A 247,484-nucleotide genomic window follows, 5' to 3' on the forward strand; every position below is an offset into this window, starting at 1 on the left:
AAGGCAGAGTTGAATTCAGACTCGACTCAAGGGTTACTTAAGCCTAAAGTGTTTACAATCCGGCCCTTTACAGAAAAAGTTTACTCTGCCCTATGGGGAAAAAAATCCACCGCTTTCTGATTCTCACTTTATTATTCAAGACTAACACAGAGATGCCTGGAATTTTCCAGCACTGTGCTGTTCCCTCTGTCTGGAATGGCCTGCCTCTAGGTTATTCTCACCTCTACCAGTTACTACTCCTCAGCCTCTAAGACTCTGCTATAAATCCCTCCAGGAATCTGCTGTGAGAATCCTTCCACTCCTCATGCACCAATCTTTCCACATTGAAGTTTGGATTTTTTTCTTTTTTTCTTTTTTCTTGCTGTGTTCTCATAATACTCTGTGCATAATCCCACCGTTGTTCTTGTCTCTTTACATTGTACCCTCCCTAGAACTGTCAGCTCCCTGGGGACAGAGGTCACGTTTTATTCACTAGTGTACTCCTAACATCAAACACTGCATAAGCCAAGTAGGTAAATAATTGGTTATTAACATCAAAGATTCTTTGCTTGGCTAAACGTTAGTCAAGCTGCTGAGTCTTCTGCTAGGTCCATTTGTATACTTCCTTGTAAAATGCAGTTTTAGCAAAGAATCCTGCTAAGTTAGTTTAGTAAGAACTCTTATCCTCCATATCTGGTCATACTTGGTATGAGCAGGTTCTTTATCTTCCATCATCCCCAAGGTGTTTTCTGATCAAGAATCCCATTTAGTTGGTTTAGCCAGCATCCTCTTACTGCTCCCTGGCTATGAATTCCCACTTGCCTATGTTATATTCATGGTTGAACCCATTCTCTCTCCCCACTGCACGTCCCCACTACGATGGTCCCTATACCTTTTGCAATGGTCCTGAAGTCCTTTAATGAATATTATAAAATAATTTTTTCATTAACACTTATGGTGCTGTAACTCAGATAGGATTAGACTTATCATTGGACCCCCAGGCCTCTTACCCAGGACACTGAATGTGTGCCTTTCCTTTGTCTTCACTCTTGACTGACTGATTGAGGAGCCACTGGTGACTCAGACTTCTGAACCACTGTTCCAGACAAACATTCCTTGAAGCTGGCAAGGACAGATGTTGATTCTAAAGGTATAAGTATACTTTCTGGGGCTGGGTTAGAGTCCCCAGGCTTCTTTTGAAAGGTACCTCCTGCACTGGAAGCTCTTCTTCCTGCCTCCTTTTTGGGAGTGGGAATTATTCCCCAATTCCCTGGGCTAGAAATCTCTTCTTCCTGGCTTTCTTTTCCTGAGTGGGGATGATTCCCTGACTATAAGCTGGAAGTCCTTTTCCTGGCTTGTAAGACCTCTCTATTCTGTTTCCTCTGTTCTTTCTATTGGGTCCCATGGGAACTTCTGTGTCACCTGAAATCCCCCTTCTTGAACCTCCGCTGACAATCCACTCTGCCAGCTCTGTTTACTCCTGCCGGTCCCTTTCCCTTCCCACTCCAGCTCCTCAGTCACTGGAACTTTAGGCACCCTACCCTCCACTGGGGACGCTCAAGGGATTCAGAGTTCCCTCAAAAGCAAGTACTTGATGTTGAAAAGAGAATTTGAAAAGGAACTATTTGGAAACTGGGTAAATGAAAAAAATTTAAATCCTTCTCCACAAATATTGGTAAAAAGCTTTAGCCCCTATTGAGTAGGTAAGCTCGACTTGTGCCATTTTTGTCAGAAATACAATTTGGTTAAAAATATAGGGATAAACCAGCGAGTTTGTATTATTTTGTTTTACTGCTCCATGACTAAAACTTTTACATTTTAAAATTAATACATAATAATTGTAAATATTTATGGAGTGCATTAGATATTTTGATACATGCTGAAAATGTGTAATGATCAAACGGAGTAATTGGGACATCTGTCACCCCATTTATTATTTCTTTGTGTTAAGAACATTCTAGATATTCTCTTCTAGCTATTTTGAAGTATGCAATAAATTATTAACACCTGTATTCACCCTTCTATGGTATTGAACACTAGAATTTATTCCTTCTATCTAACTGTATTTTTGTACTCATTAACCATATGCTTTGTACACTTCTTCCCCTTTTCCTTTCCAACTTCTGGCAATCACCATTTTATTCTCTGCCTCCAAGAGATCAACTTTTTTATAGCTCCTACATATAAGTGAGAACATGCAATATTTTTATTTCTGTGCCTAGCTTATTTCATTTAACATAATGTCTTCTAGGCTCATCCATGTTGCTACAAATGAAAGGATTATTTTTAACAGCTGAATAATAGTACTCCATTGTGTATATATACTACATTGTCTTTATTTAGTCATCCTTTGATGAAAACTTAGGTTGATGTCATTTCTTGGCTACTGTAAATAATGCTGCAATGAACATGGGAGTACAGTTATCTCTTCTATATACTGATTTCCTTTCTTTTGGCTATAGACCCAGCAGTGGGATTGTCTGGATCATATGGTAGTTTCAGTTTTCATTTTATGAGGAAACTCCATACTGTTTTTTTGTAATGGCTGTACTAATTTATGTTCCTGCCAATAGTGTATAAGTGTTCCCTTTTCTCTGTAGTCTCATCAGCATCGGTCATTTATTCTATGACTAAATTTTTTAAAAATAAAATGCCATAAGATCTGGTTGCATCTGTCTGTATGTTTATGTATAGTGTACATGTATATATCCAGGTTGGTATGATAGATATACATGATATTTTTCTACATCCAATGACATGACAAAACTAAAATGCCCAGATTGGCTTAGGAGTAAATGAGCACTCAAACAAATTAAGTATTCATAAAACTCTCAGAAAAATAGAAACTTACCCAAATGGTTTTTTGAATTCATACAAATTGCTTAATTGCCTAAGTGAAAAAAAATTAAAGGAGTTGCAAAAGAATTGTGAAAATCTTATCTTGTTTAGGTAAACCTGACTGAGATTGGACAGATTTGTTATAAAGTTTCATTAAAAATTAGTTTTAGTAGTACATTGATGCAAAAGTAGAATTCGGTATTCTCTGTTAAAAAGTCGAGGGCAGAAACAGAAATAATTAATGTTATTATATCTGCTGACCACTCATGCTGATGAAATTTCATGTTTCCCTTTGTCAGAGAAATTAAAAACCATCATGAGGTTTACCTGGTGAACTTTAATTATACTGACAAAAACTCCAATTTTCTTGGATTAAAATAAAATCTTGCCATTGATAACTTCAAATGATGATAACTTGGAGAAAATGTTAAATTGGGGTAATTTATGACTGAAGGGAAATTTTTTTACAGTGAATGTAATACATGTTTTATTGAAATATTTGTGAAATAAATATCAATCTCTTCATGTTAGTAAAAACATCTGTTGTATACTTATGGCTAAAATTCACTCTTCCTCAGAACTCCTCACTGCACTCCACACCTTTTTTAAATTCTGGAATGACTATTTTAAAATTTTTTAAAGTTTTTTAATGATGTATGATAGATGCACATAGTTTTGGGGTACATGTGATAATTTAATACATTCAAATAATTTGTAAAGATTAAATCAGTGTATTTTGCATATTCATCACCTTAAATATTTGTTATTTCTTTTTGCTAGAAACATTCAAATTATTCTCTCTAGCTATTTTGAAATTTACAATAGGTTATTGTAAATATAGCCACCCTGTTGATCTACCTAACACGACATCTTATTTCTTTTATCTAACTGTATATTTGTATTAGTTATTTTTAAATGTGTTTTGTTTTAAGAATAGTTTTTAAATTGTTCCATTGCTTTGGTTTGGAAGTTTGTCTCCTCCAAAATTCATGTGAAACTTAATCCCCAATGTAACAATATTAAGAGGTGGAGCCTTTAGGAAGTGATTAGGTCATGAGGGTTCACCCTCATTGATGGGATTAGTGTCTTATAAGAAGGCTTGAGGAAGGGAGTTCAACTCTTCCATTCCTTCTGCCATGTGTGGATGCAGCTAGAGGTGCCATATTGGAAATAGAGTGCAGCTCTTATGAGATACCAAGTTTCCTAGTGCCTTGATCTTGGACTCCAACTCCAGAACTCAGAAAACATATTTCTGTTCTTCATAGATAATTCAGTCTCAGGTATTTTGTTATAGCAGGGGGAACAGACTAAGACAATTCTATAGCAGGGTAATGATAAAATACAAACATGTTACAAATTCATATAAGACTTATTTTTGAGAAAAAAGTATTTATTCATATTGTAAAAAGTGAAAGCTAAACGTATTGTTTGTTTGCAACCTCCTCGGGCAAAGTATCTATAAAATCTGTTCATATCTCTGTTTTTTTCCTACATGATAACATTTTAGAACTTGAACCATTAATTTTTATTCATTTCTCAGTCTTCCTTTGTATGCAAAATGAGAACTTCAGACACATTGCTTATTCAAACATATTGTAGAAGAACCAGTTGAGTTTCATTCAAAATATGAAAATTTTAAACATCGCAACCAGAGAACACTGCCCGACATAAAAGTTTTGCCCCTCTTTTTTGTGATTTTCTGTATCAAGTTCATGCTGAACATGGGATTTAGCTTAGCTGGGCATTGAGTTTTGGTGGTTTTATTACAAAATCAGGATTCTTTTTCCTTTCATCAGCCTTTTATTAAACATCAACTTCAATAAATCACAGGCATTTTGTATTGCTACTAATCATAACCATCGTTACTGTAGATAAAACCAGAGAGAGAGAACATTTGAATTCAAGGATAAAGAGGCATCTAATTGCCATAAGGATCCAAATAATAAAAAGTTAAGGAAAAAATATACCCCCTTAATTTATTTTTAAACTAGTATTCTTCTCTGTCCTATGTACTGGTCTGGCAGAAAGCTGTGGTATGAATGACATGCAAATTAACAAGAAAAACTACCAAGCCAACCTCTTAAAATGAGGCTAGTCCTGACAGGTGAAGGATCAGCTCTGGGTGCTGCAAAGCTTCTGCAGAATCCTGTGATTTGGTTTTCTACATTGTTTCAACAATGATTGCTTCATCCAAGTTGGGGGCAGGGGCAGTATCAAGGATGGCCCTTTACTTTCTGACACATGCACTCTGCGTTGAAGAACTATCCCTGAAGAATACACTTATAGCTCAACTATCCAAATCAATAATTTTTTCTAGAAAACGTGATGCTGAGAAAAGGCTAAGCAGGAAATCCTATCTCTACCTCTGTATGTTCATAATACTATAGATAAGCCTCTTCAGGGGGAGTTTAACCTAAAATAAGATTGTGCCTTTCCCTACATATGACCTATTATGCTTTGTTTGGTAATTTAGAGCAAACCTCATACTTATTCAAACGATCATGACGAGACAATCCTGCCTTATTTCATAAAGCCTTTTCAGACCCTCAGTAAGACAAATAAATTGTGAAATTTTGAGGAGTCAGTGAAGCTTTTTCCTCTTGCAGAGTGGCGGGAGTAAAGTTTATGAAGAAGGTGGACAGAAAAGTCAAGAAAAAAAGTACAATATAGCAAATCTTTACTACAACTTTAGAAAGAGAAAAAATGTATCAGAGCAAGATACATTGGAGGCATTTCCTCTTTTATTGCCCTTCATAAAATTACTTGATTTTTATTGGGGGAGGGAGGAAATGGCCAGATGCTTTCTAAAAATATAAACTGTCATGTTTTATAGGGCCATAAAAAATGAAATGCCCCTTCATGGTAAGTCCTGTTCTGTTAAATTTGAGAAGTCACAGATCTTGTGATTTTCCAAAATTGTGGAGAAGGAGCATTTTGTGCTAAATGCCTCTGTTATTATGTGGACTTAGGAAACACTGACTAATCTTGAGGTATTTCTGTTGCTGTCTTCCTGGGAGACAAGCCAGGGAATTGAACTCTCCTTGCCTCAGGCTGCCTATTGGCTCTGTGTGAAGATGACATCACCTACCTCTCAGTATGTTTTGAAGTTTATTGTTTAGTAAGCACTAGGATTCCTTATAAAAAACAGGCTGTTTATATAGCATTAGCATCTTAAGATAGTGTAGTACTCTTAAGTCATTTAAATCTTTAAAACACTCTTCATTTTTTTTTTTTTTTTCAGTAGAGTCTCACTCTACTGCAGGCTAGAGGACAGTGGTGCAATCTCAGTTCACTGCAACCTCCACCTCCTGGGTTCAAGTGATTCTTGTGCCCCAGTCTCCTGAATAGCTGGGATTACAGGTACACACCACTATGCCTGGCTAATTTTTATATTTTTAATAGAGAGGGGATTTCACTATGTTGGCCAGGCTGGTCTTGAATTCCTGACCTCAAGTGATCCACCCACCTTGGCCTCCCAAAGTGCTGGAATTACAGGTGTGAGCCACGCCCCCAGCCTCATTGTTAAAGTTTTCAAGTACTAGTCTTTAAAAAATATTTTTCATCAGAATGTTATTTTATTTAGAAATTACCAGGAAAAAAAGTGTTTGAAAGGTGTGCTACATGATACCAATTGACCAGGGAGTTCACATTTCAGCTGATAGTTTTAATATTGTGTAGAAAGAGCCAAAGCCATTTTTTAAAAAGTTTTACTTAAGTATGCCTTATTGTAATGAGGGCTTCAGTTTAACAAAGGTCAGTCTTGGGCCAGTCAAAAGAGGACAAATAATTGGAAGAACTGGATAGACAAACAAGGCAGATTAGGCACAGAGCCCAGAGTGGTTGTAGACATTCAATCAATATGTTGGCAAGTCATATTACCATTGGCTATGCTTGTGCTTAAAACTGATTTTCAATATACTACAAAGGAAAGAATTAGTTAAAAATAGTATTAAAATACCGTTGGATCCTAAACTTCTTAACTTACATGTGAAATTAATTGCATTTTCAGGAATTTTTTCAAAAGTTTTTAAATGTTACAGTTAAAATGTTGCCCCACTTGGCATGAAATTATTTTGATGTGTATAGAAGCTATCACAGAAAATAAAATGGAAAAATATGTAGTAGGTAAGAGTAAATCTTTGTGGTAAAGAGTAATTCAGAACAATTTTTTCTAAGAAAAAAATGAAAAGGCTCCTAAACTTGATTTTTCAAGTTACATTTATTACTACTGTAATTTCAATTTTCAGTATGGATCTTTCAAATACAGTCTTTTGTGATAAACAGAAGTGGAAATGTCAATCTATTTAACAGGAGAACACAATTTTTTAAAATAGAAAAGTGTGGACCATGTAGATGTTAGTACTTTGAATAGAAATCAAATGTGAAAATCTACTTTCTCTTAAAAAAATATTTCTGCAATTTATCTCTAATTGTAATAACTGCTCCTCTTTGATATAACTTTTAATCCAAAATTTCAAGTCACTAATGCATGTATATACTTAAGCCCTAATAGGTTGGCTCTTTCCAATGTATATAATAGTGCCAAAATAGAAAAGAGACATATTCAGAGATAAATGAACAAGAATCCATGCATTTAAGAAACTCAAAATACAAAACAACTTTTAAATCATCTTAATGTATACTTCAAACACATGCACTGGTATGACATTTAAACTTAAGAAGGAGAAAAAATACCAAATTAGTGTCTCTATGACTGGCATACTCGCCTTTTAGGGAAGGCTTTTTAATCCACAGTATAACTCAAACTCTTTCTACCTATCTGATTGCTACTAACAAACAAATGTTTTATAACAAATGTGGTATGTATTTTCAAAGCAACAGCTCTTCTCTACACATGCTATTATTTAGAAGATAGGACTAACTCACTTTACTTTTGTGAGAACAATAGTCATCTACATCTTCTCACCCATAGGAATCAAACTTCACTGTGGCAGGTGTCCTGTCTCAACCATGAGCTTCAATGTGAGCAATCTAATTTTATTCATTTTTAAGTATACTGGAGAAGAATATCCACAGTACACTTTAGGATGATTTAACAATGGCACTTTGACTTTTCAGGTTCGTATCTGTAAAGTATGACTTTTCAAACCACTGATTTCTGCTACAAATATAGAATGTTTTTCTCCTTGTGAGTGAGAAATGTGCAACTTTCCCACCGTGTACTTTTTCTTAATGTCTAAAATAAATTCAGATAGCTTAATACAGATAATATTGATCTAGTACATGCAATGAGAGAGAAGTCTGTTTTATACTAATATGTAAGTTTAAAACATCTCTCTATTTTGAGTCTGTTGAAAATTTTAGTGAATAATATCTATGTCAACTGATGTAAATAACTCCTAGCACTTATAAAAGAAAGCAATGAAGTAGAACACAACCCTGGCAAGCAAAGTATTTTCTGCTGAGTCTCTCCTATCTTAAAACATTCAAATCTAAAATGATTAAACCACTATAGTAAATTTTGAACCAAGTAAGGCTTTTATGTGGGGGATTTCTGAGAATTTGCTAAGTAATCTGTACATCAGGCATTATTTTTTAGGATTCTATAAAAACTCTTGGGAGTCAGTAATTACATCTTACACCTTGATAATTTAACATAATTTAACAATATAACCTTGAAAAGTATTTATCATTTCTTTTCTCCATCACTGAACAATTTTATGTCTGGTTCTATCATCACTAATAGAACTTACTGTGATTTCTTCACTTCTTTTTTTTTAACCTTCAAGATAAGGCCTCGGTCATTTGCACCCTGGCATTATTTTTAATTTTTATTCTGTGAAATATTATAAGAGACCATCATAGTGATACATTCAAGAGCTAAAAAGTAACACAAAGCAAAATTATCACCTTTAAAAAGCTAAGGAAATTCTGAATCCTCAAGATGGTTTTTTACTTAAAAATATTCTGGATATTTGCTTAAGATGTCAAATACTTTGGGTTTTTTTTTTTTTTAATTTATTTAACACTTCGTGGGCATGGCAATAAGGAGCAGGTGTTTGATCTGATTATTTGATGGGCATGCTAACAAGGCAAGTGTCATGGGATTGATGAAGCAGCTGCTTAACTTCCTCTGAACATCCTAATGACAACTTTCTAAAGAAGCACCACTTGTTACATCAGCTTCTGTGGCATGTTTTCTATAACTGAATAAATGATCATGACCTACAATTGCATAATAACAGACATATTTATGTACCACTTCCTTAAATCCATTAATCGTTTTAAATCTTCACATCTACCCTCACTCCATGTAACACGTAACACAAAGCCTGCCGCCTAACAAATCCTTTTAGGACATTTAATGATACATGTAGTGAAACTAATTACCTAATCCACTTCTAAACATAATCTGATATTTATATAATGAGCAATAAAAATAAACAATGCATCAGAGGGCATTCTATAAATGAGAGAATCTCAGAATATCAGAGTTGTTAAAGATCTAAAAGATTAGATAATCCAATCTTCTCATTTGACAAATGGGGACACCTGAACCCAGAGTCTATTCCTCACACAGGCATATATCTAAATCTTTCTATTCTCCACACATCACAACATTCCTCAAAAGCCCTTCTAAAATGTATAATAATCTTATTGTTATGTGTTTATTTCTTTCTGAGAACTCCCACATTTTAATTCTTTTTTTAAAATTGAAAAATTTATTAGATTTTTTAAAGAATGTTGCAGAAAGGCCAGGTGTGGTGGCTCACGCCTTTAAACCCAGAACTTTGGGAGGCTGAAGTGGGCAGATCACGAGGCCAGGAATTTGAGACCAGTCTGACTAACATGGTGAAACTTCATCTCTGCTAAAAATACAAAAATTAGCCGGGTGTCGTGGTGCGTGCCTGTAATCCCAGCTACTCAGGAGGCTGAGGCAGGAGAATTGCTTGAACCCAGGAGGCACAGGTGGCAGTGAGCCAAGATCGTACCATTGCACTCCAGCCTGGGCAGGACAGAGCAAGACTCCATCTAAAAAAAAAAAAAAAAAAAAAAAAAAAAAAAGTTGCAGAGAAATACTTAACACCAAGGAAAATATTTTTATAAAACAATTGCTCACTGGTGTCAGTCACGGTGGCTCACGCCTGTAATCCCAGCACTTTGGGAGGCTGAGGCAGGTGGATCACAAGGTCAGGAGTTCAAGACCAGCCTGGCCAAGATGGTGAAACTCCGTCTCTACTAAAAATACAAAAATTATCGGGGCATGGTGGTGGGCGCCTGTAGGCCCAGCTACTCGGGAGGCTGAGGCAGGAGAATGGCATGAACCCGGGAGGCAGAGCTTGCAGTGAGCTGAGATCGCGCAACTGCACTCCAGCCTGGATGACAGAGCAACACTATCTCAAAAAAATTAAAAAATTAAAAAATTAAATAATAAATAAATAATTGCTCACTGGCATGCCCCTATGAGAAATTTCTGCAATGTTATATTCCTTGCTGTTATAGGTAGTGATAATTAGCAGACCATATTCCATTAATTTCTTCCTGGACTAAGGTGCAATGAAGAAATAGTTAGTTTTACTTTAATTGAGTAGAGTTTAGTTGCATAGAATACCTACAAATGGAATCAAAATTATGAATTACATATAAGTGCTGGTACATCAATGCAGATAGTGAAATTTTCTTCAAAGGAATTCTCTATGCATCAGCCGACAAGGAAGTATTCACATTTACTTGTGTGTGTGTGTGTGTGTGTGTATACACACACATAGAAACACAAACTTAGATAAATGACTTATGAGAACAAGCCAAGACCAAAAGTGAAATTAAATCTATTAGAAAAGTTTAAAACCCTACAAAGGAGCATTTTTAAAAAAACCACAGTTGGCACATGATCCATTCGTCTAACTTTCAGGTTTGGCGTCTCCATCCCCTTGGATGTGGGTTGTAGTTGTAATCAGCTACTGGAAGACAGTAATCAGACCTGGTTTCCATGGACATGATTGTGGAATCATTTCTTGAAGCCTGCCTATAATATGCATATGGCAACTGTGAACCATATTGGGAGTTGGTGGACATATTATTATTGGCTGTGACATTATACTCTTGCCTTCCACATGAGCCCATATAGGCCTTCTGGCTTTGAGGAATATAGGACAATCTTTCATTCCAATCCTCTGGAGGCCCTGGAAGCACCTTCCTCCGAGCTGCTGAGATCACATTTGCCACAATGGATTCCTGGATGTTTCTGGGCCTGAAAGCATCATCCACTAGACCGAGAGGAGATTTTGCTGCTGCTTCCCAAGGAGTTGGTCTCTTGTTTGCTTTCTCTAGTCCATCAGTTGGTTTGCTAGAGTAACTATAAGTAGGCTGGTATACCCAAGGAGATGCAGAAATGGTGGGTGGGACTGATCTTCCGGGAAGAGAAAGGGAGCGCCCACTCTCCTAAAAACAATGAAAATATTAATATATCTAATTCATTTTGGTTTGTGCTGATTGTTACTCCAAAGTATTCCTAGCATCATTACCAAGCACTGCAAAAAAATAAAAATAAAAATAATAATAATAATAATAATTAACCCCCTAGAATGCTTAGTCTTAAAGCCAGGACAGGCTGCCTGTCCTGCCTGTCCCCACCTTTGCAAAAGTGGGCCAAGGGCAAATGGTGGGCTGCCACTTGACCCCACCTTTTGCACTTGGCCCTCCTAGTTGCTCCCCATCTGTGAACGCATAGCCCCAATTGCTGTCATCTTTCTTAGGCATAGTCACTAGGGGCAGGGCAGGGGCTTTGTCATCACTAGGAAACACCTTTCCTTCTCTCTGCCCTGTACATAGGCATACGTGCACTCGCATCCCAACCTCATTCCTATCCTGCTTTCCTAGTACAAAATAAACAAAACTTATTGATAACCTCAGAAACAAGCTGTAAATTACCGAGTTTTTTACTCTTCCCAAGTGACTTTTAATCCGTTATCTAATTTTGGTCTAGTGAATGAATGTAGCAAAAACAAACAAGAGCTCTGTAGATGTAGTTAACATTACTGGTATTAAATGGCTGGCCCTTTTCCTCTCAAAATCTATTTATATGGTGAAGATCACATGGATTTTTATTTCCTAAGTGGAGTGTATTGCCTTTGTCTCTGAGGGAATTACTCCTGCCTCTTGTTTAATTTGCATTTTGCTTCCGTTCATGTGTATTACATTCCTAGTTCTTGGAGAGTTTGTATCCCTGCAACATTCCTCTGTGTATACTAAATATTCTGCTTGACTAACAACACAAAGATATTATTGATTATTATTATTATTATTTAGAGTGGGGATTTCACTCTGTTGCCCAGGCTGGAGTGTAGGGCATGATCATGGCTCACTGCAGTCTGAAACTCCTGGGCTCAAGAAATCCTCCTGCCTCAGCCTCCCAAGTAATTGGGACTACAGGTGCTCACCACTATGCCTGGCTAAATTTTTAAAAATCTTTTTTAGAGACAGGATCTCCCTGTTGCCCAGGCTGGTGGTATTAGACTCCTGGCCTCAAGCCATCCTCCTACCTCAGCCTCCCAAGTTGTTGGGCTTACAGACGTGAGCCCCGGTGCCCGGCTACAGCAATATAATTTAATGAAAGCTCTTGTGTTCTCATTCTCTCCTTTTATGCCTCTGCATTTCTAGGAATGCCGATGGCTGGCTATCTACATTACATCTTCACACATTCCAATATGCGTGAGACTACCTGAGATAAGCTCTTGGCAAAACCGCAGAAAGGGTATACCTAGGAGACAGGAGTATCAACTTTGAAAGGATCAAAACATCCTGTTTCCTAACAAAAAACATTACTATGCTTAAAAATTGCTCTCATTTTATAAACAGTTTCAACAGCTTTTCTGTTAATCAAGTTCTTAACTTTAAAGTGAATATCAATACCTGGATTTAGGCAAAATATCTCAGATTCAAATGTTTTGTTTTTGTTTTTTTTATTAGGCACACAAAGAAGGCAGATGGTTCATTCTTGGTTTCTATCTGAAGAATAAGGGGGTCAATATAATGAATCTTGATTCTCTCTTTTTAATCACTTAAATTTTACTTACAACGGTGGAATCTTAGCAAAAACTTGCTTTCACTAATCCTGTCTTAATTCAGAACCACTCATAATTCTCTTTACTATACATTTGGGTGAGGTGTGGGGAATCCTGACTTTTAGTCACCTTCAAGGTCTTAGTTTCTATTTCACATTATGTATGTGTTCATTTCATAAACTCATTTAATATAAATTAACATATTGCACACCTAATATTTCCAGGTACTCTTTTATAAGCTGAAGACTTAAAGATGATAAAGTCCTTGCTCTCAATAAGCACACAATCCAGTACTAGTTTTAGCCCCACAGTAGCTGAATTAAATCATTTATAGAAGACCAGTTTGGGCCAGTGCAGTGGCTCATGCCTGTAATCCCAACACTTGGGGAGGCTAAGGTAGATGGATCACTTGAGATCAGGAGTTTAAGACCAGCCTAGCCAACATGGTGAAACCCCATCTCTACTAAAAATACAAAAGAATTCTCCAAGGTGTGATGACATAGGTCTGTAATCCCAGCTACTGGGGAGACTGAGGCACAAGAATCACTTGAACCCAGGAGGCAGAAGTTGCAGTGAGCCGAGATCAAGTCACTGCACTCCAGCCTGGGTGACAGAGCAAGATTCTGTCTCAAAATAAATAAAAAAAAATAAATAAATAAACAAACAAATAAATAAATAAAAGATTAAAGAAGATAGAGAAGAGACTCTTTAACTATCTTGACAGGAAAAAATAGGAAGTTTTCTAAACTGTGAGAAGTGGTAAGTCTCACTGTGATGAAGGGAAATGTAGCTCTCTCCTGTGGTGTGTGTCTATATCTCATTTTTGTCCTTTCTGTGGAAGAGTTAGAACAATACTGGTCTACAGCGTCCCTGGGAGAGTTTTCAGAGTCCCATGATTTTGCTTTGTGTGGTCTTTGATTATGGTAGAGGCAGGCAGCAGAGAAATTCTAGGAAGACAGAGGTGGGTCCCTAGTGAAACCCCACCTTCAAGCCAAAATAGTCTGAAACTCACAGCCCAAAGTGAGAACTTCTATTCCTGTTTGCCCATTCTCTCCTGATTGGTTTTTTGTGAATAGTGTCTTTTTTTTTTTTTTTTTTTTTTTTTTTTTTTGAGATGGAGTCTCGCTCTGTCCCCCAGATTGGAGTGCAGTGGCGTGATCTCGGCTCACTGCAAGCTCCACCTCCTGGGCTCACGCCATTCTCCTGCCTCAGCCTCCCAAGTAGCTGGGACTACAGGTGCCCGCCACCACGCCTGGCTATTTTTTTTATTTTTAGTAGAGACAGGGTTTCACCATTGAGCCAGGATGGTCTCGATCTCCTGACCTTGTTGATCCACCCACCTCACCCTCCCAGTGTGCTGGGATTACAGGCATGAGCCACCATGCCCAGCTGAATAGTGGCTTTTTACCAGTCGAATGTTTTCCAAAACTACCTATGGCCCACTCCACCCACATCCTGTGCCTATAAAGGCCCCAGACTCAGTCACTAGAAGGGAGAGATGGCTGAACTTTGAGGGAGATGGCCAGACTACAGAAGAGATGACCTGACTTCAGGGGAAGACAACCTGCCCATCCCCTTCCCTCTCCAGCTCCTCTCTCCACTGAGAGCCATTTTCATAACTCAATAAAATTCTCTGCCCTTCAATTGTCTGTGTGACCTCATTCTTCTTGGACGCTGGCCAAGAGCTTGGAACTCACCGAGTGCAGATACCCAGAAAGGCCATCACACCAGCCCTTTGCCCTCATTGATGAAGGGCAGCCACCCCACACAATGAGGCAAGAGCCCAGCTGAGCTGCTAACCACCGTCTGTGGACAGCAGAACTAAGAGAGCACTGTAACGCTCCCTCTGTGGCTTTGAGGTTGCAGGCACCCCAACCTGGGCACCACCATGGGCCCCAAATGAAGTTTGCTCCTGTCAGTGCCCAGAGTGGCCAGCCAGATCCCACACTCGCTCACTCATGTGCTCCTCCCTCAAGGGGTTGAGCGCAGTGGGCTGAGTAAACAGGGCACCCCTGTTGCAAGTCTGGCAAAGAGGTTAAAAAAAATCCTGCATCAATTAGATGTACACCTTGAGGGACTGCTTTAGTCAGTTATTTAGGTATTTTAAAAGATAGAAGGCTGAGAGGATGGCAATAGATAAAGGGAGCTAAGACTTTACAGAAATCTCAGTGAGGCCCCTGAACATATATACAGGTGTTTAATTCACTGACTAATAACTGGAAAAAGAAATAATTATCAATATACTTGGGAGTATTAAGTACTATGTGAAAGCATACATGGCAGTGATAAGACATCCAAAACATTGTATGAAAGAGAGGAATTATTTTTTGGTGTTTCTCTCATGCACTGAGTTTGAAAATATCCAGGAGAATTGAAATTTGACAGAATTTAGAAAGTTCAAAATATCGTTCAGTGATATCCTATTAACAAAGAGATGAATGTGCAGGGAGAAAACTAAAATATTGAAATATGGGATGGAAAGAGTAAGCCAAGGCTTTCTGAAAGGAAATTAAAACCTAGGATTGAAGCTGAAAGCAAAAATCTCACGCCAAACATGCATATGACAAATGTAAGAGCAGGGTCGGTTGTGAGGAAAGAGGAGTGATCAGCTCAATAAGCAAAATGACCATTGCTCTTCTGCATTTCCCCAGACTGACGAACATGCCTCCACATTCTTTCATGTGCTAGTAATAGAGAATAAAATGATAGACCATTTTAGGTTAGAGATCCAACTGGGATATAAATAAATCATTCCATAGGTACAATGTAGTTTCCGTTTGTGCCCAAAATATTGCAAGCCTCTAGCATCCACCTACACCCATACTTCTAATTTTAATGTATTTCCCCAAAGCAATTTTCACAGTGTTTTTTTGGTGCTGTTTGCCTCTGTCCATCACAGTTCCAAGGCTCAGGCTGTTCTCTGCTTGGCTTGCTGAATGAAGCCATGTGATACACCCTGAGCCAGAAATGACCAAAGGAACCTAAAAGTAGCAGAGGTGTTTCTTTTGTTTTGGAATTTGAATGTCTGAAGCTGGAATCCTAGCATAGCATGGATTAGGTCCTGGGTTGTCCTTTCAAGCATGGGTTGTACCATTATCAAGGGAATTTAATTATTTTTTGTATGAGAGCACTTAACTGTAACCAAGATGTTAAATTAGCTTTACCCATGATGTGTCATCAAATGCTGCTTTCTTTTTGTCTACCACTACCTTTTAAACTTTATTAATAAAAAAAGTTTTCTGCTGCCACTGGAAGAAAACTTAGCAGATCCTGGGGCATTTTGCTTACTTTTGGGAATAGTTTAATGGTTGCCTTAAGTTACTCAAACCAGTTTTATTTTGAAATAGAAGATTCCATCTCCTGAAATAACAAACTCCAATTTCAACTTTATTAAAGTTAAATCTCCTCCCCTTCCCCAGCTGGGGCCCACTTCAGAAAGCCTGCCTTCCTTCAGGGGAGGAGTTTGATTGACTTCTTCACTCTACTTCCGCTTCTTCTCTCAGGTCGCTAACTCTGCCTTCTGGTCCCCTGAGATTGGAGGAAAAAAAGAGTAGAGAGAAAAGAGCAGAAGGAAATTTTTACTTGATTTGGCAACATGATATTCTGGCCTCTTACTCTTATGGGAGATTGAAAGATTCCCATCACTGGGGACATCTTACCTCCAGTCCTTGATTCATGCTAATTCTTCTCTCTTCTAGGGGGTGACTTTGCACTCATCCTGTGTGCTCCCTTAGGCAGCTGTCTACCTACAGTGCGTAGCTACTCACATCATTTGCCTGTGGGGATGCAGAAGAAAATTTCCTGCTTCTTTGCCAGAACAGTTTCTCGGCCTGTCCCTTGCCCTCCAAATTTCCTGAGTGGCACTCAGACCCCACTCTGACCTCCTACCCATCCTCATGCAAGTATCTCCCATGAAGTTCTCTAGGAAGACACTTTGAAACTCTTCTCGCACACAGCTTGAGGTAAAAAGGTGAAACCCCCTCCACGCCACCTACTCCAAACACACACATCTTCAGCACTCTGGAATTCCTTCTCACAGAATCCTCTCTCCTTGCCATAATCAAACCCCTTTTAATCACTCGGACCTGGCTGAAGGGTTCAAGAATTGTGGAAGTCATTTGCTACTATTTTCTTCGTAAAGTCTGTATTTGAATCTGGAATGTCACTTCGGTGGGCAGCATCTCTTCTATCTGGGGGGCCTTGGGTAAAACTTCAATATCTTGTCATCTCATTTTCAATACAGTACAAAGCTCCCTCTCTCTTATTTTTCTTTTTAAAGTAAAATGTAAGCTAAAATTGGAAATATTTTTTCTACAAATCAGTTCCAAGAAATTTCTCTAATAACTTCAAATAAAGTTGAAACCTTATACCTCACTGAGGCCTTTCTCTAGAGAAGAGGGGTACTTGTTTCCAGAGCATCTTGGTCAATCCTTAGGCTCTAGATTTTGAGAACTTCTTTATTACATTGAATAAAACATTGCTTCCCATGGCTTTACCCCAGTGATTCTGCTAACATGGATTACATCTGCTTCTACTTCTATGCAGCCATTCCTTCATACATTCCCAGTTTCTTCCACCTTTCCCGAGTATCTTCACTATCCTGTTGCTATCTGTTATTTTTCAAACTAAGGAGAAATAATATCTATGTCATTCATTCCCTCAAGTTCTCCACATCCTTCTTCCTCCAGTTTGTTGGGCAAGGCTAATGCAGGTATAATACCTTGATCTTCTTATGTAGATGTGTGTACATAAACACAAGGCCATGTGCTGAGTGAAGACATCATTCAAAATGACTGAGGGACCGTGTCATCTGGCAGATGGTATAGTTAATACTGCATGTGGAACATTCAATCTGTGTGCATTTAGAGCATTCTGTTCTTTAATTGTTCAACCCATGAGAGCACACACCAATCTTTAGCTGGCCCAATATAATGCATGCAAGGCTCCCACTGAACTCATGAGTCACCGGGTGTTATAAGTCCCACAAAAGGGCTTAACGCTAAGGAGGCATTTTTCTACCTCTGTCTTTAAAAATAGCCAACATTAATAGACTGCTTACTGTGTGCCAGGCAGTGGGGGCTAATTGCTTTATGTGGAGTGTTTCATGTAATTGTCACAACCCCATGAAGTAGAGACACTATTATTATCCCTATTTTTCCAGAGGACATGAGACTTGAAGAAGGTAGTAATTTCCCCAAGGGCAAAAGCTAGTAAGAGTTGGAGTGGAAAATTGAACCCAGGCAGGCAGTATCATACCAGAGTTCCTAAATCTAACTGGACTATACTTGCAACGATATTGTTTTGAGAGAATATCTTTTTTTTTTTTTTTTTTTTTTTTTGAGACAGAGTCTTGCTCTTGTTGCCCAGGCTGGAGTTCAGCGGGGCAATCTTGGCTCACTGCAATCTCTGCCTCCCGGGTTCAAGCGATTCTCCTGCCTCAGCCTCCTGAGTAGCTGGGATTACAGGTGCCCGCCACTACGCCGGGCTAATTTTTGTACTTTTAGTAGAGATAGGATTTTGCCATGTTAGCCAGGCTGGCCTCAAACTCCTGACCTCAGGTGATCTGCCCGCCTCGACCTCCCAAAGTGCTGGGATTACAGGTATGAGTCACTGTGCCCAGTCTGAGAATATCTTTTTTTTAAAAAAAGATTCAAAACCATGCAAACTAAATGGAGTGAGATCTTAGAAATTTTGGAAAAGGTCATTTAAATTTTGATTAAATTTGGATTAATGACTACTGGCGTCTTGGCATTTGTCACAAGAACAGGCAGGTAACCAGGCCGTAGGGAATACAGAGCATCGCATTTAAATGCATTTCTGCTGCATGAAGGTGAGAGAGCTGGGGCTCTGCATGCAGGAGAAAAGCTCAGAAGATCTGAGGGCCTTTCTTAGCTTAACATAAACCATCTTCTCATGTCAATCAAATGTTGATTTATCCACACAGCTTGTTAATAAAACAGCTTAGTTAGAGTCCTTGTTAAACTGTATAGTAACCAATTTAACTGGCAGGGAACACTTGACATGTAAAAAGAAAGTGTGATCTGAGGTTTACTTAGCACAAAGAAGTGAATTTTAAAGCAATGTAAACAGTCCTAGAAGCCAAAGAAGATAAATGTGATGTATGTTTCAAAGTTTAAACTATTTTATACCATAAACCTTGAAAGCGATAAAATTCTCTTGGCTGAAACCCTGCTTACACATGCACTGTAGAGAAAGGGGCTTCAACTGATATGATTTCAATTCCTTTGACTCTCTTCTCTCTTAAACACATGATCAGTAAATATTCATCACAAACATATACTTTATCATACACAGATTCTGGGAGGTCCAAGAAAAGCAAAGAGGAATAAAAGGTATTTCTTTTGCCTTTTTTATCATTGATTAGAATTTCTGAAAAGCAGAGGTCCTAGACGGAATACACAAGTAGAAGAAACCATGCAGGAAGCACGAGGTATTCTCCATTTTTCCATTTGCTCAAGTTGAAATTTTGGGAATCAATGTTGACTGCTCTCCATCTCACACTCCAGACCTGATCTGTCAGCACTGACTTCAAAATACATCCACTATTCGACCAAGTCTTATCAACTTTCACTGATGGCATCCTGGACTAAGCCACCAAAAAGTCTCACCTGGATTATTGCTACTGTCTCCTAATTGATTTCCCTAGTTGCATTCTCACTTCCTTTAATTTATTCTTAATATGCTAGCCAAAACAATCCAGCTAAAACTCAAGTCAGATTATGTGATTCAGTCCACTGATTAAAAACCTCCTATGGCTTTTCATTTCAAAAAAGGAAACACCAAAGTCCTTTCATTGACCTACAAGACCTCACAAAATCTGCCAACTGGCTCCTTGCATTATCTGACTTCATCTTCTTCATGTTCTCTTCCTTTCCCTTTGCTCCAGCCACACTGGCCTTGAACCTTGAACACACCAGGTACACTCATGCCTCAGGATTTTTGTACTTGCCAATCCTCTGGATTTTTGTACTTGCTTTCCCCAGGTACCAGCATGACTCCTATCTTGTTTTCTTCAGGCCTTGCTCAAATATTACATGATCACTCAGCTTGGCAATTCCCTCCCTCTCTCAGAATTCCTTACCTTTCTCCCCTGCTTTAATCCTTCTCTTAGACTTACACTCATCTAACGTAAAAAATATTCTACTTAATCATTTTATTTTTCTCTCTCCACCAGAAATTAAGGTCCATCTAAGGGTAAAGGTTTTTGTTTCCTTAAGGCTTCCCTAGAACAGTACTTGGCACCAGAATAGTAGGTGCTTCGTAAGTATTTGTTGAATGAGTGAATGATAATTTCTACATCAGGCTGTCATAAACTGAAAATTTGGTTATCTTCACCAGAATTTTAGGTCAGTTCACAAGATGCAGCCCCTCTCACATATCAGTTACACGTGACAAGGGACACAAACAGAACTATCCCCACCACCTTAAATATATGCAAACCAATATGCACCCCAAGTCACGTTCACCAAGACAGACAGGATTCGCCAATATTTATGAACAAATCAATTTTTCTAAACAAGTGGAAGATTTTTAACGTTTAAATAAATGATTTGCATTCAGTCAGTGGAAGTTTAAGAGTTTCAAACGGCTTTGATTTCACAATTGAGAAAAGTCTTAGAAAATTATGCATGAACCCTAAAGAGAACCTGGTATACATTTGCTAGATTAAATAAATAAGATCTAAGAAGAAAAAGATAAAGGAGATTGGAATTAGGGTTGAAGAAGAGCAAGCTGAAAGTCGATTTACCGTTTATCATAAGACTGCAAGGAGATGTTAGGAAATGGCAGCCTCTACTAACTAATCTCTTAGAGTCACTCCTAGCTCTAATGAGCCCTCAGTGACAATTTTCTTGACAGTAGAAACAATTCAACACTGGAAAAAAATTTCTGCATAGAGATATAGAATCCCTTTACCTAAAGGTCTTTAAATATAAAACAAATGCTCCCTTGAGATGATTTAGATACAACCAAGCTTGATGTCAGAGGATAAAAACACTTTTAAGGTCATTTTGTTTTAGTCTCTATAAAATAGTCTTTTCCTCATTCCCTAACACTTGCCTTCTTAAAGTGGATTTTAAGTTTACTTCTACCAGCTGGAGTTTTTGGGAATTCTGTTGTAGGACTCTCTTATCTAGAAAATGAAAGAGAGTTTCTATTTCTTTCAGCAGAAGTTCACAGTATTATTCTGCCTGCCAAGAAGGGCAGAGAATCAGGACTAATAAACCATATTTTTGAATAGAACAGTGGCCAGGTAATCACGTCGTTTAAATAGTTTCATGGGCCAGGCGCAGTGGCTCATGCCCGTAATCCCAGCACTTTGAGAGGCCGAGTGGGTGGATCATCTGAGGTAAGGAGTTTGTGACCAGCCTGGCCAACATGGTGAAACCCCGTCTCTGCTAAAAATACAAAATTAGTTGGGCGTGGTGGCTCATGCCTGTAATCCCAGCTGCTTGAGAAGCTAAAGCAAGAGAATCGCTGGAACCCGGGAGGCAGAGGTTGCAGTGAGCTGAGATTGTGCCATTGCACTCCAGCCTGGGCACCAAGAGTGAAACTTCATCTAAAAATAAAATAAAATAAAATAAAATAAAATAAAATAAAATAAAATAAAATAAATAGTTACATGAATGCAACGGACATACTCTGACATCAAAAGAAGAGATAGGGTCTTGTATGTAGCATATCTTCTTAGTTCTGTTACTGACTAGTCATCTTAGATTAACTTTTAGATTAAATTTTCTCTTCCAAAACAATAGACTTTTAAATAAAAAGTTTTACTTCCTGCTTCAAGGAAATCTCTTTGTGAGAAAGGGTAAGGCTTGTAAATCACAATGGAGGCCAGCATCTTATATTGGAAAGAATGGAAACTTGGACGTCACACTGACCTGAAAGTTCTGCCTTTGTCTCTTGTTATCCATGCAATTCAACTTCTCCCAGCCTTACTTTCCTTAATTGTAAGATGGGAGTATTGCTGGCTACAGTTTCAAGATTATGGGCAGAGTAAAGATTGTGTTTATAAATGGAATGCCACGTAGCCCAACAAATGGTGATTATTTTTGTTATTGTGGGAAGAGACTGTGTGGCCCTAAAGGTGTCAGAGACCTGGCAGGACCTTTTGTTCAAGAGGCAACTGCAAAGGCAGGCTGCTGACCCAGGATAAAAATAGGAGGGAGACTTGCCTTTGAAGTGGCATTAGCAGTGCACGCCTCCGAGGCTGCTGTGCCAACCCCTGCTGCCCTCCTGTCATCAGAACGCAGGCAGCTGGGCTGGCCAGAAACATTGCCACTGACCTCATCTCCCTGCTAGGTCTAAGTGGGCCAAAATATACACTTCTTGATTTTTTTTAAACCTTCTGTTATAAAAGAATAAAAATAACGATGCTCAGTTTAAGGTCGAGAAGACCAACATGAGGGAGGAATGTGTGCGTATACTTTTGTTGTCTCTTTCATCTTTGAAGCAATGATAATAATAACTAAAATGTATAAAACTTTTACTATGTACTAGCTACAGTTCTAAACACTGTATTTGTTACCTCAGTTAATCCTCTCAACAACCTTATAGCCTCCATTTTGAAAATAAGGAAAGTGAGGCATATAAATTAGGTAATTTACCCTAATATTACCCTAAATTAGGTAATTTTCCCTATACAAGCCAGTATGTGCTTGTATAGGGAAGTTGGAGAAGTAAAGCTATAGGTAATAAAATTTTATTTAAATAATGTATGTTAAGGCGTTAACTCTGTTTACAGAAAAAACTACTATACCAGCAAGTTTTACCCTCTTACCTTTCTTTATTCTCAAAAAAGAAGTATGTCACTCTACAAGTTAGAGCCTGTGAAAATACTTGTATTAATATAGACTGTGTTCTATTTAAGTAGCTGGGATTGCTGTTTTAATTTTTTATAATTCTTGGGGAACAGCCTTATTTAAGTTTATTTTCATAAAAGTCTGGTTTAATTGGTTCAAATGTAAAAAATAAATCTGTTAAACACATTTCAAAATATTTTCTGAAGTTTTCTCTTTCCTCAAAAGATTTAAATAGTAAACGTCATTCATTTAGATTCCCACGGTAGAAAAAGTGAATAATATATATAAAAAGTTCAGATTTCATCAGTTTCTATGGAGAAAAAAGTAATTTTCACAATAAACAAAGGATGTTGATCTTGTTTAAAATAAATAATCTTTTGACCTTGTGGGAGTTTTTTAGGGTTTTTGCTTTTTTTGAGACAGGGTCTTGCTCTATCACCCAGGCTAGAGAGCAGTGGGGCTATCATAGCTCATCAGCCTTAACCTCCCAGGCTCAAGACACCCTCTCACCTCAGCCTCTCAAATTGCTTGCAGTGAGCCACTGCACCCAGCATGTGGGAAGTTTTTGTAGAGAAAAATGTTGGTACCTGTCACATGGTAAGCACTTAATTTATTATGAGAGTCATGATTATCACTATAAAAAACATGTTTTATATTGTATTCAGTTATAATTACGTGACTGCTATTTGAAGTGGAGCTAAAAGCCCTTAAGAAAAATTATTTCCCAACTAAAATGCCTTTTGCTTTTTTAGAGGAAAATTTTATCAGTTATGACTTTAAAAACAAGGACTCTTAAGAAATGTGTGCATACCATGTAACAACCTTGATTTGGCTTTTGCACAATAACATTCCCCAAACTTCCCACTGATGTGTTTAGAAGCATCCTCTGTTCCAACTTCTAATTACATTAAAAATCTCTGACAATTCAAAGCTAGTTAATGGCAATGACGAAGACACATCAGCAACTATACAGTGTGTGACGACATAATTTCACAAAGATGTGGAGAATACAGGATGAGGAAAGTGACTGACTTGACCTTTGTAACTGTTTTTCTGACCATTATGTTTCTAAGCTTATTAAATGGAACCTTTGATTAATATCCTGGGCCCTGGGGAAACTGTTTAACCTACTGTTCTTTGAGACATGTAAGATTTACTCCCTATCATATTTATGTTTTCCTGGTCAAAAACATGACCCCAGGGTGAGGTTTAAAATTAGGAATCATAATCACTTGAACCCGGGAGGCGGAGGTTGGTTGCAGTGAGCCGAGATCACGCCACTGCACTCCAGCCTGGGCGACAGAGTGAGACTCCATCTTAAAAATAAAATAAATAAATAAAAATAAAATTAGGAATCATAAATCCAGCTCTTCATCAGGAAAGGCATCAACAGCTTGTTTTCTTAAGCACAGAGTAGAAAAAAATTATGTTCAATTCCCTTATCACATCTCTGGTCCAAATGGTAAGTTTTATTTAATGATATCTTTCCTGTTTGAGGGAATTTGCACAATAATTTCATGTATGTCATTTCATTTTAGAGACATGGAGATGCCACAAACTATGTGGGATTTTCAAATGTATGATTGTTTTGCTGGAGGAGAAACATGAGTTAAAGCGAAATATACAATGATGGTCACGATCATGTGCTTTTCAAATACAAATGGGAAACAGGAAAAATCTTTAATCAGAAGTATCCCAGTTACATTTCTTCAGAATAAGCAGCATTTACTTCCATTGAAAACACTAATTCCAGATATATTTGTAGTCTGTCATTAATAGTTGAAAGGATGTCTCGGGAGGTATTGGAATGCATCTCTACTTATTAAACATTTGAAATTAGAGACCAAATACTTAATTTTGCCCATGGCTTTAGCGCTATTACAGCTGGTTTTTATTGGCATAGCTTTTTTTTTTTTTTTTTTTTTTTTTTTTTTTTTTTTTTTGAGATGGAGTCTGGCTCTGTCGCCCAGGCTGGACTGCAGTAGTGCGATATGGACTCACTGCAATCTCCACTCCCGGGGTTCAAGCGATTCTCCTGCCTCACCCTCCCGAGCAGCTGGGATTACAGGCATGTGCCACCACGCCCAGCTAATTTTTGTGTTTTTAATAGAGGCGCGGTTTCGCCATGTTGACCAGACTGGTCTTAAACTCCTGACCTCAAGTGATCCACCCACCTCGGCTTCCCAAAGTGCTGGGATCATAGGCGTGAAAGACCACGCCTGGCCGGCATAGCGTTCTTAATGCATTCATGAAGCTGCAATGCATACTTGTCTAGAGATAACATTGCATGTTAATACTACAGCAAATTTTGCTATGTAGACCACACATTTATTAAAAGGATCTCATTCTTTAGTATTCTCCTGACTTCTCCCCATCCCAAAGTTTGCCTTCATTTTGATTGGATTTTAGGTATTTATTGACTATTACAATTGTTAAATAATTTTTTTCACTTTTAGTATTGATTCATACAAATGCATTGATGAATTTACAAAAATATTATGAATTAACTCAAATACTACATCAGCCCTCTTAACTGCTATGGATATATAATCTTAGCCTAAGATAAAAAGTCACTTCTGGAGATACTAAAATGGCTAGGCCCTCATCAATACACATTTGAGAGAAAGAGAGGAAGAGAGAGATCCTTCAGTAGTATGTATGTCTAAATTCTTAAGCAATTATCCATTAAAAAAATAAAAAACCTGGCAGTAAGCCGAGATCATGTCACTGCACTCTAGCCTAGGTGACAGAGTGAGACTCTGTCTAAAAACAAAACAAAACAAAAAAGAAAAAAAAAACAAACAACCAAACAAACAATAAAAAAAAAACAATGAACAGATTAGTCATTCATTGACCACATGGCATCAAGCCTGTGCAGTGATCTAGGCTCCAGCATTAACCCATCATTTATAATATCCAGCTCTCCCATTAGTCTTTTCTCCTCCCACTGGTAAATGTACAAACATATATTTCACATCACAGAACTTCCAAATACGTCACCATCTTTTTTGCTTTAGAAATAAACTTTAGTGCCTCAAAGTTTTGAAAACAATGTGCTCATTACGATCAAAGCCATCACCAAGTGGGCCTGCCTGTTTCTTTGTTCTGTACACTCTTGTAACATGTAAGCAGCCTCTGACTGAGTTTGCATTTTGTTGACATACTACTCTATTTGCCAAGATTAATGTTAAAGTTAAACAAAAATATTGGGCTCTTTCCCTTTGAGGCATAAAGTGCATGAACTTCCTTTTTCTTTTGAAAATTTTATAATCATATTTATTTTCATTTTAAAAAGCTAATACGCATTCAAAGTGCTTCGAAATTTTCCTTTAGCCTAGATCCCAAAATAAGAATGTTTAGATTACTGCCAGATAGACTTAAGCTAGTTATTAGTAAGAACATTTTGGATTTGGAGATAACAGAGTCTAGGGCCCAACAGCCAAGGGAAGTCATACCATCCTTTTCCCTAGAGATAAGAAAAAACAGCCAAGGAAATTCAATCTCTTTTCTAGATGATAAAATTGTATCATTCTATTCTATTCCTAGAAATATTTATACTCACTCTTGATTAGAGGCAGGGGGTCAGATAAAAATCACATCTCAAGACCCCCTTTAGTCTTTTTTTTTTTTTTTTTTTTTTTTTTTAAAAAAAGAATATTCAAAGCAAATTGCAATGCAATGAGTTTTAGAATGGCTGCCTGTGAAGCGCTGAGAGGGAAGGAGGGTTTGCTGCCATCTCCTGGACGTTTGAAATAAAATCCGCAGGATGAGTGCTTCAGCGCCTGTTCCTTTTAGACAGGGCACTAAGACTGTGGAAGCAGGTGCAGTTTACAAGTCTGGCTGTCCCTGACTGGATAAACAGGAAAACTATTTATGGGTTTTAAAGAATAAAGTTGACTTAAGTGGTTCGCATGTTAGAAAAGTGTTTTTCAAAGTGTAGTTCACAGCCCATTAGCATTAGAATCACCTAGGTTGAATGTTACAAAAACAAATTCCTAGGCCCCACCCAGACCTAGTAAATCAGAATCTCTAAGGTGGGGCTATCTCTAAGGTGGGGAAATCTTAATTTTACACCAGGAGCAAAAATTGGAAAGTTACATGTTGCAACACCATGAAGGGAATAGTTTGCTCATACTAAAGTGCTGTATATAAAGGAAATCATAATAGTCCATTCAATGTAAAACTAAAATTAAAAGTTCTAAGTAGTATATTTAACATTGCTCTTTATTTCAGTAATACCACCCACAATGAGTTGTGATATTTCGGTGAGTATTTCATAATGTAGAATTCAAAATCTAGCCCATATTGGACTTACGTGAAGAATTATGATCCGCACCACTTGATAAACAGTAATAAGTCATCCAACCACAACCAGCAGACTATGAGTGTGAATTAAAAAAACAAAAACAAAAACAAAACTCCTGACCAAACATCTAATTGTGGAAGGATTGGAATGAAACCTTAAATTAGTACTTTATATTAGTTCAACCAATTCCTTAGAGATTCTTAGCTCTAGAAAATGGTTTTGTGAACATTTCTTTATCAGTGTTAGATATGCTAGGTGAAAAAAGAGCTAATGGGTTTTTAGTGCAGAAAGAGATCTAGTTTTGCTTTATTTTCAAATGTAATTAAATGGCGCAAAAAGAGAGTAAAACTAAATCAATTTAATTGTTTTTGAAACAAAAGCTATTCTGGATTCAGATACAATGTTCAGAATCTCAGCTTGCTTTGATTTTTTATCTTCAAGATAAGTCTTGACTTCTGCTTCTGACTCAGAAGGATTCTAGAAGTACCAGAAAACCCACAAAAATTCCCTGGGTTTGAAAGGCAGCTGGAATATTAAGTTCCTCCCTATGTCAGTGGCTCAGCTTCTTAGAACTGTTTTTCATCACTTGCCCTGAGCTGGGAGTTTGCTCTGTTCAGGCCAAGGTTTCACTCTTTCTGTTTTTGGAAAGTGATCATGCTTCTCAGGCAAGAGGATCAATTACTCTAAAAAGGCCAGGTTGCTGACCCTTTGTCCTAGGACAGTGTGGAAAGGAGGGATAAGGACAGCTGTGAGCTGCGCCCTCCTAGGTCAGCCCAACTGTTGCAGGTCTGAAGTGGGGTAGTCTCAGGGATAGAGTTGCCAACTGCTCCACTTTCAGTGTAATAGGCCTATTTAAGCTTCAACTGTGCTACCAGGTTACTCAGGATACCAGCTATCCTGTTTAGAGAATATGTTTGGTTTACAAACATTTCCCCAGAAGAGCTCTCTTCATATTGCTAAGTCCACTACATTCATTCTATTTAATATTGGTACTTTGAACTGAAACAGTGTCTTTATAGTAGAGGCTCAAAGATGATGTTAAGTTTATTTTATAAAAATATTGAACCAGTCTTTTTGAATCTGGTCTCATCTTTGTATACCACGAAAAGAATGCTAGCACAATAGATGAATGCAAAGCAGGAAAAAATGGACAAACAAGCTGAATACAGAGGAATGTAAACATATAAACTTCAGTAAGAAGAAAAAAGAGAAAAAACAAAGATCTCTCAATTAACAACTCCTGGGAATAGATTTCTTGTGTCAGTGTGAGATTGATAGCGACACTACTTCTACCTTTTCTATTTTAGTTGTGGGTCTCAAAGTGGGATTCATATTAACAGAGAACACAAAAGAACTTGTTTAATTGTGTTTTCCTCATTGGAAGTTTTTGAAATAGTAGCTATTGTTTATTGAGTGCCCCTTAGAATAATAACAATAGCTAACATGTGTTGAATACTTTCTCTGTGTCAGGCACTGCTTTATATACATAATGCATTTGTTTCATTTAACCTTCATAATAACTTGTGAAGTACACCTATTATTGTTTCCATTTCACTGCTGAGGTACTGAAGCACAGGGTGACTGAATCCTTTATCTAAAGTCTCCCAACCAGCAGGAGGCAGGCCTGGGACTCACAGGCAGGCAGTGTGGCCCTAGAGCCCACACTCTTAACCACTACAAATGTATTTCTTGTGGGCTCAAGGTTTACACGTCTTATCTCATCTAATAGTATGTGAAGTTCATTTAAGACATGATTACTTTTTGCTTTTCCTAAATTAAAAAAAAAATGTCTTCTTTTTAATTTAAAAAATTGGAAGGAATCTTAATCTCTGCATTATTGTTACTGAAATTTGAGGGTTTCTCTCATCACTATTCTATTCTTCCTTTATTTGCCAGGTATAAATTACCGTAACTCTGGTAATATATGATGCTGGTTGGCTGGAAGCAGTAGGTGTTTGAGGCATTTGGTCTAGTGCATTGTGAGAATTTGTTCAATGGAAACCAGCAAAATGTTGAGCTTCCCTTCGCCATTATTGAGTTACAATAAGCAAATAGGCTGATGGAAATAAAAACTACAGCTTTTCCCCATGTACCCTGTTTAAAAATGTCTATCGCTTGGAGCTACCACACTCTAAGATGTTTCAGTATTTCTTACTTTGATTTAGAAGGTCCCAGCACTTTGGGAGGCCGAGACGGGTGGATCACGAGGTCAGGAGATCGAGACTATCCTGGCTAATACGGTGAAACTCCATCTCGACTAAAAAATACAAAAAAACTAGCCGGGCGAGGTGGCGGGCGCCTGTAGTCCCAGCTACTCAGGAGGCTGAGGCAGGAGAATGGCGTGAACCCGGGAGGCGGAGCTTGCAGTGAGCTGAGAGCCGGCCACTGCACTCCAGCCTGGGTGACAGAGCGAGACTCCGTCTCAAAAAATAATAATAATAAAAAAAAAAAAAGAAGGTTTAGTGTAAACTTTGGAGTTATCTCTGAGACATGTAAAACTCATCACTTCTGATGAGCAGTTCCTTTTATCTGTGACCTGAGTCTTCTTGCAATTAAGGGAGATATTATAGCCTTGCGGTTAGAAGACGGCCATGGATTTTGACTGTTGGGTCCTGAGGTTTAGCCCTACCATGTTACACAAGTTCCTTAACTTTTCTTTACCTCAATTTCCTCATCTTAAAGTGGGATGATAATAGTACCTACATCATACTTTCATCATTTTGTGGTGACAAAAAAAAAGTGCTTAGAATGGTACCCAGCATATCATAAGCCCTCATAATTGTTACCTTATTAGTGGCTCTATGATTTTAAATTAAGGCAATAAAGCTCTGCAAATGTAATGAGTTTTTACAATTAACCTAGAAGCTCACATCTTCTTTTTTTGAAGTTGGTGTTGGGACTATTCAAAACCCATGTTTAGAATCTATTACACTAGTTCCTCAGGAGATGTTTTCAAAATAACAATGATATATAAAAGGAAAAAAAAAAAACGACTGGAAAAAATGTAAGGTTTAAAAGTGTCCTTGCTGGGAAGCCTTTGACAGAAATAACTGTTGAGAAATCTTCCACTGAGGAATCTTTGAGGCAGGAAGGGTTTGCTGCCTCATGCACTTGACTGCTAGCCTGACTGGGATTGGCACCGTGACACTCTAAGATTCCAGGGGTAACTATTTTTCAGAGTGTAATCTGAAATACTGAAAACTGTGACTCCCTCAGTAATATTCTGTTGAGAATTATTCTTGTTGAAATGCCTTAAATTATTATTGATTTAGTAGCAAGCCATGCTAGGTGCTGATTCACTACTTAATAAGAAAGTTCCCTGAATTACATTTAGTTAAAATGGCAGAAAGCCAAAGGGAGCACTTCCTTTTATGCAGAGACTTTGATTGTGCTTTATTTTTAAAAATCACATTCTTCCCCCTTACCAGCCGATGAACAACACCTATTCATTCTGAAATAAGAAAATGAAAGAATTTTGAGAAGTCACACAACATTGCTGTCAATTTCATTTTTTTTTTTTAACTAATAAAACAGATGCTTCTTTCTCAGAGATGGGTTTTCACTTTCAACATGCATCATAGCATCTGATTTTCTGAGCCATCTTGGGAAATGGAGTCTTTCCTAGTATCACTGAATGTGGTCAAAGCCATCTATGAAGCATAGACAGTAGGCTCTTGGTGAATCAGTTTGGGAAATTCACAATTAAGCAGTCTCAGGGAGTGAAATTCTGGGGTCTGATGAGACTGTGGAAACCACGTGGTACTGTAGGGAGAGCACAGGTTTTGATGCCAGACAAATATCTAAGTCTAACCCTAATCTACTGCTTATAAGCTTAGTGATTGTTGCACAAGTTGTTTAGCTTCTCTGAGCTTAGATACCTCATCTGTAAAATGGGAATAATATCTTCTTTTTCAGTGTAATACTGAAGAATAAATGAAATCACAGTATAACTGGTTAAGAATTCAGGCTGCAGACTGAATCCAGGGGCCATTACTTAACATTGTATGATCTTTGGCAAGTTACTCAACCCCTTTGTGCCTCAGAATCTCATCTGTAATCTGTAAAATGGGGATAATATTCATACCTAGCTCACGAGGACTGCTGATTAAAAGCAGTAATCTGTGAAAGATACTCAGCACAAGTCAGGGCCCAAATTTTGTGCTCGGCTAATGTTAGCTATTATCAAAACTTATGTAAAATATTTAACACACTTCCTGCGTATAGCAGAAACTTAATACATTAACTCCTATCTTTCCCTCAGGACCCATGAGATTATTTGAATGACTGCTACAGCTTCTGTCCCCACCCATGTCATCCTAACTTGAACCAAAATGCTTCATACTGGGTTCTTGCGTGGCCTTGATTATTGTGCCAAATAAAAGTATCAAAGATTATCTGACTTCTACCGTGTATCCTGAAGAAAAGACAAATCAAAACACTATGGTTTTTGTTATTTACTTCCAAGAAGAACATTTTTCTGTTTATTCTTAGAATGTGCATTTTTTTTTTCAACTCATGGCCAAGTACAACCTTTTGGTTTTTAAAATTTTTTCAACTCTGGGCCAAGTACAATCTTTTGATTAAAAAAATTTTTTTCATGAACAAACCATCACTAGTTATTAAAGAGCCGAAGAAATAGGAGCTGTGAAAGCAGGATTTCTTCATGTTACCTTTGAATGTTGTTATTTTGAGTATTATCATTATCAGGTAGAGGAAGAAAGGTAGGCTGGGAAGTAGATCCTTATGATATCTTGACTACAGATCCCAGATTTACATTTCACCAGTCACAGAGCACATGCAATTTAGATAAACATGTCAAGAATGACATAAACAGAGGTAAACACGAGGAGCTTTACATGTGGAACCAAAAAATAAAAATTAGAAAAATTATTACCTATATTAACAAAAAATTGCTTAAACTCTAGGACTCTGTAGAAGTCTAGCTTTCTCTCCTGTACACTTGGGATGCACTTTATTGGCTGGCAAACCTTTGATAACATCAGAAGTCTGAGAAATGTCTGACAAGATTTGATATTTAAAATTAAATTTCTCTTTATTCAATTGCCATTGAGTAGTGCTGTGATTTCCAAGTGCCAGCTAGTTTGGTGTACAAATATACATACCACGGAAACATACAGTTTTTTTAAAAATTAAGAAACTGGCTGCACCTGACAACATCAAGAAAAAAGATAATTCTGATTCAAGGGCTTCTCCAGAAGATGGGGTTTCATTGGCATGACGCTCATAGGATGACCTGTTGTTTTTGTACTATTTTTTCTAGAACCATAGAGGGATGACAGTCACTGGTTTCTTAGAGCAATTTTGCCTGGTGTCTGGATCCTGTGGGAATTTATTAGCTTGCTTTGTGGCCCTTGACCAACCCTGGTGGGACATCTAGAGAAGAATTCAATTCTGCTTTTTCCCAGAATAATTGTTGACTAACTCAGCAGCACCAAAGTGTCACAGGCGTCTTTGTGTCCCCCAGAGTCCAATGATATGTGGAACCAAGACCAGCGAGGGTCATGTTTCTGGGAATACAGTGTTGGCTCTTAGAATTTATATATTTTTTCTCATGAACTTATAAAAATGTTTAAAAACAAACTCAACAACTCTGATGTTAAAAGGGAATGAGCACACGCCCCACGACTTCCCTCTAGAAGCATTTCAAGCATTTAGATTTTCAAAAACAATCATTTCTTTTTGATGACCATGACTTCAAATGCCATGCCTGCTGGGCCAGTGGTGACTCATCAAACAGCAACTGATTTCAATAACTCACCCTTAGAATGTGGGTGCTTGCAGGAGCCCTAATTTATAACTGGATGAAATCATACGCAGCAAAGGGCCTTTATTTGATAGATTAAATCTAAACGCAGACACTAACAGCCATGTGTCTTCTGCTCTTAAGAGGGTTTACTGTGAAAGAGCCACACAGAGTGTTCGACATGCCACTCAGCAGTCAAATGACCTTCAAAGTTCTTTAACCTTGTAACTGCAAATAGGAAAATGGTCTCACATACGTTAGTCCACCCTCTTTCAATGTAGACCATGTGTATTTTACATCTCAGATGTGACTCATGCTGCCAGGCTAGAATTTAGGCTGTGTGATAATTCTCAGCTGTCCTACAATGCCTGCTTCTTGAAAGAAGTCGACACTTTCTAGAACAGCTAAATAACCTGGGCTTATTTTAAAGCACTATTTGTAACTCAGATTGGTTTTCCTATGGTTAAAATAAGTCCTTCTTGTGAAAATTAAATAAAACAGTCAATTCAAAGGCTTTATACACATTACCACTAACAATCATACTAAACATATTTTGAAGTACAAAGTTTGACATGCTTTAGAATGACAACCCAAATGTGTCTTATAAAACATGTTCCTAACGAGGTATGCTTTACACTACCAATGCAGAAACTGTGTATTTCTTCCTCTCTAAAAAACAGGATGTGTCAAAATGATAAATGTTGTAAGATTAAAGTGGCAATGCTCAGATTCCCACTCTTACCAGTTCTGGGATTCACTCTGCCCTCCTAGAAGACTGAGGGGAATATGCTGTACTTACATGTCCATGGAACCTTTCTTCCTCCTAGAATCCCAAGTGTTATGCAGATTCACTACAGCACAATATTCCGGTCAGGAAGAGAGGTTGACACATGATTAAGGGGAAACTTGTGGAAAGAGAAATGTTTAAGGTCCTGCAGAAAGTCAGTGACTGTGAAGACCTTGTTCGTTTATATTCTAGTGCCTGTATTTAAACCGTGCAGTGGATTTGGGATGCTATACATAAGGTACCTAACATAACATAGGAACTCAGTAAATGATTGTCACTCTTGAGCTGGCAATGAAAATCGACTTCGTGGATGCTCTGCCTAGAAATTATGCTAAGGACAAAGGAAGAAGCAAAGTCCTAAAAACCAAACAAAAACTGCCTGCCTACACCTCGTAACCAGCGGACCAACCAATCAAAGTAATACCAACACAGCTAAGCCAATAACACTCAGATTGAAAATGTACCCCCTGGGAGGGAGGCTGATGTCTGGAGGTCTAATTCCCTTCTGTCACACTGACATCACTTCCTTGGCCCCAACCTGAAAGGTGGCACATACAGCCCCCTGGTGGGGAAACAGGGAAAGCAAATTCCTCTTACTCCAGGGAGCCGGTTAGTCCTTCTCCCTCCCACTTCCCATCTCCCTCAGAGTGAGGTCAGACCTTGTTGTGGATCTGGTTTTGGAGAACTTCCACCCTCTTCTATAAAGTGGGACTGTATGGTCCAAGATGAGACCTATGCTGCCAGTGCCCAGCTGAAGTTGTAGATGCTTTTACTGCATGCCTGACATGCCTCTTATAAGGTTTTGGGGAACTCCAAATAGTCCCAGGATGACCAGAAGACATAGTCATGTTATTTGCGTCTTTAGTTATCAACTCCAAATAATGGCTCTGCTAAGATTGCCACCTGTCCAACAGGAAATGGAAAGAAAACACTTCTCATTCCTGCATACCACACCACTAGACAACTGGAAATACTTCTGGGTCATTACCATCCTAGGAGACTTTTAAGCCTATGATCTCAAACTGACTACCTGTGTGTTCCATGTCTTTCCTCTAATTCATGCCGTTCTTTAAATGCTATGTTAAGAATGCAAAGCTATAAAAATGATCTTTTTTCCTGCTGCACCATAAGAAGCCTTTTTTGGTTGTTCTATTACAAAAGAATTCAAAATGCAAGCATTCAACAGATTTCCTTTGCAGGGAACAAGTAATACAAACAACTGTGTTATATAATGAATAGATTGCTTTTTTCCTTTATCCTGTATTAATCTTAATTGGTTTCCCAAAAAGGCAAATAAGAGACCAAGCTACAGCCTGTGGTTGTAACCTCTAGGTAAATTTCCGCCAAAAGCAATGAAAGATTTTCCAGAGAAAAAGCAGAAGAACCAGCCCCATTGTTCTGCAGCTGACTTAATTCTCCTTTTTATGTTTTAGAAAGACCTAAAGATTACAGTTTTACAATGTATGGAGAAATAGATGTGCTAACAACAATGAAATGGTTGTGGGAGCCATACAGAGAAATGTCAGAGAAATTACTTAGATCAGAATAGCTCATACAAGGAAGATTTTTTAAAAATATGGACATTGAACAGATAAAGAAGACAGTAATATTTTAATAGGATAGTGAAAAATATAGCAGATTGACAGTGACAGCAGAAAAAGAACAGGAATACAGATATTTTCAGAAGATTAAAATGGTACTGTGTACCCTCAAATCAGGCAAGTTTTTCTGAGAGGTCTCTAAACATATCTCCTGCATAGAGCAGATGATTTTCCTTGGAGCTGTCATAAATGCTTTATAGTTCTCTACATTAATTCACGTCGAATATTTTCCATGGTTGGTCAGACTCAGACTTAAAATAGATCTGAGAAAGGTCTTCAGGTTTACTTTCAGTACCATTATTCACTTCATAGCCAGCTGGGTGACGACATGGTGTGTGGCCAATTCAAGTTTACAAGGTAACCTTGCCTGAATTATCCTGGTCCATTGAATACAAATAATAAAGTGAAGGTGAGAGAATAGAATTACAAGGAACATGGGAGAAGCAGTTGTCAAAAAGCAAAACGAACACAAGAAAAAAAATCTGTGAGATCACTCAGAAATGATGCTAATAATTGTGTGTTCTCACCCCTACAGTCTCCACACACACGGGGTTCCTCGTGCTTCACAATCAGCCCCTGTCCTCAGTCAGTAAACCTTCAGGTCCCAATCATGTGGTTTCTCCAGGTAAAACAACAGCCATGCACCTTATGTGCATCCTGCTTTTTACACGTTACTTCATTATCCTGTGTACTCTACCACTTGCCTCAGCTGAGGAAAACAACCTTATGCTTTCATGGGCAACTGGAGATCTAATCACTTAGTTCCTTAAGTAACCGGAGAGGGAGGGTGGGAATCCATCTTTAAAGATAATTATCCTTCTTTCCTTATCCCATTTACTTCATTATTATTATTATTATTATTACTATTACTGAGACAAGGTCTCACTATGTTGCCCAGGCTGGTCTCCAACTCCCGGCCTCAAGCAGTCCTCCTACCTCGGCCTCCTAAAGTGCTAGGATTCCAGGCACGAACCACCATGCCCGCCCCATTTACTTTAAATAAGTCTTCTGAAATGAGTTTATATATGTGAAAACATCTGGCAAAAAACCTAATACATAATAAGTGCTCAGTAATTATTAAGACCCTCTTTCTTACCCACTTCTTACTAAACTATATACATTCCAACAGCCCTCCGAGTACCTTCTCTGTGATATCAAACGGGTGGCTGAGATTGAGAGACCAGAGCTGCTCCCTGTCCTCGATAGATTCTTTATTCCTTTAACACTAGTAATAGAGATAAGGCACTACCTAAAAGGGAAATCTCAGTCAATATAGGTTATACTTTCACTACATTTGAACCTTTCAGCATGGGAGCACAGCTGTTATGTTACGTAAAGGCTGATTCCTGATGTTTGATATCACTGATCACTGTCTTTCTTGTGGCTACAGCACAAATCCTAAGTATCCTGCTTACTTAATATAATGGTACATGTCTATTTTTGGGTGCTCCTGGATTTTTTAAGTGTGCAAAGAAGATAAATATATTTTAGGTCAATCTGAGTTGGATTTTTGACTCATTAAAAATATTATACTCCTTGGACCCAGAATAGGAGGTGACATATCTGAAATTAAGTAAGTTGAGGACTTTGCTAGGCATTCTCAGGGACTCAAGAAACACTGCAAACAATTCATTTCAAGCAAAGTGGACACTCAGCTTCAGCTACAAGATTACTCTTCCACAACAGATGGTTTCCACACCTGAATTGTGACACCACTTTTCTTGGCTGAGAACTTTGGCCTTGGTGCCACAAAATAAGATGATGAGGCTGATTCTTGCTTTGGCGAGGTGGGAACGCCCACAGGCACTGGGGATGCACTGACTGGTGAGGAGGCCTCTGCAAAGAAGGAAGGAGGAGAGGTATAGGCTGGTACCGAGTACACTGACGAAGCCTGCACATTCGTAGGTGAGGCAGCATTCACTGGCCGGGGAGGAAGAGCTTGCTTCATGGCCAGGGCTGAATTGACCTTGACTGATGACTTTTGGGGGAGGCCATCCTTTGCATCTGGAGGTTGGAAAGTAAACAAGGATGCATTGAGCTGATACGGTTGGTGCTTCATGACATCTAATGCATTAAGGGGTTTCTTCCCCTTTTTCTTGCCGGGTTTGGAGGCCTGTGCGGCTGATGGCTGAGACTTGAGAGCAGCCAGTGGGTAAGAGGGGGAGTGGATAGGATTATAGGCCACAGGAGGAGGTGCTCGGACATTGGAGGAGTACTTCCAACTGGCCGGGAGAGATGGAGTGGGAGACTGAGCTCGAGCAGCGTGGGCCTGCACCGTGTCTGAATCCACCACATACTTCTCCATTCTCGACTGCCTCTTAGCAAAGAGCTGAGCTCCTCTCCCGCTCATTCCTGGAAGCTCATTGGATGGTCCCACTGCACCAGGCTGAGCAGCATTGACTGCTGCTGTGGAAACTGTTGGTTTGGGTGTGTAATTCTGACTGGCTACTGCTGCTTGTGGTCCTTTGAAGGGACCAGCCACAGTCAAAGAACTTGCAGGCCGGGCAGGAGGGTAAGAAGGCTGGGCTATTTTGATGGAGGAGACAACGGTGCCCTTTGATGGGTTGGATGTGGGGAAGGCAGGAGGTTGGGTGGGAGCCACTCCTGGAGACCAGACTGGGGAAACTGGAGTTACTGGTTGGGAGGATGAGGACTTGACAGCAGGTTTTGGAGCAACAGGAGGAGGGGTCTTTTGTTTGGCAGAGGAGCTCTGCATGAAATTACAAGCCTCTGCCCCCAAGCTGAGGTAGTCTTCTTCCGGTCCGGAATCACCTCCAGCTCCAGTGCCCCGTTTGCCTTCTGAATTTTGAAGCAGTGACAAGAGTTCAGGATTTGGGCTTACTTTGGGCTCTTTAAAAGTAAACATGGGTTTTGTCGTGCTTCTCCTTTTGGCCTCCTGCAATATTCCTGTTCTTTTTGCTGGCACTGAGATCCTCTCATCTCGGGAAGCTATTCGCTCAGATGAATCGTAAAAGGCTGGCTGGGACCAGGGGGCAGCCTGGGGCCATGGAGGGGGCTGTGCTGGGCCAGCAATTGGACTTGATACCCCTCTGGAGAAGGCGTCAGGGGGTGGAGTGACTGCAGAGTAAGGTGGAGGTGCAGGAAAGTCAGCAATAGGACTCGTCATGTTTCGGGTTGGCGAGAAAGGGGTGGCTGGCTGATTCACAGACCCTGGGAAGGGTTTGGCCGTTCTATTCATGGGGGCCATCCTCTGGATGTTTGCTGTCTCAGATGCCCCAGTGAAGCCATTCTGTTGAGGAACATGGCCAAGACCATGACTCACCTCGATGTAGCTTTTGCTCACAGAGCTCTGCGTTCTCACCGACTCTTCCTCCCTTCTTTGGTAAGAAGTCATAGTTCTCAGGCCATCCGTCTGGGCAGCACCTTGTTCTCTGCTTGGCGTTCCACCTACCTTGTCCTCTTCTTTTTGGGCTGTGATCTGATCCATTCTCTCCCTCCTCTTGGCAAACATGAGGGCTCCCTTGCCTGTGGTGTCTGGTAACATCTCCATCTTGTCCCCTCTGTTCAGTTTCTTTTCAATGTTCACCAGTCCAGAATCCCAGTCAAAGTTCACAACTTGTGTGTTGTCGTCAACGTCAGACAATAACTCTTCATCCACCTCTGATTCGCTTGCACCAAGAAATGCTACTTCACATGTATCCTCCTTATCACCTTCTTCCTCCTCGTCCGCCTCTCGTTCAAGCTCGCCAGTACCGTAGCTAACTAGGGTGTATTTCCTGGCCCTCCGACGTCGCTTCTTAAACATCAACACCCCCTTGGAGTTGGGGTTGGGAGCATCTGTTAGAAGAAGGGCAATGCTTTTGCATTTAGATTTTGCTTCCTTCACTTGTTTTTCTGACAGGCTTTCACTCCTCCTGAGCCCTAGGGAGAGTAAAAAAAAAAAAAAAAAAAATTATATTGAGCTGATGAGTTCAAGGAAGACACCACAGCAACTCAGAAATGAACTCTCCTGGGGGAAAATAAATATGTATAAAATTGTCATTGAGTACTGAATTTTGAAGGAATCCAACACATTTCTTTTTCTTATTTCTCTTAACATATTTCCTTCTACAATAATATACTGTTCTATTTGTTTACATAAAAACATTTTATATATGCTGATTAGAATATATGTTTCATACATTTGTTTCTCTAGAGATCCTTCCACTTTAATAATAAAAACTGGTTAGTAAATGCCAATTAATAGGATAAAATTAGAATTAAGAAGGACATAAAGACATAATATTTTCTGAAAAACAAGATGAGATATATCTCATACTTCCATATTTTAAAATAAAGTGTCAATATAAAACTGTTTCCAGGAATCTTAAAAAGGGAGGAGTGTCCCACGAAGATGTTTCAAAATTTTCTAAATGTTTTAATGTAATGAATTTAGCTATTTAGGTTTTCTTCTTTCTCTTTTTTCTTTTTTTACTCTGACAACTGCCCCAAATCTTTCCATTCACAGCTACTGGATTAATACAAATTTGAAACACTGAATTAATCGTTGAAGGTACTGAATCAATAATTAGTTAAAATTCAAAATATGACATTATTGTAAATACATATAAGAAGCTGTAGCTACAAAGTTTTCTAGACAGATTTGTTGGTAAATGTATTGCTATTTTGGAAATACAATATTACTTTCCTTGCAGCAAGAATGAATCTTGGAGAAATTTAAAAATTGACTTGTGACCCACTTAACTGTGTAAAAACTGATGCAGAAATCAAGTCATTTAAAACAAGAATATGATGGTTATAAAATAAAAATATTTAAAATTTTCTTTCATTATTACTATTATAAAAAATAAATTGGTGGCAAATTAATTTATAGCAACTAAACATATAGCATCTATCATTTATAATTTATAATTACATCATGTTTTCAATGATAATGAGTATGAGTCCCCTAAATTTTTTAATTTCTCAAAATAGTTAAGTGGAAAATTAAGAAAATTTTTTTGACTATTTTATGATTGAAAATTAGCTCTTTTTGTCACAGACTTAATGGTTAAGTTTTAAAAAATAAAATATAATCCAAGGAAATAATTTTATAATATGATTACAGGCATTTACTGGTGATCAAATTTTCTAGAGAAAAAATAGTTGAAACTGAGGTTATTACTAAATATAATTCCTTTTTTGACTAGTGTTATACAACTTATTAAACTGACAGTCACAGTTGCACAGTTGCTGCTAACTTCACTGCCAACATGTAAGGTATGTGAATGGTGTCTCAATACTCTTGTTTAATATGCTATAAATGTGAAGATGGCCTACAGATGCTTAAAGTATAAGGAATGATTAACAACACTTGCCAATAAAGCTACAAATGGTTATGCTAAAAATATGCTTTGAAAGGAATAACAATAGGTTAGAAGACTTAAGATTCTACTTTGAATAACTGAATTCATTGCCATTGTGTATCATATATACAGTCAAGTGCCTTTGCCTGTCAGCCTTTACATCCTCAAATAAAATTCCAAAATTAGTAAAAAAAAAAATAAATAAATAAATAAATAAATAAAACAACAGAAATCCTAACACCTAACTGCAATTCTTATCCCTATTCTTCTTTTTGTCTTCTCTCCCCTGGGTAAAACAAAATGCCATACAAAGCACTGAATTTAAATATATTTTATGTTTGGAGACATTTAAATACCTCCACATGGCCCTGGAGACTGACTTCTGCGTGTAGAAGGTAGATGAAACACTTTGCAGTCTAATGAAGACTTACAAAACGGAGAGGATCATGTAACTCCTCACTATACATATGTCCTTGTCTGTCAAACTCACTTCTGCAAGCATCATCAAGCTGCACAATGATTTTTTTCAAAACGAGGATCTGCTTTTGATATCAGTGGTAGAGCTTTTATTTTAAAGACACCTCTCAGTAGCAGACTCAACAGTTTCTGACATTTAAACTGAGTCCACATGACTTCAAGTGCTTTCTTATGCTATTTTAACATGAAATATTTCAACTTTCTGAAACAAAATGAATAGGCACATTGACAATATTATTTTCTTTAACAGTTCCTGTGCCTTTGGGGATAAAAATAAATTCATGAAAAATGTTTAAATCTATATGAAGTTCAGACTTATTGCTTCCCATTTAGAAACTGGTATTCTCCACAATTTCACATTTGTGATTTTGTGCATTAATTAAATATTTCTTTAAGCCAATGAGAAACAAGAAAAATCTTGCTGAAAAACTCATGCAAGCAAAGAAGCAGCAAAATGCCCCCGACTCCAAAGCTCCTTCTGACAGCCCAGGCAGAACTTACGTGCATGCCGCGCTCGGTGCTTGTGAGGTCTGCTGTGATCCTTTTCCGAGCGTGGATCTTCTCCCTGCTCTGTGCCTTCTGATGAGACGGCAAAGGATACCAGAGAAGGAGGTGCTTCTGACTGCCCTCCTTCCACTGGAGAATCCACACACCCCTTTCCTGCCTGAAGCCTGCACCCTTCTGTCTTCTGCCTGTCAGAGCAGTCGAGGATCACTTCCACCCGGGGCAGTCTCGCATCTCCTGCTTCACTTTCCTGGATCACTCTCAACTCTCTGCCACTGGAGATCTGGATTATCTTGCTGGACCTCAGGAAAGGGTCTGCTTTCTGATTAGTGGGGATCGAATTTATGTGGACAATCTTGTCATGTGACAGGTTAGGGTCTGGGTCAGGAGACTTAGATTTTTCGGGTCCCGGGAGAGCCACTACAGGGCCACTAGCGCCCTTATGTCTCTCCTGTGAAAGGGACAGTTGCAGCTCAACCACAGGGCCAGGCTGTTCGGCTTCTATCTTCTCCCTTAAGATCAGCTCTTCTGTCACGCGTCCTCTTTGGGAGTCAGGCATTTGGGGAGCCCTCTGGTAGCTCAGGCCTGTTTCTTCTTTCAAGCTCCCTGCACAATCGGGACCACTTCTTTGATCCTCAGCTAGGGGAACTTCAGTCTTGACAGGGGTGAGGAAGAACTGTGTGCACTGGGTCTTTGTGGCTGGTCGGATCTGCAGGGTGGTACTTTCCACATGACCCCCATGTGTGAGATGCTCGAGGTTTTTGTTTTCATTTTCAGATATCAAAGCCTCACTTATTCCACTGGATGGTCTGCACACAGAAAAATCATTCCAGACACTTAAATCAGACTATGTTACATCTGCCAAAGAACTTCCTGACACTTTTGTGATGTCTAATACATGATATAGTCAAAATATTTTCTTCTAAATGTCAATTGCAACATACTTGAAAACAGAAGGTGGCAATATGTTCATATTATTACTTAAAGAGATACCAAATAAACTTTTTTAAAAGCACAACAAAACGCTTACGCAAGATTATGAAACCTGAATCCATCCTAAATTCAGCTTTTATTTGTAAAAAAAAAAAAAAAAAAAACACACAAAAAACATGGATCCCCTTTATCTGTAAGTACTTGGAATCTGGGTATCTCCGATAATGAGTTTGCTAGAATGTGACAAAACATTTCAATGTCTTTTTGACTAAGTTTTAGTCTAGACATTATGAAGTCAGATAAACATATCCAGCACCTTCAGATCAATCTTAACTTACAGATAACTCAAGAAGGCCTTTTTGAGGCTGTGCTTTCTTGAAAGGAATGAAATAGAAGCTGTTTTTTAAGCCCCAGTGAGCATGTGTTTTGTAATAAGTGGACCCAGCCCAGTACTCTTGTGTAAAGAGAAATCCTTTCCATGCTGCAATGAATCATTAAGTCATGGAGTATTTATAATCTGAAATGTCTCCCTTTCTTCTATTTGAACCTGTTTCTTGGAGCATTTTCTTTTTAGGATATCTGAAGTGAAACTGTTCCTTTATCTTTCAGCTAAGGAGCCTAGAGCTGTACACCACATTTCTTTGATTTGATCTTCCCGGTTGTTTGTGCAAATTTGGGTTTGTGAGAAGAAGCCATGTCAGTTTAAGAGTTAAATAACTTCTTTCTGAAACTCTAATTTAAACTGTAAATGTTTTTAGAAGTATTATTCACAGAACAGCTGTAGGAAATGCCTTCAATTTTTGTATTCGTATTTTTTTTTTAATTTTAGAAGCAGCATAATTATCTTTGCCCCTTTCCTCCTTCCTTAAAAGATAGTTATGACTAATGCAGGGAACATCAGTTGAAGGGCATGAGCTTGTACTTGTATTCTACTCAAAGGAATTTACCTTAGAATTTATGTGGTAGTGCAATTTCAGACCAATGCTCAAAATACTTACTCCTAACTTTGCTTTCAACTGCATTTGGCAAAAGAAAACTAAGCCAAATACAAACAAACTAACAGTTAAACAAAATGCACCTTTCTCTATATGCAAGTAATTGGAAAAGCTTCCTGGTAATACAGTATTTATACAACATTATAATAGAGTATTTAAAAAGCATGATGTTAGCCAATTAGATCATTATTATATAGAAAATGTTCAATACACTGTTAAACTGAATTTGAGGGTACCAAAAGGTCAGAGAGTTTTAATTTAGGAAGACCTTGGGATGGAAATAGATTAAATCACTTTGAATTATGTTAGCAATCAATTGTGAAGCTGAGAAGAGAATAGTTTCAATTCATGCCAGCCTTGTAGACTGGAATACAGACAAATGGCCAGATAAATATTAACATTTATCAGCAGCTGAAGTAAAATATATAGACATGAGTAAATAACATAAAAGCATGAGAGAGTAAAGCTTTATGCCTTAAAACAATCATTTCCCATCAGTCTACATACGTACTCATCAAGTCCACAATTTATGTGTCATAATTATAGAATTTTAAAAATCTTATTTGAATAACATTTAAGATAATAGAGACGGAATGCTAAAGGAGTTATTTTAAAAGAGTCTTACCTAGCTATCTCTGGGCAATAGTTCAGGAAAAGTAAAAACACTTGTCCTCCACTGATAGATGATAGTGATATGAGTGAGAGAAATATTTATTGCAGGAAACAATATTCAGATATTTAAAATAGTGGTAGTGGTGGTGATAATAATAATTGCTTTTGACTTCATTTTCAATTGCGATTCCACTTTGAATCCTACCAACTAGTTACTTATTTTGTAAATTTTTTATTTTATAAATTTAATTGTGTATTAGCAAATTACATATTTTATAAACTTATTTTCTCTTCGTAATATGAAGGAAGGATTCTCAGGCCTTAAACACTGGGTTTGATGGGTAAATATTTAGATTATAAGAATAATACTAGATTTCCATTGTTGTCTCAAGATTTTGGCCATAGTGAGTTCATTTTTATCCCAGAAGAGAATCATACTGAATGATCAGCAGAGGGGGAACTGTATGTAGTGCTTCTGCAGAGTTGAGGAAAAACCTGGAGGACTTTGAGGTTCATCTTGAGATGTCCTCTGACATCTTCCTAAAAGCTGCTCTCCAGGAAGTCAAAGCTTTCCTTTCTGGATTCATTATAATGCAATAGTCAGGGCTTCTGTTGCAAAATCAGTATGGACTGTACTGTGATTTGTACACCATAAAAATGGCAATGCTGTAGTTTTTTTTGTTATTGTCCTCATTGTTTTCTTTTGTTTTTATATTTGAAGGTTTCTTTTATATTGTTATACAACTACGTGGGGATAGTGGTATTTGAAGAGATTGAATTCCCAAATGACTTGTGTTGGTAGTGCAAAAACCTTGTTCTAATCATTTGCTTTTGTCCATCCCCAAATATTGGTTTTACTGGAGAAATCTGGCTGCTTGTAAGTTTTTGTTGTCGTTTCTCTTTTCTGTTTCTTAGTCATCCTCTTTTAACGAAAAATTGTACAGTTTAACGGTCTAATATCTAAACATTTTAAATTCATCTGTCCATCTGATAATTACAATTGAGTGATTCTGATCCATCACAAAATCTTGATCTATCAAAGAAATATTAAGTTATGCTCAATATACTGAGCTTTCTAAGGAAGGAGGCTAAAATACCTAAGATTTTCAACAAAGTGCTTTAAACAAGGATTTTCAACTTAATTCTCAATTAACCAGAAAGTTTGGTTGAATAGAATTGACTATTTTTCAAACACAGTTGTGTTTCTGTTTAACTGTACTAACCTTGTACAAAGCACCCCTAATTTCTCCATAAATGACAAATTATATATGTAGTAAAAGCTATAATTATTCCCATGTAGCTTCAAGAGAAAATACATATTCCAGCAAATCCATTGTACCTTTTGATGAGCATTTGGAGAGAGTCTGTTATGCTTTCCATGAGCTTGATGACTTCAGGGTAGGTGAGATCTGCACAAGGGTTGCCATTGATGGAAACCACTTCATCTCCCTCACAGAGCCCAGACCCGGAGGCTTTGCTCTGATTTCGAATCTGAGTGGAGTAGAAAAGGAGACAAAGCAGAATGATATAATTTATAAAAAGCAAGCCACCATCTCTGAGAAACAAGTCTGTCAATTGTAACACCAGCCCTGATTTTTAATTCACTGTTAACCTGTAAGACCATTTGAACACTTCTTACCACACTATGAACACACACACAGACACACACTTTATCATGTATTAACATTTACCATAATATCAACATTTAATTCATAGCATTGTAAGCAAACAGGAAAAAAGAAAGTAAATCAATGTAAAGGAACCAGACAGAATAAAAGAAATAAAAAACAGAGCAGAATGACAAAAGATGTTCAACACTTACATTGATGACATTAAAAATAATTATTCAGGTCAGGCATGGTGGCTCACGCCTGTAATCCCAGCACTTTGGGAAGCCAAGGCGGGTGGATCACGATGGCAGGAGTTTGAGACCAGCCTGGCCAACATGGTGAAACCCCATCTCTACTAAAAAGTACAAAAATTAGCTGGGCATGGTGGCATGCACCTGTAGTCCCAGCTACTCAGGAGGCTGAGGCAGGAGAATTGCATGAACCCGGGAGGTGGAGCTTGCAGTGAGTCAAGATTGCACCGTTGCACTCTAACCTGGGCAACAAAGCAAGACTCCATCTCAAAAATAAAATAAAATAAAATAAAATAAAATAAAATAATTCAGACCAGGCACAGTGGCTGACACCTATAATCCCAGCACTTTGGGAGGCTGAGGCAGGTGGATCTCTTGAGTTCAGCAGTTTGAGACCAGTCTGTTCAACATGGCAAGACCCTGTCCCTACAAAAAAAAAAAAAATTACAAATAATGCAAAAATTAGCCCAGCTTAGTGGTGCATGCCTGTGATCCTAGCCACACAGGAGGCTGAAGTGGGAGGACTGTTCGAGCCAGGAGGTGGAGGTTGCAGTGAGCCCAGATCACGCCACTGCACTCCAGTCTGGAGGACAGAGCAAGACCCTGTCTTAAAACATAATTTTTCACTCCAGTGAGAAAGTGATCTCCTGCATTAAAATAAATTTTAAAATCCTTCCCATTGCCAAGGTGAATGAAATGCCATGACTATAAGAAGGAGGTATAAGACAGGGCAACTTGTTTGAGGAGAGAGCTGTACAGCTAAATGGACTGATAAAAACCATCCCAGTATAGATGGTGGGGCACCAGGGAGCCTGGATATTAGGGAGTATGTCAAAGAGAGAAATGCTTCATTGAAATCAGCTACTCCAGGCATGGTACTAAGCAAACTTTAGCAAAAAAAGAAAAAAAGGAATAAAAAAGAGATTACTTTGCAGAAAGTAAAAGCAGCAGCCCTGCCATAAGCATTGTGTCATATTCTACTGGAATATTCTTATTCCAGTAAGAGATCAAAGACCAAGGAAAATGAGAGGTCAGGTCTATGCTCTCCTTGGTGGACCTGCTGGGCCATGGCTTGGTAATGGCTCTGTTCTTCAGTCTAGAGAGTCACAGCTCCTGTCAGCCTGCCCCTCTATCATTGCCTTAACTCTTGTTAGGTTCCAACAACACACATTATCTCCTTGTACCTTTGTGCCTACAGGTGATAATAGCTTCCTGCTCTCAATCTCTGGGTTTCTGGGTGCTTCATTATCATTTGTTGGTTCCCTTAAGACTACTTTTAGTCTCTGCATTACATTATCTTGAATTCTTCCTTGAGCATGCCATCTATTTCCTGCTGGAGCCCTAAGTGATACTAACGTGCTTAGATTTCATTTTATGAGTGCAATTGTTCTCAATGAACCATGTATGATGACCATACAGTCTCAAATTTAAGAATAAGATACTTTTCCAGATTTTTTCTACCAAGTATTATTCCTTTTTATTAAAATAAAGCTTCTGAGCCTAGAGAGGTGAAAACCAGGTAGGCGGCACTTCTTGAAGAATGTTTTCATGGCTAGACTTATTTCTGACTGGGCACAAAATGTATTTCAATTTATCTCTAAAAGTTGTCCACTAATTCCTGCTAAAGTCTTAAATGATAATTCATATATTAACTCATATAGGTTTAACGTTTACATCTACAAGTTCATTTTAAATGACACTCTCGAAAGCAAAATATTACCTTTAAGAGCCAAAGCAATGGCATTATTGAAATTTGAAGTGATTCAATTAGTTTTGTTCTTGGAGAGCCCATCCTTCTATTGTCATAAATTATAATCTATAGAAAGCCTTCCCCATTTCTGACAAATCAATATCATTACCTCTTGCAGAAGAATATACTAATTTATTGGAAAATATAATTTATTTTTGGAATATACTAATTTATTGGAATATACTAATTTATTGGAAAATATTAATTTATTGGAAAATATTAAATGAACTCAATATTCCAAGACTACAAGAAAGTCACAAAAGCAATGAGAAAGAAGATTTCACCGAATTTTGAAAATATCCATTTAGCTGTTAAATATATTTGTTTTGTTTTGTCTTGCATGAAATATTTAAAATGAAAGATCACAAGAAAATTTTTAATAAGTAAAGGATACAACAATATCTAACAATGAACATCTGTGTCAGGGTTAGAATTATTCACATTTCAGTTACTGAAATTTATTTATTAAAAAAATTAGGTAAATAATAGGGCATATTTTTGAGGCATAAAATCATTCATTAAATGGAGTCAGATATACCAGGATTCGAACAGAAAATTCACCCTTTGGAGGACCAAGGAGGTTTTATGTTGATAAAACAGAGGTGTCATTATACTCTGTACACCCCAAGATCCAATCTTAGGTAGAAGTTCTCTTTTTCAGCCATGAGTCGTCTGAGTTTTAAACTGGGATTGCGGAAGAAGATGAAAAATTGATTCTTTAAAAATAAATAATCTCCCAACTTAACAGAGCTGCCTGTTATCCAAACATGTGTTGCTTGATAGGAAAAGCGCAGTTCATCATCCTGCTTGTCAAGTTGGAGCTTTTAATGGTATCTAAATAAGCCAGTGCATCATGGTAAGAGTCATTAGCATTCCTTCAGAGAAAACATTTTGAGGTCAACATTCACAATCAACTGCTGTGATTGCGTTTCACTGACCTTTCACATTGATCTGAACAACAAGGAATCTTTTTCCCTCAAGAACGTTGTTACATATGATGAGAACTTTTCTTGTCACTTAATTTTTTCTGAAGGACTACTCTTTTTCCATTTTTTATGGAACTATTCAACCAAATAAATATGGTATGACAGGGTCTTATAGTATCAAGAAGGCTAAATACGTATTAGTGTACCTAAGATCCTTACCTTCTATTGTGCATAATTATGTATTTTTATAATTGTATAATTGTGCATGTTTATGTGAATAAAGATTCTAACACTTGGAAACGTTCTTATTTATGAAAATGAAAGACACTGTGCATCACAAAACTAGATTTAGACACACAAATTATTAGTACTGATGATACCAATTATCTATCAGTGAACTTATCAACCAGTCTCCTTAAGCCATTAGTCTTGGATTCATAAAATACATGTAGTAGTGGGAAAGGGTACCAACTCTGAGGGAACAAGACATGGGTTTCAACTGTGTTGCGCCTATGCTTACTACCTGTCTGAACTTAGGTGAGTTACGCCACCACCCTGAGCTTTAGTTTTCTAAAGTGTAAAATGGTGCTAATAAATTTTATCAGTCTAGATGTTTAATTAGGATTAGAAATAATGTGTGTAAAGTTCCATGATGTACCTACAGCTCAAAGAGGTGCTCAAGAAGGGATTGGTGAATTCAGATGTGTTGGCTTACTACACACACACAGTTATATGTAAACTATTTTTAAAAATTAAAAAATAGACAATATTATGACTCAATGTGTTACCAATTCAAAATTGAGTATAATTATCTTTCCTAAACTGTGATTTGATACAAAATACCTGTGTGAGCACATGATGGAATTCCTTTCCCTTGAAAACATTCCTTTAGAGACCTCATTCCACACATAATATATTAGACCCTGAGTGAGTTCTTATCCCGAAAATATTGGATTCTTTTTCAGTGTCTCCCAATTTAATCAGATCACATAACTAAGTGATATTGGTAATGTCAGTAGTTACCAAATGCAATACTGTGTTTCATTGCTTACCACCTTTTTGTTTTGTTTTGTTAATTTTTATTTTAGGTTTAGGGATACATGTGAAGGTTTGTTACAGAGGTAAACACCTGTCATGGGGGGTTGTTGTGCATATTATTTCATCACCCAGGAACTAAGCCCAGTACCCAAAAGTTATCTTTTCTGCTCTTCTCCCTCCTGCCAGCCTCCCCCATCAAGTAAACCCCTGTGCCTGTTGTTTCCTTCTTTGTGTTCATAAGTTCTTATCATTTAGCTCCCACTTATAAGTGAGAATATGCAGCTTACCACCTTTAAAAACTTTTTATTTAAAATTATGGATACATAATTGTTATACATATTTATAGGGTATATGTGATATTTTGATACAAGCTAATGATCAAACCAGGGTAATTAGGGGGTCCATCACCTCAAATATTTATCATTTCTTTGTGCTAGGAACATTTCAATTGCACTGTTTTAGTTATCTTGAAGTATACAATAAATTACTGTTAACTATAGTCATCTTATGCCACAAAACACCAGATCCTATTTCTTCTAACTGTATTTTTGTACCCATCAGCTATCTCCAGTTTATCCACCTCTCTTCTCTACTACCCTTCCCAGTCTCTGGTAACCATCATTCTACTCTCTATCTCTTTTATCAAAAAGAGAGCTAATAATGCATGCTGGCAAGGATGTGGAGAAAGGGGAATCCACATACCCTGTTGGTGGGAATACAAATTAGTCCAGTCACTATGGAGAACCACATGGAAGCTCCTCAGAAAATTAAAACTAGAACTAGCCAGCAATCCCATTCCTGGCTGTATATTGAATATAAAGGAAATCAGTATATTAAAGAGATATCTGCACTCCCAAGTTTATTGCAGCACTATTCACAATAGTCAAGATATGGAATCAACCTAAGTGTCCATCAGTGGATGAATGGATAAAGAAAAAGTGGAAATATACACAGTGGAATATTATTCAGTCATAAAAAATGAAATCCTGTCATTTGCAACAACATGGATGGAGCTGGAGGGCATTATCTTAAGGGAAACAAGCCATGTGCAGAAAGACAAATATTGCTCATTCTCACTCACTTGTGGAGATTTCCATTTCTTGATCCATGCCAGGAAAGATTTATTTTACCAACACCAAGTGAAATTGGAAAGTTACGACTTCTCTGGGAAACTTAACGACATTATTTACATTTCATAGACTAAATCTGAGAAGACTTTTGGCTATGCTAATTTAGCTTTATGAATAAATAATTCCTTGCAAATAAAAAAGAAACCTCATTTTTCTCTTCTGTTGTTCTCTCTTCATTTCCAGGTTTTCCAAGACTGACTAGAAAGCAGGTATCAGATTTGATTTCTCATCGACCTAGTACATAAATTATTTTGCGTTGTGTATATGGCCTGTCAATCATGCCAGCTTGCTGTCAGGAGAACTAAATTTTATCTCAGGAGCTGCATTTTCATGTATAATTCATTGACAAGTCCTGTTGGAAAATGTCAGAGTAAGTGATAGAAACAAGACAATCTCTTCCTTAAATCCACTATTATAATCTATTGAAATCGATGGAAAAAGAGAAAATTAGCATAAATTTGCCTATCACATGTGGGGCTATTCTCAATCCACATGATGAAGTCTCAGGGACCTGGCAATAACTAAGAGAGGATGAAAAAGATGATCGTGATCTCAGGCAACAACTAAAGTTTCAGAGATTTTTTTTTTTTTTTTTTGGACAGAAAATGTAATATACATGTTCTAGTAGCTCTTTCGGAAGCTCCTGCCTTTCCTCAATTTTCCACTTCAGGCATTTTGCAAAACTGCCTCATACCTGTAAAACAAGGTTTAGTAAGCATTCCCTTACCCCAGCTGGCTCTTAAACCAAAGCCTTAGGTAGGTCTGTATTCTTTGACTAATACCAGAGGAATGATCAGAGGAGGCAGAGCAAGATGATAGCAGCTAAGGTCTTAGAAATCAGTTCATAATTCCACCTTCAGACGGCTTGCTATCCAGATCCTAAACACCAACCTCAGCCCTTGGGATTCACTTCTACACATCATGTGTCTAAATAATGAAAATAAAGTTAAAACTGTATATTCAAATCAGGTGACAGGTGTAAATTCAAATAGACACTACAATTCAAATCTACGCTCAGTACCTCAGTTCAAGCTCATAACCTGCTCTCATTTTGGGTTTTGTTTTGAAGATCATGACCTTTCCTCCTCTTGTCACCAAGATATGTCCAGACAAAAACGTTTTCTTTTGGATGATTGTCTTACCCTCAGAGACCAAGTCACCATAAAAGTAAAAAGTATTCATGGTAGCAACCTTGGAAAGCTTCCTGGAGTAATAACTATCTTTGACAGGAATGAGAGCCCTAATTTGTGGGGCTGCATACTTAAGAATCTTCATACCAAAGTGATTCCACAGGCAGAAACGATGCTGCAATATAACTGCTATGAGCTGTTATAAAGCAGCCATCATGATGCTAGAAAACTAAGTACAAATATGGAATGGTATTCTCTGCTTTTCTTTCTTTCCTAAGAATGTAAACATCCTAGCTCTTTCAGGCAAACACTGGTAGATCAGAGCCTAGCAGGACATGTGCCTGTCTACTTTTTGTTGGATAAATCATGAAAGATTGCACAGAGGTCTCTGAACTACAGTCAGATTATTTTTATAAACATTTGTACAGAATATGAAAAAATACTTTTTAAAGAACTCATAATAAAAGCACATGTAAAATTTAAAAGACTCTATGTAAATACTCTTTTTAATAAGAATTACTAAGAAAAGAGAGCAGAACTAGAACTCACTATTTGGGTTTCCTAAATTTTAGTTGATTTTTTTTTTTTTTTTTTTTTTTTTTTTTTTTGGAGATGGAGTCTTGCTCTTATCGTGCAGGCTGGAGTGCAATGGCACGATCTCTGCTCACTGTAACCTCCGCCTCCTGGGTTCAAGCAATTCTCCTGCCTCAGCCTCCTGAGCAGCTGGGAGACTCCCGCCACCATGCACAGCTAATTTTTGTATTTTTAGTAGTGACGGGATTTCGCCATGTTGGCCAAGCTGGTCTCAAACTCTTGACTTCGTGATCCACCCACATCAGCCTCCCAGAGTGCTGGAATTACAGGTGTGAGCCACCGTGTCTGGCCTCAGTTCATATTTATTAACCGGACATACAACTTTTAACTGAGAAATTAACATGCTAATAAGAATTAGTTAGCTAAAGAACTTACAAGTAAGCTCCCTACAGTCTTTTGAATGGTCAAAATACAGTTGAAAATAAAGTTCACTAAAACTTCTGGACATTACTGAAAGTGTATGGATCCTATCCTCAGTCTATTTCATCGATTTTATACAATTCTATTTACCATCGTTATTTGGTTTTGAAGTGGGGAGAAAATCATGTATCTTGTATAAAGGAAAATGGCAAAGTTAATACAAACGCCAAAGTTAGGGAGTAAAAGCCAAATTTAAAAACACACGAAAATCTTAACAATAACAAAAAGGCTCAGGAGATTGGGCCACTCACTGAAGGTGTAAAAAACTCTCATATGCTCAATAGGACTTAATGCCTCTGCTCTATTCGAGTAAGAGAATGGGCATTAATAATAATGATCCCAAGACATTTAAAATGTTTTTATCATTTTTAGCAGACTGATTAGATGCAGAAAAACACGTGATACCTTTAGGAAAGAGTACATCCCAAATAGTTAAAAGAGTTTCTGATATCTGAAGGTATAATTGAACCTGAGGCATTTCTGCATTAATAAAGTGAAGGAAATGGATTAGAATCCATAATGTAAGGTCCCAGATACCTTGCTTGTATTGCTATTTTTTCTGAAACTGTTTAGTTTCAGAGATAAACGTATCATGTACTCAACAAATATACCTGTCTGGAGCTCCCTGTTTTTCTATAGCTCTAGACATACGAAGTTTTCCTGTATTTGTCTCAACTAGATGAATCAGTTTATTCTTCTGGTTTTCTCATAAATAATACTACAAATAAAAAAGACATATGTAAAATGAAAAATTTTTCTCCAAATGACAGGAGTAGAGACTTTTAAAAATGTATAAGTTCTATTATTTTGCTGAGGACTTGCAGTTATTAGTAAACTAGAGATCTTGTCTTAATTCTGTCACTAACTCATGTGATTTTGAGCAAAGCATTTAAGTTATTAGGGAATCATTTTCAACATTTGGAGAATGAAGGAATTCCCTCCATATTCCTAATTCTATACTTTGTCAAACTATAATACATATAAGATGTATTAGGGTGCTTCCATTTTGGAAAGAATCACATCAAATTGTCATTGAAGTTTTAATTTAAAAAGTATCAACTGTACAAATTTATAAATATTTTTCATAGTTTTAATTCAAGAAAACTAAGTTGACTGCACTGAACATTTACTGTAGTAGGGTACTGGGGGAAAAGACAGGGCCAATAATGTCTTCACATGACTGATATAATATCTACCTCCCTAGCCACAGCACATACTGAGAGGTTTGATTGACAAAAAAACTGGCTGGTGCTGGAGCCAGGGGGATTTAATCACATCAGAAAGACTGCCCTTTCAGGGAAGAACTGGTTTAAATGATCACTTTCAAAGCCTTAACTGGAATTTCATTTAGGCCATCATCGGTGTTTAAGAGTATGTGATCTACAGAAGCAGTTCTTAAATATTTTGGTCTTAGGAAAAATTTAGACTCCTAAAAATAATTAAGAATTGCAAAGATACTCTGTTTTGAGTTCTCTCTATTGGTATTTACCATATTAGATATCAAAAACGAGAAATTGTAAATTTTTATTAAATTAGAACAACAACAAACCCACTGCATGCTAACATAAGTCCTTTTTTATGAAAAATAAACCATATTGTATAAAACAGGTATTGTAGTGAGAATAGTGGTATCATTTCCCACTTCTGTAAATCTATTTATTTATCTATCTATTTTTGAGATGGAGTCTCACTCTGTTGCCCAGGCTGGAGGGCAGTGGCACGATCTAGGCTCACTGCAACCTCCGCCTCCCAGCTTCAAGCAATTCTCCTGCCTCAGCCTCTCGAGTAGCTGGGATTCCAGGCATGCGCTGCCACGCCCCGCTAATTTTTGCATTTTTAGTAGAGACAAGGTTTCACTATGTTGGCCAGGCTGGTCTTGAATTCCTGACCTCAAGTGATCCACCCGCCTTGGTCTCCCAAAGTGCTGGGATTACAGGAGTGAGCCACCGTGCCTGGTCTGTAAATCTCTTTAATGTCTGAGCTCAATAGAAGACAGCTGGATTCTCAGATGTGCTTCTGCATTCAATCTGTTGTGATGTGTTGATTGAAATGCATGAAGAAAATTGAGCCTCACACAGTTATATAGTTGGAAAAGGAGGAGTACATTAATAGTCTTATAGGGTAATTTTGGATATTCTTCTTTGATATCACATTGAACTCAACAAGCAGTAGTTTCTAAAGTTGCAGTGCAGAATCTGAAACCATAGGAATAAATTTTTCATACTCTGTTAATTAAAAAAATCTATTGGTCCATTGTGCATTTTTAATGTATCTTTTATGCATGCGTGACTTTGTTACATTTGGATTGATCATTTGGAGAATATCAATTCATTGAGTTATGCACATCTTTCAAATGCTGACACATTTCCTTGTACGACATCAAACAATCATTCTCAATATTGCCAATGATCTCATCAGAGAAGTCTTTAAGTATTGGGATGCTATCAAATTCACAGTGGCAGATGACAGTTTCTTAAAATTTTAACTTTCCTTTGAAAGTTCAAATATTGTCAGTCAGTTTTCTTAAATGGGCAGGATGACTTTGCTTATTTTCTAGAAAATATCTGCTGAATATCAAAGTCTGAATAACCATATTTTGTCTGTCATTCTTTAAAATAAAAATGATGTCCCATAAATTTAAAAAAGGGCTAGTATGGCTTGCGATTCAAACAATTTCCTACAAATTCTCCCTTGAGGTAAACATTGCATTTCAGTGTCCAGCCAAAGTGCTTTATATGTACTTTTCATTTTGTCACACAGAATATTAAAAAGATGTGCACTCAAGATTTAATAAAAATCAAACTTTAATTGCTTCATCAGGATATCCTTAGGTGTGCACCCAATACAGGAGCACCCAGATTCATAAAGCAAGTCCTTAGAGACCTACAAAGAGTCTCTACAAAGACTCCCACACAATAATAATGGGAGACTTTAACACCCCACTATCAACATTAGACAGATCAACGAGACAGAAAGTTAACAAGGATATCCAGGAATTGAACTCAGCTCTGCACCAAGCAGACCTAATAGACATCTACAGAACTCTCCACCCCAAATCAACAGAATATACATTCTTCTCAGCACCACACCACACTTTTTCCAAAATTGACCACATAGTTGGAAGTAAAGCACTCCTCAGCAAATGCAAAAGAACAGCAATTTTAACCAACTGTCTCTCAGACCACAGTGCAATCAAATTAGAACTCAGGATTAAGAAACTCACTCAAAACCGCTCAACTACATGGAAACTGAACAACTGGCTCCTGAATGACTACTGGGTACATAACGAAGTGAAGGCAGAAATAAAGATGTTCTTTGAAACCTACGAGAACAAAGACACAACCTACCAGAGTCTCTGGGACACGTTTAAAGTAGTATGTAGAGGGAAATTTATAGTACTAAATGCCCACAGGAGAAAGCAGGAAAGATCTAAAATTGACACCCTAACACCACAATTAAAAGAACTAGAGAAGCAAGAGCAAACACATTCAAAAGCTAGCAGAAGGCAAGAAATAACTAAGATCAGAGCAGAACTGAAGGAGATAGAGATGCAAAAAAACCCTTCAAAAAATCAATGAAGCTGGGAGCTGGTTTTTTTTAAAAGATCAACAAAATTGATAGACCACTAGCAAGACTAATAAAGAAGAAAAGAGAGAAGAATCAAATAAATGCAATAAAAAATGATAAAGGGGATATCACCACCGATCCCACAGAAATACAAACTACCATCACAGAATACTATAAACACCTCTACACAAATAAACTAGAATATCCAGAAGAAATGGATAAATTCCTCGACACATACACCCTCCCAAGAATAATCCAGGAAGCAGCTGAATCTCTGAATAGACCAATAACAGACTCTGAAATTGAGGCAATAATTAATAGCCTACCAACCAAAAAAAAAGTCCAGGACCAGACGGATTCACAGCCGAATTCTACCAGAGGTACGAGGAGGAGCTGGGACCATTCCTTCTGAAACTATTCCAATCAATAGGAAACGAGGGAATCCTCTCTAACTCATTTTATGAGGCCAGCATCATCCTGATACCAAAGCCTGGCAGAGACACAACAAAAAAAGGAACTTTAGACCAATATCCCTGATGAACATCGATGCAAAAATCCTCAATAAAATACTGGCAAACCGAATCCAGCAGCACATCAAAAAGTTTATCCACCACAATCAAGTGGACTTCATCCCTGGGATGCAAGGCTGGTTCAACATACGCAAATCAATAAACGCAATCCAGCATATAAACAGAACCAATGACAAAAACCACATGATTATCTCAATGGATGCAGAAAAGGCCTCTGACAAAATTCAACAGCCCTTCATGCTAAAAACTCTCAATAAATTCAGTATTGACGGGATGCATCTCAAAATAGTATGAGCTATTTATGACAAACCCACAGCCAATATCATATTGAATGGGCAAAAACTGGAAGCATTCCGTTTGAAAACTGGCACAAGACAGGGATGCCCTCTCTCACCACTCGTATTCAACATAGTGTTGGAAGTTCTGGCCACGGCAATCAGGCAGGAGAAAGAAATAAAAGGTATTCAATTAGGAAAAGAGGAAGTCAAATTGTCCCTGTTTGCAGATGACATGATTGTATATCTAGAAAACCCCATCGTCTCAGCCCAAAATCTCCTTAAGCTGATAAGCAACTTCAGCAAAGTCTCAGGATACAAAATCAATGTGCAAAAATCACAAGCATTCTTATACACAAATAACAGACAAACAGAGAGCCAAATCATTAGTGAACTCCCATTCACAATTGCTTCAAATAGAGTAAAATACCTAGGAATCCAACTTAAAAGGGTTGTGAAGGACCTCTTTAAGGAGAACTACAAACCACTGCTCAATGAAATAAAAGAGGATACAAACAAATGGAAGAACATTCCATGCTCATGGATAGGAAGAATCAATATCGTGAAAATGGCCATACTGCCCAAGGTAATTTATAGATTCAATGCCATCCCCATTAAGCTACCAATGACTTTCTTCACAGAATTGGAAAAAACTACTTTAAACTTCATATGGAACCAAAAAAGAGCCCGCATTGCCAAGTCAATCCTAAGCGAAAAGAACAAAGCTAGAGGCATCACGCTACCTGACTTCAAACTATACTACAAGGCTACATTAACCAAAACAGCATGGTCCTGGTACCAAAACAGAGATATAGACCAATGGAACAGAACAGAGCCTTCAGAAATAATGCCAGACATCTACAACTCTCTGATCTTTGACAAACCTGACAAAAAAATGAAATGGGGAAAGGATTCCCTATTTAACAAATGGTGCTGGGAAAACTGGCCAAATGTAGAAAGCTGAAACTGGATCCCTTCCTTACACCTTATACAAAAATTAATTCAAGATGGATTAAAGACTTAAATGTTAGACCTAAAACCATAAAAACCCTAGAAGAAAAGATAGGCAATACCATTCAGGACATAGGCATGGGCAGGGACTTCATGTCTAAAACACCAAAAGCCATGGCAACAAAAGCCAAAATTGACAAATTGTATCTAATTAAATTAAAGAGCTTCTGCACGGCAAAAGAAACTACCATCAGAGTGAACAGGCAACCTAGAGAATGGGAGAAAATTTTTGCAATCTACTCATCTGACAAAGGGCTAATATCTAGAATCTACAAAGAACTCAAACAAATTTACAAGAAAAAAACAAACAACCCCATTAACAGTGGGCGAAGGATATGAACAGACATTTCTCAAAAGAAGACATTTATGCAGCCAACAGACACATGAAAAAATGCTCATCATCACTCGCCATCAGAGAAATGCAAATCAAAACCACAATGAGATACCATCTCACACCAGTTAGAATGGTAATCATTAAAAAGTCAGGAAACAACAGGTGCTGGAGAGGATGTGGAGAAATAGGAACACTTTTACACTGTTGGTGGGACTGTAAACTAGTTCAACCATTGTGGAAGACAGTGTGGCGATTCCTCAAGGATCTAGAACTAGAAATACCATTTGACCCAGCCATCCCATTACTGGGAATATACCCAAAGGATTATAAATCATGCTGCTATAAAGACACATGCACATGTATGTTTATTGTGACACTACGCACAATAGCAAAGACTTGGAACCAACCCAAATGTCCAACAATGATAGACTGGATTAAGAAAATGTGGCACATATACACCATGGAATACTATGCAGCCATAAAAAAGGATGAGTTTATGTCCTTTGCAGGGATATGGATGAAGCTGGAAACCATCATTCTTAGCAAACTATCACAAGGACAAAAAACCAAACAGTGCATGTTCTCAGTCATAGGTGGGAATTGAACAATGAGATCACTTGGACACAGGAAGGGGAACATCACACACTGGGGCCTTTTGTGGGGTGGGGGGAGGGGGGAGGGATAGCATTAGGAGATATACCTAATGTAAATGACGAGTTAATATGTGCAGCACACCAACATGGCACATGTATACATATGTAACAAACCTGCACATTGTGCACATATACCCTAGAACTTGAAGTATAATTAATATATATATATATAAAAGAGGATATCCTTATGTGAAACTGGCATCATGTTTTTTAAGCCAAATGTATGAGAGTGAGGAACACAAAGGCCTCTGGTACATTTATGTGTCACTGTCTTGAATGCTAAGGGCTAAGGTGCAAGTGGTTTCAGGCCTATTGTTTTTGTACCATCCATGCAAATGTCAACATGGTGAAAAGGACAAATAACACCTTAGTATTATTACGAAAATTATTTTGGCCTGAAAGTATCTCAGAGACCACCAGAGGTCTGCAGATGACACTTTGAGAATAACTGGTCTAAAGGGACAGGAATTCCATGTGTAAGCATTTTTGAGTATCTGAGTTGGACAGGAGGAAGTTCCACTGAAGGCAATGCAAGAGTAAGTAGAAGTAAGGTCTGATCTAGGGAAGATAGGCTGACAGAAACCAGAAAACGCTGCCTTTTAAGAACCATGTGCTGCTATTCACAATGGTAAAGACTTGGAACCAACCCAAATGCCCATCGGTGATAGACTGGTAAAGAAAATGTGACACATATACCCCATAGAATACTGTGCAGCCCTAAAAAAGAAAGAGTTAATGTCCTTTGAAGGGACGTGGATGAAGCTGGAAACCATCATTGTCAGCAAACTAATACAGGAACAGAAAACCAAAATCACATGTTCTCACTCATAAGTGGGAGTTGAACAATGAGAACACATGGACACAGGAGGGGAAACATCACACACTGGAACCTGTCAGGGTCAAGTGGGCAAGGGGAGGGAGAGCATGAGGACAAATACCTAATCCATGCAGGGCTTACAGCCTAGATGACAGGTTGATAAGTGCGGCAAACCACCATGACACATGTATAGCTATGTAACAAACCTGCACGTTCTGCACATGTATCCCAGAACTTAAAGTAAAATTCAAAAAAAAAGGAACCATGTGCTAAAAGAGCAAGACTAAAACCAACAACCAATTCAGGCTAAAGATCACTCTGGCGATGCTGGCAGGAGGAATGGAGAGGCAAACAGTTTCAGCCCAGTTCTATAGATTCAGTCTATAGAGAGGTGGCTGGGCATGGTGGTTCATGCCTGTAATCCCAGAACTTTGGGAGACTGAGGCAGGCAGATCACTTGAGGTCAGGAGTTCAAGACCAACCTGGCCAACATGGTGAAACCACATCTCGACTGAAAATACAAAATTAGCCAGGCGTGGTGGCAGGTACTCGGAGCTGTAATCTCAGCTACTCGGGAGGCTAATGCAGGAGAATTACTTGAACCCGGGACGTGGAGGTTGCAGTGAGCCAAGATGGCACCACTACACTCCTACCTGGGTGACAGAGTAAGACTCCATCTCAAAAAAAAAAAAAAAAAAAAAAAAAAGTCTATAGAAAGGAGAGGAAGGGGAGAAGAAAATCTTTGCCAAGCTACTATATCAAGGTTACTTTGGAAATAGCTCCCATTTAGCTTCCAAACTATTGGCTGGTTGAAATTCCTTGAGAGCTAAGATTGCAACACAAAGATCTTTGTATCTGCCACAACCTGACATGTGTCTTGCACATAGTAGACTGCAATAAATATGTGCTGAATAAATGACAATATGGGAAGATTGAATTTTACCCAAAAGTCTGTCTCCACTTTTCTTAATGCCCAGGTCAACAGGCACTCCTAAACCTATTACTTTCTATTTATTCTTTTTTCATAGTCTCTTTAGGGTATGAGATTATTACAAAAGTATTGTAATACATAGGGAATTCCCAGTGCATTTGTGCAAAAGATTTGCTCCTATTGAATGTTGGACATCAGAGATACCTGAGTCTTCCCCAGCAAAGGCAACGGTCCCACCATCACTCAATAAGCAACTCCACAGCTGTACCTGCCAATCACTGTATTTCGCCATCATTATTCTGGCCCCATGAGAGAGGTAAGGTCACAAGGCAATCAGTAAAACTTAAAAACGATCACTGTGTCAGCTTGGTTGCAATTTATGGAGATAAATGTATGCATCGAAGCAGAGTGAGGCGCTGGAGCAAAGGCACTACCCCAGGTGCTGCCGCACCTCCTGTGCACTCTGCTGGACCTCCTGTGCACTCTGCTGGACCTCCTGTGCACTCTGCTGGTCTTGGCAGGTCCATGTGAGCTGAACTGGGCTGTGGTAGTGATTTCCAAATCCTCTACTTCAAGAAGGGAAACCAGGGTCATGCCAAGTGCCCTTGGTGTCCACGTAAGTGTTCTGTTAATGCATTTTAAAACCAGTCATGCTCCCTGCTGCGATTGACTAATAGTTCTCCTATTTATTTCAGATTGAGGAGAGCCTACATGAATGTTACCATCTTGCCAAAAAGATCCTGGGCCAGAGCTAGCTAAGGAGAGCCTTGCAGAGGCAGGCAAGAACCCTCAGCTACTCTCTCTCTTTACTCAGCCAGGGGTCTGTGTTGAACTTATGTAAGGAAATGGAGTTGTAGCTTAAAACTTTGCTTATGTTACCTCATTTGGTTAATTAGTTTATTGTACTATATATTAGCTGATTGTCTTTAATGTGACAAACGGTGTTATGGGCTCCGAACTGAAATAACGAATAATGCCCTTGAGAGTCTTATATTCTAAAATGTGTAAAAGAGTAGATAACTACAACTCAACATGATAATTTATATGATCAAAGTGAACACAGTATACAATGGAAGTGCACAGCACATAGCACATAGCAGGCAAGGCTTCTCAAAGAAGACGGTTTCTCCTTGACATGGTTTGGCTCTGTGTCCCCACCCAAATTTCATCTTGAATTGTACTCCCATAATTCCCACATGTTGTGGGAGGGACCTGGTGGGAGATAATTTGAGTCAGGGGCGGTTCCCCCATATTGTTCTGAGGGTAGTGAATAAGTCTCACTAGAGCTGATGGTTTTACCAGGGGTTTCCACTTTTGCATCTTCCTCATTTTCTCTTGCCGCTGCTATCTAAGAAGTTCCTTTTGCCTCCCACCATGATTCTGAGGCCTCCCTAGCCATGTGGAACTGTAGGTCCAGTTAAACCTCTTTTTCTTCCCAGTCTCGGGTATGTCTTTATCAGCAGTGTGGAAACGGACTAATACACTCCTAAAAGACAAATTAATGTTAGCTTCATGCAGAGGGGCAAGGGAAGTCAGTGAGGCAAAGGCATAGAGCCTAACACATAGTAAACGCTCAGTCAGTGCTTACTGGATGACCTATTTTTTCACAACACAATACCACCTTCCACGAATACTATAGTATCTAATAGAGTACTCAGAACAATTACTATGTAAGTGAGCTGACAGGTGTAACCCTACAAAATGGTTATGGAGAAAAACCCATCCTTGCTATTCAAGGTGAGGCTCATAGACCATCAGCACTGGAATCACCTGGAGGCTTGTGAGAAGCACAGAATCTCAACCCGCAACCCAGACTTACCAAATCAACATCTGCATTTTAACAAGATTCCCAGGTGATTTCTCTACACACTAGTGTTTGAGACTGGGCTGTACTAAAGACTCATAAACCATTAATGGCCTTCTATTACAAGATGGTGGTTAATAACTTCTGGCAAATATCAGGCTTTCCTGGAGAGGACTTTCAAATTACAGAACCCCGCTTTTATTCCCCTGCCTTCCATGGAAGCCGATTCTTAGAAGCGGGAACCTGGGTATCTGCATTTTTAATGAGCTTCCCCGGGTGATTCTGAGGTCCATTATTTGACAGAACATGGCGTTATTTTCTATAAAATACTTCAGGGAAATATTTTGGGGGCCAATCAATTATGTTAACGTGTGTGTGTGTGTGTGTGTGTGTGTGTGTGTGTGTGAAATAGGCAAATCTTTGAATGTCTGAGTGGCTTTCCTACAAGGAACCATATAATTAACTCTATTGAGCTTCAAATAATCATATTTTTCAGGGAGACTAGAAGATAAGTCTATGATCATTATTTTGAGATTTTTTGGCATGTTCTTTTATTTAAACTATATGCTTCTTACTGTTTTGAAAGCAAAGGTGTTCCAAAGCCAAGACTCCTTGGGTCAGAAGTGGCAAACTTAATGTAAGCTGGTGTGCTGCTGAAGACGGACTACCCATGTGTAAAAACTATAGCCCAAATTTTATCCCTAGGCAGATCATGCTTGCCAATAACTAGCTCTACAAAAATATTTTGTATCCACTGCAAGCATACAACAATCTTTATGAAGCATGTGATAATATTTGTGCTAGATGTACAATGACTATAATTTTTATTAAGTCTCTACCTGATCACAAAATTTAACATGCTGAAGACAAGGGGTTTTCATTTGTTCTTGATTTTCATTGAAACTAAATATGATGAAATTTCCATTTCCTCTCTATTATTACATAAACCTGAAGCAAAGAGATGAAATTACTAAGTGCTTGTTTTATAGAAAAAATGATCTCCACATTAGTTAAATTAGTTGTAAATAATATGGCATCTTCTAATATTTGAAGGAAATGGAGCAATTAAATGGCACATAAATATATTAAAATATTTAATAAGAGTTAAAGTTCAGCAAAAAAAATTACTTAAACTACACAGCATCATATATAAATTATGCTTTTAAAGGAAATAAACATTAATTTCTTGTGATGAACTTTTATAATCTTAAAAATTGTTTGTAAAATAAAATGTAAGTAATGTTGAGTCTCCTCATCTTGCTACCAAACAATTTGGATTTCAATGAAAACATTAAATACCTACTTTTTCTTTTCAAATAAATGTTTTGGCATCCATCTTTTATAATAACATCATAATTTCTGTTACTGTTTAATCTCATTTATATTTGCTAAGACACTTCATTCAAAGCTTGCTTTGCCAAGAAAAAAAAAAAAAAACCCTGTGCAATTTAAACCAGTGTGCTTGCAAATTTCCACTGCTCATTTCCCCTCAGTTTGGAAGGTGTTCATTCATTCACTAAGTACTGAGTACCTCCAGCAGTAGGTAGTGTTCTAGGCTTGCTGGTCTAGGATAGACCCAGGAAGAACTGGCAATTGGAGTCCCATCTTAAAAGACTGGATATATGACTTGCCTTGATAATCACAGATAATCACCAGTACCCACAGCGAGAGGGGCACTAAACTCATCAAGATTGACTTAATCCAACAAGTAAGTATTAATCACCTAATATGTGCAAGGTACTGTACTATGAAATCTATGAAGATGAATATAGCTGAGTTCCTGAACAAAGCCTCTCAGAAATGGAAAGCTGTTGCATTCTCTGCTGCAAAATTTAGTCTCCCATTTGTGTTTCATTTATTTGTCTCTATTCCCTTCCTCCTCCTCTGGAAAATAATAATGTATATTACAAATTCTTCATGGGTCTACATGTGTGATCCATTCTCATATATTCCTCTATTAACACATATATACTTGACATGTTCATATTCCTTAAAACAAAATACATGCAGCAGAAGTATAAGATGATGTTCACATATAAGTGTACAAATAAATGTTTTGTCAGTCCCCCAATATCAGTGGTTAAAAAACCATTAAAATCCATATTAAAATAGGAAAGGGTGTGATTGTAGCAAACATAGAGTGACACTCCTAGCACTAGGAGCTAAGACATGAACATGAAGACCAAGGCCAACGTGGCTTCACTCTGGTGCCGCTGATGAGTGCAATGTGGATTTGGTTCCCAAGAGCGAAGCTGTTGGCTGATAAATGATGAACAGAGTATCATGAAACATAGGTTTTGATTTATGCCATATAAGCATATGACCATGCCATATATAAGGCTTATAGACATAAATCTAAGTAAGTACTTTATGTGCCTCTAGCTCAATAATTTTAAAGTCAAACTACCAGATGAAATCATTTTGTTTTATGTTTGTTTGTTTTTTTTTTAACATTTCAGGATGATCTTTTTCTCCCGTGCCTTCCAGTTTTTAAAAAAGTTAGTGGTAAAGTAGACAGTATGTCTATTTTAAATATATATATTTAGTATATAATATATAAAAGTAAATATATATATATATTTACCTTTGTTCTTTTTTGTTTTGGGGATTTTCAGGCTCCTTCTGTGTCTGTGTGTCTGTGTGTGTGTGTGAGAGAGAGAGAGAGACAGAAAGAGAGAGAGAAGAGAGAAAGAGAAGGGGAGGGAGAGAATTGTTTGTAAGCCTCTTGACATTAGAGATCATGTCTTTCTACCTGGTACAAAGAGCCAAGTACATTGCCTCATGTGATGTCCATAACCCTTAGAAGTCCCAAAATGTAATGAAAACAACAGTAAAATAAAGATGCAACAAACCAAGAAATTAAGTGAACCTGAAGAAATATGAGGTAATTTAGGATGGTCACAAAAATTGTTGCAAGCATAAAGCAAAGAAAAACTTGGTTGACAATAAATGTAGATTGAAAGGTAAATGTAATGAGACAGACCATGTCAGCATGTGGTGATACCCTGGCTATGCAGATAATCCTTGCTCTCAAGAGCTGAATTAGAGCAGCTACTTCCAGATGTATCCATATAAAAATAAAATATTGTAAGTGTTACAAAGAAAATAAAGAAATAAACAATCTGCATGCTTCTTTGGGGATTACCTAACTTTAATTCATTATTTTATATACAATTATTAGTGATGCTTACCAGATCTTTATTAGTTTCTTCTTTTGATATTGACATTTTTAAATGGGATAAGTACCACAAATTGTGAGTCTGTCATATTTTTGTTCCCAAAATGCATTCCTTTATTTTCTTTATAAGGCAGCTGTAGTTTATAAATCCTGAGGATTTAATAGTCACATAATTTCTCTTAGTAATCCCCAAGGCTTCCATGAGCATATTTCTGGGTCTGACAGCCAAGGAAATAGTTTTGGGGTCTTTCTCCACAGCTAGAAGATTCTTTGGTGTTTCGGTTATGTATATAAATTCACTGGATACTTTGTGTTCTTGTAAAAGAATAGTCCACTTCTGTCCCTAAGAGTGTTAGTTGTGCTTTCTTTTCCTTGAACACACTGATTCCATCTTGAACAACTTCATCAGCGTGTCTTTTTGGCTTCATGCATTATAAAAAGTATAAGAAAAGCCAGGGTTAGGACACCAACTCTCACACCTTCATGTTCAGGTTTATCTGTAAGTAGTTGTTTTGTATTTATTACTGCTGATGGTGTCAGGGTGAGTGTGGCCTGGGTGAGCTGCAGCTTCCTTTTGCTAAGGAGGCAGACGTCTTTGTCTTTCTGTTGCCCAGATTCCTCCGGCTGGAGCTCAGATACCTCAGTTTCTCCGCATGGACACACAGTGGTTCAATAGGAAACCATTTATTATATTTGTAGAATGTAATAATTATAGTTACTGAGTGCTCCAACTGGATTTTAATGTTCCTAGACTAGCTTAGTGTTAATGCTACTTCAAAACAATCATTTAGTTGTTCTTGGCAACTGTTTGCACATACAGTTTTCTAAAGGTAGATATTTATTTGCCATTTTAAAACTTTTCTCAGTTATAAGAAAAGGTAATTTTGAACAATTTCCACAAATGGACAGACTTGGGAATGGCAAACCCTAAGTTAGAGATAGAGAAAGCCAAACAGACAATACAATTTGCTCTGCAGAATTCCTTGAAGAATTAGGAATTTGTGGGAACAGCAAAGGTGAATGTAGGGCTGAAAACAGGAAGCCTTGTTGAAAGTCTAAGAACATAGTAGACCCTCTCAATGCCATTTCCTGTTCCCCACAGCCACGCAAATATCCTTTATTTACCCTACAGGACACCAGGCACAGTTTAGGGTGGAAAATAAAGGGTGAAATGAACGATTAACTACCGGATCCTGAAATTCCCACTTAAAGCCGTGTCCTATCTGGGCTCCCAGAACTCTGGCAGCTGGACTTTATACCTTTCTAGGAGAAGAATGGAAGATTCTGATTAGTCAGTCAATTAAAATAGTGATATTAAGACTTAGCCAAGAAACAGCCCAGCCTGACTCCCTTAGAGTAAGCAGAGAGCCAAGGACATCAGTTCTAATCTAAAGGAAAGCCTCTACTGTAAGAGATACATACTAAAAAGTCAGAATGCAAACATAGAGACTATACTGGGAGAGGAAAATGTCAAAAAATGTTATGACTAATGTCTCCAGAATGATATCAAATCATGGAACACAAACAGAATGATACAAAAAAGAATGAGAAGGACTTTTGGCAATTAAAACTCTCTTAGCAGAAGTGAATAGCTGAGTAGAGAATTTGGAAGACAATGTTGAAAAAATTTTCTAGAGTCTCCTGAAACCTAACAAGTTTGAGTAGCAGTGATATGGTTTGGCTCTATGTTCCCACCCAAATCTCATCTCAAATTGTAATCCCCACGTGTCAAGGGAGGGAGGTGATTGGACCATGGGGGCGGTTTCCCCCATGCTGTTCTCATGACCGTGAGTTCTGTTTCATGTGTTTGGCAGTTCCTCCTTCACAGCACTTCTCTCTCCTGCCACCCTGTGAAGTAAGTGCTTGCTTCCCCTTTGCCTTCCATCATGATTGTAAGTTTCCTGAGGCCTCTCCAGCCATGTGGAACTGTGAGTCCATTAAATCTCTTTCCTTCATAAATTACCCAGTCTTGGGTATCTCCTTATAGCAGTGTGAGCAGTGGACTAATACAGCAAGACAAAAAGATAAAAATAAAATGAAAAAACTAAGAAAATTAGAGAGGATGCATACAAATGGTTCAACATCTAAATAACAGAAATTCCAGAATGAGAAAACAGAAAATAAAACAAGTAAGTCATCAAATAATTCAAGAAAATTTCTTACAATTGAAGGCAAGCATTGCTGTATATAAAAAGCCTATATAATAGATGAAAATATACTCAAATCAATAGCCTAGAATATAGCCTATAATGCTATACCCAGATAAATTATCAATTAGGTGTGAGGGTAGAATAAAGATGGTATCAAATATACCCAGTCTCAAAAATTCAGCTCTCTTCACTCGTTCTTAGGAAGCAGCTGGAGGAGGTGAACCACAAAAATGAGGAAGAAAAACCAAAGAAACAGGGAATCCAACTTGAGAGAGAAAAGAGAAATCCCCAGGATGATTAAGAAGAGACTCCAGGAAGACAGCTGTGCGCCTAGCAAAGAGAGTCACTAACTTAAATTAGAGGAGGGTAGAAGACTCTAGGAAAATGGCTACAAAACCAATGACATTGGCCAGGCACAGTGGCTCACGTCTGTAATCTCAGCACTTTGGGAGGCCGAGGCAGGCGGATCACGAGGTCAGGAGTTCGAGACCAGCCTGGCCAACATGGTGAAACCTCATCTCTACTAACAATACAAAAATTAGCCAGTCATGGTGGTGAGCACCTGTAGTCCCAGCTACTCAGGAGGCTGAGGCAGGAGAATTGCTTGAACCGGGGAGGCAGAGGTTGCAGTGAGCTGAGATCATGCCATTGCACTCCAGCCTGGGTGACAGAGTAAGACTCCATCTCAGGAAAAAAAAAAAAAAAATGACATTGATAGCACTCCTGATACATTTTAAAATATCCCAGAGGACAGTTAGATGGAGTGAGTTTGAGGATGAATTAACGACAAATACTTAGAAAACTAAAATCTTAAAAAGAAAGACAGTTGTTAATTATAAGGAGAAAATAATTTGTGCAAGAAAGGAAAAAGTATTATTAACATGCTACCTGGCTAAGCTTAATAATCTAAGCACTGAACAGTGTTTCAGTCAAAACATAATTAAATTGGGAGGATAGGGGGTACTAGGTAATCATACGAGCTTGAAGTAGGGCCTGGAGAAGGGTAGCAGAACTATATATCTTCATCTTCCGTTGTGGCGTAACAATGAATAATGAATAATTTTTACAACTGAGAAAAATCAAGAAATCACACAGATGTATATTTTGGAAATAAGAAAATTAGACAAAGGTAAAAAGAAAATGTTTTGCCTTTGGGAAATCTAAAATTGATGGTTTTTCATAACAAGTATTCTAGAACTGTTTGACTCTTTACACTAGGTATATGTAACTTTGATAAAGAATAAGAACTAAATTTTAAAAAGCATCATGGCTTTTCACCAAATCCTTGCATTTTTGATATTTTTGCTTTCCAGTATACTGGATTCGAGTGACCTGTGAATTTAAACTTAAACTCTGTACAAATGAAAGTTGCCTTGACTTTCTAAAAGTTCTGCTGCAGAATATTAAATAATCTATGTGCTATGGACACGAAGGGTTAAATAGCTACTTGCCTATTTCTTCAGTTAGCAATGAGTATCCACTTAAGGACAATATTAAAGTGCTGTTTTTATTTCAGTGCCTATCCCTAGTCTAGAAGTCAGTATCTAAATATAAATATATATAAATGTATCTGTGTCTTGTGTACAACGCTATGTTTGATTTAAGATTTTGAGGTGGAGAAGCAATTTTCCTTTCTCTCTTCCATTTTTTTTTTTCTATCAATTGATCCATTCTTCTTTTAACTATGTATGGAAGGGCCATAGGGCTAGGACACTGCACAGGTTCAAGGCGGCATGACCACATTAGACACATGTTAATGGCACCCCCTATGGGGCACAAAGCCAAGGAGAAAATGAGCAGTGGGTATGAAAATGGAGAGACTTTTTACCTCTTGAGGGGGAAGTATGAGGGTAGAAAGAACAGCCATGTGGAATAGAAATTCTACGATGGAGAGCTCAAATATAACTTCACTTCACTGCACTCATATGAAACTCTAGACCTAAGAGATCTGTGCCCCAGTGAATGCTTTCAGGTAGTTACAGATTTTCTACTTATGTCTCAGCAGATGTTGAGAGAGAGAAAAAAAGAAAAGAAAGAAAGAAAGAACAGCAGGAAAACATGGACCCTCTCTGCAAATGATGTAATTGAATTCAAAGAAGTGGAATTAAATGTTTTAGCTATTTCAACTTGCTAATCTTTGCTTCCTCTCTCTCCTGTCCACCTCCCTTCCCCTTTCTACTGGAATCCAGCCCTGGCAACTCAGACAGTAATGAGCTCATGGGCTCCAAAATATGGCCATGGTATGAAGGTGGCAGCACAAATTTTTGAACAGCATTTCAGCACCACGCCACACTGCCGAGAAGGAAGCCTGTGTAATGTGAGCAACTATAGCTCATGCTGTTTTATGAATCCTGGGTGGTGATCCCTGGGGTTGCATTACTCATGTGTGTGTCTGTTTCTGTGTGTGTGTCTGTGGGTGTCTTCTGCTGTTTTATATGACAGTCATCAGGACGTCTTCCTCGGCTTGGACATATCAAAGGGAGGGGGGCTCTCACCTATTATTAGCAAGGTCTTTCACATTGAAAGCAAAGAAAAGGTGAAAGGACAATGACCCTCTCTGACCCAGGAAAATGAAGGACAGGTTATCTCAGTGGGTTACAAGTGGTCTTTTTCCTTCACAAGGAAACAATGCCTCACATCTCACATCCCCTACCTGTGTCAGTGTCTTGCTTTTTATTACCTCATTAAGTCACCAAACCTTGCTACCTGGTGGAGAAAGATTGATAGGGTGATAACAGGAAGGCTCTCTCGCTCACATTGCAGCAGAGAGAGTGGCTCACATTGAGCCATGACCGTGCCACTGCACTCCAGCCTGGGTGACAGAATGAGACTCTGATTTGCTTACTAAAGGAGGCTTGCTTTCCTCCCAGGTAAACCCATGGTCAGGAGCTCCTTTCTGTTTAAAGGGCCTTTCCCTAAAGCTCCTTCAACTTTTCCTTTGCCAGCTTCTTCAGAGGACAAATGACTTCTTGGGCAAATACACAGTGGTGTTGAACATCTCTACTTCAAAACCTTTAAAAAGTACCAGGCAATAGAGCAAAACCCTGAAGATGGTAGTAGATTAGAAGGAAACTGTTCTCTGTGTTCAGATTCTGTCTTCAAATATGATTTATCCTGCAAAGCCCAGATCAATGAAGCCCTTTGCCTGATTATTCTCTTGTACTCCCCAGGAAGAGGTATTATGAGTCTATGAACTCAGCAAAAATTACTTTGCAGCCTTGGCAACATAGCAAGATCCCATCTCTACATAAATAAATACATGCATACATACATACATACATACAAACTAGCTGGGTGCGGTGGTATGCGCCTGTATCTCTTTTCTGGTACTTTATATTGTAATTATTAGATAATGTGTTATCTCTACTATCTTTACAAAAGGAGAAACCTTATTTTAATATAATAAGATAATATTTAATCTTATTATCCAGGCTGGGCACCATGGTCCACGCCTATAACTCCAGCACTTTGGGAAGCTGAAATGGGAGGATTGTTTGAACCCAGGAGCTTGAGACCAGCCTGGACAACATGGTGAAACCCCATCTTTACAAAAAAACACAAAAAAAATTAGCTGGGCATAGTGGTGCATGCCTGTAGTCTGAGCTATTTGGGAGGCTGAGGTGGGAGGATCACCTGATCCTGCGAGATCGAGACTGTGGTGAGCCATGATGGTGCCACTGCACTCCAGCCTGGGGTGACAGAGTGAGACCCTGTCTCAAAAAACAAAAAAAATCGTATCCTTCATGGTAAATGAGTAATAATAACAGCTAAACATTTCACTTTACATACATTATCTCTAATCCTCACAATAACCCTGAGAGATAAAGGCTGTTAAATCCATTTTCCAGAAGACAAAACTAAGTCTTTGAGATTTTACATGGCTTGCCCAAGATCACAAGTTCAACAAGTATCCAGCTCTGCTGATGTTTAAAGGACATCCTGTGCTCTGCACATTTTAGCACAAGTTAGAAAAAAAAGGGAAAAAAAAAAAAAAAAAACAGAGTAAGAGAGAGAGGGAGGGAGCAGAGAGGAGGCATGGAGAGGAAGAAGAGTTAATCTCAAACTTTGATCCATTTATTGGAGAGGAAGAAGAGTTAATCTCAAACTTTGATCCATTTATTGGAATAATAATTCACAGACTCACAAAGTTGCAGAGTTGTGAAAGATTGAAAACATTAACATACCTACCCTCTATTTTTCACAGACATAGCAACTGAGACCCAGAGAGGTTAAGATCCCTGTTAAAGATTGCATAGCTACTGACACAGCTGAAACTAGCACAGACCTCAGTGATCCTGAGTCACACTCTAAGGTGCCTTTCTCTGTGAGATGTAAATTTTGAACCAGGCACTAAGATATTAATACTCATTTAAAACAGGAGAGCAACTAATAGACATGTAAACTTGCTCGTTTAAACTCTGGTTTACTGAAGTTCTCTGGCTCCTAAGAAGCAAGAATTACAATTTTTAGAAGTTTTCATAATTAATTTTCTCATCATCAGACACATAGAAAAAACCTAAAATATACACGATAATATAATTCTCTTTTTTTATTCACCAGAAAGGAAACTTTACCCTTAAAGTGTGTTTCACTGCTTAGCACTCCTAGCAATACAAATAATGCTCCATCCTTGAGCACTCTCTTAAATTCATACTTTCAAACAGCAAAAAGGCTACAAAATTTAGAATATAACCAAGCTAGTGAAGTGTGCATATTAAAATATATATTTACATAATTCAAGGCCTTGTAGTTTTGCTCAAATAACTGATACATGCTTTTTGAAAAATGTGATTATCAAGCAGCACCGTTAACCAAGTCCTAGTCTCCCATCCTTACCACTCCCGTCAGAATCCTAACACTGTCTCCTCCAGGAAGCCCCCTTCTCCTTCCTTCTCAATTCCCCCAAAGCTATTGTACTGTCAGGAGTCAGGGACATCTAAGATCTTGGAAATAAGGGAACAGGGCTTGCCTTGGAGGATTAACTCTAAATCAACAGATTGCCTATGAGAACAGAAATGTTTAAAGTTGCCTCATAAGTGGACTGAGCACAGAACAGAGCTGACTAATGGGAGGTATTAACATATCCAAAGAAAGAATGTGTCTTTCTGAATGGGTTGTCCAGAAATAGAAATTAGAAAAGAGTCATAGGCAAACAGTGCCCATAAAAGTACTGCCCAGAGAGAAAGGCAGCCAGACCAAAGATTTGCTCTGCCTGGTGCAAGTAACAGGTGCATTCAACTGCAGAGGTAAGCAGAGCAGGCATCCACTATTGAATCTTTCAACTCACAGACTTTGTTCTGATTCCACACTCACAAATCTAGCTTTACTAATAAATTTGGTTCCTAAGGGAAACTATCATACTGGCTAGAAGATGCAGGTATTCGGTCTTATCAATACTTTTTTTCCCTCTCTCTGAAGCAACAAACCAGAGTTCTAGTTTAGCCTCAGTGTTCTGTGTCTTCAGGTAGCATGAGTATAGTATCCCTAGATACTGTTTGAGCAATAACAAGACTGGTTCAGAATCTGCATGTTTGAGAGTCAGTCCTGGACTATGCTACACTGACAAAGGTAAGGCCATCTTGAGAGACCTTATATCAGCCAGTCAGTCAATGTTTCCCTACCTCATTACATCTTTTACATTTTTGTCAAAATTAATTGAATTCTTCTCTGCCTGCAAATAGATGTTTATTGATTGCTCTTTCTTATGACTTTTTTTTTTTTTTTTTTTTTTTGAGACAGAGTCTCACTCTGTCGCCCAGGCTGGAGTGCGCGATCTCCACTCACTGCAACCTCCACCTCCCGGATTCGAGGGATTCTCCTGCCTCAGCCTCCCAAGTAGCTGGGACTACAGGCATGTGCCACCACACCCGGCTTATTTTTTGTATTTTTAGTAGAAACACGGTTTCACCGTGTTAGCCAGGATTGTCTCAATCTCCTGACCTCATGATCCACCCGCCTTGGCCTCCCAAAGAAGGGATTACAGGCGTGAGCCATCGCACCTGGCCTTATGACATATCTTATATCTTGTATTATATTGATTTTTATTGTACAAAAGTGTATTTCTCTCCTTGAGAGAAGGTATTGCTTTGTTTATTCAATCACTTTTTTTATCAATATGGAAATGATATACAATTATATTCTCCATATACTCAGGATGGTAGGGGTGCAGACAGAAAAACAAGTTACACATCTGGCAAAGGTAATAAAAGTATGTATAAAGAACACAAGCATTGCAAAAGCGGTGGGGGAGGGGGTGGCTGACCATATTGGGAAACCTTTCTAGAGGAGGCGATGTCTGAGTTAGATTTTGGGAGATGAATAAAACTTCAGTCACTGCAGCCAGAAAGGGGAGGAGCATTCAAAGCAAAGGGAACAACAAGTGCAAAGGCAAAAGTGTGAACTGACCTGGGAACCAAAGCACAGCTTAGTGTTTCCAAGATGGGAAGTGCAAGGAAGAAAGTCATGAGAGAGACGAGGCTGGATAGGTAGAAAGAGGATGAAAAGTTTGTGTATGCCACATAATGGAGTTCAGGCTTTCCATTGTAGGTGATAGGAGCTAGCAAAAGCTTTTCAGTACAAAAGAGCCTGGATTGGATTGTGTTTAGTAAGACATCTTGAGCATCAATGTGGACAAAGAAATATAAAGAGGCAAGACAGAAAAAAGCAGTATTAGACAGATGATAGAGAGAGAGAGAGAGAGAGAGAGAGAGAGAGAGAGAGAGATAAAGAATGAAAGCATTTGGAAAAGTCCAGACCTAGCACTGTCCAATAGAAATATAACATGGACCTCAAATGTAAGCCACATGCTCAATTTTAAACTTTCTTGTAGTCATTTGTCACAGGTCTCATAAGTTATTGGTTATTAAAGGGCAGAGCTAAGATTTAAACCTGGGTAGTCTAGCTTCAGAGTCAAAGCTTACAATTTGACTCTGATGCTTACAAAACGCATTATACTGCCACTCTGAATGCAAAGCCTGTGAAATCAGACAACCTGAGTTCAAATAACTCCTCCTTCACTTACTAACTGCGTAACTTGGAGCAAGTTATTTAATTAACAAACTTTGGTTTTTCTCATTTGTAAAATTGGAAATAATATGCCTATCTTGTGGGGTTTTTGAGAGGAATAACTGACATAATGTATATAAAATGCCCATCATTTTATATGTGATAGGTATACAATAAATAGTAAATAATAGTTGCTATTATCACATATATTGGGCTTGGAGCTCAATATATATCCAAGCTGGAATATATATTTCCATCAAATATCTAATATAGTATCTGGTCAGAGCTCTATTTTTTCAAGAAATGACTTTGATTCATCACAAAGGCATATGTTTAAAGAGCTTTGCAAATGAGAGCTACAGGCTGGGATCATCCTAAGTCAATAGCGCAAATAATCATTAGATCATGAGACAGCACTGTTGAGTGTTCATGGCACTTAGATATTATAGAGAATTGCACTGGAAGTAAAATATATGAACCTTGCTCTTACATTCAAGGAGTCTAAAAGAATGAACTGAATTGTGAGAGCATGTTTGTTTGTATGTCCTTTCATTAGTTTGTGATTTGAAAAATAGTAAATAAAAATTATTCATCAAGGATCTATGGTTACATGCCTAAAATCCAAGAAAATTTAATCACAGGGGCTAGGTATGTCTTATCTCCTATTCAGATAATCTAATTCTTGCATGGGCAGGCATTTGGATAAGAAAATAAATGCCAAAATTTTAAAAATTAAATACCCCAAAACTAGAAACAAAGATCTTTTTCTATAACCCCCAGGATTTTTAACTTTAGATTTCCAAAATGTTTATGGGAATAACATGCCACTTTCTACCAAGCTTGTGGTTATGTGATGTAAATTTACTCTGTCATTAGGATTGCATTTTACTAAATCTTTGCCTTTTTCTAGATGATAAGATGCTAGGTACAAAGCCTTTCAAGAGTTTTTAAAGAAAATTGCTCTGTAACCAATTAGTACTCAAATTGACAACTCCTCAGCTCATATATTGAATTAACAGTGCTCATATTGATGCATCTAATCCAATTGTCACTCCACCCCTCAATTCTTTAAATCACATTTAGGTGGTAGGTCTCCTCTTTCAAATCAGGGCTAAACTAATAACACACAATGTTCTGAATGCCAAGCTTGTTTGATTCTTCTCATCTCAGGTTCTGTCAGGAAACCCGCTTAAGAAACCTCTCCTCTACAAGATGTTCAGTGGTCACATATCTGGCTTGCCCTACAGGCACAGCAGATGAGTAACAAGTGCGTTTATAGATTTTGTGGTGCTCCAGCTGTCCCTGATGGCAGGGTTTTCTGCTAAAATTGGTAAATTTTTGGCTATCTGCCTCTTCCCCTGAGCAATTCAAGCATCACCAGCAGAGCACAGTGGTCTTAGGAGGCCACACGTGGGAGAAAGAAATTAGATTCTTTGTAGGAACAAAACTACTTGTCAGAGTGTGGCCTAATATGGTGGTAGTGACTGATCCAGAGGCCCCCTAGAAGAACCAAATATTCAGCAGTATAAAAGGAAATATTAATCAGCTCAGGGGCGGTGCATGGGACTGATGATCAGCTGGTCTGGCTTAAGCCTATGTCTCTTCCGGCTTGCTAGGTAAGACTAGGCAAAGCATTAAATCACTCCATGCTCCCAGCATCATAAGTCCAGGGATTAAACATGATAGTGGAATAGATTTTCATCATGTCAGAATATAAGTAAACATTCAAGAGTCCTTTAAAATTTAGAAAATTCAGAAAAAATATTTCAAATACAAAGTAAAAAGTAATTGGGGGAAAAATATGGGAAGAAAGAAAAGACTCTGAAATCAGCTAAACAGGTTCTCATACAAACATCTGGAAATACCGTACTAAGCTGCAGGTCATACAGGGGGAAAACATCTGTCATGGGAGTCTGTCGGCCTAGAAACTTGTAGGCCAGGAGACTTGTGCTTGAAAAGGAAAGTGGAGAAGGAAGGAGGGACATTGCTGTGGCTTACACACGAGGACAAATCCAACACTTCAGTGGTGAGATGTTGAAACTCACACAGACACATTAACAAGCTGTGCTTGACAATTTGATCAAATGGAATATATTTTTCCTTTGACTTTTAAACCAAGCTAAATCAAGGAGGCCTCGTAAAATTAGATACATTTGTCTACAGGAAAAGGTTTCCAAATAAATTTCAACCCACTAAAATTATGTTTCTCTACAATGGCTAATGCTACACAGTCCATCATGCTTACTATTTCATTTCTACTTTGTAAGGCACTATTTCTTTTTAAAGAGAATACCTACAAATACACACACACGTACACAAACACACAAAAATACACATTTTGTTTCTTGTCTTCTCTCTCTTCCTTCTTTGATTCTGAAAATCAGAATTTAATTTAAAAATTTCATTGACAATGTAAGTAATTCTCTTATGCTGCTTTATTTTCCAAGGACTAACACTGGTTTCCCATTAACTCACATAACTACTCCTATTATCTTGCAGGTTGACTCTGCTTGGTTTGAGTAGTTTTCTTAAGAAGCTGAATCTAGCTTTGCCTAATCACCTACCCAGGGTCCAGAGTAGAGAGTATTTTCTCTTTGTGCAGAGACAGTGTGGAACTGTCTTGTAGATAACAGAAGATGCCCCACATCTGAGTAGCAAGAGGTGAAGCCATGCAGAGAAGTCAGGGTCCCAAAATTGGTGGGCGCTTACAAAAGTACTCTAAATGGAAGTAGAGGCAAGCTTAGAGGGTTTGCAGAGCTGGGTCAGGATCTCCAAACCTAAGATGCAATAGCAAGTCGAAGTGCAAATAATTCCAGACCATGTGCATTTATGAGGTTGTTGGTGGGTGAGTAGGTCATGGAGAGGGCTCAGGGATGGTGACAGGAATCCTAACTCACTGCCTATAACAGCAGGTCCCATGGTGTGGACCAAGGACCTTGGAGGCATCTCTGAGATTCTTTCAGAGGGTCTTTGGGGTCAAAACTATTTCCTAAAATAGTTAGGCATTATTTGTCATTTTCACTTTTACGAGTATACAGGGGAACTTTCCAGAGGCTACCTGACAGGTGATGGCACCATCACTGTGATGGCTCATGGAATGTGTGCTTCCAAAATTGGAAACCTCATTGTCATCCTTGATTCATCACTCCCTCACTCCATTACTTCCTACATCATGTTGCTTCTACCTCAGGATTGTCCCTTGAATCCAGTCCTCCTTGTCACTGTTTTATTTCAGTCCTTCCTCAGACTGTTTCAGCAGCCTGGCGTTTAAACTCCCCTCCAATCTCTTCACTTTTAATCCATCCTCTACACAACTACAGTCAAATCATGCATCCACTCTTCCACATAAAAAACCTGTGTAGAGTCTTGCCTATAAACAGAACAAAATGTAAATGTCTTCACTTATGATACAAGCAAGATCCCCCACAATCTGACCTCCACCTACCTCCCTAGCATCATCTCCTGCCGCCCTCTTTTTCCTCCAGGCTAGAGTGAGGCCACAATGAAGTTCTCCCTATTCTTAGACTGTGTCAGACTCTTTTAAGACTCTACACCTTTGCACATGCTGTTAACTCTGGAATGAACTCCCCTGAATCCTTTTCACTCGAACTCCATTAAGCACTATCCTCTCCCTGTTTTATTCTATACTTTCACTTCCTCAGCCAAGCCCTTCTCTGCTTCGGGGCATTTCTATGTACTGTTTCTGCTTACAATGCTCCTCCTCTCATCCTTTGCATTGCTTGCTCTTTCTCGTCCTTTGATTCTTTGGTGATATGATGCCAAAAGTCCTCCCAGCCCCTTTCCCTCTAAGTACAATTGTAAGAACTACAGGAGTCTCTACTTGGCTCTGCCCCAAGCACCATTCAGGCATCTCTGCAAAAGTCAGTGCTTAAGGAGCTTCAGTAGACAACATACACCTCTTTCTTCTTTCTCTTCTTTCCCCCTCCCCCTGCTCTGTCTCCCAAAGTATAATCACTTCAATCTTAGACTTTGATAGAAGGCTCAACTTTGATGGAAACTTCTCTTGAAGAGCATCCACTGGTATTTATGATGAGCAGTAGGTCATGCAGTTCCTTTCCTTAATTAAAAAAACAAAAACAGCCTGGGTGTGGTGGCTCATGCCTGTAAACCCAACACTTTGGGAGGCTGAGGCGGGCGGATCACCTGAGGTCAGGAGTTCAAGACCAGCCTGTCCAACATGGCAAAACCCCGTCTCTACTAAAAATACAAAAATTAGCCAGATTTGATGGTGTGTGCCTGTAATCGCAGCTACTCAGGAGGCTGAGGCGGAGGAATTGCTTGAACCTGTGAGGCAGAGGTTGCAGTGAGTCAACCAGGCACCACTGCACTCCCACCTGGGTGACAGTGCAAGACTCCATCTAAAAAAACAATAATAAATAAATAAAAAGGTGGTCACACACTAAAAAGAGTCATTTAATTAGGCCAGAACTAGGCCCGGGAAGTTGAATTTAAAGTCCTGGAACTGACGATCTTAGCTGCACAATTTTATGTTTAAACCCAAAGGAGTTGACTTGGAAGGGCCTGTTGGCCCAGTTCAGGCGGCATGTCAAGCTGCTTTCACCTGGCGCTCTTGCCAGAAGCCCCTGAATGCACCAGCGGGTTACGATTATCCAATTTAAGCCGGACTTGGTGGCTCACACCTGTAATCCCAGTACTTTGGGAGGCCGAGGCGGGCAGATAACTGGAGGTCAGGAAAACAGAGACCAGCCTGGGCAACATGGTGAAACTTCATCTCTACTAAGAATACAAAAATTAGTTGGGTATGGTGGTGCGCACCTGTAGTCCCAGCTACTCAGGAGGCTGTGGCACCAGAATCGCTTGAACTCGGGAGGCAGAGATTGCAGTCAGCTGAGATTGCACCACTGCACTCCTGCCTGGGTGACCGAGCCAGACTCTGTCTCAAAAACAAACAAATAAACAAACAAAAACCAATTATCCAGCTTAGTCTCCCTGCTCAGAATTGCTGTGTCTATGTGTTTGGTCTGGTCTGTCACTCTGTCTGGAAGGTAAGATCCATGAGAACCAGGACCATATCTGTTTTGTTCACCATCTTATCCCTAGCATCTGGCACAATATTTGGTGTATAATAGTGCTCTGTAAACATTTGCTGAATAAATAATTGAATAAGGAACTTATTGATTCTTCAGGGTCAAGCAAAGATGTATTTCCTGGGTGAAGGCTCTCCTCCTTTTCTCAGGCAGCTGTGGCTCTTGCCTCTGAGCAACCACAGCACTGCACGTTTCTTTGTGAGAGGAAGGAATAGAACATTTCCTGAGGGTCTATCCTGTACACCATGTGAGCTGTCAGTTCGGTGTTTCTCCTTTCATTCTTTCAATAATCCAATATGGTAGGTATTATTACCCACACTTGCAGAGGAGAAAACAGGCTAAAAAAAATCCAAGTCATACAGCCAATAATAGATCACAAAACCTGTATGCAAAACCAGGTCCGTTTCCCTCTTGTGCGAAACCCCTTCTCATTAAATCACACTGCCATATGGTATTGCGTTTGATGTTTTAATGCATCTGTTTACAAATATATCTCAACTTTAGGGGCAGAGGTCATGTGTATTCATCTCTGTATGCATGAAAGATTTAACATCTGAATTAGAGAATACATGAATGAGTGAAGTGGATCGGTCTACTGATGGACAGGGGTCTTCACAGTCTCAGAGCTTACTCTCAGGGACTCTTGGTGTTGTCTCCTTGGAGAGCTTCTGTCTGTGTCCCTGCCTGAACACAAGATAGGCCTCCTCCACCAAGTCCCTAACTCTAAATACATCCACTTATTTCTTCTGTCTGTGCCACAAGATTCCCAGATACTGTGTGCATTTGGCTTATGTTTGCTTCACAGGATATTTCTATCATGATGAATCAATGATATACCATGGAAGCATGACTACATGACACATTCCTTTATTACTCAGAACACAAACTGGTTTTTTTTTTACTTGTGGCTGAAGTCACTGCTAGCAGTGACTGTCAGTCAATAAAATGAGTCCGTGACTCTGTCAGATTCTTTTGGGAAATTAAAAATAGCATGCTCTCTGTCTTCAGATGCCCTCAGGCTTGCTAGGGAGATATGATCACACATGAAACAATTAGAGAATGGTGCAAACAAGTTCAGAATCATATGCCAATTTGAGTCACAGTTTGAGGCTCTGACTCTCACTCAGTCTTAAGCTTGCCAAAGCCTTAGCTATGCCCAGTTACGCTCCAGAAACCTCTTCACATGCCGTTTACTCCCCCAGAAGATGAACATCTCCTCTCAAGCTATGGGCACAACATCCCACAGGCATAATCATGAGCCAGGGCCTGATGCTTTCAAATGTATTCAGGGTCTTCTGGCAAGGGCAGCAGGCTAAAGCAGCTGAGTGCAGCCGGAACCAAGCTCAGATGCTTTCCCAATTCAACTGCTCTGTGTTTAAACATTAAAGTATTCAGTTAAGATCCCTGGTTCCAGGCCTTTAATTTCAATTTCCAAAGCCTAGCTCTGGCCTAATTCAATGACTCTTGTTTTATATGTGACAACCTTGTTCTTTTTTTATTGTTTTAATTGAGGAAGGGAACTGTAAGACCTGCTTGGTCACCATAAGTACCAGTCGAGTGTTCTTCCAGAGAAGTTTCCATCAAAGTTGAGCCTTCTGTCAAGATGTGGAGACCCTTAAGACTGAAGCGATTCAATGACTTTGGGGTGGGGGAAGATGCGTGTTTCCTGTGGAGGCTCCTTGGCCACCAGCCGTCGCAGAGATGCCTGCACTGTGCTTGGGCAGAGCCAAGTGTGAGGCTCCTGTAGCTCTCACAGCTGTGCTTACAGAGAATGTCTGGACCTGAAAGTCTCCATCATAATGTCAATTGAATTCCTCCCAAAATGAAAGCTGTGGCCATTTATTAATAAAAATAAAAGCCCACATCTTCACAAATGTTTTTCAGAATAACTTGTGGGTAAAGAAACTCCTTGGAGCTTTTCTAAAGGAAATGCTGGATGTACTTTCCAAAACTTCAGTTGGAAACTAAACAGAATCCAAATGTCCTGTCCTGTAGTTGAAAGCAAGTACCATTTTTAGAGTTAGGTTTTGCTCAACCTGCTGTATAAGGTTGTGCTAGGAGCCTCTGCTTTTAGCGAAGTTTCCTTCTGTTCCCTGGAGCAGAACTGTTTCATTTCACATTTATTTGCTTCTCCATTAACACCTTTTTCTCATCCCCAGGAAAAAAAACAAAAACTAAAACTAAATTGTTGGTTTTCATAGAAACATGACAGTGTACAATATTGCAACCTAAAAACCAGACCAAAATAGAACAAATACAAGATACACAGGTGTACATTCACATAAATTAATGTTAGAGATACTGGCAAATAATAGTTTATGCAATATTTGCTCTAGCTGTTCAAATAAACAGGACTAAAATAACTTTTCTGATCATGAAATCAAGTGTGAAAATTGAGGCAGTACATGTGCAGATTAGCAAAAAAATGTTGTTATATTTGAGTTTGAGCTCAAATTCTCCCATCTAATAGCTCTGTGGCTTTGGGAAAAATAATGATTACTTTAATATTTATTGAGAATTGTTACCTGCCAGACTCTGAACTAAAGTACGTCACATGGTACAGAATATTTCCGAGTCCCTTTCCTTTTCTGTAGGGTTATGATGATTATACACACCTTATATGTTATGAAGAATATAGAAAAGGTATGTTAAAGACCTAGCCATAGAGTAGGTGATTATAAAAATGGATGTTTTAAAAACAAAAATGGAATGTAGTAATAACACTGCTAATATACTTAAATAGCAATACAATTCTCATTCTACTTTCAGAAGCATCAGTACTAAGTGAAGAAAATAATCTAGAAGCAGTGATCTGAGTTCACATTAGGGTTGTAGGTTTTTTTGGTTTTTTTGTTTGTTTGTTTGTTTGTTTTAGATGGGCCGCAGTGCAGAGGTCCATTAGATATCTACATGGACACAGTCAATATCTAGTGCAGTGATCTCTGCTCACTGCAGCCTCAAACTCCAGGGCTCAAGTGATCCTCCCAAATAGCCTCCCAAATATCTGGGACCACAGGCATTCACCGCCACAGCCAGCGAATTTTGCTTTATTTTTTATAGATCAGCGTGTGTTGCCCAGGCTGATCTCAAACTCCTGGGCTCAAGCAATCCTCCTACCTCAGCCTTCCAAAGTGCTGGGATTTAGAGGCGTGAGCCACCATGCCTGGCCCATATTATGCATTTTAACAAGTGAAGAAAGTAAAACTAAGAATAACTAATGCAACATTATCTGTATCAAAGTAAAATTCTAAAGAACAAAAAGCATCCAATTTCTCCTTGATGTTCCTTAGATGTGACATTCTATGTTATGAGATAAAATAAATTTCATTGTAGTCTTAGAAGAAAGTTATTAAACTAGTTCTTTTTTTATTCTACCTTTATTAACTTGTTCTGTAAACTTGAGGAGTCAATTAACATTTTCCTGTGTCCATTTAGATATCTAAAAATAACTCATTAGAGGTTTTATTTATTTGCAATTTCACCTAGAACAATGATAAGGATAATGGGATTTAAAGAAGACTTTGACTTAGCATAATTCAGCAAAGCCGTGTTGGTTTATTGAGTGAGACATATTTAACACATTTGCAGTGCCTATGAATGGACAACGGTGATCCACTGGAATTTTTGTTCCATTCTGTGATGTCCGTAGGGAAGTTGTTGGAGGCTTTGGGAGGCCATATCAATAGCACACTGAATAATAGTCTATTTCCTGGTTCCTCTGACCCAGCCAGGGCATGTATTTAATGGTTAAATGAGATGGAAAAAGGAAGAGTGTGTACATCATGCATCCTGAAATAGAGGATGGAACAATGTGGAAGTAAAATTATTAGCCAAAATCCCTCTCAGAAAAGGTCTATGCTTCCTGCGGCCAGTGGTGGTTTGGAATAGTTTTAAATACAGCTGGGGAGTCTAAATCATAGACTAAATCCTAGACTAGATATAGTGGAAATGGCCACATGTGCCTATTATCATCTCTCAAACTTGAGATGGGCCAGTGATGTTCTCATAGATACTTTTGGTAACACTAATGCCAATTGAGATGAAGGTCGAGTTTTGGGGCTACTTTGAAAACCATGTGAAATTTGGTTTGTAGTACTCCGAGTGACCTAGAAGAATGCATACTAACCCACAGAACGTTCTTGGCGTAGAAATTGAAGTTCAAATTGGCATTTTTAAACATGTTGGATTTATTTTACTGTCTCTGGCTCATAAAAGAGTAAGTTGGCAGAAAAAAGCAAGTCTTAACTGGATTTCTGAGTTGTACATTCATGGTTACAGTTTCCACTGTGACTATTAGAAAATAAATGAAAATGTAAGTGTAGAAAATGTAGCCTTTTGCATGAGGGCATCCTATGGGCTGATTACTTTTAGAAAGGTTTGGGGACCATAGGGTGGGTTTAAATAATAATTATAACCTATAAAAGGATTGGAAATTGGAGAACAAAGGTCATTTGTGCTGAGGGTTGGGGATTTTACATGCAGATGGATTGGCAGAGGGGAAGAAGGTTGCTTTCATAGAGTCACATCCCTGTCCACAGAATTTCTAATTTTAATTCAATGGAAGTGCAAGGAAAACCTAACAGAGTGAGAAGTACATCATCAAGCTAAGACTGCTGAACAGTTGTTCACATCGGAGGGCTAAATAGCTGGCCCCCATATCCTGCTCCTCTTAACTTCATTAGGGCCTACAGAATAATGTAGTAAATGGTGGTGTTCACATGAAATATAGCCCAGCAAACTGGTGTGACCACAAAGGCAGCCAACTGTGGATGACATAGTACAGAATTAGATCCTCGATCAGGGATGATGTAAGGACACTGAACCAAGTTCTGTGCAGGGCCCAGCCCAGCCAGCGGATGTTAAACAAGACACTTCTGGATGCCTAATTGGCATTCATTAAATACTTGTTGATAAATTGATTGACTTACTGATTGACACAGTGTCACTGAGAATGCCCAGATGGATGACAAGGCTTTTGACATTAACTCTATTAATATGTCAGTGGCTTAGGCAAGTCTCAATGTTTTCTTGACACAGGATCCTTCTGTCTACAACACAGATGATAGTCACTTGACTATAGCAGTTTTAGGGGAGAAGATAAGACTGAAAAAAGATGAGATTATTGTTGAAGTCTGAGGCATCCCTCTCCCATCAAAATGTGCCAGCACCAGACAGCTTCCACAGGGAGTCAGAGCCTGACAGCTCAGCTGTCTCCCGAAAGGAGAGACAGAGGGCAAATCATGTTCCAGGAGCACGAGGCACAGCCAGGTGCATGAACCCAGCTGAGCAGCAGGGCTGAAGGACTGGCAGTAGCTAAGGAGCACTGAGCAGACAAGCAGGATCAAACCTCAAGGATTATCTGCCTCTAAAACCTTCCCCCTAAACCCTGCTACATCCTATTAGAGCAGTGGCTCTCAAGCTTCAGTGTACATAAGGAGCACTTGGGATACGTATTTAATCTACAGATTGCCATATCCTACCCCAGAGACTCTGAACCAGTAGATTTCTTGGAGCCCAGGAATCTTCACATTAGCAAGTGCTCCAGGTCTAGGACCACACTAGAAGAAGCACTGACCTAAAGGGAACCCATTGAGCTTTGTACTTCTTAATGTCAATGACGAACAATCGTAAATGACACAAAGATGCCACTGGTTCTCATATCCAAACAGTTATAATTTTGGATTTCTCAGTGTCTCGAGGACCAATGACATTCAGAAACATTTCCAAGTATCCATCATGTGAAATGCATTGAACTAAGCAGTGCAAAATATGCAAAGATAAGAACAGTCATGTGCATAAAGAACCACAAAACCAGGCTGACTTTTATAGAATCATCAAGTGCTTAGGCCAGGAAACTTACAGAAGGGAAGGAGTAGTTCTAAATGCTGGGATCTGGAAAAGTACTTTGGAATTGGTGCCGTCTGAGGTGAAGCTGGAAGGAAGGTAGGACTTCAATTTGGGAGGAAGAAAGACACCACTGGCAGAGGGAATGGTTTAAACAAAGGTTTGGAAGCCTAAGAATCCAGAGTGCTGGCCTGTGCCTGGCCTGTGGAGTGGGTCAGAGGGCAGACTGAAAGCAGAGTAAAGGTAAAACTAGAAGGGCCATTTTAGGGGCTTTGAACTATATGATGAAGTTTGATTTTGTTGCAAAGGCAATGCGTGTAGGATTTTGATCAGAAGAATAACTGAAGAGGATTTTTAAAATTAAACAGATAATATCTAATGTTTAACCTAAACATTATTATTCTAAATAGCTAATGTATTTATAAGGCACAGCATTTTAAAGGAACAAGATGGTACATAATGTAAATTTTCTCTCTCTTACATCTGTGTCTCCCAGTCACCTATTTTGGAAGCAACTAATGTTACCAGTTTACTTTGTATGGAAAGGACTGTTTTGAAAAATAGCTAATAGCCAAATATTGGTTGGGCTGGAATGAGGAAGAGGGGACTCATGACAGAAACACCAGTTTGGTGATCTTTTCAGAAGTCTAGGTGATGAAACGAAGGCTTGAAATAGAGTACTCTCAATGCATATAGAACGGGGATTCTGAAAAGACATTTCATAATCCTGTGCTCCCCATGTACAATCAACTTACAAACTTACAAATGACAAAAGGGAAGTCAAGGATAGTTGAAATTTTGACCTGAGAGTTGAGGAAAGGTAAGGAGGGGAACTCAGTTTGGGACCAGGATATGGGGAGGCTGTGCAGGAAAGATGGGTTCTATTTTGAAAATGTTTGCCTGAGATATAGGACATAGATGCGGAAACGATAAATATCCTGTTGGAAGGGCAGGCACATAGCTTGGGAGAGAGATTGTTAGAAATACTACTGAGGAGTTATGAGCAAAGAGGTGGTAGTTAAAGTTGTAGGATTCTATGAGTTCAGTAAAGAACACACAGCAGATAAAGGGGCTGAGTAGTGAAAAATTCTTACACAAAGGAGGAAGTAGAAGTGGGGCCAACAGAGACTAAAGAGAGATGTTCAGCGAGTGAGTATGCATGTTATTAAATTCTGATGAAGGGGAGAAGTATTTCAAAGGGAGAGAGGTCGGGGGATTTCAGATCAATGCTGCCATCATGGTAATAGGAATGTGATGCACTAAGAAGAAGGGCTGAGAAGAAACCCCTGGGCCACCTGGAGATGAGTAGCTCACTGGTGGGGTTTAAAGGGTAGTTTCTGGAGAAAATAATGCAAGGAAATAGTAAAGGAATGCCAGAGTATGGGGGTGTCCTGTGTAGACCTTTTTCAAGGAATCTAGTGTGAATGGAGGCAGAGAGGATAGATGATGGAAAGAGAAATGAGGTAAAGAACTTTCCCCATAAGTGCAGAGGAAAAGGTTGAAAAGAAAAGGGTGGAGGTAGGGAGATGTTTGATGGAACAAGATCCTGGAAAAGACAGAAGGGGATGAATAAAGGCAAAATTAACAATGAAGGGAAGAAAACCGGAGAAGGTCACACCTAATCTCCTTAGCCATCTCTGCAAACTAGCCAAGATTACCTCTGTGTTCCAGGAGGTATGAGTTTCTGTTTGGAGATTTGCAAAAACAAAACAAAACAAAACAAAAACCACACACACACACAGAAAGCAATTTGATAGGATATTGACTTGGGAGAAAAGAAAGAATTTTCAAGAGTCACTGACGTTCCAACTGAGGTTGCACTAAAGAAGCTACTCATGTGAGTAGCTTCCATTAGCTTCCAGATCTTTCTTTAATTTCTCCCCCACAGTCACAGTCTCAAAAGAACTGTGCTTAACATTAAGAGTTTGACCTCTTTGGACAATCTGGGAAATGTATTCAAGAACTATCAGGTTCTTTCTGTGGCACATAAAAAGAAGCAAAGGAAGAAATGTAAAATGCCTTCTAGACAGGTTTCTGGAAATCAATGATTGGTCTGTTATTTAGGTACGTATGCAGTGATATTTGGAAAGAGAACTTAAATATCTCTAGCACACTAGGCTGATCAGTTGTGATTTATCAGCATCCTGTTAAAACTACCAAAAAGATATCTGCAAATAATTTATTGGGTCAGGATCAGAGATGAGTGGAACCAGTGTGTCTCCCTGTGACTGAGACCACTACTAGTGATTCTCCAAGCACAGAGGGGCATACCATCCTCCTTCTCTTCTCTTCCCCCTCTTTTATTTTCTCTCATCCATCTGAATTGACTCCCCAAATATGAAGGAAAGGCAAAGGAGCAGCTCCCTGCTAAATTAAAAGAGGTTATAATGGGGACATGTCCATTGTGAAGAACTATGTGCACCCGAGAGGATTATAAAGACCTGCAAACATACTCATGATTTTGTCCCCAGGCTTCATTGAGCAATATATTTTAGCTTGCTTTTTTTCTTTCTATATTGCACTGGACATTATCTTTTTTTTCAATAGCACTTCATTTCACAGAATAAATCCTTCTCCATAAAAATGGTTTACACCATGCCTGCCTCAAGCAATTGTTATGTTAAAAAAAAAAAAAAAAAAACTTTGCAATCACGTTTAAAAGGAGACATTTATTCCTTCATTCCTAAATGTGAGTTGACTCCTTGGGAGTATGTTGTCATTTTTTGTGGTTTTATTCCCTGAGTTACAGTGATGTGTCTGTGGCACCCACGCTGCATATTTCCTCCTTAGATTATGTGTTAGGTGATCAAAACACACTCTCCTAAGGCGATGCTGCCCTCAAGTGGTCTAGTCTGAGAATAGTCAACTACTTTCCTCTGAATGCAAACTGGGTTTCCATCCCGACCTGTTTGGCTGAAGCGTTAACTCCTGAAAGGAAAAATAATAATTAATTATGTGCCAGTTCTGGGGCACAATAATTATGAGGTACATGAGGAAAAAGGAAGCCTTTATTTCCCAAGATGACCCCAAAAGACATAGGAGTAAAATGGACGACAGCAACAACCACAAGCTTGTTTTGTTAATTATCAAGTAACTGGCTACCTGTATGTGACCATGAGGACTAGGGTGGGCTATGAGTTGAACTGGCCCCCTTATGCCTTTAGGGCCAATCCTCAGCTCCTCTAGGGCAACCCCCTAATCAGAACTTATGACATCATATTCTATAATTAAGGACATACATTGTTTGGAGACAACGCATTCAGGGAAAACATTCAACTCTTCCATGCGACCAAGACTCTCAGAAGAGAGGTCAGTAATTATAGTGATTACATTAATCACAAGGATTGCTGCACGGAGGAGGATAGTGACGTGGCTACCCTATGATGAAGCTCTGTGGGGGGTCTGCTCTAATTGGCCACCACCAAAAGTCTCTCATGCCTATGATTAACTTCTCTGGTTGTTTACATGAGCAGGCTTAGGAATTATGCTGGGTTGTTCTGTGCAGGGCTTATGAGACAGGTTGGTTGCAGGGCTGTTAGGCTGCTCAGCTAGAGAGCCCATCCTGGAACAAACGGGTCAGATAAAAACACATGCCTTTGTGCTGTCCTTCATGGTTTGTTGCATTGTTTCTGGTGCTTTGGGTGATTTCTGTTAATCACGAATCTCCTTCAACAAAGATTTTTGCATGGAAAATGCTAGTTCCTCTAAACTGCTCTTGGGCACAGAGATAAACTAGACCAGCCCAATGAGCAGAAAAGAGTGCTTTATCTAGCAGTTATTTGGTGCTGTGGGGAAAGCCCAGAAAAAGGAAACTGTGCTTAGTAACTTGAGATTGAGAATCAGCTCTGCCACAAACTGGGTATGTAACTGTGAGCAAGTCACTTAAGCATTCCAGGCTCAGTTTCCACATAGGCAAAGTGTTTCATCTAACTCAGATTAGGGGTTCACAGGCTTATGTGGAGATGGTATGCCACACAGACCACCACCAGGATGAGGCCTAAGAGGCAGTGTTCCCTTTCCCTCCCCTCTTTAACTAAACCAGGTTCACTGTTATCCATTGGAATCTGAAAACCACTGAATTCCAATATGTGCTTCTTTCCCAGCTACTTTATGCTGTGATAGTTATAGATACTCTGAATGGTGATGTTGACACTTATTGATCAAGTTCTTTTTTTTTTCAAATTGTAAGTGAAATCATATATGTGTCTGTTAATTTACAAGTCTAGTTTCCGATAAAATTAGTCCAACTGGTGAAATGATGGCACGTGTGGGTGTGTGCTGGGGAAGGGGGGAAAGAAAGAAGTAACAAGTCTCACTGTGGTCCCACAGCTTCCAGGATGACGCAGGTCAGGGAAGGATCTAGGTAGACCTTGCCAAGCCAACAGTAGACAGTTCTAGGAGTGTGGATAGACTCTACCAGAAAAGCCAGCCAGAAAATTGATGGTTCTAGTCAAGGAACACTCCAGAGAAGCTCCAAAGGCACATCGGCAGACTAACAAGGCTTTTCACTCTGCCTCCAGAAGACATATTAGGTCTGAGTAGGCCCCCAAAAGAAAAATACATTAGAAAGAGTTGAAAATCAAGATTTCCACAAAACAGAGGAAAAAGTTTTACTAAAATATACTATAGATGGGTATATATGTCATTATTAATAGCAGTCATCATTAATTAAACTAGTATGATTTATTTTCAATCAAGAAGTTTTCCCTTTAAGTTAGCTTAAAAACAACATATACTATGCAATGTATCCAACTTCATTTTTCAAGCCCCAAAACAGTTTTTTCCTCTACAGTGCTTAAAGATAATACAAGTGTGGATGAATGATGGTTGAACTCCAGTCTCCTTTCTTGAGAATAACACAGGGCACAGACCAAGCAACAGACCAAGGTGCTCAGAATTATGAAATGTCCACTCTTTTTAGGTCAAGTATACTGAGTGCAGTATACAAACTTCCTGACCTCTTTGTGTTTTTATGTCACCATCTGTAACCTGTAATTATAGACAGGTTATAACTTATTAAAGTAATTGCTCAGACTATAATTCCTGGTTATATGAATATCTGAAGTACAATTTGTATGGCCTCCTGCAATAGATGCCTCTATTGCTACCCTGTCATTGTGCTGAAAATATAGACAATGAAAGGATATCCATCCAGTGAACAAATATTTACTGAGCATATATTATTGGCAAGACATTGTCATAAACAATATGGAAATACAAAGGCCAGGCATAGGCCTTGCCCACAAAGTGCATGTAATCTAGTAAAAAGTTGCATGTGTAAGCAACTAGAAAATAAGGCAGCCAGTAATAAGTACTTGATAGACAAGATGGTAGTATTTGATTCTGACTTAGAATTGAGGGTGGGATTTTAGATCACCGTCACAGGAAAGGGGTTTACAAAGTAAATTGCATTGAGACAGGGCCCTACAGCATGCAAAGACTTTTGTAGGTGACAAAATTCTTTCTTTCCATAGGAAGAGAGAACATGCTAAGCAGGAATGGCGCAACAACACTATAAGTAGGAAAGCATAGACACGATTCAAGAGATAGCTGAGCAGGAGAGGGTGTGGCGGGTAAGGGAGAATAGTAGAAGGCAAGTCAGGACAGGAAGGTCAGAGCCATATTCTAGGGGTGTTTGTGTTTTGTGTTAAGGAGATGAGAGGTGCCATGGAGCTGCAAGCCAGAAAGCAAAATGCACAGAATGATTGGAAAGGGAAAGAGACCGATCCACAATCTCCTCTGGAGTATATCGCATCAATCCAGGTGTTAAACAATAAAGATTTGAACTAGAGCAATGGCATCAGAAACTATGTATGAATGCGCATATGTGTGTGGGGCAGTGTTATTGAAAAGCAGAATTCAATTCAAGGGCACTACATAGGATAAAACAATAAGTTGGACAAGGGGATTAGAGTCCTACACATAAAAAGGTTACAGGCACTTTTCAACAAATGGGCTAAGTGTGTGTGTGTGTGTGTGTGTGTGTGTGTGTGTCAGGAGTATTTCACATGAAATATACAAGTATACTTGTACCTATGATTAGTCATAAAGTCCTGGCATAATTTTTCAAAATAAAGAACTTTAAAAAAAAAAATCTGGAAACGGAGATTTGATTGGGCACTGATAATCATTACCTTGTAAATGAAGTTGAATGTTTTTTTCCATTTCAGCAAATCATTGGGACAAGTGGAAAATCCACTGGAATACATACATATATATACAGTAAACAGAACAAGGTAATATAAATTACCCTGATTATTCATAAGCCAACTGGTGAAAGGATAAGGTATAGCCAAAATTTCCCTGCAAATGGTTTGTCATGTTTTTCTTGTCAAAAAATTAATGTTAGACCCAACATTTTTGTGTTTTACTTCACTTTTTACTATGCTAGGGAAAATGCCATATTTTATTTTTGATGCAACTGAACAAGTAGAGAAAACGATTATCTGGAATTCTAAAAAGTAAGTAAAGTGTCAACAAGATACAGTAATTCAGTCAATCAGCAACTGCAGGTTAAATGCTTGTTTTGAGGGCAACTTTCTGCTAAATTGTGGGGAACAAAGGGAAAGATGAGACTTGGCTAGTTCCTAGAGAAGCTTGAAATTTAGATGGGCAAATCTGGCCAAGAAGCAAGGTGCAACTAGAAAATCAATAAGTTATGATATCATAACCCATTGACGTTTTCAAGGAATTCACCTAAAAATCTTAGAAAATTCCCAATCCACAAATTCTACAGTAGCATATAATTCCCTCATAAAATATTCATGCAACAGCAAGTTGACATCAACAAAACTATGTTGGACTATATATGAGGTCCTATTTGCTGGGTTCACTCACGTGGCTAGTAACCTACTACCTGGAACCAGGCTTGCAGAACTCCTGAGTGGAAGTTATGTCTTTGCAAGATTATAAGTGGCAATGCCATAAACCTACAGGGTTGCTTTAGAGATGTCAAAACTGGGATTGCTAACACTGTACAAGGTCAAGCACTAATCAGCATGATGTATGTTCAAAGGAGGCCTACAGAATGGAGAAATTTCTATAGAGCAGAGTTGATGCTCCACAGACAAGGTAGGATTATGATCCAGACATGCCTGATTTCTAGCCTCTGGAGCTCTTCCCTGCCTTCAGTAGAATGGCTGGAACCCACCCACAAGGCTAGTGCCTCCTCAAGTCACTAGAGTCAATCCAGTTATGGGGCAGGAAAGATTTCAAAAGCTCTGGTAGAGGACAGGAGTCTATTAATAAATGGCAGGCTCCACAGCAGGCACTTTTCTATTTTTGCATCAAATCTGTAAAATATTTATTATTCTCCTCACTTTTATGTACGAGGAAAGCAAGGCTCACAAAAGTTAAAGGACTTGTGTCTGATCATACAGCTAGTGGCAGGAGAATGAAATTCAAGTTCAAAGGCATTTACTATGGTAGATTCCTTCTCAGGCTCTGGAGCACATATTCTTAGCCCTGTGTTTTTTGGGGTATGAGACTGTGTCACTTAATGCTGGTTGGCTCTGATCCAGAGTCCAAGTTTTGATGATTAGGCTTCTGCCTTGTGCTAGGGAACTAATCCTGTAACTATATCCCTGTGTGTCTCACTGTTTGTGACTTAATTGTGCCCTTAATAAATTGGGTGGTAACCCAGCTCTTCTATGACAGGAATTTCCCCTTGCATCTCCTCCTCATTCCCAGGGGTGAAAGTCCTGCCTTGAATTTCACCTGATTGCTTGGACTCTGCTACCACTTGTTAGTAGATATCCCAAGTGCTGTCTGTGTGTACCCTTAAGTTCCTCATAATGGTTGTATTGGATCCTTCATCTCTGTTTGTCATTCATATGCCAGCCCATTCCCACTCTTAAAGCTTGACTTTTTTCTGAAAGGAACTCCTTACCCAGACAACCCCAAATTTTCTGTTGCCATACTTGCCCAATCTCTATTCTACTTGTTGATTTGTCTTCCTTCTAGCACTAGCACTACATAGATTTTGGGATCTGTCACCCAAATTATTTATTACTCTGTGTGCTGGTCTTTGTCTAGCTCCTTTAGCCCAATGACTGAGTGATGTGTGGCCCACAAGGTAACTATGGCAGAACAGTGGTGGGAAAGAGTCCCGTGTATGCCTGGAGGTGCAAAGGGTAGCCTCACATGGGTGGAAGGTGTGTGTGACAGGTTGTTGAAAGCAAGGGTGGATTACTGGGGTGGAACCATATTGAAAACAGTTTTGAATGCCAGAATGTAACATTTGGCGGTCATCCAGTAGTGATGAGAAATTATTATTGGTTTGTAAGCACTCTAGGGAGATTAGTCAGTGTGTAGCATGGACTAGACAGGAGATGACTGAAGACAGAGAAACAAGGAAACCATTAAAGTTCTGCAAACACAATGTGATGAGAGCCTGGATTAGCGTTACCTGCAATAACCCCAGGAAGGAGATAAGAGACATTTGAGGCAAAACTGCAGGCTTAGTGAGAGATAGGGTATGTAGAGAAGCAGAAGTCAAGGATGAATCTAAAGTCCTAATAATGGTGATGCTATTGGTAGAAGAAAGAAATCTTGGGAAGGAATCAAAATCTAGGGGAAGAAACCCTAAAATCTCAGCTCTCTTTTTAAAATTTTCAGTATTAACATTGATTGTATTTGAGAACACTGCTAGCAAGTATCCAGGCAAAGGGATGTGTTACAGTCAATTGAATTGTTGAGTTAAGACTAGAAGACAAATGAACAATCAAGGCTAAACATATCAATTAGGGATAGATGTGGGAGAAGTCACAGGTGTGGACAAGTGAACTGTGAGGGAAGTCAAACCTAATCTGGCAAGAAGTCCACAGTTTTCCACAATATTCTGGGTCTGGGCCTCTGCTGGGCCAGTGGCCAAGGATGGGCAAGAGAGTCAAGGATGGATTGTATATTCACAAACAAGAAAGCCTGTTATATAACTTGGCTCTAAAAAGAGCCACCACTACAATTAGATATGGGATCTCTAGGGCCTGAGAACCTCAATAATATAACACCTGTGTGAGATTTTCTATCTCATCCCACAGAGAGAAGCTACAGATGCCACTTGCTATGGCTGATTCCCTTTGGGCACTAAAATTTATTATCCCACTTAAAGGTGTTGTAGAAATGCCTCTTTTCTTAGATCAAATGTAATTATTGTCCAGGTTTAATATTCAGCTATGTTTAAATCTCATTCTCAACTCTCTTTTCAAAAATTAAAATCATATGACCAAGATAAACTGGTTAATGATTTAAGTCAGCGTTCTCAGCTGTAAAATGGGAACAATAATACCTGACTCCTCCTTTCGTGAGGAAAGAAGAATCTTAAAACAGATCAATGAAGAAATTTACATGTGTTAAACTATGTTCTGAGTGATGTTAGATTGCTTATTTCAGTGGGGTTTGTTTAGCTTTTATGTACTACGGCTACTGATTGGTGTAGACTATATAGCTTTTATGTAACTTCTGGACCAAACTAAGCTTCTTTTAGTTCTGATACTAATTAATATCCAAAATTGTGGTTAAGAAAATGAAGGGGAAGGAGAAAAAAATGTGGCTATTTATGGTGGGCTCTTTTGTGGGGAGGGAATTTTTTGGCTATGAACTGGCATTTGCCCAATAGTATTCTGAGTTCAGTAAATAACTCAACACACACGGGTAAAATTTCCAATGAAAAACATGAAGCTTAAAAAGTAAGTGGAAAGTACTTGGCAAGATACATATTTACATTTGGTGAAGGGAAATTTTTATGGTGGTTAGCCAAACCTGACATGCACAGGGATTAATTCATCCTCACTTATCACAGAAACGAAAACTGCCAGTATCATATCATATGCACTATGCTATGGCTTTCTCTTAAAAATCAGCACCACTGTGAAAGGAAGCTGACTTCTGTGTGCACACAGTGCAAGTGTATGCCTTACTAGAATCATTATATATTTTTATATATATGTATAATAAAAACTACTTTTTAAAATGCTGAGAAAATCTTATATTTGAGGTACTATAATTTTATTATTAATAGCATAATAGAAACCTTGAATTATTAATTATATAATTGATGGAATTCATATAATAATTAACAGAATTCACATAATAATATAGAATTACTAATTCTATAATTCTGATTTATCCAAAAATTCAAATGTTTTTCACTCTACAGACGCTCCTCAACTTACAATGGGACTATGTCCCATAAAACTCATCATAAATAAAAAAAATATATAAGTCAAAAATGCATTTAATGTCTGGATAAGCCCATTATAAAGTTGAAACATCGTAAGTTGAGCTATCATAAGTGGGGACCATTGGTACTTGCTGTCTGCAGAAAAAGTGGTGTGAGTGGGGAGAAAAAACAGGTAAGCAAGCGGGGACAGCCAGCTTACAAAATATATATTTCTGATCCTGTGATATCTTGTTTCCAATTTTCAAATGAAAGACACTGAAATTATTAAGCACCCACTCTGTGATGAAAAGTAAACTGAGCTTTGAGGAGATTTCTGTAGCTTGCCCAAGGTCACAGAACTAGATTTAAACTTAGAGATGTATAACTTAAAATTGTAGGCAGTGGGCAAAACAGTTTCACCCTTGCTGTCTCTGTAAACCTGACAACAATCCTAAAAGGACAATGCTGGAAGTGATGGAGAAAAAATAAAGCCAGCACCAAAGAGACAAATTTGCTAGTTTCCCTTCTGAGTTGGTTTAGAAAAACTGCTCTTGCAGTTTGGAGGGTGTGGAGGAAAAGAAAAACAAAACAAAACAAAACACAAAAAGTGTTTTATTTTCCCATTTGGGGAAATGTAAGGGAATCAGATTCTGCTTGGAAGCTCAGAATTCCCCCCCCCGGCTTTTTTTTTTTTTTGAGACAGGGTCTCTCACTTTGTCAGCCAGGCTGGAATGCAGTGGCATAATCACAGCTCACTGCAGCTTCCACCTCCTGTGCTGAAGCCATCCTTCCACCTCAGCTTCCTAAGTAGCTGGGACTACAGACACACACCACTACACCCAGCTATTTTTTTTCTTTTCTTCTTTTGCAGAGATGGGGTCTCCCTATGCTGCCCAGGTTGGCCTCAAACTCCTGGGCCTAAGTGATCTTCCCACCTCTGTCTCCCAAAGTGTACAGGCATGCATGAGCCTCTGCACTTGGCCTCAGAACGGTTTTTATAAGTACAGTTAAATATTATTCTGTCTCCTCTCTTTCCTTTATGTTCTGATGGAAGTTCTCATCAGAAGTGAGGATAACTCCTACACAGAATTTCTGTGGAGATTAAACAGAGTTCTACATGTAAGCCTACGAAGCTGTTCAGGACCATTACAGAGTACTGTGAAGCTCACTAGGACCACGCTATGAGGTCCATCCCTGTAGAATCATGTGATGTTGAAGAAACCATTATTTTCCGTCTTATACTTTCTCTCTCTCTCTCTCTCTCTTTTTTTTTTTTTTTTTTTTTTTTTTTTTTTTTTGAGACGGAGTCTTGCTCTGTCGCCCAGGCTGGAGCGCAGTGGCGCAATCTCGGCTCACTGCAAGCTCCGCCTCCCGGGTTCACGCCATTCTCCTGCCTCAGACTCCCGAGTAGCTGGGACTACAGGAGCCCGCCACGTTGCCCAGCTAATTTCTTTTTGTGTTTTTAGTAGAGATGTGTTTCACCGGATTAGCCAGGATGGCTATGATCTCCTGACCTGGTGATCCGCCCGCCTCGGCCTCCCAAAGTGCTGGGATTACAGGCATGAGCCACCGCATCAGGCTTATACTTTCTCAAAAGAGGGAAGTCCACTCCTCTTATGGTTGGGACAGCATAACACTTCTGGATCTCTCCTGTCACTTCTCGCCATGGGAAGAGTAGCTAATTGGATTAATAGAGAGCCTGAAAGTCGTTGAGCCATTGTTTTTCAGAGACTATGGTTACTGCCTTGAAAAAGAAGAGCTGACCAGGTCTTTCTCTTACTGCCTCAGACCACTGTGTTCACAGACGGTGCACTCACTTGTGATTCAGGACCCAGAAAGTAGGCAAACCCTGTCCTAGCAGGCCCAGCTAGCTTCTGTTCTCCAGGCCAGCTTTGCTGTCTATGAATGAGTAAGTCAGGCTACCCTTTCACTGGAGACCCATTGACTTTAAAGTAAAACCATTAATTCCTAAAAGATAGGGAAGTGCCATTCTAGCCTTAGGTCTAAGACGCATTGTCCAGTCCATCTTTGTTGTGAGTAAAACTGATCATTTCAAGTTAAAGCCTAAAAGGATGGTGGGATGTATGAGAGCTACTGTAAGCCTTCAACATTTGGGACCTCTGAGATAGTCGCCCAGTCCTCTGCTGTCTTGAAAACACTGGTATAACATAACCATCCACGGATTCTGGCTCTTTGTTCTTAAGAGTTGTGGGTTTGCTTTGTTTTCAATTTAAAAGATGCATAATAATTATCTTCTTATTGTTTAGAGTAATTTACTAAACAGTAGCCAAAACAGCTAACTTAAGACACTGAGCAAATCTCAGAAATCAAATATAACATAAATTCATCTTCACATCAAAGAATAACATACTGCATTTTAACATGGAGGGAGAGAAGGAGGGAAGGTGCCGATGGAATCTTTCACTAGCCCCAGGATGTGCTCAGTCCCAAAGCGACCCCAGCTTTTTGCCACCCCAGAGAGTGTGGGGCTAACAACAGGCCAGTTTAAGGAGACAAAGTATCATCGGGGGGTCAAAACAAATGAAAAGATTCCATGTCCTCTGGAAATTATGTTGACATTTCTCTGAGAAAAAACAAAAGTGATCTTTTTGATTGATTACTTTATTCATTTATTTATTGACAATGAGTTATAAAGCACACACCATGTTCTAGTCCTCTTCTAAGTGAGGACTTCTTCTCTGCATGTGCAAATGCTTCTGAGATGAAGGGAAGCTTTAGGAAGCCTAATGTGGTCATAGGCCAAATCCACCCACCTTGGTTCTAGAGTATTCGTTCATAGCATTCTCTATTTTGGCAGTAATTTGATATAGCAAGGCAAGTTTTCTATTACAGTCCCTTTATAATAATGAAATGAGGTTACCTGGTATGGGAAGTATATTTATCTTCCTATTATTTACAAACAAATTTGTAAATAATATGTGGGGTGGTTAAGGTAAAAGCATTCATGCATCTTGTCCAAGGGAGGTATGAAGTTATTAAAGGGTATATAGTAAAAAAATTGGAGGGATACAAACTTCTTGTTTTATTGAGTGAATATTAAAGAGTACTAAGGGACAGAATTATTCACTAGTGACTGTGTCATAGATCTTGATCAGAAGCAATCAAACTTCTGGGGCTCTTGATTGGCACATATGGTAGCAAGACCTTTGGAAATTTCTCAATAAAACATTTATTTATATATATTTTGTTCTGAATAAATTGTGAGCACCTTAGGGCAGAAGTGCAGTTTATTCATCTACATGCTTATGTCTGGTACATGGTAGGCATATGACAGATAATTGTTAAGATAATGAAATCTGTTGATAATTTATAATTCAGGAGTAAAATAGATTTCAGATAAAGCTTTTGCTAGGTGGAGAGTGAGTACAAATTATATTTCCAAGAAGGCTCATATATGTCAGTTATTAATTTTTTTATCATTATTAAACAGAAGTCCTAGACGATGAACAGAAATTTTACCTAATGCTGTTAATTAATAATAGATAAATATAATTGAAACAATGAAAGTGCTCAATATTTTCCTTATGCTAATCTCCAATAGTTAAATGCAAACAATAGAACATTCCCACAATTAAATTCTATTACACTTCAATCTACTTTTTAAAGAGGCCAGGTTCTCATCTCAAATCATTTTTGTTGACATTTCTACTAAGTTTTCATGTTTTAAACAATAACTGGTATTTTACCAAAAAAACCCTGTAATCAACTTCCAAAATAACAGCTATTTTCATATATTAGTGACCTTATAGAAAGAACGCCCAGAACTTAATAAAACCTCAGAAAACTTTAGAAAGTCCTGATTCACAGGAACACAGTGCTCATTTGGTTTCAGGCCACTGGCTACTTCATTGTTGGGATTTTCCAAGTCAGATAGTATTACACTTGGAATATGCCAGTGAACATTAATAATCATGACCATAAATGAAAAGCTGGCCTCCTCCAATGAGATATAAAAGACTAGCTTTCCACACGCCCTCAGAGCAGCAGAGGGCAGTGAAAGCACTGGTAATGGATAATATAAACCCAGTATTACCATCAGGAGAGAAACATTGTATTTTTTTACAAATACATTTTCCATTTTAAACTAACACCATGCATGTAAGAGTTTGGAAATATATTCTTAGTCTCTAATGCAGTTTTGGAGACATATAGAACTTTTACAAAGTGCAATGTAATTTCTATGTAGCATTTCTGGGACTTAGAGTTCAATTTAATATATCAGAAAAATGTTTGAGAGTAATGCTACCTTGTAAACTTGGTCTAAAACTTAACTGTACAGTGTAGGAGATCATAAAACAGTGGTAACCCACCAGAGACAGAGTGTTGTGTTTATGAGAGTATAGAATTTAGGAGCTGCAAGGGCCCCTTGAGGTTAACTAATGACTCGTGTCCCTCCTTTGAACTGACCTGGAAAGTCTACTGGACTTGCTCAACTAGAGAGAGACTAAGACAGTGGTCTCCTCACTCCTCTCGTTCTGTAGAGTTTCTTGTTCTGTTTTGTTTTCGTTTTAGTTTTGCCATGCTATATTTCATAATACTTAGCAGTTAGATTTATAATCGCTGATGTTTTAGTCAGAGTTCAAAGGTCAAGGAATTTCCACCTGGAAAATGCAGGAGGGCTCAAAGTCAGTCTGAGCTTGCTTCTGCAAAAATTTGTTTTCAACTTTGAAAAGAGAGGACTCCACAAGGGGGTTATGCCATTCATTTGAAATTTTAAAAATTTCTCTACCCGTTGCAAGTCAGTATATACTTCAAGTTCTTTAAAAAGAACAAAGACCCATCACTCCTCCACCCAGGCCTCCTAGAAGACACTGCTCTTTTAACCTCTGCAAACCCACACAAATCCAGTCCCCTTTCCTTCTTAGATTGCCCCATCACTGTATCATGGTCAGAAATTTTACTAAATGGCAAGGCAAATGCCTGTGGGTGCTTTCTTAGCTGTGACCTTTCGAAGTCTGGGCTCTAATTTAGAAAATCTGTTACTCACTTTCCTGCTGAGTTGGGAGAGTGAACTGGAGCTCCGGAGTGGCTGGGAAAATGGTTAAATGGTTAACGGTGAAACAGTGACCTCTGGGAGAAAAGATATCTCTGTGGAGCCAGGACATTGCTCTAACAGTTACATTCAAACATTTTGTCTCCAGACTTTGTTGATTTGCCTGGAGCCCATGAGGTCTGATTGGCATTAGCAAGTTCAAGGGCCGCCAGTGACATTCTCCTGACCCTGCAGCAACTTCCTTCTTTCAAGAACACACACTAAGCCTCAGGCTGGGACCTCTTGCTTTCATTTTCACTAGCTGGCTTCTCAGCCTGCTCCCTTTGTTCTACATCTTGTGGTTTTTCAGCGAGTCAAGGGCCAGGCTGAAATCCCAGAGCAAATTCTTCCAAGGCCAAACAAGGAAATGCTCAGCAAGTCTTTGGAAACCAATAACCAAGAGCAGTAAGTTATCTTATTTGAAAGTGAATACATTGAATGTCACGTATTTTTTCACCACAGTTAGACATTTTATGGAATAGCTGTATATCTTCATTATATGACATTCTCTAATAAAGTTTAAAGTTGCATGGATAGGTCCATGTTTTAAGTTGACTTTTTTTTTTTTAAGGTATAAAGATTTTTCAAATCAAGAAGAATTAAAAAGCCAAATCAAGGAAAACACCTTCTGGAGAGAATCTGGTGTTACAAACTTTAGTTAAATGCTGTATATTTTACGATTTCTTAAGGAGATGACTAATACCAAAGAGAATTATCCAAGGCATGCCAAAAGCATAGGGGAAAACATGGAACCTCTTTGTCCAGAAACTATCAGGGATTGTGTTATACCCCTTTCCCCCAGCGAGGCAAATGGTTCTCTGGAAATGACCATGAATGGGGCTTCCCCACTGCACTTTTAGTTGAGTTGGCCAAAGAAGCTGCAGAGAGAGCATCAGGCCAAGGACCAAGAGGAGCTATGGTTTTTGTGTGATGAAATGTGCTACCATCCAGCAAGGATTAGGCTCTGAGCACAACCTGCTGGTTTGGAAACCTGAAGCCAGGATTTTCAGAATGCTGGCTCTTAAGTATAACCCAAACAACAAAGAGAAGTTGTTTGTTTGGAAAACCCAGGCTCAGGGAATGTCAGAGCTAAAAGGTCAATTGTAGAGTTATCAGGTAGCTTGACCAAAACCATATTTACATGGTTCCTCTGCAGAATGTTATTTCCTATAGGGAGACAGAAGTAGAAGAGAGAAAGAAGAAGGGTGGGAGGGAAAAAAAATGTGCAGTATAGAGTGGGAGCTAAAATGGGCTTGAAATTAACTCAGTAGCTGAGTTGAACCACTGAAACCTTTGTTTTCTGAAATATTAGATGGGAATAATAGTACCCTCCTGTGTTATAAGGTTGTTATAAGAATTCATAGAATTAATATTTGTAAACTATTTAGTGCATGTCTGGAACATATCCATTATGCTGAATAATGGTAAACTATTATTACTGTTATTTTAAGTAACTGGATAAAGAGGAAAAAGATGTACTTACTGTGAGGTACAGTTCCTTAAACACTACCATGTTATTAACTAATCATTCAGAGCTTTGTAAGGAAGGACCTGCTCTTCAAGTACATCAGTGAATTCAGATACTTTAAAAACTTCATCAATCTGTTCAACCTACATTTGTAAAATCTATACAATCTGGGACAAACTAGGCCACCATTTGTTCAGGTAATACCCAATACAAGGGGACCTGGGTGAGAGGGCCTTTCACTTGCCAAGCCCTGTAAAACAGTAGTTTTGGGTTATATCATCCCAGAATGTGTGTCTATATATGTTATGTGTGTATATATATGATATATATATAATTTAAATTTGTATAAATGCTTCATATGAACTAGCAGCAGCCCTGGGGTCCAATCCTAAATCCCACAGCAATTTAGGATCTTGACCAAACCCTCTGTCATACCCTGGCTTTCCTTCTTCAGGCAATATTATATAGAGGAAGTCCTCCCTTGGGGTTGACAAGGGTAAGGGTGGGGAGCTGTGCTCCAGGGTTTCTGGGAAAGACAAACCAACTCAAACAAGCCTATTCTATCTATCAGCTCTACCCAGAAGCCGAAATGGGGAGGGAGACTGCCTTTTCTTTCTCCCTAGAGAGCTCATACCTCAATTCTGCTTTAAAGGTATTGCTTGAGTATTGAGGTATAGGAGTCGGAGGGAGCGATGATGAATGCCTTCTCAAATAAAACACTTTTTCTATTTCCTGTTTCTTTCTATCCACCCAAATGAATGGTTGAGAACTTTGCTGCCAACTTTTGCCTTTGAGCCCCTCCAATCCACCTAGATTAATCCTGGTTGTCCTATCAGATTTAGCTTTCCATAATCCACAATAGTCTCCCATCCCAGAATGAGGTATGGGCTTATTTATTTATTTATTTAGACAGGGTCTCACTCTGTCACCCAGGCTGGAATGCAGTGGCACAATTATGGCTCACTGCAACTTTAACCTCCTGGGCTCAAGCAATCCTCCCACCTCAGTCTCCATCCAGCTAATTATTAAAAAAAAAAAATTTTGTAGTGATAGGGCCTCATATTTTGTCCAGTCTGGTCTTGAACTCCTGGGCTCAAGTGATCCTCCCATCTCAGCCTCCCAAAGTGCTGATATTAAGGATGTGAGCCACCGTACCCAGCCCCCTCTACTTTTTGATATCATCTTGTACGTACTTCCCAGAATATAAATCCATGAGGACAGGACCTGTGCCATCTTGTACACAGTTTTATTTCCAGCACCTAGAACAGTGCCTGATACATAGCAGACATCCAGTAAATATTGTCGAATGACTGAATAAATGAATCATATACAAGTAAAGAAGGAAAAAAAAAAAAACAATACTATGTAACCATAATTGCCTTCTATGGAGGCTAAAGAGTAGATCCTGGAACATAAAAGTCCCCATGCCTGAGCACCAGGATGGATTTAGGTATGAACAAAGTGGGCCTGGATTTGAATTTTGGGGATGCACGAAAAGAACAGAATTACTCTGTACAACAGACAGCAAGCACTTCCTGGAGCTGGAGTTTGGAGGAGGGTAGAATGCAGTGCAGGAGGGATGATATGAGGAATAGAACTGGGAGATGGATGAGAAGATTGGCAGGAGTATGGCTGTTGTGTGGGGTAAAGTAGACAGTGAGAAGGGCCTGGTTGGGGTTGGGGGGTGCTGGCAAATGGACTTAAAACAGGAATGTGCACTCTGTCATTTGAAGTTTATTGCTGTGCTCTCCCATGACCCAAAAACTCCCAGTTCAAGTTTTTGCAATACATTATCAGCCTGGATTTTATGATTGCTTTGTGTGTGGTGTAGGGGAGGGAGAATAGATGAGAAAGAGTTGTCTCCCAAGCTTGAGTTTATGCCAAGACAGAGATAAAAGAACAGCTACAAGATGCACAGTACATTAGAAAGCAGGAAATCAGAGCAGAACTGACTGTGAATGCAGCAGAAATCTTGGGAGCAGCCTTTGGGCCTCAAAAGGACATGAAATGGAAGTTTTGTGCTGATTTCAGTCAGATCTCAAGGGACCAGGAGGTCCCAGCTAACACCTGGGACACACTATGTATTCTACACAAGGGTTAATTTTCTTGCCTTTTTTTCAGTCCTTTGGACTGAGTTTCTTGATAGCAGGGGTTTTCTTGTTTGTAAGAACATCTACATCTCCAGCACAATATCTAACACATAGTAGTTACTATTTATTGAATAAACATATGAATGGCTTTACCATAAACCTTCTTCCTTGGAAACTACCTAAGATTAATGAGAAAAAACTAATCAAATAAAGGAGTGGGAGGGAAGAAGGGAGAGAAAGATGGAGATACAGGTGGAAGTGGAGAGGCAGAGTGAGAGGGAGAGAGAAATAGTATGGCACCCTAATAAATAAAGCCTGATGGTTTTTTCAGATAATATTTTTTCCATATCTCTCACTTTTTAATTGTTTTTATTTTTTATTTATTTTTGAGACAGGTTCTCACCCTGTCACCCAGACTGGAGTAAAGTGGTACAATCTCAGCTCACTGCAGCGTCTACCTCCCAGGCTTAAGCAATCCTCCCACCTCAGCCTCCCAAGTAGCTGGGACCACAGGCGCATACCACCACACCCAGCTAATGTGTGTGTGTGTGTGTGTGTGTGCGCGCGCGCGTGTGCACGTGTGTGTGTGTGTTTTGTAGAGACAGGGTTTTGCCTGCTGCCCCGGCTGGTTTCAAACTCCTAAGCTCAAGTAATCTGCCCACCTCAACTTCCCAAGGTGCTGGGATTGCAGGCGTGAGCCACCAAGCACAGCCATATCTCTCATTTTGAAGAATCTATCATTTATCTTTATTCTCCAAAACTTCCTTGGCACCTGCTCCATATGCTAGAATGAGGTTAAATGGAGCAAAAAGCCTGGTGGACAATCTTAATGGGTGGTCCCTCTCATGCAAAACCCATGGACATCCCAATAGGATGCAATCCCATCTCAGTGAGAGCCGTGCATCACCTGGCCAGTATTTGATTAGAAGTTTAACTGATTGATTGATTGATTGATTGATTGCATTTCGAGGACAGAATGTACCCAGTACAGCTGTGGCCTACATTCTACTGAGTTTTCCTAGAAGCAATGGTTAAATATGAGTAATAAGTCTCCTAGGCCTTTATTCAAAAAACTTAATGCAAATTGTTTGGTTAGAGGATCTGAGGTTGTACCTCTGCAATAAAAGTTTTACAGACTATGGAAATAAATAATAACAGCATGTACTAATATTAATTTTTTAAAATCAGTGTATCCTCATTTCCCTGAGAATTTGATCAACTGGTAAAATAAACAAGTATAATAAAATCTGATTTTTTAAAAACATGTAAAGATGTGAGTTGGGCACGGTGGCACACACCTGTAGTCTGAGCTACTTGGAAGGCCAAGGAGTTCCAGGGCAGCCTGGGCAACATCACAAGACTCCATCTTCTAAAAAATAGTTAAAGATGCAAGACTTAAAAGTAAGTTTTTCAGTCCAGTGTAAATACATAAAAAATCTAAATGTCATAAGTTTTCCTTATTATTTCAGATTTATTCAGTATTGAAGTAGCAATTAATTACTAGTAATATAGATCAGTAAGTCGGGTAAAATGATTTCTTAGTCTGGTGGCCTGTATGAATGTGCTATTAAATTCATCCACTTTGAAATTACAAATATGATTAAAGTCTATTTTTCCTAGATGAAAACACATTTCAGTAGGACAGAGACTATTGGTCTGTATACTCACTGTAATGATCTAATAGGATGGACAGTTGCCTAGGATGCCTTTGGGCACAAAAATTTACTCTCACTAAAGGTGTTATAGAGGTGCCTTTTTCTTAGAATAGAATGTAATACAAATTGAGTTCACTCTCAGATATGTTTAACTCTTATTCTCTATATTACTTTGAAAAATGATCTCTCCCTCCCTTCTCTCTTCATCTTATGGGACACAATATACCACCAGCAGGCAAGCTCAGTGTGTGACTGCAGTGTAGTTCATATATCATGGCTGCATCCACAATTCAACCTGGCCTTCAGCTTACTTGCCCTCAGATTCTGAACATTACAGGCAGTGTGCATTCCCCAAGGCCAAGATTATGCCTAATGGGTGGCAAGGAGAAAACCACTTGTCATTCTCCAAAAATATGACCTGCCAACAAAATGTGGATAAGCTCAAGGAACCATTTCCAAACATGGAAACAGGACTGGATCAGATTGGGGCAGATGGAAGCTTTTCCCAGTTCTTGATTTTGCCTATCTCCCTAACTGATTTCTCAATCACTCAACACAGGATGAAACGGAACAAAAATGACCTCTATTTCCAACACTTTGGAGCTATTAAAAATAGTCAAAGTTCTCCTAATCAAAATATTAGAAAAATTAGGGACTTTAGGAGTATTCTAAAACCCTTTATAATTAGGAAAATGTCCTAGCAGGGTTAATGTTTTTAGAAAGTAAGAACTGAATACTTTAATGATTATTATATTATTCGAAGTGCTCTCAACTTTGCCTTCTCTGTAGGTACCTGTTATCACTAAGTTTATATTTTGCTTTGCAGGAACATTTTTAGCTATTCACTGATTAATGAAAGGAACATCTGCCCCTATTAAAAAAGCATAATATGTCAAAGATACATTAACAAGACTTCCTTTATAAATTGGCTATTTTCTATCACTCTGGGGCTACAGAGACTTAGTTTCATCTTGTTTTCCTACTGCTTTTCTAATCATTTTTCTCTACTTCCTTTGACAGCTCCTCTTCAAAAAGCAGTCCCTCAGTGAGCTCATCTGCTCTCAGGGATTCATCCATTGCTGCTGTGAGGATGCTTCAAAGTTTAACTGCAGGAACAATCAGTTGCCAGCCATCTACTACCTGATGAAACGGAGCAAAAGGGGATACAGGGTGATTGCTCTTATGTGTGTCTTCAGAACACTAAGTTCAAAGATAAAAATTTCATCTTTCCGGCCAACGAGATGGGCTGAATATCCCAAAGCCTCATTCTGTCAGTAGAGTCAAGATTTAAATGGAGGTAACATCCACTAAAGAGCCATATACTCGAAATTGACAAGATTCTAGAAGAAAAACCCTGCCTTTCTGGTGATACACTGCATCACTCTTGGCACCAAACATTTTAGGAATACTTGGTTATCTTCTACTGTTTTACATTTGTGTCAGTGATTTGACAGATATTTATTGAACACTTACTCTGGGCCAGGTAGTAGTCTAGATGTAGGCAGGCAGCAGTGAACGTGAAAGACCTTAGAGAGCCTTATGAATTTAGAGAGAAAATTCTAACAATAAACACAAAAAATAAGATAAATTGGAGCTATATAGGAGGTAAAAAATAGACTAACATGATAGAGCAGTGGGAGTAGGATGGTGGAGGCTGCTCTAGTAAAGGTTGTTGGAGAACGCCTCTCTTAGGAGATACTATTTGAACTGACACCTGAGTAATGAAGACACAGAGATGCAAAGATTTTGGAAAAGTATGTTTCAACACAAAGGGAGAACATAAGGCTCTGAGAGGTGGGCAAGCTTAGCATACCTGAAGAATGAAATAAAAGCCAGCGTGTCTGGACAGTGGTGAGTGAGGGAAAAAGCCGGAGATGTGGCAGCAGAACAAGGCAGAGCTCGGTTCCTGTGGAGTCTGTAGGCTGGGGTTTCTCATCCTCAGCACTAGTGACATCTCATTCTCTGTTGCGGGGGGATATTCTGTGCAGTATAAGATGTTCCGTAGCATTCCTGGACTCTACTCACTAGATGTCAGTAGGTTCTCCCTAGTAGTGACAAACAAAATTGTCTACAGAAGACATTGCCAAGTGTCCCTGGAGGTGGGGGGGAAGAGGGTGGTGGTAAATAGTCCCCCATTGAGAACTACTGTTGCAGGCAAAGGTAAGAAATCTGAATATTATTAGGGGTGATAGGAAGCTATTAGAACATCTTAGGCATGGAGGGATAAGAACTGAGTTAAACTTATGCTAACTTCTGTGGAGAAAAGTAAGACTAAAGGCAGGGAGGAAATTAGAAGGCAACTATAACAGCCCAAATCAGAAACGATGAACTAAGGTGGTAGCCAAGAGGATTCATCTAGGAATTAAGTGAAGGGTGGTAAGAGGAAGGAAAGAATCAAGCATGCTGCTTAGGCTCTCTCCTGGAGCCATGAAGTACTTGGGGCCTAATCCCTAAGCCTGAGATGTTAACGTCATTTACTGATGGGGAAGACTTGCAAGGAGATTTGTGAGCATAGGGGTTAGAAATAAAAACATTCTCTTAGCCATATTGAGTTTGAGATACCCATTAGGTATTCAAGCAGAGATGTCCAGTAGGCAATTAGATGTCTGAGTAGGGTGCTCTGAGAAGTCAGGACTGGAGATTTACATTAATGAGTCCCATAGAGATGGAATTCGAAGATGAGAGATTAGATAAATGTACGTAATATATTAGTTTCCTGCCACATGAAACTAATTTTATAATTTACATTCAATTTACAATTTTACCATTTTACATTCCCATCAGCAATATGAGCTAGTTTCTTCATATTCTTGTCAGTATTTGGTGTTGTCGCTATTTTTTACTTTAGCAATTCTGATACATATGTAGTGATATTGTCATTATTTTAATTTGCATTTCTCTAATGGCTAATGATGTTGAATATCTTTTAGGTCTGTTTATTTTCACCAGGATGGAAAATAACAAATGACTACAAACTGGTGGCTAAAAACAACAGAAAAATTTTTCATTCACAATTCTGGAGTCCAGAAATCCAAAATCAAGGTGTCAGCAGGGCTGCATCCCTCTGGGGACTAGGGGAACAAGCACTTCTTGCTTCTTCCCACTTCTGGTGACTGTCAGCAATCCTTGACTTGTGCCCTTGTGGCCACATCATTCCAAGTTCTACCTCTGTGGTCACATTGCCTCCTCCTCTTCTATCATATCTTTCCTAGTGTCTCTTAGAAGGATAGAACCCACCTGTATAATCTAGGCCCTCTCCAGCTCAAGTTCCTTAATTAATTACATCTACAAAGGCCTCATTCCCAAATAAGATAGCACTCACAGGTTCCAGGAATTAGGACACGAACAAATCTTTTTGTGGGTCACCAGTCAATGTACTATAACTAGGGAGAGAGTATAGATAGAAAAGACAAAGGATAGAGGCTCGGAAATGCCAACGGATAGAAGTTGATAGATAGCTTTGCCCTGGGCTAAGTGAAAAAAAAAAAAAAAAAAAAAAAAAAAAAGGTGGTAGAGGAGGAATGAATGAGGAAAGTATGGCCAGGCAATGCAGTGGTCACAGATACCAGAGAGAGCGAGCCTCTAGTTCATGTTTCTTCTGAATCTCCTAGGTTCCTTGGATTTGCCCCAGAGTAAGTACACAAATACTCCTTGAACTGAAATAAATGTTTAGAGTGATCTTTTTAAAAGCACATTGTTCATGCCATTTAACTGCCTTAGGATTGGAAAAACTCATGGGTAATTACCCACACATTTATTGCTTTAGGTGAGCACCTGGAAAAAGTGAGAGAAGAAAGAAAAGCCCTTTTTTATTTTGTGCCAAGTTTTTACTATAACGGTAACCATCACTCTTCTTTTAATTCTTCATTCTCAAGCCTACAAAGGGTGAACATTTGAAACCTATTTAGCAAATTCTTTGGAACTGGCAGCAAACGTTCAAAGTTAAATTTAGGATCCAAACCTCCGTGATTGGTCAGTGAAGTGAAAGAGGTGGGGAGTAATGATTCAAGGAACCTGCTTTCCTTTGATGTCCTGATATAGTAATCGGGAATATATCTTGATGCAATTAATATACTTCACACTTGGGGAAAATAAGTTCATTGTCTTTCTGTAAAAATAATAGATTGAGTGTTCCCAATAACTTTGTAGTCAAATCATGTTGCCTTTACTAATTGATGAATAAACAGATCCTAAAATCCTTTGAATAGAAATATACCATGTAGGGTCAAAATGCCATCTGTCTTATGTAAACATTGATACCTTAGAGGAACACATTTTCAATCAAAGTAAAATTGGATTTATGGACCCAAAATGCAGAAACATTCGTCTTCCCTCCCTCCGCACCAAAAAATCAGAAGTTGTTCCTTAGTGGCTAGAAGGGCACCGTAGAACTTAATCCTCAAAATCTCTATAGGGAGCAATCTGAGGGAAATTTTCAACATTTCTCCTAATCAAATCACGTTGCTCCTACAAGAAACATGACAACCAAAGCAGTCTGTTTCCTGAGATGACTGAACACTATAGGAAGAGGTGCAAAGAATTTTCCAGGGTTTCCCTCTGCTCACACAACTGTGGATACATTGTAAGGCAGAGTTACTCAGGATCGTCATCCCATCCACTGGAAATGGATTCGGGGGTTGCAGTGTTGTGCTTTTGACCCCACTCCTCCATTGCCCACCCTCACACCTACCTGCAGCAAGATCCCAACGAGTAAACCCAATAACTTAAGACCAAGGCCTGCTTATCTAGGTACTTAAGCCTCCCAAGCAAGTATGAAATTTGTTAAATCATGGACTATTTAATTAATTAACTTGGTGTACAAAGCTGAAGAAAAGCATATTTCATATGCGAAATGAGAAGACTTAAAGTAATATTACGTATCTCAAAATATTTGAGGTTAAGTTTCATGCACTTTCCTCAGGCTAAATCACCCCACCCCCAACCCCAACATACACGCACCACGGCATCCAAACCAATATTCTGACTTAAGTAAGTATGTGGATGGACTAATGGAACATAAGACACATATTTTTTGAGATGTGAGAAGGATGAAAACAATGCCCACTCTTCAAAAATGCTAAGAGTAAAGTCCTTTGAAAGATAAAAGGTTTAAAGCAGAAGAAGTGTCAAGGCATTGCTGAGGCTAAGAAATGAGCACAACTTGCCAACAGTCAAAAGTTCAACAAGCAGCTCTTTTATGTGTCTAGAGAATTAGCTCATCTCGGCACTGTGTTCTCCACAAAAGTGGAGGGGGATTTTGGCAAGAAAAGTGACTGCATATTCTTGATTATTCCCATCAAGCTCTGATGGGAGTGAGCATCCATGGGTTCCAGTTCAGACTCTGTGACCTTTTCATGTTGTGACTGAAACAAGTCTTTGCCTCTCTCTAAGGCCCTCTCTCTCCATCTGCAAGACAGGAGTAATAACAGACATGCTGAGTCATTTACAGGTTTGTTGTGAGGATAACATGTATTAGTGGAGATGGAAGGGCTTTGCAGAAGCTTGAAGATGCAAGTCATTTTATTACATAGTGAAAGGCATCAGGATGGAGACCCTGTGACACTATTTAAGGCCCCATAATCAGCCAGGACAATCAACATTCTTTCAACTCCTAAAACAATAATTAGAGTAGCTACCATGTATTTAGTGTATCCCATGAACAGAGCATTTAACAATAATCTTTTATTTATGGTTATTATGTCCACCTTTACAGATTTAAAAAAAAAAAAAAAGTCTGAAGAGGTTACGTGACTTTCCAAATCACAATTCTGGTAAATGGAGAGGGAGGGAGGCTATATCCAGATCTGATTCCAAAGCACATACTCTTACACAGTAGGTCACACTGGCCAAAGACCAGTGAGATGTGCAACATAGCCCCCAGTTGCATGGGTGGGTGTGTTGACAGAACCCAGCCTACCTCTTCTCTTAACTAATCCTCAACAGATCTTTCAAATTAGAAGCATTCAGGAGGTCCTTGCCATGGAAGATCACAGAGAACGTCCCTGGGGAGGAACCTCCTGTGTTTGTGGGGAATGACTTTTCCAAATACAGACCCAAGTTTCAAAGATCCATTAAATAGATGAGATTTGCCAGTACACCCTTGGGGTTTATAATGCAAGTCCATAGCTTCTTATCACCATGTCACCTTTTTGAATTCTTTTTAGATGGAGTCTCACTCTGTCACCCAGGCTGGAGTGTAGTGGTGCAATCTCGGCTCACTGCAACCTCCGCCTCCCAGGTTCAAGTGGTTCTCCTGCCTCAGTCTCCTGAGTAGCTGGGATTATAGGCACCCACCACCACGCCAGGCTAATTTTTGTATTTTTAGTAGAGACGGAGTTTCACCATGTTGCCCAGGCTGGTCTCAAACTCCTGACCTCAAGTGATCTGCCCACCTCGCCCTCCCAAAGTGCTGGGATTACAGGCATGAGCCACCATGTCCAGCCACCATGTCACCTTTTTGCCTCTATTCTCCACGTGCCTAAAGAAAAGGATATCAGAGTGAAAGTCACCCCAGCTCTGCAGTTCAGAGACCATTTGATTTTACTGTGAGTTACACTTACCTCCCCCACTCCCACCAAGCTTTCTTCCTCTTGTGTTCTGAATATAGTGACTGCTCAATAAGTATTGCTGATTAATTGGCTGGCTAAGAATAAGGAACAATTGATTTACCCAATAGGAAATAATTTTGATTTTGACAAAATAAAAATAATTACAGTTAAAAGAGTAAAGTTAAGTCTACTTAGGTATATGCTATGCAATGTGAGTTTGTAGATTCAATTATCTTTTTCTGTGTTCTCTTTCTCCTTTTATTTCTTGCAACTTTTGGAACTGTTGACCACAATAGTTTCACCTTGAAACCATTTCCTCCATTGACACCCATGAAGCTTATGCTCTCCTGGTTCCCCACAGCCTCTAGTTTTAGTGTCTTTCTGGTTACTTCTGTAGACTTTTCTTTCTACCCTTCACACATGCACATTACCTAAGGTTATGTCAGTCCCCCAGTTTCTCTTTAAAATCAGTCCTTATTTATGATGATGACTTCTAAATCAGCGTCTTCAAAACCCCAATCTCTCCTCTCATTTCCAGTTTGTATCTACTTTTTATTTGGATTCCATCTTACTGTTCCCCAGGCTTAAAATGTTTGAAATAATCTTTGATGTTTTCCCTTAGGTTGTCATAACCACTCAGACAATTCCTACTAATTTTCCCTTAGTAATATTTCCAAGATTGATGCCTTCCTTTTATTTATTTAACCCATGTCTATTAAATTCTAGGCCCTCATCTTGAAAAAGGCACCAACTTCCAGGTAAGGCTCTGCTTCCTTTTTGTTATCCTTTATTTCTCTTGCACTCGGTTGCCAGACTAATATTCCCTCAAACATTTTGTTCATTTTCCCACTCTTGTTCTTGACCTCTTAAGACAACCCTGCTTTGTCTATGAAATGAAGTCCACATGAGAGTCGCATCATTGTAACATCTGGATTTAAGCAACTTTTCTAAATATATCTGCTTTCTCTACTTAAGACTGTTGCTCTGGGCAAACTGGCCTTCCCACTATCCCCTATAATAATGCTTTGTACATTTCGGCTCAAACCTTTCTTCCTACTGAGAATGCTTTCTATACGCTACTTCTCTCATCCGATTCTGTCACTTTAGAAGGCCCAATTCAATAGTTTTCTTCCTAAGAAGCTTCCCCTGATTACCCCAATCCACAGTAAAACAGGCAGGGGAAATATATACTCTGTATCTGCAGCTACTGCTCTCTTAGAGGCCATGTGCCATCTAAGTACATAATATCGTGGGACAGTTCTTATTGCTGAATTATCAGTTCTATTTAGATTTCCCATTATGTTTCACTTTCTCTGAGGCTAGCAGCAGTTTGGCATGTTGTTAAAAAGCATGGAATCTGAATCTGGCTCACACCTGTGATCCCAGCACTTTGGGAGACCCAGGAGGGTGGATTACTTGAGACCAGGAGTTCGAGACCAGCCTGGCCAACATAGCAAAACCCCGTCTCTACTAAAAATGCAAACGTTACCCAGGCGTGGTGGCGAGTGCCTGTAATCCCAGATACTCAGGTGGTTGAGGCAGGAGAATCACTTGAACCCGGGAGGCAGAGATTGCAGTGAGCCAAGATCGCACCACTGCTCTCTAGCCTAGGTGACAGAATGAGACTCTGTCTAAAAAGAAAAAAAAAGCACAGTCTGGAGTCAGACTGTCTGGTGCAAGTCATTGCTTACTACCTGTATGGGCTTGGGCAATGTATTTTACTATGCCTAAATTTCCTAATTTGTAAAAATGGGGATAATATTATGCCTCCCTCATATATGTATTGTGAGGATTAAATGAGTTAATGTGTGTAAAGTGCTTAGAACAGTGTTTGCACATAAAGTACTTGGTAAATGCCAGCTATTATTCTCCCTCACAGACTCCCTTGTATATAGCTATACAGACAGAAAGAGAGAGAGAAAGATAAAACCATATTAGACAATGGTTTTTCAGATAAATCTATATCTACAGAAGGATACTTGATCAACTAACCAGTTGATTTGGAGAATATAAAAAATATCATCTATTTCAAGAATACAAATAAGTATTTTCCCCTTGTGGCTCAGTTTTATGCCTGAATTATCCCTACTGTGGCTTCAGCACGGGCAGCAGACTTATTTTCAGTCGAGACTTTGCCTAAAACTGAAATGCCCATTTTTGGTTGAACATCCTTTCACATTTGAGACCTACATAGTCCCTAGATGGCAATGCTGAGCCTATATGAAAGGGCACTTTGTATTACCATTTGTGTGCAGTTTGGAAGCAGGCTCTAGGACTTTTCCCATGAATAATCTTTCTGGAGTTAGGAAAAAAAAAAGAGAGAGAGAGAGAGAAAAAAAGAAAAAGCACTCTTAAATAATGAAGATATTTAAGGCACGTTTGGAGGCAAATTGTCAGTGTTTTAAGTGACTTTTTGTTTTAAAGATACAGACTACAAAATATGATTACATGAAAACCCATATATTTAATCTTTTTAAAAACTGAAATGAAAGTACATATTTGTAATATAATAACTGTACTGTATCATGAAACTATATGTGAAGAAGAGCATAAGTAATTGCCAATGTTAAGGAGAAATTAGGTGCAAAACTTGAGGAGAGAGCAGTTCCATGTAGGCAGACATATGCTAAATATCAGGAGGGTGGAGGTAAACAAGGACCCACAGGAATCGTGGCCTTTTGGAAGAGAAAGTGCATAACATAGATTTTGCTCCACCGTTTTTGCATTCTGATCCATTCCTTACCAAGCCCAGAGGGTCCAGTTTGTTAGAGAGGAGTTCACTAGAGAGAACCAACAGAGATCAATATCTTTTATTCTCCCTGGAGCTCATCAATACCTAATTTTATGCTGGCTCATGAGCTTTCACACTGGTGATCTTTGGCAATCTACATTAATTCCTAGGAATCTAAAATAAGCATTGTGATTTTGCAGTTATACATGCAAATTATGAAAATATAACAGATATTGCCATATGGTATAAAGTGTTGAAAGACTCAAGGTGTGTGCAATTCTGAGTAATTTTTAATTATCAAAAAAAAAAAAAAGGCTACAGTTCGAGAAAGATTGAGTCCTACAGAGTCTCTCCTTTTCTTGCCTGAAGTTGATAATACCTCTGCCACTCATTTCTGAGAACCCTATGCCATTAGTCATTAACTCATTCAAATAGCCAATGGATATATAACGAGCACCTATCCTATCCTCTGCGCTGGGCAATGGGGGATAGAGTGATAAGACAAAGTCATCACTGCCCCGCTCAGGGGCTAGAATCTGACACAAACTTCAGCAAAGAGTTTACAAGTGTGATGAATCCTATGAAGGGAGAAGTTCAGGGTATCATAAAATGATGAAAACAATGGTGTGCAGTGCAGGAAAACCTGTGCTATTGTTCTCTAAGCTCTCAATATAGTTTGGATAAATCAACCAAACAATGTGAAGATGACCAATGTGTTTAAACTCATACTGAGCCTTTTAAAAAGGGCTGTCTTCCTGTCCCTTATATACTTCAATCAAGTGAAGTTCCAAGGTCACTGCTGTTAGTTACACTGATGGAACTACAACCTTGTGTTCTTCCTTTTCACATTAAATTCTCCTACAGAAAGGCAGAAAGACATATTTAAAGGAAGGAATTTGCAGGATTCAGGGTTAGAATCCTGACTTCACTACTCTGATTCTGTATAATTTTTTAACAATTATCTCTCTGACCTTCAGTTTTCTCCTTTAGAAAATTGTTATCATAATAATTCCTTCCAAGGTTGTTATACTATTAGAAATAAAGTTTTGTAAAGCACCAGCACACTGTCTGATGTATAAAGCTCTTAATAAATAATATATGTTAGTATCATTGCTGAGACAGCAAATCCTCATTTTTGAACAAATGTGCTAAATTGTTCTATCTAGAAAGATGAAGTACCTACCATCCAATGTGATCAACCAAAATACCAACAATAACAATTGAAATAGTAAAATATAATATTCATGTTTGCAGTTTGGTATTACATTATTTCTGGTATTTTCACCAATTTTACCTGTCTTACTAGAATGAAATTTGAGAATCATATATAAAATTAATTAGAGTTAATTCAAAATACATAATTACAAGTAACTTGAATTCATACAGAACATCTCCTTTTCTCATGAATTAAAAAGTTTACTCTCAGATATGGAAAAAATTAAAATAAAAAAGAAGTGATTTTACTAAATTTCATTATCAGAAGAAGGAACAATCCTCTATGTGGTAAATGAAGTCTTGATGAGTTTAACTATCTCTTTCCACTGAAAATGCCTATTGCTGTGGATAGACAGATTGCATATGTCATCTGTAATCGATCTTCACAATAATCTTCAAAGTAGTGTAAGGGGATTTCCAGTCCCTGCGTCTAATTATTCCAGAGCTGGGAGGCTGGGGACTATGTACTTCTCTCATCACCCTTCACTCACCCTTCAAGACAGAGGATGATTTTCTTGCCTGATTGTTGAGACTAAGAGAAGGGACTGAGAAAGCCTAGTGTAGGTCAATCCCTTTTAAGACCCCTTACTTGGGATGTTTTCTCAGCTATATTTAGAAGAGTGGGCTCTCTCCTCTGCCTGAGACTGGAGGGAGAAGTTTAATTCTGGGATGAAATATTAATAAGTTCATTGCGGTTGCACATCTTAGCCACATCCTCAAATTCAGCTTTAGCTTTTTAAAAAAGTTTATATTTTAATCTTTATCTGTTTCCTATGTTTTTTTCAATTTGTTTCTAGCCTCAAGAGTGATATTACAACATGAATTTTATTATGAAAAAAATCATGTTTGGAAAGGTAACATGCTAGTACTAAATAACTGGGTTAGATTTTCAGCTGTGGCCTATATTACTATAAAATTTAGATTTTTTTTTTGATACAATGCTGTATTCATTTTGCTGAGCAGTAAAAGTAACAACTACAACAATCATAAAACTCTTTGTACTTTTTGAAACTATAGATTTTTGCCCTTGGGTCCCAACAAACTTGCTGTTTCTTCGTGTACTGGCATTGTCTGGTGCTATGGTCTGAATGTCTTCCGAAATTCGTGTGTCAAAACTTAATTGCTGGTGTGATTGTATTAAGAGGTGGGGCCTTTAGGCAGTGACTAAGTCATGAGGACAGAGCTCTCATGAATGGGATTAGCGACCTTATATACGGGCTAGAGGGGACCAGTTTTCTTTTTCAATCCCATATGAGGGCACAGCATTCTCCCCTCCAGAGGATGCAGCAACAAGGCAGCATCTTGGAAGCAGAGACTGTGCCCTCCCCAGACAGATACTTGCTGGCACCTTGATCTGGGACTTCATAGCCTCCAGAACTGTGGTATTTTTAGCAGCACAGACAAACTAAGGTTGGAGGTAATAGAAAGTATCTAAGTTACACACTGTGTCTGTATAGACCGAGCACACAGAGAAGTAAGACAGGAGATATAAATACCAAGACCACAATGTCAATAAAATCCTGCCTCCACCTGCCTCCTCCCAACAAGTTTCACCATTTAGGATAGGTGATTTCTCTTGACTTAGGTATACAATGGCATGCAGACTTCATTATCTTTACACTGGTTGTATAGAAATGGGCCAGACTTCATTGTGCCCAGTTATATTTTTTCATGACATTTGGATAGCCTTCTTTTTCACAACCAATCGAGTTTATGGATCTGAATTTCTGAGACTCAACCTTGTATTAACTATAAAACCCTATTTTGACAGTATTATTTTCCGTATTCTTATGCTCTGGCATGTGGGATCTCACTAACCAAGGAGAGACTGGGCTTCCAAGGCTTAGCTGATTCCTAGAGATAGTCCACTTGCCTTTGAGCACATTTTCATAAGTAAACCAACCAATCCTGAGTCCACACTCCCACTGCCTCCTCTTCCTGGCTCTGACACTCCAAGAAGCAATATTCCTCTGTCCTAGTCACCCTAGCACCAGGTAACAGACAGTTGGGGATCATTCTTATAACCCAGAACCTACCAAAATTATTTAAATTATCAAATCCTAAGCCTACTCAGCTACTTGCCTTGTCTGGTCCATTCATTCCTGTAGAAACCACAATACAGGCTCTTGCCCATGCCCTCTGCTCTCTGCTTCTGCTTCTGACTGACCTTGGTGCTTCCCTGGGCTGTCCTGTGTGGCCCTAACCTTGGAAACTGTGAGTAGCAAGCTATCTTTTCAATGGTAATTATCTCCTGATCTGTTGGCCTCACTATAACTGAACAAAATAAAATCCCAGATACATTTTAAAACAAACCTATATCCTTGCAAAAGATTATACGCAACCACTGGTATTTTAATGTACCTGCCTTTTGTGGCTGTTATACACTAAAACTTATTACAAATTAATGAAATGATGATTTTCTAAAATTCTTTAGAAAAACAATATTATTGAGAATGAAATGTGGCAGTTGTTTTCTATTGTGATTTCTTTTAACAGAATGTCATCTTTTTCAAACTTGGTTAAACGCATCTGACAATTATTTAAAGGGAAAGCAATTTAAAGCTACGTGGTGGCCTCACAGCTTCAAAGAGAATTTTTTGTAAGCTTCATAATGACAGTAACTTTCACTATAAATTATTTTGAAAGTAGAGTTGAAACAAATATCAAGTAAAACTAACTATATTTGTGATTTGTATTCTGAAGAAAAAGTGCAGGGTAATGAGGATTGACTTGAAAGCATGTGTAGAAACCCCTAGTTCAGTGATCAACATGTAATAGAATATTTTATTTTATTTTATTTTATTTATTTTATTTTTTGAGACAGAGTCTTGCTCTGTCTCCCAGGCTGGAGTGCAGTGGCTTGATCTTGGCTCACTGCAACCTCCACTTCCTGGGTTCAAGTGACTCCTGCCTCAGCCTCCCGAGTAGCTGGGATTATAGGAATGTGTCACCACGCCCAACTAATTTTTGTATTTTTTTTTAAGTAGAGACGGGGTTTCACCATGTTGGCCAGGCTGGTCTCGAACTCCTGACCTCAAGTGATCTGCCCATCTGGGCTTCCCAAAGTGCTGGGATTACAGGAGTGAGCCACCACACCTGGCTGTAGCAGAATTTAAAGATGCTATTTTTCTCTACCAACACCTGCAACAGCATTCAATTAGATTTGCATTTTGGAAGGAAGTTGGACTACCAAAAACCATAGTAGCAATTTCACAGGGTTAGGGTAGTGTTTTTCAACTTTTTTTCATTATTACTTCCTAGGGAGTCTTTTTAGACATTTGTTTTTCTAATAATATCCTGCCCCCACCCCATCATGAAATGCAAATGCTTCGGATCTGCCATATACCTGTTTATCTACTGTGGCTTTTTAGAGATCCACGAACCATTGTCATTGCTACAATTTTTTCACCACCACCTCATCAAATTTCATGCTCTTGGGGGGACATATCACTCCCATTGACAAAGCATCTTTAGGCTTGCCAATGGTTCTTGGTGACACATTAGAACTACCTGGAAAGCTTTTAAATTCCAAGGCCCTACTCAGAGATTTTTATTTGTCTGCAAGGAGACCCAGGTTTTCTTATTCTAAAACCCTCCAGTGGGTTAGATCAAGAAAGATCCTTCACCACCGAGCACAGAGGAGCAACTCTCACTGCAGTTAATGCTTTAAACCCATGCAAGTTAACTGAGTGATATAATTGGGGTATTCGTCCTCTCCAAATCTCACATTGAAATTTAGTCCCCAATTGGAGGTGGGGCCTAGTGGGAGGTGTCTGGATCATGGGAACGAATCACTCATGAATGGCTTGGTGCCCTCTCCACAGTCACAAGTCAGTTCTTGCTCTATTAGTTCACATAAGAGCTGTGTTGTTTAAAAGAGTGCGACACTTCTTTCCTCTCTCTTTTTCTCTCACAGTTGATGCCTGCTCCCCTTCCCCTTCCACCGTGTTTGAAAGCTTCCTGAGATCCTCACCAGAAGCAGATGCTGGTGCCACGCTTCTTGCACAGCCTGCAGAACTGTGAGCCAAATAAAACCTCTTTTCTTTATAAATTATCCAGCCTCAGGTATCCCTTCATAGCAACATAAAAGAAAGACACTAAATAAAATGAAATGCTGGGTTTGGAATTTACCTTCATTAAGTAACATAAATTGATAGGCATCGATTCTTTCACACTACAATAAAAACTTGTGTATTTATATGGATTCCCCATGTAGACTCAGAAAATGGTTGTGGAGAAAATATTTCTGGAATAGAAAGAGAAATTGAGCAAAGATCATGATTCTAGGACCATGGTGTTGGAAGGAGAAAGAGCCCCTTTACATTTTGCAGTTGGCAGATGGACGTTACCTGGGGTTAAGCACACTGACAATCACCTTCAGTTTGTACTCTGATCCCAGGAGGGTCAGTTTTGGTCAAACAGTAGTTCTCAAAGTGTGGTTCCTGGCCCATAGTATCAAAAATGTAAATTATTGAACCTTCGCCCAGACCTGATGAATCCGAAATGCAGGGTGGGGGCAGTGATGTGTGACTTGATAAGACGCCCACCAGGCGGTTCCAGTGCGTACTGATGTTTGAGAAACACTGCGGTAAAAACATGATTCTTGAGCGTCTGCTTCTTTTCTTCCTTAAAAAAATGGACATTTAGTCCTACTGCTGATTTTTATCCTATACCTGGTTAATTAGTTCTTCATTCTGTTCCTATGAACCAAAATGTTAACAAACCGGACCTAATTAGTGCAATCAACTAATTAAAAAATTTCATCTTTTAAAAAACACTATTGGAAATATGAAATCAGACAGAGTGCAACCAACACCAAACATTTTGAACCTCTAGTTACAAAAATTCTAGAGAAGAAAAGGGGTTTTTTTTTCTTTTGCTTACAGAATTAACTAACCAAAGAAGTTTCCTTTTGGACCTTTATGGACATTTAATATTATTTCTGCTTTCCTGGAAATATCAAACATTAATCAGATCCCCAAATATAAGGTGGTATTAAGCAATGAGAGTCATTTGGACAATACTAATGTTATCCAGTCTACTCATTGTTATTTAAATCATGTCAATTTTGAGCTACATTGTCCTAAAAGTTAATATATAGGCATATATTATTTATATGTACATACACATATTATATAGACACAAACACACTCACATGCACAGTGCTATGAAAGCATATGCCAGAATTAAACTGCCCCATTTTCTTAAGTTGTTCTCATTGTTGATTTAATTTTACATATGGTTCGAAATAGCCTTTTAACAAGAGAATCAATTCTAAAGCAGAAGTGTGATGATTACTTCTCCTAGGCTAGGTTTTATTAGTATTATACCAATTCTGCCCCGACAGGGAGAGGAAGAGGGCTGAAGATGATAGAGGTTAAACAGCAGAGTTCAAGGCAATAAACTTATTGCAGGTGGCTTTAATCAAACTTAAGAGGACTGGAACTGAAGGTCATTCTCCTCCTCTGCACTTCAAGAGGAAATGCTGCTTTAAATAAGGCTCAGGCTGTTGACATGAACATACTTCGAAAATAATATTGTATGGGAATCCAGGCATAAAAACAAAGTGCTGTGTCCCATTTGCTATGTAGCTTAAGGGAAAGGCTGTGCCACATTATGTGTATCATTGCCCATAAAAGGTAATATAACTCTGCTCACAAACCATTGTTCAAGTATACATTGTGCCTGATGTAAACCATTTCCCTATCAGGCTGTAAAAGAGACAGTACAGAGATGACAGGGAAATTCATCTGAAATCATGAGAAATTCTGAAGTTCACAGAATTCTATATGCTTTAAGATGAACTCAGCTGACTCAAAGCCAAGCAACAATGTAATCCCTTATAAAACATAAAACACCAATGAAATATTCATTTTGATAGAACAGATTAGGAAGAGGATTCCGTTCAAAAATTTTAGCTGTGACTTCACAAAGTCACACAAAAGCAACTGTGACTTCCTGAAAGCAACACAACTAATAAGTTCGGAGAAACAACTTGTCAACTCAAAGGGCTTGACCTGAAAGTCCAAGCCTAAATATATTTCTTTTAATGATACTAATTTCTACAGGGAAAAAAAAAAAAACCTTTATTAATTTCACTCTTAACACACGCACTTTATATAAGGTGTTTAGAAAAGAGGGCATGCTAAATTATTTTATCTTGGATTTGAAATGTTAGAGTGAAATCATAAGGAGACTAAAGTACTTTATTGTAACTTTCTAGGACTTTACAACCTCTAACAATATGAATCAAGACATAAATGTACCAGTTCTAAAAAATAAAGAACATAAGAGGGATCATCAGTTACTGCTTTCATGTTATATTTAGAATACAGCAGAGAACGAGCGAACGACGTGTAGGGCTTTCATAGGAAAGCAGAAGCTGACCATGGTCTGATCGCTGGGCTGTGGAATCCTTCAGGAGTTGCTCCATTCTTTTTGGGTGGCAGATTTCTAAAACTGGGTTACAGAAAGAGCAAGAAAATCACTGACCTTTCCTAACCATCAGCCAGCTGTATTCCAAATAGCACGGGAGGTCACAAAACAGCACATCTTCAGCCCTTATTTTGGCAAGAGTGTTGCTTTTGACTGATGCCTTCCTTACCTTTCTTCCCAAACTTTAAAGTCATGTCTCCTACAGAAAATAAAACCATATACATTACAGTAGGATACACATTTTTAAGGTTATGGCATCTGGACCGACTTACAGTATTTTATGTGGGGAAGTTCTTAGATAAAAGTCCTCCTCTTTTTTTTTTCCTTTCAGTCTGCCTCTGGTTAGATGATCATGTGATGCTGACATTCCTTGATCCACAATGCCCTACACTTATATCATCTTGCTTTTTCCAGGTATTTTCCTAATAGTGTTAAAGAAAGTGTTATTGGCCAGGTGTGGTGGCTAATGCCTGTAATCCCCACACTTTGGGAGGCCGAGATGGGCAGATCACGAGGTCAAGAGATGGAGACCATCCTGGCCAACATGGTGAAACCCCATCTCTACTAAAAATACAAAAATTAGCTGAGCATGGTGGTGCACGCCTGTACTCCCAGCAACTTGGGAGGCTGAGGCAGGAGAATCGCTTGAACCCAGGAGGCAGAGGTTGCAGCAAGCCGAGATTGCGCCACTGCACTCCATCCTGGTGACAGAGCAAGACTCCGTCTCAATATAAATAAATAAATAAATAAATAAATAAATAAATAAATATATAGTGTTATTTAGTCAAATAGCTACCATCAAGACAGCTATAAGAAAAACTTTTGAGGAACAAATTGTTGGCTATTTTGACTACATGTATGTAGTATCCTAGTTTTGAGGTAGGCATGTTGTGTTATGAAACTGGAAAATAAATATATAGGACAAGTCCGGGCAAATCATCTGGCATTTTCAAACATGAACACCAATTATCCTGGGATGTCATGTCTTGGTTTCTAGCATTTTTATCTTAATAGATATAACAAATACATCTCATTTTCTTGTTCCAAGTAAGATATGTTTCAGTGTCACCTGCTCTAAGATATACTTAGTGTGTTTTTTTCTTTAACTTGTTCCGATTTGGGGGCATTTGCAAAGGGTTATATGTCATGGATAATTTTTTTTCTGAAACTATTTTCTTAAAGTAATACTGTATTGATCTTTGGCAATTAGACTGATATAGTTACACATCTCATATCAAAATTCTTTGTGTTCTTCATATATTTTTTAAAACATGATCTTCTGCAAAGAGTACTAGTGGATAGGAAATAAGTTAAAAAGACAATATGACTCTGAAATATTGTCAGAAAATACTATTCTAGGAACTTTTGGTAGGTGCAAATAATAATGGTTCACATTTATTGAGTGTTTACACTTGGCACAGCATTAAGTACTGTACTTCATTACCATTTAATAAACAGCAATACCAGAAGATAAATACTGTAATTATGCATGTTGCAAGTTTTACTAAGGAGCTGAGGTTCAGAGAGGCCAACAACTAGTCCAAGGTCATGCACAAGTCAGTGGTAAGGTAGGATGTCAACAAAGATCCTGACTGCAGTGCTTAACCACCACACCAGTCTCTCTCCTATCTGTATAACACTACCCCCGATTGATGGTATATTTTAAATGTTAACTTTCAGCTAAACTCCACCGCTGAGTATTTCTCAGGCATCATATAAAATTGTTAGATACATCATACAAAGCCATTGAAAAACTACATAAGGCAATTATTTCCTTGTGCAAAGACATTAATTGTCAAAATATTTCTCTTAAGAGAACTGAAACAAACATTCTGAGTATGATGGATTAAAGTTTTAAAAGTTACATTATTATTGGGTTTTTTGTTATTATTATTAGTTAGTAAAACATGGCCTGAACCATCATCATAATATAGAACATCTAACTCTAGTTTGAATCAGCATTAAGAGTCAGTGAGTGGCTTAGCTTAGTTTTGTCTTGTATTTGTTGCTATTTGACTCAAGTTGTTCTGCTACTCCCAATATGGATATGTCCATTTCTTTTATTTATTTTGGAAGAGCCATTGCTTTGTTTTCACTATAGATATTCCAAAAATAATTAAGGAGTTAGTTAAGAAACTGGGGTTGGGGTAACTTGACTTCCCCAGGACTAAAGAGTTTCCCAAGAAGCATGACTTTCAGTTTTAGCACCAGGACAGTTCCACGCAAACTGCAATGAATTGGTAGTCTACTGGGAGTAGACTGGCAGCATTATTTCATTAATTCTCCTTTTATAACACTAATCTATCTCAAGTACACTTAATGTGTGCGCTTGATTTGACACTAAAAAGCCATTCTAGACACCAAAAAGCCTGGCCTTTACTATGTGGCCAAAGTAAAGCTGACATCAAAGAAAAGAACGTAAGGATAAAATTCTTGCCTAATCTAGGAATTCTCAGATTTTGAAGGGTAGTATCACAGCTTAGAAATTAAACTTTAACATATAAAAAGCACAGTAATATCTTTAGTAAACATCTTAACAGAAATTTGGTTGTACACAAACATGGTGTTACTTCCACGTAGGTATATAGCACTGAAAGCAACATAACTGTCAAGTAATGTTTTGCTAACATACACACCTCAATATGAATGTTTCTCCTGAAACAGTTACCTTGAGAGGTACACACTTGGTACAATGATGTTGATTTGGCATAAGACATTTCTAACACTCATTTTAAAATTGCCTTTAGAGTCAGATTTACTTAATTTATAGCCTGTCCTCAATTTTTATGAAAATGGCATTGGGAGCATGGATGACTTTCCTTATTCACCTTATATAGGTTCAAGTAACATAATTTTTTCCTAAAACCAAATTCCTGCCTCAGAGAGCAATGTTTACCACCACTGATGATATTCAAAAGAGCATGACACATGAAGACAGTTCCAAAAAGATGTGACAGCATCTCTTTGATCAACGGCAGCATGTTAGCATGAGAAAACAACTCAAATTTTAAAGAGAGCAACTTTGAAGTTAAATTCTATATAATTGTTCCCTTCCCCCACATCACTTATGTTAATTTAGTCATACCTTTTAACTGTCAGCTAAACAGCCTAAGATTTTCTTTCTCATGCTAAGCCCTGACTTCAGCATTGTCATTCCATGTCTTAATCCACCTAGTTATTTGCTCTGATACTGAGCCCCTCTTTTGTAGCTTGCCATGTGTCTTCTTCTGAAAATTACTTTTCCCCTTAGGGCTGCTGTCTTTACTTCTAAGATATTAGCAAGTTACCTTGTAATTGCTTCATGGAGAAGTCTGGGGGCATGGTTGTTTGTGTGAGGTCTTTTTAGGTAAACCTGTCAACACACCATCCTTTAATAAAGAGTTTTTCAACCTCAGCACTATTGACTTTTTGTTGTTTGTTGTTTGTTTGTTTTTTTTTTTGAGATGGAGTCTCACTCTGTCGCCCAAGCTGGAGTGCAGTGGCACAATCTTGGCTCCCTGCAACTTCTGCCTTCCAGGTTCAAGAGTTTCTCCTGCCTCAGCCTCCCAAGTAGCTGGGATTACAGGAACATGCCACCAGGCCCAGCTAATTTTTGTATTTTTAGTAGAGACAGGGTTTCACTATGTTGGCCAGGCTGGTCTCGAACTCCTGACCTCAAGTGATCCGCCCACCTCAGCCTCCCAAAGTGCTGGGATTATAGGTGTGAGCCACTGCACCCAACCAGCTGACATTTTAGATTAGATAATTTTTTGTTGCTAGGAGAGCTGTCTTGTGTATTGTAGGAAGTTTAGCAGTATCTCTGGCCTCTATCCACTAGATGCCAGTTGTGGCAACCAAAATGTCTCCGGTCATTGCCAAAAGTCCCGTGTGGCAACATTATCCCCAATAAAGAACCACTAGCTGACACAGGGATGTAGAGATGAGTCATTCTCTTTATAGGGTTTTAAGTAATACATTATACTGCTGAGCCAGATTAAACTTTTAAAGGGAAAAAAAATCCCCTCACATTTAAAGTAAATAAAATATTTAATTAATTAATTCATAGAGTAACTGATATAGCAAAATCTAAATTTAGAAAAAAAGTTATGCTTTCCAGGTAAAACACAAACTATGTATACAAGAGAGAAAGCTGTCCATTCATTTTTTAATTCCGTCAATATTTACTGAGCAAATACCAAGTGCCAGAGACCCCATGCTGGGCACTGGGGTTACAGTGGTGAACAAGATAGACAGATGCCTGCTCTCAAGAAACAACATAGCAAGTTTGGGACATGTGTTACAATATAGTGAGATATGTACCTTGCCTCTATAGGTGGTAGTGTAGTGCATTTATTAATCATGTTTTTATTTTCTGTATTTTATGATGTTTTGATATTTTGATGGAATAGAAAGGCTTGAGGGCTGGGGAGAGACTGTCCTTCCCAGAGCTAGTTAATTCCTAATATGGTAAACAACTTGCCGTCCAGTACTCCTTTCACATGTAAACCAAGCATTAGTGAGTCCATCTCCCAAACCAGTTCCTTTATCTCTCACACACTAAGCCAATATTTCCTGTCCTAAATCAACACAGGACTAGAAACCCAGCCAACCAGGAATAGCTCCTATGTCCCAAAGCCTGCCAGAATTATTCAAACTGGCCAACCCTAAACTGTTTCCCCTACCTCGCCTTGCTTTTCCTATGGAAAACACAATAAAGGCGGTGGCCTCTGCCTTCCCCTTGTTCTTTTTTGCTTGCTGAATGGCACTGGTGTTTCTCCGTGTGGTCTGCATAGTGGGGCTGCCTCCTCCTTTCAGGAAATGTAAGTCATAAAACGCTTAGTGACATGAGCCTCTGCCTCTCCATGTTATCACTCAGTCACCTCTACAAATTAAAATCACTGAGACAAGAAGCATACAGGAAGGGGACCCTATCCCAGTCAGAAGGGCCAGAAAAGCTTCCCTGAGGAAGGATTAGAGTCAGTAAGGTGAATACAATGGGAAATAAATTTCATCCAGGGATAAAAAATGTATAAATGGCCTGGTATAGGCAAGTTGCAGTAGGAGACTGGGAGGGTGGATTCATTTAGAGTGTTTATCTTGAAGGCAATTGGAAGCCATTAAGTATTTGATTCAGGTGGTCAGGTTTGATCTGTCTTATTAGGAAGATCCTTCTGGTTGCATTGTGGGGAAAGAGCAGGACAGATGCCAGTTGTGGACTAGTGAAGCAATGTAGGAAAACATTGACAGTGTCCTGAATGAAGCTGGTGACTGGGAATCAACAGAACATGACAAACTGGAAAGATGTTCAAGGCAAGGAACTAAGCAGAGCTGATGAATTGAAAGGGAGGAGGAGAAAGGAAGAAGTCGAGGTTTCTGGCTCAAAAACCTGACTAGATTTGTCTGGTAGTGTCTTTCATTGAGACAAAGAACCCAGGAAGAGAATCTAATCTGGAGGGAAGGTTGAACTTGCGGTGTCTGTTAGACATGAAAATCGACATGTCCAATACTCAGTTGGATGTGCTGCTCTGGAGCAGGGCAGAGAGATGCTCTACAGGTGGAACATTTACAAATTAGCTCCCAATGATTTCAAACTCACTTACAAGGAACAGTAACGGCAGCTATGAGATGACCCTGAAAGAGGGAGCTGAATGAGAAGGGAAGATCCAGGGCAGAACCCGGAGAAGCACCAACGTGAATCAATAGGAACAAGAGGAGTCCTCAAAGCAGAGCAAGATGGGGGTGACAGGAGAGAGGTGGGAGGCGGGAGGAAAAGCATTGCCTGGAACGCCCTCACTCCTCCACTTCCTCCCAGCCTCACTCACGGTCAGCATCCCCTTCATCATCTGAAAAACCATCCTGTCCAGCATCTTTGTTGAAGACCCAGCCCAGAGCATTGCTTCTTTTGGGTGCTTTCCCTGACTACTCCCAGGTAGGGGTGGGGGTCCATCCTCAGAAACAGCACCGACCCCATCATACTAATATCTCCCTCAATGGCAGGGACCAGTTTCCTCACCACAGTGTCCTCAGTCCAATAACGAGCACATAGCGGGTATTCAATACATATGTGTCAAATGAATGAAAAAAATAAATAAAAGTGTGCATGCTTTCATGAGTTGTAAGGCAGTCCTTTGGGTAATTAGCTGAAAACAGTTTACTCTTATTTCAGAAGTAATTCTAGTATGTTTTCTAACCCACAGACATTTAGAAATAGAAAATTAGAGGGGAGGGAAGACAGAGCTAGAAGAGCACATGCTCACACACACTGACAGAAACACTGAGAGCTCAAAACAGAGAAAAGGAGGCTGGGTGCAGTGACACTCCTATAAGCCCACCACTTTAGGAGGCCGTGGTGGGCAGATCATGAAGTCAAGAGACCGACACCAGACTGGCCAACATGGTGAAACCCTGTCTCTACTAAAAATACAAAAATTAACTGGGCGTGGTAGCGTGCACCTGTAGTTCCAGCTACTCTGGAGGTTGAGGCAGGAGAATCGCTTGAATCCAGGAGGCGGAGGTTGCAGTGAGCCGAGATCGCGTCATTGCACTCCAGCTTGGGCGATAGAACAAGAATCCATCTCAAAAAAAAAAAAAAAGAAGAAGAAGAGAGAAAAGGCTAAAATGCTTTGTGTGTGGCACTCTAATGCCCTTTAGTGCCAAGGCCAGCACATTCACACAGTTTAACACAACACAGTTCAAAAAGTGATGCTCATGTGAGAACACTGAGTCTCTAAGGAGCTCAAACCATGACAGGTAACTCTATTAGGGAAGTCAGGCAGCATATATAAATTTTGAATAGATTTATAATGCAATGACAATTATTTTTAGTTTTTAAAGTGAAGGTTATGTGCATTTTAGAAAGATTCAAAATTTTAAAGTCATGATGCATTTTAGCTTCACTTGTAGTCGCCTGGAATATAAGCACTATGCAGACTGGCTCACTCTCTCATAATAGGAGCATCACACTCACAAGTTGCTGCCGTCTGTGGATAGGCATTACTCAGAATTACAAAATGGAATCTCTTGCCTTTCTCAGTTATAAACTCATAAAGACAATGTTTCTTACAAAAGCCTACAAAAGCCTACAAAGCCTAACACAGCATTTCCAAGTGGCTACCTCATTGTTAGCAATGCCTTCTTTGTTGGGGTAAGCAAGAATTTAGGAAGATTCTACCAATGCAAGTTGCCTCTTCATCCTTCACGGAACAGCACGCAAGTACTTCGCTATCCTCTCCAGTTAGCACCAGCGTCGCTCAGCAACTTAAGACTGTGTTCTTAGATATTAAAATAAAGCTCACTCAAAAAATATTCCTAAATAGGGCACGACGGTTAAACTGGCAATGCTATAAATATTACAGGACCAAAGTGTATTTTTGTCTTTATTTCTCTATGCCAGATACTGCTAAACCAACTGTGCACACACAAACTTCTTTGTTGTTGTTGTCAAGGAGAGTATGCAGCTTCTTTAGGACTATTTTAAATTCGGTGCCTCATTTCACATAAATATTTACCCAAAGGAAGGTGTCTGACAGTGGAAGTCTGTACACCGTCATAATCCTTTTACACAGGGCAGCATTTTTACTGTACCCTGATGAAGGTATAAAAAGCTCCTCCATGGAAATACCATTAAGAAGACAGTGAATATAGAGAGTAAAAAAAGGAAAAGTTATTATTATCTCCAGAAGGTGAAATTTATAAAAATAAAATTTCTTTTCATTCTTATATAATATAAGCCCAAACAGAGTGCCCTGCTTATGAAATATGCTCAGCTCAGCAATCTCAGTGGAAAAAATAGAAAGTAATGGTGAATTATTTTTCAATGCATCTGAAAGTAAGTATGTACATATCTCTTACAAATTGTTTAAAAACTCAAATATTTTAAGACAACCTCTGAAACGGAGACTAAGTTATGTATTAGGATAGCTAACCTGAAACATCTGACAGTTTTAAAAAGTACTGAGGGAAAACCACAGGGAAGCTATCAGTGAAAACAATTTTTGTAGCACTGGTCTAACTTGAATAGCAATAACTTTTTAGAGACTTCTTAGAATTATTCAAGAAACTGGTATTATTTCCTACTGACTTTTGCCTACAATATGTAAACGTCTTAAACAATAATAATGTAGAGTTGACCTTCCATATTTCCAGTTTCTGCATCCATGGATTCAACCAAACGAAGATAAAAAATATTTGGGAAAAACCCAACAACAATAAAAAATAACAATATAACAATTCAAAATAATGTACATCTCTCTCTCTATATATATATAAATATATAATATATAAATATATAATATATAATATATATATTGTTATATATAAAAAAATATATATATATTTTTAATTGAAACAGAATCTTGCTCTGTCACCCAGACAGGAGTGCAGTGGCACGATCTCAGCTCACTGCCAACCTCCGCTTCCCGGGTTGAAGTGATTCTTGTGCCTCAGCCTCCCAAGTAGCTGGGACAACAGGCTCCTACCACCATGCCTGTCTAATTTTTTTTGTATGTTTTAGTAGAGATGAGGTTTCACCATGTTGGCCAGGCTGTGCTTGAACTCCTGACCTCAGGTGATCTGCCTGCCTTGGCCTCCCAAAGTGCTGGGGTTACAGGTGTGAGCCACCGTGCCCAGCCCAAAATAATATTTTAAAAATAAAATACAGTATAACAACTATTTATATAGCATTCACACTGCATTGGGTAATATAAGTAACTAGAAATGATTGAAGTATATGGGAGGATACATATTGGTTATATGAAAATACTATGCCATTTCATACCAGGGACTTGAGCATCCTTAGATTTTGGTATCCAAGCAGGGTCCTGGAACCAAACTTCCACAGATACCAAGGGACAACTCTACTAATAATCATTATAGATTGAACACCTACTATGTGCCAGGCACTCTAGTATTTTACATGGATTTTGTGATTGATTCTTGCGATAATCCTTTTTTAAAAGTTATATTTTTTTCTCTGTTGTGCAGGTAAAGAAACTGAGGCTGGGTAGTCAAGGTCCTATAACTGCCAAGTGAGGGCACAAGGATTCAAACCCAAGCAATCTGATTACACCCTGGAGATCCAGCAGTAGGCCAAGCCGCTTCTCCTGTAGTTTATGGTCTACTGTCCGAGGCAGACTTTACACACTTAAGCAGTACACACGGAGGTGCTCCAAAGGAAAATCTGAGGATATCTTTGGAGAATATAACATGGAGTCCTAAAATGAGCTGTTAGGGAAGAATGGAGACTAAACGACACTGGCTGAGAATTAATGATGAGTAGGAGTTTGCCAGGCAAAGAGACAGAGAGTGTTTCAAGCAGAGGAGAGGGTATGTGCAAAGGTCCCAAGGCAGAAAAGAGTTTGTTCTAGTAATGGAAATGAAAGGAAATGAGTGTATCTGAAATGTACTAAGCAATAGATAGAATGAAGGGAGATGTACTCGGACATGTAGGCAGGGCCTTGCACAACTTATGAGGAATTTTGTATTTCATCCTAAGTGGAGTGAAAAGTAGCTGGAGAGTTTTAGTAAAGACAAACATGGTCCTGTTTGCATTTTAAAGTCTTTGGGTTGCTGTTTGGAAAACAGACTGGAGGATGAGAAGAGACAAGTTTGGGGTTTATTGCAGGAGTCCCAAGTGGCTGATGATGATGATTAGACTACCGGTGGCAGTAAATTTGGGAGAAAGAGAATGTATGTGAAGTGTAATATGGTAGTAGATTTGATTTACAAAACTTGGAAGTGGACTGGATGAAGAGAGAGGCACTCCAGATACCTCATTACAGGCTTTCCTTAAACCACTGCTCAATTTCCTCCCACTTCTCATGTGTCTGATGAGGACCAGTCCTTTTCAGAGTTAACACCAGTGTTAAGTATTTCATGAAAGAGAGGAGGACACCACAGGCTTAACAGTTAATTGTTAGTGATCTTATGTTTAAGTAGATAGTAGTGACAGAGAGGATGGGGGAAATGGAGAAAGAGATGGAAGAAAGCTGTCTACTCCCATAGAACAGCTGTGGGACCATCTGTTTGTCAAATTTCCCATACAAAATGCTCCAAGCTGTATACCCTGGTTGGTTATCACTCTGCTGGAGAACATTAACAGTAATGTTAATGACCTGAGAGTTCAGTTTACAAATAGTATCTGAACACAGTCATTTTGATGGAATACTTTCTCTTTCATTTTTATAAGAGAAAATAAAAAGAATTATCTTTAAAAATAAAGAGTATTTCAGCAGACTAAGGCAAGAGGATCACTGGAGTCCAGGAGTTCAAGATCAGCCTGGGCAACATAGCAAGACCCTGTCTCAAAATTAATACATAAATAAATAAATATTAAATACATTAAATTGAAGAGTTCATATATATACAGTCATGCATTGCTTAACGATGGAGGTATGTTTGAGAAATGAATCCTTAGGCGAACATCAGAGAGTGTACTTAAACAAACCTAGATGGTAAAGCCTACTACACACCTACGTTATATGGCAAAGCCAGTTGCTGCTCCTAGGGCAGAAACCTACACAGCATGTTACTGTACTGAATACCCTAGGCAATTGTAGGATGATGATAAGTACAGTTGACCCTTGAGCAACACAGGTTTGAACTATATGGGTTCACTTATGCACATTTGTTTTCAATTATAGTTATACCACATGTGCCTGCCTCTCCTGCTTCCCCTTCTATCTCCTCCCCCCTTCTGCCTCTGCCGCCCCAAGACAGCAAAATCAACCCCTCCTCTTCCTCCTCCTCCTCAGCCTGCTCAACATGAAGATGACAGGGTGAAAACCTTTATAATGATTCACTTCCACTTAATGAATAGTAAATATCTTTTCCTTGTGATTTTCTTTTCTCTAACTTACTTTATTGTAAAAATACAGTTTGTAATATATATGGTGTACAAGATATTAATATGTGTTAATCGACAGTTTATGTTATTGGCAAGGCTTCCAGCCAACAGGAAGTTATTAATAGTTAAGTTTAGGGGGAGTCAAAAGTTATATACACATTTTAAGCTGTGATGGGGGTTGGCACACCAGTGCCTGCATTTTCCAAGGGCCAACTTATTTCTGTATCTAAACACATCTAAACATAGAAAAAGTACAGTGAAAATATGGTATCATAATCTTCTATGACCACCATTGTGTGGTCCTTTGTTTACTATCACATGTAGCACATAACTGTATGATTATATATATTGATTCAAATACTAATAATTTATAAAAATTTTAAAATCAAGTATCAGGTCCACAACAACAAAAAATTAAGCAATTAAGCCCAGTATTAATGATTACAGATTAGAGAGATCATGTTCCAAAACATATTTTTGGCACACATTCTGGCTGTGTACATTTTACTTAGAGGTAATCATTTTTGAGACTGGTTTATTCAGCAAGCTGCTGTTAAAGCTATTTTGCAAAAGATTTAGACTCGATCTCCTTCTACTCACCCATGCAGCAATAAACTACTTCCCCGTGGCCTCACTGGGAGTCTCTATGTCCGTATCATGGAACTGTGTGTCTGAGTTTGGAACTGATTAACTAGAATTTACAAAAAGAAGAGTGGCCAAAATAGTGAGGGTATTCTAAACCTTTTAACATTAAGAACAGATGAAAGAATGGGGGATATTGAGCCTGGAGAAAGTGGCTTAGGATAACTATCTTAACTATTAGTATTTAACATATACTAGAAAAGCTGTAATGTGGAAGGATTGAGTTTACTTCTGTGGCTAAAAAGGGCAAAATAAAGACCAATGAATAAAGGACAAAGGGAAGCAAATTTATGTTCAATATAAGAAAGGCCTTGCCAAATTAAACAGTTCAAAACTCAAACAGTCTCAGAAGGTAATAGCTGGTTCATTGGCATAAGTGGTATCTTTAGAGACTGCATGACCATTTTTGCTTAATGTTTTATAAAGTTTGATCAGTCAGTAAGCATTTGGCTGAAGATTCTAAAGCATCGTTCTATTTCTAAGATTCCGTTGTAGAGTTGATTATGTCTCCAGCATCCATTCTCACCATTCTAAAAGCCATAAATTTCCATTTGATGACTTGTGTAGTTCACCGGCATCGCATTGTGGAGTGCTGGGAAGTGGTTTGAAGCTAGGCTAAGTATTTGGTGCATTTCATTTCTCTGGCTACAGTGATTGGATCAGGGTGAGCATGTAATTTAATCCAGTTCCGATGTCTTGAGAATTCTGGGACTAACATGCTTTCTTCCCATGAGTTATGGATTGAGAAGTATGTAGTCTCTACAATAACTGGTAGTCGTCTTAGAACCACAGGAGAGATCTTGCCTAGAATAAAGTTAATAACAAGGAAACCAAGCAAAGAATTGAAGGGAGAAAGACCCAGACCTGGTCACATCATGAGACCAGTAGATCCAGCCTTTTCTAAGCCAGGTGTCCCAATGGACTTTTCAATTACGAGGGTCAGTGGAGTTTCCTTTTCATTTAAGCTGTTTGAGTGTATTTTTGACACATGCAAATAAATTATTTCTGATTCTTATCCAACTATGTGTAAAGTAGTATCCCATTCTTAGAAAGTGAAAAGAGACCAGCTGCACTTTGCATACAAGGGTCCACATAGCAACCAAGAGATGGCTCTAAAACTAATCTCTGAATCATGTAAATCCTAGTTTATCCAAAAAACTGGTCTCTGTAACCATCAGTATATTTTTCAGAATAAACCATGTTAACTAGCATTGCAACTGAAAAATTAATAAGAATTTAAAGATCTAAAGCAATTTTACAGAAAACTTTTCATCCTACATGTATAAACTCAATCCTTTTTTCTCCTTGCAAGGTTACTGTCAAAACAACAACAACAACAACAAAACCAAAAAAACAAAACAAAAAAAAACAAAAAAACCCAGCTATGACCAATTTAGAAATCCTAGTGTTAATGACCTTGTGAACAGATTATATTAACCGGGTAAATGATTTCTTGATTTGATTAAGGTTTTGGTAACTTCTCAACACTAGAACTATAAGACCCATAAACTACTCTGCATGCTGTTTTTCAATCCTCTTTAATCTTGGTTCCAAAGAATTTGGGTTTTGACCCATATTAGTAGGTCATCCTTAGCTGGGTTCAAATGTTACCATCATTACTTATCTGTGTTTATATGTGATTAAAAATAAAAAGTGAAAACTACAAACATACACTGAGGCTAAGTATTAATATCAACCTTGCCTCCAGGATAGAACTTTCCTGGGTGCTGACTTGTGGCCCATTGATATGCTGAAGGTATCGATGTTTTCCCTCAGTCCTCAGGGCACCTGGCCAGGGCCAGAGGCAGACCAAGACCCCCCTTCAGTAGCCTCTGGTCAGGAGCAGCCTTGCCTGTTTGCCCAAAATGCTGCAGAAATATTTTCATTTCCTACATATGGCACTGCAATAAAAATTCCAGGATGCACTACCCTAAATAACATGACTTAAAGTTCTACCTTGTTCCTTTTCTTATTGAACTTGATATAGTCCAACTTTGGAAACCTATAATAAATATTATTTTGCCAGCATATTTGTAAAGGAAACTTAAGGCTTTCCTTCTAATTTGAATTCAAATAATTTAAGAAAACCCCAAACTTACTTTCTTTTTCATCATTGACATAAAATGTTTTCACTTGTCTTTTCCCCTTGAACATTATTTATTTTTATGGCCTTTTTCTTAGTGCTCCTCCTAGAAAAACTGATTTTTAGCGAGTTCTGGTTTAAAATAAAATTGTGAATTTTCAGGGTGGAGCATGTTACCGTTCATGTTTCCTCGCAGCATTGTTATTCATGGGCAAGATTCATACAGCTACAGAGAACTGAGAAATTTTGTTGTAGGGACCACACATAGTCCTTGGAAGATTTGTAAGGGACACTCCATAAAGACGGGTTCTTGTTTCAATACAATGATCCCAATGAACTATCGACCACTTTTCTATCACTTTTATTAACAGTGGTTAAGGTTATCAGTTTCAAATTACAGAAAACAAATTCTTACACAGGTGTTCTTACGTTTCAACTTAATGTTGACACAGAGAAAACCATTTTCTGCCAAACACTAACCATAAATTTAGTCTGTGCTCAGTTTCTATGAAGGTCTCTTGTTTAACCATGATAAAAGAATTTATTATCTACAAAATATTAAATATAGGTATTTTTGGCCAACGTAAATCAGAACCAGTCTAAGCAATTTAAGTTTATAACTAGCGGAAGATAAATTATTTCAAGATGCTCACTTTCATAAGATAAAATATTTTAACAATAACACGTCAGATGCAAACAAGTTTACAAGCTCAAAACTCTGCTGTAACTCTGAAGGAAAGGATGGGAAGCTTTTCAAAGGACTTATTTTTCTAACCTGGTATCTTCTTTTGAATTTCACCTTAAATGGTGCCTTACTTCTTGTGGGGTCAGTGGTGCCTCTATCTCAGAATACAGGTAGGCCAAAGAAAATGCTCTCATCTATTTTTGAACATCCTGGGATCCTCAAACTGAAAATTCTTACAAGTAGTAAGAAATATATGAATAGAAGTCTGCTTGGAAATGATCTTATTTCAGTCAGAAAAAAAGATGCCTTCTGAGAGAAAAGATGACAAGTATGTGGACGACCACAAAATCCAATGGCTTACTTATAGCAGCAGGTACACTGCTTATACTTCATTGTGCTAGATTCACAGCTTGCAAAATGAGTAATAGGAACAGAGTTTAAAACAAGTAGAAATTCAAGCAGTGACAGACATTCAGAACAAAAACTGTAACTCACCAAATTCAAATTACTGACTCACATAGTCAGGAGTTTTCACCCAGGAAATAGACAAATATTTACTGATTTTTTATTATGTGTAAGGTTGGCCCTATACAAGGCATTCCATAAAAGCCTGAGGCATTTGTTGGCAATCCCAACCAAAGAGCTCTTGATTCAATTTAGCTAAAAGAATGGAAAGAGATTAATTGTATACAGGTGGGTAGTAATGGATTGGGTGTGGAGCTGGTTTCTGAGAATCTGGGATCCCACTGATTTGCTTACATAATTTTCTATGCCTCACTTACTCCAGGGTATTCCTGATCTATACAGCAGAGATAAACTCTTCATACAGTTCAGATTATAAAGAAAAGGAGTGCTATGGATTTATTTGAACACAGGATTGGTTTTCCCTGCGTCTCCTGGAGGAGTAAAGCTCCTTGGGAGCATATCATAGCTATACTGTGTAAATTTTTTCACATAAGAGCCCATCAATTTGTAATTTTTCAGAAAATATTAAAAACGATAATAGCATAATAATTTTAGATATTTGGGGAATTAAGTGTTTTCACAAATTGAAATGCCAGTAGTATAATAGTTTAAATATCATACCATGCACCCAAACTAATAGTCAGAGACTTATGTTCTCATCCCAGCTCTCCTACTTACAGCTCTGTGAATGTGGACAAGTCATAGACCCCTCAATCATGATTTTTTGTTTTACTTATGAATCCTTAATTTCTGAGGTTTATTGTGAGAATCCAACAAACTATATTCTTTTTTCATTGAAAAGTCCTGTAAGGTAGTTTATCTATCTTTATTGAACATGTATCTAACATATGATAGTATTTTCACATCTTAGTTAACATAATAAATATAACTGAATATTAATATCATGTTTATTGTATAGCACTCATTTAAATCCTTAATTCAATTAAATAAACCTTAATTTGAGTCATCCCTGTGGGTAAAGAATTCACAAGTGAGATATTTCCCTCTCCTCAAGGTACTTATAATTTTTTTTTTTTTTTTTTTTTTTTTTTTTTTGAGGCAAGGTATTGTTGCAATACCCAGGCTGGAGTGCAGTGGCACTAACACTCACTGCAGCCTCAACCTCCCGGGCTCAAGTGATCCCCCAACCTCAACTTCCCAAGTACCTGGGACTATAGCTGTGCCACAATGCCTGACTGACTTTTTTTTTTTTTTTTCAGAGATGGGGTCTCCCTATGTTCCCTAGGCTGGTCTTGAACTCCTGGGCTCAAGTAATCCTTCCACTTTGGGCTCCCAAAGTGCTGAGATTACAGGCATGAGCCACCTCACCCAGCATATGCTATTTGTAATCTAATGGAGGCAATACACCCAGATGTAAGCCCTCATTTATTCCACAAACATTTGCAGATTCTGCTAGATTACAGGCACTGCCCTAGGCCCTTTGCTACAAATAGGAAAAACCCTGTACCATGACTTCAAAGAGCTGGTGTTCTCATAAAAAAGGCAGTTTTCTTTTTAAGCTGCAAATTATTCCCGCACAATATGCAAATGCTATACAGAAGTATGCACCACACAGTTTAAGTAAGAGTGGGAAGGAAGCAATGAAGAAGATGGTAAAAAGCACTAAAATACGGTTAACTAGAACAACAGACAAAAAGTTAGGATCAAATTTATGTTAAAATTCTAACTGTGTGATCTTTTCCAAGCTACTTTCTTTCTCTATTAGCTTCTAGGTCTGTAAAATGGAAAAAAAAATTCTCATAGGACTTTCGTGAGGATTAAATGAGGCAAGTGTAGATAAAGCATTAGCATTGTACCTGGCACATAATAAATGCTCAGAAGTTTCATTATTGCTAACATAGATGGCACATCTATATTATCCCTGCTTGAGTACCTAATACAATGTTATTTAAACAGCAGATTCTCTGCAAATTCTTAGAGTTCTATCTGGTCATTATTATGAACATTAATTTAAAGACGTTTATCATTATAACCATCTATTCCCAAATATAATATTGAAGATGTACTTTTTATTTACTAAATTAATGCTAACCACATGCTTATTGGTCCTTTTCCCTTTTCTTCTAAAAGCAGAATGTAGAATATAAATAAATTAGAAACCAAATGTATGCATCCGTGATAAATCAGTTGATTGAAGGTTATGATTAATGGAATTTGACTTAAACCAGATCGATCTATCTATGATGATCACTGTACATTTTTATTAGAAAAAGTATACGTGTACTTTTTGGAACTTTCCATCATAATTAGCTTAGGAAAAAGTGATTTCAATTTTCTAGAGCCTTGGGAGATAATTGAAGGACTCTATTTGTACAACAACAAAAAAAATGAGGATTTGGAGAAATCATTTGGCTAAAGGGAGGGGTGGGATTCCATTGAAGAAGAAATGAAGTACAAGTTCTTCTATTAAAAACTAAAAGCCAGATCTTCACTTTACTTAGGAAAATGTGGCAAAACACATTTTTTTAATTTTTTTCTATATAATTAGTCAAAATGAGATTAGAAACATTATGGTTTTAAAACTTTGAGAGGCTATTTTATTTTCTTATATGATACTCTGAATTCTTTATGTTCATATAAATTTAGAGATACATACAACTCAGTTACTCATGTAAACTTAAAAATATTCCATTCGAAAAGATCCAAAGAGTTGGCCAGTTCCTTATTTTTATGGCAAATAAAAAGTAGCCACTAAACTGGCTTTATTACTCTGATTATTATTTTCTTCTGCTCTTCCACTTCCTCTTCTTTCTCCTCTTCCTTTCTCTTTCTTTCCCGCCATCCTTTCCTCTTTCTCATTTACCTTTCTTTCCTCCATCCTTCCTACCTCCTTTTTTCCTTTATTTCTTTCTATACATCTTCCTTTCTTTTTCTTTTTTGTTTTCTTTATATGGCCAAGGACCAGGTACTTTCCTAAATGCTGGCAAAGATACAGTGAATTAAATAGACACAGTTCCTTCCTCACAGAGCTCACAAACTTCTATGGAAAACTGTTAATTAAACAAATGTGTCTATTATAAGATCATAAGTACTACAGTCAAGCAAGTGTAGAACAAAAGTACATGGCTGTGGAATGTGGCTCAGTTCATGAACAAGAAACAATTTATTACCCAAGGCTTCTGAAGCTGCTTTACATCTTACTACACATGTGTTTATATATCAGTATATAAATACAAAAATACAACATAATCAAACTTTGTCTCACAGTATGCTAAGATAACTAGGTTTAAGCATTTTGATTCACTCTAATAAACAGGTTAACCTCCTTCACCAGGCATTTATAAAATAAAGGAGTAAATAAAAGAGGGCTAAAGAAAAAGCATCTTTTTCTATCTGCGTGGGGATGGCCTGAGACTTTCGGTAATGTCTAATCTTTCTACATAAATGTCACTGCAAATATGTGGGTGCCACTGGAACTGGTCTGGAATTTCAAGTCTCAAAGTATTAGTCATGACCTCATAAAACCTATGCCATCTGGTTTTTTTTTTCCTTGCATGGAGAAGTTTTAAAGTTTAGCATAGAAGGACTTATTTTAAATTTATTTCTTCCCACACAAATTTATATGCAGGTTGGCAAGCTTTCTTAAAGATCAACACTTCTGACTTCATCTAAGGGTTTTTTCCTCTGGTGTAATCACAGATGACTGTTTTCCGAATGCTTTTTATAAGTTTTGATTCTGACCAATTAGCTAGTAAACCCCTACATGGACTGATTAGTTCTGTACAAACAAACCTCTTGCCATAAAATATCAACACTTCTTAAAGGGCAACATGTGAACTGTTACCGTCCAGTTTTAATTTATTGTGCCTACTCGCCTTGTTGGAGAATGGCAGCAGGCCAGGCAGGAATATCTAGGCTTGTTTGAAAGCTTCTTCTGGGTTGCCTAGCAAACCTCCTGTGATGGGAGCCAAGCAGCCTGGCCTCTGCAGATCCTGAGTACCCTGCAGACAACCTCCTTCTCCCAGGATGGAGTTCAATTCACAAATGTACATATTTAATACATTTGCATTATAAAGACAAAGCTTAATCTTTGTAGATCAACACAGTTTCCTGACCAATTTCTGTATAATGCCAGTACAACATATACAGGCAGAATGCATTTTTCCAAAGCTGATAGCCAGGTAAATTTTATAAAAATTCAAATGATTATCTATCTATCCATCTATCTATCTATCTATCTATCTATCTATCTATCTATCTATCTATCTATCTATGTATGTATGTATCTATCTATCTATCTATCTATCTATCTATCTAATTGTCTAATAACAGTTACTAGGTAGCAGCACAGCCTTTGCAAACTCTGTAGTCAGGACATTAAATATTCAACACTCTCCAAAGTTTTGAAACGCAAGCACATACCTCTTTCTCTCTCTTTCTCACATGCAATTTCAAGAAAACCCTGGGAAATGGCATGGTAATGGAAGAAATACTTATCTGAGAGTCAGAGGACTTGTGCTTTAGACTCAGCTCAGATACCACCAGGGTGTATAGCCTTTAATGATTCACTTTACTTTTCTGGGCCTCGGTTTACTCATCTGCCAAAGTACAGGACTGAAGGTCATCTTTAGGGCCCTTTCTGATCCTAACATTATGTCTTATCAATAATAAAAAATAAAGAGAATTCAGCAGCTACGGTGAATGAAGGAAATGAAGAGTGAATACCTGAATAATGTCAAATTATGGATTTTTTAAATGCAGAAACTATCAATGGTAGGAATTTCATCTTACCTCTCTGCCCAGAACCTGCTAGGATCCAAGCAAAGCTGTGCATGTTGGGCAAACTAGCGAGACAGACCAAGACAGTTAACTTGCATGAAAGTTTTGGGTGTTGCTTGAAAAGAAAAAAGGAGAGGGAGAAGACTCTAGAAGAAGAGTGATGGTGATACAGGAGGACAGCTCAGTGTCTCCCTGGGTTTGTCACTAAGAAATAGGTTTCAATTGATGAGCAGGGGTGCCCTAGGCAGGCACCAACAGAGAGTAAATCAATGCTGCTTCAGTATCCCGTTAACCAAGTGGCCTCCCACACAGAGTAGAAGCATTCTCATTCCTTATGGATGAAAGGTCTGGAAGAAGGGGATCTGCTTGTGTGCTGTGGGGATTTGACAGACTTAAGGGAGCCGGACAACAGCACCCTGCTCCTCTAGAGAAAAGCCTATTTGACTATAATAATCATAATCTACATTTATTACATTTTATAACATAGCATTTTCAGTTTTTTTTTTCATCACACCATTTAACAAGGTGTCTCTTTTAACTGGTCATATTATTTTCTTTGCTTTAACTGATAGAAAGTTCAGAGACCAAACTGCAACCCTGCTCTCAGGGTTGTTGTGTGTTTTTGTATAGATTTGCATCACACGACTCCAGGAGGTGCTATGTATTACCTTTTAATTATGTGCCATTACCCTTTAACCATGGCAGAAAGAATATTTAATCACTTTTATTATTCTTTTCCTTACCTCTAACTGATCATCAAAACCTTTCTACTGCATTACCTGAACTATTTCTTAACAATGTCCTATTTACCTCAGCCCACTCCAGCTGCCATAATTCACATCTTTATGTTCCATAGTTGAAATAGCTTCCCAGCAGCTCCATATATATATCAAAAAGTAAAAGTATTTTTCCTCTCTCACCAGGACTCAAGAATCATGTGAAAAAAATTCATTTTTGCTAATGCTTTGAATAGCTCCCTATCACGTACTCATAGGAGCAAGAGTTGTATCATAGCTCGCAATAGCCTTCCTAATCTGGCCTCTGCCTGCCTCTCTAGCTCACCTCCTATAATCCCCACTTGTGTTCTCCATTCACATGGAAGCGCTTACATTTCTGCAAACACGCCATGCTACACCGTTGTCACTGCAAGTTGGCATGCTCCATCTCCTGCAACCATATTTCTCCTACTCATCTGCCTGGTGGATAATCTACTACCATCCCACCGACTACTGTGCACATTTTGGAGACAGGATCCATGTCTAATTTATCTTTGTTTGTCAAGTACCTAGCAAAAATCATGGTACTTCTTAGACGTTTATTTTAAATATCTTGAAATTCTGAAATGTCAAGGTTGGGGTATCGTCACACTGAGATTTCAGAGCACCAACTCTATACTGGGATATCTACAGTTGTTACCCAGACTCACCGAGCAGAATTATAATTACGCATCCCACCCATAAGTTTGTGCAGGAAGGCATACATCACTTGTTAATCCTTAAAATAGTTCCCATTTCCTTTTCTTATAAATATATTGGGGACAGAATTAAACTGACACGTTGATTTTACTAATTGAATACAGCTACTTCAGAAACCCTAAGGATTAGATGTTAATAAGTCTAAAGGTAATGAATGTTGTTCTGGGAAAGCTGCAGAGCTCAGGATATCTAGGCCTCTGTCCTCATAGACCAGTCTTGAAGGACAAGGGGAAAAAATAACAAACATCACAAACTCTGTAGACCTGGGGCTTATACTAAGATGGAGAGCCCGAGACATAGGTGATGATAATAAACTATAACTAGAAAAACATGCAACTGGAGTGGGATTTGGAGATAGAAAAAAAAATGACAATGTGTTACTTCCAAGTCAGCTGGGTTTTTGAAGCCAACAGCCATCTGGTTTAAAACTGGCATATTACTGGCTGATGAGTGTACATAGCAAATCACATCTGAAGGGCTTCACATGTTAGTAAGTCCAGGTAATGGAATTGTATTTTCTTGGGTTCTCTTATGTTAGGAATATGTGCCGTCCTCATGTCTCCCTAAAATGCATTTTTTTTTTTTTGAATAATCATGGCACTGAAATGATCACATTCTTAAAACTTTGGTGCCCTCCACCAAAATTATTAAACTGCAAACACAGATTCTAGCAAAGTGCTACATCTTGCCCCACAATGAAATTAACAGTGCATTTCTGTGTACATCCCATGCAAGGAAAACGAGCCTATCCCTCACACCAAGAATTTAGTGATTGCAGTAATGCAGCTACGGAGGTGATGTGTTAGACTTTATGTGCCTAGGACAAAAATGTGTAGAATAATTTTCTATAAACCAGTAATATGTTAGCTACTCAACTCAAATGCACACTATTTTGGCTTTTGCAACTGAAAGACCGACAGAAATAGAATTAAAGAGGAGTTGTTTCATTGCCTACAGAGTGGCCTAAAGAAAAATCTTCCTTTAAAACAACAGATATACCAGCAAGATAGATTGCCCAATTTCCAAATACTGAGCTTTGTCTGGTCAGAGAAGACAATTGGAAAGAAAATTTCTCCATATCATTTTGGAGATTCTACAACCCTCCAACATGTCCACATAGGAAGTGTGCCATATATCTCAGGATAGGGCCAAAGGCCAAGTGCCCGTCAAGTGTCTGAAAAGATGGGCATATGTGGGCAGAGGTAGGAAAGGAAATGCCAGCGTCCATGTCCATCCAACCACACTGACCAAGGGCCTGGCCTTCTTTGCTCTGAGTCCCCTAGTTACTTCTGTGTTGCCAATGCACAGAATGTATGTTTGGGGAAATATTTCCACCCTCTTAAGAGCCACATTATTACTCAGAATGCTCATAATTTTGTTCATCTCCAATGATAACACCTAAAAGGCAATGGCCTATACCAAATTAAAAGTTTCTGTATTTTTCATTTAAGATACACTGTTAACATTTGACCCTTTCCTGCCAATTGTAGATTCCCATGTTCAGGAAAAATGGGCAAAGGATTTCTGCAGACATGTATAGTCCTGGAGTAAGGATATACCTGTAACATAAGAGATTGCTTTTTGATATGTCTGTAACTTTGTATTGACTTGCTGGTCTTTAATCTGCTGGGGAATGCTATACACCCACACGGAGCACCTGGGTACTGCCTTTCACATTTAAATCTTTGATTTACTGACAGATGTGTAAAATCTGATGCATCTAGACAGCTCCTGTCAACTACATATGTACTGAAACACAAATTACATAAAAGTGCAAATTATTCCAGCTGAGATCATCATTAATTGAAACTTAGAATAACAATTCATTCAAGACTTTCTTAAAAAACATGTTGCCGCATGAGCTCAGGTTTTTTGAGTGCTGTCTATTGAGATGTCTGTCCTTTCCTCATGCAAGAATTGTTCCATAAGGAGAGGTTCAGGAAGCTGAGAAGGAGCTTCAATATAGGGGTAGCACAAAGGCTACAGCAATGTTAAGAGTCAATATCTCTCCCAAGCAGACCTGCATTCTGCAGGCAATTTCTCAGCTGTACTCAACAGCCAGGATCTATATTCTAGAGGAGATGATACAGGTCAGCTAACATCCTGTTTATATTTCGAACTAAGAAGCAAACTCAAAGTTCAACATTTGGGTTCTTAAATTATATGTTACTTGTGCAATATGGCAGAAACACCAATTTTCTATTATGATTTTTAAACTTATTTTGGGTTTAAATGTGCAGGTTTGTTACACGGGTAAATTGCATGTCACAGAGGTTTGGTGTACAGATTATTACCCAGGTAATAAGCATAGTATCCGATAGGTAGTTTTTTGATTCTCTCTCTCCTCCCCACTCCATCCTCAAATAGGCCCTGGTGTCTGTTGTTTCCTTCTTTGTGTTCATGTGTACTCAATGTTTAGCTCCCACTTATAAGTGAGAGCATAGGATATTTGGTTTTCTGTTCCTGCATGAGTTTGCTTAGGATTATGGCTTCCAGCTCCATCCATGTGGCTGAAAAGGTCATGATCTTGTTCTTTTTCATGGCTACACAGTATTCCATGGTGTATATGTACCATATTTTCTTTATCTAATCTACTGTTGATGGGCATTTAGGTTGATTCCATGACTCTGCCAGGAAACACCAATTTTCTGAAGCTGCCATCATGTTGTGTGTATGGCAGAGAATATTTTGTTTTCCAAAATATATGCAAGAAACCACAGTTCCTTTAATAGATATCTGTGGAATGCATTATCTTATTTTAAAGATTTACTTTGTTCTATAAGTACAGATATATAATTAAAGATATACTTACAGATAAGTCCAGCTAGTCCAAATATGGGTAAGCTATACTATATGGATGATACTCTAATAAAAAGATTTTATTTTTTAACAGACTGAGCCTAATATCTGTCTGGGATCTCTAAATATAATGTGAAAAATACCAGACACTTTTCCCTGGAGTTTAAAATTTAAGACAACACTAAGTCTCTTTAACCCATTATAATAAAAGCCTTATATTCATAACTAACAGAAATCAGAAAATGCCAGTTGATCTTCCAAAAAAAAAAAAGGCTGTTACCTTAACCCTCTTTGGTTACATGAACAAAGATGATATGTGTCTCTGTGTCTCTTTTTATAAGCATGTAGGTTCCAGTAGAATATATAAGTAGAAAATATCTACATCCTGTGAATATGCAGGTAGAAAAGAGGGTTCAAAAAACAAAAGAGTGGAGAGCAAAACCTATTTGACTACACCATCAAGCTAGTAAGTAAATCATTAGAGTTTCCTTGGGAAATTCTTTAGAAGGATAAAGTAAGGAGCACCACAAATACAACATTTTACTTCCAAAAGGAATCATCTACCTGTGGGTCTTATATTTTTATAATACATATTCTTATATTACAGAAAGCCAACTTTTTTCTTTCTCTAAGCCTGAAGGATTTCTTGAGGGAAAGAAATAACACTATCATGCAGACGTACATCTACTTTAGACAAACACCTGATTAGAATCCGATAATTAAAAAGGGTAACAGAAAAAACTCCAGAGGAACAAATCTACATATGGTTCACTGGAATTACTCAATGGCTAAAAAATTACACTCAAGTACAAAGAGGCATTTTTTTATGTAAGCTTGCCTTTGACATTCACTCCCTCCTCATTTATTTAACCATTTATAAGCACATGCTAGTCACTAAGGATATAAAGATGAACAGGATACAGTCCTAACCCTCAGGGTACTCCCAGTAATGAGGAAAACAGTCCCATAGAAAGATAATCGCGGAACAATGTGTTAAGTGACAAAGATATGCACAGAATATTATAAAAACACTGAGATGAGGTAATTAATTTAGGGCCAAGACTGGCTATCTGGAGAGGTGACAAAAGTTAATCAAGTGGAAGAAAGAAAGGACTGCATTTTGAGGGAGAAGCAAGAGTGAAGACAAGATGTCAAAAAAGTGTGTGTGTGTGTGTGTGTGTGTGTATGAAAAGTAATTATAAGCAACTTGATGTTGTAGGAATTTAAAGCTTAAGTGGCAATAGAAAGATAAGGCGGAGATTTAGACAGGACATCATTAATAAAGGATCTATTTTTCCAAATTAAAGAGCTTTGACTTTGCTATGGAGGGGGTGGGGAAGCATCAAAGGGTTTTATTATTAGTACTATTATTTTGTTTTAGAGATAGAGTCTTACTATGTTTCCCAGGCTGAGCTGGAAGTCCTGGTCTCAAGTGATTCTCCCAACTCAGCCTCCCAAGGAGATGAAAGGCACAAACCACTGTGTGTAGCTTCCAAAGGATTTTAATCAAGATAGTGGCATGGGCAGATATATGTTCTAGATACGTCAGCCTGGCTGTTGTGTACAAGATGGGTTTGAAGGCAAGATTCAGACTAAAGACCTAGATGGTAACATGAATATAATGATGGTAGTAGTACTTATGAGAATGAAACAACCTCTAAGGGATAGCATGTAGAGTGAGAAGACAGTGGACTGACCATGAAACCCTACAGAATACCAACATTTAAGGACTAGGTAAAGAACTCAGGTTGGGCCAGTTGTGGTGGCTCACACCTGTGATATCAGCACTTTGGGAGGCCAAGGTGGGAGGATCTGTTGAGGCCAGGAGTTCAAGACCAGCCTGGACAACATAGCGAGACTCTGTCTCTACAAAATAAAAGTAAAAAACAGCCATGCTTGGTGATGCGCGCTTGTAGTCCCAGCTGCTAGGGAAGCTGAGGAGGGAGGATCACTTGATTCCAGATCCCAGGAGTCTGATATCAGTGAGCTATGATGGCACCATTGTACTCAAGCCTAGGTGATAGGGCTAGACCCTCTCTCTAACAAGAAAAAAAAAGAAAGAAAAGAACTCAGGTGGATCTTAATAACAATCTTCCCCAGCCAGACATCATTCTTGATTGGGCCAGTTTGCCTACCTGTTGCCTGGTTATTATATGATTGGCATCCAAAAAAAAATGGTTACATATGTGTACTGTGAAAATATTTATTTGTTTTAAGATTTATTTTGACCTCAGCAAAATTGTTCCAATATGCAACTTTAATAAATCTGGAGTATGGAATACATATTTCTTATATTACACTCAAACTACAAAGAGTTCTTTTGATGGTTAAATTACTTTACAGTTTAGAGAAAGACTGAGAAAATTATTGCCTTTCCTCTGTTCCATGGTGGATTATTTTGTTCTTAGAGTTCTGTCCAAGACAGAACAAGTATCTGGTGCTGTGCCTACTGTGGGTGCCAAGTGTTCTTGTATTTACTCTAATACGTGCACAGTTGAATCACTTAGATAAAAGTTGTTTTTTATGACATGGGTGATCTCACCCACTCCAATGACTTCAACCACCAGCTGTACACAGATGAATTCTAGTCTTTCCTTTTCCTGAGCTCTGAGTTCTTATGTAAAATTGCTTACTAGGCACCCTGGCTGTCCTTCAGCAAACTCACTCTACAAATACATAAAAGTAAACTCCTTATCTTTTTAATATACCTATTCCTTCTCCCATAGTCACTGTTTTCACAAATGACTCTAAAATCTACTCAAATACCCAAGTCATCCCAGATTCCTCTTTCACCTTCATTGCCTCCCACAACTCTTCAACCACCTTATCCTACAGGATCCAATTATTTTGCATCAATGGTATCTATCTCCTCTTCTCTACCACTAAATCCTGCCACCTATACTAAAATGATAATTTTATAACTGGTCTCCAAGCCTTCAGTCTCTCATCCATCCAATAATTTCTCCATCAGTTATCATATTATTCCCATGATTTAAATATCTGTAGTGGATTCCCATTGCCATTATCAAATTCCAGCTTCTTAGCAGGGATCACAAGTCCCTGCATATGGAGGCTCCCGCCTAACTCTCCAGTACATCTTGTTTGCTACATAGTGAGCCTCTGGTTGCCGCCAACTCCTGTACTCAGTCTCTTAACAGATCATGCTGGTTTATGCCTTAAGGCTGTTGCCTTGAACACTTTCCGTGATCCTCTCCTCCATCCTGACAGACATCTTCTCATATTTCAAGCTTCAGCTATATATTCCACCTTCTAGAAAACTTTCCGATCTCTCTCCATCCTCTTTTGTGCCTCTACTGTTCCCTATACCATCTTCTACAATAACACTTGCAAAATCATATTACACTAATTGGGTCACATATTTGACTCCCTCTATAATAGTGTAAACTTTTTGAAGAGAAGAACTTTATAATATTCATCCTAGCATCCCTAGAGCCCAGTTTGATTTATGGTGGGCCCTTAACTGGTGTTTACTGACATCAAAACAGTTTTAAAAGTTGATGCCCAGATGAATAAACTTTTATTTTTTCATTCAATTACTTCCGTATACAAAAAGTAGCCAAATTATGAGAGGAGAGTATGGCGAGGTACAGTGACTACAAAGAGGTTTCAGCTCAAAGTCCAATTCTCATCAATTCCAAATGACTGACAAGGAAACAAGCTTCAGAGACAGGGAGGCTCAATCCAAACTCAGAAGAATGAGTGCAATGATCGACTAGCACTTCCTGTCATATTAATGCCTAATATTTGCTCTCCCTCACATTATGTAAGTATTCAATAAGCAAGCCTTTTTGATTAAGTATTCAATGAGTATTTTTGAATACTCGTGCACATGAGTGAGTCAGTGCCTGTATTCAAAGCATATATTCATTAGGAACACCATGCTAAAAATGGCGAAGAATATTTCTGCTGGTGCTGCCATAGAATTTTAAAAATGTATATTTAGTTTTATAATAGTCTTAATTTTAGCCTATTCTGTCTGGTTTGTACAATTAATAATATTTTTAAAAATATTTTAAAACTATTTAATCTGTATTTTGATGGACTTGGAAATCTAAAATAGTCATTGCATTACCTTCAAAATACTTGATGAAGAATTAAATTATTACTACCTAATATAACTGTATATGTCATGTCTTCTGGCAAACTAGCATTATTGAGTTTGAAAGGCAAATGAAAATCTTATCCCAATGTTTGGACTAAGTTGTTTTTAAGGAACAACTTACTTTATCTGCAAAGTAGATTTAAGTAAATACAATCTGTAAAACTTTCTTTTAGAAACTACTCTCCTGTTCCACATCATCATAATAGAATGTTTCATTATAATTTTATCTGAACTCTATATGCTCTAGTGCTGCTCTGCAAATGAGTCAGAGGAGAACTATTCCCAGTTTGCAGCCAATTCTCCAGAGAAGCAAAGGAAAAAAGAAACAACTGCCTTTTAAGGAAATCAAACCTGTTTCTAGTGATAAACCCCTTTTCATTTATATTTGAACATAGTCTTAACAACCAACGAACAGAATACTACGAAATAATGTGTAAAATACATTACCTATGGGATGAACCACTTAGCCGAATACATCTGTAAGTTTGTTTAATGTTTTTCACATACCATAATCTATTACATATAAACAAATTGTATAAATATACACACCTGGGTACATGTGAAATGATAAAATAAAAGAATTTGTTTCAGCAAACATTAAGACATCTGGTTTCAGTTTGGAATTATATGTCGGCAAACATTGTTTAAAAAACTGATTTTTTAAAGTTTAAAAAAATAACTTTCAGTTCCTAGAAAATTTTTATAATGTGGAATTTGTATGGCAAATAATTTGTATAAAAAGCTGAATGGGAAGGATTGCTAAAGGTAAGCTCATGCAGCAGGCACTCTTCACTTAATTTATCTTCTACCTAACTCAACAATTTGATGGGAAAACTGCCAATTCAGTTTGTATTTCTAACTCTTTTGTTCTTTGAATTTGTAAAGTGACAGAAGGTAAAAATTCAGTATATAGGGCCTGCCACTATATATTTAGCTATTTTTCAAATATTTTACAATCATGTTATTCTCCTTACATTATACCAAAGTATTTCTATCACAAATCTTTTTTGTCAGTGTCTCAGGATGAACTAGAGAAATGACTCATGGCATAATAAAAAATCTCTTTTTAAAAGCATAAGTGATTATGCCTATTTAGTAGCACAAAATCATTCTTACAAATTGAAATATTGTATTAGCATTGCTGCCTGGAAGTCACATATAATAAGGGACAAACATATTCATCTATGCACATGTATTTACATAGCATGAAATCACGTTTTGGTTTTGACTAAATTGTTTCTATTTCTAGCAGCAAAGCTATAGCTGAAGAATTCAAAAATTAAAAAGCTAGATTTTCATCTATTAAATCACAAAACGCTATTATTCATTCAAGAGATTACCGTGGTTGAATTCTCTGAATTTAAGGTGAATTTTTTTGTTTGTTTCTTTTGTTTGTTTGTTTCTCTGTTTTTGTTGTTGTTGTTGTTGTTGTTCGTTGGTTGGTTTTCTGTTTGAGACAGAGTTTCACTCTTAATGCCCAGGCTGGAGTCCAGTGGCACAATCTTGGCTCACTGCCACCTCCGCCTCCTGGGTTTAAGCTATTCTCCTGTCTCAGTCTTCGGAGCAGCTGGGATTACAGGCGCCCACCACCACATCCAGCTAATTTTTTTGTATTTTTGTAGAGATGGGGTTTCATCATGTTGGCCAAGCTGGTCTTGAACTCCTGACCTCAGGTGATCCACCTGCCTCGGCCTCCCAAAGTGCTGGGATTTCAGGCATGAACCACCGTGCCTGGCCTGTTTCTTTGTTTTTTAATCAAACGACTTTAAATCTCCAAGACGATTAAAACAAACTTTTTGAAAACAACAGAAGGGCACGGCATGGTGTCTCAGGCCTGTAATGCCAACACTTTGAGAGGCTGAGGCAAGAGGAATACTTGTGGCCAGGGGATGGAGACCAGTCTGGGCAACAGAGCAAGACCCTGTCTCTATTAAAAATAAAAAAATTGCCGGGCGCGGTGGCTCAAGCCTGTAATCCCAGCACTTTGGGAGGCCGAGACGGGCGGATCACGAGGTCAGGAGATCGAGACCATCCTGGCTAACACGGTGAAACCCCGTCTCTACTAAAAAATACAAAAAAATAGCCGCCGGGTGAGGTGGCGGGCGCCTGTACTCCCAGCTACTCGGGAGGCTGAGGCAGGAGAATGGCATAAACCCCGGAGGCGGAGCTTGCAGTGAGCTGAGATCCGGCCACTGCACTCCAGCCTGGGCGACAGAGCGAGACTCTGTCTCAAAAAAAAAAAAGAAAAAAAATATAATAATAAATAAAATAAAATAAAAATAAAAAAATTAGCCAGGCATGGTGGCATGCATCTTTATAGTCCTTGCTACTTAGGAGGCTTAAATGGAAGGATTACTTGAACCAAGGAGTTCAAGGCTGCAGTGAGCTATGACTGCACCACTGCACTCCAGCCTGGGGGACAGAGTAAGATCCTGTTTCTAGAATAAAAAAAAAAAAAAAAAGAAGAAGAAAAAAAAGAGGAAGAGGAAGAAGAAAAAGAAAGCAGAACTGCTCTGAAACTTCAAAAACAGTATTATATCTAATAATAAAAAGTTTATTATAAAATATATGGTAAAACATGTTGAAAAAAATTTTTAAATAATTATTTTAAAACTCAAGATCTAATAGTAAATAATAGGTTTATGTTTCTTGGACTTGGAGTAGTAAAAGATTTATCTAACAAACCCCGAAAACATCAACTGTAAAAGAAAAAAAATAGGCCGGACTCTGTGACTCACCCTGTAGTCCCAGCACTTTGGGAGACTGAGGGGGGTGGATCATTTGAGCCCAGGAGGTCGGACCAGCCTGGCCAACATGGTGAAACCTCGTTTCTACAAAAAATACAAAAATTAGCTCAGCGTGGTTGTGCGTGCCTTTATTCTCAGCCACTTAGGAGACTGAGGTGGGAGGATCACTTGAGCCCAGCAGGTTGAGGCTGCAGTGAGCTAAGATTGTACCACTGCACTCCAGCCTCGATAACAGAGCAAGATTTTGTCTCAGAAAAAAAACCCACCAAAACCCTAAGTTTGACATATTGAAATCGTAATTCATCAAAAGAAGACTTAAATAACGTGAAAATATGAGTTATAATGTAGAAAGGTCATTCACCATATATACAATGAAAAAGTGTAATGTGAAAATTATATAAAGTACTTGTACTAATCAATAAGAACACAAACAACTTAATATAAAAATGTTCTAAAGAACATACAGCCAATAAATGTATGAAGAGATATTTAATTTACTTGGTAGTCATAGAAACAGAAATCAAGACCACAATGAGGTACCATTTTATATCCAGCAAAATGGCAAAAAAGTAAAAATAAAAAGTCTAATAAAATGAAGTGTTAAGAAGCTGTAGAGCCACAGGATGCCTTATATGTTGTTGGTGGAAATGTAAAATCATGCATCAACTTGAACAAGAGTTTGGCTTTTTCTCCTAAGCCTGATCATTCACAAACCTATGACCCAGCAATTCCATTCCTGGGTATACAACTAAAAGAAGTCTTTGCCCATGTAGAACAGGAAACATGTTCTAGTAACACATATTCACAATAGCAAAAACCTGGAGCAACCCGGATGCCCATCAACGAGAGAATGGTGAGCGGACTGTGGGATAGTCACACAACGACATATTACATGTTAGAAAAAATAAATTAACTAGAGTTACAGCCATATGGATAAATCCTTGTGGTAATATCTTAAGTGGAAAAACAAGTCCCGAAGATTACATACAGCATGGTACCCTTTTTAAAAAGCTAAAACCAACTAAAATAAAAATATCTACTTCCTAGGAATGTGTATTCAATAAAACTATATAAAAAGAAAGGTAAGTAACGGAACCGAATTCAGAATGACAGTTACCTCAGGTGGGGAGAGGCAGGGTGGTAATATTGGGGTTGAGGTCCTTAATGTCAGACATCAGGTATTATCTCAGTTTTTATTTGGGGAGTTGGTATTACATACGTTTATGATATTATTAGAAATAATTTAAGAAGTGTGCTATGTACTAAGAATTATGATTTTTCAGCTCTACATTCCTGTTATCCAAAGTAAAATTTAAAAAATAAATTTAAATAACTAAAAATTCACGATCCATGGCTCAAATGCTTTAGAGGGCTTTCAGACAATGACCTTATTCATTGATTTTTCTGGGTTTTTTTGTAGAACTATTTTACATCTAGTATTTTTCATTATATAATGAATACTTCCAAATATCAAAATGAAGTATATAAAATATAAACATATTAAGTACAGTGTTCAGTGGATTCTAATCCTTTCTAACTCCACTAGTTTTGCTACAAGAGTAACTACCCTGTTTTACTCAGTCTTTCTTTCTCCCTCTCCTACCAATATTCTAAGAAACACTTTCCTGGGCCATCTTTTCCCTCAAGTAGATGCCATCTTCATGCTCCCTGTTTCCTCACCAATTACATTGTATTTGCTGTCTTTCCTTCACTGCCAAACTTTAAACATAATTGTCTAGACTCTATGTCTCCCTTGCTCTCTTCTAATTCTCATTTCTTAGCCAACTATTATGTGGCTTCCATCCCTATCACTTTATTGAGCAAGATCACAAAAAACCTCCTAGATATCAAATGTATAGTCTTCTTACCATCCTCTTCATTGAACCACAATATTTGTCACTAATAACTCATTCCTTGAAATACTCTCCTTTTTAAACTTACCAGAAATACTTATCCTCTTTCTATCTTTCTAGTGACTTCTTTTAACTTCTTTTCATTGACTCTTCTTTCTCTGTCCATACTTTAATTATTGGTCTTCTCCAAGTTTCTGTACATACTCTGTTCTCTTGGCTTCTTGCCTCATGTATTTCAGCTATTATCCCTAGATTTCCTCTAGCCCTGGTCATTCTCCTGAGCCCAGACTGATACTCTTAATTCTGCATTAAACAGCTCCTTCTGTATGTTCTATAGATAACTTAAATTCAATTTAATCTAAAGTTAAATTTATTTTCTTTTTCTATAATTGCTCATTGTCCTCTAATACAATCTCTCAATAAACCCAACATCCATCCCTTTGTCATCCAAGATAAAACAATCAAATTGCGGTCCACTCCTCTCCTGACCCCACCATCCATATCCTATATTCTTCTAATTTGTCTGTGTTTCTTCCTTTTCAGCCCTGGTGCTATGGTGATCTAGAATCCTAGTAATTCTCACATGACGTATGGTAATCACCATTCTCCAAGCTCCACCGAGATCCATTTCCACATTGCCATCAGTCATCTACCCAAGTATGCATCAGATGATGTCACCTCCCTGTTTAGAAATCTTTAGTAAGAATTTGGGAGAAACAATTTTAATGAATAAGATGATGCATTTGAAAGGAAGAAGACAGAGACTTTTAAATCTGGTTCTTTGAGTTAATAAACTCAGAAGTTGTAAAAGTATCTTTTAATCCTTTCCATGATGGTGAGGTAGCAAGATCTTCATTATGGCTTTTCTTACGATGTTTTCCTTTGACCCTGAAATAAAGACCTCACACAAACTATGGAAAATGAGTGTAGAGCTTTGAACGTTATTACAGGAACACACCAATGAATTTTTATGCGTGCACACACAAAAAACCAAAACAATACATGAAAGAAGGCTCAAGATAGGCATTTTGAATTCTAGCTATTTGAATTCTGTTTTATGCATAATTCACTAACCTTTCTCACAATACTGAATCTGAAACTATAGCACCAGAACTGAAAATGTTCTTGAAAGAGTCTAGTCCTACAGACTTCTTACCATTCATTGACATGCCATGATCTTGCAAGCCTTCTGTGTCGTTGCTCCAGGTACTCCCTAGGTCTGGAAGTTCTTTGTCCAATACAGACATCAGGGTCTAGTTTGAATGTTAACAATTCTCTTTATTGCTCCCTGATGATACTATGCAGAATTAATTTTTTCATGATTTGTATTTCATAATACATTATATTAATATATTCCTCTCCCTAAAGCCTTGTCATCTTGTATAATAGTTATAAATCTGCCTTTTCCATGAAAATTTCTTAAGAGCAAGAATAATGTCTTATTCACCCCAGAACCTAGCATAGTACTGTTGCACAAAGCAAACAGTAAGTATATGCTTACTGAATTAAAATGAATATCAAAAGCTGATGCTAACAATTAGTGGGAATCCATAAACCTGGGAAGTATGGTTGATTTTGCCTTGAAATAACTCTTCTAATGGTCATAGACCCAACTTGGAAAATTACTTGAAAAAATAATTCTTACAATGAAGTTGAAGCTACAAACAAATATAATAACCATGTGTTTAGCTAAAAGTTTTTCTATTAATTATGCCTGAGATTGTTTTATAACTGCTGAATCTCTTGCCCAACTAAAACCCTAAAGTCCTATTTTTTTCTGAACTACTATCTTGTTGGTACTACCTTAAAAAATAATTCTTTAAATTAAACGTGGATTTTGCATGTACTGTTCTATCTAGGGCTTTCAGGTAGATAGTTCCATTCGAAGGATAATTAGAGGAAATGAATGATTAGAATTTATAGAAAAGTCTTTATTTGAACAGCTGTCATAGAAAGAAGGAGTATACAATCAAGTTTTTACTAAAGGCAGAACTTGAATCAATAAGAAATTATAAGGAGGAAGATTTTACCTAAATTTTTAAACATTTTTTTTTCCTTTTGGCCAGGCACCGTGGCTCATGCCTGTAATCCCAGCAGTTTAGGAAGCTAAAGCAGGTGGATTACTTGAGTCCAGGAGTTTGAGACCAGCCTGGGCAACATGGTGAAACCCTGTGTCTACTAAAAATACAAAAATTAGCTGGGTCTGGTGGCACACACCTGTAGTCCCAGCTACTAGGGAGGCTGAAATGAGAGGATCACCCAAGCCCAGGAAGTTGAGGCTGCAGTGAGCCATAGTCACTCTACTGCACTCCAGCCTGGGCAACCAGAGTGAGATCCTGCCTCAAACAAACAAACAAATTTCTTTGTTTAATGATGACCAACAATTAATTCTTTAGATTTCATTGGATCTTGTGATCAGAACTAATTTTTTAAAGGCTAGTGATTTATCAGTGATGTTGTAAAAAGACGTCCTCTATCTAGAGGCAGGTTATATCAAATTCTAAGATTTTATGAGCCCATTAATGCTTTCCATAATTTTCACTCATTGGCATTTTTCAATCAATCTTATTTTGCACCTAGACTTGATCCTGTCAATTGGCTTAACCTGTCATTTATCTCTGTGCCTTGAGGGAAATTTCTCTTTACCATATAAATCTGCGTGTTCATTGTATTTACCTCTACAATGAAGCTAAATACAATAGCTCTACAATGAAGCTAAATACAATATGGGGTTGGGGGGGAGTTGCTAAATGAAAATGGGATTTGTAAACAAAATAATTTTTACTTCATGTCTCATCTCAACTCCTAGAATCAATGATCTAAAGAGCTTCTAAATGTTGGTATCTCTTATTTCTTCCCATGATGGTGAAATGGCAAAGCCTTCCCTATGATCTTTCATGCATAGTTTTCCTTTGACTCTTACACAGAGACTTCATGCAAACTATAGAGACAACAGAGTTTTTAATGCTATCATAGGAACATGCCAAGAAACTTTTCTGAATGCACAAAGAAAATAAAACAATAAAAGAACGAACGAAAGGATCAGGCATCAGAGAAGAACATTCTGGTATTTCCACTCCAGCTGCTTGAAAAGTGACTAGATTCAATAGAAAAACAAATAGTGAAGTGGGGAAAACAAAGATTGAATTAATCTCAGACATACATCTGGAGTTTATAAGAGAGAAGCAGCGAAATTCCTTGTGACTGATCCATATTAATAGATAACCAAGGCAGTTCATGCAGTTATAATGCAGGCAATTCCCAATTATCCCTGATAATGGACTTAGGCATAGCATAAAATGATTTGATATCTCAACTCAAAGATGCATTAGCTTCAACATTTCATCCTCATACCAATTAGATTTTCTCAAACCAAAAATTGTTTTATCTTTCCTTCATCCGAGGACTAAAGGACAGACAATAAATAGGAAAATCCAGAATAGATCTCTTAGATACTTATTAAAGATCTTTTATGTGTGAGAAATCATCAGATAAAAGAAATACAAAGTTTATTCCCTGTCTGTAAGAGACTGTCCATTTTCTTTGGGGGAAAAGTACATACACTTGTGAAAAGTCAAAATAAATTAACACTATATGATTAAGCACCAAGTGCACAGGCATTGACAGCACAAGGCATTGACGATTTTAGAAAATAAAGTACTCATGTTTTGTTTGCAGAGGAGTTTTTTATGAAAACAACTGGACTTTAAAGGATGATTCTCAAAAAAAAAAAGAAAGTAAAAGAAAAGTAGTTGGATACATAAATAAGAAACAAGAATTGTTCTGGTGCTGCGTTCTTTTGAAGCTAACTCAAAATGAACTATTGAATTGGACTGCACACTCACACACACAGAGAAACACACTCATCCACCCACATGCTAAACTTTTAAACAATATAGCTTTTCTATGAAATGCTGAAGGTAGTTGGTGAAAATTCTCTGAAGCCACTAGTCCCTAAAAGCACTATTCTCTTTGTTTGGAAATCAGCACACTGGTTTTCCGAGCCTATCCTATCAAATAGCAGAAACTTGCAATACTTAAGTGCACCATATTTCTCATAAACACATGCACACACATAATTAAACAAGTAACTTCTAAACATTTGTGCTCATAGAGATTAAGGGATTTTTGAAAGCTGTAAAAATGGAAATTCCCGGTGCAACGCACCCCTTTCAGATACGAGTATAGGCGTGTTATGCAAGGTCAAAAGCAAATTCAGAGAGAGGGAAAAACAATCACAGCACAGAAAGGAAAAACGAACTTGACTGATCTCATTCTCACTTCCTTCTCCACTGACATCTTTTTTCATGATGTCTCCTGTCATAAGGAGGCTACAAGTCAGGGTTTAGGAGAGGAGAAGCATCATATCAAATTCCGCACCTGGAAAATCTTTTAGATAAAACAACGTGAGAAATAGCCACATGTGTTGCTGCAAAGACAGAAATCTAAGACTGAACACAACAATCCAGAAGGGACTGGTGAACCGTCAATACTTTAGCTAGATGAATGGTTTGGGGGTCATAGTAAAACAGTCATTGAAAATGGAAAACAAAAAATAATGGGGAAGGAGGTGGAATTATGTTTAGGTCATCTGTTTTCAACAAATGGGAGAGATCAGGATCACATTGTGAGTGATCAGTAAATGCCACGGTAAATACCACAATTGCGGTGTTGTCTTATTTGTAATTATTTTAGTTTATAGATAACCTTTGGTTTGTGGATACCAACTTCTGTCAAGAGTCAGAGATATGGACTCAGGCTGGGCCCTGGAAATCACACAGATATAAGTGTAATGGCAATGCCTCTGGGACACTAGTAATTGCAAGTTTGCTGCCTCAAGAGCTCCGGCAACAGATGCAGCATCTCCCTCTGCTCCTCCTCCATGCACAGGAATAAGTTCACTCACATCCGCTACTCCAGCCTTCCCAGGCGTGAGCAGGGCCCACAATTTATTCTGCATCTGCCCCTATCAAAACTGTCTATGTATAAGAAAAAAAGAGTGAGAAAACAGCCTTCCACAGTGCTGTGTCCCACATTATCACCTGGACTCTGGCACAATTAGTGTCCTGAGTTTAATGGAAAACAGTTCCTAAGTTCCCACTTACTCTCTCTCCACTTACTCTCTCCAGAGTGTCCCTGGGCAAGTCCAGGGAACAGGCATCTTCATATCCCACACATGCTCTCCCCTCTCCCACACCCCCAAACATGTCAACTCCTGTAGGTCTATACCCGCAGGGACATCTTTTTAGCCTAGGCTTACTCAGGACCAGCCCCATTACCAATTCAAAACTCAATTAAGAGCCATGTAAATGGAAGAGATGTCTACATGTATGTCAGTTCTCATTCCCCAGATGTTTCACAACCCTGAAAGGAGATTTATCCTTCATACTAGGCATCCCTCAGTGTGAATTTGCAATCACAGGTATTTTTTGTTAACATCAGAAGGATGTTTGAGGGTACATATGAGCCACGTGTCTATATTTCATTGCAGGGTCACTCCCATGGATCAGGACTCCAGGTCAGGCTGCTGGGCATGTTGAGGGGTACGTCTGCAGTGCCAGATAATTGAACAATGGATCAGAAGATGGTCATTCCCCTATGGCTTTATGTTACAGGGGCCCAATCTTTTAAAAAACAAATTATTTAGTTCCTTTTTCTAACAACCAGATAGGTCAGGAACATTTAAACGATACTAAAACTAAATTATGTAAACTATATTAAAAACAAAATAAAGGTTTTTATAATATTTTTGTGAATTAGAACAACAAATTAATTACAAGATCCAAATTTCAATGGCCTTCTCTTGAAATGGATTCTATAACCTTAGTAGGACAGTTGTATGATGGCATTTGTAACTCCTGTTCTATAAGGCTTTATGGTGTGCGCAACCTGTTTTCACATATCTCCCAAAACAGACATATCAGAATTTAATTATTTTTTAGGATAGATTTTTTTTATTTGATTTATCCTGTTGTGATAATTCCATGAAAAGCTGCAAACCCAGACTTCCTAAGCTTTAATACCTGCCTGCCCATTGCTTTTAGAACACTGATCATACTTATGGATGTTTTTTATCCTGAAACGATCTGGAAATCTAATCAAACTAAAATGTGAGAATTTTTTTCTATCAAAAATTTTTTCAAGTCATTTTTTTGAAGTTACAAATCACTATAAATATTTTTTAAATGTTTAGAAATGGAAGTATATTACCTAGATTATTTGACATTGACATATACTTATTTTGTCAACCAAAAGAAATCTCTATTGGCCAATATAATGAGTAACAAGTACATGACAAGAGAAGTTCTCTTTATGTATAAAACAGCCTTCGAATTAATTCACATATTCTTAATTTTTACAAAAATATAAAATAAAAGAAAAGAAATAATTTTAAGAAAGCCATCATTTATCATATTCTCATACTAAGCAACTCCACATTTAGGAATTTATTCTAGAGGGATGATCAGAAAAGTGCACAAATATATTTTACATATACAAAAGTATTAATCTCAGCACTATCTGTAATGGTTAAAACTTAGAAATAAATTACATGTTCAATAGGGAATTCGTTAAGTCAATAACGGTCAATCTATATAATGTAATACTACACAGCCATTAAAAATGTAAATCAGAATTCATGGGCATGGAAAGATGTCCATGACGTGTCATTTAATAACAAAGCACATTAAGTACCATTCTTTTTCATGGAATGGAAGGTAAGAGTGATTGTGAGTTGCTGTGTGTACAGAGGGGTCTGAAAAGTGGCTCCCCAAAGTGTTAATAATGTGGTATTTCTGGCTAGTATAGTTTTTACTTAATTTTATCCTTTTCTGTAATGTTTGAATTACTTTTATAATGACAATATGTCATTTTTATGTTCCAAAAATTAAAGCCATTTTCAATTCTAGTTATTTTAGGGGTTTATAGTATAGACTGTAAAGAAGTCATTTGTGGGACACAGCCATGGTTTGATTACAATAGTGCATTTTAAGATGTGGCACTAGACTAATCAAGTCCAAGTATACCAATGACTCCTTTTTCTCTTTGACATATTTACCCAAATGAGGGATTTAAGGAATAGATGAACAATGTCAAACACATCCTCTCTTCTCCCATTTCCATCAAATTTGAATACTTCATAGAAGTAGACAGCCAGGTCAGAGTATTGTAGCAGTTTCAATAATGGAAATGAATGGTTTTAACTCTACAAGATGGTCTGTATCAATTGTTTCTTTGGGATTTCTAGTGGGGGAAGGGAAACAAAACATAAAAGCTATAAATCATATTGGATCCAAAGTAAAGAAGTTAGATTTATAAAAACATCAATTGTGTTTAAATCCATGCACTGTTAATGATTTTTTAAAAAAAAATATTGATTACATTTTCATATGCTGGGGAACTGCTTCATTATTTTTTAAAGTTATAAGGAAAAGAAAAGAATTAAGCATTTATTTTTCAAAAGGGCCAGGCTCAGTGTCTCACACCTGTAATCCAGCACTTAGCGAGGCTGAGGTAGGAGAATAGCTTGAAACTAGGAGTTCAAGACCAGCGTTGGCAACAAAGCGAGACCCTGTCTCTACAAAAAATAGGAAAAAAAAATTAGCTGGGTGTGGTGGCACACACCTGTGGTCCTAGCTACTTAGGAGGCTGAGGTGGGAGGAACACTTGGAGTTGGAGGCTGGAATGAGTATGGTGGTGCCACTACAGTCAGTCCAGCCTGGGCAACCTGTTTCCTAAGTAAAATAAAAATAATAAAATAATTAGAAAGGAGCTGCATTGGAAAATGCTGAATTCAATAGTAATTTGCTGAAATACCATTTTAGGCATTAAAAAAAGGTCTAGTAAGGTACACATTAAATTGGTAGCATTTTGAGAGTTGTTCTTTTTTTTAAACAAAGATGCAAATTATAATTTGGAGAAATTCAAATAAAATCCCCATACAATACTGTATAAATAATTATCGTTTCCAGAAAACACTTCTTTATTTTTCAAATTCACTGAGAAAATATGACCATTCATTGGCATTTTCTTTCTCTCATTATTGTCTTGATTTAAAATAGCTCTAACCAAAAAGAACCTTAAAATCATTAACTCTAAATTTTTTATTTTATACATAGAGCAACTGAGAGCCAGTTAGTGTCAGTGATACAGTTAAAGTAGTGGAGACAAGAGAAATTAGACTCATACCTAGAATTCAGGTCTCCTGATTCTCAGTTCAACCAACAGTCTTTTCACTGAAGCTCTTGGATTTGCATCTTGTTGCTACATACTATTACATGAAAAATCTGAACACACATATGTACAACATATACATCACTCTTCTAATTACTCTTTATATAAGCTGCCTATTTTTAAAAAAAAGCATCAGATAAAACCTCAGCAAAATCAGGCTTTTCGATAGTTGCCACTCTTGAACAAACAGTAAAAGATATATAGTCATTCATTCATTTATTCAACAACCTTTCAACAGGTATATCAGCCTGCCTTAAGTATCTAGTTATACATGTATGTGACATATGTTAATCATTCACCTTGAAGAGCATTATTTTGGAAAATGCCAAGAACTATGAAAAGATGTGGTTCCTACTTTCAAAGAGCAGGGTGACAACGTAAGTGCAAAAAATGCAAGCCATTTAACTAGAAATACCAATGAGGAACAAGCCCCCATATCATAACATTAGCTATATCAAAACAATAATATTTGTTTAAGTATCAAATAGGAAAGCATTCCAATGACTGCAGTCTCCCTTGCCACCTTGGCTCCAGGACACTGAGCCCAGGTGAGAATTCGAGACTCGAGTGACGAATGAGGATGACACATTCAGGAGAACATGAGAACAGCCTCACTAGACAAAACAAGCTTGTCTGATAGGGAAGTTGTGTGGTTGGCTGGGGAAAGGGAGGAGGACACGTACAATGAAAGGAAGTAAAGGGTCTTACAAACCTGAAAAGGGATTTTCTATGAGAGATGTGCTGGACTGTTGAAACGCACTCCTGGAAAATCACACAATGCCTATAAGGGTGAAATAATTTTCCATACTATGTTGTTACCTTTCCATGAAAATCAATTAAGACAGACTTACGCCAGACTTCCTGTGTTCTCTCTCTCTCTCTCTCACACACACACACACACACACACACACACACACACACCAGGTATCACTTCTGTTTCTTCTGCAGGTAAGGCAATATTAGGTTCAATGTCTCAATTTGCTTAGTCAGCTACAGGGAGAAGAGACTTCAAAAATCTAGATAAAGAAAGAATGGGAATTAAGAGAATGGGAGCCGTTGAATAGAAAGAAGAAGGAATTTTCCAGCTCAAATAAGAAAGAGAAGCAGAGGGTCAGGGTAATTGGATATCATGAAGAACATAATGGAATAAATAACATGATGGGATCCTTAGTTGAATTTGTGTCTACTCTCAGTCCTATGCCTGCAGCTGAAGGGATCCACAGTAACCTAGTCAACATGAAGCTATCTGGTCATTGTGGCATGGGGGTAGGATGGAGTAATGAGCTTCCTCTCCCTGACCACAGCTCTGCCCTGAGATACAATTGTTCTGATCAACATTTCCCCATCTGGCAGGCCGGCAGCCAAAAGATTGGAGATCTGAAAATAGATCACTGCATTTTGACTCCCTACAGCAACCGATAAATGTAATATAATATTTACACAAGTCAATCTAATAGCAGTCATGCTGAGCACCATCCAGTGGAAAATGCTATGTTTTTCATGAAAGAAAAATAAATAAATAAAGGTAACTTCTATGGTATTATCTGACTCTCACAGATTTTAGTTTTCATTTTAGCTTGATCTTGACTGATGAAAATAACTCACCACTGTTTGAAAAGCTAAAAACTCCAAGGAGTTGAATGTATTATCATTTACTTAGAAAAAGCAGCCTTATATAGTAATAAGGTCTTGTAATTTAGAAGACTAGCATGTGGGGGTGGAGGTGGGGGAGGGAACAAAATCCTCATTAGCCTTTGCCAAAGGCCCTGGCACAGAATTTTCCTGACTATTCAGAGATCAGTGTCCTATATTTACTTACCAAGGACAATTTATTTTCTATTATATTTTCAAAGCGCTTGAAATGATTTTTTCTCTTCCTGATGATTTCCATATGCTGTTTCCAATTAAAGGGCAATAGGTTATTCAGCAAATGTGAGGCAGCATTCTAAAACTATTAAATGCCACTTCACAAGGTGGGACTCCAAGGACTACAGGAGCCCTTCCAATGACATTCGGGTCTCAAAAATCACTGAAGAGAAGACAGCAGATATGTCGTAATTTCATAAAAGTTACTGAGATAAAATTAGAATAACCGCAAACATGCTAATAATAATTTTTAAACTCTTGAATGTTTTCTAAGTACTAAGTGATTTGAATGTATAATTTCTAATCCTGAAAACAATCCTTGGAAATGAGTGTTACAAATGAAGAAACTGAGGCACAAAGACTAATGTATTGAAAGAAAGTTCATTTGCTCTAAATAGAGCTCAACAGAATTATATGCAATTAATTGTAGCTTGAGGTATTTCCTTTTAAAAATCTGTACCATTGACCGGGTGTGGTGGCTCATGCCTGTAATCCCAGCACTTTGGGAGGCCAAGGTGGGCGGATCATGAGGTCAGGAGATCGAGACCATCCTGGCCAACATGGTGAAACCGCATCTCTACTGAAAATTCAAAAATTAGCTGGGCATGGTGACGTGTGCCTGTAAATCCCAGCTACTCGGGAGGCTGAGGCAGGAGAATTGCTTGAACCAGTGAGTCAGAGGTTGCAGTGAGCCGAGATCACACCACTGCACTCCAGCCTGGTGACAGAGCGAGACTCTGCCTAAAAAAAAAAAATTGTACCATTTTTAAGTAGGACAATCATTTGATTGTATTTGGCCACATAAAATACATAATTTTAGGATCCCGTGTCTTAAACTGATTAAACTGCATAACAAAGTAATCTTGATTAGTAATTGATACTGCAAATATTTTCTGAAATATCATATTTATCAAAAATGAAAACTTGCACTGGGTGAAAGCGTCATCACAAGTTGTTCTAACCGGCTTTTGTGCTACAGATTTTATGTGTATATCTGGAGTTCAGTGAATTGGACTACTGCTTTTCTTAATTTTTGAATAAATAAAACTTGTTTAGAAGACAGTTACTTCCTCCTTTAACTAGAATAACAATACTAAAGACAAACCCCTTTACTGCATGCTTACTATGTGCCAGGTACACAGAAAGAGAAAGACACTTTCTCATGAGCTCATTCTCTTCCAGCATTTTGCAATATATTATGTTTTACTGTGCCTGATTAAGTGAATTTCCATATAATTATCTAGTTTCAAGGAAATCATCTTAATATACAGTCTTTAAAAAGCCTTTTGAGTTATATTATTAACTGGCTATTGGGTCTCAGATTTCTCACCTATAAAACTGAGTAATATTCCAATATTTTTACCTACAAAGGCAGCAATTTCATTACATAGTACCTTATTCTACAGATGAGGAAACTGAAGCTCTGAAAAATATCTTTAAATTTACACATTAAGTTGTAACCAGCACTGAAATATTTTTATCCTTTCCATGGGCTCGTTTCCAAACAATATCCAAATAGGATTATCTCTTTTTTTAAGGAGAACTGAAATTAAGACACATTAGAAAATACAGCAAAACTCTTCTTTGCTCTAGATATGGTGTCAAGGTTAAAACAAACAGGATCTAAGTATTAAAATTCTCCTCAACACTCCTTAAATTCCTCTTCTCTCACTGGGAGAATGCACTTCAGATGAAGAGAAAAGATTACTTTAATATTATTTTTATCAGAATTGTTACATAAAAGGTTGTAGTGATTATTCACTTAAATAAGTGCTTGACATGGTTTGGCTGTGTCCCCACCCTAATCTCATCTTGAATTGTAGCTCCCATAATTCCCACGTGTTATGGGAGGGACCCGGTGGGAGAAAATTAAATCATGGGGACAGTTTCCCCCATACTGTTTTCATAGTAAATAAGTAAGTCTCACCAGATCTGTTGGTTTTATAAGGGGAAACCCCTTTTGCTTGGCTCTCATTCTCTCTTGTCTGCTGCCATTTTGCCTTCCACCATGATCGTGAGGCCTCCCCAGCCACATGGAACTGTGAGTTCATTAAACCTCTTTTTCTTTATAAATTACTTAGTCTCAGGTATGTCTTTATCGGCAGTGTGAAAATGGACTAATACAGGTGCTCTAGAGACAGGTCAGTAGGCTGCTACATCATGAGAAGCCGAAACGGATAAAGAGGAAATTCAAAGATCTCATTGCAAAGTTGTTCTTATAAGACCAGTGTGTTGATTATTTAATGATGGGAAAATAACCACATGGCCAGAGTTCCCAGGAGAGAGAGTTTTTCATTTTTACCACTGTGAAAGACTGGACTTCTCATAACAATTTGTCATGGAAATATGTGCCAGCTACATTGGCACATTTACTGTTCCTTGACCATATCAAGCACACTTCTGTCTCAGGGCTCCTGTACCTTTAGAACCCTGTGCCTGGAAGGCTCTTCCCCCAACTATCTAACAAGCCCACTGGATTCTTATGCACATTTACTTTCATCTACAAAATGAAAAGGAAATGAGCACCAACTAACATTGAATCTACTTTACCATGTGAATTGACAGTGGTATCCTGGTCCAGTCTGATCTGTGGGCCAGACAGTTATGTACTTCCCACGGTGCTTCGGTGACCTCACCAAAAAGGGGACTCACCTCCCAGAAGGGTGGAGGGTTTCTCATCAGCTCATTCTCTTTCAGTATTTTGCAACAAATTATGTTTTACTGTGTCTGATTAAGTGAATTTCCACATAATTATTTAGTTTCAAGGAATTCGACTCTCACAAAATGATTCCTATTAAAATATTTGTGAAAGGAAGTTATTAACTAAAAATAACACATTTCAAGCACAACAGAACAACAAGAATACAGCAGAGCCAGAGCTGACTCTTCCCCTCTGCTGCTATGGATACTCTTCATCATATTGTGAGATTAATACCATTACTGCTTAATCCTATGTGACAGGTAGGGAAAATATTCAAAATTATCAAGAAGATAATTTGGAATATGGGTTATCTGGAATATGTGACAGAGGAACTTTGCCTTATTGTGTCCTCTGATGTTAGTTTAGTTAATGTTACTGTGAAGCAATTGGGATTAGGAAGCTATTTAAAAACTAACATCTGAGCAGGAAAAACTTCTGGATTTGTTTTTTCAACAAAGGCAATACTCAATTTAAAACTTAACAGAATTTAAGCCAAGTGTAATGTTTGGAAAGATCTTCATGGCTACAAATTAAAAATGGCTAAAATAATACAATATGGCAACAAAATGTATTTTTTTGCAAGTACTGTTGAAGATGCAAAGAAAACAAAATACCAGAAAATTAGTATGAAAATACTGAAACAAACTACATATTGGAGGAAGTTTGCTGTAATGGTTGGATAAAAAAAAAAATGTTGCTGATATACCTGATATACCTCGGCTTATGGCATTTTCTAAGTTATATTTCAATATTGAAATAAAAAATTACTTCTTTGGGGATCCAAGAAAGAAAGATACTGGAGATAAATTCTCAAAAGTAAATGAAGTCTTTAACTCAAGAAAATGAATATTTTGTAGAAAAACTGTGTACACTGATAATCATTGATAAAGTACTTGACTTTAGCAGGAATTGACAAATATCTATCTATCTATCTATCTATCTACCTACCTACCTACCTACCTACCTACCTACCTACCTATAGAGAGAGAGATTCTAGGGTAAGATTACAGAGGTGCCTTAAATCAAATTCATTCAATGCATTACTTGTAGGCAAGTTCATGCAGCAAAATAATAGAAGTGGAAAAGTGCTACAGGAGGTCATAAATATGAGTAATTTTATAGAAACTCACATTTAAACCATACTGGAATCTTTCAAACGTACCAATGATATAGGGGAGTGACTAGGAAAAGTTTTTATATCATACAGAAATGTGTACCACTGAGGTTCCAATGGTATCTCTTACAAATCCTTAAAATACTTGTGGAACCTAAGGATATTTCAGTTTTATTTAACACATAAATGAACGTTCCAAATTTGTTGACGTTTTCTGTGATGACAAGTGGCTTTTAGTTGCTGGTCACCTGACACACATTTTAGGATAATAAGCATGATACATTCCCTAACATGAATTGCTTTGAAAGCAACTTCAAAAAGAAATGAAACAGAATTGTTGAAAATATTTCTATAATTAAGTAATTTAGGGCTGGAAATCACTTAAATGTATTATTCTTTAAAATGTCATAATAGCACATTTAACTAGGAAGAAGAATTTCTAACCTGATTTCATATTTTTCAAATAAAAAGTACAGCAGGCTGGGTGCGGTGGCTCACGCCTGTAATTCCAACACTTTGGGAGGCCGAGGCAAGCGGATCACCAGAGGTCAGGAGTTCCAGACCAACCTGGCCGACATGGTGAAACCTCATCTCTACTAAAACTACAAAAATTAGCCAGGGGTGGTGGTGGGCGCCTGTAATCCCAGCTACTCAGGAGGCTGAGGCAGGAGAACCTCTTGAACCCGGGAGGCAAAGGTTGCAGTAAGCCAAGATGGCACCATTGAACTCCAGGCTGGGCGATAAGAGGGAGGCTGCGTCTCAAAAAAAAAAAAAAAAAAGTACAGTCAGGGTTTAATACAAAAATAAAAATGTAACCTATTCCAATTAGTTTGTAAGAACAAAGGGTAGACATCAGAGAAAATGAAAAATCTACTGGCCAAATTGCAACAAAAATAGTTGCATTATTTGTTGATAAAAATGAAAAATGATTATCAGGTAATGATTAATTTATTCAGTGTATACCTGCATATATTAAGAGATTATCATTTCAGCTATGACAATCTTTAAACTCAAGAACTGAAATAAATTAAAGTTTCACTAGACCTTTGAATCATTGTACCCCATGGGGTCACATCAAGATTTTCAAAATCTGAAAAAGTCTGTCAATAACATTGTTCTCACTTAAAAAAAAAGTCTTGTCAGCGAGAATAAAAAGACATTTTGTATTGTCAAGAAAACAAAATAAAAATAGTTTTGAAATATTGTTTATTTCACCTTTTATCTCATGTTTTAAAATTTTCTTTTTGGTATGTTTTACGCTATAGATAAAAATATAGCCGATCAGTACATGTACATATATACTATATTTCATATATATGTACATTCACCCTGTATATGGGATATGCTCAAAATTGTTTTAAGAGGCACAGTCAAACCTTTTGGCTACCACTGGTCTAATGGAGGAAACAGACTTGTGAACAAAAGCTTCAGCGTCAGGCTGCATGTGGGAGCTCAAGGTGAAAGCAGTGTGTGATCACAGGAACACGGAAGAGCAAGTGCTCCCCTCCAACTAGACAATTGAGTCAAACCTCTCAGAGAACTGACTTTAACAGAGATGTCCAGGGTAAGTAAAATTTCTCCAAGCATTTTAGGGAAGGCGCCAGGAGATGGGGTGGACAAGCATTCCAGCCAAGGACACAGCAGGGATGAAGCAACCAGGGAGGAACAGTGTTTGAGAGAATCGTAGTATTTTCAAAGAGCTAAATGCACTTCTGGGAGGGTGACAGGTGATGGGGCTGGACAGTTTGTCAGCATCCAGATCACAGAGAGCTTCGTGTGCCACAGCTGGGCCGTCGGTCTGTGAAAAGCCTCACTGCAGGGTGGCAGCTAAGAGCATGGGCTTTGTCATCAAACTGGCTTCTGTCCTCGTTTTGCCATTTGCTAACTATATGATATTCAATTTTTTACTTAACTTATCTAAGCCTCAGTTTCCTCCACTGTTAAAAAAAACAAAAAGGATTGTAGGAATATTAGGAACAAAATAATTCCTAAAGTGCTTAACCCATGTCTGCACATAAGATAAACCAATGTTATGGTTATCTCGATGACAGAGATGGGGAGCCTTTGAAGTATTTTAAGAAGTGATATAACAGGTGATTTAGAAAAATCTCTCTGGCAGCTCTGTGTAGCATGAACTCAAGGAATGTGAAACCAGAAACAAGGAGACCAGTTACAGGGCCAATATAATTATCTAAGAGACAAAAATAAGGACCTGAGCCGAGGTGGTGGGAGCAGGAATACAGAGCAGGAAATGGAGTAGGGCTACTGAGGAGGTAGAAAATCAGTATCTAGACTGCCAGCAAAACACACTGAATTTATATCCTCTTAATAATTTCACCTCTGATATGTCTTGAACTGCATAACAAAATTCTCAAAAATGGTCAGCTGCTTGAAAGTTTTTGCTTCAAAAACAAGGTATCATGCCATAGTTTTCAAGAAGACATGGAAAATCTTGCTAAGAAAATAAAAGAAAATTATCCTTCAGAATGCAGAATTATGAAAGTTTCTAGCCTATTTCTGTTTTATTTCCTAAATTATTCATTCTGGAAATAAAAGTTTCAAATAAAATGATTTGACATTAAGTAATTGAGATTATACTTAATGTCAGAACAAGAAAAGCAGGTGTGGTTTAAGGGGTCACAAAAATCTCTCCAGCATGCTCTTGTTGAGATGCTGTCTTCCTGTCTTAACTGGCTGTTCAAACTACACTAGATCCAAAAGTGACATGTGTAGGAGCTTAGAACACAAGCCCTGGATCCAGGATCTTTAGATGTGCACCCCAGCTCTGGTCTTAACTACCCATGTGACCTGGAGAAGTCACTTAACCTCTTTGTGCCCCTGTAATGGGGATCTTAACTAAGGGTAACCTCAGAGTTCTGTCATTATATTTAAAAGGTTATTCAAGAAGCGTCTGGCACCTAGTAAACGTCATGTATGAGTTTCTTAAATAAAAATTTCTCCAGGCCGGGCGCGGTGGCTCAAGCCTGTAATCCCAGCACTTTGGGAGGCCGAGACCGGCGGATCACAAGGTCAGGAGATCGAGACTATCCTGGCTAACAGGATAATCTCGTAGACGGGGTGAAACCCCGTCTCTACTAAAAAAATACAAAAAACTAGCCGGGCGAGGCTGAGGCAGGAGAATGGCGTGAACCCGGGAGGCGGAGCTTGCAGTGAGCTGAGATCCGGCCACTGCACTCCAAGCCTGGGCGACAGAGCGAGACTCCGTCCCAAAAAAAAAAAAAAAAAAAAAAAAATTTCTCCAGAAGATACTATTAAAGACAAGAAGATATTTGGGGTTAAATGACAGTCATTGGTCATGATTACAGATTTCCTAGGATAAAAATAACATGTCCTGAAAAGGTGAAATTTAAGAAGGTAAATTTTGTTAAACCGGATGAAGGAAGAAGGGTGAAGGAAGGGGGAGTATCTATAGGTCGAATCAGATAAAATATTGGTATGGTTTGCTCTGCGTCCCCACTGAAATCTCATCTCAAATTATAATCCCCACATGTTGAGGGAGGGAACTGGTGGGAGGTGATTAGATCGTGGGGATGGTTTCCCCCATGCTGTTCTCATGATAGTGAGTGAGCTCTCATGAGATCTGATGGTTTGAAAGTGTTTGGCAGTCCCCCACTCACTCTCTATCTCTCTCCTGATGTCATGTAAGATGTGCCTTGCTTCCCCTTCACTTTCTGCCATGACTGTAAGTTTCCTGAGTTCTCCCCAGCCATGTGAAACGTGAGTCAATTAAGCCTCTTTCCTTTATAAATTACCCAGTCTCAAATAGTTCTTTGTAGCAGTGTGAAAATGAACTAATACAGACATAAATCCATAATTCTGTTCCAGAAAGCTCATCCTTCATTTTTTTTAATCAATCCAGTACCCACACTGCTTCAAAATACAAGAGGAGAAGCTAGTTATTGGTGAGTAGGATTATAAAAATCCAAAGACCAATGGTTAGGAAATAGTTATTTGTTACATAATCTAGAGACACAAATTTTCATTCACAATGTTCCAAATGGTAAATCTACCATATTTTGCTGTTCATTTATCTGAAACACACCAGATTTATATGCTAGTTAAAGGAAACGACATCCAATAATCTGCCACATGCAAACAATTTCACAAAGATTTGAAGATACAGTTTGTTGAGACTCTGGCCATCCCTGCTTTTGAAAAACAGAAAAGAATGATAGACAATTCAGAAACATTAGGTGCCTAAAGTAATCCAAAATCATAAACATGTTCTCATTGAGGTTGTCAAAAATATCCCTCAAAAGAGCAGATGTTATTTTCTTTCTTAGACGAGTCTTTTAACTTCATGAAGGTGTTTACTCTTCAGAATTGTTTAATGAACCTGTTTCAGAAATTCTCCATTTCCTTTTATAAGAACCTCACTGCATTCAGTTTCATCATGAATTTGTTAGAAAAGACATAATAAACTTGGAGTCCATATATTTTTCAGATTTATTGATAAGCAGACTGGTTCCATTTGCAGTCTTTCTCCCATTGCACATTACCTGTAATCCTCTTCCTCAGGCCCATTAAACAAAGAATAGTTTCTTATCAATGTTTTTAAGGAACAAGGTTAAATTTGGTGAGATTCTATTTCATACAAACCCTGTACTGAAGTCATTGCACTTTTCACCAGTACTAAGTGACAGCCTGTTCTTTTTATCCAGGTTGAGGCAATGGAGTAGCATGACGCCCCCAATAGACGGAAAGAATTATATTTAACTTTGGGCTTCTTTATATAATGTTTTCGCAATTATTTTTCAGGATCAGTTTTTTTAATCTATAAACTGAGAATTACAAAACTTTATCAATCGAATTAATATTAAAAGAGATAACATATATTAAGACACTTCAGAAATTATAAGATATACACATGGGAAGTATTTTTAGCCAAACATATAAATTAGTTTATATTCTTAAACACTAATTAACTGACAGAAGTTATTTTGGAAGCTACATTAAGATGATTGCTATGAAAAATATGCAAAATATCCAGTTAGGCATAATGTGTATGTCATAATGACACTGCATAGTGACTTCCACATTTGGCAAGGCAAGGATCCTTGCATTTCCTGTGGGTGAGTGACTATCATAAAAGGTAGCTAGATTTGAACCATCTTGCCAAGGTCCTACCCAGAAAGGCCAAACTCAGCCAGAGTCTAGCAGGAGCAAGCTGGTATCTTGATGAACCAGTGGGATTGTAGGAAGTACAGAAGAGATTGTCAGAAGCCTGATTTCCTGTGTTAGGGGACTGTACACTAATGAGGCCCTCTAGCTCTCCCGGAAGAAACCATACACATGCTCCAGAATTTGGACACCAGCCTCAGAGAGGACATTAATGGCCACTCACATTAACCAGAAAAGCACAACACCCAAAGAAGAGAGAAACGCCACCTCATTCAGTTATGAATAAATATATCTATCTGCCCCTTTCCTCTTCAAATCTTTCCTCTTTCCTTCAACTGTGGAGGGACTAGAGGGATATGGGTAAAGAGCAGACACCCTCCTTTCCATGCCACACCCTGGAGCCACAAGCCTGGCCACAGTGACTAGGGAGAGAGTTTAGAGTCAGATAGGTGACTGAAGCTTTAATTAAAGTTGAGGGTTTTAATAACTAAAAGCCACCAAGAATGATGAGATCTGCCCAAAATATTACTAACAAAGGGATTCGTCTTTATCATGTCGAAAGCAGTTACTGGAAGAAATATATGTTTATAACGGAATGAGTTGGCACTCCTTAAAAAAAATCAGTTACATCACATAGGTTCATATCAATCACGTGTTCTTTATGTATGTTAGTCCTGAAAACTTATCACCAACTCATGTGACTTCCATTGATGATCATGTTGAAACTAATATTTCTAGGCAGAATGAATGAAAATTTGACTGGGCATGACAAGAACTGTATACTCTCCCTCTTCCTTCTTCTTCTCCTTTTGTTAAATGTGAATCAGTACTTTAGTAACCTGGCATGCGTTTCGGTATTAGGCAGATGTGTAGTTTCAGTTAGCCTAGATAAGTGTTTCTTGAATGTTACTGTCAGGGTATAGAACTCTCAGCTTAGAAATAAAAACTCTGAACTTTTATTGAGTATTAAACAAAGGTAATTGTTGTTTTTAAAGCAAATCGTATTATCTCTCTCTCTCTCTTTCTTCCTTTTTCTCCTACTCTCCTTCCGCCTGCATCTTTCTGCAGTTTTATCTCCCCAACTTTCCCCCAACACTCTGCACCCACTCCCACTTATGAAGGCACTAGGGAGGCTAGCAAGTCCATGGACAGAGAAGACAAACTACCAGGGAATAAACTGCTAGTCTCCCCTTCTTGCCAGTTCCTCTGATCTTTACAGTAATCATTTTGGAGCTTCCCAATACCTCCTCTTCCCCACTCCCGCTGACCCGGGCAGCCCATCCATTCTGGCTTCAGAAAGGGAAAATCCTCCCACCACTATTATGACCTGCTCACAGTGCCAAAAACTCAGATAATGATTAGCCTCTCTCTGGTCTTTCTCTTAAGTTGACTAGGAGAGAGGCAGTGGGGAAGGGCGGAAGGGACATAACGTGCCACCACCCGTCAGTAAGTCCTGTGGGGACCTATCTGGCCTCACTTGGTTTTTTTTTTTACCTCTTCTTGAATTTCAATGACAATTATAGAACATCAGAGCAGTAAAGAATCTTAGATGATTGATGATGAAGATTTCATGAACCAGCAAAATATATATAATATATATTCATATACATATATATCTTCTTTTTTTAGTTTTATTTTATTTTTAATGGACAAATAATAGGTGCATGTATTATGGGGTACAACGTGATGTAGCAGTACATGTATACATTGTGGAATGATCAAATCAGGCTAATTAGCATATCCATGACCTCAAATATTTATCATTTCTTTGTGATGGGAACATTTAAACTCCTCTTTTTTAGCTATTTTGAAATATACAATACATTATTATCAACTATAGTCATCATGCTGTGCGGCAGAACATCAGATTTTTTTTTTGGCCTCAACTTTCTATAGCAGCTTTTGTGAATCTTGACCACACATCACAATTCCCTTTGGAGTGTTTATAAATCCTGATGTCCAGGGTGAACCCCAGATCAATTAAATCAGGGTTGTACACAAACTATGGTATTTCTTTTAAATAATCTGTCCTTTTGGGACTGATTTAACCTAGTTTTATCCTCTCAGGCACCTGTTTCCACCAATGAGGAAGAAGAAAAATCAGATCTCATCATTTTTTGTAGCTTAACCATTGGCAAGCAATGTAGCCTTTCTCATACCTACTGTTTAGGTTTTGAGGAACATTTGAAGAGATAATACCAGCAAAGCACTTGCAACTTTTCCTAGCACACGGCAAGGGCTTGATACATGTAAGCTACATATGTGCTATGTCTAGCTAATGGCAAAGTTCATGCATAGTGAATATTTTATCTCATTGTCATCTTTCAGAACTCTCTCTTAAAATACATGATTCCAAAATAAGGATTTGTTTAATATCACCTACTTAATAGATTTGCCTAGAGCACACTAACTTCTATAAGCATGTCTGGCTTTAAAATTCCTGGAAAGGGCTTAAAAATCAATTTAAAAACTAAGTGATTAAGCATATTTTCATAAAGATATTACTAGTTTTCATATATAGGAAGGAGCATTTATTCTCAAGTACACACACTCGAACCCATTAAAATCTTTTACCCTCTTTAGAAATACCTATGTTTCTGGAATTCTTCTATTTGAAACATTTTAAAAACCTTACTGATGGCACTAAGGGAAAAATATTATCTGAAAGGTGTTTTGTGTAAATAATACATTTTTATTCAAAATCTTAAAGAACACATATACAATAATAGATAAGAATTATTAAATCCATGTTGGCCTTATGAAATGAAGGATTATACTATGTCACCTCAATTTTAATGAACAATTATTTGAAATTTTGAACTAAATTCAGAAAAATGCATACGACAGTGGTATATAAGATTTGAAGAAAAAATAAATTTCTAACTATATTAAAACGTATAACGGATAAACAGTCTGAACATTTTTTTCTTAATTATTTTCAAAATGTGAGTAATTTTTCAGTTGCAGGTAAGATTTTTTTGTAAAACAAAAATTTCTCCCCACTCCTTTATATGAAGATTTTTCAAAGTGATTTGCCAAAAGTATGTCCTGAGACAGAGCCAGATAAGTATATGTCCCCAAAGAGAGAGTTCTGTAAAGAAGAAGTGCTCACATTCTTTTTGTAAAGCCATCTGCACACACAATGTGGTTTTCTGTTTGGATAAATTTGTTTCTGTTTATAATCTCTTGAAAATATACTTTGCAGAGTATTATGCTATAACTCAGCGTTAGAAATGTTTGCCTCCCATCACATATATTTAGAATATAAATTAAAAGATATATAAACATTTTAAAAACAAGCTTATGTTACTGATTATTTGGGCCTTTAAAAAATTCAGTTTATTTTTTAAAACAAAACAGATTTTCGTGGCATTGAGCTTACATGTCAATGACAAGTTTTGATAATGAATATTCCTGTTATTTATCTGTAAAATTGGGGGTTTGTGTATAGTTCAACCAGCTAACCAAATACTAAACATGTTTGGACATATCTCAGAAGCGACTAAATATGTCACGATAAAGATATTTATTGAGAATTATAAGGTTATTCAATTTTTATTGTTCTTAATAACATTAGACGAGTTTTTTCACACTATTTCAGCCTTGTAGATTTTTACTCTATATAGAATTATGAAAAACCTAAATATGTAGATATTTCACAACAAGCCAAAATGTGTTATTGTCTACAGAACTGCTTTGTAGCATTCCCATTTTAAGGAGCATGGTTCAAGCACTCGCTGAAATTTTCTTTTCTTTGAAAATTTAAGTTTTCCTTCAACTCCCAAATTAATTCTGTGCATGTTATTCAAAACTGTGAACATTTGATTTGACAGCAACCATCTCTCTAGCCTTTCTGTCTCTTTCCTTGCATCCAGCCCTAATAAGCTATCACCAGTCCTTACAAGAAGAGAAAGTGTATGCCCAAGCAACATTCACTTTGCCTTGAACTCAGTGAGATACCATGACTAGATCTGAATTGACTTAATGTTTTAAATAAAATACAGTTATCATAGTGAGGCAATAGCCGTATAACAGAGAAAGTGATAAGCACTTTGTTCCAAGGGATTTCTCCCACAAATAATGCTAGTGTAAGAAATCGAATATAATCATTTGAACTAAAAAAAGAAAAAGATCAACAAAAATGTGCATTGCCATGGTAATTTAGAACTTAACATCTTCTATAGATAGCTCTTCAGTCTTTTTAACATACGGACAAAAGGTAGGCTGTAGACTACAGTTTCTCTCTCTCTCTCTCTCTCTATCTGTCTCTCTCTCCCTCTGTCTTAGACACACAAACACACAAGAATTAAGGCAAACTTCCAGATACTTTCATAATGATATTTTAAAACTTATAGCTCTAACTATAGTATCACAAACTACAAAAGCAAAGCAATCATCTAGATGCTTCAATAATGATCTTTTGAAAATCACAAATGTATTGCTGGATATTTTAGGAAGGATGATTTGGGGGGAGTGTGGGGCTGGATTCTGACATAGCCTAACAACCTTACTGAATCCTGGCAATAGAGATGCCATTAGCAGAGAATCTCCTCCACAGCACCCTTTCCTAGCAATCTGCTTCAGCTCTTCAGTGAATCACCACAAGGAGGTTCCACATTGAAATCGGCACATGGAGAAGTCAGAAGAAACCCACTACCCACTCTACTCTTCAGGCCTGACTGCCCAAGAGCCACCAGAGAACAACAGCACTCAACCACTCTGTCCCCATATTTCGATTAGCAGGCAAGTGATTCTAAAACTGTACACTAGAAGGATCGTAGAATACTTGGGCAAGACAGAGCTTCGTAGACTGCACAGTCCAATTTCTTCCTTACTTCTTTACTACCTAAGTTAAAATTGTCTCTCTCTCCCTACATACATACACACACACACACACACACACACAGAGAGAGAGAGAGAGAGAGAGAGAGAGAGAGAGAGAGAGAGAACAGATGAGACAGGAAGGGTGAGAGATTTTCCTAAGGCCAGGCGGCAAGTTAGATCAGAGCTGGAATTAGAACCCAAATCTCATACCTAGAGCCAGCCAACTGCTATTCTAGACTCAGGACGAATCCGCTTCAGTGTCATGAATTCTACATATGCTAAATTGGGCATTCATATTTTATCTGAGGTTGCCTGCTATTGACTCCTAAAGGAACCCAACAAAACCACCTTTCTGAGCCTTTAATCGCTCTGCCAGTTCCAAGCTGAAAACTCAAGGCAAGTTACTTAACATCCCTGGGCTCTTTCCTCATCTAAAATTCATGGGTTGAACTGCAGACCTCGGAGGAACTTTCCAGTTACAAAAACTCTGCTTTTCATCTACTGTTTTATGCTTCATTCTTGATGTTCGCAATTTTCACTAGGTGGCAGGATTCCACCATCACATTACGAAAGGATTTTCAGATGGATGCCTGGAAGCAAAAAGAAGTTTCAAAGAAACTTCTTTCTTCACAAGGGACACTTAAAAAAAAAAAAAAAAAAGTAAAAGCCAGAGGGAAGCAATAACTACAAAGGCAATGGCCCATGCATTTCATAAAGATCTGTACCCATTTTTAACATAAGCATAAAGTAGGAAATTAATCCCATGCTCTTGCATGTTCTTCAATACAATACTATAATTTGCAATTTGATGATGAAGTTAGATAAAAGTTTGCTTAGTTTTGTGCATTTTAAGTTTTATTTTAGCTGAATGCAATTAGAGAATAGCAGATCCCCTCTGGCTAACCGGTAATGCAGGCAATCTAATGGCAATAAAAGCATAAAGCACTTTTATTAATGTGTTACAAAGTCACCTCTTAATTATAATATATTTAGATTATCTTCTAAGTTTATTTTTGAGATCTTGACTAAAAGAGTACATAAGAAGGAATACAGCACTTGGATTTTTGCATTTATTTGTCAAATCCTTAAAAGGGTATTCTTTTAAATAGATTTTATGCTATTTCATCATACTTTTAAAATTACTGCCCCAAATTGGCCTTTTCATGAATGCTGCATAATAAATGTCACTACCAACACTCTATATGAGTCCCCAAAATAGCCAAGCAAAGTAGTTATGCTGAACTGAGCGTTTCTCCTCTGCCAGAGCCAAGTGAAGTGACATGAAACAATAACTCAACTGAACGTTCTAAAATGGCCTGGAAGAAACGCTCCCCAGTGTCTTGCTGGTTGTCGGAAGAACATGGTTAACTAGGCCTTTTCCTCTGCTGATAAATATGGCATTCTTCCCACCTACCCCTCATCGATCGCAAGTTCATAACATAGGATGTGGTCCATTACTCTCCAAAGTTTCTTAGAAAACAGCTCACATCCTAGAAAAATCAACGTCCGCCGCAAAATCAAACGAATACTTAGACTTCTGCATCAGAACATGAAAACATCATCAACAGGTTGCTTTCATTCCTTCCTAGCACAGAGCCGTGACACTTCGTTCAGGTCCTACCTTTGCAACTTGTAAGGGCTGCTTCTGCTCCTTGCCACCTTGCAATCTGAACCCCCAGGGCGCCCCTCCAGTCATGGAAATGCAGATAAAATCCCCCGTGCCCATGTTTTCCTTTTAGTGGGGCAGCATGAAGAGCTTGAAATGACAGACGAAGCTTGGGTGCGGTAGAGGATGCGCACTCAGCTTCGAGCGCCTGCAGAGGACGCAGGGCTTGGTAATGCAGAGCCTCCGCCGCCGCTGCTGCAGCCGCTGCTGCAGCCGCTGCCCCGGCCGCCCGCTGCGAATTTGTGCAGCTAATGGGCTCATTCTCAAGGAGGCAGAGGCACTCGCAGCATCCAGGACACAGCCCACTCTTGCGTCACTCTCCTTTGCTCGGCCCACCTTCTGGGGAAGGAAAGCAGCCTCACACATAGGAGAATGTCCCCACGTGGGGAGAGGTAAGGGAAAGGAGGACGTGAGAGCCAAAGTTCTCTTGCACTAACAGATTAAATTCAAGCGGTTAAAGGTATAAGTATGATCGAAAAACTTACATTTAATAATTCTGTAAATAGTAAAGGACACATGAAGGTCTAATCTCCACGCCGTGAATGACGTCATAAAGTATGAGCCTTGGGAATTCAACTACTAGAGAATTAGATTCTCTCAAATAAATGTTTTGAGAATTGTCACATTTATGAATGGAATAGATAAAAAAGAGTTAAAGTGAGTTAAATTACTACTTTTCTGTCTGCAGCCTCCTGAATTATTCCTATAAGAGGAAACAAAAGAAAGCATAAACTTTTTTTAAATAAATCTCCAACTCTGAAAAGTACTTTTCTGAACCATATATTTAGAGAAGGGGGAAGAGAAGAGACAGAGAGGGAGACAGAAAGAGAGAGAATGAATATGAATTTTTCTCCTGGAGACTACATTCTTATAACTACATCTGTTGCATAGTTTTGAGTATGTTAAATTTTAATGTGTTTTGTTTTCTTCCTGCTGATCTTCCTAAACCTAAACCCAACAGTTAGTCAACTGCATAAAATATACCATGTCACCTACAGGTTTCTTATTTTTATAGTTTGTCATCCCATGTCATGAATCTGGGTGGTCCAATATAAAAGTAGATTTTGTATATTCCAAATATTTAAATGTTTTAAATCTGAATACAATCTGCCAAAAATGTACAAATGGGACATTTTAATTTTCCCACAATACTTTTGTTTTCCATAACATTCATCCACATAAAAACATACGAAATAAGGAAGAGCCTGGGAAAGTTAGTTTGTGTTACTTGTGGTACCAAACAAAAGTGATTTCCAGACACACTGCCTGTTTCAGCACTAAGAAACACTATGTATAGTAAGTTCTCACTTAAAACATCACAGATAGGTTCACGGAAACTGTGACTTTAAAACCAATTTTACCATAGACTGATTGATAAAAACAAGGTTGAGTGCCTACAGTCTATTTCTGGTCACAAAGACATCACCAAATTTCTATATAAGATTAAAACACTTCTGATATTAAACATGGAAATGTCAGCTACACGTGCATTTAAGAAAGATTAACAAAAACAAGATAATCATTGAGCCAATTTTTGGTGAATCAGTGAGTGAGGGCAGCTGTAGTAGTGGTGGATTCAATCAAGGACTAAATGTTTGCAAAGGGAAAATTACAGGGAGTACTTCCTGTCACAATGCAGTTCAAAACCATCACAAATATAGCAGGCTCACTGAGCAATTCCATACAGAATCATTTATTGTCGTTCATTTGTGTGATTATAATATATTTTATGAATTTTTATTTGACAATAATTTGCAGCCATACATTCATTCCTCCTGCAACCCACTTATTCCAATTCAGGGTCTCCAGTGGCTTGAGCCTCTCCCTGCAGCTTAGGGCGCAAGGCAGGAACCAGCCCTGGGCAGCTCTGACCGTCCCATCAGAGGGCGCACACACACTCTCTCTCTCTCTCTCTCTCTCTCTCTCTCTCTCTCTCAGTCAGACAGGGACCATTTAGACACACCAGTTCATCTCATGAGCACAGCTTTGGGATGTAGCAGGAAACCAGAGGACCTGGAGAAAACCCATATAGACATGGGGAGAACTTTCAAACTTCATACAAACAGCGGCCCCAGCTGGAAATACATTTTTTTTCTCATCAGTGTTGTCAAGAAACAATGTTGAATAAAATGTCATTATTCAAGGACCTGTGGTACAATGAACATTTTACACAGCCCATGCTCCCCCGAAGTCAAAGGCATCAAGTGATTTTATCTGTGACTCATCACTGGAGTAAGGACAATGAAATCAGAAATTGTGGCACTGGAAGAGACCCTTCAAAGGTCATGAGGGCCAGATACTCATCCCCAGTTTGATTCGCTTCAGAAACACGAATTGACTTTCCCAAACTTTCCTTTAAACAATAGTTACAAGGGACATCATAAGATATGACACTAATTACAATATTTAAGACTTGGAACCAACCCAAATGCCCATCAGTGATAGGCTGGATAAAGAAAATGTGGCACATATACACCATGGAATACTATTCAGCCATAAAAAAAGAGTGTGTTAATGTCCTTTGCAGGGACATGCATGAAGCTGGAAGCCATCATCCTCAGCAAACTAACACAGGAACAGTTAACCAAACACCGCATGTTCTCATTCATAAGTGGGAGTTGAACAATGAGAACACATGGACACAAGGAAGGGAACATCACACACTGGGGCCTGTTGGAGGGTGGGTGCAAGGCGAGGGAGAGCATTTGGACACATAATGCATGTGGGGCATAAAACCTAGATGACGGGTTGATGGGTGCAGCAAACCACCATGGCACATGTATACCTATGTAACAAACCTGCACATTCTGCGCATGTATGTCAGAACTTAAAGTAAAATTTTTTAAAATAAGTTCTGAAAACAAAGAAAAAAATACACTTTCGTGTTTGTTCTTTTCACTTTTTCATGTCCCTTCTGCTCCTCAACCCACTTAAGTCTAGCTTGAAATTAATGACAGTGTCCTCCTTAAATCATTTCTCTCTTAGGCTTCTGGGACCTAGCAAGCTCTAGGCTTTCCTCTTGCCTGTCTAGCCACTCTTATCAAAGATTTACTCTGTGCCAGGAACTCAAAATATAATATTGTATTTATTTTCAAAGCAACCATGCTAGATAGGTATTAGTGTTCCTCTTTTACTAGTAATTCACTATGCTTTAAATCCTAAGGGATAGAGCCAGGGTTTGAACTTTTGTCTGCCCAAATTTGTCTGCTCTAATACCTATTTTTTTTTTTTTTTTTTTTTTTTTTGAGATGGAGTCTCACTCTGTTGCCCAGGCTGGAGTGTGGTGCAGTGGGGTGATCTCAGCTTCAGCTCACTGCAAGCTCCGCCTCCCAGGTTCATGCCGTTCTCCTGCCTCAGCCTCCTGAGTAGCTGGACTACAGGCGTCTGCCACCACGCCCGGCTAATTTTTTGTATTTTTAGTAGAGACGGGGTTTCACCGTGTTAGCCAGGATGGTCTCAATCTCCTGACCTCATGATCCACCCCTCTCGGCCTCCCAAAGTGCTGGGATTACAGGCATGAGCCACCGTGCCCGGCGTCCTAATACCTATTCTTAATCATTGCTATTCTGCCTCCAGGTCTTATGTATTCCCTGATGCTCATCTCATGCATCCAGTTATCCATTAAGACCTATGGATCTGGCCGTGCACAGTGCCTCATGCCTGTAATCCCAGCATTTGGGGAAGACAAAGTGGGCAGATCACTTGAGGTCAGGAGTTCAAGACCAGTCTGGCCAACATGGTGAAACCCTGTCTTTATTAAAAGTACAAAAATTAGCTGGGTATGGTGGGACACACCTGTAATCCCAGCTACTCGGGAGGCTGAGGCAGGAGGATCACTTGAACCTGGGAGGCAGAGGTTGCAGTGAGCCGAGATCGCACCATTGCACTCTAGCCTGGGCAATAGAGCGAGACTCCATCTGAGGAAAAAAAAAAGAAGACCTATGGATCTAACTTCTAAATAGTTTAGAAATCTGCTCCTACCCTCATTTCCTTCTCCCGAGACCACGTCTATCTCTGACCTGGACTTCAGCAGTCTCCTAACTGCTATCTCTATTCCAGGCTTGTTTCCACCCTCAATTCATTTTTCACTCTAAAGCCAGGGTGAAATTTTGAAATATAATGTCTATGTTATTTTTCCTAATGGTTCAAATCATCATAGGGCTCCCAGAATAAAGTCCGAACTTTCTTACATGGAAACACTTTCTGCCTCCCACTCCCTACTTCTTCCACCTTGTTGTTTCCTACCCCTACCTTGAATTTTATGACTCAGACACACAGAAGTACTGTTCTTTTCTCAAACTTGCTTTGTTGTTTCACCTGCTTAGGCATTTTTCCGAGCTATTCAGTCCTTGCACACACATAAATCACCTAATAATTCCTCCTCATTCTCTGGCCTCAGATTAGAGATCAAATTCTCCAGGAAGCCTTTCCCGACCTTCCCGGTGTCCAGGTTAGGTGTTCCTTCCACGTGCTACTATCACTCTGTACTTTCCCTCTCAGTCTAATGGTCTCTTAAATTGTCTGAATCCTATCCTAGGTTATTAACCCTGTGAGATTAAGGGTCATTGCTGAGTTATTCAGAATTCTATCCCCAAGCTAATAGTTCCTGATGAATGGTTGGTGCCCAATTAATATGAGTAAAACAAATAAGAGTTCCTAGAATAAAGACATAGAAAAGAGATACAAAGTTTTCTAATTTATTTTTTTCTTTACTTTGTTAGACTTGGAACATTTTAAATAGACCAAAATTCCTCAGTTATGCTCCTTAGAGACCGTGCGGAATAGGTAGTGGCCACCTCCCTAACATTCTATTTCCCATTGCTTAGTAGCTATTGGTTTAGGTATAATTGATCCTTCCACCCCAGCAGTGTGGTTGATCTAAGGCAATCAGAGTAATTCTTCCTCCTTAACACAGAGATGGATACAAAACCTAGGCCAAATCAAGGAGATTCCCTTGGCCTGAGTGATTAATTCATGTATGTGCCAATCACAGGGAAGCTCAAGACTTTTCTGGATAGTTGTCAAGGCAAGGCCCCTTGTCCATGGATATTGATTAGCAGCCAATGGAGAAAGTCAACGTGAGGACAAAACCACCACAAGGTATGTTTGGAGAGACAGTCATTCATGGGTCTCTAGTGCTTCTATATGTCTTTCTGGGTATGCCAGAATGCAACGTCCTGATGCCTTTTTTCCTGAGCCATTTCTCAGGATTATGTTTACAGCAAGCAACTTGAGAAAAAAGATAATATCTCAATCTGAAACAAAGAGCAGATTTGCTAACTCATTATTATAAAAGCAATGAATTATCTAAGCTCAGTGCCCCCTAGCTGTGATACAAATCCACTGTGTGTGTAGCATCCATCTGGGTCATATTGTGTCACACTTACGGGACTTAGGGCAAGGTGAACTGATGCACACATGCTGATGTTTCTGCTGCTTGCAGAGCTCTGAGTAATAAAGTTCTTTGTCTCTGACCCAGAAGTTTCATATGTTCTTCCAGCACCTATGAAACAGTAACAAGCTAATTTAGTAGCCTATAGGACAGTAAAATCAAATCCCAGACCCAACAGGGTGAAACTGAGAAATGAGTAGAAAAATGAAACCAGAGCCCTGATGAAAGAGCACACAAGCCTGCCTCCTTTTATTTTATTTGGGTTTTAGGAATAAAAGCAAGAGCAAAAAAAAAAAAAAAAAAAAAAACTATTTTCTTAAAAAAAAAGGCTAAAGTTGTGTTGACAATGGTCTTCTGGGACTAACTCTAATTCTATGCCATTTTAATGATTTAACAATGTATCAGATACTTTGTTTTATACTACCATTTATTCATTCACTTGAGTAATTATTTATTTAACAAATAATACCTATTCTATCTTTCCCCATTTTGATAATACTGTAAGATTTCTGGGCCTAACATGAACTGAGAGAGCACATTATGAAGCACATATATTCCATTAGGAATGATTTATTCTACAGTAATTTCATATTGGCTACCTATGCCTGGCTTGTGCCTCTTTTTTTTTTTTTTTTTCCCTAATTCAATTTTCACTCAAAAAACATCATTACTTTCCATTTTGAGCTAATGTCTATGACTGCTTCCTAATTATCCGAAGAACTAGAAATTACTCTTCATTATGAATAAAATGGTAAAGATTTTGGAGAAAAATAAAGCATTACAGCAAGGAAGTAAACATTATTATAAAATTATGTGAAATTTAAAATGGCGAAACCAGGAAAGATGCATCATGATTTTAATATCTAAAGCAAGCCTAAGTCTTCCTGTCCTTTTAGGCCATCAAATCTTCCTGCTTATTAAAAGGCCTTTAAAAAAAAAAACAAAAAACAAAAAACAAAAAACTAGCAGGCATCTTACAGCATTAGCTAATATATTTATGTGAGTATGGTTTGAATGGCTCAACAAGTAAAAACCCCACATATTAAAGCCCCCTTAGGATACATGTCTATTAAAGCTTCATTTTCAAAAAGTATGCTTTATAAAGGTGTGTGTGGGGTGTGTGTGTGTGAGAGAGAGCACATATTTTAGGATAATGAAGATGAGATAAATAAACATATTAGGCATTTTATTTTTCCAAAAGATTGAAGGGTATTTGTCTGTAATGTCAAGGAATGAAATGACAATGCTGACTCAATGTCTATTGACTATAATTTTGCTACTTTATGTTTTTACTAAAAAATATTGCATGTTTTACATTTTAAGAAATACTGAATTATCTGAAACATCAGAAAGAGTAAAGATAATTTTTAGGGAAAAATGTAATGTCAATGAATTACTGAAAATGAAACGTAAACAATAGCTTCTATATTTTTTAAGCAATCAAATCATTTTCTCATGGGTTGTGATTATTTGGAACAGCTGCTAAATTATACCCCCCAAAATCAGTGTTAAAATTTGGAGCTTTGAAATAATGTATTTTGTTGTTGTTTCATTTTATTTCCCCCCAATAAAAAGTGACCAACAACAATAAGAGGTAAAATTATGTATAGGGGAAGAAATTAATATCCAAGACAAAGACAGCAAGGTCTTTAAATGCCATTGTTAACCTCTGAAAGAAATATGCTGGTTGGAATTAATTGCACATAACAGAACTTTATCATAAGTGCCAGATAGATAAATAGATCATCAACAGGATGGATAAACACTTGAGGACCTATATTTAATAATTATGCAACTCTCTGATTATTGGAGAAACACGCATTTATCATGGGCTGGGCACACTAGGGGCTGATGCAACTGGAATACTTGTGTGATTTCCAGGAATGAAACACGCGCCCCTCCGTGAAAAGCCATCTGAGCAGGTGGGGTGGTGCTCTGTAGCATTCCAATGAGGGAGAGAATGAGCCGTGTGAAGGAAGACGCCCTTAGGCCCTCCCCAAAACATTTTCCCTGTGATCTGTGTGCTGTCTCTCACTTGGAGGCCGCAGGTGGCTTAGGGAAAAACTACCACTGCTACTACTGCCAGTGATTTAAAGTTCTGCCACAGAGGCTTTACTTTTACACAAAGCCCAGGACTATAGCCTTGCTCCCCCTCAGGGCATAAGACAGTGTATTACTGTGCTAGGGCTCCATAACAAACACCACGGATTAGGTGGCCTAAGCAACAGAAGTTTATTCTTTCACATTTAGGGGGCTAGAAATCTGAGATCAAGGTGTCAGCAGGCTGGTTCCTTCTGAAGTCTCTCTCCTTGACTTGCAGATGGTCACTTCCCTCTGTCTTCACATGGTCTTCCCTCTGGACAGGTCTATATCTTAACCTCTTCTTCTTATAAGAACACCATTCATATTGGATTAGGGCCCACCCTAAAGACCTCATTTTAATTTAATTATCTCTTTAAAGACCCTTTCACAAACACAGTCATGTTCTGTTTTTACTAATAAATATTGCATGTTTTATATTTTAAGTAATGCTGAATTACCTGAAATATCAGAAAGAGTCAAGATAATTTTTAAGGAAAAATGTAATGTCAATGAATTACTCAAAATAGAATTTAAATAGTGGCTTTCATAATTTTTTTTTTTTTTTTTTTGAGATAGAGTCTTGCTGTGCTGCCCAGGCTGGAGTGCAGTGGCACAATCTCAGCCCACTGCAACCTCCACCTCCCGGATTCAAGCAATTCCCTGCCTCAGCCTCCCGAGTAGCTGGGATTACAGGCGCCTGCCACCATGCCCAGCTAATTTTTGTATTTTTAGTAGAGATGGGGTTTCACCATCTTGGCCAGGCTGGTCTGAACTCCTGACCTCATGATCCACCTGCCTTGGCCTCCCAAAGTGCTGGGATTATAGGCGTGAGCCACCGCACCCAGCCAGCTTCTATGATTTTAAATGAACAAAATCATTTTTTTCATGGGTCATGATTATGTAGAACTGCCACTAAATTTTACCCCTCAAAATCAGTGTAAAAATCTGGAGCTTTGAGGTACTGGGGATTAGGTCTTCAACATACGAACTTGGAGGGACATAATTCCCCCCATAACAGGAAGGCACAGCATACAGATAGCCAAACTGCCTATTAGTTTATTTCCAACGCACACAAAGTATATAAAATGAGCATGACAGAATAATTTTTCAGATTTTGATCATTTTGTTGGTCCTTCTTCTATTCCGATCTAGTAGTCAGACCCTTATAATTTCCTTACCTCAGGGACTTTTGCTGAGCAGGAAAAGAAGGTGGTAACAGTGATTCCCAGTTTTGTAAGGCCTAACCTTCATGAAATGATAATGCGAGGAGTCTCAGAGGGAGAGGAAAGAAAGGGGAGCACCACTGAGAGAAGGAAGGAAGGACTCCGTCCCAACAGGGATGGTCTGCTGCACCTGGGCCTCTTATGTAATGCAGACCTCCATGCTGCTGACAGGCGACAGGCCTCAGACGACAATGGCTGCAGGGTTTCGGGAGGAGGTGGACATCAAGGGCAGGCTGCCAACCCCGCCAACATTCTTCAGCCACACGCATGTCACAAAAGCAGCAGTTAGGTACCTGACTGCCAGCCAAGACCACTGACAGTTCAGTGACCAGTGAGGGCAAATGATTGATTACCTGCTGCTCTGTTGAACCCCAAGACCTTTGCGGCCGCTGGTGTTTTAGTCTGTTCAGACTGCCATAACAGAATGTCATACACTGGGCGATTTAAACCACAGAAATGTATTTCCCACAGGTCTGGCAGCTGGGAAGTCCAAGATCAAAGTGCTGCTAGGTCCAGTGTCTGCTGAGGGCCCTCTTCCTGGTTTGTAGATGACTGTTTTCTCATTGTGTCCTCACATAGCAGAAACATAGAGAAAGATCATCTCTCTTGTATCTCTCTTCTTACAAGGGCACTAATCCATTCACAAGGGCTCTATCCTCATGAGCTAGTTACCTTGCAAAGGCCCCACTTCCAAATATATACTGGGGATTAGGATTCAACATATGAATTTTGGAGGAGACAAAAACGTTCAGTTCATAGAGCCTGGAGAAGAGGGGGCCCTAACCATGTCTGAATTGGCATTTCCACCAACTCAGTGAGATGGAGAACTAGGGCTGAAGTAAATTGATGTAAGTGATAAAATAATATTCTTTTTGTTTTATTTCATTTTAGCTATTTATTTTTTAACTTTTATTTTAGGTTCAGGGGTACATGTGCAATTTGTTATACAGGTAAGTTGCATATCATAGGAGTTTGTGCATAGATTATTTTGTCACCCAGGTAATAAGTATAGTGCATAGGTGGTTTTTCAATCCTCCCCCTCCCCCTACCCTCCACCCTCAAGTAGGCCCTGATATCTATTGTTCCCCTTTTTGTGTCAATGTGTACTCAAAGTTTAGCTCCCACTTACAAATGAGAACATGCGATATTTGGTTTTCTGTTCTGTGTTAGTTTGCTGAGGATAATGGCCTCCAGCTCCATCCATGTTGCTGCAAAGGACATAATCTCCTTCTTTTTATGGCTGGATAGTATTCCTTTTTGTATATGTATCATATTTTTAAATCTAGTCTAATGTTGACGGATATTTAGATTGATTCCATGTCTTTGCTGTTGTGAACAGTGCTGCAATGAACATTCATATGTACGTGTCTTTATGGTAGAACAATTTATATTCCTTTGGGTATATACCCAATAATGGAATTGCTGGGCTGAATGGTAATTCTGTTTTAAGTTTTTTGAGGAATTGCCACACTGCTCTTCACAATGTCTGGACTAATTTACACTCCCACCAGCAGTGTGTAGGTGTTCCCTTTTCTCCACAACCTCACCAGGATCTGTTATTTTTTGACTTTTTAATAATAGCCATTCTGACTGGTGCAAGATGGTATTTCATTGTGGTGCTGATTTGCATGTCTGTAATGATCGATGATGTTGATCTTCTTTTCATATGCTTGTTAGCCACGTGTATGTCTTCTTTTGAAAAGTGTTCACGTCCTCTGCCCACTTTTTAACAGGGTTGTTCAGTTTTTGCTTGTAAATTTGTTTAAGTTCCTTACGGATTCTTATTAGGCCTTTTTCAGATGCATAGTTTGCAAATATTTTCTCCCATTCTGTAGGTTGTGTGTTTACTCTCTTAATAGTTTCTTTTGCTGTGCAGAAGCTCTTTAGTTTAATTAGGTCCCATTTGTCAATTTCTGTTTTTGTAAAAATTGCTTTTGGTGTCTTCCTCATGAAATTTGCCTTGTTCTATATCCAGAAAGGTATTTCCTAGGTTATCTTCCAGGGTTTTTATAGTTTCGGGTTTGATATTTAATCCATCTTGAGTTGATTTTTTTGTTTATGGTGTAAAGAAGGGGTAAAATAATATTCTTGAGCAAACTAAAAACACATTTATATGCTTTTAAGTTTATAGTTCATTCATTCATTTGAAAAGCGTCTGAAGGTCAGATGCAGTGGCTCCCTGTAATCCCAGCATTTCTGGAGGCTGAGGCAGGAGTGTCGCTTGGGCCCAGGATTTCAAGACCAGCCTAGGCAACATACAGAGAGCTTGTCTCTACAACAAAAAACATTTTTTTTTTAATTAGCTGGGCATAGTGAGCATCGTGGCATGTACCTGTAGTCCCAGCTACTCAGGGGGCTGAGGTTGGAGGATTGCTTGAGCCTGGGAGGTCAAGGTTGCAGTGAACCATGATCATGCCACTGCACTCCAGTGCAACAGAGCAAGATCCTGTCCCAAAAAAAGAAGGAAGACAAAAGAAAAGAAAAGGGAGAGAGAGAGAAAGAAAGAAAGAAAAAGAAAGAAAGAAAAAGAAAGAAAGAAAGAGAAAGAAGATAGAAAGAAAGAGAAAGAAAGAAAGAGGGAAGGAAGAAAGGAAGGAAAGAAGAAAGAAAGGAAAGAAAGAAAGAAAGAAAGAAAGAAAGAAAGAAAGAAAGAAAGAAAGAAAGAAAGAAAGAAAGAAAGAGAAAGAGAAAGAAAGAAAGAAAAAGAAAGAAAGGGAAAGAAAAGAAAAAAAGAAAAGAAGGGGAGGAGGAGGGAGGGAGGGAGGGATGGAGGGAGGGATGAAGGAAGGAAGGAAGGAAGGAAAGAAAGAAGGAAAAGTATCTGAACAAATAAATGCTGGGTGCTCTTCTAAGTTCAGGTGACATACCAATGAACCACAAAGGAAAGATGCCTCTTCCCTTAGAGACTGCATTTTACTGGAGAAGCCAGACAGTAAATAAGTAAACAAAAGTGTTTCAGAGAGAAATGAGGGTTAACAAAGAAATAAAGCAGTGTGATATGGCAGAGAGTGATGGGAGTAATATAACACATAATGTGATCAAAAAACCCTCCCTGAGCTGAGACGCAAATAGCTGAGACACAAACTGACAAGGAGATAGTAACTTGAAAAGCAGAAGAGTGGGAGGCAGGGCGAAAACATTTTTTGTCAACACAAAGAACAGATAGACTAGTGCAATTGAAGTGTGGTGGATTCCTACCTATTACCAGAGAACAATTTAATAGGATGCTGATGAAGCTGAGCCTCTTGGGCCCTCACTTTCAGAATCCCTTCAAGAATCTGAAGGACCCCAGCATGTACTCACATGTTCGTATGCCTTTGTAAAATCTGCCAAAGTAAAATATTTAAACCAAATTTGGTTAAGATTGTTGGCAACTCTAACTTCCCCTTCTTATGGTACTGGAGTAGCTGCGAGCATTTTTGGAATCCAAGCTAAAGGGAAGATGAGTTGAGGATTTGTTCAGTCTGGGTTTAGTGGAATATATGTATGTGGTTTGAAATTGCATTCATGTAAAGTTATTGCCACTGCCCATTGAAGAAATGAACAGCTTCCAGTCATACTTCTATCATGTGCCAATTCGCCTAGCGTGGAAACATTAAAGGGCAGAGGTTTACCACAACACCAACACATTGTAAGATGCTGACACTGTAAGTATTTGGGTAGTGGAGGAGAAATAAAGGTTGACATGTACAGAGCCAGAAGGTAATCTTTGGAAAACGCTTCTAATCATCAAAAATAAAAAATGTCAGTGAAGGATTCATTTCTTATTAAGGTGTAGTCACATACAAAAGACTCCCTTTTCAGGAACATGCTAGATAATGAAAGCACACACAATTATAATCACACTATACATTTTTATGGCTATCATGAGAAACATAATTTATTGGAATTCCTGTGTTTTGGGGCACAAACCTGCAACCATGTTACAGTGATGACATCTGTATAGGAAGTTGCATGTTGTGTACAATCCTATGATCAATAATAAACCAATTTTGATAAACCATGATAGAGGTTAATGTAAAATATGATATTACAAAATTATTGTCATACAAAATATCAGAGTACTCAACCAAAAAAATAGAGAAAAAAAGTATGTCAAATGGTTAATAAAAATACTGTTATTCCAATCTAAATGCCCATCAATGATAGACTGGATAAAGAATATGTAGTACATATACACCACAGAATACTATGCAGTCATAAAAAGGAATAATATCATGTCCTTTGCAGGGACATGGATGGAGCTGGAAGCCATTATCCTCAGCAAACTAACACAGGAACAGAAAACCAAATACCGCATGTTCTCACTTATAAGTGGGAGCTGAATGATGAGAACACATGGACACATGGTGGGGGAACAACACACACTGGGGCCTGTCAGGTGGGGAGAGCATCAGGAAGAAGAGCTAATGGATGCTGGGCTTAATACCTGGGTGATAGAATGATCTGTACAGCAAACTACCATGGCACACGTTTACATATGTAACAAACCTGCACATCCTGCACATGTACCCCCAAAATTAAACTAAAAGTTGGAAAAAAATACAGTCATTTATCTGAATTTTGTGTATTTTTGCAGCTGTGTGTTTGTGGTATTTATCATCTTTTTAAAAACTTGAAATGTTTGGGTTTTTTCTCATTTTAAATAAATATCCAGTTTCATGTCTAATTTTATAATTATAATTTGTATTCTTTTTCTTAAAAGCCCTCCACACCACCATTGAATTGTAACAGTTTAGACCCCACAAAGCCTCTATCTACTCTTTCCCAGTTTACTTACAGCAAGGAGGTCCACAGCAGGTAGAAAAGGCAACAAAACTTACCCAGCTATGAAAAGAGCCATGGTTCAGTCACAGGGCTAGTTTCAGATATATCAGATGCATAGTTGTATTGCATGGTGTCCACTGGTTTTAGTTCTAGTTTATTTTGATTTTTTAAATAGATGTCACACAAATTAGGAGAGAATCTTGCCTTTTAACAGGGATTAATTTGTGTAATTTTTTCCATAGATAAAATCAACAGTCTTTAGATTGTTATTATTTATTTGGCCCTCTTCTGACTGTTTAATTTCCCACATCATTCTTCCTATCCCATCTCTTCCTTCGTAGCTTTACAAGGTGAATTAAAATGTCTGCTTTGCCTTTAGGCTTCTGGAAGCCAGTAGTATTAAATATAAATAACATTTACATTTATAATATCAAATGAATATTTAAACAGCTGCAATAGTAGTATTTAAAATGCCTAATAACATAACATTACCTGACTTCAAATTATACTACAAGGCTATAGTAACCAAAACAGCATGGTACTGGTATAAAACCAGACACATAGATCAACAGAACAGAATAGAGAACCCAGAAATAAAGCTACATATTTATAGCTGACTGATCTTTGACCAAATAAACAAGAACATACACTGGGGAAAAGGACACTCTTTTTAATAAATGGTGGTAGGAAAATTGGATTGCCATATGCAGAAGAATGAGACTGGACTCTCTTACCATATATGAAAATCAACTCAAGGTGAATTAAAGACCTGGAACTATAAAAATGCAGAAGAAACCCTAGAAAAAAACTCTTCTGAATATTAAACTAGGCAAAGAATTCACGACTGAGACCTCAAAAGCACAGGCAACAGAAACAAAAATAGACAAATGGGACTTAATTCAACTAAAAAGCTTCTGCACAGTAAAAGAAATAAAGTGAACAGACAACCTGCAGAATGGGAGAAAATATTGGCAAACTATATATCCAACAAAGGACTAATATTTAGAATCTACAAGGAACACAACTCAAAAACAATAGCAAATAATAATAATAATCCCATTTAAAAATGGGCAAAGGGTATGAATAGACATTTTTCAAAAGAAGACATACAAATAGCCAATAGGCATATGAAATATGCTACACATCACTGATAATCAGGGAAATGCAAATTAAAGCCACAATAAGATATCATCTTACACGAATCAGAATGGCTATTATTGAAAAGACAAAAAAAAATACAGGTATTGGAAGAATGTGGAGAACAGGAAACACTTATACACTGTTGGTGAAAATGTAAATTAGGGCCGGGCGCGGTGGCTCACGCCTGTAATCCCAGCACTTTGGGAGGCCGAGGCGGGCGGATCACAAGGTCAGGAGATCAAGACCACGGTGAAACCCCGTCTCTACTAAAAATACAAAAAATTAGCCGGGCGCGGTTGTGGGCGCCTGTAGTCCCAGTTACTCGGGAGGCTGAGGCAGGAGAATGGCGTGAACCCGGGAGGCGGAGCTTGCAGTGAGCCGAGATCGCGCCACTGCACTCCAGCCTGGGCTGGGTGACAGAGCGAGACTCCGTCTCAAAAAAAAAAAAAAAAAAAAAAAAAAAAAAAAGAAAATGTAAATTAGTACAACCTCTATGAAAAACAGTATGGAGATTTCTCAAAGAACTAAAATTAGAACTACTGTTTGATCCAGCAGTCCCACTACTATCTGCCCAAAGGAAAGGAAATTATCATATCAAAAAGATACCTGTACCTGTGTGTTTATTGCAGCACTATTCACAATACCAAGTGTATGGAATCAACCTAAATGTCCTTTCATGGATGATTGGAATGACTGGAGAAAGAAAATGTATGTGTATGTGTGTGTGTATACACACACAATGGAATACTATTGAGCCACAAAAAAGAGTGAAATTATATCTTTTACAGCAACATGAATGGAACTGGAGGCCATTATCTCAAGTGAAACAACTCAGACAGAAAGACAAATACTGCATGTTCTTACTTATAGGTGGGAGCTAAATAATGTGTACACATGGACATAGAGTGTGGAATGATAGATAATGGAGACTCAAAAGGGGGAGGGCGTGAGAGGAGGTGGATGGTGAGAAATTACTTAATGGGTATGTCACCAGAAAAAGGGGTATGATCCGGATCTCAAGAGAGAGTTCTTGGATCTCATGAAGGAAGGAATTCAAGGTGTCTCAGAGTGCAATGAGGAAAGATAGTTCACTGAAAGGTACTCAGATACAGAGTAGGGCATCCTCAGAAAGCAAGAGGAGGAATGCCTGGTCTTTCTTTTAAGTTTTTCTTATATCTACGTAAAAGCTAAGCTACTTCTGTGTGTAGGTGGGCTGACAGCATGCCAAAATTTATTATTTTGCTAACTTAAAAAAAATATTAATGCCATTTTAATGAGTAAGTACATCAAATCATGACTGTAGTCATTTTAAAAACATGCCTTATTATGCAATATCAGGGCATCTGTATACTTTTTTTGTTGTCATAGGAGTTTGTCCTTGCAGGTATTTTTAAGCCGCTTCTTAAGCCATAAACATCTTATGACCATGGGTTGTGACTGGCAAGGAATGTGCCTTGTTTGTTTTAAGACAAAGTTGATTTTAAAATAGTGTCACCCTGGTTCTCCTATGCTCCTATTTCTCTGACAGGTACAATGTGTGTTATTCAGATGATGGATACCTTAAAAACCCTGACTTTGCCACTGCATAGTCTCTGCATATAACAAAATTACACTTGTACCCCATTCATTTATGCAAAGAAAAAAAATGCCCAATAAGTAAAATAAATGATGCCAATGCATTCCTGAGTAAGCTTTATATCAGAGCCAAATTTCTTAAATTGGGAATCACTTTTAGCTGATTAAGGCAAAAGCATGATACAAATTGCTACATTTGTTGCACTGAAAGATGTTTTCCAGACTAAACCATACTGTGCTCTCAACAGCTCATAGGCTTGCTATTTACTCTGCCTTCAGAAACCTGCTTTGACCCAGTCATTCACTTAACAATTGTTTATTATTTATTTCAGGCACTGTCCTAGGCACAAGAGATGTAGAAATTAACAAGTGACACAAGGTCCAAATCTCCTACAAGCACATATTCCAGTAGGCAGAACAGACAAGAAATACAAATAACCCTATGTTTTGTCACATGGTGGCAAATGCTGTGAAGAAAAATAAAGACATGGTATGTGCAGGATCTGGAAAAAATTCTTTAAAAAAAAAGAAAAGAGGCTGGGCACTGTGGGTCACACCTGTAATTCCAGCACTTTGGGTGACAGAGCAAGACTTCATCTAAAAAAAAAAAAAAAAAAAAAAAAAAAGAAAAGAAAAAGAAAGATACGAAGTTGTGGGGAGGGATGTGGTAGAGGAAGGCTGACTACTCCAAGAAAAGCTCCCTGTCATGTGGAGGTGACATTTGACCTGTTTGGTGTCGATGCACTATTAGTGGTTGTTATAAATTTAAATCATAAAAATATTTTGACCAAACAAGATGCTGAGTATATATTGTTTCCAGAGGTAGGACAGGTAGGTATGAGAGCCAAGGCTTGGCATGAATTCAAACCCTAGCTCTGCTGCTAATTTCTGCACAGTCCTGGTTGTCACTTGTCTTCTGAACCTTGGTATTCTCCTCTTTTGAGCTTGCTGTGAGTGATAAATAAGATTTTTTAAACATCTGCTTTTTTAAAAAAGTTTTATTTTAAATTTTGGGATACTTGCTCAGGATGTGCAGTTTTGCTACATTAGTAAACATGTGCCATGGTGGTTTGCTGCACCTATCAACCTACCACCTAGGTATTAAGCCCTGCATCGTTAGCTGTTTATCCTGATACTCTCCCTCCCCCATAGCCCCTACAGCCAGAATGGTGATTATTAAAAAGTCAAGAAACAACAGATGCTGGCGAGGCTGTGGATAAATAAGAATGCTTTCACACTGTTGGTGGGAATGTAAATGAGTTCAACCATTGTGGAAGACAGTCTGGCAATACCTCAGAGATCTAGAACCAGAATTGCCATTTGACCCAGCAATCCCATTACTGGGTATATCCCCAAAGGAATATAAATCATTCTACTATAAAGACACATGGACGTGTGTGTTCATTGCAGCACTATTCACAATAGCAAAGACTTGGAAGCAACCGAAATGGCCATCAGCGATAGACTGCATAAAGAAAATGTGGAACATCTGCTTTTTAAACAAGTGCCTGACATATAACAACTGCTTAATAAATCTTTCCTTAAACCCTCCCTTTGCTATCTCAAATGGTCCTCTCTGGATAGAAACAAAGCTGCCATTGAAGGGGGAAGGATTCCAAGCTAACAGCTGAGAGTTTCTGGAAGGAAATGACTTTTCCTTGCGGGTTAGTGCAGCAGGCTTCCCTCAAAAGTGAGGAATTTCCTAGAAAATTGCTAATTATTACAAGGCAGCCAGCAGGCACTGAGCAGGCAGAATAAATCAGCCACCACTGAATTTGAAGAGTAAGTGTTCAGCTGACCAGGTTTCATTACTCCTCACAACTCCGTAGCACGCTTGGGAATGAGGCCTGAGTCTGCCAATAGATCAGGAAAGTCAGTGCTCACACCGTGCTGGAATACTGGTGGTATTCCGTTTATTTCTGTTGTTATTGTTGTTATTTGTAGTGATATCACTTTTTGACTCTGAATGGTTTCTCATTCACTCGTACGTTTCTCACAGAACCAAGAATTTGTAGAAACATCATCATACCTTTGAACAGAATTATGAAATGAGCAAGGTAACCATGGCTGGGATTTCATTTCAGCTCTCTTAATCCCCAGCGTTTAGAATGGTGCCTGAAACCTACTAGGAGCTCAAAAATATTTGCTGACAAATCAGCTGTCCTATCTCCCAGTTATAAGTTTTTTCCACTGTATTGTATATCCAGGCTTAATGAAATTGCTAAACCAGATAGGAACTTGGGAGTTTTTTTTTCCTGCTCTTCAAGTAGAGGAACGTCTTGAACTTCCAACATGGCCAGTGAACCAATTTTAGAGGCCTCAGGTTTTGAGTTAACTGAATGCAATCATGGCCCCTCAGTGAATATGCGTGAAATGAAATTGCGTAGAATCAAATGGAATTAAATGGAAACACTAAATGCAGGCTTAAATGAACATATTAAATCTGGTTTAAATTTTATATTTCCAGATTTCAACTTTTATTGACTAACAAGTAGAGTGACAAAAAACAATAATTCGTACACTTCTAAAAATAATTTTCTTAGGCCAGGTGCTGTGGCTCATGTAATCCCAGCACTTTGGGAGGCCAAGGTGGGCGGATCACCTGAGGTCAGGAGTTGGAGACCAGCCTGACCAACAAGGAGAAACCCCGTCTCTACTAAAAATACAAAAATTAGCTGGGTATGGTGGCTGTTCCTGTAGTATCAGCTACTCAGGAGTCTAAGGCAGGAGAATCGCTTGAACCTGGGAGGCAGAGGATGCGGTGAGCTGAGATAGCACCATTGCACTCCAGCCTGGGCAACGAGAGCTTAACTCTGTCTCAAAAATAATAATAATAACAATAATTTTCTTTTTGCAATCCTAAAGTGCTTATAAACATTAAGCCCCACCAAGTGTCATTTGCTAAACTTTCTGGGAAGACACGACAACAGACAACCAGGCAAGCACATCTCCTGATGTCATGCTGGAATCAGTGGGAAAGCAAGCCAGACTCTTAAGCCCCTCTGTCCACATCAGTGGCACATAGGAAAAGGTAAAAGGAGGTCACTTAGGCCATTTTCCTAGCAACATATTCAGAGTACTTTCCTGTATTTTGTTTTCTAGCATTTTGCCAAATCTGGCCTTAAATAAAGTATTTCCTTCCATTTTCCTTCTTTTCTTTTTTTTTTTTTTTTTTTTTGAGACGGAGTCTGGCTCTGTCACCCAGGCTGGAGTGCAGTGGCGCGATCTCGGCTCACTGCAAGCTCCGCCTCCCGGGTTTACGCCATTCTCCTGCCTCAGCCTCCCGAGTAGCTGGGACTACAGGCGCCACCACCGCGCCCGGCTAGTTTTTTGTATTTTTTAGTAGAGACGGGGTTTCACCGTGTTAGCCAGGATGGTCTCGATCTCCTGACCTCGTGATCCGCCCGTCTCGGCCTCCCAAAGTGCTGGGATTACAGGCTTGAGCCACCGCGCCCGGCCCATTTTCCTTCTTTCTAACTTGGGTAATTACGCCAGCATCTAAAAGGAAAAGTTTGCCTGTCATTCGAAGTACAACTTCCAGATCTCATTTCATTATTTCTAGTTATACTTTTCCTATTACTATCTTTTTATTCCTTTTTCATGTTGATACTAGTAATAATTAAGATTATTGGGAATAAGGCCATCGTATATGAAAAATTCCTTCTCTCAAATGATTTAAAATGTCCTTCCAAAAATCCTTTCTCTTTTTAACTAAAAGGCAGATTTGTTTATCAAAACATAGATGTGATGTTTGAAAAAGTAATCTGTTCTGCCAAATATTTATAAAATTTCAAAAAAAGTAAAAATTTTTTGAAAGGCATACATTAACCTACATGAAAATTTACACAAATTGACAATTTTAAAATGTAATGTTATTATTATAAGAAAATTTAATTCACAGGTGAAATATGTGAGATACATTGTTTCTTATATGTATGATTTATGAATGCATGTTTAAAATGCAATAATCACCCAAATTTAGAAAATCAATATGAAAAACAATAAAATCTAGACCAGGAGTGGTATAGTTTTGGAGAAATACAATGTTTTAACAAGAGTATCTAATTTTTTTTAATATGTAAAATTCAACAGAACCATTGCACAAAAAATTTAAATAAGATTTTGTCCCTTACTCCAATATTTTTCATTAACTACGTAGTTTTTTGGGTTTTTTTAATGAAAGGAGGGGAGGAGCAGATTAGGTCACTGCAACTTCTTTTCCTATGAAGTACATGTTTTTTATTTAAAGTTAAACATGACAGAGACTGACTGGAAGAAAATGTTCAGTCCAAAAACACAATCAGATAATGATCATTGAAACTGATTTTACTTTATTTTTTCCAAATTCATCTTATCCTGCCTTAATAATAAATGAACTCCAGATGTTGGAATGAGGCAAGGTACTTTGCTTTAGATGTAATAAAGCAGAGGCATGCTTTTTACTAAGAACAGTGTTCATTTGAAAAACAAACTAGGTTTTTGAGAAAATTGTTTTGACCAAGGAACTCCTGGCGTATAAATTATTAAGGATTACCAGTAGCTTTCAGGAGACAAATAAATAAATAATGGAGACTATCCAGGTACAATGGCAACCCAAAACCATAAAATAACACTGTTTCAGAGTTTCAAGTAATTTTAATTTAAATACTAGTAGGATTTATAGCATGCTAAATGTGCTTTTGTCACAGAATTAATGGAATGACAAATATACACACATAACATTCAAGATACAGATGAGTTCAGGATAATGTCTGACTAATGATGTTCATCATTAAAGATTAGTAGAACAAATCATTATTAAAAATTATAAGATGTTTCCAGTTTGATTATTCATCAAAAAAGAATTCTAAGATTTTGAAGTGGAAGTATACAGACAACCCCTGTATTGTATTGGCAGACAGGTACACAAATATTACTTTAGCACAAGGACAACTAATCTCAGCAACTGTGAGCTAATAAATAATTTCTTTTCCTTGGTTTTTGAGCCTATTTGTGACATACAATTATACTAATTGCCTCTACTTCATTTTTGCCTATGAATAAAAGAGTAGAAAAGGGTAACAATTTGAAGGCTATCTGCTTCTGAAAGAAACTAAATAGAAAAAATTCTTATTGTCAAGCACAAAATTATCAAAGATATCAAATATAAATTATAAATTACATTTTTTCAGAAGAAGGTCAAACAACATGTAACATGTTTAATGTAAAAAAGATACATGTGAAAAGATGAATAAGTAACCACTTTTAATAAATATACTGAGTTTTTAAATCAGTGGGCATGACTGATTTGTACTGAAGCATTCATTCACTATGTCCTATTCTCTTTGTAACAAATAATTACACTTTTGCAATAAGGTAGTAAAGGTTAGAGGGGCAGTCTAAGACTGAAAAATAAAAAGAAAGAAAGAAACTAACAGGAACCACAAGGAATTATCTCTATAATCGTAAAACTAAACCCTTTGGCATTATTTTTTAACCACAGCATTTGGCTCCCCCAAAACACAATAGTACAGGCAGATACAGTAAGATCTTTCATTGTATCTAGTCATTTGAAAGAAAACAATTAAGTTCAATATATATTTTTAGATAAATCTAAGAAAATTTAAATATGAAGTCAATATATTAAATACTGTAGATACAAATTCTTGGTTCTTTTTAAGTGTTTAAAGTCTAGAGCAAACGTTTGAAAACTATGGCCCAGGGGTCATATGGTCTCCATGGAAACTATTCTGTGGTCTTAGTGCAAAAGTTGCCATAAGTAATATGTGAATGAATGGGTGTGAATGTATTGCAATAAAACGTTATTTCAAAAAGAGGTAACAGCTATATTTGGCCCCTAGCTTGCAGTTTGCTAACCCTTCGGTTAGACTTAAAAAAAAAAAAAAAAAAAAGGAGAACTAAAGAAATGAATAACTTTAAAAAGTTCTTTGAAATTCTGTTTCTGGATATTAGGGTGTATTAGTCCATTCTCACACAGCTATAAAGAACTAGCTGAGACTGAGTGATTTATGAAGATAAAAGGTTTAATTGGCTTCAGGAAATCTACAGTCATGGCTGAAGGTGAAGGGGGAGCAAGCACATCTTCACATGGTGGCAGGGGAGAGACAAAGAGTGAAGGGGGAAGTGCTGCACAGTTTCAAACAACCAGATCTTGTGGGAACTCTATCATGAGAACAGCAAGAGGGAGGTCCACTCCCATGATTCGATCACCTCTCACCTTGCAATTCAACATGAGATTTGTGTGGGGCCACAGAACCAAACAATATCAAAGGGGATATGTTTCAGCAGAAATAAAAGCTCCCACAAAGGAGTACTAGTAAAGCTAAGAAGTGCTCAATCAACTAGGGCCAGGCGGTGCCAAGATTCCAAAGAAGGGTAAGAGACTGAGAATATGGGCTTTGATTAGAAATAGAACTGTGCTGGGAGCAAAGAAATCAGCAAAGCCTTGGCGATTCTCGTGGTGTTGGAGCGTTTGTTCTCAACCAAGGGTAATTTTTCCTCCACAGCACATCTGACAATGTTTAGAGACATTTTTGATGGCCAGTATAGTGTGGGGGTCGGTGAGTGGGAGGGCATTCCTACTTGGATTTAATGAGTAGAGGACAGGGATGCAGCTAAACATCCTACAATGCACACAATGGCCTCACACCGCAAATAATGAATTATTTGGTCCAAAATGTCAATAATACTGCAATTGGAAAACTATGGGCTAGAAAGACAAAACTGGAGACAGAAACATGCACACGCATCAAAGGGTTTATAATTCTTACTCCTGACTTTGGCTCAGATGTTTCTCGAATCATTTTGTTAGATTCTTACAGTCTCTGGTGTGAAATGTTTCTGTCCCTATTAAATTCTACACACGGGCCGGGCGTGGTGGCTCAAGCCTGTAATCCCAGCACTTTGGGAGGCCGAGACGGGCGGATCACGAGGTCAGGAGATCGAGACCATCCTGGCTAACACGGTGAAACCCCGTCTCTACTAAAAAATACAAAAAGCTAGCCGGGCGAGGTGGCGGGCCCTGTAGTCCCAGCTACTCGGGAGGCTGAGGCAGGAGAATGGCGTAAACCCGGGAGGCGGAGCTTGCAGTGAGCTGAGATCCGGCCACTGCACTCCAGCCCGGGCGACAGAGTGAGACTCCGTCTCAAAAAAAAAAAAAAAAAAAAAAAAAAAAAAAAAAAAAAAAAAAAAAAAAAAAAAAAAATTCTACACGTGAAGTGTTGTGAATCAGCTTCATTCTCCTGGGTTCCAATCCCACACCAGCCACATTCATTCTCAGCAGAACACTTTATCATTTACCTTATGATTTGGTTACAATTATCCTAGAAACCCTCTTTCTACTTTCTTATTTTCCTCGTAACTTCACCCATTGTTTTCCTTAATTATAAAAGAGCATCTCCTCTTTATTAAGGAAATGCTTTATCAGTTCTCTTTCCCCTATTCAAATAAAAAAAAAAAAAAAAAACCACCTTTTTTTTAACCCTGCTTTTTCAGGTTATTCTTTCCTCTCCCTCCTTCCTCCTGTTTCCAAAGTTTTGAAAGAGTAGTCAACAAGTACTCCATCTACTTGATTATACCCTAGCATCTGTTTCAGTAACTGCGTAAACACTCTCAGCCAAATCTCAACCATAAAACAAAGATCTTTCTTCAGTCCTAACACTTGACACTTTAAAACTTCCTGTGTCCTTCTCTGACACTTACCAACCTGATTCTGTCATCTTTTGTTGTCCCTTCACCATGCCACCCACCAGATATGCTCCACAAGGTTTTAATGTTTCTCGTTTCAATTATTAAACGTTGTCTGTTTCAAACCCACTCCTCCATATTCGGTTTTATGGTGCTTCAGCGCAAAATCTCAAATCACCTTTCTGCTTTGCCGGCTGCTCTATGTCATGTCTGTCAATAGAGGGCGCTAGACAGAGAGACTGCATTGCCAGAAAAGAGAGAGGGGGCTTGCTCCTACCTGCTTCCAGTTCCTACTGCAGTTAGTTCCACTGGCAGCTGCTGATTCCAGTGCGTAGCTATTCCAACACTTGCAGAACCAGTCTCCTCTATCCTCCTCCAAGACTCCAGCAATAGCTGAGCGGCATCCTCCTCCTAAGACATCTGACCTGGCCCCACAAATTCCCACCTTCAAATTTCCAAGTTTTACTAATTCTGACATATTCTTTTTGTTCCCTCAGACCTCTGGAGACAAGGTTAGGGGGAGCGGCTTCTTTGAGTTTCTGCCTTTATGATGCCTTGATGTTCCTATTTGCTTTTCAATTATTTACTAATAGAGCCAGTAATAAATAGAAATATATATATTGTAGCTATCAATATCTTACTTATTCAACAGGATATTATTGTAACTTGGCCTGCAAAAAACACATTTCATCTATAAAGACACACATAGACTGAAAATGAAGGGATGAAAAAAGATATTCCAAGCTAATGAAAGTCAAAAAAAAAAAAAAAAAAAAAAAAGAACAGGATTAGCTATATTTATACCAGACAAAACAGATTTCAAGACAAATACTATAAGAAGAGACAAAGAAGATCACTATATAATGATAAAGTGGTAAATTCAGCAGGAGGCTGAAACAATTGTAAATAAATAAACACCCAACACTGGAGAACGCACCCAGATATATAAAGCAAATATTTTTAGAACTAACGAGAGAGATAGATCAAAATACAATAATAGCTGGAGACTTCAACACCCCATTTTCAGCATTGGACAGATCTTTCAGACAGAAAATCAACAAAGAAACACCAGACTTAATCTGAACTATAGGCTAAATGGACCTAATAGATATTTACAGAACATTTCATCCAATGGCTGCAGAATACACATTCTTTTCCTCAGCACATGGATCATTCTCAAGGATAGACCATATGTTAGGTTATAAAAAAAGTCTTAAAAAAATTTAAAATAATATCAAGCATCTTCTCTGACCACAATGGAATAAAATCAATAATAAGAGGAATTTTGGAAACTGTACAAACACATGGAAATTACACAATATGCTCCTGAAAAATTGGTGGGTCAATAAAGAAATTAAGAAGGAAATTAAAAAATTTCTTGAAACAAATAATAATGGAAGTACAACATTCCAAAATCTATGGAATATAGCAAAAGCAGTACTAAGCGGAAAGTTTATAACTGCCTACATCAAAAAAGAAGAAAAACTTCAAATAAACAAGCTAGTGATGCATCTTAAATAACTGGAAAAACAAGAGCAAACCAAACCCAAAATTAGTAGAAGAAAAGAAATAATAAAGATCAGAGCATAAATAAAATTGAAATGAAGAAAATAATACAAAAGATCAATGAAGCAAAGATGGGCACGGTGGCTCACGCCTGTAATCCCAGCACTTTGGGAGGCTGAGGCGGGTGGACTACCTGAGGTCAGAAGTTTGAGACCAGCCTGGTCAAAATGGCAAAACCCCTTCTCTACTAAAAACGCAAATATTAACCGGGTATAGTGGCTTGCGCCTGTAGTCCCAGCTACTGGAAAGACTGAGGCAGGAGAATTGCTTGAACCTGGGAGGTGGAGGTTGCAGTGAGCCAGGATCACGCCACTGCACTCCAGCCTGGGTGACGGTGCAAGGCGCCATCAAAAAAAAAAAAAAAAAAAAAAAATCAATGAAACAAAAATTTGATTTTTTGAGAAGTTTAGCAAAATTAACAAACATTAGCCAGATTACAAAAAAGACAGAAGACCCAAATAAATAAAATCAAAGATGAAAAAGGAGACATTATCAAATGACACTGCAGAAATTCAAAGGATTATTAGTGACTACTGTAAGCAACTATATGACAATAAATTGGAAAATCTAGAAAAAATGGATAATTTCCTAGACACATACAACGTACCAAGATTGAACCAGGAAGAAATCCAAACCCTGAACAGACCAATAACAAATAATGAGATTGAAGCCATAATAAAAAGTCCTCCAGGAAACAAAAGGCTGGGGCCTGAAGGCTTCACTGCTGAAGTCTACCAAACATTTAAAGGAAAAATACAAATCCTACTCAAACTATTCCAAAAAATAGAGGAGAAGGGATCTTCCACAATCAATCTATGAGGCCAGTATTGCCCTGATATCAAACCAGACAAATACACATTAAAAAAAAAAGAAAGAGAAAAAGAAAAAGGCCAGGTGCAGTGGCTCACACCTATAATCCCAGCATTTTGGGAGGCTGAGTTGGGTGGGTCACAGGTCAGAAGTTCCAGACCAGCCGGGCCAAGATGGTGAAACCCTGTCTCTATGAAAAATACAAGAATTAGCCAGGTGTGGTGGCGGGCGCCTGTAATCCCAGCTACTCAGGAGGTTGAGACAGGGGAATCACTTGAACCCAGGATGCAGAGTTTGCAGTAAGCTGAGATCACACCACTGCACTCTAGCCTGGGTGACAGAGCAAGATTCCATCTCAAAAAAGCAAAAGAAAAACAAAAGAAAGAAAGAAAAGAAACCTACAAGCCAGTATCACTGATGAATACTGGTGCAAAAATTCCCAACAAAATACTAGCAAACTGAATTCAAACACACATTAAAAAGATTATTCATCATGACCAAATGGGATTAATCCCAAGGATGCAAGGAGTGGTTCAACATATGCAAATCAATCAATGCGGTACATCATATCAACAGAATGAAGGATAAAAATCATACGATCATTTCAATTGATGCTGAAAAGCATTTGATAGAATTCAACAACTCTTCATGATAAAAACTCTCAAAAAACTGGGGTAGGAGGTACATACCTCAACATAATAAAAGCTATTAAGAAGTGAAGCTGGCTGGGCTTCTGGGTCAGGTGGGGACTTGAACTTTTCTGTCTAGCTAAAGGATTATAAATGCACCAATCAGCAATCTGTGTCTAGCTAAAGGTTTGTAAACACACCAATCAACACTCTGTAAAAACGCACCAATCAGTGCTCTGTGTCTAGCTAATCAGGTGGGGACCTGGAGAAGTTTTCTGTCTAGCTAAAGGATTGTAAATGCACCAATCAGCACTCTGTGTCTAGTTAAAGTTTTGTAAACGCACCAATCAGCACTCTGTATAAATGGACTAATCAGCTCTCTGTAAAATGGACCAATCAGCTCTCTGTAAAATGGACCAATCAGCAGGATGTGGGTGGGGCCAAATAAGGGAATAAAAACTGGCCACCCAAGCCCTGAGCAGTGGCAACCTGCTTGGGTCCCTTTCCATGCTGTGGAAGCTTTGTTCTTTCGCTCTTCACAATAAATCTTGCTGCTCCTCACTCTTTGTGTCCACACTGCCTTTATGCCTTCACTCACCGTGAAGGTCTGCAGCTTCACTCCTGAAGCCAGCAAGACCATGAAACCACTGGGAGGAATGAACAACTCTGGACACGCTGCCTTTAAGAGCTGTACCGCTCATTGCAAAGGTCTGCTGCTGCTTCACTCCTGAAGTTAGTGAGACCATGAACCCATCAGAAGGAAGAAACTCCAGACACATCTGAACATTGGACACATTTTGGCGACCCAGATGGGACACATTTTGGTGACCACAAAGGGACTATCACCTATCGCCAAGTGGTGAGTACCATCGGACCCCTTTTGCTTGCTATTGTGTCCAATTTTTCCATAGAATTCAGGGGCTAAATACCGGGCACCTGTCGGCCAGTTAAAAGTGACTAGGACAGCCACTGGACTAAAACATGGGGTCAGGCTTTCTGGGAATGGGCTCTCTAATAACCCCCGACTCTTCAGAGTTGGGAGCATTGGTTTGCCTGGAACCAGCTTCCACTTTTCCTGTACTTCTGGGCTGAGCTGAGGGTTGACACAGAGGAAAGCCATTCGGCTCCAGGGTCCCGACAATAAGTTGTTTGACCCTGTGGCCATGAGTGGAATTCTCAAAGTCATGTTGCCCAAGTAGGACTCTTCCATCTATCCTATCTGTCCTGATCCTTGCCTCCTGGGTCCTAATGCCTGTCAGACAAACTTCCTCTTGCCTCTCTTCTCTGAGGCTAGTCCCGCTTCTAAAAACCACTCCCTGTCTCTGGTGTTTTTCTAGTTTCTCCTGTAAGAATGATTTCTAGTATAAACTCCAGGACTCTATTCCCTTCTTTAGGCACCCAGGCTTGCCAATCAGAAGACATAATTTTTGCCCAAAGCCCTGTTGTAACAGGGACTATCTATAATTTTAGGATCCCTCCTCAGACTAGCAGGCCTAACAAAAGCTATTCCTGAAGCTAGGATATGGGGAGCCTCAGAAACAACATCCTTCCTATTCATATGATGAGAAGTGAGGACAAAAGGCATCACTCTTTCAACCCTGGAGATCCCTTCCCTCCCTCAGGGTATGGCCCTCCACTTCATTTTTGGGGCATAACATCTTTATAGGACAGGGGTAAAGTCCCAATACTAACAGGAGAACGCTTAGGACTCTAACAGGCTTTCAAGAATGTGCTGGTAAGGGCTACTAAATCCGATTTTTCTCGGTCCTCTTTGTGGTCTAGGAGGACAGGCAAGGGTGCAGGTTTTTGAGAATGCGTTGGTGAGGGCCTCTAAATCCGACCTTCCTTGGTCCTCCTTGTGGTCTAGGAGGAAAACTAGTGTTTCTGCTGCTGCGTCGGTGAGCACAACTATTCCAATCAGCAGGTTCAGGGACTGTTGCGGGTTTTTGGGCAAAAGGTGTTTCTGCTGCTGCATCGGTGAGTGCAACTATTCTGATCAGCAGGGACCAGGGACCGTTGCAGGTTCTTGGGCAGGGGGAGAAACAAACAAACGAAAACCACAGGCAATTTTGTCTTTCAGTTGGGAAACACTCAGGCATCAACAGGCTCACCCTTGAAATGCATCCTAAGCCATTGGGACCAATTTGATCTGCAAACCCTGAAAAAGAGGCAGCTCATTTTTTTCCACACTACAGCCTGGCCCCAGTATGCTCTCTCTAATGGGGAAAAATGGCCACCTGAGGGAAGTATAAATTACAATACTATCCTGCAACTTAACCTTTTCTGTAAGAGGGAAGGCAAATGCAATGAAATACCTTATGTCCAAGCTTTCTTTTCATTGAAGGAGAATACAAAAATATGCAAAGCTTGCAATTTACATCCCACAGGAGGACCTCTCAGCTTACCCCCATATCCTAGCCTCCCTACAGCTCCCCTTCCTATTAATGATAAGCCTCCTCTAATCTTCCTTGCCCAGAAGGAAATAAGCAAAGAAATCTCCAAGGGACCACAAAAAAACCCCCAGGCTATTGGTTATGTCCCCTTGAAGTTGTAGGGGGAGGGGTATTTGGCCCAACCCAGGTGCATGTCCCCTTCTCCCTCTCTGATTTAAAGCAGATCAAGGCAGACCTGGGGAAGTTTTCAGATGATCCTGATAGGTACATAGATGTCCTACACGGTCTAGGGCAGACCTTCAATCTCACTTGGAGAGATGTCATGCTATTGTTAGATCAAACCCTGGCCTTTAATGAAAAGAATGCAGCTTTAGCTGCAGCCCAAGAGTTGGGAATTACCTGGTATCTTAGTCAAGTAAATGATAGAATGACAGCTGAAGAAAGGGACAAATTCCCTACTGTTTAGCAAGTTGTCCTCAGTATGGATCCCCACTGGGACTGAAACTAGGCCTCATAAAACTTAGAAACTAGGCCTCATATAGAAAAAATTAACACCAGGTGGCTCTGGATAGGGTTCCACCCTGCCTCGATAGGGTCCCACCCTGATAGGGTCCCACCCTGCCAATTCCGGGAAACAACCTCATGGGGTCCCACCCTGCCAATTCCGGGGGTCCCACCCTGCCTCGAAGTTCCCGGAATCAGCAACTCCAAGAAAAAACCTCATAAGGTCCTGCTCTAACCAATTAGAACAAGACACCTTGCTCAGGCCATAGCTAGACCCAATTACCACGCGCCTAAAGCTTTGTTTGAATTTCGTGCCTTAAGCTGTGTTTGAACTTGTGTTTGCCTATATAAACAACCTGTAACAAGCACTTGGGGTCCCAGGGCCAACTTAGAGCTTGGGACCCTAGCGCGCTAGTAATAAATAACTCTCTGCTGTGAATCTCGTGTCGGTGATCCTTCGCGGCGACCCCTGCCCAGGAGGGAATCGACAGTTCGGTTCCAACATTTGGTGCATTGGCCGGGAAGTGGGGTCGTCCGAGGACCCCCGACCCATCCGGCGGAGACCTATCTGGCCCGGGCCACGGACTGCTGACTGAACGGACCCACCTGGTACTTTCGTTTTGTTCTGTCTTGCCGGCTAACTCTGAACTCTGGGGAGTACTCCTGCTGAATTAAGTGGGGAAGGGGGACAGACGTGTCCCGCACCTTCCCACTTACGCCCTGGGGGACGCCCTGGCGGTAGTCTGGGAGAAGGCTGACGACTCAGTCAGCCTCTTCAAATCTGTAGGCAGGCCGCCCCTGCCGTCTGAATATTTTGTGATCTTGTGGCGCCACTCTCTGGCCGCGCAGCTTCTCCTTACTTGTCTGGTCTTTGTTTTTGTTTCTTTTGTTTTGTCCTTGTTATACGTGGACGAAATGGGACAGACGTTGACGACTCCTTTGTCTCTAACCCTGACTCACTTCCCTGACGTCCGGGCTCGAGCCCACCACCTCTCTGTAGAAGTCCGTAAGGGACGATGGAAAACATTCTGCTCGTCCGAATGGGCAACCCTCCATGGGGAATGGCCCCGGGTCGGAACATTTAACCTCTCAATTATCTTGCAGGTTAAAGCAAAAGTGATGGATCCTGGGCCACTCGGACACCCGGACCAGGTGGCCTACATAATTATTTGGGAGGATCTGGTCCGAAATCCTCCCTCTTGGGTGAAACCCTTCCTCCATCCCCCTTCCCCATCCCAATCTACCCTCCTTGCCTTAGAAGCCCCAAAGAAACGGAATCCGGACCCGCCTAAGCCAGTCCTCCCAGATGAACCCCAGAGGGATCTCCTCCTTCTTGACCCCCTGCCTCCTCCACCTCAGAACCCCCTTCTGGGACCTCCACCTTACGCTTCACCCTTGCCCTCTGTCTTGTCCCCAGCTCTTTCCTCTACCGCCTCGGCCCCTACCCTTTCTCCAACTTCTCCCTCGGCCCCTCCCTCCACCCCGTCTCCTTCTCCAGCCCCACCCAAGCTCACCCCTCGGACGCTGCCGCCGACACCTCCTCGTCTCCGCTTGCGGCGGACTGAGGACCCAGAGGGCCCTTCTACTTGGCAATCTTCCCTTTTTCCCCTCCGTACTGTCAATCGCACGGTCCAGTACTGGCCCTTCTCTGCCTCTGACCTCTACAACTGGAAAACCCATAACCCTTCCTTTTCCCAAGACCCCCAGGCCCTAACCTCGTTAATAGAATCCATTCTCCTCACTCACCAGCCCACTTGGGATGATTGCCAGCAACTTTTGCAGGTCCTCCTAACCACTGAAGAAAGGCAGCGAGTCCTCCTGGAGGCCCGGAAAAATGTGCCAGGACCAGGAGGCCTCCCAACCCAACTTCCCAATGAAATAGACGAGGGATTTCCCCTCACCCGCCCAGACTGGGACTATGAAACGGCACCAGGTAGGGAGAGTCTCCAAATCTATCGCCAGGCTCTGTTGGCAGGTCTCAAAGGGGCAGGAAAGCGCCCCACAAATTTGGCCAAGGTAAGGACCATAACTCAGGAAAGGGATGAAAGCCCGGCAGCCTTCATGGAAAGGCTTCTGGAAGGATTCCGAATGTATACCCCATTCGATCCAGAGGCCCTAGAACATAAGGCTACCGTAGCTATGGCATTCATAGACCAAGCTGCATTAGATATAAAAGGAAAACTCCAAAGGCTAGATGGAATCCAAACCTATGGATTACAGGAATTGGTTAGGGAGGCAGAAAAAGTGTATAATAAGAGAGAAACCCCTGAGGAAAGGGAAGCCAGGTCAGTGAAGGAACAGATGGAGCAAGAGGATCGTAGGGACCGAGTGAGGGATGAGCATTTAACAAAAATCCTGGCGGCAGTTGTGAGAGAGAAAGGACCAGGGAGAGAGGGAGAGAAGCGGAGGCGGCCAAAAGTGGAAAAAGACCAGTGTGCCTACTGCAAAGAACAGGGACATTGGATTAAAGATTGCCCCAAGCGTCCTAAAGACCAAAAGAAACCTGCCGCTGTCCTCACCCTAGGTGAAGATAGCGAATAGGGGTGTCAAGGCTCTGGAGCCCCCCCCGAGCCCCGGCTAACTCTCTCTGTAGGGGGGCAACCCACCACCTTCTTGGTGGACACAGGCGCCCAACATTCAGTTTTGACAAAGGCAGACGGGCCCCTGTCTTCCCACACATCCTGGGTCCAGGGGGCAACAGGGGGAAAATTGCACAAGTGGACTAACCACCGGACAGTTAATCTTGGACAAGGAATGGTGACACATTCCTTCTTGGTGGTACCTGAATGCCCCTACCCCCTCCTAGGGCGAGATCTTCTGACCAAGCTCGGAGCCCAAATCCATTTCTCCGAGACAGGGGCCCAGGTATTAAATCGGGACGGTCAGCCCATCCAAATCTTAACTGTGTCTCTGCAAGATGAGCATCGGCTTTTCGACGCTCCGGTTATCACTAGCCTCCCTGATATTTGGTTGCAAGATTTTCCCCAAGCTTGGGCGGAAACGGGAGGACTCGGGCTAGCTAAGTATCAAGCCCCAATCATAATTGATCTAAAGCCCACGGCGGTGCCCGTGTCTATCAAGCAGTATCCCATGAGCCGAGAGGCTCATATAGGAATTCGGCAGCACATTAACAAATTTCTAGAACTCGGAGTGTTGCGACCTTGTCGCTCGCCCTGGAACACTCCTCTTCTGCCAGTAAAAAAGCCTGGTACTCAGGATTACAGGCCTGTCCAAGACTTGAGAGAAATTAACAAAAGAACCATGGACATCCATCCCACGGTCCCCAATCCTTACAACTTACTCAGCACCTTAAAACCAGGCTATGACTGGTATACAGTATTAGATTTAAAAGATGCTTTCTTCTGTTTACCTCTGGCCCCCCAAAGCCAAGAACTCTTTGCCTTTGAGTGGAAGGATCCTGAGAAAGGAATTTCGGGCCAATTGACCTGGACCCGGCTTCCCCAAGGATTCAAGAACTCTCCCACTCTCTTCGATGAGGCTCTTCATCGAGACCTGACCGACTTCCGGACCCAAAATCCAGAAGTGACTCTACTCCAGTATGTGGATGACCTCCTCTTGGCTGCTCCTACAAAGGAAATCTGTATACAAGGTACCAGGCATCTACTCCAGGCACTGGGTGAAAAAGGATACCGGGCATCCGCCAAGAAGGCACAGCTCTGTCAGACCAAGGTAACATATCTGGGGTATATCCTGAGTGAAGGGAAAAGGTGGCTCACCCCTGGGCGCATAGAGACAGTGGCTCGCCTTCCACCACCACGAAATCCCAGGGAGGTACGTGAATTCTTGGGAACTGCTGGGTTCTGTCGCTTGTGGATACCTGGTTTTGCTGAACTGGCCGCCCCCCTTTATGCACTCACCAAGGAGAGCACCCCTTTCACCTGGCAGACAGAGCATCAATTGGCTTTTGAGGCACGAAAACAAGCACTCTTGTCTGCCCCGGCCCTTGGGTTACCGGACACCTCAAAGCCCTTTACCCTCTTCCTGGACGAGAGGCAAGGAATTGCCAAAGGGGTCTTGACCCAAAAATTAGGGCCTTGGAAAAGACCGGTAGCATACCTGTCTAAGAAGCTAGACCCTGTGGCGGCCGGCTGGCCCCCGTGTCTCCGTATCATGGCAGCCACCGCTATGCTGGTCAAGGACTCTGCTAAGTTAACCCTTGGGCAGCGACTGACTATTATTACCCCACATGCTCTAGAGGCCATAGTGCGGCAGCCCCCGGACCGGTGGATAACCAACGCACGCCTAACCCACTACCAGGCCCTCCTACTGGACACGGACCGCGTCCAGTTTGGCCCTCCGGTCACCCTAAACCCTGCTACGCTGCTGCCGGTACCGGAAGACCAACCAAGCCCACACGATTGTCGGCAAGTACTGGCTGAGACCCATGGAACACGGGAAGACCTTAAAGACCAAGAACTCCCAGACGCGGATCACACCTGGTACACAGACGGCAGCAGTTACCTTGACTCAGGTACCCGGAGGGCGGGAGCGGCGGTAGTAGATGGCCACAACACCATTTGGGCACAATCACTACCTCCTGGCACGTCTGCACAGAAGGCTGAGTTAATAGCACTAACCAAGGCCCTAGAGCTGTCGAAGGGAAAGAAAGCTAACATTTATACTGATAGCCGGTATGCCTTTGCAACGGCTCATACTCATGGAAGTATCTATGAAAGAAGAGGTCTCCTAACCTCAGAAGGAAAGGAAATCAAGAACAAAGCTGAAATAATTGCCTTATTGAAAGCCCTTTTTCTTCCTCAAGAAGTGGCTATAATTCACTGCCCCGGGCATCAGAAAGGACAGGATCCAGTCGCAGTAGGAAACAGACAGGCTGACCAAGTAGCCAGGCAAGCCGCCATGGCGGAAGTACTGACCCTAGCCACAGAACCTGACGAAACCAGCCACATAACTATTGAACATACTTATACCCCAGAAGACCAGGAAGAAGCAAAGGCCATAGGGGCTATAGAAAACAAAGACACTAAAAACAGGGAAAAAGGAGGGAAAATAGTCCTTCCCCAAAAGGAGGCCCTGGCAATGATCCAGCAGATGCATGCCTGGACACACTTGAGTAATCGAAAGCTAAAATTACTGATTGAAAAAACTGACTTTCTAATCCCAAAGGCAAGTACCCTCGTAGAACAAGTGACATCTGCCTGTAAGGTCTGTCAGCAGGTAAACGCTGGGGCTACCCGAGTGCCAGAAGGGAAACGAACTCGTGGTAACCGCCCAGGAGTCTATTGGGAAATAGACTTCACTGAAGTAAAACCTCACTATGCTGGATATAAGTACTTACTGGTGTTTGTAGATACCTTTTCAGGATGGGTAGAAGCCTACCCCACCCGGCAAGAAACGGCACACATAGTAGCCAAGAAAATTTTGGAAGAAATCTTTCCTAGATTCGGACTTCCCAAGGTAATTGGGTCAGATAACGGGCCGGCCTTCGTTTCTCAGGTAAGTCAGGGGCTCGCCAGGATATTGGGGATTAATTGGAAATTACATTGTGCCTATAGACCCCAGAGCTCAGGACAGGTAGAAAGAATGAATAGAACAATAAAAGAGACCCTTACTAAATTGACCTTAGAGACTGGTTTAAAAGATTGGAGACGCCTCCTATCCTTAGCTCTGTTAAGGGCCCGGAATACACCTAACCGTTTTGGGCTCACTCCATATGAAATCCTCTACGGAGGACCTCCCCCTTTGTCAACCTTGCTTAATTCCTTCTCCCCCTCCGATCCTAAGACTGACCTACAGGCCCGGCTAAAAGGACTCCAAGCAGTACAGGCCCAAATCTGGGCCCCCTTGGCAGAACTGTACCAACCAGGACATCCACAGACCAGTCACCCCTTCCAGGTGGGAGACTCTGTCTACGTTAGACGGCATCGCACTCAAGGACTAGAGCCTCGGTGGAAAGGACCCTACATTGTTCTCCTGACCACACCCACAGCCATAAAGGTTGACGGAATCTCCACTTGGATCCACGCATCCCACGCCAAGGCTGCTCCAGGGACGCCCGGACCAACACCACCTGAGACATGGAGACTCCGACGCTCCGAGGACCCGCTCAAGATAAGACTCTCTCGTATCTAGCCCCTTGCTTGTTACTAGCCCTCCTTCCCTGCGTCGTTGGCAGTAATAACCCCCACCGGCCATATAACCTGACCTGGCAGGTGATTGATTTTAGTACTCATGAGGTCTTAGATAAAACCTCAAAAATTGCTCCTATGGGGACTTGGTTCCCTGACCTCTATTTCAACCTAGACAAAATAGCAAAGATAGATGACATGGAAGGGGGAGAATGGAGAAAACAGGCTAGAAGGGTGTCCATAAGCCGGAACGGGTTCTATGCCTGTCCCGGATTCAGGACAGGAGAAATGAAAAAAACTTGTGGAGAAATAGATGCCCTGTTTTGCGCTAGTTGGTCCTGTATAACTACTAATGATGGAGAATGGAAATGGGCCACGAAACCCTGGTACATAACCATGTCCTTTGTCCAGCGCTGCACCAGAACCCGATATTCAAAAACTTGCAATCTGGTCCGCATCAAGTTTGAAGATGCAGCAAAATCTGATAACCGTTGGATATCCGGGTTAATATGGGGCCTATATTTATACCAAAAGCCACTGTATGGAATCCCCATCCAAATCAAATTAATAGTCAACCCTATCACAGCCCCTGTCGCAGTAGGACCAAACCAAGTTTTATCAGAAACAAGGAAGCCCCTGGTTCCTGCACCAAGAGAGCCCCAACCAAGAGCTCCTAAAAGCACTTCCCCGCCTCTAATCTCCACCTCCTCTAAATACACACCTTCAGCCCAAAACGTCACCCGCGGGCCCCTTGACCTGGGAATAGGTGACAGGCTCCTAAATCTCATAAAGGGCTCCTACTTCGCTTTAAACCAGACAAAGCCAGAATTTACATCCTCTTGCTGGCTATGTCTGGCAACAGGCCCCCCTTACTATGAAGGCATTGCCTCCACTAATAATTTCACTAACTCCGCCAATCCTACTGGATGCGCATGAGAACAACAAAGAAAACTAACCCTGGCTGAAGTTTCTGGGTCAGGAACCTGCATAGGCCAGGTGCCCCCTAGTCATCAGCATCTTTGTAATGTAACCTTGACAGTACCCAGCTCCAATCACTATTTGGTCCCCTCCGAGACGGACTGGTGGGCTTGCAACACTGGGCTCACCCCCTGTGTATCCACAGCCGTTTTTAGCAGTGGCACCCACTATTGCGTGTTGGTACAAGTTGTTCCCCGAGTATACTATCACTCTGGAGACTCCTTTGATCTCCGGTATGAGCAAAAAACTCATACTAGACCAAAGAGAGAACCTATCTCCCTCACCCTCGCCGTAATGTTAGGAATTGGGGTAGCGGCTGGAGTTGGGACCGGGACAGCAGCCCTAGTGCATGGTAACCATCATCTGCAACAACTTAGAGTAGCCATAGATGAAGACCTTAGAGCCATAGAACAATCCATCACAAAACTTGAAGAGTCCTTGACTTCTCTGTCTGAAGTTGTATTACAAAACCGACGAGGACTAGAAATTGTCTTTCTGAAAGAGGGCGGGCTCTGTGCAGCCCTGAAAGAGCAATGTTGTTTTTATGCAGATCATTCAGGAGTAGTTAAAGATTCTATGGCAAAATTGAGAGAAAGATTAGACAAGAGAAAAAAAGAGAGAGAATCTCAGCAAAATTGGTTTGAAAATTGGTACAACCAATCCCCTTGGCTTAGCACCCTAATCTCCACCATCTTAGGACCCCTCATCCTGCTCACGCTCATCCTGACTTTCGGGCCATGCATACTCAACTGCTTACTCACCCTTATTAAAAATAGATTAAACATAGTACATGCTATGGTTCTGACCCAACAATACCAGACCCTCAGGACTGAAGAAGAGGCTCAAGATTGAGCCTCTGACACAAAAAGAGGAGGGAATGAAACTAGGCCTCATAAAACTTAGAAACTAGGCCTCATATAGAAAAAATTAACACCAGGTGGCTCTGGATAGGGTCCCACCCTGCCTCGATAGGGTCCCACCCTGATAGGGTCCCACCCTGCCAATTCCGGGAAACAACCTCATGGGGTCCCACCCTGCCAATTCCGGGGGTCCCACCCTGCCTCGAAGTTCCCGGAATCAGCAACTCCAAGAAAAAACCTCATAAGGTCCTGCTCTAACCAATTAGAACAAGACACCTTGCTCAGGCCATAGCTAGACCCAATTACCACACGCCTAAAGCTTTGTTTGAATTTTGCGCCTTAAGCTGTGTTTGAACTTGTGTTTGCCTATATAAACAACCTGTAACAAGCACTCGGGGTCCCAGGGCCAACTTAGAGCTTGGGACCCTAGCGCGCTAGTAATAAATAACTCTCTGCTGTGAATCTCGTGTCGGTGATCCTTCGCGGCGACCCTTGCCCAGGAGGGAATCGACAGTTCGGTTCCAACAGGACCTCGACTCAGATCATGGGGACTGGAGTAGTAAACATCTGTTGACCTGTGTTTTAGAAGGACTAAGGAGAATTAGGAAAAAGCCCATGAATTATTAAATGATGTCCACCATAACTCAGGGAAAGGAAGAAAATCCTTCTGCCTTCCTCAAGTGGCTACGGGAGGCCTTAAGAAAATATACTCCCCTGTCACCCAACTCACTAGAGGGTCAATTGATTCTAAAAGATATGTTTATTACCCAATCAGTCACAGGTATCAGGAGAAAGCTCCAAAAGCGAGCCCTAGGCCCTGAACAAAATCTGGAGGCATATTAAACCTGGCAACCTCGGTGCTCTATGATAGGAACCAAGAGGAACAGGCCCAAAAGGAAAAGCAAGATCTGAGAAAGGCCGCAGCCTTAGTCATGGCCCTCAGACAAACAAACCTTGGCGGTTCAGAGAAGACTGGCGGTTCAGAGAGGTGATTGGCGGTTGGAGCAGGCCAATCACCCGGTAGGGCTTGTTATCAGTGTGGGTTTTCAAGGACACTTTAAAAAAGATTGTCCAACGAGAAACAGGCCGCCCCTTCGTCCATGTCCACTATGCCAAGGCAATTACTGGAAGGCACACTGCCCCAGAAGATAAAGGTTCTCTGGGCCATAAGCCCCCAACCAGATGATCCAACAACAGGACTGAGGGTGCCCAGGGCAAGCGCCAGCTCATGTCGTCACCCTCACTGAGCCCTAGGTATATTTAACCATTGAGGGCCAGGAAATTGACTTCCTCCTGGACACTGGCGTGGCCTTCTCAGTGATAATCTCCTGTCCTGGACGACTGTCCTCAAGGTCCATTACCATCCGAGGAATCCTGGGACAGCCTGTAACCAGGTATTTCTCCCACCTCCTCAGTTGCAATTGGGAGACTTTGCTCTTTTCACATGCCTTTCTTGTTATGCCTGAAAGTCCCACACCCTTATTAGGGAAGGACATATGAGCCAAAGCTGGAGCTATTATCTACATGAATATGGGGAACAAGTTACCCATTTGTTGTCCCCTACTTGAGGAGGGAATCAACCCTGAGGTCTGGGCATTGGAAGGACAATTTGGAAGGGCAAAAAATGCCCACCCAGTCCAAATCACGCTAAAACATCCCACCACTTTTCCTTATCAAAGGCAATATCCCTTAAGGCCTGAAGTTCATAAAGGATTACAGGATATTGTTAAACATTTAAAAGCTCAAGGCTTAGTAAGGAAATGCAGCAGTCCCTGCAACACCCCAATTCTAGGAGTGCAAAAACCGAATGGTCAGTGGAGACTAGTGCAAGATCTTAGACTCATCAATGAGGCAGTAATTCCTCTATATCCAGTTGTACCCAACCCCTATAACCTGCTCTCTCAAATACAGGAGGAAGCAGAATGGTTCACTATTCTGGACCTCAAGGATGCCTTCTTCTGTATTCCTGTGCACTCTGACTCCCAGTTTTTCTTTGCCTTTAAGGATCCCACAGACCACATGTCCCAACTTACATGGATTATCTTGCCCCGAGGGTTTTGGGATAGCCCTCATCTGTTTGGTCAGGCACTGGCCCAAGATCTAGGCCACTTCTCAAGTCCAGGCACTCTGGTCTTTCGGTATGTGGATGATTTACTTTTGGCTACCAGTTTGGAAGCCTCATGCCAGCAGGCTACTCTAGATCTCTTGAACTTTCTAGCTAATCAAGGGTACAAGATGTCTAGATCAAAGGCCCGGCTTTGCCTACAGCAGGTCAAATATCTAGGCCTAATCTTAGCTAGAGAAATCAGGGCCCTCAGCAAGAAATGAATACAGCCTATACTGGCTTATCCTCACCCTAAGACATTAAAAGAGCTGCAGGGGTTCCTTGGAATCACCAGCTTTTGCCGACTATGGATCTCTGGATACAGCGAGATAGCCAGGCCACCTCTATACTCTAATCAGGAGACACAGAGGGCAAATACTCATCTGGTAGAATGGAAACCAGGGGCAGAAACAGCCTTCAAAACCTTAAAGCAGGCCCTAGTACAAGCTCCAGCTTTAAGCCTTCCCACAGGACAAAACTTCTCTTTATATGTCAGAGAGAGCAGGGATAGCTCTTGGAGTCCTTACTCAGACTCATGGGACAACCCCACAACCAGTGGCATACTGTAGTAGCAAAAGGCTGGCCTCACTGTTTACAGGTAGTTGTGGCAGTGACTGTCTTAGTGTCAGAGGCTATCAAAGTAATACAAGGGAAGGATCTCACTGTCTGGACTACTCATGATGTAAATGGTGTGCTAGGTGCCAAAGGAAGTTTATGGCTATCAGACAACCACCTACTTAGATACCAGGTGCTACTCCTTGAGGGACCAGTGCTTCAAATACGTACGTGCGTGGCCCTCAATCCTGCCACTTTTCTCCCAGAGGATGGGGAACCAATCGAGCATGACTGCCAACAAATTACAGTCCAGACTTATGCTACCCGAGATGATCTCTTAGAAGTCCCCTTAGCTAATCCTGACCTTAACCTATATTCCATCGGTATATAGATGGAACTTCATTTGTGGAGAATGGGCTATGAAGGGCAGGTTATGCCATAGTTAGTGATGTAACCATACTTGAAAAAGGCCGGGTGAGGTGGCTCAAGCCTGTGATCCCAGCACTTTGGGACGCTGAGATGGGTGGATCATGAGGTCAGGAGATCGAGACCATCCTGGCTAACACGGTGAAACCCCCTCTCTACTAAAAAATACAAAAAACTAGCCAGGCGAGGTGGCAGGCGCCTGTAGTCCCAGCTACTTGGGAGGCTGAGGCAGGAGAATGGCGTAAACCCGGGAGGCAGAGCTTGCAGTGAGCTGAGATCCGGCCACTGCACTCCAGCCTGGGAGACAGAGCGAGACTCCATCTTAAAAAAAAAGAAAGTAAGCCTCTTCCCCCAGGGGCCAACACCCAGTTAGTAGAACTAGTGGCACTTACCAGAGCCTTAGAAATGGGAAAGGGAAAAAGAATAAATGTGTATACAGATAGCAAGTATGCTTATCTAATCCTAAATGCCCATGCTGCAATATGGAAAGAAAGGGAGTTCGTAACCTCTGGGGGAACCCCCATTAAATACCACAAGGAAATTGTGGAGTTATTGCATGTAGTGCAAAAACCCAAGGAGGTGGCAGTCTTACACTGCCAAAGCCATCAAAATGGGGAAGGAGAACAGCAGCATAAGCAGCTAGGAGAGGCAGGGAAAGACCAGCAGAAAGGAAAGAGAGAAAAAGACAGAAAGTCGGAGAGAGAGAGAGAGGAAGAGACAGAGACAAAGACAAAGAGGGAGTCAGAGAGAGAGTCAAAGAAGTCAAAGAGAAAGAAAGAGAGATGGAAATGGTAAAGAAAAAACATTGTAGCCAATTTCTTTAAAAGCCAGGGTAAATTTAAAACCTATAATTGGTAATTGAAGGTGTTTTCTGTGACCCTATAACACTCCAATACCACCTTGTTGTCAGTGCAAACAAGGGCATAGCCCGAAATCACTGAGGCCACTGACATCCCGTAGTCTTCCTATCAAAAATCCTTCACCCAGCAGATTTCCTAACAAGGGATCTAAATCTTAATTACCATACAAAGGTCTGACCAGACCTAGGAGGAACTCCCTTCAGGACAGGATGATAGATAGTTCCTCCATCATTAAGGAAAAAAGACACAATGGGTATTCAGTAAGTGATAAGGAAACTCTTGTAGAAGCAGTTTGGAAAATTGCCTAATAATTGGTCTGCTCAGACCTGCCAGCTATTTGCACTCAGCCAAACCTTAAAGTACTTACAGAATCAGGAAGGAGCCATCTATACCAAGTTAATATAGACAGAATGAAGTTTTATTAATAGCAAAGAAAAATTAAAATCCCAAACTTACAAGGTTTTCAACAAAAGTAAAGTTTACTAAAAGTTAACAATGTAACATATATTATCCTACTACCACATTCGTCTCAAAGGATTTCTCAATTTGCAAGAAATAACGAAATTTATCGTTACTCTACAATCCCAAATAGACTCTTTGGCAGCAGTGACTCTCCAAAACTGCCGAGGCCTACACCTCCTCGCTGCTGAGAAAGGAGGACCCTGAACCTTCTTAGGGGAAGAGTGTCGTTTTTTTCCACTAACTAGTCAGGGATAGTACGAGATGCTGCCCAGCATTCACAGGAAAAGGCTTCTGAAATCAGACAACGACTTTCAAACTCTTATACCAACCTCTGGAGTTGGGCAACATGGCTTGTCCCCTTTCTAGGTCCCGTGGCAGCCATCTTGCTATTACTTGCCTTCAGGCCCTGTATTTTTTACCTCCTTGTCAAATGTGTTTCCTCTAGGATGGAGGCCATCAAGCTACAGATGGTCTTACAAATGGAATCCCAAACAAGCTCAACTAACAACTTCTACTGAGGACCCCTGGAGCAACCCACTGGCCCTTTCACTGGCCTAAAGAGTTCCCCTCTGGAGGACACTACAACTGCAGGGCCCCTTCTTCGCCCCTATCCAGCAGGAAGTAGCTAGAGCAGTCATTGGCCAATTCCCAATAGCAGCTAGGGTGTCCTGTTTAGAGGCGGGATTGAGAGGTGAAGCCGGCTGTGCTTCTGGGTTGTGTGGGGACTTGGAGAACTTTTCTGTCGAGCTAAAGGATTGCAGATGCACCAATCAGTGCTCTGCGTCTAGCTAAAGGTTTGTAAACACACCAATCAGCACTCTATAAAAACGCACCAATCAGTGCTCTGTGTCTAGCTAAAGGTTTGTTAAAGCGCCAATCCGCACTCTGTAAACCAATCGGCTCTTTGTAAAATGGACAATCAGCTCTCTGTAAAATAGACCAATCAGCAGGATGTGGGTGGGGGCAAATAAGGGAATAAAAACTGGCTACCTGAGCCAGCAGCGACAACCCACTTGGGTCCCCTTCTATGCTGTGGAAGCTTTGTTCTTTTGCTCTTCACAATAAATCTTGCTGCTCCTCACTCTTTGTGTCCACATTGCCTTTATGAGCTATAACACTCACCGCGAAGGTCTGTGGCTTCACTCCTGATGTCAGCGAGACTACGAACCCACTAGGAGGAACGAACAACTCTGGACATGCCGCCTTTAAGAGCTGTAAGACTAACTGCAAAGGTCTGTGCCTTCACTCCTGAAGTCAGCGAGACCACAAACTCACCAGAAGGAAGAAACTTTGGACACATCTGAACACCTGAAGGAACAAACTCCGGACACACCATTTTTAAGAACTGTAACATTCACCACGAGCGTCCGCAGCTTCATTCTTGAAATCAGTGAGACCAAGAACCCACCAATTCTGGACACACTATGTATGACAGATCCACAGCTAGTATCGTACTGAATGGGGAAAAATTGAAGTTCTTTCCTCTAAGATCTGGAACACCACAAGGATGCCCACTGTCACCACTGTTATTCAACATAGTACTGGAAGCCCTAGCTAGAGTAATCAGACAAGAGAAATAAAGAGCATCCATACTGGAAGGGAAGAAGTCAAATTATCCTTGTTTCAGATGATATGATCTTATACTTGGAAAAACCTAAACTCCATCAAAAAACTATTAGAACTGTTAAACAGGCCGGGCGTGGTGGCTCAAGCCTGTAATCCCAGCACTTTGGGAGGCCGAGACGGGTGGATCACGAGGTCAGGAGATCGAGACCATCCTGGCTAACACGGTGAAACCCCATCTCTACTAAAAAATACAAAAAACTAGCCGGGCGAGGTGGTGGGCGCCTGTAGTCCCAGCTACTCAGGAGGCTGAGGCAGGAGAATGGCGTAAACCCGGGAGGTGGAGCTTGCAGTGAGCTGAGATCCGGCCACTGCACTCCAGCCTGGGCGACAGAGCAAGACTCCGTCTCAAAAAAAAAAAAAAAAAAAAAAAAAAAAAAAGAACTGTTAAACAAATTTGGTAAAGTTGCAGGATACAAAATCAACATACAAATATCAGTAGCATTTTATATGCCAACAGCAAACAATCTGAAAAAGAAATCAAGAAAATAACCCCATTTTCAATAGCTACAAATAAAATACCTAGCAATCAACCAAAAAAGTGAAAGATCTCTACAGTAAAAACTATAAGACACTGATGCAAGAAATTGAAGAGGACACACCAAAAAAATGGAAAGATATTCCATGTTCATGGATTGGAAGAATCAATATGGTTAAAATGTCCATACTGCCCAAAGCAATCTACAGATTTAATGCAATTGCTATCAAACACCAATAACATTCTTCACAGAAATGGAAAATGCCAAGACCAGCTCGTTGGGGAGACCCTAACCCAGCAGCACTAGAGGAATTAAAGACACACACACAGAAATACAGAGGTGTGAGGTGGGAAATCAGGGGTCTCACAGCCTTCAGAGCTGAGAGCCCTGAACAGAGATTTACTCACGTATTTATTAACAGCAAACCAGTCATTAGCATTGTTTCTATAGATATTACATTAACTAAAAGTATCCCTTATGGGAAACAAAGGGATGGGCTGAATTAAAGGAATAGGTTGGGCTAGTTAACTGCAGCAGGAACATGCCCTTAAGGCACAGATCGCTCATGCTATTGTTTGTGGCTTAAGAATGCCTTTAAGCGGTTTTCCACCCTGGATGGGCCAGGTGTTCCTTGCTCTCATCCCCATAAACACACAACCTTCCAGCGAGGGTTAGGGCCATTATGAACATGTTACAGTGCTTCAGAGATTTTGTTTATGGCCAGCCTTGGGGCCAGTTTATGGCCAGGTTTTGGGGGGCTTGCTCCCAAAAAGAAAAAAAATCCTAAAATTTATGTGGAACCACAAAAGACCCAGAATAGCAAAAGCTATCCTGAGCAGAAAGAAGAAAACTGGAGGAATCACATTACCTGACTCAAATTACACTACAGAGCTGTAGTAACCATAACAGCATGGTATTGGCATAAAAATAGACACAAACACCAGTAGAATATAACAGAGAAGGCATAAATAAAGCCATACATCTACAGTGAACTCATTTTCAACAAAGGTGTCAAGAACATACACTGGGGAAAGGACAGACTCTTCAATAAATGGTGCTGGGGAAACTGGATATCCATATGCAGAAGAAAGAAACTAGACCCCTATCTCTCAACTTATACCCAAATCAAATCAAAATGAATTTTAAAGACTTAAATCTAAGAGCTTGGCCGGGTGCAGTGGCTCACACCTGTAATCCCAGCACTTTGGGAGGCTAAGGTGGGCAGATCTCAAGGTCAGGAGATCAAGACCATCCTGGCTAACATGGTGAAACCCTGTCCCTACTAAAAATAAAAAAATAAAAAAATAAAAAAATTAGCTAGGCATGGTGGCGGGCACCTGTAGTCCCAGCTACTCAGGAGGCTGAGGCAGGAGAATTGCTTGAATCTGGGAGGTGGAGGTTGCAGTGAGTTGAGATCACACTCCAGCCTGGGTGACAGAGTGAGACTCCATCAAAAAAAAAAAAAAAAAAAAAAAAATTTAAGAGTTCAGATTATGAAACTGATTAAAGAAAACATTGGGGAAACTCTCCAGGACATTGGAGTGGGCAAAGACTTCTTAAGTAATGCCTGGCAGGCACAGGCAACCAAAGCAAAAATGGACAAATTAGATCACATAAGTTAAAAAGCTACCGCACAGCAAAGGAAACAATCAACAAACTGAAGAGATAGCCTATGGAATGGAAGAAAATATTTGCTAACTACCCATCTGACAAGGGATTAATAACCAGAACATGTTAGAAGCTAAAACAACTCTATAGGAAAAAAAAATAGAATAATCTGATTTTAAATATAGGCAGGCCGGGCACGGTGCCTCACATCTGTAATCCCAGCATTTTGGGAGGCTGACACAAGTGGATCATGAGGTCAAGAGATCGAGACCATCCTGACCAACATGGTGAAACCCTGTCTCTACTAAAAACACAAAAAATTAGCTGGGTGTGGTGGCATGGAGGGTGGTTGAGGCAGGGGGATAGCTTAAACCTAGGAGGCGGAGGTTGCAGTGAGCCAGTCAATATCACGCCACTGCACTCCAGCCTGACAACAGAGCAAGACTCCATCGCAAAAAAAAAAAAAAAAAAAAAAAAGGCAAAAGAGGTCAGGCAGTGTGGCTCACACCTGTAATCCCAGAACATTAGGAGACCAAGGCAAGTGCATCTTTTGAGCCCAGGAGTTTGAGACCACTCTGGGCAACATGGCAAAACCCCATCTCTACAAAAAACACAAAAATTAGCCAGGGGTGGTGGTGCACGCCTGTAGTCCCAGCTATTCAGGAGGCTGAGGTGAGAGGCTCACTGGAACCTGGGAGGTCGAGGGTGCAGTGAGCTGTGATCATGCCACTACAGTACAGCCTGGGAGACAGAGTGAGACCCTGCTTCAACAAAAAGTGAAGGCGGGGGGTTGTAAACAAAATATATGAATAGAGATTTCTCAAAAGAAGACATACAAATGGCAAATGGGTATATGGAAAGGTGTTTAATATTATTGATCATCAGAGAAATGCATATCAAAATTACAATATCATTTCACACCAGTTAAAATGGCTTTTATCCAAAAGACGGGTGGTAACAAATGCTGACAAGGATATGGAGAAAAGGAAACCCTCGTACACTGTTGGTGGGAATGCAATTAGTACAACCACTGTTTTTTTTTTTTTTTTTTTTTTTTTTTTTTTTTGAGACGGAGTCTCGCTCTGTCGCCCAGCCCAGGCTGGAGTGCAGTGGCGCGATCTCGGCTCACTGCAAGCTCCGCCTCCCGGGTTCACGCCATTCTCCTGCCTCAGCCTCCCGAGTAGCTGGGACTACAGGCGCCCACAACCGCGCCCGGCTAATTTTTTGTAATTTTTAGTAGAGACGGGGTTTCACCGTGGTCTCGATCTCCTGACCTTGTGATCCGCCCGCCTCGGCCTCCCAAAGTGCTGGGATTACAGGCGTGAGCCACTGCGCCCGGCCGTAGTACAACCACTATTGAGAAGAGTTTGGAGGTCCTCATAAAACTAAAAATACAGCTACCACATGATCTAGCAATTTCACTCCTAGGTATATATCCAAAAGAAAGGAAATCAGTATATCAAAGAGAGATTTGCACTCCCATGTTTATTGCAGCGCTATTCACAATAGCCAAGATTTGGAAGCAATGTTTGAAGGGTGCATCAACAGATGAATGGATAAAAAAATGAGGTATGTATACACAATGGAGTACTATTCAGCCATAGAAAAGAATGAGATCCAGTCATTCGCAACAACATGGATGGAAATGGAGGACATGAAATAAGCCAGGCACAGAAAGATAAACATTGCGTGTTATCACTTATCTGTGGGAGCTAAAACTTAAAACAATTGAGCTAATGGAGACAAAGAGTAGAAGGATGGTTACCAGAGGCTGGGAAGGGTAGTGGCAGGGGGTTGGCTGGAGGTGGGGATGGTTAACGGGTACAAAATAATAGTTAGATAGAATGAATAAGACCTGGTAGAATGAATAAGACAGGGTGACTATAGTAAAAAATAATTTAGTTGTACTTTTAAAAATAACTAAAAGAGTAGAATTAGATCATTTGAAACACAAAGGATAAATGCTTGAGGTGATAGATACCCCATTTACCCTGATATGATTATTATGCATTACATGCCTATATCAAAATATCTCATATAACCCATACATATATACACCTATTATGTACCCACAAAAATTAAAAATTAAAGATTTAATTAAAAAAATTTTAAAAATAATGTAACTTTCTTTTATCTTAGAACATTTTTGAGCTTACTTTTCCTCTAGTTGACACGAAGGATGTATGGAAATTTGCTGTTGATTTAGCACATTGATATTAAACAAGGATAAAGAATCTAACATTATCTTTGGTGTCGATAAAAGCCTAGACTCATCTGGAATCTTTCCATGCTCGTGGATGTGTCCATGTTATAAGATGCCAAAACTTTAAGACTTGGCCTCTAAGACTTCATTGGAAGCCAAATTCACCCTCCCATGCTTCCAGATAATGCCTCTGCTACTTATCATGGGATGTGGGTGGTTACGGTGTGGGGGCGGGATGGATATAAAACTGGGAGAAGTTTGAAAGGTTGGGCGAGAAAGGGTGTTTTAGTGACTTACGTATAATATTAACTTTGATGAAGTAAGCACTTTGGACTAAAATAAGGACACCCATAACCTTTGTCTCAGATGCAGTAGGCATTTTGCAATAATAAAATTAACATTTGCTCATTCTAGATTTTTTATGTTTTATATTATCCCCAAGTCATCCAGGAAACATGGCTATTCAAAGAAAGCTTCTAGGTGTGGTAATATCATAGGGGAGCCTGTCCTATGGTGAGTTGTGAGGCCATTGAAAAAGGAGGGAAGAATGGAAAGTCCTGAGACAGGTGCCCTCACCCTGGCTCTGATTTACCCCTATTGTTCTGTGTCTTCGGGCCTACATAATGGACAGGCAGGCCTTTGTAGAGAAAACGATTTTTAGGCTTAGACACAGAAGGCTAGAAACACATAAAATCTGCCACCAAAATAAAAGAACAAAACAGGAATCCATCAGCGTTTCTGGGCCTGCTAGCCATATTGGAAATTGTAAGGTGATAACATGCATTAAAATGTTGAATGTTCTCTTCAATTTTATAATTTTCTTAGTCTGATTATTTTTATCAAGACTCCCTCACAATAAATAACAGTAAAACTTAAATGAAAAGTGTCTAATATACTTGTTTTCAGGGCAGCAAGGAAGTAGGGAGGTGGAGAGACCCTATCTTCCCTGTTACATACCCAGAATTAGCCAAAGGCCAGCAAGCATTAGAGAAGATGGCATTAGAGAAGATGGTAACATCTTCCATAATGAAGGAGGATCATAAAGGAGGCTACAGCCCCAAGGCCTGTACAGCAGGGAAGAAAGGAATATAAAGAGAACCAACCTAGCATCAAGAATGGACCCTGAGAACTTAATGGCCAGAAAGCCCTGTGGTTTTCAATAACATGAAAGCAGAAAGTGCAAGTGAACAAGAGAAATGCAAGCTGAACAAGGTATGACCAACACTTCTTGATTCCTGCAATCTCACTGTGTACTACTTTTACCAAAATTATTTTGTGTAAAAATAGCCTAAGAATCCCCTTTAAAAAGCCATTCACTTTCCTTATAATAAATAAAAATACTTTAAATTTATCTAACTGGTCAAAGCTATTCAAATATATGATGCTTCTAGAAAAATCTACATGATCCCTCTTAGTATGAGAGCAGTCTATTCTATTGGAAATTAAGTACAAACTTAAACTTTACAGTGAATTTCAGAGCTTTTCTTTTAACTAATTTTCATGTTATGTTAATCTGTGAAGAAACTTTAAATGTTAGTAATTTCACAGATTACTTACGGTTTAATTTTTTTTTTTTTAAATTCTATCTTATTTCAGTGAACCATATGCTCTGTGTGGTTCTTTACTGGCAAATATAGAAATTTTTTCATCAAAGGCTTTTACTTACAAATGCAATCCATCTACTATTAATTTACAGTGTCTTTGCTAGCCTTTGAGGTTATCACTTATTTATATGTTAGACAATACGTCTAACATATTCTCTGGGTCCATTCTTGATGCTAGGTTGTCCTGTCCTCAGTTTAATATGGTTATCATTTTATGAAGTTTCCTGGGGAATTGGGTTGCTGTACGTGGCTCGATATACCCTACTACTAATAATTTCCCAAAAAGAAGAATTTTCCCACATTTAGTGTTTCTTTTGCACTTCTTTGTTAAATTATTCAGTGCCTTCAATACAGAAAATAAGAGAATAAACACTTACCTGTATTTTTTTTTTTAATGTTTGGAAAAGGGTTATAGCAGTCATGGATGATAGATCCTGTGAAATTGCTGAGTTTAATACACTATCATCATATAAGTAGCTCGATTATATACTTATTAATAAATTATTTTGATGCCAATATTTTCTTTTGAATTACAAATATAAAATTCTATACTATGGGCTATACTTATAAAAATACATTTATGAATAAAGAGCTTTTATTGATGTTTTAAAAACAAAGTAAATTCATATTCTTTACTTTAAATACCATATAGAATGAAAAGAAAGAGAGAATATCCATTATTTCTATTCAGTTGAAGGCTGTTTGCATTTTTCTTCCTCTTACCAACAATAGAAGAAGAAACACTATTTTTTAAAATATAGGCTAGGTGTGGCTCATGCCTGTAATCCCAGAACTTTCAGACGCCAAGGCAAACAGATTGCTTGAGCCCAGGAGTTTTGGGACCAGTCTGGGTAGCAATAGGAGATGCCCTCTACAAAAAATAAATAATTAGCCGAGTGTGATGGTATCTGCCTGTGGTCCCAGCTACTCAGGAGGCAGAGGTGGAAGGATGACTTGAGGTTGAGGCTGCAGTGAGCACTTCAGCCTGGGCAACAGAGTGAGACCCTGTCTCAAAAAAAAGTCAATAAACATAAAATAAAATAAAATGAAATAAAATAAAATAGCATATATATTCGAAAGAATAATCGAGTAATTTATATGCATTCCGCTATAAACCATGGCTTAGTGCGAAGTTTTGCTGGTAAGGCGGCCTTCATTATCCTGTGTTAGGTTTTATAATCCCCCCTAATAAATCTATATGCGTCTCAAAACTAGTATGTGTAAACTCCAATGAACAAGAAGATTTTAGGTTACTTACTTCAAAAAATAATTATTGAGAGCTAACAGTGTATTTAACCCTATTAGATGATACAATAACTAAAGAGATAATTCATTTCACAGGACATTTTCTGAGCACCGAATATGTTACTTGCACACAGTGCTAGGCACTTAGGATAAAGCTAAAAAATATATATGGCTCCTACCCTCAAATGACTCACTGACTAGTTGTGAGGTCAGGTATAAATGCAAATCACAATATACCATATGACATGGGCTAGAAGAGAAGTATAATACATCCACTATGTTATGGTATCACAGAAGATAAACAAAGAATTTTTCTGGGAGTTGTGACGAGAGGGCTACTTATGAAACACTGCCAAGAGAAGAAATTATATTTGAGCTGGACTTTATAGACCGAAAAAGGGAAAGAGAAAGAGAAAGAGGGAGAGAGATCTGAGTGCTGCTTGCATAAGTATATATGTATGTAAGAAATCATTAAGCTGTAAGTCTGGTGGACTTTATGTAAGTTATATCTTTAAAGAGATAATGTAGATAGTAAAAATGATATAGACAATAATTATTGTTATGACATCTTCACCTACTTTAATTGGTTTCTTAGCCATATACATTTCTAATATCATGTCACTGGCATTTTCCTGAAAAATGTTTTATTTTACTGTAGTCTAATTATTTTGTATGGGCTTCACAAAGTTACTGGTAATATTTAAAGTGGCATTTTAATGGTTAATATATTTGAAATTATTGACATCTTCAATTGATTATTCTCTTTCAATGAAACTTTTTTAATATGAAAATACTCTCTCTACAGTCATGCAACAGCTACTCAGATAAAAAGTAATCCTAAATTGAGAATATTCTCAATTACAATTGCTTTGTATTGAAACATACTAATACCTCGGTTAAAATATTTTTACTGTCTTTTTGTCTCCATTGACAGTAATTATTTCAATAAATAATTCATCAAGCCAATTGTCTATATGATTCTTTTGAATGCCTACCACATTTAGATTATCTTAAATTTCATTCTATTTCAGCACAGAGATTTTTTTCCAACTAAAAATAGAAGATTTATCAAAAGATTCTTTAATGAGTCAAAATATTACAAAGCTCTACCATCAAATTTCAAAATCAAATTTTGCCCATCATTTGAACCTTATTTAATGTGTTCAGTCTTTTTTTTTTTTTTTTGCTTTAGTAAAAATGAATTGGAACGTCATCCCATTTGCAAGTATTGTTTTCATTCATTGCAACTTGCTAAACACTTCACTAGATGAATTTTGGGCGCTCTATTTACTGACAGTTTTGATTTTGAACACTTGCAAGTTAGTTTGATATTATTGTGTAACACTTAGATCCATTTACAAAAATGTTAAGGGCTCAAGCATTTCTCAATTTGATTAATAATGAGTAGCAAAGGAGAAAGTACCTACTTCTGTGTTGCATCTGAATTAGTTTTTATTTCAACATTAGGTGTATAAAAATTATATAGTTCAGTTACTCTGTGTATATGTACAAAGTATTTATACAATTTGACAACTATAACTTCAATTTCAGTTGTTAGCTCTTTCAGGACGCCATTATGCCTTTTTTATGTACCACAACCAATTATAAGCATAATTTCTACTTATATGTTTGTTAACTTGGTGGAATATTGCTTTTATAATGACAAGATGTTTCACTAAAATTCGTATTGGTTTTATTGCTGCATAAGCAAAAAATTTTATCTTCAATGCTGAACTTTTAAAGTAAATTTACAATGGCTTTAACAATAGTATTAGATGTTTCCTGACAGAATGAACTTAAACTAGTTTTACTTTGATTCCTTGATTCATATAGAAAAAATTTGAACTATTTTGAATTGGCAGTTTTCTATTTGTAGCATCTAGTGTGTTGCTATAAAATTCTCATTTAACTATTTGTGAAGTTATTCTGTTAATGGAACCAATAAAATCATAGTTATTGCTTTGCTTTTTGTATGACTACAAGAAAACTTGGGCTCTAAAATGAATAAATGGAAAGCCATGCTTCACAGAGTGACATGTAAATACACTTTCTGCAGCTGTACATGTTAAATCATGATCTCTGGGCAGGTACAATCATCTTAAGGTAACATTAACTTCTGAAGCAGATTCTTTGGCTTTTGTGGAGTTAGCAATTATGTTCCATTGTTGGATGGGAAATTTCAACATTTTTCTAAGTGACACTTTTATCATTAGCTTTTTTGAGAAACAGAAACTCAGTACTTAATTTTTCACTAAATACTCTTAACTTTTGGTTCATTGCTGCCAGGAGAGTCTATTGCATTTTTTTAAAAGAGCGTTGACAACAAAATAACATATGAAAGGTTTACACCATAGAATACTGACAAAACAGCTATTGCAATAGCGTCAGACCACTCTCTGTACAAAGTATGATATCAAGCCTCCATTTCCTGCACATATTCCATGGACACCTAATCTATAATTTCCCACATTTCCCCATGACACTGCTGATTGGCAGCCTGGTAGCCTGGCAACTTCTTACATATTGAATCTTGCAGCACAGGCCGTGGCATAATTGGCTAGAATGCCAAGACTGTAGGAGGCAATGATGTTGAATACTTCTCTGGCTACCCCTAAGACCAGAAGGATTTAACCCTCCCTAGCCACTTGAGTCCAAGCCCACATTGTTTTACCAGTTATGACTCTGCACACTGTCCTGAACATACTGTCCTAAAGGAGACATTAATTATTCTGCAGTTAGAAAAGTTCTAAACTAGAGAGATAGGCTTATCTCTGTCTTTATGTGGGTTAAGATGAGAGTTCTGTTTTCTGAACCACAGTCTCACACTTCTGGGTGACTAGAATAGAAATTGAAAGTGCCAAGTTCAGGTCCATCAAATTCATGCTGATATTTTATTGCAACACTGAATACTACTTATTTAAATCAGGAGGGGGCAAATATCCTAAATTTGATGGTATACGAAGAGAATACACGTAAGTGGGGATCATCTTGGGCAAACTGGGACATAATGAAACCCTTACAGCAGTTGAAATTCACAATGGAAATAAATTCAATTAAAATCTACAAATATCTGTTGAGAACCTACTAAGCCCAAGAACTTTTGCTATGACCTGAAAGGAAAATACAAATAGGAATGAAGTCAACTTCTTCCTCTTATCTCTAGGCACGTATGCAAAGAATTCCTATTTAGAGGAGAATGGCATGACATTTTCTTGAAAATTAACGAAGTGACCCTCTTACATCAAAGAAAAAAACTCTCATGTTTCTTGGCAATGATATAACTTGAGCTTTCTAATAAAAATAAGAATTTAGAAAAGTTGTATCTGCCACTGTGAGCTTAACAATTTCTTAATATTTAAAAGCTTTTCTGATGAAATTGATGGTAATATTAACAAAATGTAATAATGAAATATGTCAACATTTGGAGGACTTGAATAACCCAGCACATCAATTTTTAAAAATTTAACTTTTAAGTTCAGGATACATATGTAGGTTTGTTACATAGGTAAACTTGTGTAATGGGGGTTTGCAGTACAGATTATTTTGTCACTCTGGTATTAAGCCTAGTACCCATTAGTTATTTTTCTTGATTCTCTCCCTCCTCCCACCTTCCAGCCTCCAATAGGTGTTTGTGTTCCCCTTTATGTGTCCATGTGTTCTCATCATTTAGCTTCCACTTATAAGAATATGTGGTATTTGATTTTCTGTTCCTGTGTTAGTTTGCTGAGGATAATGGCCTCCAGATTCATCCATATCCCTGCAAAGGACATGATACTGTTCTTTTTTATGGATGCATGGTATTCCATGGTGTATATGTACCACATTTTCTTTATCCAATCTGTCATTGATAGGCATTTAGGTTGATTCCATGTCTTTGCTATTGTGAGTACTGCTGTAATGAACATACGTGTGCGTGTTTCTTTATGATAGAATGATTTATATTCCTTTGTATATGTACCCAGTAATAAGATTGCTGGGTCAAATTGTATTTCTGTCTTTAGGTCTTTAAGGAATCACCACACTGTCTTCCACAATGGTTGAACTAATTTACACTCCCACAGACAATGTATAAATGTTCCTTTTTCTCCACAACCTCTCCAGGATCTGTTATTTTTTCTTTTTAACAATAGCCATTCTGATTAGTGTGAGATGGAGTCTCATTGTGGTTTTGATTTGCATTTCTCTAATGATCAGTGATATTGAGCTTTTTTTATATGGCAAATCAATATTTTCTAAGTGACAAATGTGTGATGTTGCAAAATCATACATGGGTAAAAATTCACGATTCAAATTGCATGATAGACCAATGAATTTTAATATAACAGTTCAAAAACTTTCTTGATATGGTTTCAGATTCCATGTTGCAATTAACCTTTAGAGGGAAAAAAAGCTCTTGCTCAGTTTTGGTGTGGTATCAAAGAAGAATATCCACAGTTTTCTGAAAAGACTATTAAAATACGCCCTTTCCCCTGCAACTACATCCCTGTATGAAACTAGATTTTCTTTCCATATTTCCACCAAAATGGCACATCACAACAGATTGAACATAGAGGTGGTTATGATAATCCAGCTGTGTTCTATTAAGCAAAACATTAAAGAGATTTGAAAAAATGTAAAATAATGCCACTATTCTCGCTACGCTTTTGTTTTAGAAAATATAGTATTTTTAATCAAAATGTTATTTACATTGACATGCAATGACATTATTGCTATTTTAAATAAGTTAATAAATATTGCAACAATATGTGTTTTAATTGTTTTATTCTGTAATATTGATAGCTATATCTTATATAAGCAAAAGCTCTTTGGGATCCTCAATTTTTTTTTTAGGTGGAGTTTTGCTCTTGTTGACCAGGCTGGAGTGCAATGGTGCGATCTCAGCTCACTGCAACCTCTGCCTCCCAGATTCAAGCAATTCTCCAGCCTCAGCCTCCCGAGTAGCTGGGATTACAGGCATGTACCACCATGCCAGACTAATTTTGTATTTTTAGTAGAGACGGGGTTTCTCCATGTTGGTCAGACTGGTCGATCCTCAATCATTGTTAAGAATGTAAAGGGTTCTCGAGACCAAAAAGTTGTTGAAAGACTGTCTTAAATAAATGTTCAATTTCATGATGCTGGGGTTACTAGGACAATGTGAGGAAGAGAGATCATGATAGTGGTCAGGAAAGTTCTGACATAAGACCTGGTATTCCACTTAGACTCTGAAAAGTGAGTAGCATTTTAAAACTCGTTTTGAAAAGATGAAAGGTATGAGTAAAAGCCGAGAAACAGTGAAGCACCTGATATTTGCAGGCAATAATGAGTAATGAGTAATGAGTTCAGGTGACTGAAATATAAAGAGGACACCATTCATCTCCCCTTCTCTTCTTACCTGTGTAACCATTCCTCTTATCTCATCTCCCTTGTGGGAGGCTTTTCTTCCTTTCTCATTCCTCAAATATTGATGCTTCCTACGGTTCTATCCTTGGATCTCTCTTCTCACCCTGTATGACGGTCTCCCTCCCCAGTCTGATCCATCCTCAAGATTGGAGCTTCGCTTCTGAGCTGCTGAATTCACATCTTTACCTCACCTTCTCTCCTGAGCTCCAGAACAATATGTTCTGAATATTTTGAAGGCCACAGATTGAAAGTGAAACAAACGTTTTCCTGGAAACCACTCTCTTCCTGTATCCTCTTTCTTCGCCCCTCCCCACTCAGCACATCACCTTAGTTTCCACTCTCATCTTCCTCCGCCACATACATTCAATTGGATGCCCCTCTATTAACACTGTTCCTTGTTTTTCTTTTCTATATTATCGTGCTGTTTTCTTAGTTCTTTTTGCCCCTAGTCTCGCAAGCTTCCATTCCGTCCTCTACATTGCTGCCAAAACCAATAGTACAAAAGCAACAAATCATGCTGTTTTCCTGTTTTGCCTCCCTCCAGGATGAATCACTAACACCTCAGTGGTACTTAAAATGCCATTCATTATCTGGCCCTTCATTGCATCTTCATGCTGTTGCTTGGTGGGGCCCCTCCTCAGCCATGACAAACATGTTCCTTGCTGCTGCCTTATCAAAAAGCTTGCAGTTCTCCCTAGATCTCCAGGTTGCTTTACATTTCTATGCTCTTGTTCAGATGCTTTCTCTTTCAGGAATGCCCTTTCCTGCTCTACCAACAAAGAATAACAACCACTTTCCAGATTGTTCTCTCTAAGAACCCATCTCTTCACTTTGGGTTAAATAGTATATTTAACTTATTTTAATACAAACATCTTGAAAATGATTACAAAAGATCCACAATTTAGGAAGATTCCACAAAAGTGATACAGTTAATAAAAATCATACTTTGAATTTTGAATTTTGATTTTTTTCCCAGAGTGTGATACGCAGTGCAATGCTACTCTCTTGCAGGATGTTGGGCAGTGGCAGTAAGTTGCAGCTCCCAGTCATCTATATGATCATGAGGTTAAATACACTGTAACATACAGTATACTGTGCTGCTAGATGATTTTGCCCAACTTTAGGCTAACACAAGTGTTCTGAGCACATTTAAGGCAAGTTAGGCTAAGCTATGTTTGATAGGTTAGGTGTCTTAAATGCATTTTTGACTTATGATATTTTCAACTTACAATGGATTTATCAGGACGTAGCCCCATCTTAAGTCAAGCAGTGCCTGTATTTGCATTTGAAATCTATTTCTAATACTATTTTTAATCCACTTCTCCTCTCTAGATCCAGAGAAGATGAATTCTCCTCGCATGCACAAAATACTATGGTATGAAGCATTTTATGTAGACTCACGTTATGTTAAATAAAGAGCAAAGAAAACTCAGATGTCTCACAGAAAGTACAAAATTTGGTATTTCTTCTTACATTCCAACATATAACCTGGCAAACAAAGAGTTAGGGTTTAGAAAACACATGTCCAGTATATAAGCATGTATTATGCCCTTTAAAAACTTGTTTCACAAATTATTTAATATTGCTAGAATTCCTTGAAAATTATGCAAATTTAGGGTTTTTTTTTTCTTTTTTTAAAGAGATTCGACATTTCTTTAATTTCATAACACGGATGTTGTTTTGTGAGGTTTCTTTCCCCAGAGTCAACGTTCTAGTCTTTTATTTTAACATAGCTGGTCATTCACAGTTCTTTTGAAAAAGGATTACAATTCTTAAGTACCAGCATCATGGCCCTATTTGCCATCCCCTGAATTCAAGTGATATCAGTGTTAGTTACAGATGAGCCTGCCAGAGACTTATTTCATGATTGGGCTCAAATCCCCATAATCAGTGAGCCCTTGCAGTTTTCTGTGAAAAGCATAGAAACTTGGAAGGGTGTTTTACGAAAAAGGGTGTTTTAGAAAAAATGGGATATTCTTAGTTTATAAAGCACTTTCAATTAAATGATTTATCTACACCTGACATTGCATATGAACTCGTAGTGATCTAAACTTCATTAAGTTTTCTAATTCTACGACTAAAAATAATCTATAAGAAAAATTTTGTCAAATAAAAGATTTATAATAAGTGATATAAGCAAGGAGGTTGTTCTCATACTTAAATCCTTGTTGTTCTCTGTTTTCCTGGTCTTAAAGGCAGAATGCTGGCACAATATTCTTAGTAAGGTGCCTAGAGATCTCGTCAATAGGTGCTGCCTAAACACAGAGCTAGAAATAACTTGTTCAAGACAAATTTGGGCCAGGTACAGTGGTTCAGGCCTGTAATCCCAACACTTTGGGAGACAGTGGTGGGAGGATCACTTGAGCCCAGGAGTTTGAGATCAGCCTGGGTAACACGGCGAGATCCCATCTCTACAAAAAATTTATAAAAATTAGCTGGGCATGGTGTTGCGCAACTGTGGTCCCAGCTACTTGGGAGGCTGAGGTGTGAGGACTGCTTGAGCCCAGGCGGTAGAGGCTGCAGTGAGCCATGTTTATACCACTGTACTCCAGCCTGGGCAACACAGCAAGACCCTGTCTCAAAAAAAAAAAAAAAAGACAAATTTGGACAGAGGTGTATACAAATAACTGAGGAGATGCAGAATATTCAAGTTTTTGTGGTAGATTTTACCAATAGGACATTATCTTACTTTTAGAAATGATGAGTGATACTTCTATACATGAAGACTCCATATGTATTCATTCATCCTAAGAGCAGAAACAATAATCACAAAGGCAGGGGAGGCATCACTTATTTGCTACTGGGGGGATTCAGTGACATTGGATTTGTAGTAAGCTTGTTATGGGGGTGATGCTTTTTGGTAACTTGTAAGCACTATATTAGTGAAGGCAGGGAGCTGATTTTTTTAAAAGGACTAGTAGAGGAAGACAAGAAATAAGAAAACAAGACAGAAATTACAGAAGAAAAAAAGATGTGAAAATCATCTGAGAAATTAGTCAACATTTGTGGAGACTATATAGGAATATAAAAGTTAGGGTCCTTAATATTAAGAATGAAAAAAATCAAGACTTATTGAAGTCTGGGTGTGGTGATTCATGCCTGTAATTCCAGCATTTTGGGAGACCGAGGCAGGAGGATTATTTGAGCCCAGGAGTTTGAGACCAGCCTGGGCAACATAGTGAGACCCTCCGTCTCTACAAAAAAAATAAAAATAAAAATAAAAATTAGCCAGGCAGGGTGGCGTGCACCTGTAGTCCCATCTGCTTCAGCTTGAGCCTGAGAGTTTGAAGCTACAGTGAACCATGATCTCCCCACTGCACTCCAGCCTGGGCAATAGAGTGAGACCTGTCTCAAAAAACAAACAAACAAACTTTTTGAAGCAAAGTTTTATGTAGGAGTGATGAGATCTTCAATAAACTAGATTTTCTTCCACTTATTTTTCTGTTTAAAATATTGTTTTATTGTAAGCTGTATGGTCAGTTTAGTGGGAGTAACAAATGGTTCAAAAGTATGGTAGGGAGAGTAGAGGAAAAGGTATTAGCAATACATTTAAATAGGAAAGATAGCTCTCAGCCTCAGGAACAGGAGGAAGGAGGCTGTCTCGCCTCTCTGAAGGTGTAAATGGTAAAATCATCCTATCTAAGGAGAACAGTTTGGTTTTCCAACTTCTACTCCCCACTCAGAGACACTTTGTTCCTGCTTTATGCAAAGATGAGATGTTAAAGCTGAAATCTGGGGGCAGAAGAACTGGCTTTTATAGTTAAAGCATCAGGCTACAAAAGCAGTTTTGCACCTTCCTTTGGATTACTTGGAAACAGTGGCTCCCAGCCACAGAAAGAAGGCATAGAGCCTAGAAAGGCAGAAGCTGAGAGCCAAATCCTCAGGTTATCAAGGACTGTACAGTGTTGGGTAAAGCAAGCCATAAATGGAAGACTTTCCCTTCATTTCCCTTCCCTTCTCTCCCCTCCCCTCCCTGAGTTGTGTCTGTGTGTGTCCCTGTGCGTGGGTGGAGGTGGGGGCATTTATACGTGTGTGTGTGTATAATTTTTTAAGAAGCTTATTCTGTTTTTAAAAGTTGGTTTCAAAGTATCCGCTTAACATTGCAGTTATAATTTGAAATTAAACTCTTAAAAGAGGCTTTTGAATGAAAGTAAAGTACAGAAAATGTGGAGAAAGTTTGGAATCATAAAAAAGACACTGGAGTGCAAATTGAGATTTAGGTTCTAGTCCCAGCTCTTCCAAAATTCATGGCACTATGAGCCTGACTATCTGAACCTCAGCTTGCCTATCTGGGGAATGAAAGTACTGGGCTAGAATGATCTTTGAGGATACAGCTCTGACACTTGATTATCCTGTGAATTCTAGGTGATGTTAAGTAGACAGCCACTCTTGCATGGTGCATTAGCACCTGGTAAAGAGGCACACCTAAAAGAGTAAGAGTAGGGAGAAGCAAAATCAGCTTCTGAAATATTGAAATTACTCTCCTCAACAAACGAGTAGCTTGCTTCATAACAGATAGGAACAAAAGAGATCATGGTAATAGCAACATGTAGTATTTCTCATAAGTAAATAGGGCTAAAAGTAGCAAAGCCAAGGGTACGTACAGAAGTTCACCAAAAGACAAGAACCAGCATGCGTGCTGGGCTGCCCTTTTCACCAGAATTTCCAGATAAAATAGATGATGCAAATAAAATTTAGAAATTTAATGCAGTTGCAATATGGAAATAAATCCAGTGCGAAGCCAACATTCTCACTGGAGCATTGCAGTAGTTTAGGGATTAAGGGGTCAACAGATCTGGTTGGGTATACTTGGCTTGGCCACTTACCAGCAATATGTAAGTGAATTATGGGTTAATTGTAGAAAATCTGGAAAATACAGAAAAAAAATCAGTGAAGTTTTAAAAGCCTTAATGCAAAGAATTCTGAAAAATATAGTTTTAGCTTTCTACTCTCTGCTAAAGGAAAGCAAGCAAGCCAGAACGGGTGTTTCTGTATTTGCCATGCCCTCTACTTACACTAGTCAGGGTTCTCCTGGGAACAAAAGTGCGGATGGCAGATTAATGTTTCAGCTCAGTAGTCAGTTAGAGAGGGAATTAAACTTTCCTCTACCTTTTTGTTCTATTCAGGCTCTCAACTGATTGGATGAGGCCCACCCACATTGGGGAAGGATATCTGCTTTACTCATTCCATCAATTCAAATGCTATTCTCTTCCAAAGACAATCACAAACAAACCCAGAAATTGTGTTTAATCAGATATCATGGCACAGTAGGGCTGATACATTAAAATATTATTCTAAATGCATATGCTAAAGTCATTTCCTTTAAAAGCACAACCAGAGAGAAATGTTCAACAGCAAGTTTATTAATCAATATTATTTATCAATATTATTTTGGAGTTTCTTGCAAGTGCAATAAGAAAAAAATGCTGATGAGGTTGCTGCATATCTAGAAAACCCCAAAATTGCAATTTTAAAGTAATAATATAAGAAAGATAATTTGATAATTTGATTACTCATATATATTTAGAAATTTCTTTACTGGTAACAAACACTAGAAATAGAAATGGAAAAAAGCAAATTCACATAAAACATAATAGTAAAAAAATAGGTTAAAATATACAGGACCTATACATTAAAAAACAAAAACACGGCCGGGCGCGGTGGCTCACACCTGTAATCCCAGCACTTTGGGAGGCTGAGACGGGCGGATCACGAGGTCAGGAAATCGAGACCATCCTGCCTAACACTGTGAAACCCCGTCTCTACTAAAAATACAAAAAATTAGCCGGGCGCGGTGGCGGGCGCCTGTAGTTCCAGCTACATGGCAGGCTGAGGCAGGAGAATGGCGTGAACCCGGGAGGCGGAGCTTGCAGTGAGTGGAGATAGCACCACTGCACTCCAGCCTGGGCGACAGAGCGAGACTCCGTCTCCAAAAAACAAAAAAACAAAAAAACACCTAACTTATTGAAGGGTCCAAAGGCAAAAAACAAAACAAAACAAAAAAACAGGTTATGTTCTGGGTCCAGAAATCTTAATATCACAAAATATCAAGACTTTAGAAAAAATCATAAATTCAATGAAAAAATGTTAACAACTTTATTGAAGTCTATTAAAATACAATGAACTATACATATTTAAAATATACAATTTGATACATTTTGATATATGTATATATACATATACACACCTGTAAAACCAATCTAGATAATGAACATATCCATCACTCCAAAGTATTCCATTCTCCTTTCTAGTGCCCCTCACCCACCTCTCTCTGCCCTCTCCTCGGTTCCATGTTCCACGCAACTACTGATCTACCTTATGTCACTATAGATCGGTTTGCATTTTCTTGAAATTTATGTAAATAAAATCATATATTATTTGTATGTCTGGCTTCTTTCATTCAACATTATTGTGAGATTTATTTATTTGCTGCATGTACCAGTAGTTCATTTTTTTCATTGCTGAGTATTCCTTTGTAAGGATATACCACAATTTGTTTGTTCACCTGTCCATAGACATTAGGGTTAATTTTAGTTTTCAGTTGTTATAAATAAAGCTATTGTAACCATTTGTATATGAATCTACTTATGAACATAAACTTTCTTTTTTTTTTTGAGATGGAGTCTCACTCACTCTGTTGTCTAGGCTAGAGTGATATGTGCGATATTGGCTCACTTGCAACCTCCACCTTTTGGATTCAAGTGATTCTCCTGCCTCAGCCTCCTGAGTAGCTGGGATTACAGGTGTGCACCACCATGGCTGGCTGATTTTTGTAGTTTTAGTAGAGACAGGGTTTCACCACATTGGCCAGGCTGGTCTCGAACTTCTGACCTCAGGTGATCCACCCACCTTGGCCTCCCAAAGTGCTAGGATTACAGGCATGAGCCCCCATGCCTGGCCTATTTATGGACATATACTTTTGATCCTCTTGGAACTTAGAAGTATCCAGGGAAAAAGGAGAAAATCTTTGTGATGTGATCTTGATTTTAAAGTTCTAGGTTTTTCATTTAGGTCTATACTTTATTTTGAATTAATTTTTTTATATGGTGCAAGGTAGGGATTGAGATTCTTTTTTTTTTCTTTTTTGCCTGTGTATACCTAATTGTTCCAGCACAATTTGTTAAAGAGACAAGAAAAGTCTGTCTATACCTGTGCCAAAAATCAATTTATATATATGTGGATCTATTTCTATCATGCTAACCTATTTTCTTAATATTTTTATCTCAATGGCAATACTATATTGATTTGACTTTTGTAGCTTTTCTTTATAGTAGTTACCAGAACAAATGTTGACTCTTCTATTGCACTAAATGAGAACAATTTCAACCTGGAAATAAATCTTGAAAACTGAAATCTAAAAAGTGTGTTCTCAGAAGACAATATGATACTATCTGCTAGTGATATATATATATAATGGGACAAGCTCCTGTCTTTTCACTGAATTCAGTCCCCACTTAAGGGTGACACAGTGATTTCTGAAGGTTCTCCAGGGACTGAATTATAGCTATTTCTGAGTGCAGTCCTCAGATTTGTCCACTCTAGCCAGATCTTACCACCGTGCTCTGCCATCTGCATCTCCTCCACTCCTCAGGTCTAAAACCAGAGAGACCCCTGCCCCTCGGGATCAAAGAGTTGCTCTTGACTCTTGTTAGTGGTGATGGAACTCAGAACTGCCCCTGTGGGGCTAAAGAGCGCTGACACATGGGGCTGGCCCAGAAATGGCCTCCCAGCCTCACTGCTGCCGCTAACACAAGCACTGGCTTGAGACCTGTCTTCCTGTGGCTGAGATTAACTCTCGAGATGTAACTCTCTGAAGTGGCACAGTTGCAGACTTCTCAGTGTCTCTCAGTCTAGACTCAATGTTTAGACCTTGGGGAAGAGGAAGGGGAGCCTCTCCTTTCTCAATCCAACAAGTCACCTTCATTCTTGGCCAGTGAAACAGTATCCATTGTGATTAACAATGGGAACATCAACTCTCTTCAAAAGAGAACTCCACCCTTAAACATCAGGGTATGTTTTTACTGAACAGCTCCATTAAAACAATAAAATCACCAGTCTATGTATTCCCCTCTTTGTGGCTAATTCAGTTTTATCCATAGTCCTTTTCTTACTCTAGTAGATTATGATGTGTTATTTGATTGTTTCTTGTGGTAGATTCACTCTGACTGGTACAATTTACAAGTATCTTACTTAATTTTTAAAATATGCTAATAAGTGGTTCAAACTCCATACAGTTTCTTTTTCTCTCATGTACCAGCTCAGAGGTAGACACAGGGTTCAAGAGGGGTAGGTGGCCCTGGTTATGAAGACAACCAGAGACCAGGGTTCCTTATTTCGTGCCATCAACCCTAGAGGATTATCCTTACCTGGAGGGTTAATTTGGCTTTACTGCTACTATGTCTCCATTCTAGCTTGCAGAAAATGAAAGACTCAGGAAGTGACTTTTAAAGATGAGACAAAGAAGTTGCACATATTATGCCCACTGTACTCTGTGAGCCATAAAGCTACAACCAGCTACAGCAGAGGCCCGGCATCCACACACCAGCCACACACTCAGAATAATGGATATTCCAGAAAAATGTCCAGTCTCTGCCACATATACAATATTCCAAAATCCAAATTTCTGATATTTCTTATTTATGCAACAATATAGTATTGCATTATTTTTCTAGGTAATCGCATAAGTAGATTTGAGGAAAAAATCGAAGGAACATCATTTCTTTCTACTAATGATCACACATTCAGGCACTGACTTCGATTAAATCGTTAGTACCATTTTTACCTCTTCCTATTATTATGGTGACTTAGGGGCTTTTAATTTCTCAGTTCAATACTACTAGCTTGCCTGAGGTCTCCTTAGATCACTCAAGAAAATCAGTGCAATGAAAACATTGAATCACATCTTACTCACTTCATCAACTGGAAAATCTTTCAAATCACCAGGAATGTGATTATGTGAAATTCAAATGGGAGTGAGGGGTGAGCTATGAATATAGAACTGTGGTCGTGCAGCAGTCAGAATTCAGTTTACCACCTGCTTTCATAGTGCAGTAGGCTCCAAAACACTTCCTGTTCTTCTCAAATCTTGGCCATGACCAAGAAAACCTGTGTGAAACCAAATGATTAGAGAATACATTTCTGAGGCCTGAAATCTCACTGAGACTATAAAAATAAATATTGTTCTGAACACCTGCCTCCCATATCAGTAAAAAAAATATTGGAAAGTGAGTCAAATCACATCATTCCTCAGTTCAAAACCTGTAAGGATTCCTTTTTCATTCAAATTAAAAACCAAACTTTAAAATAGCCTAAGGATCCTATACTATCTGCCTGCCCCCTTACCTCTAGGCCCTCCTCTCCTACAACCTTCCCCTCATTTCCTCTGCTCCAGTCTGTGTGGCATCCTTCTACTCCTGAAACACGCCAAGCACCTACTTCCTGACATAGGAACTTTTAGGGGCTCTCTCTTCTGCCTGAATTCCCTTCCCCACGCCAGATGATCTGTGTTGCTAACTCCTTTACCTCCTCCAATGCTTTGTTCAAATCTCACCTTCTCGATGAGGCTGTCAGGCCAGGTCAGATGAAAAGCACACAGCAACATGGAACGAGATATGTAAGAGATTTATTGGGAGAAACACCTATAAGAACAGATGAGTTAGGGAGTAAGAGGAAGAGAGAAAGCCTTCTGGTGCATGCAGATCTGACACCCAAGACAAAGAGAGGGCAGGAAGGAGGACGAGGTAGGATGAATCTCAGATTGCAGTGCAGCTCTGAGAAAGCATGGCCAGGACAAAGGGAACCCCAGAGAAAAGATTTCCCTCTAGAGGTGTCCCCTGTTAGGCAAAAATGCTGACTTCATTAACTCCACCAAGTGCAGTCATTGAAAAAATAATCCACTGTGTCATTCCCATGCTTAAATT

The 247,484-nt window shown here is 38.9% G+C and overlaps 2 protein-coding genes and 1 long non-coding RNA gene across 9 annotated transcripts; 2 read left to right on the forward strand and 1 right to left on the reverse strand.

The window, feature by feature from the left end:
- Nucleotides 1–7,017: 7,017 nt before the first annotated feature.
- Nucleotides 7,018–181,579, reverse strand: SYNPO2 (synaptopodin 2). Of its 3 annotated transcripts, none has more exons than XM_050792331.1 (5): nt 181,257–181,551; nt 45,291–45,442; nt 41,409–42,220; nt 36,824–39,006; nt 7,018–11,220 (listed from the first exon to the last, which is right to left on the reverse strand). In XM_050792331.1, exons 1-5 carry the CDS (start codon nt 181,359–181,361, stop codon nt 10,687–10,689), a joined length of 3,786 nt encoding a protein of 1,261 aa, XP_050648288.1. In that variant the 5' UTR covers nt 181,362–181,551; the 3' UTR covers nt 7,018–10,686. The 3 variants fall into 3 exon arrangements, with proteins under 3 accessions (XP_050648288.1, XP_050648290.1, XP_050648289.1); XM_050792332.1 differs by lacking the exon at nt 7,018–11,220 and adding an exon at nt 31,429–31,754 and having other exon boundaries at nt 36,825–39,006; XM_050792333.1 differs by lacking the exons at nt 36,824–39,006; nt 41,409–42,220 and having other exon boundaries at nt 11,106–11,220; nt 181,257–181,579.
- Nucleotides 73,238–124,035, forward strand: LOC126955607 (uncharacterized). Of its 5 annotated transcripts, none has more exons than XR_007725989.1 (6): nt 73,246–73,296; nt 92,139–92,204; nt 107,414–107,690; nt 113,668–113,699; nt 118,996–119,101; nt 120,804–124,035. It is a non-coding gene; the product is annotated as an uncharacterized LOC126955607 (long non-coding RNA). The 5 variants fall into 5 exon arrangements; XR_007725988.1 differs by lacking the exon at nt 73,246–73,296 and adding an exon at nt 85,300–86,067; XR_007725990.1 differs by lacking the exon at nt 92,139–92,204 and having other exon boundaries at nt 73,238–73,296.
- A 34,507-nt stretch (nt 181,580–216,086) lies between the features above and the next one.
- LOC126955600 (uncharacterized) lies at nt 216,087–218,111 on the forward strand. The gene is made up of 2 exons (XM_050792351.1): nt 216,087–216,543; nt 216,832–218,111. Exons 1-2 carry the CDS (start codon nt 216,127–216,129, stop codon nt 217,177–217,179), a joined length of 765 nt encoding a protein of 254 aa, XP_050648308.1. The 5' UTR covers nt 216,087–216,126; the 3' UTR covers nt 217,180–218,111.
- The last annotated feature ends 29,373 nt before the right edge of the window (nt 218,112–247,484 follow it).

The sequence above is a fragment of the Macaca thibetana genome, chromosome 5 (assembly GCF_024542745.1).
Source record: "Macaca thibetana thibetana isolate TM-01 chromosome 5, ASM2454274v1, whole genome shotgun sequence".
Taxonomy (NCBI): Eukaryota; Metazoa; Chordata; class Mammalia; order Primates; family Cercopithecidae; genus Macaca; species Macaca thibetana.

Coding starts and splice junctions, on each gene's coding strand:
- SYNPO2 (XM_050792331.1), bottom strand. CDS start 181,361: ATGGGCACGGGGGATTTTATCTGCATTTCCATGACTGGAGGGGCGCCC. Junction 39,007..41,408: donor GCACCGAGCGCGGCATGCAC/GTAAGTTCTGCC, acceptor TACTCTCCCTAG/GGCTCAGGAGGAGTGAAAGC. Junction 11,221..36,823: donor AAAGTGGTGTCACAATTCAG/GTGTGGAAACCA, acceptor CATTGTTTTTAG/GAGAGTGGGCGCTCCCTTTC.
- LOC126955600 (XM_050792351.1), top strand. CDS start 216,127: ATGATCCAGCAGATGCATGCCTGGACACACTTGAGTAATCGAAAGCTA. Junction 216,544..216,831: donor GGCCGGCCTTCGTTTCTCAG/GTAAGTCAGGGG, acceptor TCCGATCCTAAG/ACTGACCTACAGGCCCGGCT.